The sequence below is a fragment of the Lycorma delicatula genome, chromosome 9 (genome assembly GCF_047948215.1).
Source record: "Lycorma delicatula isolate Av1 chromosome 9, ASM4794821v1, whole genome shotgun sequence".
NCBI lineage: Eukaryota > Metazoa > Arthropoda > Insecta > Hemiptera > Fulgoridae > Lycorma > Lycorma delicatula.
Window position 1 is genome coordinate 85,115,453 of NC_134463.1, and position 288,358 is coordinate 85,403,810.

Genomic DNA, 288,358 nt, shown 5'->3' on the forward strand with positions numbered 1-288,358 from the left:
TCAAACTCATTTCGTACATGTCAATACAGACCTGCAAGCGCATAAATAATTTTTGTTTAGTATCACTATTATTTTTTAAATATCTAATCAGGAATTTAAAAAATAGGGCATCTTTTATGACATAGATTACAAAAATCATGAATGGTACGTAAGGAGGTAATGATTAATATTATTTCTAAAGTTCAAAGTTATCATATCTAACCGACTTCCATATTTTACAGTTCAGCAACATTCAATATTCAAATCAAATGTATGTGTGTGTACGTGCGTGCATACACGTATCTACTTATAAATTAACTTCAGTATACACGTAAAGCCTAATTTAATTTTATTTAGATCTTTTAAAATATAATTCTTTGTTTTTAAATAATACTTGGTTATCGATGAATAAAACACTTTAATCCAGAGATTCTATTAAGCGACATGTAATAAGATTTTGTTGGGTGTCATTTTCATTTTTATAATCTATTTTGTCGCCTTCGTAATATAAAAAACAAATGATGTACTGAAGGTTTTGGGTTCTATTCTCTGCTTGGACACTAGCTTATATGTTTAATGCTTATTTGAATATTGGCTATTAAAAAAAGGTTACTCAAACGATTTTGTCCGGATTTTTTCTCAGCTTGGAGACAGTTCACAGTATAATATGCTTATCCGAGTATCGTCTTTAAAAAAACACTATTCATGATCTTAAAGCCCCGGGATTGACTCTACAAATAATTACTTGCGTAATGCTTCTGTCTCAAATTGCTTATATTCATGTGAATATTAGATACGGAATCGATTTGTTCTTCACAGTTCAATTTTATTTACTTAAGTATCATCTGTAAACAAGTTTGACTAATATGTTGGAAAGAACCGATTGAAACGTTGAAGGTTTCGGGTTCGATTCTCAACTTAAGACATCAGCTCACAAATATACAGTTTAACCAGATTAAAAAAAACTAAATGTATTGGGTTCCACTCTTAGCGAATTTTTTTTTAATATCCTCTTTTTTAATTTGCATATAAAGATAACAAATTCAAAAATAAATAAATAAAAATAATCAGACGGTGAAAAAGCGAACGTAAAGCGAAAAGTTGAACGTTTTATCTGATATTGTTGACTTTATTTAATTATTTTATAAAATAGCAAACTCAATTCTGGGATGTATTAACGTGGTAGCCTGTCTAACCTTGAACGTTGAACGTTATACTATGATGGAATGAGGAAGGGTTACACAACATTACATAACAAAGAGACGCAGGCCAGACAGCGCGGCAATTAACGGTTATTGTCTTCACGCCCCATTACTAAAACAAATATTCATAATCTGTTCGTCTTTAATAATTAATTAATTCGATTGATATGATATTAATATCTAATTTTTATTTTCTGTTTAATTATGAAATGAAGAGGATGTAAAAATATTGAGTCATGTTTTTATTTTCAAACGGTTTATTTTTTTAATCACAGAATCAACACTGTGATTTATTAATCTATCGTAACGTACATATTTTAAAATTTGACATTGCAATAGTTAAAATGAAATATTTGAACAGACACAGATTTAATAACTACTATGTCAGATAGTTTATTTATTGTGTGTAAATAACAAACGGAATAAAGTCGGTTTTCGGCTGTAATAACGCACTCAACAGTTTCAAAGAGGGGGTTAATAAAATCTCTCTCTCTCTCCGTGTGTGTGTGTGTGTGTGTGTGTGTGTATGTGTGTGTGTGTGTGTATGTGTGTGTGTGTGTGTGTGTGTGTGTGTGTGTGTGTGTGTGTGTGTGTGTGTGTGTGTGTGTGTGTGTGTGTGTGTGTGTGTGTGTGTGTGTGTGTGTGTGTGTGTGTGTGTGTGTGTGTGTGTGTGTGTGTGTGTGTGTGTGTGTGTGTGTGTAGCTTGTAGTACATTATATCGAACTATGTCCCCTTCAGTGATCCTAAGCTTTCTATGGAAGAATTACTGTTAACAATTTTTTTTTTTAATTTCGTCCTATTTTAACGAAAATAATAAATATTTCCATCAAAACAAGTACTGTACACTTTGAAAGTAATATCTGCGCAAGCATATGTAGTTCTTCATATTTAATTTATTTTTTATTGCATTTATGTGCATATGTTAATATTTTTAACTCACGTATTTTCCAAAAATATTTTTTCCTTAAATCTTTTTACCCGATAGAATCGTGGCACGTTGTAATTTAACCATCTTGTTGTACATTCCTCAGCTTTCTATATATATATATACACACACACAAGTATATAGAAAATATATTGATGTAAAATAAAAGTATATATATTGGTTTGCTTGGCATTTCTCCCGCTACCACTCCATTCGGTCGCCCTAAAGCATAAAACCGAATGTCTGTGCCACACACGGCAACTGAACCTCGAACAGCTTAGCGACTAGTCCACCATTTTATAGCGCTTGGAGCCATAATAATTGGCTGGTGGTCAGTTATACTCAGGGTTAGCTTCCCACAGCAATGCGGTAAAGTAAACTACGGATGCCGGTTGACAAAGCAACTGCATCCAGGAACTCCCACACTTTCAGACAATGCAGCCACATATATTGACTCGCCTTCTCCTTCGCCCTCCTCGAACACTGGTTCAGATAATGTTGGTTCGAAAATGGATGTAGGGGTGACCACCCGGGAGCGTATAAACCCAATCGTTGAAGAGTTTTCACAAGCCGGGGGCAGCCCTGGCAGCTCTGCCCCGTTGGCCCATCATGATGTTTTGACAGAATAGAAGGGTTGTTTTCCTATTTAGCAAACCCTAAGAGTACCAGTGTAGCTACCAAGGGGAGCTTATTGCCTCGTCTAGAATTCCTCCGAGCAGCGCTTTCACAACTCTCGTGAAGGGTTTCGAAAATATTGCCTCAAAGCTTAAGGAAGTAAACGTAGTTCAGAAACCGGCCCCGGCGCAGCCGCGTAGGTATACTGAGGTGCTTAGAGGCATATTTAATTACGATTTGAAACTTAATATATTTTCAAATACGGTTATAAAGAATACCTGGAATATAAAATCATTAAACGTTAGTTAAAACCATTCATGTGGCAATTAACAACTTAGAAAGTAACATAGTTAAGTATACCTGATTACATTTTTGGAATGGAATGCAAAGTTGGCAGGAGTCTATTACTCCCTACTTTATCGCAGAACCTGGACAGAGTCCCTTGCTGCTGGATCATTCTAATCGGGCTTGTTTTTAAAAGGGTTATTTTTTTTTTTTTTATCTCGGATCTAATTTTTCAAGTTTTGTCTATTATTATTTTAGTGAATTTAAGACGGATTTAATTGCATTCCAATCCGTTGTTAAACCAGCGTTATCGAACCCATTTCATGGGCCGACCGCGGAAGGCTAGGCTTATAAAGCCTGTCCTCCCGACGTAATTCCCCTTCAGACCGTCCACTGAAGTCCTTTCGGTGCTAACTCTTTAATAGGCTAGCAGGAATACGCCACAACGGGGCACTAGCTATAAGGAGAGAGTAATGCGTCCCCTTTTCCGGAGGAGTCGCAATTGCTGGGATATTTTGTCTTACTGTAAGTTTTTTTTAAAATTTAGATCGCGTTTTTGTTTTATGCGCGACTTACCGTGTTTGACGTCTTCAAACTATATAACTCGCGAAAACTTTTCACTCGCGACCCCGGAAACGCGTCTGACGCACTATTCCGTTTATGGCTCATGCGATATGGAGGCCCCTAAGCCTGGTTTGTCGATTTTCGGCTACCGCACCGCACCATCACGGTGGTTCGTCCAGTACGGCGTGAGGCCGCTTCCTTACAACTGTCGGAGTTGGGTCCTCTCGGCAGATGTCCCGAAGATGACTGTGTTCGGACACAGCCGCTCTCCCGAACAGTCTGCGCGCCTGCGCCACCCCCACCTCGGACACGGATTGAAATCTCGCATCAGATCGGAGAGTGGCGTTCCTGACGAACCACGGAGCTCCAAAGATCGTCCGCAACGCGATGTTTTGGACGGCCTCGATCTTCTTTTGAAGCGAGGAGCTCAACACTGCCCCCCATGCCGGGTAAGCATATGTTAGAATCGGCAGTACGTACAGCCGAAAAATGAGGAGCTTAGTTGCCAGTGGGTACGGGCTGGCACTGTTCAGCACTGGATATAGCGAGGCTCTGGCGGCCTTAGCCCTCCGGGTCGCATAATTTACATGTTCGCCGAAGGTAAGCCGCCTGTCCAACACCACCCCCAGGTACTTAACTGTTTTCTCAAAAGGGATTTTCTCCCCTGAGATTTCCAGCTCTCTGGTCGGTTTTCGTGTCTTGCATGTGAACATCACGGCCACCGATTTTTCACCGTTGACCCTGATTCTTCACATGTCGAGCCACGGTTCCACTAAGTCCAGCTGCCTTTGGAGCCTCCGGACCGCGTAATCCACATTTGCGGATTCGTAGAAATATGCCGTGTCGTCTGCGTAAAGGGCCGTTTTGACCCCTTCCGACAGCGGCATATCGTTCACGTACAAAGTGTACAAGAACGGGGAAAGTACTGCTCCTTGGGGAACCCCAGCGGCTATTTCTCTGGTAGAGGAAATCGTTTCCCCTACGCGCACGACAAAATGTCGGTCTAGCAGATATGACCGCATCAGTCTGACATAGCGGTACGGGATCGCCGATCGCGCTAGCTTATAAAGCAGCCCGCTATGCCAAACTTTGTCAAAGGCCTTGGCCACATCCAGAAAAACGGCTGCAGTCACCCGTTTCCTGTTCAGGCCTCCGACAAGGTCGTCTATTATTTTTACCAGTTGGAGGGTGGTTGAGTGACCCTCCCTGAACCCAAATTGCTCGGGCCGCACTTCTCCCTCCATGTATCGCCTCAGTTTTTCGAGAAAAATCCTCTCGAACAACTTAGACAATACCGGTAACAGGGAGATTGGCCTATAATTCCGTGGGAAAAGTAAACTTTTCCCCGGTTTGGGTAAACATACGACTTTGGCCGTTTTCCAACAATTCGGGAAATATCCAACGTACAAAATGGACGTGAATATCACCGAAATTGCTGTAATCACGGAGGCCGGTATGTTCCGGAATGCACGGGCGCTGATCCCGTCGACACCCGGGGCCTTGTCGGGGCTTGTGGCCTTAATGGCTGCGGAAACTTCCGCTTCAGTGACTTGGTCAATCTCTAGAGGGGCGTCCTCCACCTGTGAGAAATAATCTACAAGAAAGGATTCCACCTCGGTTGTGTGCTCGTCGTTCGGGGAGGGAGGGGGGTTTGGAGTGAACTGCTCCTCCAAGGTATCGGCGAATACCTCGGCCCTCTCCGCCTCCGAGTATGCAAGAAAACCTCGCTGCCCCACAACCGGATGGCGAGGCTTCTTCCCTTCTCGCAGTCTCCTGTTCAACCTGAACACCGAGGAGATGTCGTCAGAGACCGAGGCGAGGTATTCGTTCCACGAATCCTCTCGATGGCTTGTCAGCAGTTGTTTTACCCTGTCCGTTTGATTATAAAAGGCCCGCTTATCAGCGGGGGACAGGGTGATTCGATATCTCCTCCTCAGTCGTCGTTTCTCCGTTATGGCTTCGGAGATATGAGGAGGGAGGTCGTTTCGAACAACTGCTCGAGTTTTGGCCGATGAGCTGCCTGCCAGGGCCTCGGTCATTGACGACGTGACGCGCCCGACAGTGTCGTCGATTTCCTCCGGGGTGTTCAGGAGCTCAGGATTTACCGGCCTGTACTCCCGCTGGAGGGTCTCGTAGAACCTTTTCCAGTTGACTGACCTTCGGGGTATAGGCGGGGGATCTCGGCCACCCCCTGCCTGACCTAGTTCCAACAGGACAGGGGAATGGTCCGAGCTGAGGTCTTCTATCGTTTCAATCATGAATGGGAGGGTACCCCCCTTCATGACTGCGATATCCAGCACGTCAGGCCTAGATCTGCCTGAGCGATGCACGAACGTGGGCACCTCAGGGCCTACGACGACCAAGCGGCGGGCTCTCGCCCTTTCGTACAGCAATCTGCCATTCGGATTTGTCAGAATGCTGTTCCATGACACGTGTTTGGCATTGAGGTCGCCCATGAGTATCACGGGCCCATCCCAATTTTCCAGCACGGCATCCAGATCTGCGCCGGTTACCGCGTCGTTCGGCTTGCTATAAGCCGAAACCAGCCGATACACCGTGCCCAGATGCTCCACATGCACACACGTTTGCTCCATCACGTTTGTATGAAGAACAACGCGCGTATGCATGTGGCGTCTGTGGACTAAAACCGCAGTTCCACCAGAGGTGCGAGATCCGGGTCGAACTGGCCTATCCGTCCTATATGTAAAATAGTTCCGAAGGGTCAGTTGCTTGTTTGGGTTCAAGCACGTCTCAGACAACAGTATCACGTCTATCAGTAGATCCTCGGCCAGACGGCATAGTTCCTCCGTCCGGCCTACTACTGAGTTGGCGTTCCACTGCAAGAGTCTGAGGGTGGGCCTAACCATACCTTGACAGTACAGCCATGAGGCACTCTATTAAGGACTGAATACAGTCCTTGAGAGATTTTGCCTGGAGCAGGCGTGGCAAAACCATCATGATATCTGGCAGGATATCCTTCACTGTCATCTGCGACAGGAAGTCCATGCCAGTGGTCTCCAACGGGGTAGCCGGTTTCGGATTGCCGCTGGGGGTGCCTTTTGGCGCGGCCGCCCTTTTGGTGGGGCGCGGGGCCACAGGGGCCGCGGTGTTTTTAACAGCCTGCTTGGCCTTCCCAGCCGGAGCAGGCTTTGCCTTTCCCGCCGAGGAAGGCTTGGCCTTCTTCGCCGGGGCCGGCTTTGCCTTTCCCGTCGAGGAAGGCTTGGCCTTCTTCGCCGGGGCCGGCTTTGTCGCCGCCTTTTGTTTTACCACCTTCTTGGTGGTTGCCGCCGGTTTTGGCTTGGCGGGTGTTGGGGAGGTTACCTCCCCTTTTTTCACGACCGCTTTGGCCACGGGTGCCGGCACCTCCGGTTTGGGGACTGTTTTTCCCCCACCGGCAACACGGGCCCAGCTGCGGCCGTCCAAAGTCGCGGGCTTTTTAAGTCCCTTGACTTTGTTTGTCTGCTCCTTATAATAGGGGCAGCCCCTGTAATTGGCCGGATGTGGCCCCTTACAGTTGACGCATGAGGCTGGTTCCTCACGCGGCTTGACGCAGGCAGAAGTGTCGTGGTTTCCACCACACTTTACGCATTGCTGGGCCCTCTGGCAGTAATTGGACGAGTGTCCAAATTTCTGGCATCTGTGGCACTGGGGTGGCCCCCCTCGTGACACAAATGCAGTCACTGCGACCTTGCAGTAAAAAATACTGCCAAGGTCATAAATGGCCCGGGCCAAAGGGGTCCTCTTAAGGGCCACTAGGCAGGTCGGGGTTTCCCGACCGTCCCTTGTGAGGAGCTTCTTAACCGAAACCACCTCATAGCCAAGGGAGGTCAGTTCCTCCCTTTACATTTTTGAAGTCATAATTTCTTTTTTCAGAAAATCTTTGAAATTTATTTAAGATAGAGCAATTTTGATTGAAAATAATAAGGATTAAAGCAAAGCAAATCTAATTATCAATTAGAAATTCTTATTTTTTTTGTAAAAGATTATTAATTATATTTAAATAATTTCTATTTAAATAAATATATAGAAAGTAGTTTAAAAGTATAGAATGTAAAAAACTATTAACTCAAAAATTGAAACTAAATGATTCAACATTAATAATATAAAAAGATATCTTTAAACAATGATAGATTTGAAGAAACATGCAAGTAGTACGGTAACTTTGTTGGTAGTAGTGACGTAATGTTAGTGACGTAGTAGTAAAGTAATCTTTACATTAAAAGCGTATATTGGAAGCTGATGTGTGATCAAATTCTGATTTCGTCCCATACAAGTTGGTTCTTGCTGCAATCTGTCAAAGCAACTGCATGTGTCAAAATATGTACTGTTACATTGAAGAAAATTTATATATGTTTATTAATTGCTTCCATTATCGGTGTAATAACCAAAAATAAAACTTATATTTTAACTTATCTAATACGTGATAAGTTATTAATCTAGTATCAGTGTTATTAATGATTAACGTTGTCATATTCAATAAATTACATTATACATACAGAGCCGTAGTTAAAATTAATAAAATTCTCTAGCGTATTCGCTGTTTTAAGTAATGTTCTATATGAATCAACAGTTTAGGAAGACTTCTACATATAAACTATGTAAGTACTTCTGATAATAATATTTTACATTAAGAAAAATAATACACTATTAAATAATGTTATTTGGACGTAGGTTAATGTTAATTACGTGAACGTTAATTTATTAGCAGAATTGTGAAAATTTAAAAACTAAACGTTTTGACATTTACACACTTATAAAGCTTTAAAAATTACCATTTTTAGCCTATCCAAATATGTTTTTATTCTTGTAATTTAAGTTTAAACTGTATAAAATTTATATATATAGATTACTTTATAAAAATACAAAATAATAATGCGTGCTTTTAAGTACCAATAAAGTTGAAGAGGGGGTTGCTGATTCTTTTGAAGACTAATTTTTGTTTTTTTTTAAAATGATTTTTAAATTAGAAGACTATTTTTTTCTATTTAAATGATATAATTGCAAATTATTATTTCTTTTAAATATGAGTATTTTATTGAACTTCTGTTTTTTGTTTTGTAAAAGTTATGTTTTTGTTAATAAGAAAATCTTTTACCTGTGTTTCCATTTGGTGATTAAGTAGCTATTTATTTTAGAAAGGTAAATTACCTTTGTTGTTCAGTATCAAATATTTTACTAACATTTTTTTCACTTTTATAAAACATACATTAAAAAATTAAAAGGAATATAATGTTAAAGTTGCAGAAAATATTATTTAGTTTTATATATCTTGTTAATGTATCAAAGTTAACAGTGATAACCTTTTTTCTTTAAAAACATAAACTTTTGAACAGAATTTGATGAGATTTATAATTTTGACTTATTTTTAATTGTTCCTGTGGTCATGTTCAATGACTGGTACTGCCATTGTTTCATCCTGGATTCAATTGATGTTATTATTGGCAATTTTTTTATATTAAGCAAACATCTCTTTAGAATGTGGTCAAACAGCATGTCAGATTTGAATGTGTATTCATTGTGGACATTGTTCTGTTTTTGTGTATATATATTTATTAAGAGTGTTGTCTTTAGTGTCTGTACCTTTTCTCCACTTATCCCATGTTATTGTTTTTACCTTTTTGTACATTAGTTCATACCATCCTGTTTTTTCTTAATGTTCTTCATGTGAGTGGTCTCATAAAGCCATTTCTTCTTTGTTTTTTGTGTTGCTCTTCTTAATTCATTATTCAGTTTTCTCCACGGTCTCTTACCTTCATTATATTTCTTGTAAGACGAAGAAAAAGATAATAAGTTGGTAACCTCGGTAACCTCAACCAAACCGATGATTAGTGCTTTATTGTTTTTTATGGAATTTTTCATATTCACACTGAATTCATTTGCTCTTTGGCCTTTATTTATTTCCTTCAATAAAATAATAAAAGAAAAGTAAATAAATACTTGTATTAAGAGCCTTTTCACAAACATTTAGTTATAAAGTATTTTTACTTAGCTTTTTCTGATTTCATGAAGAAATATGGTTAACTTCTTCAGTTACATTGATAAAGCTATGTTTTAAAATCATATTTATTGTATTTGATTCATTTTAGATTATTTTTTTTTTTTTATCTTTTGAATCAAATCTTATCTTTCAGTACTTAATATCCCAAACAAGCTGTTTATTAGTTAACCAGTTTATTATAGTCTATAAAATTATTATTAGTCTGTAAAATTTCACATATTTATTAGCCTAATTGTGTTTATCATTTTACAGCATTAAATGTATAACTGTAAGCCTATTTAAAAAATAAAGTAAACTAATTTATTTTAAGCCAATTAAATGTCAGTCACATTTAATCTAACTTTTTCATTATCTAACTAACTTAATTAATTATCTAAATTTTTTAACCATTTTAAATAATGTTATTGAACTTTTCATTTTATTTTAGTTAAGGATGTCTTACATTTTCTTTAATTTTCATTATTTACATCAGCTAATAAAATTAACTATTTCAGAAGCATATTATCGCAAATCACCATTATACAACCAATGTTATGCATATTACTTAGTCTACGAAAAAAAACAAAAAACAAAAATATGGCAGCAAACAGTCTTACGATAATATAACATTTGTTAATAAACATTATGTAGCCCTTATGTTGTCAAGAGCAAGAAAAATACAATATTTGCACTAAACCATAGTTAATTAATTATATTCTATTAAACTATATTTAAAATAATTCATCAACATCTTCCTATTAGTATTTTAGGATACAATAAAATAACAATTTTAGAAGTCTTAATTACAAAACATTTGTGAATATATATTACAAACAATATAATCATCATTATCATTAAAAGTGAATAATGATAATGTCTTATTACGCTTCAGTTTCATTTTTAACAAATTACTGGCCTTTTTAAATATCTTTCCATCAATTTATTTTCAACAAAATTGTAAGATTTTCTTTCACAAAAGTACTAAAACCAAAATGGTTGTAATTAATGCTACGCTATAATTAATAAACTCTGAATTATGTTTATCATTGTTTGAGGTGAACAAAAAGTTGTGCTTAAATTATTTGCATTTCTATCTTCTAAATTGGTATTCTGTATTTATTTAATATATTTAGCATCTTCATAAATTTATCTTACTTTTATTTTATGTATAAACAGTTATTCTTCTATGAAGAGTGTTGTGGGAGGTGTCTGAAAAATTTAAGGGACTGATTCAGGACATCAAAATTTAAAAAAAAGTTCATGTGGAAAAACAATCCAAATCATTTAATTTTCCCTCTTTCTAATATTTTTTTTTCAATAAAAATTTATATCTTAAGAATGATTGGAATAATTTAATAAAATTTTGTATGTGTGTACTCAATAATACCTTCAACTAAATAATTAACTTTGAAAATCCAAAACGGTAGCCTTTTAACTTCTTATCATTAATAGCTCCATATATATTTGTTTTTTTAAATTATGTTTTATTAAATTAAAAGTAAGCCTCTTATTATGAACAGAATTGAAATTTATTTATTCAGATGAATCGACAAATATTTTCACTTACATTTGTTTAGATTCACTTAAACAATTTCTTCTATAACAAATAAAATTGATTAAGTGGATCGTTAAATTATTTAGCCTTAAGATTTTGCGCTAGTTTTACTAAAAAAATAAATAATAATTAATTATTTTAAATTCACAATCAGTGAAGGAAGAGAAAACTAGCACAGTCCATTTTCCTAGGATGTTACCTAGGAAATTCCAAGTCATTTTCCTAGGTTGTTTTGTTTATTCTAGAGACATTTTTCAGTGAATGAACATTTTAGTGAACATTTTTTAGTAAAATGTACAAATGACAAGTTCCAGCTGAAATAACTGTGGTCTGTTGTTGACATTCATTCATTTTAACTAAATCAGGCATGAAGAATACTGATAAGTGATATTACTTTTACTTCTTCCCTTATTTCTGTTAATAAACATAATCTTTAATAGATAATATCTAACAGTAAAAAGCTTTTTGAAGTTATAATTTGGGGAAAAATAAGTCGATCCAACTAAAAAAGAAAACCAAAGAATTTAAAATGAGTCCATATTAAAAAAAAAAAAACAGTTTATATTTAATTATATAAATATGTAAAGTGTAAAGTAACTATCCGTTTAGCCAGAACCTGGACTCTTGAGGCTCAGGTCAGCCCAGGCAAATCCCGGAGCCAACGCAGGGGCTCCTCGGCCTTCCTGAGGCTATGAGGCCTACCCTATGGTCGCAAAGCTTGCTTCAGTCGCCATTCCCATCTACCCAAAGAGCACCACCCCTAAACCCTGCAGTGTACGTTATCTTCATGGTTGTGAGAATAATACTGATAAATAATAATTATAGTGTTCAGGCTGTATAGAAGAAACCTGAAAAAGAAACTAAATTACAAAAGTTAGAATATAGTAACTATGGTAACTAATGTGGGTACATACACGATTGGTGACGAAAAATTCATGATCTGTTGGATCGAAATTGTACCTGTTGTACGCAAAAGTTAGCCTTCAACCTTCTTACAAATACCCAGTTTGAATTTTGAAAATCATAAAATTGTGTGGAGAGATATTATAATAGAACCCCATTGCACCTCCCAAAACAGTGCCCCAGGGGCACTCCGTTTGTTACCAGTTGATGGTAAAGATTAGTCTAGCCTCTCACGAGGTGCTTGCATACCTCATTACTAGTCTCACATGCAGTTCCCACAGGAAGCCCATTGTTAAACAGAAATTGTTTAAATTTATTTAATATTATTTTATTTTATTTAATGTAAATTTAATTCTATTATTTTTATAAAAATATAAATTCGATTAATTTGAATCATTCAGTTCAAACCCAGCTCAGACAGTGATAGAAACGCCCAGTTCACAGTTCATTAAAGTTGTGCTTCAACCAGCAAATCTCCATTACTATGTACATGTATATATATAAAAAAAATATATATTTTATTTTTGAGATGAAATATATCTAAAAACCTTCTCATTTATTCCAAGAAACATGGCTAAAGATTTGGTTGCGATTGATCAAGTAGTTTTTTTTTGTTTATCCCAAAAAAACAAAAATCCTCTTTCTCTTTATTTAATAGTATAGATTTATAGCTACCCATTAATTTGGATTTTACATAGTCTGTTACGGTTACAAACTTCTTTTTTTTAAAGTCATTTAGAACACTTCTCACAAGCAATAGTAGAGTTGAAGAACAGGCTGTTTGCAGTCGTTTGCATATTATTTCATATTAACTATCCAAATGTAATATAATACTCATAAAATAAATATTCATGATGAAAGGAATTAGAAAGTAAATTAACAAAATCGAATTATTTACCAAGAAAAATCCTATTTTGCCATATTTCAACTCCTCACTGTTAGAAAACGTGAAATATATAACTGTAATTTAGTCTAGGACATTTGTGATCACTATCCTTGGATCATTTCAGAAAATGTCTTTCAGTATTTTTCTGATGTATTTTAGGTGTCAGATGAGTAGATATATGAAGTCTGTAAATAAAGTAATGAGACTGGTTCAGAAAAACTTTTTATTTACAATCCAATTATACATGGATTCTATCACCTTTGAAATAGTTCTCTTGGGAAGCCATGCGACACTACAAACAGTTTTCCCACTCTTCATAGCGGTATTGGAACTCAGTAACCAAAATATCCTTCAGATGGTCGATTATATTTTTCTTTTATGTTTTCTACTGTTCCAAAATGCTGTCCTTTGAGATGTTTTTTAAAGTCTGGGACAGGAAAAAGTTGCAGGGAACAAGTCAAGTGAATAAGTTGGTTGAGGAACTATAGGAATGATTTTCTTTGCCAAAAACTCATTAATTGAGTGTGACAAGGTGCATTGTTATGATGCAGCATACAGTTGTTTTTGATGGCTGCTCTCATGCAAGCAACTCTTTTTTGCAGTCTTTCAAGAATTTCTTGGTAAACATATTGATTTAGAGTCTGTCCTGTAGGCAAAAACTCCTTATGGACAATGCCATTACTTTCGAAGAAACAAATTAGCATGGATTTGATTTTTGATCTGCTCATTTTTGCTTTTTTCAAACGTGGTGAGTTTGAAGTGTGCCACTCCTTGCTGTGACATTTTGTTTCTGGGTCATACTCAAATATCCAAGATTCATCACCAGTAATAGCATTTTTTTTAGAAAATCAGGATCAGTTTCAGTTCGCTGTAGAAAATCACGGCACACTTCCATCCTATTGTTTTCCTGTTCAAGAGTGAGGTTTTTGGGACCAATTTTGCACAAATTTTTTTCATATCCAATTCGTTTGTCAAAATTTGATGTGATTCAAATTCAATTGTTCTGCAGTCATGCTGACATTAATCGCCGGTCGTACCATATCAAGTCTCTGATTCGCCCTACATTGTCACTTTTTGACGTTAACGATCTTTCAGAGCGTGGATCGTCTGCAACTGATTCCCGGCCATCTGAAAATACGTTAAACCATCTAAAAATTTAGGCTCGTGACAGAGCGTCATCTCCATATGCCCTTTTCAGTTTTGGTAATTCTTAGTATCATTCTAACGGAATCTAACATAAAACTTTGCAGAACGTTGCTTATAATTAGTATCACTCATATTTGTAACGCACAACAAAAACTCGTTTCACAAAAGTTTGTTTACGTCTCACGGGGCAACAATAGACTAAAGATATTAATACCTAATATAAATCAGCTGTTCATATAATTATATGTTTACTAGTAACTTGAATTTACTAGAAACTTGTTTACTAATAACTTTATTTCAGGTCGACCGTTTCTGAGGTGTGTGGTTAATTGAAACCCAAACACCAAAGAACACCGGTGTCCACCATCTAGTATTCAAATCCGTATAAAAGTGCCTTTTTTAGGATTTGAACTTTAGAACTCGACTTCGAAATCAATTGATTTGCGATGGCGAGTTCACCACTAGACCATCCCGATGAGTAGGTACGGTAGGCCTGAGTCTATTGAAGACTACACGTTTACCTGTTCACTTACAGTTACATCCCCAGTCTCGCCAATGACTTCTTTTTTTTGAGATGAAGGGCATCGACTGCTTTAGTCATTTCGCCCCATGATGGAAATTTGTAGCGTATGAAAAAATACCATGCCTGACTGGGATTCGAACCCAGGACCTCCGGATGAAAGGCTGAGTCGCTACCACTCTACCACGGATATCAGCATTTTAATTGTTGATACGGCTGTAAATAAATATTAAAAAAAAACGATAGGTAATTACAATTATGAGAAACTTTTTTTCTTTTCATACTTTTTGTTATTTGAAAATCTTAATTAAAATGTTTTCTTCTGAAAAAATACGCCTTTATTTCTTTATTTTATCAAATTTATTTTTGAATAAAATCATATTAAAGAAAAAATCTTTAAAAAAAATGTAATTTAAACAAATTAAATTACAACTATTTTAGATAACTTTTAATCGATTATTAAATTATCATCAATAGATATTGGGAAACTGATAAGGATGAAAAATGTTACATATAAAAGAAAAAAAATGTATAATAAAATTTAAAAAAAAATATTTGTGAAATACTAGAAAAAAGAAAATATTTGTTTGTTGCCTAAAACCTTTAGACAAAAATATCAATGGACTACTTAACATTTGTTTTTAAAAATAAAAATTCTGAAAAGAAAAAACTACTTGGTGTGTAGTTTTGAGTAAATCTTGATATCTAAAAATAAATAAATTAATTCCGTTATGTTACTCATGTTATTGTGGTGTGGGCATGTTAACCGTACAGTATATTACAAATTATGATGTGTCAGCAGTTTGTACGTGATAAACTAATTCGGGTAGTGTGTATGCCTTATGTCACATCAAGCGTAATTCGAGTGTGTATGTTGGTTGTCAACGAGCAATATGTGACCTTCGGCAAGCGTTTGAAAACATGTTAGTTGAATTTTATACTACTGTTTTTTTCTTGTAATCCTCTTCCAAGGTCAACAAAATCAACGTTGTCGACAGATTCATGGAACTGACCGTCGGACAATACATTTATTTATTTTTTTATTATGGCTATGAAGTATAGTTACTGATGTAAGCAATATTATTTACTTTGTGATACTGGTTTACGACTCATTAAAACACTAACTATTCGAAATGCAATAATGTTACGTCAGTGGGGAAAATTTATATATATATATATATATATTTTTTTTTTTGTCTTCAGTCATTTGACTGGTTTGATGCAGCTCTCCAAGATTCCCTATCTAGTGCTAGTATATATATATATATATATATATACAGGTGATTCAAAATTATACGGCAGTCTCTTGGGAGCTGATTCTATAGCTAAAAATAGGAAAAAATTCATATAAACTTAGGCCCGAAAACGGTTCCGTTAGCGAGTTCGGTTAGCGAAAGATTTCGCCCGGATTTCGGTTCCTCCGTAGAAATGAAGACTTCCTGAAATTCTGGGAAGGTAAATTAAGAGGCGAATTCAATTGTTTGTTATGATTTTTGACCTGAAAATATTTTTAAAAAATGGGTCCCAGAACAGTACCTCCATTAACTTTAAAGATATACGACGTAAAACACAAAAAACGGGGTAAAAAATAACACGTTTTTGGATTTAATGTAAGAAAATTCTGTTAAATGTATTTCTTTTCTTTTTTTTCAATTAGAAATGTAGAAAATTTAATTCTGAAAAGATCATGTAAATTACTTAAGTAAGCATTGAGTACATGATATTGATATTTAACTTTATTAAAAATTAAACAGACTGAATTGTGAAAAAAAAATTAAGCACGGAATAACTAATTTTGTCAATAGGGTGGAAACATCTTTTAACATAAAATGTAATTTAAACTTTGAAAACAACAGAAAAATGACGTTAAAAATTAATGAAGATGTTTTTAATTAAATTACCTTCAAAGTTGTTCGAAGTGACCACCGTTTTATGCATGATGAACATGTTAAATGTATATTACTGCTAAAATATTAAGCCTTTTACAAAATGAAATTTTATTTTTTAAGATCGGTTTATAAATAGCCGAGTTATGGCAGAAAAATGATGTAAATTTGTGTCTGTTTTCATGTCCTCCACTTTACGTTCAATTCTATTAAATATTAATTTTTATTTATTTATTGCTACCTCTAGTATTGTAAATTAGTTTCAAATTAAGTAATAATTTTCTCACACTAAAGTTTAATGTTAAATAATAATAAAACAATTGATATTAATTTTTCACATTTGAATAATTTCACACAGCGATTACTACTGCTGATCATGTTAACAATGTAAAAATGCAATGCAAATTTAAAAAGTAAACCATATGAAGTAATATAAAATCATTGTTTACTAGAGAGTGTTTGCTTAACATTCAGTGTCATTGGTTTATTTTTTAAGTTTTGTTGTTTTTTCATCATGGAGTTTAAATATTCTTTTGCGGAAATGTGTGACATGGATTTAATGTACGGTTTAGCAAACTGCAACAAGGCAGAAGCAAAATGACTGTATGAAATAGGTTTCCTAATAAACGTGTGCCAATTGAAAAAAATTTCAAAGATTTCACTTAAGGCTCAGGGATACAGGTTCATTTACACCAGGGAATCATGATCGTGGTAGACCAAGGAGTAGGTTTATTGGATTAGAAGAAAGTGTTCTAAATCGTGTGGAAGAATCCTCTGATAAAAGTACACGTTCTTTGGCAATACAATAAGCCACGTGAAAGTGACGGATTTTAGATGGTGTAACTGTCTTTACCCTTATCACTTGCAGCATGTACACGGGCTGACTGCCGATGATTTTCCACGCAGATTGGCTTTCTGTAGCTGGTTTCGAAGAACAATAATTGAAGATCCTTTTATTTTCGGCAAGGATTCAGTTCACAGATTCACAGATGAAGCTTCTTTCGACAGAAATGGTGTATAAAACAAAATATACATATATATAAAATACAAGTTTTAAAAATTTCACCTTTGGAAATGAAAAAATTATAAACATTTTTTTTTAATCATCAAAAGTACTGAAAATATTTTTTTCTTTTTAATTACTTTTTATTAGATGAAATGTTACGCCTTCAATTGTGAACAAAATGACATTTTATCTGTTCAAATCGTTTGAAAAAATTTAAATATGGCTGATATGTTTCGGTGATTTGCAAAAATTATTCCTGAAAACACACAAAATTGTCAAGTTTGCATAATTTCCAGTCTGCACCCCTTTGCCGACAAGCGGGTAAAGCAGTGGTACTTTTTTAGCAATTATACCCTAAATACAGTATAATTTTGATAATAAAAGTCAATTGACCTAGGGGTAAATGAGACAATTCTTTTTATTGAACATTTAAATCTTTTTTCAGGACTGTACTCTAAATACTGCATTATTAAATCAATATTTAAAAATCGTATAGCGTATTAGAATAAAAATCTTTTTAGAGCAAACTTATGCAACCGTTAGCTAACTTTTTTTTGTATGTTTTAACTGACCGTTAACAGGGTAGGACAAGAAAAAATATCTTTCTCTATCTAATAGCACATCCCCATGTCTTGTACCTAACAGCTCTTTAGCTGTTAGATACAAGGTATGGGGACGCTTAGCATATACAAATCCAGATGAATTGCGTCATATTTAAAACTAAAGCAAATGTATAATAAATAAACATTTATTAAGAATTAAATATTACAACATAAATTGAACGATAAAAACATCTAATTGTTATTTTTAGTTAAAATGGGCCCTGAAAAAACGGGTTTGGTCTCTTTTCAGAATCTTACTGGTATCAGCATTATCACAAATTTTTTTTTCACTAGGATTCAATAATAAAACTGGCCCTAACCTAAGCATGAACTTTTATTTCTAGAAGTAAGAAATCTGTAATCATTACCGTAAAATGTCTTTCTCGATTAGTTTAAAGCTTAATAAAAATTATCGCTTTATAAATAAATTAAAATATCACGGAAAGTAAAACTAACTCAAAATAGAATAGAAGAGAACACTGCGACGTTTCATAGTATTCATAATTATGCAGTAAATAATCGGAAACTACTGAAGTAATCGTACTACATTTTAAAGATGTTAGGAGAAGTCTAGGAAACCACTAAATTACGGTAATAAATCCAGTTTTTTATGTTTGATGTTTAATAACATTGTTAAACGGGTAATAAGTAAAAATTTTAAATAAAACTTTTAGGGAATTTAATTTTGAACAAAATTCTGTAAGATAAATGAACACAACAAAGTAAAGTTAGAAAAATTGTAATTTTATTTAGAAACAGTACGTTACTATATTTGTCATTAAATTACTTATTTAATGTAAACAAAAAAAAAAATTTTTTTATGATGTGAAAAATTTGTAAAAACAAATTTACTGTTAAAAATTGCTGTTATGAAACCTGATTGTTTACAAAACAATCAATATACTCTTTTTTCCCTGAATTGTTTTCTTTTAAATCTATACATTTTCTGTACAAAATGGCATTGTATTTTAAATTCTGTGTAGTTATAATAAAAAAAAAAAACTTGCTCAGTTTTGCACAAGAAGACAGACTTTTTGTCTGTCCAAAAACGCACTGATTTTCAAATTACAATGCATTTTATACGTTACACTAATGAGTGGCCACATACGCAAGTATGAAGTTTCAAATAGCTCACCACTCTGGCCCATTGCATGAGCCCATTTGAAAAATACAATACTACACAATGTCTGCTTTCAACCTTAAATTCAGTGTAACTCTTGAGTGATTCAACCAGTCCATCAAACTTTCATATATACAACTTCATGAGATACACTATTACATAATATCTAAATTTCAGTGAAATTGATCATGTAGTTATGGAGATTTTTGAGTCTCGAAATTTTCAGTTTTTGGAACAGTTGAATGTGTAGCTCAAGAACGACCCAACCAGTCTTCACCAAATTCTCACATGCTGAACTTCAGCAGATATAGTACCACAGTTTATGTATATATATATATACATACTTCAAAACGTAAAGAAAATTAAGTTTCACCCCGCAAGGCCCTTGTTCAACCAAAAGTAGTACCAAAAAGTAATTTTTCTTTGAAAAGTCCATAAAAGGGTGAGACATAAATTTGGTCCTTTACAGTAAGTATATCAGTGAGTGAATGACAAATTATTGCCATAAAAAAAGATCAATGTAACAAATATATCTATCAAGGGCATCTAATTAAGCATCACTGAAACGTTTCTTTCAATTCTTATTAAGATTGTTTAATATTATACCAGAGGATGTTCTGTGTAGCTAATTTGAGGCTCTCAGCTTTTTATCAACCAGTTTGAACAAATGAATTTTGTTCATAATTAAAGAGTCAATATTTTATCTAAAAAAACACTATTTCATAAAAGTAATAATCATTAAAAAAATGTTAATGTCTTCCATTTTGAAATTTTTAGAGCTAAAATTTTCAAATATTTATCCTATTAATATTTTCAAATATTTACAAGATATTGTGGTACACATTGTATTTCATTTAAATATCACCATCTACTTTAAATAAATTAATTTATTAAAAAAACACAATGTCGGATAGAGGAAAAATGGGGTGAGATAAGGAATTTGCCCACATCTTTCCTTGACTTATCTTTCCTTGACTTTACTTTCAAGGTTTAAGGAAGTTTTTATATGAGGGAGAAGTAAGTCAGGTTACAATTACAAAAAAAATATTGATTTGTACTGGAAATAAAACTACAAACCTGTAATAGATTGTAATAATATTAATGCATTCAAAATTTGCAGTCAAGATGATCCTAATCTTAAATACTCTGATTCCTCTTATTAAAAAAAAAAATCATTATTTTTACCAACATTAATTTTCTTATATTATGTTCAGTAAAACCAAAGAAATTGAAATACTTCTTTACAATAAATTTTGCGTGTTTTCAGAACTTTGTCAACCAAGACAGCAGCCATTTCTAAGCTAAGTAATTTCAAAAATGTAGAAAATTTTTATAGAACTGCACATAAAACTGAGGGAGTCTCAATTTTTGTTTAAGATTAACTATTTTAATAAAATTAAAATTTATTTTGTCGTAGAAGAAATTCTGAATGTTTTCCAATTTAATGGTCAAGTCTAAAGCTGTTGGTAATTAACGAATTACTGGTAATTTATAGATTTCTTTTGCATCTTTCTATGAAACTATTGGAAACTATTTTTAAAATTCGTAATAAATTTGACATTGTGTATGGAGACTTAAATTTTAACCTTCTAAACAATTGTAATATTATAACAAAAAAATTAATTCTGTTGCGTTAGCAGGACTAAATATTTCTACATCACAGTCAACTAGAATTATAAGTACCTTTGCTGCCTGTATTTGTAATATTTTTTACAAATTCACCTACAGGTAAATACTAAATAAAATAAAACAACACAAAATTACTTTAAAAAAATTGTAAATGACCTTATATATAAAGTTATTCATAAAGGTAAGATATATTCATAAAGATTATACTGTGATAATATTTAGTTCAAAAGACACGAAATATTTTAACAAAGTTAAAAATTATGTGGGGACTTGTTAAAAGTAAAAGTGCATTCAGAAATAAAACAAATTAACTTCACCAAAAATACAAAGGGATTCAATTAATGTCCATTATATTTGCTGTTTAAAAATTTTGGTGTCTGTGCTCTTAGAGAAGCAGTTTGAACCTTCTGACCTTACACAGGCTGTTGAAATTTATAAGCCTACACATCTTTTTTTAAACTGATATACACTTTCTTACACTGTTTTAGATAGATAATAATGCTTTAAAGACACTGAAATCTTCTTTTATTCATGTGTTTCATGCCTATGACCAGAAGAAACATTGGAATATCACCATGGTAATGAATTTCATATCTATCAACAGGTGGAAGGTATGATTCCATTTAACTGCAATCATCTTTTTAGAATAAACAGAATTTAAGAGAGTGGACATTTATAAACACAGCAACCAAAATGTTTATAAATAAAAAAAAAAAACAGTAAAAACTACATCACAGTTTTGTTCTAAAACACAGATTAATATATTAAACTTTTTTAAATCAATTCATAAAATTAGAACATATATAAATACTTTATAACTGACAAGTAAAACTTTACACAAATCACTATGAATCAAGTTCAGAATACGTTTGAACAATTGTGAAATTTATAACCTCACTATACATGACAAAAACAAGATATTTAATAAACTAAGATTATTGTTTAACTACATATTTATGATAGCTGATGTCAATAATACCACCACTAACTGGGCTGAAGGAAGAACTTGATAATTATTACAGGAAGTGTTTGGAAGAATAATTTCCTTAAAGTTTGAAAGTGAATTGTCAACTATTTTTCTTATATTTAAGCTACAAATCGTTAGAAAGTATTTGATGGTATAAAGTTATATTTTTATTAATAATTTTTAGGAAAAATGTGTTAAAACAGTACAGGACAGGAATAGTTTACAATCAGAAAATGTTGTTCTTGATTCAGTTCTCTTTAGAATAAAATAGTCATCTGGTAACATGGATTGAAATAAAATGTTGGCAGAATAATTTGTTGTTTATTAATTAATTAATAAACAGATGGATTAATTTAATGGCTGATTTCAAAAAACCACAAAAAATAAAAATTCCATTTTTAAATTTTCCTTAAATTCTAACTTTTTAAAATAACATCAAATTAAAAACACCTAATCATTAATTTGGGACAACCAATAAAAATTAAAAATTTAAGAATATTTTAAATAAGTATATTTTAATTTAAAAAAAAAGGAGATGAAGTCTAATTAGAACCGATGTGCCTTCTTCTCCTTGTACGATCCAAATATTTCATTAATTAAAAAGTTATTTGGCTATAACTCTGTAACCAGTGAAAATAACTACCACTTATGATATATCGCCGAAAAGATTTCAACGATGGCTTATTACTGCAGTTAAGAAAAAGTCCAAAATCGAAATCCTCTGTACACAATTTTTGCCCTGTCGATTGCAATCAAAAGGGGAAATGTATAACTAGATGTTATAAGAGTCGTAAATTCAAAATTTCAACATCATACAGCTAATCATATCTGAATTATGCAAAATACAAACGTACATACTGAATTCACGCCGAAAATAGTCAAAATGAATTCAAAGATGGTCAAAATGGATATTTCCGCATAAATCTGAAAACCGAAATTTTTCACGAACACTTTACTTCCTTTACTTAGTACAAGGAAGTAAAAAAATTAAGAAGTGTATTAAAAAAAAGATTATGAATTCGTGTGAATTAATAATATATTATAAATATAGTAATTTATTAATTTTAATTTATTTTTTCCTTTTTTATTAGGTTTTTATAAGTTCCAAAATAATACAGGTTTTAATACATTTAGTAAGATTTACAATTGACTTGTTTCCCGCGTAGACTTTAAAAATCAAAATGTCGGCAGTAAAGGATTTTCCGGTTTAATATGGACGCGACTGTTGCAAAGTAGCGTCATTTCAAACGCTACGTTAGTAGCTGTTATTCAATTAATTTATTGGCGTCGGTTTGTGTGTTGTAGGTCGGCAATGCTTACTACGAAAAATTATTTTATAGATCTACTGATTGGTTTCTGTGAATAGTGAAATAACATTTTTCACCCTTGCTCCTCGTACTAAAAGTGTGTAATGATATATACATATTTAATCTGTTCTAAATAAGTGGATGAAAAAAGTAAGTAATGGCATTTAGTTAATTTTGTTGAATTACTGTACATAATATTAAAGTGAGTTTTTGAAGGCGGCTTTACACATTAAATATTTGTAGAGGTATGCTTGATAAATTGTGATAGATAAAGAAGTATACTAGGTAAATTGAAAATATAAGTGATTATGACGTTAGCATTTATAGTTAATTTGAACCAAATTTAGACCTAAATTTTTGGAAACTTTTTTTACTGTTTTAAACTTATTTTTTTGTGTTCATCGACTAAGTTACTTTTCATTATTTTCTTGTTATCAGTTGCATATTGGTTATTCCTGCTGAATATTAAGTACCGCTAATGATTTCCCTATTTTAGCTGTCTATTTTAATGGTTTGCTTACAATGTTTAACATTTGTACATAAAGAAATGCGTAAACGTTTATGAACTGAGACAAATTATTTAAATTAAAGCTTAACAAATTTTATTCATAAACTTAAATTTGCTATACAAATGTGAAAATCATAGTACAGTATATTTATTCATTTAACAGCATAACAAAAAAAAAAAAGGAATACTAAAAATTTTTCTTGCAAAAGCCTTTTGAAGCACCTTTTTATAATATCAGCTTCTTGCAGGATTGAGGTAAAATATATATATGTATATATTGTATTTTTGTGAATTGTTTATATGCTGTTAATAAATTAATTAATTAGCTGCATAAGACATTTGGAAGAAAGAGTATTAATCTGAAACAGACTAATATAAAAATTTTAACATAATTATTTAGGTTTTCTTTTTATAAAAAAAAATTGTTAATTTAGTATCATCTATTCAATTCAAGTGACTATAAAATTTGAGTTCTTTTTCTAAATTATAACATTTCAAAATTTCTTCTAATTTACTTAATTTATAAGAATTATCCTTAAGTTTTCTTAAAATTATTTTTTTAATAGTTACTAGATTTTTCCTTAGAAATTCTGTAGATCTTACATACTACACAACACTTCTCAAAAACTATGCTTTCCTAGTGACGACTTAATTATGGGTTTTTGAATAAGAATTTTTTATTTTGTTGAAAGTCACTTTCATTTTTTGTGGTTTGGTTTTTACGTCTTTTTAAAAATATTCAAAGTAATTATTTCCACTAAATGTTAAAATTTTTGGATCTGTTTGATTCTTATTCTGAAATTTTCATGGTTTGAATTCTACTTTTATTATTGGAATCAATTATATGAAATTTGCAGCTTGATTTTGTTTGCACATTTTTCTAATTCTTGAATTCTCTAATGTCTATTGCCAATGTTACCAAATCAATCAGCAGATGCTAAAATGTTTACATTTAAACATATAGATGTTTTGCCCCATTTTTATTAAGTATTTGTATTATCCTATTCTATTTCTCAGTAAATTTTTCCAGAGTGCAGTTGAACAATATTAGTGAATATCATATATCATGACCTTGTCTCACTATAGTTTTTGTTTCAAAGGGTTTGGAAATTCCTCCCAAAAATTAAAATTTTGAGTATGTTTATTTTATTATGTTTAGTGTCTTATTATTGACATTTAGGAAGTTTTATCGCCTTTAGGAAAGTTTACAAAAATAAACTATTAATTCCAGATTTGTAATTTTTTTGTACTTTTATAATTATATAATTATTATTGTTTTTTTTTATCAATACCAATTGTTTGTGATTTTTATATTATCATTTCAAACCATCTATGGTGGAAATATGTGAATCTTTTCTAAGCTCAGCTCTCTCAAACCAGCTGATATTTTAAAATTAATTCAACTTGAATAACAAGTGGTTTTACTTTTTTTTTAAAAAAAGGTAAGGAAAAGATTAAGTTTTTCTAATTTTTACAACGTAAACAATCATTTTTGTAAATGGTTATGTAATTTTCAAGAATTTTTTTAGACTTATTTTTTAAAGCAAATACATTCTGATTAAGTATATTGCATGCAATTAGTATTTCAATTATAATAAATAAACAAAAATTAATTTTGAATTATTCAGACTAATTTACACCTTGTTCATGAGCTCTAATACTACTCAGGGGTGGTGGCTCACCAGGTTGTTAACGATAATGTCAGGAACTTCGTCCGGCCCCGGGCTCTTCTGTCCTGTAATTCTCAGGGCCGCAGTTCGCAGCTCCTCTTCCGAAGGCCTGGGAATCGCGCTCTCGATCTCCACCCAGTCCAGATCCATGACTGGGAAGAGGGTTGATACCATTCTCGTCGTTTGATCCTTGGAAAGCAGGGGGAGTCGCTTACCAAACCTTTTCATGACGATTTGATGTATTGGAATTGGTAAAATTTGATGCATGAACTAGCGCCACTAAATGAGTGGTAGAACTAACTAAAATGAATCGTCGCTTGCGCAGATGTAATATAGGGATAAAAACACGTTTTAAACCGATGCAGTAGAATAGTTCTGATTTTGTATTTTGAACGAATAAATTTTCTATAACTGTCCGTAAATTTCTGCTTGTGTTGCGTAAATGACCATTCTTTTGGTTATCTGACTTAAGTAAAGTACGCATCCCTACCATCACTATTATAGTCACGCATGCGTACAGTGGTTTTATTTATTACCCAGCCGCTCATTCCGCGGCGCTGGAGTATGCTTCAATATTGAACATTTTTTCCTGTTATCATCGGAGAATTACCGTCAGGTATTACTTCAGAGGATGATATGTACGAGTTTTAAGTGAAATACAGTCTCAGGTTGACCATTTCTGAGATGTGTGGTTGAACAGTGAGACAAGAAGAATTTGTCACGGACCACCACGCATCATCTTTACCGTTGGGCACGTCCGGCCTGGACTAGTTAGAGTTTCACGTTAGAAACCTACAGACAATGACAAGAGATGTCGTAGACGAGGTATCGAGTATGTTCTGATCACGCCAGAAAGATTGTCTGAATACGTAGAAAATGTATGCAGACATGTTGGGTTAAGGGAAGGTCCGAGTAAGCGTAGAGTCTATTGGTGGTCCTCTGTCATAGCCGAAAGGAGAGATGCAATTTTTGCCTCTAGGAGGAGGCTGCAGCAAGATACTAAAAGGAACGGTAGGGTTGACGAGGGGCTAAGAGAAGATTACTGCCATGTCAGGAAGGCATTAAAGGACGCCAAGGTCGAGCATGGCACGAACTGCTGGAAGACCTTGAAGTAAACGCCTGGGAGGGGGGGTGCTTACAAACTGGTCATGAACCGATTTGGAAGATCAGCCTCCCTCTTTCTAGTGAGGTGGCGTTGCGAGTAGTAGAGGAACTCTTCCCAGTAGTTGAGTCAGAATGGAGAGAGATGACAATTGAACACAACGCGAGGTTCACGATCTGGGAGCTCAAGAATGCTGCGGTGACATTACACCCCAACAAGAGTCCAGGACCAAATTTGGTTCCAGTAAAATAGTTAAGGAAATGGTGGCCAGATACCCCTGGATTGTATTAGACGCCTTTAATCAGGCCCTAGAGGGCTCTCCTTTCCGGTGTGCTGAGAATTGGCACGACTGTTTCTGGTAATGAAGAAGAGGGATACAGAGATGGAAGGAGTCACGTATCGACCAATCTGTCTGTTAAACACGATCAGTAAACTATTTGAAAGACTGATTGTTGATCAAACAAGAAAGCTTTCGGCTGTCTCTGTAATCAACGAAGAATTACGAGAAAGGAATATTAGTAATAATCTGAGGGGCATAATAAACTCTTATCTACTCTAGAGGAAAATACATGTATGTACCGAAGAGGGCGAAATTCCGGTAGAGATATTCGGGGGGTTCCACAAGGGTCTGTCTTTGGGCCTTTGACGGAGTATTGAGACTGGAGTTTCAATGGAACGCCGAACTGATAGCTTATGCCAACGACCTGGCTGCTCTCTTGGTCGCCGGCAAGACGGACAAGAAGTTGAGGATTGTGCAGCAGTCGTGGTCGATAGTATACAAAGGTGGCTTGAACAAAAAGGACTGACATTAGCGCCTAATAAGTCACCGGCGGTCGCCTTAACAGGCAGGAGAAGAATCAGAGCAATAGGAGTCAGAGTAGGTGGCATGATAATCCTCATATCTACATGTATTATTTTTTTTTTTTTTTGTCTTCAGTCATTTGACTGGTTTGATGCAGCTCTCCAAGATTCCCTATCTAGTGCTAGTCGTTTCATTTCAGTATACCCTCTACATCCTACATCCCTAACAATTTGTTTTACATATTCCAAACGTGGCCTGCCTACACAATTTTTCCCTTCTACCTGTCCTTCCAAAATTAAAGCGACTATTCCAGGATGCCTTAGTATGTGGCCTATAAGTCTGTCTCTTCTTTTAACTATATTTTTCCAAATGCTTCTTTCTTCATCTATTTGCCGCAATACCTCCTCATTTGTCACTTTATCCACCCATCTGATTTTTAACATTCTCCTATAGCACCAAATTTCAAAAGCTTCTAACCTTTTCTTCTCAGATACTCCGATTGTCCAAGTTTCACTTCCATATAAAGCGACGCTCCAAACATACACTTTCAAAAATCTTTTCCTGACATTTAAATTAATTTTTGATGTAAACAACTTATATTTCTTACTGAAGGCTCGTTTAGCTTGTGCTATTCGGCATTTTATATCGCTCCTGCTTCGTCCATCTTTAGTAATTCTACTTCCCAAATAACAAAATTCTTCTACCTCCATAATCTTTTCTCCTCCTATTTTCACATTCAGTGGTCCATCTTTGTTATTTCTACTACATTTCATTACTTTTGTTTTGTTCTTGTTTATTTTCATGCGATAGTTCTTGCGTAGGACTTCATCTATGCCGTTCATTGTTTCTTCTAAATCCTTTTTATTCTCGGCTAGAATTACTATATCATCAGCAAATCGTAGCATCTTTATCTTTTCACCTTGTACTGTTACTCCGAATCTAAATTGTTCTTTAACATCATTAACTGCTAGTTCCATGTAAAGATTAAAAAGTAACGGAGATAGAGAACATCCTTGTCGGACTCCCTTTCTTATTATGGCTTCTTTCTTATGTTCTTCAATTGCTACTGTTGCTGTTTGGTTCCTGTACATGTTAGCAATTGTTCTTCTATCTCTGTATTTGAACCCTAATTTTTTTAAAATGCTGAACATTTTATTCCAGTCTACGTTATCGAATGCCTTTTCTAGGTCTATAAACGCCAAGTATGTTGGTTTGTTTTTCTTTAATCTTCCTTCTACTATTAATCTGAGGCCTAAAATTGCTTCCCTTGTCCCTATACTTTTCCTGAAACCAAATTGGTCTTCTCCTAACACTTCCTCCACTCTCCTCTCAATTCTTCTGTATAGAATTCTAGTTAAGATTTTTGATGCATGACTAGTTAAACTAATTGTTCTGTATTCTTCACATTTATCTGCCCCTGATTTCTTTGGTATCATTACTATAACACTTTTTTTGAAGTCTGACGGAAATTCCCCTTTTTCATAAATATTACACACCAGTTTGTATAATCTATCAATCGCCTCCTCCCCTGCACTGCGCAGTAATTCTACAGGTATTCCGTCTATTCCAGGAGCCTTTCTGCCATTTAAATCTTTTAATGCTCTCTTAAATTCAGATCTCAGTATTGTTTCTCCCATTTCATCCTCCTCAACTTCCTCTTCTTCCTCTATAAAACCATTTTCTAATTCATTTCCTCCGTATAACTCTTCAATATATTCCACCCATCTATCGACTTTACCTTTCGTATTATATATAGGTGTACCATCTTTGTTTAACACATTATTAGATTTTAATTTATGTACCCCAAAATTTTCCTTAACTTTCCTGTATGCTCCGTCTATTTTACCAATATTCATTTCTCTTTCCACTTCTGAACACTTTTCTTTAATCCACTCTTCTTTCGCCAGTTTGCACTTCCTGTTTATAGCATTTCTTAATTGCCGATAGTTCCTTTTACTTTCTTCATCACTAGCATTCTTATATTTTCTACGTTCATCCATCAGCTGCAATATATCGTCTGAAACCCAAGGTTTTCTACCAGTTCTCTTTATTCCGCCTAAGTTTGCTTCTGCTGATTTAAGAATTTCCTTTTTAACATTCTCCCATTCTTCTTCTACATTTTCTATCTTATCTTTTTTACTCAGACCTCTTGCGATGTCCTCCTCAAAAATCTTCTTTACCTCCTCTTCCTCAAGCTTCTCTAAATTCCACCGATTCATCTGACACCTTTTCTTCAGGTTTTTAAACCCCAATCTACATTTCATTATCACCAAATTATGGTCGCTATCAATGTCTGCTCCAGGGTAAGTTTTGCAGTCCACGAGTTGATTTCTAAATCTTTGCTTAACCATGATATAATCTATCTGATACCTTGCAGTATCGCCTGGCTTTTTCCAAGTGTATATTCTTCTATTATGATTTTTAAATTGGGTGTTGGCAATTACTAAATTATACTTCGTGCAAAACTCTATAAGTCGGTCCCCTCTTTCATTCCTTTTGCCCAGCCCGTATTCACCCACTATATTTCCTTCCTTGCCTTTTCCAATGCTTGCATTCCAATCTCCAACTATTATTAAATTTTCATCTCCTTTTACGTGTTTAATTGCTTCATCAATCTCTTCGTATACACATTCTACCTCATCATCATCATGGGCGCTTGTAGGCATATAGACGTTAACAATCGTTGTCGGTTTAGGTTTTGAATTTATCCTTATTACTATGACTCTATCGCTATGCGTCTTGAAATACTCCACTCTCCTCCCTATTTTCTTGTTCATCACAAAACCTACTCCTGCCTGCCCATTATTTGACGCTGAGTTAATTACTCTAAAGTCACCCGACCAAAAGTCGCCTTCCTCTTCCCACCGAACCTCACTAATTCCTACTATATCCACGTTTACCCTATCCATTTCCCTTTTTAAATTCTCTAGCCTACCAACCTTTTTTAAGCTTCTAACATTCCACGCTCCGACTCGTAGAATGTTATTTTTTACTTTTCTGGTGACCCCTTCCTTAGTAGTCCCCACCCGGAGATCCGAACGGGGGACTATTTTACCTCCGGAATATTTTACCAAGGAAGGCGCCTCCATTATTGCTTTTGAAAATGCAGAGCCACATTTTCTTGGAAAAAAAAAACAGCTGTAGTTTTCCATTGCTTTCAGCTGCGCAGTACTCAGAGGACTGAGTGATGTTGATATGGCCGTTTAAGTCATTGTGACTTACGCCCCTAACAACTACTGAAAGAGCTGCTGCCCTCTTTCAGGAATCATTCCTTAGTCTGGCTCTCAACAGATACCTCTCCGATATGGTTGCACCTTCGGTCCAGCTACTCTGTATCCCTGAGCACTCAAGCCCCCTCACCAACGGCAAGGTCTCATGATTCATAGAGGAGGACATGTATTATAATATAAACATGTAATATAATTTAAATAACATGTATTATAATATAAACATGATATAATATAAACATGTATTATATCTATGCGTATGGTTCCAAATCGTAGGCTATATACGGAGCACTTGAACAAGGTAATGCAGCGTGCCGAGGTTGTGATTGGTAAGCTAAGCAGGCTCATGACCACATACTGGGGTCCATTTTCATCGAAAAGGATACTGATTTTGTCAATTGCAATGACAGTTATTTTATACGTGAGCCGAGGCCTTTGATAAGAAGAACTTATAAGATATCTGCTCTGCAGAGGAGAGCTGCAATACGAATTGTGTCTGCATATATGACTGTATCGATATACTGATGTAATAGATGGGACGAGATTAGACACTCATTTGGAATAAGTCAATAGCCTGTATGGTAACCAGAATAATACAAATCAAGGGAAGAGACGCTAGGGAGTGGTATGGGGACAGATACTGGAGGTAGGGAAATACAAGGCAGCCCTGCTTATGAGAGGGCGGTTCGCTGAGGTGGGCCGCTCTCGATGATTGACCGTTGAGTTAGGGTAAAATTGAAAAGACCGGAGACCCGGCCAGATCCCCTCCTTGCTTCTTGGAGGGGATGTGGTTTGAGATATGGCGCAAAGGAAAGATCGAGTCCCGGCCTACTGGGTGAGCGACCCCCACAGGGCACGGCATCACCGGATCCTGTGGGGTCCCGGGAGGTTAGAGACCATGCAACCATTGAGAATCGCAATGCGTAACTGGTGGACCATCATCAGTGGTCTTGGGGAATAATAATCACCAAAGAACACTGGTAACCACGATCTAGTATTCAACTCCGTATAAAAGTAACTACTTTTACTAGGATTTGAACGTTGGAACTCTCGACTTCGAAATCAGCTGATTTTCGAAGAAGCGTCACCGTAGACCAACTAAACTTGTGGGGTCAATATTGAACATTTTATTGTATTTTATGCCATAAGGATCCCCTATCCAGTTGTATAGAGATCAGTGACCACACGAAAATCTTGGTCCAATTTTGTTTAAGAAATGACATATACATTTTATATCTATTTAATAAACAAATTTGACTTAAAACAGCTTTTTCAGGTCGAGGGTAAAACATATTAAGTTTTCTTAAAGCAGCTAGTGCACGTGTATTCTTCAGGTTTATGGTGTTAAGCGGTAAGTATCAAATTAGAAATGATCGCTGGATGTAAAATATTAATTAGAAGAGATTTTCAGGTTTGTTTCTTTTGCTACAGATCTCAGAAATCCTGTCGGATGTCCTTACAGCACCTTGACTTCTTTAAATGAATTCGATGATTCTCTTTAGAGGATAATATCCACTAAGATTAACATATGAACTTCCCTCTACATAATTTTTAGTTATTTGAGATAATATTTTGGAAAAAATTAAGGAAGCAGGAGGGAGAGACTTGTTGGGGCAAGACGGCTTTGAATCTCTCTCGTCGATTTGGTATTTTTCTGAGAGTAAAACGCATCTCAAAAAAACGAGAGTAAGTTTATCCTGTGAATAGGTTTACATTAAAAACAAAAAAAAAAGTAATACTGCTCAGTAAGAAGTCTACAGCTTTAGCAGCTTAAAAAAGACTTAAGATTATGGATAGCAGTGTCATCCATAATTTAATTTTGAAGAAAGTAGTAAAAGTAGTTTTATTGAAGGACACTATTGGAAAAATAGTTTTTATATGATAAAATATTTAAGTCTTTTGCAGCTTCGATTACCAATATCTATGGTTCAAATTTATCTTTTACTTCAAAGAGGAAGTCGTACTCAAAGTTTGGTAGTTTATTTTGATTTTCATTTTTTCCTAATTCAATTATAAATATTCAGGTACCACATAAAAAAGATGTAATAACTTAGACACTACATTAGCTTAATCTTTGTTCCCGAAATATTAAGTTGCGCGACATTTACTTGCCTATTATTTTAGTAAAAATCTTTTTGAATAACGAACTATACTAAAATAATATTTCATACTCTTTGCTAGAATTATTACGGCAATATCCAGTAAACAGTGTCTGTGGTTGTCCATTAATCTTGAGTTGATTGTTTATTTTGTTTTTATGGCTAACAAAAAAAATAGGCCCGAAAATCCAATTATATATTTAAAAAACCAAAAAACCAAGAGCACAATCACTATTGTGGTATATTAATGGAGCTAATAAGCTGGAAGCAAACGTAAAAATGAGATATTGGGATTTTAAAGCATTAAGAGCTAATATATTGATATAAAACCATATGCCTGAATTTTCCAGATAAGTCTGAAATCTAAAAAGATTTTTAGATGAATATACTAGAGCAAAACATGTTTTGCATCTGCAAAACATGTAGCTTTACCATAACATTTATGTAAAAATAGGTCATTAATAAATATTATAAATAGAATAGGTCCAAGAACCGTATCCATTAAAAATATTCACAATTTCATTCTCATCAGAATCAACATTACCATTTACAAATTTTATTTTTAATAGTAGGCATACCAGTATAGGGGTTTATAATTTTTCACTGATTCTTAGTAGGTAATAAATATTTTTAAAATATTAAATTTTAGCTGCCATAATCCACACATATCTTTTTTTTTTAATTTAATTTATTCAGTATAATTTTGTGGCTCTGAGGATTTTTACACCCTTTCTTATACAATCCATCTGAGAAATTGTAATGCACAGCCCAACTGTTGCCTATGGCATAAATTAAAATAACAGATTTTGATTAATTAATATACTGTAATAAAATATCTAAAAAGTTATTAAACTGAAAATCAATATCATTATCAAGAATTTTACTGCAGTCATGTTCATATAAATTGACCAATATTTTATATAAATGACATTAATTTATCATAATCCAGAACCTCTTTAAAATCCTTAACAAAATTATTTTGAGTTCTGCCCTTAGAAATAGTAATGACAACAGCCCTATGACCATTAAAATGTCAGAATAACAACACTAGAAATATTTTGTTTATATAAACTTGATTTAAAAAATGAGATAAATGCAGGTTAGCTTATCATTATCAGTAACTCTAGTATCCGAGCGATGACAATGTGAAAACATTTTTCGCCCAAAAAAAAAACCAGTATAAAAACTAATTAAGGAGCTGTGTACCCATTCATAGTGAGTACTTTTAGATATTGTTAATCATTATTATCCATTCTTTCATTAATATTTATGTTAATATTAACCATTAATAAGGTATGGCATGTTGGAATTGTAGGAAGAAGAAGTTGAAGGTCAAATTTCAAGCCTAATTTTGCTTATTCCAGCCATAAACACTGCAAGTATAAAACTAAACTAAATATATTCCAAAAGAATAACATCTGTATCCAGTATACAATCTATTGTCATACTAATAAAACCCTCCATAACAGATATACTTGTATCCAGTATACAATCTATTGTCATACTAATAAAACCCTCCATAACAGATGCAAACACAATAAGCCCAGTAGCTTTAGAAAAATTACTACCCACAAAAAATTATTTAATCCATTATTATATATAAAGAAGCCTTATCAACTGATTTCATGCATGTTTCAGATAGAAAGACAATATCTTGTTTAATCTTCCAGCTGCTTACCAAACACAAAAAAGTATCAAAATTCTTAATATTTTGGTGAATTATCAAGCTATTGTTTACATCATTAACACTCTTCCATAACATTGTGATAACTTCCTCCCATTATCATAACAGAATTTAAAAATTCACATCTAACCAGTAACCAGTAAAAATGAATTTGCATAATATATACAACAAACATAACTTTTCACACACACCCATAGATATCACTAATATCCCCTTGTCAATTAAGTACAGACAAAACAACTCTCTCACACACGCATTCATACACTCTTATCACACACACGTTCCCATAACCAAAAAGAAAAAAATCATTAATCTAAATATCCAGAGAAAGACACTACTCATATGAAGCTCCTAAACAAATCGTAGGTTAACTTCATTAATTACTGGTGGTATACAATAGAATACAAAGTGAAAATGCTTAACTTAAAATATTGTAGAAAAAAATTGAGTAAGTACTGTAATTAAGTAATTGACTGTATCTGTATAATACACAAGCAGAAATGGAATTGAAAAACAAGTAATGTAGTAACTCAGCAGCAGTCCCCTTTAAGTCTTAATTCACTACATTTATGATTTAAAACTCATATTCCAATTATCATTAACAATATGTATTTAATAATTACATATGTATATGTACATGACTTTTTTAAGTCTGAAGATGATTATAAGGATGACTATTACTTTAACTGCAGACATATTATTTATTTAACAGTACCATAAATTTTCCTGTTGTGGAACACCACTTTTCTCTATAGATTTAGCTGGCCACCTTGAAGCCTCCAATTTTCAATAGACATAGATTCATTCATGTAAACAAAGTTATATCAATTCTCCCAACTAATATCTGAAAGTTTAACAATTTTACTTTAGGAACTCAACTTTAGTTCAAAAGCAATTAAATTTGACTATTCAATAAACTTAGTCTGCAAGTTTCAGAATTTCTTTAAAAAATTGTGTGATAATTGTCAATCATTACTTCATTTAACTGAAACCCAATTACAGGTGATATTCTATTCAAAATATCAAAAATATGTTCAAGTTTCTTCAAAGGGATACCAATCATATTTTCTCAAGTACTGGTTTATATTATTATTTTTAGTATTTAAAATTTTTGTCAAATTTTATGTAACTTTAAATTTTTATCATTTATTTTCAACAGTTTATTAGAGAAATATATTATAATCATGTTATTCCATTTTTGAATTTATGGAAGTATCATTTCAATATTATTCAATTGATAATCCTTTTTTTTGTGTTTCAGTTAAAATTACCTTTTCAATGTTATAATATTTGCTTAAAATCAAATCCAATTTATCTTCAACTGATAAACTCTCTTTAATTTGCCTTTCCCCTTTCTTTTTTTCTTTTGTACCAGAACTTGTTCTTGATGTCATTTGAAATTTCTGACTTATTAATTCTGTTAAAAAGTTTACTTAATAAAAATTTAATTTTCAATGAATACTACCAGTGTTGACACAGATAAGGTTATTGATGTTGAAATACTTAGGAAATACTGCCAGATGAGTGAAAATTTAAAAAATGCTCAAGAAAAAGTGGAAATACAAAAAGAAAATACTGCTTTAGGATGAACTATACTGGAGGAAGTTGCAGATGTAGCAACTTCATATTTGATGATGTGTGAGTAATAGTAATAATAATAGGTATTCAAAGTATCTGGGTGATAGTGATTGCAAAGCCTTCGTTCAGGTACTTGAAGATTACAAAGGAAAAAACTTGATGTAAATTCTTATTTGGTGCTGGAAGATTGACTGATAGGGAAATAAACAGCTTGCAGAATTATTTTGGTCTTGGTCTTGCTATTTGATGAAACCCAAACAGTTTAGAAAAAATGAGAAGAAATGTTTTACATAAAATATACATTTATCAAAGACCGCACAAAAATTCCTGTTGGGGAAAACTTTCTGGTGGAAATTGAATAGATCCAAAATCACAGGTGAGTAGTGTACTCATAATCATTCTTTACGACCAGCTGTAGCTCAAGTTATAAAATCAATCTTTGAAAGCCTATCAGATAGAAACCTGTTATGGAAATATTTACATGTCATTACCCAAAATCCCAAGGAATCTTTTTATAGTCATCTGGAACAGACTTCCCAAAATGCTTTCATTGGACATTTGCATTCAAAGTTGATGTATATGATGCTGTTTTGTCTTTCAATGAAGTTGCTTAGGAAATTATGTTTAAATAAACACTTAGTATTTCAACCCGGGTCATAGCGCACTAAATATCTTCAAAAAAATTGACAGAGCAAGAATTAGTAAGGGACTATCTCATGCAGTTCTATTTCTGAGAATTCTTATTCTTTAATTCTTAAGTATAATTTTCTCAAAAACTTGTTGAGCTAGGATGATGAAATTTATGCTAGAACCTTGTTACAGTGTTTTAAATGTGCTCTTTGTGGCTATTAACCACACGACAGAAAAATTTATTCATTATTTTTTATAGCAAAAACAGAAAAATTGGGTAATTAAAAAAATTTTGTTTAAAGTTATTTAACTACACAAAAGTCAGTAAAAAGTTAAAGTTATGAGGTAAATAACTTTGTTTTTGAATCAAAAAGGTATCATAAATACTTCTAAAAATGTACAATTTACATTAATGATATAGCCTATATTACCTCCCCTTAAAAAAATTTAAAAAGTTTTCAATTCTAGTGATGGGTTGATCTCATAGAATCAAATATCCAATTTAATGGTATATTTTCTTACAGTCAGGTTTTATTTTTTGTATGTACGAGTTAGTAATGAATGATATTAGAATGAAGGGATACCAAGAGTGAAATTGGAAAGAGAAAAGGGTTATGAATCGTATTATACAATACTATAGGTTTTAATTTTATAAGTATATTATGTTTTGTTATTTTCAAATTATATTTGACATTGATCTAATTAATTGGTCTTGGGTAAGACTTTTAACTACTCCAATCTGCTCCTTCTCTTGCACTGCCTACTTCCTTGAAGAGATAGGAACCATGAAAATTGTTATCACTCACAAACATATATGAGGGCAATATAATTTCTAACAAGATCCCCATCTATTGTGCCATGGTGGTATCCTTAAATAGTCGAATGCTTCTTTATTGGTACTAAGTGGGATGTAACCTCTACCTGCGGTAGTATATGAAAACATTGTTTCCTTACTAGTAGTTGCATAATAAGCCAGAAATTGGCTTAGGTGCATACTGTAATATAATAATTAAAAAATATAATTTAAAATTATTTAGATTTAATTGTATCATTACATTTGTATGCTAACCCACTTGACTGGGCTTGTGGGCAGTCAACTTGTTGCAAATCAGTTGTTTAACAGCTGATTTTCGAAGTTGAAGGCTCTGAGATTAGATTCTTAGTAAAACCTAGTTAATCTTAGTAAATCCGGTGTACTTTGGTGGTTTGGGTTCCCAACCACCACACATCTTAGGATTGGTAGGTCTGGGTCTGGTACAAGATGACATTTCATTTGCATGTCACTTATATCACCCTCATCTAATTGGCCATGGGGGTTGCTTATTGTTCACAAGTTGAACATATTGCAATGTACACTTTAGGAATATAAAAAAGTTTTGTATAGTACTATATTTTTCAATATTATTATTTTTCTTTTTCGTTGATTTTATTAAAATCTTATTTAAAAAGTAAAAGCTACGCGTGAAATTTAATACTGTTATATTGGTATAACAATATTTGTTATATTATTGTTATATTTAAACAGTATATGCAGAAATTATCTTGTTAAAACGAATTTTAGAAGTACAAGCTAACCTCCACTTCAGCTACCATGTAATCAGATACTACATCTATTTGAATTCTGATTAAAGTTAGTGACTCATTATTGATAGAAACGGAAATATTACATAATATATTACATCTAGGTCTTCACAGATAAAATAGTTTTGGTATGCATATGTGTTTGCTGGTACAGAAAAGATAACTTCTCCCTCTCTTTTACTTAAGTAACTTTCAAAGCAGAAGGAAAGTGATAAAAATATAGTTACTTGACCTCTTGGCCTCTAACTTCATAAAGTAATTTAGTTAAATATGGTGAAAAACAAAAATTGTTTTGCTGTTCCCATCCTGGGCAAAATTACTATAAACCAATGAGTTGTGGGTGGAATGAGCATGTGCTGCCTGGAAGTAACTTTTACTGCCCCTCTTACTGCTTTCTTTATTGGTAGATTGCCCATACTTAATATTTTCTCTTTTCCCATTTACTTGATGATGAGTTATGTGAATGCCAGTCAGATGCTCTACCTCTACCTGTGGTCACTGAGACCTTGACAGCCAGTGCAAAGACCTTCAATTAGCAAATGTGTTACCTTTCAACTTGACTATAGTGTAAATTTTAATCATTGTATGAATGCCCTGCCAGAGAAATCAGTGAACTTAAAATTTTTCATGCTCATGATCACAAACTCAGTTCATTTTGTTCTGTGTTTGGGTTGCATATGAGTGTGATGGACTACTACTATACTTCTATAGTATTAGTAATTATTTTTAGTGGTAAGTGTTGTATTGTGTAAGTCTAAAAAATTCATATACAGTATAATTATCAGGATGAAAAAACACAGAAAAACTATACAGTTTATATTTGAAATTTCAAAAGAAAAAAAGAGTTTGTGATCATCTAGCTGAAAGTGTTGCTTTGACATCATAGGGCAATAAGTGACTAAATGTGTAAGTAGTGACTCTTGGAACCAATTCACCTAGCTCCGCTAAAGAACAAAAGTTTAGTAATGCCTAGTTTGATGATCCTTATTAAAATCTTGGATTCCTCCTAGTGATAAAAAAACAAATGCCGTACTATAAATACTGTAATATTGAAATTAACAGTAACAAGAGCCTTATGCATAGACATGCAAATACCCCTTAGTACAAAGCAAATGTAGAATATACAATCACCATCTTTAGTGTAGCCACCAGTCTATTAACAGCATCTGTTCCACATTACATAATAAAGTTACTGAAGCAGAATTGCAGAGCATAATTTTCCTTTAGAATTAATGGGTACACTACCATCATTAATATAATAAAAGCAATCGTTCCTGATAGTGCAATAATTAAAATATTAAATGTGGTTGCACTGATACTTTATATTTAATAAGTAATGCTTTAGCGGTTGATGCTAGAAATATCTTATCAGAAAAACTCTTTCTCTTTGATTGCTGATAAATCAATAAACATTTCTTTTACAAAATCATTAGCTGTTGCTATGAGTCAAAAATGGTAGAAGACTCATTCTTAAGCATCACTGCTGACAAGTCAGTAGTTCATCTTTGTTCAAAACAATTATTTTGCTGCTTGAAGAATTAGAAGTACCACTTACAAACTTGTTAGGATTTACCACTCCACAAAGAATAATGCCTCTGTAATGATGGGACAGCAAACAGGAATACAAGCTAGGCTTAAAGAGTTGAATGAACATTTATATATATATATATATATATATATATATCTAGAAGCATTTGGCACAGCGTTAGTTTGTAGACTTCACAAGCTTGTTCTGTAAATACCTTCCAAATGCTGTTGAAGAGCTCTGTAGTGACGTATCCAATTTCATTCAAAAGAAATCAGAAAGATTAGAAGAATTTAAGGCGATTCAACATTTATTAAATCTTAAAGCTCATAACTTAAATTAGGTGAAATGTGATGGTTGTTTATAAATGATGTAGTTCAAAGGATTGTAGAACAGTGGAATGCATTACTGTCTAATTTTAATTTATGTGTTGAAGATGAAATAGAACAAGCCCGGTCAATTTTAAATTCTCTCCAAGACCCTATCATAAAGGTGTATTTTTTTATTTGTGGACATTTTCCTACCACTTGTGACACACCTAAACTTAAAGTGTATCAGGAGACTTCACATAGGTTTCATTAGTTGCTCTTAAATCTTGCAGACAATAGAGGTTCTTATACTGCATATAGAGGCTCTTATACTGCAGCTGAAGAACATGGAATAAATTGAAAAAAAACAGAAGGAATTTTAAGTCAAGTGTTTATCCTTCTATGTTGGATTCTGCAAACAGGTTTTGAAGAGGGTGAATTTTTTTCAATCCCCTTTTAAGAAATATCTGTCTGTGCTGAGCCCAGAAAATTGCAAAAGGAGTGCTAGTATCATGCTATTAAACTGTACATTTCCCTAATGTAATTGCAGAAAGTGTTTTGATTTAGGCGGGGAATGACGGTTGGCGGGAATGACAGAGTTATTGAAAGAGAATCAAGCATTTATGAAATTTTGGAACACTGCTTTTGAAATGAAAAATCCTGTTGGTTAATCATCCCAAATTTTTTAAGGTAGTGCTCTGCTTACCACATTCTTATTCTGCTGCAGCAGTAGGTATCTTTTCTGCTGTTGCTATTAACAAGACCAAATTGTGAGACAAAACTCCAATCCTCTACGATATGGGCTCCTAATAAAGGAGAAACTGAAACATTCTTCAGCCCAAAATTCACACATTTCAAAACTAATTATTGTCCTTGTAAAGTCTTATAAATATTAAGAAAAGGCTAAAATGTGTGTGTTTTACACGAACGCATATTACAATAAAATAATCATTATTTTTATCTTTACAATAATAATTTTTGATGTTTATTTTTCTACTGAACTAAATTAATTATGAACTTTTTGTTTAGTTTTGATTGTACCATATTATTCCATGTAAGTTATTGATAAATACTACTGTAGGGATAATTATAATGTAGGATTGCAAAAGATACAAAAGTAATCTTTTTCATAGCGTGAACGATAAAACCAACCTCCTGGTAAGCAGTTACGATAAGAAAACATTAATCAACTTTATTTCTTATAGGCCTATTCTAAAAATAAATTCAAACAAAATAAGAATTCTAAATAACTGTTATAAATTTAGTAAATTACTGACCTAGCTAGTTTTTAAATATTGAAAGTAACAAACATTATACACGATGTACTTACTCTGACTAAGTAAATCAGGTGAAACTACAGGTATTTTTACAACAGACTACATACTCAAGAAAATATTACTACATTCACAGTTAAAAAGACTAGTGGTGAACGCTGATTCCGAAGTCAAGAGTTCTAACGTTCAAATTCTAGTAAAGGCAGTTACTTTTATACGGATTTGAACACTAGATCGTGAATACCGGTGGTTGGTGGTTGGGTTTCAATTAACCACAGATCTCAGAAATGTCGACCTGAGACTGTACAAGACTACACCTCAGTTACATTCAAGTTGAGTCATAGTGGGTGTGACAGGGCAAATAGATGCTACCGACAGACAGTGGGGGACAAGCGCCAATATAAATGGAATGAATATATATAGTATACAGCCAGTATAAAAGACAGATTGGAATATAGTTACTAACGACAGATACGATAAACGTTAGCTATTTAACGATATTAATATTAAAAAAAATGAAAATTAAGGAATGTCTCCACTTTTGGAATAAGACCAATTACGATACGAAATTGCATTAAGATAACCTGGAGGTGTGTACTGATTAGAATATAAATTACATTATCTTCGTAAATGCTATCAGCAATATTAATAGGCCTATTGCATAAATAAATAATGTTAACAAAAAATAAAGTCATAATTATTATGTGTTCATGATTTAAAAGCCAGTTGTAATATACAAGTAGACAATTCAAATAATTAATATTTAAAAGTAGTAAATAGTTGTTGTTAGTGTAACAATGATAGATTTGTATAATCACTACACAGTGTATTTTATCGTAATCTTTCTCTCTCTTCTATAACTCATACAAATTTTATTAATATTTTAAAACTTATTCACCCTATAGATAACAAATAAAAATAAATTAACCGCTCAAAGTTGTCTAAATTTTACAATTTGACCAAATACACTCTAAACTTATTCTCTCCTAATTTTCAACCAAAATAGAATTACTAGTAGTAAGTAATTTTGAACGTAACTGGTTTATTTATAAATTTCCCGTGCGATTTCGAATATGCTTAGTGTCCGAATTTCGTGCATATAAAACTGTGCGTAGGAGCTTGTGCAAAATTGTATTTCTCATACAAACTAATTTACAGGTGCCTTAAATATTCATACGTGAACTCAGCAGAAGAATTTTTTTTATCTCTAAATGAAAGAAATAACTTTAACAGATTTAAATGAATTTACTAAGAAAAGATTTCTGAAAGAAGAATCTCAAAAATAACTCTAAAAACAATCTTTAATCGCTGTAAACATAAAAAATACGAAATAGATAAATCCTTTATTCTGATTGGTATATATTAATGCATTACATAGCTCCACGCCAGGAATGTGCACAATTAATTAATTATAAAATAAAAAGATCAGTGTGGTTTTGAAGTCCGTATTAATTATTTAATACAGTGCAATAATGTTAAGATTTATTCAAAATTATTCATGATTTCAAAGGCGTTATTGAAAATTATTTGAGCACATTTATGTATATTTTTAACAGGATGTTTATAATAATAATAACTTATATTCAAAATCATCGTGATAACATAACCAACGGTATATTTGGAAAATCATAATCTGTTAAATTTGTGAAATATTGCTATAATTTTTATAAATTAATGAAATTCAATAGTAAATTTTGAATCCATTTAAAACATCCTACCACGTAACGTTTTACTTATGTTTATTACTTATAATTTACTTATGAAGCGCAAGAAAAATTTAACGGGTAATCGTAAAAATAAATGCGTAAAAATTTATTAATTCTTGTACAAAACCTTATTATGGAAGAGACTAAAGTAAGAGAATTTAAAATACTAACAAATAGGTGTTCACGAGTATTCAATAATAGTGCAATTTTGTCAAATTTATTTAACTTTTGCTATAACATTCGTTAGAAAAAGAATGAGATACGACCCAAAACTCGATTCAATTCCTCCCACAACTAAGTCACTAAAAATAAACTAATGACAATTCACATTCACCCTCGCATAGATAACACTTACCCAACTTCGCCACTACAGATTATATTATTTCAGTAAGAAACCAATCAGATTACAGCATTAGCCTAAGCAATCACTAATAAGAATATGATTTAAAATCAAAAATATATTTTTTTCAACGCACAAATCACAGCAGTAAAAGAAACTGACCAAATTAATAGGAGTGAAGTAATGCAATAATGAATTAATCAATAAAAAGGCAATCATAATCCTTTTTTTAAACCACTTATAAGGTGTGAGTAAAACTTATCTGTCGAAATACAACAAATTTCTCCTGATAAAATACGGACCGCCTTGAACGCTGTGTCTTATTTCATAAGCCACAAAGAATGACAACCATCCGGAAAAAAATTAATTGTGACCAAACCAAGGAGAGATATGAAATTTTAGTATAAGAGCTTGACTAGAAATATGTAAACGTCAGTCGGTGTTAGAGTATTAGTTAAACGTTTTTAGGAGAGGCTAGTTAGAAAATATAATGGATGTTTCGTAGATAAATTGTCACATTGTCATAAATAAATGTTTAATATTAAAATTATTTTGGAAAAAATTATAGTTAAATATCAGTTTCATAGATTTTCAAATCTCTCTATTACCTTACATTCGTTTGCAACTTTAATGCAACATTTAATTTTATGTTGGCAACATTTAATAACTGCATAATTACTATTTTATCATCTTAGTTCGACCAGAAATCTCATTGATTTGATAGGGCAACGCATCTTAAATTGTTAACGGTGATTGTAATGAATGATGTTGTCACATCGCGAGAATATTTAGCCAACATCACTCACTGTATCCGCTTACAGACCAGCCTACAAATGTCTGATTTATTTATATATTGATAAGGAATAATAAAATTGTTTTAGAATTAAAGCACATCGTCATCTATATAAACACCGAAATTCACCCTCGAAAATTTCTATTTATGACAAATAAGTTTGGAATTTTATAACTGAACATGCTACAAAACTGATTGTTACCCTAACTTCAAGAAGATCTGAATGACTTTTTTCATGGAAGATGATGCCCCACCTCACCTTCATTGGAGGTCCAACATTATTTAACTGACAACTTTTACAAGATTCTGGATTGAAAGAGGTGGATAAAAGATCTTGTTCATCATCTATAGCCTCCCAGGTCAGTAGATGTTACTCCCTACAATTTATATCTGCAAGCATACATCAACAAAAAGGTGTTTCTACACCTATAACTGGTATTTTTCAAGATCTGATGCATAAAGTTATGAATTCAATAACTAGGAATATGTGTGTGTGTGTGCACACATGCTTGCATTCTCACACACGTACGTATATTTTCCATAATGTGAAAATGAGATCTATGTATGTTTTGAAATGAGTAGAAAAATATCAGGTCTTACCATATATTACACTAAAAGACAGATCTGAAATGTGTCTTAAACATATTGAATTTATTTACTTTTTAAACCACTTTTTTGAATTTTGTGTTTAAATGCATGCAGTGAATCCACTCCACCTTGAGTTCAATTTCCAGTCCACAAAAGAATTTCTTATCTAAGTTTTTTTTTTTAATAATTAGAACCTGCTGTGATATTTTTAAAATAATAATAATTTTTTTTTTTCAGAGGGAGGTGGAAATGCATTTACACACGTAATGTCGGACTCCTGCTGATGGTATTATCCAATTACTATCAGCAGACTACCAACTAAAACCACCCCTCTTTCTACCAGAACTCGACCTGGAACCGTTTAACACATTACTTCTAGTCAAGTCCTCCGATATTAGCCTGATTAGGTGCTACCTAATTTTCAGGACTATCCAGGTCAACCTTTTTGATCCTGAGAATATTGTTGACGAATCGGGCTACGCTTTCCCAGCTGCTCAGATTACGGAGCATCATTGCAACCACATTGTGGGGGCTCAGTGCTTCGAGATCTGCCTCTAGTGTCCCTCGATCTGCCCACCCACCGAGCACATTTGAAAAAGGTGTGTTCAGTGTCATCCCATACACCGTGGCAATAAGGCAGTCTGGGGATGGCGCTTTCCCTATGACATGGAGATAAGTACAGAAGTACCCGTGACCCATTAAAAATTGGGTCAGTAGTACTCCACCTCTCCGTGCCGCTGCTCTGTGCAGCGGCACAGAGGGATAAGCCTTGCGGTCCATCGTCCTCTGGTCTTGTGGTCCCAGGTCTCTTGCCATGCGAGGAATGTGTGAGTGCGTTCCTTGCATGGCAATTGTTTTTTAATTTCTCTTAGACTCTGTGGACTTGAAGAAAATCTTACCAAAATTCTGAAAAGTTGTGGCATTGTTACATAAACTGATATTAAGGGACTACATTAAAAGTAGTTTGATAGTAAAATAGTATGATAAATGTTAAATTTATTTAGATGATATGTTACAGATATAAATATATTACTTTTTTAAAAATTAGTAATAATAACAATCATTCATTATATACTTATCAATAATTTAAATTCTTTAAAAAACATATTACTACTTAAAATTTTAAACAAATGTTCAAACAATTACTTTCAAAAAAATGAAAATTTATAACTAAATATGTATTTAGATTGTTCAACAATCATCAACAATAGTTAAAAAGAAAGTAATTAAAAATCAAAATATAAAAAAGTTGTAATTATTAAATAAGTTCTGTATTAGATGAATGTATATACTTATTTTTCATAATTAATTCCTTTTAACTGATTATAATCATTTCACAATAGAAAAGTCTATTTATTGTGTAGATTTTTATTTTCTGCAAACAGTTCTTAAGCGTTTCTTTTTGCTATTTTATTTCAAAATTCATTTATCACAACCCTTTTTCTTTATTTATTTCTATTTACATAATTAAAATATACATACACAAATTTATATCAGAATAAAAATTAAAATATAATTCTAACTTAGAAATAATAATATCTTGATATTAAATTACATGGTACATAATGGTAACATTTCCTTAGGAAAAAATATTGATTATAATAAAGATACTAATATAACAATAATTTCCTTCACTACAATCCCTCATTATTTGCAAATTTAATACTTATTGCTTTAGTTATTTTATAGTAGTAAAATTATTAATTAATACAACAATAGAATTCAAGGTAGTGTTTGAAATGTTTTAATTTAGAAAAAAATTTGTAAGAATTAATAATACAGAATCAAAGATGTAGGAAAATAATGGCAAAAATGAATTAACAGATGACAGACATATTTAATTTTATAATGAATCCCATAAAATGAAATTCTGCGTCTAACAAGGGAGTTGTTTGCCAATTTTCATTTTTGAGGGACAGTTGGCACAAGCTTTTCTGCCCTTTACTTGAAAGGATTAGGGTTAAGTTCCTAGTTAGAAAAGGCATTTTTCACGTGATACAAAATTCATTGTTAACACAATAATTGTTATTAGACGTCAGCCTGTTGTTACAGTTTGAATGAATATTTTGAGTCAGATATATTTCTTTAATATATTTATCAATAGAATAAAAATAAAAATTTAAAAGGTTGAAACAGCAGTGATACTGTAAAAATATATCTTCAAAGAAATAGAGAGTACTAAAACCATTGAAACTTGTATTTTTTTCAAGCAGTGAACAATAAACAAACAAATAATTAAATACTCAAATAATTAATGCTCAATGGAGATGGAGTTTTGCCTGAATAGTACCCTTCAACTGGGCCAATAGTAAAGCATAATACTCCCCAATGATGATCTCTTTTTATAAACATGCTTCATAAAAGGAGGGTGTCCTCAATTTGACCTGTAAGTTTTTTAAGCATATGATCACTCCTTATTCTTCATCATAAAAACAGACTATGATGATTTTATGTTTATTTTACTTTTTTATGATTAATAAATCACATAAGCAAAAAGCTTATGTGTGGAAATATGAAATGGAAAATTTGTAGCATAAGAAAAATGCAATGTCTGACAAGGATTTGAACTGGTACTTTTTCAAGTACACCACCAGATTAGATTATTCAACTCACCAGATGAAAAGGTGAGATGCTACCATTCCATAATGGAGTCAACAGAATTTTGTAAAGGAGATTTTTGTTAGAAGATTTTCCTGTTAGAAGATAATTTAAGGTAAAAAGATTTTTTAAATAAAGATTTATATGGTCAATGTAAATATCTTATTTTTTTCATAATCATCTCATAGCTTAGAATTGGATTGTTGTAACATAATTAATTTGGTGACTATATACAGAATAAAACTAATTTTGTTTTACTGAATTATCAAAGAATACAATGCTCCTTTTTCCATGTCACTGATACATAAGAGTTTTTTATATTAGCTTGTGATAAATTATTAAAATGTATCATCCTTGAATAACAAGAACATTAGTATATTTACGTTTGTACTGAATCAATATTTACTATTTGAAACTATATATTATAAAGTAATATTTTTTCATATCTATTATAATAAATTAAAAAAAAATCTAATAATATGTAAGTAAATAAATATTTTTGCTTATCTTGTAATTAAATGCTGTTGTAATTAAATCACTAAAAACTAAATAAAAAAAATTGAATGATCAAACACTGCCATTGGAAAGCAACAGAACAAAATTATAATACTACTAGTATTAAGAAAAATAAGCAAACTTGAATCACAAAAAACAAACTTAATTGTAGTCATGATTAATATGAAATGATAATAGACAACAGCAACAAATAAGATAAATAAAAAATAAGTAACAAAAATTAATATCAATTATTTGTTAAAAAAAAAAATATTAACAAGACAATATAATCTACTTATAAATAGGTTTTCTTAGATACCGTAGCACAAACTTTCTAATTTAATTATATTAACTTAAATCCTAATGGTAATAAAATACAATAACAAATACTTGAATGCTTTTCTATGAATATATACACATAACAATTAGGATAGCTTAGCTAGAAGACTAAATCCATTTAAGACATGATTAAAACTATGTAGATAATATTCCATTCAGTTTCAGTGAACAGTATGTACACTTTCATCAATTAGGATAATTAATGAAAGCTAATGAGTTACCACACCATTACAGACAGAATTTTATAAAAACATAAATATTTTAACACACTACAAATCAGCCAATACAATAAGTCAAAACCGATTTCATCCAAAGTTGAGCTGTGAGGTACTGATGTTGCTGTCTATTGAACTTCAACAACAAAAATTGAATAGGTACCAACAAAAAATCAGATTCAGTAAAAAAATAATTATATTTTTAAGTAGATCAGAACCTGAATTCTGCAATAAAATCCAGGAAATACTTTTAAGACTGGAAACCTATTAGAATAGATAGGAGTTAAGAAAGTAAGAAAGGAATTATTATAAAAGTATATTTTTATTAATGACTTCTTGGGTTTTATTATGAGGTCCATTTGGTAAGTTGTTGGCCTGACAAAGAAGACACATCATTTTCAGACAATGTTTTTTGAAAAAATCAATACATTTAGACCAACAATTTTCCATATTTTTAATACCATCAGTGTTAGGAAATATGTTGTTTCAATATGTTATTCAATATATTACTTTTCATAATTTATTATGTGGTTAAAGTCATATGTTCATTGTATATTGTTTGAGTCTAATAAAAAAAATCATCATTTTTTAAGTCCATTAATACTGAGTGTTGTATACATTTCTGGGTATATACTTCCCGCACTAACACTCAGTCTAATCCGATTTATTCAACTCTACAAAATCAGCAGTTGATTCAGCTTTGAACTCATTATTTGAAGTGAATTTTTATCTGGTGAGTAATTTCTTCAGGTTTGGGAAGAGAAAGTAAAATTCTGGTAGTCAAATCCAGTGAATACACACATACACTTTGAACTGTAGGTGATGGAGTTTTGCAGCAAAAACAACATAGATATGCATATAAGGACATTATCATTGTAAAGAGCAGTTATTTTTGGGCAGATGCAGGTGTTTTACCTGAATAATACCCTTCAACTGAGCCAATAGTAAAGCATAATACTCCTCGATGATGATCCTACCATTTGCCAAGTACTCTATGACCACATCACAAGAATCTCAATAAACCATAGCCATGATTTTCCTAGAAATGGAACCATTTTTGCTTTCTTTGGTGCATATTCATTTGCTCCAACCCATATTTGGACTACTTTCTTTTGGTTTGATTTCTGGTAGGTAATGGTGAATCCATGTTCCATTTACTGTTATTGTTGAACTGCATTTTCTTTTTAGTAAACTGTAAATTTTTTAAACAACTTATTTTCACTAACCCAAATAATCTCTCACCAACTTACTTTCACTAATACCAATTTATAATATTGGTCCTACATAAAATAAGAAACAAATTCAAACGGTAACAGAATTTAGAAACAAAAATTCTTCATTAACACAAACAGTAACAGTTACAGAATTCAAAATCAAACAGACATTGAATGGAAAACTTTTTCACACTCAAAATATTGTATAAAATATAGTAGACACAGTCTATCAAAAGGTTTACAATGATAGCAATCTCGCATACTTCAGTTGGCAATCATATTATTAAATATGGTATTGTGGATTTTTGTGACAATTTAAGAGCCCAAGTGTTCATCATGAATGTTTTTTCAACCATATACAATTCAGCAGCCAAATTTTTACTGTCAAAAATGATACCAGACAGCAAAGACTCCTCAAAGTAGAATCTAACAGCTTGTACTTCAGTTTTAGCCATTTAAAAAAAAAAAGAAGCAAAACTTGTTTGCTTTACTCACGTGTCATAAGAAAGTGACTAAATGCACAGTCTGAAACTTTACCACAATATCTATAGTATCATACTTTACAAATATTATATTCATTTGGCTTTATTTGCACCATCGTTGTGTCAGGCCAAGAACATATTGAATGGCCCTATTATATTATCATTTAAACACTAAAGATAAAAAAATGATAAATTTTTAAATTAATGAATAATATACTGTTAAAAATTCAGTTAAAAAAAAATAAATAAAAAAGGTTAAATTTTATTTGTGTATTATATACACAACAGCTTCTACAAATTGCAAAAATACATTTATTTTTCAAAAACTATACGTTAAAACGTTTTACATGATATTTTCTTAGAGTATTTACTTTTTACAGCTACATTTTTGCCACCATTCATAAATTTATTGGAACTCCTGGAACCATTCTAAAAACCTACTTTAGATCTTTTTTTGTATAGAAGTCATTAGCATCTTGTATTGGTTTTCCTTCAGAATTAATTTAAACAAAAAAAAAGTAAAAATCAGTTGGTGCCAAACAGAGAAAGTGTGGTCAATGAAGTAGAGATAATGTGCCATATTAACAAACTGCTTGTCCAGATTAAACTGATGTGCTGGCAACCTCTTTGGACAATGTATTGACCACACATATGCTTTCAGACAACTAAACAGACAATTGTGGCAATTTCTCAGTCATATTCAAACATCTAATTCTATTTTCAATAGGTTATTTTTAATCATTTAGAGCACATTCAATGTTTCAATATTTCTGTGGTAAGTGGTTACCTACTATAAACTTCATCAACTTTAAGACAGCTCTCACAAAAATGCTTGCGTCATTCTTAAACTTGTTTTCTCTATACTATTTTACTTTATAGTTTTTCAAATAATTCTGGATGTAATTTGTTAAATGAAAAATGAAATTTAACATTTATGAAGTGTTCAACTACTACAGACTTTTAAACGTTGACAATGTAACTCAAACATACAACTATTATTGATATTGTTCAAGAGAAAATAAAAATCATGTAGAAAATAAAGACAATCAGAGAAAACAAAAATAAATCGTGGTTTTGTCCATATAATGATGTCACGGACATTGCTAACATAAGAACTAATAATTTTCCTATCATATTACTGTTTAAAAAAAAAAGACGGTGATTCTGAAAACTTTTTGAAGCAAATTTTGTATAAAATATATACATAAATAAAAGACAATCTTTATTTTGTGTATGCCCTAATAACTCAAAAACTACTTAACCAATTTAACTGAACATTTCAAAATTTATTATTATTATTATTTGTCCCATAAGTGTTTACATATTAATTTCATGTTATTAGTTTACATGTTTAAATAACAATGTTTCCAGAAAGACAAAATATTGGTCTCGCAAAATAACTGTCCGAGGAAGTCAATATTGACATAAACAACGATCAGTTAATAATGACAATCGATATAGATGATACCTCTCTATTTATACAATGACATTAAATTTAATAAAAGAAGTTTTAGGCTATTTATTTACACTTTTTTTATGATCTATATAGTAATGAGATGGGTGAGGTTTGAACTGTGGTAAACATTATGGGAGTCATAAGAAAAAAGGAAAATTAAGAGTGAATTAATATTGTACATAATTAATACTGTTCGTAATATTGACTGTTTCACTGTTTTTGTATGTTACAAAAATGTAAAAAATAATATTAATATTTATATAGAAGATAAAACTTTTACTTTTTAAAAAATAACAATCCATCCAAAATGATAAAATATTGGTCAACACACAACTTGAGCCAAGAGAATAAAAGAATACAGAAGAAATGAAAAGGAGGAAGAAACAGTACAATGAAATAGATTACAATATCAAATTTAACACTAAATTTATTTAATTCATACACTTAAATGTAGCAATAGCAAGAACAGACAGTTTATCTGAGTCTCATTTACTGACTCAACAAAATCTTAATGATCTCATACAAGATTTAAATTTATCCAAAAAACAGTATGAAATGCTTGCTTCCCGGCTAAAAGAATGGAATCTTCTTCAAAAGAGTACAAAGATATATATTTATTGTAATCATCATTTTGAATTTAAAGACTATTTTTTTGAAGAAAATGGCTTCGTGTTTTATAACGACATTTCTTCTCTTATGGAGACACTTTGTAATGAAGATAAACCAACAGAATGGCACTTGTTCATTGGCTCCTCTAAAGTTAGTTTAAAAGCTATGCTTCTGCTTAATGGCAATAAATTCCCATCAGTACCTGTGGCTCACTCTGCTAGTATAAAATAAACATATAAAAGCTTCAATGTGCAATGTATAAATGGAATATTTGTGGTGATTTGAAGGTAATTGCACTTATTCTTGGTATGCAGCTTTGTTAAACAAAGTACTGTTGTTTTTTGTGTGATTGGGATAGTAGGGATAGAAAAAACCATTTCATTAGAAAAGAATGGTCTAAATGTGTATCACTCAATGCTGAACAGAAAAATGTGAAACATGACCCATTGTGTAATCCTATAAATGTGTATCTACTTCTGTTATACATCAAATTGGGATTATTGAAGAATTTTGTCAAGGCCATGGACAATACTACTGGTTTTATGTGCTTAAAACAGAGGTTTCCTAAAATTAGTGATGTAAAAATTAAAGAAGGAATATTTGTGAGTCCACATATACGATCACTAATACATGATGAAAAGGTTGAGGAACTATTTATTGAATCCACTGGAGAAACCAGCTTGGCAAGCATTCAAAAATTTTACTCAGAGTTTTTGGGGAAATTGAAAGGCGGAAAATTATTGTGATATTGTCAACAATCTTATAACATCTATAAAAATTTGGGTTGTAATATGTCCTTAAAAGTACACTTCCTGCACTTCACCTAGATTTCTTCCCTGAAAATCTTGGTACAGTTAATAATTAGTATGGGGAGCACTTTTATTAGGAAATTTCAGTTATGGAAAAGAAGTACCAGGGCAAATGGAATCCTAATATGCTAGCCGATAATTGTTGGACTATCAAGAGGGTTGCTCCACAGGCAAAATATAGCAGAAAATCATAATTTCTTACTTTCTGGGTGAGTCAGATTGAATATTATGTAGTTAAGAATGCAGAAAGTATTAAAATGTTTGAAATTATAAATGCCTGCTCTTGGAAACCTTGCATGATGAGGGAAAACCAATATCATATTTGATTTCAGAAGAAAGAATAATATCAAAATGACACTTTTCTTCCAGAGATAAAAAAAAAATTATTTTTTGTTCCCAGCGAAACTGAAACATTTTTTAAATGTTCAATTCAATCATATTCATTATGATAAAACAGTAACACTATATTACATGCAGAACCTTTGAAAAATTTCAGCATTTAAATCCCTCCTATCCACATAAAACATTTTCTTACTGTTCAGCAAAGAAAAATGAACTGACAAACAAAAGTAACAGAGATCTATTATTACTTGTACTAAACAGATCATATAAGCTGTCAATAACTCGTTTTGTTTAATCAAGCAGTAAAAGCACCATAAGAAAGAATAATTCTTATATAGCAAATAATTTCTGACATGCTATCATTTTATAAAAATTTGGTATTATTATCAAGTATCCTTGAAATATTACACTTACAATTACATATAAAACTGAGGTAGATAAATTTGTTGTTTTTTCATTCACTAACAGATACTGCAATACAGACAACTGTTTCATTTTTTCCAATTCTGACCAATGAACATTAGTATGCATTGTAGCTGAATAATGGATTAGAATGCTATCATAAATAAGGTTTAATATTATGTAACACTAACAAGACTTAATTCTAATTTAGCCTATCCAGTGCTAAAATCAGCTGCTATAAGAAGCCTAGATAGAAATTATTAGAAAGGAACCATGGCTACAGTACTCCCCCTCATAAGCAGGCATAACCTGTTAATGACTGATGTAGTAGCTGACAAGATTTAAATTATAATATTAAACATATGCAGCATAGTCAACCTTCTTAACAAAGGACACCCATTAAAATTTGTAATAGATTTGAAAAATATTCAATTCTTCAATCAATGAATAAGGAATCCAGTGCAAGTTATTCTATCCTTTACATTTAATAATATTACTATTGATATCAACTTATATTAATTACTATAACTATCAGTCTTCACAACCTCTCTCTAAAACTAATATATAAAGTAAAATAAAATAAACTAACATATAAAATGGTAAATTTCCACATATGAATCAAATTGAAAAATTAATTTTCAGTGCATTACTCATTAAAAACATTAAATAAGTTTAATCAAATAAACAACATTTAGTCCAAAATATGTTATACTGCTTCTTGAAATAGAGCTGATAAACTGTAAAAAAAAGAATAATATTTTTAAGATATATACATATTAAATTGTACAGGGTGAGCAACATAAAACCGAATGCATAGTGAAACTACCCAACATTATTTAAGAAAGACTCTCGCACAACTAGTGTGACTAGTGGATGTACGTATATGTTACTACTAATTGTTGTTTCTGTTTGTCAGGTGGTTACATGTCAGTGTAGTATACATTTTGTTGCGGTGCAGTATTGTGAGTGCAGTTGTGTTTGTGTAAAACACCTTATTCAATCCAGGAGAGGATAGCTACAGTTGAGGTCTACATTTGTTCTGGGTTGTATGAAGAATCACATCAAGTATATGTAGAAAAATTTCCAAATGCCTGAATTCCAGTGAAGAGTAGCATACATGATTTAGTTAAATAATGGTGTACAACAGGTTCAGTTTCAAATGCAAAACGAAATAGGCAACTTTCATTAGGACTCCACAGGCCATTGCCAATATTGAGAAGAGAATTACTGCCAGGCCAAAAAAAAACTCTACACAATTTATCCCAACAATCTGATGTTAAATACACATCTTGTCATAAAATTCTTCATGAATTAAAATTGAAACCATATCGTGTTACAACTGTGCTTCAACTGAAGGAGACAGACAACGAGCTGTCAGCAGAGGACGGTAGCTTCCATGTTCCCCAGAGTGGTCTACTTGGGATTTTTTTCCTTTGGAGCTAACTTAAACGAAGTTTATACATCTAATCCCTCACAATATTAATGAACTGAAGGTGAATATTAATGAGAAATCAATACAATTAACATTTTTTGTGACTACTTTCAATATGATCAGTTGAGCACAAAAGTGCATCGATGTCCAGGGTGGTAATTTTGAACATCTTTTGTAACAATAAGGTAAATAAATGCAACATTTAAATTATATTTTATGTTTTTCTTATTTAATTTATGCGTATCAATCATAAAATTTAATTCCAACATAACCTACTGATTCTGCAGCGATTATGTTATGGGTTCAGTTTTATATTGCTCACTCTGTATTATTCAAAGTAAAAGTTACAAATATAAATTTATTTAAAGACTAGTGGTTAAATAATATAGCTTTGTTTAGTTGCCATAAATATTGTTTTTTTTTTTTTTTTTAAGAGCCACTTTATCAAAATGTTCTCTTTTCCCCTAGGATGTTTCAGTCTAGTATTACAGTGAAGTTACAGTAAGATTCATTCTATCACATCTTTCAAAACATGCCAATAATTCATTTTTATCTAAATAACTAACAGAATTTACAAACTAAAATTTTTTTATTTGCTTATTTAAGAAGCCCAGAAAAAAAAAATCCAATATTTTTTCACCTCAGCATGTTAATTCAAATATATGAAAAAATGTTTATTTTTATAAAATGAAAATAAAAATATTATCTTTTGCACAGAATAAACATTTCAGTTACGAGAGCTTCAATAAATCGCAAACTTGTCAGAGAACATGACGTTCTTTTTAATATTTGCTCTCAGAAAGCATTCAGTCAATAACTGACATGTATAAACACATTGATCAAGGCCATTGCCCCTCAATTCATTAACTGCAACTGGATGAAAACATTTAACTTTCAAGTCCTTCTGCATACAGTCTTGCATTGTCCATCTTGTAATGCTTAATTCTGCAGAACGTCTGGGCATTGATTTCATTGGAGATTGTTGAATCGATGTCTCCACAGCAACATGTCTCAGCTCAAGTACTCGACATCCCAGTACATGGTGCATCAAGAACACTTCCCAATGCAAAAGCCTTCTTCTCCCATGTCAGTAACATTTGCTGTGATGGTGATGATTTCCCAAAATGCACAAAGAAGTTATTCATAATATTCTCCAATGTTTTACCAGTGTGTGGACGTTCATGGACCCACACACAACCTAACAAATGCTCTTCAACAGTGAACATACTCATATCTGCCATCATTCCACAGTCAACTACTACTAAGGTCATCCCACCATGAATGAACACATTGGATGACCCCCACCATGGCTTATCCTCCCCACCTTTTCCAGCAGCACTGAGCAATATCAACAGTGAGAATTGGCAGCAGTAGAGCCCAATTAAGCTGTATTTATTAGTGTAAAGGACTTTCCACCCATATAGAACAAATATAAACACTTGTAGCCTATCTTATTAAGAAGAAAATTATATAAAAAGTTTGGTAGAAAAGTTGTATTTTCCATTAGTAGTTGAGAACAAATTTAATTAGTAAGATTTAGCACTTCATTTTGTTCCTCTGAGATTTAGTTCAAAATTATGGCTAGATAATAGGAGACAACACAATAGTCTAAATAACATTTTGCAGAAACCATTTACAAATATTTTGTAGACTAACAATGATCAACTTGGAATATTTCTTCATTTCTTATTTTTTTTTTTAAATTCTATGTAAACTTACTACAATCAAAACTAACACTAAAATCTGATACAATTTCACAGATTGCATTAACTACTTTCAAAAATAAACAACTTATAAAAAATCAGATCTGTGAATTACCACTACATTGGCTTACATCAAGTAACTCATGAAATATTTTGCAGTTGATTAGCACAGATCGGGATCATAAAAATTGGGAAATATATATTAACTAATTTAACATTGTGAATAGTTTCACACAAACCCTATGGATAACAGAAATGTTTACAATTTCTAACTACGATGACAAACCATATCTAACACAGAAAAGAATTAAGTAAATATTTAACAAGCAGATTAAAAAAAAAAATTTATCTGTATTAGCCTTAAAGCTTATGCACAGATAAAAAGTATAATTAATTCCTAACAAAAATCTTTTTTATCAAGTGGTCCTCCCAAAATATTGATCTTTCTATATTTGTTCATATTATGTTACTTAAATGGTAACATAATGATATAATGGAACATAAATTTTTAGGTTGTAATATTTAATGTTTTATCTAACAATATAATCAAAGAATCATTATGTATATATAAATTAAATAAACAACTACTTTTATTAAATGTATCTTAATATCTTTGATCATTGCTATAAGTTATATATTTTATTGGAATATATCTGGTGATATCAATTGATGAAGTACAATAAATTTTTCTTAAACTAATCTCTACCCAAAAGACAGGAGCAAAACTGGTATTTTTAAATAAAAATTGATAAAGCAATACGAATTATTTCTACAAAATAAAATATAATTTAAGCACTGATGTGATCTTTTGAATTGTTTGATTGTTTATATATAAACAACATATAATTATATATGGAGTGTACTGGGAAGTATTTTCCAAACTTCAGGAAGTGATTCTGAACACCAAAATGAGCAAAAACCTACTTCAATTAAATTTGGCAAATCTAAGAATAGTGTCTTGTTCTACAAAATAAAAAATTTTGAAAATGTCACCTTCAAAGATTTCAAAATGGCCACCATCTTAATTCTTTAATTTTCAATAGGTTTGTAATTATTTGTTTGATCAAATTTTTACTTTTACAAAATTTTATTTTGAACAAAAGTACATCTTATTCATAAAAATCTATTGATATACAATCGAGTTACTGCAGACAATTAACCTGGCAGTACGCTTGGGCACCGTAATGCAAGCTGATAATTTTTTGCCTGTTTTAATTTCCTCCACTAAATGTAATAAAAATTATTAATATTTTGTTGATTCTGATTTCTTTTTTTATCCTACATAAGAATTTAAGTAACTGCTGCCCCTGAACCTTGTCAGCAAAAGTAAGCAAAGGATGAACCTCGCTCCACCTAAGATACGTAATACTAGAATGGCTCTAAGCAGATTAAAAACTTGATTAATGATTGCCAAAATGATGAAATAAATCAGGAGATATCAGTTAGTGGTCTTAGGATGCTAACTGAGAATACCAAGCTCCAGAAATAACTACTGAGGAAAATTATGAAGGGTGATAAAACTAGATAAAATTTCAGTATACCAATTTTATCATTTTACCCTGTTTATGTAACATAGTTTAATCTAAGCACTTTCTTAGAAAACATAATTAAAATCAGTAATGTGTTGCAAAGTTCTAAGTTGATATGCCAATTAACATATACATTTAATGAAAATAACCACTTCAATGTATTCATTTTTATGAGTATTCAACACGAAACAATGATGGCAACTGAATAAAAATCAAACTAAATAAACTTAACCAAGAACTCTGCCTAAATAATACACTGCAGTTTAAAATTAACCTCATATCAAAATCAAAATTTTGCACTTCATAAAAATACAGGAATGCATAGATTAACCCTCCTAAAATAATATAATAATTTCAATAACAAAATCCATGCAATACTCCCTTATTTTCTTAGAAGTTAAAATAAAAACTGAAATCAGGTCGAAAATAAAAGCCATTTTAAGTTTTCAGTAAATAAACATAAAACGCTGAAACAATTTTCAATTTAAAGATTAATAATTCATTCTTATTGCATTAATAAAAATAATTAAAAAATTCACTAACTAAATACTAAATTAATTAATTAATTTAATCTAATTAAATACTAACCTTTTGGACAAGCATTCATCACATTATTAACAAAGTTCGTAAAACATTCAAATAACTATACACTGTTTATCAGCTTGTTCATTTTAGCTTATAATCATCCATCCATTGGCTGAAATTTTTTTCTTTATTTTCTAAAACTTATATGATTAAAAATTAAAATGACTTGATAGGTGGTATCATTGATCATATGTTTACTACAAAACTATTTTTTTAGAATCAGTAACACACAGTGTATTATACTACAGTGTATTATTATATAATATCACAGTCAATATTTTTTATTTATTAATAATTTTAAAGTGTTATCTGAAACAAACAAAAATCCAAATAAAAGTGACTAATTATCATTAAAAATAAAAATAAAAATAAAACAAAGTATTAATTTTAAGTAATATTAATCATTATCTTATAGGTATCTGATATAAAATCAACTCAAGTTGTATCAGAAGAGCATATAATATATAAGCAATGATATTGATTTCCCACCACTAGTTTAGACAGCAAGTACTTAAAGCAAAAGAAAAACATAGAGAGAGTTATGAAGGATGTAATACCTTAAAAAAAAAATACTTTGAATAAATTTTCTCACTATTCTCAAATTTAATATTACAATAATTGAAATAGGCACAGTGTATCTAAAATGTTTCTTGTTTTAGACAAGTGACACTATCTATCAACAAATGCCAGAACTACATAATAGTTAGATCACTCACTAAGTGTGGTACTTGAGAAGTAAGAATTTGTCTTGAATTTTTTAATTTTGTTTCAATTTTGTGATGAAAAAGAGAGCATTTATAAAATTTTCTATAAATCTTCAAAAAAAATTCTCCAGAAACTTAAGTTGATAAAAGCATCATGAAATAGTAAGCATCCTTATGTGAGGTAATGATTGGCTATTGGGGTGTTTCAAGGAATTAAAATGGAAATCATTAGTTGATAAAATTTGCTTTCTGGCAAATTTTGGTTCAAAGACATAAAGATTGAAAACTATTTATCATTTAGGAAATATATTAAAGTTTCGTAAGATTGAATCAATTAAAGAAACATTTTCTTGATTTATGAATTTGTGGGCGAAGATATATACTACTCCTTACTCAGTGAAATAGAAAAATTAAAATCAATATGATATATAGCCAAGGGTTACACAAATAAATAAAAATAAAATTAAAAAAAAAATGCATAAGCATTTTTATAAAATTGTTTATGGAATTTTACGGTACTGTAACTACCATACTTTAACTTTGGTGATCTACAGAAACCAGTTTGAACCTGTTAGCGAGCCTGACACTGCTTAGGCGTCCGTAAATGTTAAATGCGAGATTTTACCTTTCACACCTCTCATTTTCAACATCCTACTACCTAAGATGTTACATAATGCCAGATGCACACAACTATTTTTTTATGATGAACAACTTTCTTTCTTTTTCCTGGTTAGCCTCCGGGAATACCGTTCAGGTATTACTTCAAAAGATGAATGAGGATGATAATTATGAGTGTAAATGAAGTGTAGTCTTATACAGCAGTCTCAGTTTGACCATTCCTGAGATGTGTGGTTAATTGAAACCCAACCACCGATATCCGCGATCTAGTATTCAAATCCGTGTAAAAATAACTGTCTTTACTAGGACTTGAACGCTGGAACTCTCGATTTCCAAATCAGCTGATTTGGGAAGATGCATCCACACCAGACCAACATGGTGGGTTATAATGAACAACCTGAAAAGTTATTGCCTAACTTCCCAAAAACAACACTGCCATTGCACAAATTACATTAAAGGAGAGAATAAACATTTGTGGAAAACAGGCCATTTTACATACAGTACACAACACCATTTGGTTGAGATCCATAACCTATGCCTTATAGAACGAAAAAATCTGATATGGACAAGAAACTTGACTTCTTTGACTTCCTAGTACACTTTTTAAATTACATTACACTTTTTTTTTCTGCACCTTGTTTAAACTTATTTCATTTGAAAGTGAGATATGATCTTCCAATTCTTTAATAAATTGGATAGTTACACAATTTCATTGTGGTGGATATCACATTACATCACATATTTATTGTTAAATTTTTTTTTATAATTAGAAGTTAATAATTATTAACGAATCAATAAAATTAAAAGAAAAAAAGTTAAAAAAATATTTGTATATTAAGTTGGATTCGAACCATTGTGCTTTCCCCTTGTAAGATCCAAATATTTCATTAATTAAAATTTTATTTGGCTAAACTCTGGAACCAATGAAAATATGTACTACTTATGATGTATCGTTGAAAACCTCTCAATGAGGGCTTATTACTGCAGTTAAGAAAAAGTCCAAAAACCAAATATTTTTGATTTTAGGATTTTTTGAACATTTTTGGTCGTCGCTTTTGATTCAGTTGATTGCAATCAAAAGGGGAGGTGCACAAATAGATGTTACAAGTCCTAAATACAAAATTTCAACATTCTACAGCTAATCTTTTGGAGTTATGGGAGATACAAACATATATACAGACGTCATGCTAAACTAGCCAAAATGGATTTAGGGATGGTCAAAATGGATATTTCCATTGAAATCTGAAAACCAAAATTTTTCACGATTACAGTACTTCCTTTACTTTGTACAAGGAAATAAAAATTGGATAAAATTCACAATATACATATATGTACACGTAAATATGCATGGTTACATGCATGTAACTCCAAATGCATGAATATACACATGGATGTGCGAAAATGTTCAAGTAAATTTGAAAGTGAATCATGAATAAAAATATAAGTCTTGCATGTAAATCTAAAAACTATATCTACCAAAATAAATTTTTAGAAAATAAATTTTCAGAAAAACTATTCTTAAATGCACAGTACTAATTAGTTTATCAATAAATACTGATAATAGTAAATTGCAGAACTCACCGAATTATACCAGTGCTATAACATTAATATATTCTGTAACAATCTCCATGGTGAAGAAGTACAAACAGCTTTACTACGTGGACATGGAAGCCTTCTAAGACATTCAGCTAATTTACGATCGCATTCACATAACCTTTGACCACATGATGGTCCTAATGCTGTAAAATAATAACATTAAAATTAATAGATACACCGTATTATATTCAACTCCATTAAAATACAGGCTGTTCCTCACAATATAAGGGTAATAGAAAAATTTAAAAAACTGGAACATGTAAAGAATCTTAATGGATTCAAAGTTATGGGAAAACTAAATTTTCCTGGTTCAATTTCAGATTAATTTTTATGGAGTTTGTGTGACTGATCAAATGTATAAAATTATTGAAAAAAATATAAAATTTTAGCAAATGCTAAGACTGAGTTTTAAGTATAAAAAATTCACCTCCATATTTCGTAGCTGTATCACAAATACATAGTGATAACATTATGGCTGAACCAGAAGTGAATTAATAAGTTTACGGTGAAGATCAAATGACAGCAAAAGACTGCTCCAGTCTGAATAATGAATTATAAAAAAATTTGATTATCTCATTTTTCAGTAAAATGTTTTCATTCTTGATAAATTGCACTTGAGACTCATAAGGTCAATTTTCAAAAATTTCAAGATGTTTCATTGTAAAATTGTCACAAATATGCTTGGGATAAAATATCTTTGTTGGTAGACTGTTAATAACCGATAAAAAAAAAAAAAAATTTAAATGACCTTGACTTAATCAGTATGAACGTATGGTCAGAAAAGAAAATAGAAAGAGTTTTATAATAACAAAAGGTGAGATATACATAGATATCACCTTCCCACAAAACCCATGAATTAAGTGACAAAAATGAAAAATGCTATTAATGGTAGATTGAAATAATTGATGGTGGGCATTACTGATGAAAAAATGCAAAATATATAGTTGAATACTGAAAACCTAATACTGTAAAGAATGATAAATTGTACTGCAGATTATTCTTTAATGCAGAATTATAAAACAGAAAACTGAAATATAAAAAAAAAAAACACTTAAAGTATTGATGAAATGTATTTTTTAAATCAGATATATAAGTGGGATGAGGAAAATTACTAATTTTTGCTAATAGACTCTGTTTATGCAACAATTGGAAAAGAAATTTTTTAAAAGACAGCATGTACAATGGGTATTACTCAATAAACTATGTGATGTCTACAATAGGTTAGAATCCAAATTGAATGTAATCCTAAACTTTGCTCTTTTTAAGCAGATAACTATGCCAGATATTATTTCATTTCACCATATAGCATTAACATTCAACATCTCAATTTCTCCTCCCCCACACGAGGGAGAAGAACACCCGCCTTGTGACATCTCTGGTTGCCAAACCACCCCCTCTGTTCCTAGCTAAGAGTAACTTAACTGGAGGAATTTGCGTTCAACAGGAAATATTTCCATTGCAAGAATAGAACAGCAGCAAATCACATTTAACAGTCTAAAGGAAGCCATCGATTTAAAAGAGAGCCTTCTGAAAAACCAGAATAGTTGCAGGAGAGGACAAGAATTTAATACATGACTTGTCACTGGCATCACTAGGGAAATAAAAGCCAAAAGGTGGTGGAAAAGAGACTAAAAAGTACTGTGCTCTTGTTATATACACACTCAACTCAGCCAGGTGGAATAACATATTAAGTGCCCTGGATAGTCCATCATACTGCAATCTGAGAAGACCTTTAACCGATTCCTTCAGTAAGAGTATTCTAATAGTGGTGTTTATAACTAACACAAAAATGAGGGAGTACATCATATTAACAGACAGTGGCCTGAAGTGCAACTATGTAGCTGAAAACACAGAAAATTTCATTTTAGTGCAGTTGTTTTGAGGAGTCATGTGGTTGAATGTAGCTATTAAGAATATATTGAAAGAGATCTGCAGGCCATTAACACATGAGGTTTTAAAATAATGAGGAAACTCTTACCTTTTTAAGGAAAAGAAAGAAGCATGCTCTGATGTAATACAGAAGAGCTTCAGCTGAGCTTTCCTTAGTAAAATAATGTTTAGCAATAGTTTGTTGAGGTCAAGTGACTGTACTGAGATTGGGTAGGCTGAATCTGAAGTGTATGGTAATTGCTGAACTAGTTATATCCTGGACAAAGATATTAGTGACATGTGGCTAACATAAAGATGAGGCTAGGCTGTGACCTACCTAGGTTTCAGCTGATGCTTCATATATAATATTAGGTTCGGCCATAGCTGTGGGTAATTAAACAATTAAACATAACAGTAGGCAGGTAACTCTGGTGACCTAAGTGGGGATGGCGTGAAATTGATAGAGTAAAGCAGACTCACTTGTTGACTGTCTGCCATTCTGTCAGCAGAGGAACCTTGCAACAATGTTAACTCCAAGTATGATTTACATAAAAAAAACTGTGAATGTGAGTAAAATTGAAAAATATGTTGTAGGATATAAAAAAAAAGTAATCAACAAGTTTGTGTGAACAGTAGTTAGGCATTTCTAGATTAAAACACAGCACAAGTACTATTTACAGCTATTTAAAATAAATACAAACAAACTTTGCCAACTGAGTTTAACAATAATGAAAGGGATCTTTTTATTAGTATTATACATCTATACAGAAAAAATATTTATATATTATAGTTTGTTTTTGATAATTTAATTGGATTTTAAGAATATGGCCTTACATGTGTAAAGTAGTACGCAAATTTGTTAAAAAACACAATGAAGACTTATTTTACTGACCGCATAGAGGTCTTCTTCTGTAACAAGTCCAAACATACGGTACAAAGTATTCAAGAAACATTGGACAATCAGCTGTGGAGTAACACCAATCATGCATCTTACAACAACTGCAACAAAAAATTGAGAATTCCTTAAAATATTATCATTTTAAAAAGTTAACATGCTAAATTAAGCTATCAAAAAAAAAATAATAAAAAAATATTAAACAAGCAGTATCATAAAAAGTAACATGAAAAATAGACCCTCTTCCACACCCAGTAAATATCATTTACTAAACTACATCAATATATTTATTATCAACGAATAAATAAATCACATTTATGAAAAAAAGAGCATACAGTCTCTAATGAACTAAGGCATCAGAAATCCACGAAAAGGATGGAAGTGGCTACAAGACCTTCCAAAATACAAAATTATAGTTCTAAAGTTATAAGACACACATAGTTTTTTAATTATCATATTCCCAGATTTATAGATGCACATCAATGAAATATTTGAATGACATTAAATCACAAACAGACTAATTTAATTCATAACATGTGATCTTTTCTCTTACTTTTTTCCAGTAATGATTAAAAACTATTTCTTTAAACAGTTTCCAGTGATTTAATACAACTTGATTTTAAATTACCAATTTGTATTTACTTTCATATAACTGATTAAAAAGTTCAACATTGAAATTAAATTTTACTACATTTGTTAACAATTTCATGATTATTTTAAATAAAAGCTATATAATTTTAACTTTTACAACAGTATTTTTTATAAATAACATTGTTAAAGAAACCTAAAATGTAAAATGACACAAGGGACCATTCAGTATGTAAAATTTTATATTTCATCCACAGCTTAAAATGAGCACCTTTATAGATAATGTCTTATAAATTTTCATGGATGACCAAATTGATTTTGTCTGCAACAAGATAAAACTTTCACTTTGAGATATCTCAATCAATCGGTAAGTTTGGTATTGTTGTTAAATATTTATTATGTCTGTGTATTTCAGTCTAAAATATACATCTTGGAGTTGTTTGAAAAAGTCAAAATGAACTGATCATTAGACGTCTGTCTGGTTATTTTTACTGGTAAATTTTTACTAAATACAAAAATAAAATAAATGAATGAATAAACAAAAAGCACAATATAAACATAACAAGGTTGTGTTCCTTGTATCAAACCAGGCAACACAATTATTTTTATGTTGCATTACAAAATAATTTGGCTTTCAAGAATGGTCTAATGCTTCCGTTTATTTATTTTTTTTTCGTTTTTAATAAACTACCTCATGATCTAAAAGATTTCAGGTTCAATTTATTTAAATGAAATTAAAATAATTTACTTTACATAAACATTATTACTCTCTCGATGAATTTTAAAATAACATCAACTGATTATTAGATAAACCTAAATTTTCATTAATATCACTGATAGACAAAAAACATTTTTTGAATGTTTCTCTAAGTGTGATACCATTAATTGAATTGCTTTTTTGCATACATTACAGATCTGTAAATACAATGTTTCTATCACCCTTAGTTTTATGAAAAAAAAATTAAGGAAAAATATAGTTAAAATCTGTAAAATTTATAATTTTGTATGGCCATACCTGTGTTAGAATGATTTTGTTGATGGTTTTCTTTTACAAATAACCTCAGGCACATCCTGAATTAATGTCCGTAATCCTGAAATAATGTCAGTAATCAGCTAACAAGTTAATATTCAATTTTTCTTTATAGCAGCTTTCCATCACCGAAATGTGTTGGTGTGAACATTCACTGTGTTCGTCACTTACATCTCCAGGGTTGTCCAGAAAATAATCCAGATGTGAGTAGAGGAAATGCATTTTCAAGGACATATTACATCCCATTGCTCTGTATGAAGTAAGAAGTTGGTTAACAATAACATGGTAATTGTCATATATTTGTTTGCCGAGAAAATGTTTGCAAACGTCTTTAAATGAAGCCCAAGCTGCATTTTCTACATTATTTAACATTGAGTTAAATACATCATCTTTGACCAACTCTCTTATTTGCGGACCAACAAATATTCCTTCTTTAATTTTTCCGTCACTTTCATTCGGAAATTTCTGCCTGATGTATAAAAATCTGGGACTATCCTTCTTCATTGCTTTAAAAAATTTTTCATTAGTCCAAGCTTGATATGGAGAAGGGGTAAACATATTTTTTTGGATTCAACTAAGGGCTCATGAATAATATTTTTCCCATTTGGAGTTAAGTTGTCTCGTTTCTTCCACTCTCTGGTAATTTAATGTTTATCCTTAGCTCGGCTGTCCCATTCACAAAGAAAACACATGTACTTAGTATAACCTAATTGCATGCCTAAAAAAATAGCTATAACTTTCAAATCACCACATATGTTCCAGCTATGTTTTTCACAATTTATATTTTCAAGAACGTCTTTCATCACATTATATTCTCTTTCAAATTAATGCTATAAGCGATTGGTATCGAAGGATATTTATTACCGTTGTGTAGTAGAACCACTTTTAAACTATACTTGAACAAATCTATGAAAAGATGCCAGTCCTCAGGTTTATGAACTTGTTCTAAGTGCAATATAAGTTCATCAATATTTGAGCAATAAACCAAATTATTTTCATCAATCAAGTACTGAGAAAGTTCTTTTTGTTGGCTTTGAAAGCCCAAAATTTTTGTATTTTTTTAAAGTAAATTCCAACCTTGAAATCTTGATCCTAATAGTTCAGCTTGATTTTTTGATAAATTTAAATTCCTAACTGAATGATATAATTCACCTTGTGATATAAGATGTAGCGTATTGGAAGATAATTCAAAATGAAAATCTTGTCTTGTTTTTGTTGTCTTCTTCAGTAATGCCTGATTCTTCATTGCTGCTTTCAAAACATACATTTATAGTGGCTCAGGAACTGGAATAGTTTCACTGTGAGGCCTGACTGCAGATTGTAATGAAGGATATTTTAAAGTATGTTTAGATTTTTTAGAAATTCCAGACACACTTGTTAAACAAAAGTAACAATCTGTTACATGATCCTTTGGTTCACGCCAAACCATAGGTACACCAAATGGTGAAGCCTTCCGTGTACCTTTCAGCCATCCTCTTAAATGTACATAACAATTAGTGCATACTATATGAAGAGCCTACATCTTATCCTAATCACCAACTTTACACTGAAAGTACAAATGATATGCTTTTTTAATTAAAGGTGTAATGTTTTATCTATTTGATTTTACAATAACCACATACATAACAAAAGGCATCCACATCATTTACACAATTTCGAGGCATTATGACACTGCACTATTAACAAACTTAAGAAGGCAATAAGACTTCGGAATTAATTCATTTCTAAATCAGTACTTAATACAAACGGCACAGCTGTGTTTTCAGCTACATGTTTTACCTGCACAGACATGATTAATCTTGTCCATGCAGGCTCACTCTTCAGTATTAGATATGATGTCATAATATGTGACTATGATATGATTTAATTCTTTGTATAGTAATGTTTATTTATAGCTTATAAATTATGTTAACAAAGTTAATAAAATGAGCTAACAAAGTACAATGTAGGAGGTTAAAATGCTAACTATATATTGAAAAATGAAAAATATCCTTTAATTAAAATTTAAAAATTTTTCAAAAGTGATGGGTGATGGAAAGAATCTGAGTTCATATTCATTTTCATTATAAAAACATATTAAAATCATGTATTGCATGATAGGAAACAAAAATTATGTACATCAATGTATTCAGATGTATATTCAAATATTTACTAAGTAGTCTCTTTAAAATTCTTATCTTATTACTTAATGATTCTGTTTACTATCATTGCATAGTGTCATCACTTATTCTTTGTAATGCTGCTCTCGCAATCATTTTTTATATAATTGCCCTTTGATTCTTCCAAGTTGATAATGGTATATTTTCTTTTTGTTTTCTATGGATTAGCAACCATACCATTCCCAACATGATCCATATACTGTACAACTAAGATATGATCTGGAACAAGGATATTATGATCCAGAGATCAAGAACTTTCATTTCATAATGAACTTGATGAGTTAAAATTTTTGTGTTTTGGTTAAGAGAAAATGGTTATCATGAAAACCTTCCACGTGCTATAAATTGGTTAAAAATAAACATTGAACTGTACCATATTCATAACATCAGATAGTAATAATAATTTCTTGCGTATTATACTGTCAAGCTGTTGTTTAAAATTATTAAAATACTTTTATAAATTTGAAGAAACATTAGTTTCATACATAACCTTTTAAGTAGAGGGTCTTCCTTCCATGGGGAACTCCATCAGTAACAGCATATTCTGGATCAAAAATATCATGATGTTGAGTGACCTAATTCCAAGGAAAAAGATGTAAAGGGAAGAAAGAAATGATCAAACGGGCGCGGAGGGAACACACCCTAGGAGTCGAGATAATTAAAATCACATCTAAAATGGTAATTCATTAACCACAACTTATAAGATGAATAAAGTTACCTTAATGATTAAAAAAATAGTTTTACCTGTCAATAGGATCCATGGAATATCCAGAACCGAGAAACCCACAATAACAGCCATAACCTTTATAAGATAATGGATTACAATTTGTGGCACATAAAACCATATTATATAAATGGACTACACTCCTCTTACTCCTGAAACATTTAATTATAAAAAATACAGTAAAGAAATACAGAGTGAACAAAAACCATTCAATGTATTTTAGGGGGTTAATAAAAAATGAACAAAGCAATGTAGTGGGTGTTGACTTTCTCCAAACATTAGTGCTCTTCTACTATTAAATTGCAGTTTGGTTCCTGTAAATGTTAGCGAATTGTTCTTCTATTTCTAAACTTGAACCCTAAATTGTTTTTAAAATGCTAAACATATGCCATTTCTAATGCCTTTTCAATGCCATGTATGTTGATGCATGAGCAGTTAAGCTAATTGTTCTATATTCTTCACATTTATCTGCTCCTGCTTTCTTTGGTATCATATCAACACTCTTTTTGAAGTATGAAAGAACTTTCCCTTTTTGTAAATATTACACACCAGTTTGTATAATCTATCTATCGCTTCCTCATCTGTACTGTACAGTAATTCTGCAGGTATCCCGTCTACCCCAGGAACTTTAAATAGTTCTCAGATGGCCTTTAATTTCTTGAAGAAAAGCAATTTTAGTTACGGTATGGTCGATTTACTACTCCCACCCTGAGATAAAATGCCCTAATTTCTCATGGATTGTAAAAAAATGGGTGTATACTGCCGAATTAGGGCTTTAATCTAACGGATGGGTGGAGCTGTTTGTCCTCAGGGAGAGTTGTATAGTAGTTCAACGGGTAGATTTCTCATTAACCTGTTTTTCCTAAACTTGATCCCGTCTTTCTATTTTATATTTTATGCATGTCTATCTGATATTTACTGAAAAATAACAGTGACAGAACTTCAGTGTGATCAATAGAAGATAGCTTCTATAACTGATGATAAGGATTCTCTTTTCTTTCTGATAACTGCAAAAATCGTAATGGTGGAATTGTATATCAGATAAAGCATTTTAATTCCAACTAAAGTTTACGTATAGCCTACAAATTAATCTCAAAATTAAAAATCAAAATAAATTTCAAATTAAAAAATAAAGCACATTAAGCTAATCTTTTTTTATTGTAAAAATAAATAAAAAATAATTTACACAAATAGTTTAAACAACATGTACAATAAAACAAAACAATTCCCATTTCAATTTGTTGCACATTAGCAACCCTTAGCCTAGCTTCTTCATTCAGTATGCAGAGACAAACTGATGAACACTCAATTAAGAATATTAAAGTTGTTGAAGACAATTGTCAATATGTACCTTATTTATCTATATATTGATTCACTTTGGTAATTACAGGCTGACATCAAATTAAGTTAACCTTCTTCTTTTTACATACTGTGAAGTGTCTTGTAGCATTGAAAATGTCAATACTACCTGGAATACAAACCCAGAACCTTCAAAATATATACTAGTACTTTTAAATACCAATATTACCAATATTACCTGTACTTATCGTACAGGTAATATTCTGTACGATCTGTACTACTATATTTGCCGACCAATACTTCTCATCTGAATAGGTGACAAATGAACTAAATTTAACTTAAAAACATACTTAAATATTTACCTTGATTGGGAAGTATGTTGTTCATCAGCAGAAGCAATAGTTGATTCACCCCATGGATCATTTGTATAGCCGATATACGATTGTATATCAGTCCAATTAAATGCACTTTCATCTTTATACTCGGCACTTTTATTATCGGTATCATTATCATGTAAATCATTAAAATGGAAGTCATTTAAGTGATGGTATTCATGATGATTGTCAACAATAACTGTAAAAATAAATAAAATTGCAAAAACATAACATTAAAATGATCAACAGCTATATTAATTTTATACATATTTCATATAATTTCCTACTCCATAGTTGTATTATTTTACAACAGAAAGATATATGTTTATATTCAAGAGAAATTACAAATTTCCTTTCTTTATACTCGTATATTTACTGAAAAAAATTAGTGTTTCATGAAAACAACCTGCATGATTCAGTTTTAAAATAATGACAAAATAATTTAACTTAGTAAAGGAAACAGAGTTTAATTAATTCTTTTATTTTAGTCATATTTTTTTTCAAAATAGGCCTAATCCACAAAAAATTAAATAGCAAAAATGGTCAATGCAGAACCTAGAATGGTGCCACACTTATTGGAATCTGTTCTTCGCATTTTTCTCAGCATAGAATATTCTTATTTCATAGGAAAACATTTTTATCGATCATTTTGCAGTCATTTTATGAACAGTTTACATTGTGACAACGATCGTTCAGTATGGTAAAAGTTTTGTGAACAGTAGAACTACAGAAAGGGTGAAAATGAGATTGCATTCACTCACTATCGGAGAAAAATTACAGGATTTTTTTCGGAATTCCCCTCCAAAAAAACACTTAATTTTTCAACTAATCGTCTAAAAATCGATGTATTTTAATATCCAATAAGAATTAGCTGGGAACATGCATTTTCAAAATAGCAGCAAATAACTCAAAATAGCAGGAAATATTGATATTAACAATAACCCGGTTGGAGAAGTAACCCAATAACACACTAACATGCTCTTTTATACTAGTCATTTTAAACATTCTCCATATTAACAAATTCTACATATTAAAAATATAAGATTTTTGCTTATAATTATAGATATAAATTATAAATATAATCATCCAAACTTAACCTACGCTCGCTTCGATCGCAACACTCGACTAATTAACAGTAATTTTTTGATTATTAAAATAAAAAATAATTGCAATAATTATTGAATTTCTTAAAAATCTATTAATCTAACCAAACTTAAATACGCTCGCTAACCTCGACTAATTAACAGTCATGTTTTGATTATTTAAATAAAAATAATCGCCGGCCTCTGTGGCAAGAGTGGTAGCGTCGCGGCCTTTAATCCTGAGGTCCCGGGTTCGAATCCCGGTCAAGCATGGCATTTTCAAAAAACAAAAAATAAATAAAAAAAATCAATTGCCGAATAATTACTAAATTTATTATTTAAATATTCAAAACATTGCTGTTAATTAGTAAGGTTAATGAGCGAAGCGAACATAGGTTAAGTTTGGTTATATTTACAAAATATATGGTTATATCTTTGGGTTATTTCTTTCTCCAACCTGGTTATTGTTAAAAATCAATATTTCTTGCTATTTTTGGTTATCTCCAAGTGAAAAACTTGCAAACTTTTTTTGGGGGAACGAAAAACTACCAATTTTTATTTTTTATTTTGAAACATGTATATTCCCCCCTAATTCTTATTGGATATTAAAAATACATCGATTTTTGCCCGACTGGTTAAAAAGGGTATTTTTTGTGGGGGAATTCCAAAAAAGATCCAAATTACATGTTACTGCTTACGCAAAGGAGCATGGAAATTGTCCTAAGGACAGGAAATTTGATTTAGTATTCGTGAAAGGCAAAACAGAAAACGAATTTCTTGTAGCCTATAAAAACAAAAGGACATTCGGCGAAACAAAGCGAAATATCCGTAAATAGAAGAAAAATTGCAGCGCATAAACGGAAGTATCCAATTTGGATACACAATTTCTACGGAAACGTGTCGAAAGCCCTGGAAATCGCCGATGAATTAAATATCGGTAGGGATGAATTTAAAGCTTAACTGGGTACGCCGATCTCTTTGTCGATAAAGGTTTTTACTCGAAGGACGACAATATCATAGCGGCTACCAGAAGCATACGAAGATGAACTGGCAGTTTCAAAGATATGTCATAAATTTGCGAAAAAGCAACAATTACTCCCTAGATCAAATAAAATGCGGACCAATTTTCATGCAGACCGGAGATTTTCGAATGGCCATCGACAACAGTCGAAAGCGTAGGTGCAAAGAGTGTCCAGATAACTGGACTTTAAGATAACAGTTACTTTCGTAACTGCTGGTTACGAAAAACAACACTGCTTGGTGATGCAGACAGTATTTTCAGACGGTAAAAAACTGCCCCGTTTGAAATTTAAAAAAACAAAAAAAAACACATACCGAAAGGTGAAGATTTCTCACCCGATATTGTCGTACAACACTAGAAAAGGGATGGATGAATAGTGAATTAGTCCTTGACAAGAATTAAATGTGTCGACCAGGCGCTTTATTACGAAAACCTTCCGTACTTGTAACGGACAGTTTTAGGGGTCATACGACAGACCATGTACGAGTAAATCGAAGACTGCTGGAAAATGTGATCAGGTTATTATTTCTGGTGAAATGACATCTGTTTTTCAACGTTTAGATATCTGCATAAACCGGCCAATTAAAGCCGCCGTAAACAGCCGCCAACAGGACACTACATCATCTGGTAAAATTGAGAAACCGTCTTTGATACAGAATTGTGAGTGGATTATTGAAGCTTTGTCAGAAATATCGTATGATATGATTAAAAAATCGTTCAAGTAATGTACTTCTAACGCTCTCGATGGAAACGAAAACGATTATTTCTGATTACAAAATTACGAAGATAATTGCAATTTGGTATTAATGTATTAGGCGGATCTACCTAAGTATTAGTTAGTTCTTAGATGGCGCCACTAAAACGCTATATTGAAATAAGAAAATAAATACATAATATAATCTCAGATTATATTTATTTTCATCTAAGAACTAACTACAGCGGTATTTATAATTTTAATTATTTATTTTCATCTAAGAACTAATTACAGCGGTAGATCGCCTACTACATTAATACCTACAATTCTAAGGATGACAGAAACTCGAGTATTGATGACAATAAATTTGGTAAATATCTACTGTAATTTCTATACTTTTAATTAAATATTTACAGTATAGACTGGCTTATTGACGCTATGCAAATAGCAAATACTGTTGTTGTACGTTCAATTTTGTATGATAATTTTGTTAATAAATGCAAGAAGTACCAACATTTTTTACCTTTTTCAAACCTATGTATGTGTGGTACGTGTGTGTGTGTATATATATATATATATATAATGACAAATTTAATCCGTACTAATATTATAAATGTGAATGTGAGTCTGTTACGTTTTCACGCAGAAACTACTCAACCGATCATGAAACTTCGTACACATATTCTCAAAGGTATTGCGAAGGACATAGGACACATATTAGTAAAAAAAAAAACAATATTTTTTCGGGAGGGTAAAAAAATTTATATTGGTAGGTATGATCGTCCGACAAAAAATTTGGCCAAATTCAACATCATCTGGCGTTCCAGTAAGTAAATGAAATAAAGTGCCAATCCAACACTGTAATACCGACGGTCAAGTCACTATTCAATTGAGTATAGTGCTTCTGCTGTTTCGAATCCTTCTATATTTATTGTTATTCTTCTGTCACTTCTAAGCAATACTAAAAGAAACTTTTCCAATTTTTGAGGTTAGTTGCCTGTTTATTGTTTTACTTCTAACGCTATTTTCAGTTTTTACTCTGTTTTTTTTTTTTCTAAAATGCCTCGGAAGCGCAAATCTAACCTGTCCAGGGATTCATCACGGGCCCGGGCGGCAAAAGTTGCTCGAACTCAAGAATCTTCCGCTCACGCAGAACTAAGACGACAACAACAAGCGAGGCGACAATGTGCTTTGAGGGCTGGTGAAACAACTTCTCAGAGACAAGAAAGGTTAGATGAGCAAGCTGAACGCCAAGTTACCTTAAGAGCAGCTGAAACGCCAATTCAAACACAAATTCGTTTAGGAAGACAAGCTGAACAGCAAGTAGCTACAAGAGCGAGAGAAACTCCAGAACAATTGCAGGCGAGAAGAATCGTTCATGCAGAAATGCAAATCGCGCGTCGTCGAAAATTTAATGCGTAACAATTGGTCTGTATTTAATAAAGTATTTAGTAAAGTGTTACAGATGAGTCGAAGCAATTTTTATTTAAGTAAAATCAGAAAGTATAACTTTTTCTCCCAAATAACATCCTTTGGAGTAGATAAAGTGATAAGAATGCCCGGATTTTCACCAACTTTTATTGTACAAGTACAAATATATCATCAAATTGGATCACTTTTTCCAGCAGATAATGAACAGCATAAATTTTTGCAGGTGTATTTTATTGGTGTTGAAGAAAATGAAGTAAACCGTCGTTGTCAGTAAATTGAAGGTTTCGCGATACAGTACTGAAAATTCAACAAATGTTACACAGCCACAATTTGTTGGTAAATACCTTTAAATTGCAATAGAAAACTGGCCTCCAGATAATTACATAGTGGTCAGTCATTCATGCTGATCGGACTCCACGTGGCGAACATAAGAGGCGTTACAATTTGCCGATGATCAATGAAGTTGCTGTTTTGGTTACTGGTGACCCATGCTCTCCACGAGACATAGTGTTACGGGCACATGATAATACACTGAAACGCGTAACCGATACTCATAAATTTTATGATGCTTTGCAGTACCCGTTAATTTTCAGTAAAGGTGAGCCAAGATATCATTTCAATATTCCAGTCATTAATCCAACAACAAAACAGCCAGTTCCCAATAAAACAGTTTCTTGCATGGATTTTTATGCTTATCACATGATGCTTCGAGAGCACGACTTCAATCTCCTTTCGCGGTCAAGGCAACTCTTTCATCAATTCTTGGCAGATAAGTATATTAAAGTAGAGAGCGAACGCCTTCGTTACATTTCTATAAACCAGACGAAATTACGAGCTGAAAATTACATTCATCTACAAGATGCGATTAGCGCAGATGGTAATATTAGACCTAACGATATAGGCAGGATGGTTATTCTTCCTTCTACTTTTGTGAACAGTCCCCGTTGTCTGCATGAATACACTCAAGACGCTTTCGCTTATGTACGAACTTACGGTAGGCCTGACTTCTTTGTAACTTTTACCTGTAATCCTTCGTGGCAGGATGTAACTAAAGAGCTAATGCCCGGGCAAAAAGCCACTGATCGACATGATATAGTTGCTCGCGTATTTCGTTTAAAGGTTCACCGCGAGCGAAGCCGCGGGTAAAAGCTAGTAAAAAATATTTCCGATTCATAAATAAAATGTGATTAATATATTAAAAAAAGCTATAACCTTTAAACAAAATTAGGTTATATGATCCATGAAATAAAGTAAATAATTACATAAAACAACGATGCACAACCAGTGTTGTAAAAATAAAAATAAAGTGAGTTTATTTTGTTTGTTATATTCATGTTAGAGTAATTACCTGGAATTTATAGCAATTTGTTTAAATAGGAACTACGGTCTACTGTCACGAATTCATCTAGTTTTTCTCCCGCATGCACTTTTAAAAACAGCTGACTAAAAAAAAAGGAGAGAGATGGTGCTACTATCTTTTGTAAGAAAATTAAACTAATTGCAACATTACATAGTAGTCTAGTCTAGTTAGAGTATATTTATGAAATATTCAAGCTAGTATTATTGTAAAAAAATATCAAACATCTTTATGTATATAATATACTGTTAAGAAAAAATTATAGATTAGCTGCTTAAAATGTCAAGCGTATTTTACCGTATCACATTAAATACGTCATTACCAATGAAGACGTGAGAAAAGCATGTAAAACTTTCCCCGTTAACAAGCAGTTACTTTACCTTCCGTTCCAAGCACTAGAGTAATTTTAAAAAATATATAAATTTTTTTCTTAAGTAAAAGTTATTACTAGAAAGAAAATTGCTTGGTTAAATAAAATTCTTTTTTCAAGAATATTCTGATGTTTTAAAGATATTATAATGCATTATAATGAATGCATTTAATAAAAAATTATTAAAAAAAAAACTGATTCCACATAGTTTTTGGTATTAATGTAGTAGGCAATCTATCGCTGTAGTTAGTTCTTAGATGGCACCACAGAAACGCTGTATTGAAGTAGGAAAATAAATAAATAAATACTATTACAAATATAATCTAACCAAACAACCTACGCTAATCAAGGTTAGCGAGCGAAATATGTTAATTTCAGTCTGAGACTAGATCGATGTAGGACCCATTCCACGAAATTTCTTAGTATCTAGGCGTTTTTCATTAGAGGTTATTCTAAAAGTAATTATTAATAGACGAACGGCAAAATAAAAAGTAAATTGAAAATTGCAGGGTTTTATTTAAGGTTTGTCGCAGAGTAGCTATGATAAAATCTGAATCAAATTTTAACGAGAAGGCAAAGACATCATGACGTTTAACAAACCACTTTTCTCATTGCATGACGTTAAAAGAGATAAAATTTTAATTCTCAAGAATTCTAGCACGAATTTTTATTATCAATCTTCATGAATTCGCGATAGATATCTCATCAAATGAGAGTATTTGATGATCAGTCACTCAGTCATAATGTACAAATTACAGTGCATCATATCCCTTTTCACTATTAATACAATATTGATTAATATTTATCTCTTCAAATTAAAATAACGTGATCCCAACGTAGGGAGAACAGATGGTGGTGGGGCGGGTTTTATGTAGGCGAAACGCGATGTATTATCACGCGCAACGATTCTCCAAACTTTTTCGGTATTATGATTGTTTTCTGATAAATTTTTCGGAGTTAAAATCGCTTACCAGCTTGATCTTCTATAGAAGTAGCGTACGAAGTTTTTGGGAACAATTTCTAGAAAGAAGTCAGCAAGAATATGAATAGATACGTGATAGGAAAGAGAGGCCGGAAAAGTCTAAAAATTATAGACGATTTGAAAGGAAATAACTATCAAGATGCCACAGAGAAGAATAAAGACAGACATGGTACAAGGGACCTGATTCTCGGTACACAAACATTATGCATCACAATTACATAAATATCGCAATGTCATAAATTTTATTTATTTTATTTAATTGTGATTTTTATTTGCTTTTAGCATACGACATGGGCATTTTCCATTTATTTTATGTTTATGTACTACTTTTGTGTAATTTTTAGGCAAATTTTTTTTTTTTTTAATTATTATTTATTATATAAATATCGTGTTTTTGACGAAACTTCGTTTTGTGCCCAGAAAAAGTCACAAATTTTACATTAATGTAATTGTGCCTTCGCTACCTACTGATCCATCCGATTTGAGGCACATAATTGAAACAGCTGTCGCTTCCATTACAGCAGACATTTCGATTGAAGTATGAAACGAGTTCTCCTATCCGTAGGATGTGCACCGCGTAACCAAAGATGCTTACATTAAATACTTTTTAGAAAAAATGTAAGTCATTTTTTCATTTTATTTGTAATTCAGTACTGTAAATCAAAGTTAAAGATATCAAATAGCTTTATAATCCCGACATTTTTTTGTTCACTTTTATATATATATTTAATAATAAAATTCATTATACAGCAATATAATTCGCAGTCTATATTAATGTATAAGATTGAAATAAGAATACTTTCAAAAGCTTTAGAGGAAAAATTTAGTAATTAAAAAATAAAGCTTTGAAAGAAATTTTCGGATCTAATTTTTTGAAAATATTATAGAAAAGAATAAAGAAACTATCCCCATAAAAAAATACGAAACAAAACTGATATAATAAAAACAGGAATCGATATTTGAGATGAAGAAGACCCTAAGAAAAGAGAAAGGTGCAATAACAAATGAAAATACAAGGGAAAAGAGAATGAGCTGCAAAGACCACATGGGTATACCAGATTTGATCGGATTTACCAGATAAAACTGAATTAATCACAGATTCAAGTGATGAAGGATGACGTAATTATCAGGGATAAGCGGGACCGTAAACCTGTTCCCACTTTTTTGAAGCAAAAAACCTCCTGGGCATCAAAATAACCATAGAAGTAATTAAGTAATAAGAAATAACAAACATAGAGACTACTGACGTATGTTAAGTTTATTTCTACTTTATATTTTATTTGTACCTTGTTGGGGATGTCCCTTTCCATTCCTGGTTGACAAGGCGACTAAAAAAATTATATATACACACACACACACACACACACACACACTCTCATACACACACATACACCACACACACCACACACACACACACACACACACACAATATTACTAAAGTTAAAACTGATATTTTTCTACTTATAAAAAGGCTGATGTAAAAAAAGTTTTGTTTTTTTTTAATTGCGAATATGCCGAGAAAAGGAATAATTTAATTACATACAGATTTAAAATGAATTAAAGGAGATAAAAATTATTAAATGTCTTGCTTACTGTACTAAATAAAGTGGGAAGTTTGTTCAAAGGAGGAAATATGAAGTAGGGAGTCAAGTTAACCAGAAAAAGAGAGAACAAATTGAGTATTCAGTTGACAGAGAGAAAAGGTATTACTTAACTGGGGATGAACGAAAGAAGTGGTGAAAAGTGCTATGAAAAATGAAAAAAAAAAGAATTAACAGTAGAGTAGAGGTATTTATTAATGTAAAGGTGCTTTTATTTTAGTAACTGAAGCATCAGTACTAAACAATTTTTAACATTGACACACAAGAATGTTAAAAAACAGTTGTTTATTTTTTAAATCTGTTTGCAGTTGTAGCGTAAAAACGTTTCAGTATTTTATTTATTTACAAATGTAAATATATTTTATATATACATATATATTATATATGTATAAATCATAAGAAGAAGTTTACAATATTATTTCAATTTTTTTTACTTAATCATCGATATCCAAAAATAATATCTCTATAAAACTTAATTTAAAAGTTGTGAGCATTTTTATGATCGATTAATAACTGATATAAATGTTAATGTTACTAATTTGGACACCTTAATGAGAAAGGAAATTTATACCATAAATTTAAAAGAAAAAAACGTACAACTTATAGAGGGAATGAAGTTTTTAAATATTTCCGGAATTTTTGTGAATATTAAAAGTTAACTCTTCCCAAGGGAAAATGTTCAACAATAATTATTATTTCCTTTTATATTTACTTTCCAATTTATTAATATACTCAATTTATACTACAAAAATTTTCTGGCTTAACCGGAAAATTTTCGCAGTTCAATCATTAAAAGTCATATTTTTTCGCCTACTACGGGAAACGCCGTTTCCCGTAGTGGCCAATCATTTTTTGTTATGTTTTTTAGTCAGTAACCGGAGGCAGGTGCAACCAGTTACATATACAGTAACGGTGGCAATGGCTGTGCTGGTTGAGCCACACCGCCGTATACCTTCGCACTCGTAAAAAAATCGGAATTAAAAAAAAAAACCGAAAATGTTTTTTAAATATTTATCTTAAGAGTATTTGCAACCCCAGATCTACTGAATACCTCGTTTATTATAGAAGGGATTGGGAAAATTTACAATCATTGTTCAAAATATTTTTTACCTTTCTTCATCACCTTTGAAGGTCGAATTTCAAACATCTAGAAATTGGTTTATTGACATATAGACTACACTCCTCAAAAATCAGGTTGATTTTGTTCATTTGTTACCAAGAGATTAAAAAAACAGGGCTTCAAAAAAATCAAAAATCCATTTTAACCGTTGAAACTCGAAATCTCAAAATATCTAGAAATTGGTTTTTAGATATCCATAATCAATCAGTTCAAACCCAGCTCACACAGTGACAGACACTCACAGTTCACAATTCATTAATGTTTGTGCTTAAACCAGTAAATCTCTACTACTATATATATATTTAAGAGATTTTTCGAGATGAAATATATCCAAAAACCTTGTTTTTTTTGTTTATCCTGAACAAACAAAAAACCTCTTCCTCGTTATTCCTCGTTCGCCGAAAAAGTAATAAAAGAAATAAAAATTTATTGAACTAAAGTGTCGACCTCCGTGGCAAGAGTGGTAGCGTCTAAGCCTTTCATCCTGTGATCTCACGTTCGAATCCCGGTTAGTCATGGCATTTTTCATACGCTACAAAAATTACATTTCATATTCCTACGCAAAAACTTCGAGTTTCCGTAGTGAATTTCATCAAGAAAGTAAAAAGTAAACATTTATTTTGAATAAACTACAAACACAGATTTATCCCGGTTTAAAAAGTATTCTGTTTTTTAAAAAAACATACATAAATCAATATTTTGGACTATTAGAAGACAAATATTAACGTTATAAACATTTATTTTCTTTGATAAAATCTAAAATCATATCCACGCTGTTAAAATAAGAAACAAGATTTCAAATTATCAGTTTGAAAAACTAAAATACAGGAAAACTTTTCTAAAACTTCTGAAGAGAATAGATTGACCGAATATATTACTTAGACTTCTTTTTCCTGTTTAGCGTTCGGTAATTACCTTTCAGATAATTCTTCAGAGGATGAATGAGGAAGATATGTGTGAGTGTAAATGAAGTGTAGTATTTTACATTCTCATGTCGACTATTCCTGAGATGTGTGGTTAATTGAAAATCAACCACCAAAGAACACCGGTATCCACGATTTAGTATTCTAATCCGTATAAAAGTAAATGCCTTTACTAGGATTTGAACTTTAGAACTCTCGACTTCGAAATCAGCTGATTTGCGAAGACGATTTAGCCACTAGACCAGCCTGATGGGTTTGTCTACTAGATCATATTTCGTCAGCTAAAATTTTAGAATTAAAAAAAAGTTTTTGAATATCGGAGAACCATCTAATTTTACTACTTTTTTTTAAAGAAATAAACAAAATTTATTATTATTATTTTATTATATCAGCTCATAGACTAAAACAGTTACGTTTTTAGTCACGTTCGATTTCCTTAGGGGGTTGGGTACGATAGACAACCAATGATAAATGAGATGGGAGCAATCAAAATTAAAAATCTTGAAAATGCAATTAAAAATGTTGTTTGGATAAAAATTCTATGAATAAGTAATTTTCTTTAAATTACTATAATCATTAGAATTACTCTCTTTGCGAACGGAAGGGTTTGTGACGTCATAAAGCCTAGGGCGGCGGGTCTCTCTATAATATTTCCTTTTTCTCGACAAATAAACTTATTTTAAAAATATTATGTGCATAAAAACGAAGCTACTTTGCGTTGTTATTACTTAATATTAAATAGATTCTATCTCTCTTCCTTCCTTCGATACAAGTGTGCGCGTGTGTGAGAGCAAATAAAATATTTATACATAAATAAAAAGGTAAATGTAACATGAAGTCGTTTTATAAACCCCTAAAGGGGTTATTTCTATATTCCATACATAGGCTCTGTATTAATATTTGTTCAGTCTGATATTGCACAACAAATACATGTTACTAAAGATGCAATATATTTAGTTTATTTTAACAAACATGTCCACACACGCGCGCGCGCGCGTACGTGTGCGTACATTCATAAATAATTACTATTAGTAGTAATTATAAGTAGCTACTACTTATAAGTAGTAGCTTTTACTACTACTGTAAGTAGTAAAAGCAAAAATCTGTAGTCCTACATCAACATAAATTGTTTTCTTAGATAAACTCTATTATAAGTTCGTAAATTATTAAATTTATTTGTATTGCTACATTAATTCTTTAATTATATATTGACGTTATAGGGTTATACATTTTATTAAATAGTATAAACATTTATCAATGAAATTTTGAAAAACAAAAGTGGGTGGGGACCTACGTAATCTAAAAAAAAAATGTATTTCTGATTAAAAATATAAATATAAAACAAATACTAATTAAATTTAATCAGTTTTTATTAAAAAATCGTAATTAAAATTTAATTTTTTCTAAATTTCAAAGATAAATGTAATAATGACGTACTAAATAAAGTGGTCGATTAAGTATCTTAATTTACTGGAATCGAGAACTCTCTATGATATAAATATTTGATACTATTATATAACGATTTCATTTTGAAGGGATTTTTTTGGGAGGTTAGTTCAAGAGAAATTCTCAGTAAATTCGAATTTACATTACAACAAGAATTTTATTGATAAATACATTTATTGCTTATTTTAAGGTTGGGATAACAGTTCAACCCATTACTACGAACGCTTTACTCTGTGTACGTTACTGTTGTGTATATAATAATAATTACTGTCAAACCACACTAGAGACAAACGAAGGCTTGTTTGTTTTGGTGGATGTTTCAAATATTTATCGTGGGCAACGTTGTTCATACAGACTGGCCGGTGCTGCTATTTATTTTTTTATTTTTCTATGTAACTAATATTTTTAACGGTAACTCTTGTAAAACATGTGAAATAATTTTTTATTTAACGTAATAGTTGTGTTCGAAAAAATATAAATATTTTTATAAAAATACTTCCTTCAAAATGTATTAAGCGATCTGTTAAGCTGAAACTATTGAAATTAAATAAATATTAACGAATATTAAATAAATATTAACGAACAAATTCTGTTGTTTCATATATTTTAAGAAATATTTTTTGTATATTGATCTAGAAAAAATTATAAAATTTTGAATTTTAGCTTCGGCATATATCCTGACATTTCAATTTATATTTCTAGTTAAAATATCTTGACTTAACGCGAGGATTAAAGTATATAAAAAAACCTACTTGCAAATGTATATACAAAATAGCAGTCAGTTTGAATAATGTAATGTATTGCCTAACCTGCGCCTGTTTCAAAATTTAATATTCTCGAGATAATCATGCGCATAGACAAACTTTTCTCTAAATGGTTTAGTCTATTTCTCTGTAAATTTATTTTATTATTACTTCAATGGCTAAAGCGTACTTCGTTTGCAAGTCTAAAGAAAAAAAATGCAGATACAAAAAAATTTATTTGTTATTAATATTATACAATTTAGTCAATATAAGTCGTTATTTATATCAGATTACAAATCTAATATAAATTGTCGATATATGTAATAGAAAAAATATCTAACTTAAAAAATAGTTCTCAGAAAGATACGGTCATACGAATAATATATATGACGGCAAAAAAATTTAAGATATTATTAAAAATTTAACCGGAAACTTTCTGATATATCTAAAAAATATTCATTTATTTATTTTAATATTGTTTATTAAAAATTAATTCGAATTCCCATTAATCCTAAATTCAATTCTTAATGACTTTTAAAACAATAAAAGAAGCATTTTAAAATCTATAAGATTTATTACTTATAAAAAAAAAAAAAATTGATTTCCATAAGGTCACCCTACCGCATATATGCCCAAGTTGTACCGATTACAATATTTTACCTTCTAGAGCTATAGCGCTATCTAGACAGGAAAGTAAACATGTATATAAAATCAATAGAATTTTGAAAAAAAATTGAAAGGGTGAAATATAAATGAGAATGATATGGTCTCATGTAATAGATACAAAGATTAAGAAGTGAACTGTGTTAAACATCGTAAGCGTATTTCACTGTATTATTAACCGTATTTGGTACACTTTGGGATTAGATGATCATAATTCTTTCCCAAAAAAGAAAAATTAATAATCTAAATTTCAAAACTGAAGAGGACAGTAATGGATAATATTTCCTACATAATTAGGAAAAAAGTCTTAAGTATAGAATTTTTGGGAAAATGTCCAATTTTTAATGATTTTATGAATAACAAGTTGTAAGAATTACGAGTAAACGTTTTAGTATAACGATGAAATAATAACTCGGATAAACAAACCAGATAATATTGTTTTTCATACGTCGGATGATAATACGTGAAGATTTGTAGCGAGAAAAATTGGCTTCCGGTGCAGCTTCCATCAACTAAGAAATAAGAACTTAGCTCCACACTACTAGTAAGGACGGCATATCCTCACTTTGTCTTAGTTTTTTTTTTTTTTTTTTTTTTTTGCCGTATACTCAGTTTCGCTGCTCTCGCAGAGACGTTGACCTCATTCTTTCCTAATGTTTTTTAGCGGTATATTTTACGTAGCTGTTATTTGTACAGGATGGGAGTTGTTTAGTACCACTGCCTTAAATTCTAACAATTAAATAATTTTTTTTTTGTAAAAAATATATTTTTATTTCTGATAGAAAAAAAAAACATATACAGAGCGATTCCAAATTGCACGGCAATATCTCAGGAGATGATTTTCTTTAACCAAAAATAACATAACATATGTTATGATAACATAGATAACAACTTCGGCAATCTTTCAGATATACCACTACATATTACCTTGAAAGTTGAAGTATCCCTCGATACGACAATTAACTGAGACTACAGAAAGCTTAAGACGAACTGAAGAGAAATAATATAGGTTTTCAAATGCTTGATAAGTGCTAGAATCAAGCAGAGTGTAATAACAAAACAGTGTGGCCCACGATTTGCTTTTATAAGAAACTGCGTCACTGAAACGTTTAAACGAAATGTTGTCGGTAAAATATCTTCAATTGCGTACAAAGGCGTACCGTAAGAAATTATTGGACCGATAAAAAATGTGAAATATGAGAATCCTGTTTCTTATTTCAAACTAAAAATATCAAAAAGAATTTTTGGAGAAGTGCAAAGATATGAGTACGGTCTCTTTTTTTTCATTATCTTTATTATCCAAACATTTTTTTTATTACATTACCCGAATTAAATAATACTGTTAATTAATTAAATAATAACCTGTTAGGTTAAACTATATCAATATTTGACGATCTGCCGGCCTCCGTGGCGCGAGTGGTAGCGTCGCGGGCTTTCATCCGGAGGTCCCATTTTACCTAATTTTTGTATGATTTTAATCCTGATTTTGGCTATTATTAAACAGTCTTATCTCAGAAACAGTCAGCCTAAGTTTGAAAAAACCCTTAATAATAATTTTGAATAGGTTATTTATTAAAGTAATCAAGCTATTCAAAATTATCCTTAAAGAAAAAGAGAGGTTAATGTAATGCCCTCAATATAATTGTGATTGCAATAAAAGCAAGAGTCGGTAACGGTGGCACATATACTACTTGATCTTTTATAAACCCCCAAAGAAATAAATCGCACGGGATCAGATCGGGCGAAAGTGGGGGCCATGGAAAACAAACCCTGTCATCTGGTCTACGGCGACCGATTCAGCGGTCGGGGAGAATTTCATTCAACCAGTAACGTACAGCGTTACGCCAGTAAGGAACAACAATCTTGTTGCCAAATAAAGATCTATAGTAAAGATCTGATTGTTCGTACTGCAATTAAAGAAATAACCATATTTGTAGTATATCAAGATAGTTCATTCGAGACACATTTGCTACAGCGAAAAAGAACGGTCCGTAAATTTGTCGTCGGGATACGGCACAAAAAATATTCAGTTTTGGGGAGTCGTTCGCACTGCAATATTTCGTGAAGATTTACTGATCCCCAGATTCGCATATGTTGACTGTTTACTTTTCCAAAACCTTTTTGATGCTGTTTCATTCATGTATAATTAATCAATGTCGTGATACATTACATAGCTTTAAAACCCCTATATTCATTTTGAAACACGTATTTTTTAAATAATTTATTTGAGTAGCAATATTTTAGATAAATTAAAAATTATATAATAAAATTATATTAAGTTCAACCGTATTAAAACGTAACTCTCTTGTCAGGTGTGCAGGGTGCGTGTCAGTACTAAACTACAAGGGGTAACGTTTGAAAAATTTTAATTTTAATAATTAATTTTATATAATTAATTAATTTTTTTAAATTAATTTTATATATTTTGTTATCGTGTTCTCATTTTTAATTATGTTTTTATTATTATTATTTTTTTTATCCAATCATTTGACTGGTTTGATGCAGCTCTCCAAGATTCCCTATCTAGTGCTGTCGTTTCGTTCATTTCAGTATACCCTCTACATCCTATCCCTAACAATTTGTTTTACATATTCCAAACGTTGCTACCTACACAATGTTTTCCTTCTACCTGACCCTATAATATTAAAGCGACTATTTCAGGATGCCTTAATATGTGGCCTACAAGTCTGTCTCTTTTTTAACTATATTTTTCCAAATGCTTCTTTCTTCATCTATTTACCACATCACCTCTTCATTTGTCACTTTATCCACCCACCTCATTTTTAACATTCTCCTATAGCACCGCATTCAAAAGCTTCTAATCTTTTCTTCTCAGGTACTCTCCGATCGTCCAAGTTTCACTTCCATATAAAGCGACGCTCCAAACATATACTTTCAAAAATCTTTTCCTGACGTTTAAATTAATTGTTGATGTAAACAAATTATATTTCCACTGAAAGCTCGTTTCGCCTGTGCTATTCGGCATTTTATATCGCTCCTGCTTCGTCCATCTTTAGTAATTCTACTTCCCAAATAACAAAATTCTTCTACCTCCATAATCTTCTCTCTTCCTATTTTCACATTCAGAGGTCCATCTTCATTATTACATTTCATTACTTTCGTTTAATTCTTGTGTATTTTCCTGCGGTATTTCTTGCATAGGACTTCATCCATGCCGTTCATTGTTTCTTCTAAATCCTTTTTACTTTCAGCTAGAATAACTATATCATCAGCAAATCGCATCATCATCATCTTTTCACCTTGCATTGTTACTCAGGATCTAAATTGTTTTTTAACATCATTAACTGCTAGTTCTATGTAAAGATTAAAAGGTAACGGGGATAGGGAACATCTTTGTCAGACTCTTTTTCTTATTACAGCTTCTTTCTTATGTTCTTCAATTATTACTGTTATTGTTTGGTTCCTGTAAATGTTAGCAATTGTTCTTCTATCTTTGTAAGTGAATCTATTTCTACCTTACAAAATAAAAGGGCAGTAACTTAAGGGTATTCTATAAAATCGGTTTAATGGTGATTTTAAAGAATTCTTAAAAAAATATATTTAATTACTGTAATTCAATACCGATTGTAGATAAAGAAGTATTGATTGGATTGCATTGTAATAATTACGAATTGAAGATCATATGAAAAATCAATTAACTTCAACAAAGGCCTAACCAAAATTACAATCTAAGAAATAAAAATCGAAATACAAAATAGAAATTTTAAGTTAATTGTTACATAAAATTCTATAATGCATTATATAAATAGTAATATGAGTTTTTTATTTCATCGTAAATTGTGCGCACCAGCATCGTAGTATTTTAAAGTTGGGTGCCTTTGGTCACGTGTGACGCTTTATCCACGTTATCATCTAGGTGGCACTTGTATTAAAGTAATACAAATAATATCCATAAATAGGACGGTGCGTGGGTTTGTTTGTTGTGTGTGCTCACACTTTTATTTTAGTTGCTATTGGCGTAGAGTGGACCAATAGTAGTGCGCCGAACGGCTGCGCGCAGCGCACGAACGATTTATACTTCTCAAACGATTCATACGTCTTGATATGAACGATTTATCTAATATTATATTTGTGTTTTGGGAATAAAAAAGGAAAACAACTCACAAATCAAAAATCACACCTCAAGAAACAGGTAAATAATTTCAGAATTTTGAAGCTTTTCGTTGTTAGTACGCTAAATACATGAACGTTATTTAGTTAAAATTGGCAAAAACATTTCAAAAAAATCATGTGTAATGAAACATAAGCCATGTAACGTTTTAGTAGTCTTTTTTCTAGTATATATATATATATATATATATATATATATATAATATAATATATAAATAATCATAAATGTACATTCAGCCTCAGTGTTTAAGATATAAAGGAAAATCGTTATCAATTTAACAACATTTTATAACCAAGAGTTTTGTGTTTCTTGATCCAAAGATAAAAAGAAAAATTATTTACGAAAGAAAATTTTTTATGAAAGTGTTACAAATTATTAATTTCAATATATCGTATCGCTATTTAGAACTTATAACAGTTACAATGACATTACCCTATAATTAAACTGTTCTCATTAATAATGAAATTTTACAAAACACAATGAAACATTTTAAACTATTACGTAAGTATCAAAATGTCAATTAAATAGTTTAACATTAATTAAATAATAATTTTATGTAGACTGACACTTTGATTTTAACATTTATTTATTATTTTTTTAATTGGTAAAATTCGTTAATATATATATAAAAACAAACATGTAGGCCTACTGATTAATAAAGAGATACAACGAAAAATAATAAATACAAATGCTGTCTATCAAAATTAAGATAAATAAATAAAACATTATCATGTATTCAAATATTGTAATATTATATCAACATATGGTTTTATTATAGTGTAATATACGAGCGCATTGTGTGTGGAGTATGAGTATGAATGTCAGTGTTTGTATATGTGTATATATAACATGAAGTGGGGGAGGTGATGTGTGAAAAAAAGAGAAAGGTCATTGTACAATAGTGAACAGAGTGCACAACGGACAAAAAAAGAAAGTGCATAATAATAATAACAACAGACAAATGTTACTATAGTACAAATATATTGTCACCTTGACCAAGCTTTTAATAACAGAGTTATATAAAATGGACGTAACACACGCACACATATGCAACTATATATATACACGCTATCGAAATAAATATACGAATTTATTCAATATCAGATTTTATTAATCAAGGCAAGGAAAATTAAATAATAATTAAAAATAAATATAATAGAAGACTGTAAAATAAATGTATTATTAAAAATATTAATTGAACATTGCGTTAATGACCATGTAACAAATATTAAAACAGACCTTTATACAAATCTTGAGCTAATTCTCCAAGTCATGTAGTTTATAGCAACTTTATGCGTGAATGGGGGAAGAAATAATCAATGACAGTAGAGGAAAAACATAATAAAATAAAAGTAATAAAAATTGATATAAATAATATATTTAAAATATACACTAAAAACTTACATTTTATTTTTTATTCTAATTTTAACTTTGACTCTTTGAAGTCGGAGCGAAATAAGAAAAAAACTACCCCTAAATTTAGAGCTAACTTCTATAAATCAAAATTTAATCAAGAATTGAAATGGTTTCTTCAGTTTTTTTTATGAAGTTGGTTTCATTATTACTCTAATACTATTTAAAATTTTACTTAGTACAAAAATACCTCTGCCTTACAATTAAAAGCCTTTCACAGGAAACGCAAAGGCGAAAAACGTAGATGTGTATAAAATTAAGATAAGGAATGCATAGACATTATGTGCAGACGCTACCTAACGTGAACTATGAATCTGTAGAATACGTAAAATGTTTTATTCTAAATTATCAACTAATTTTTTTGAATTTTAGCGCGAAAATATTTTAAATATAAGAACGAAATAAGCTACATACCATTATTCCATAAAAACTCAATGATGACACAAAAAATATCTTAAAATTGTCACTTTAGACATTTCTTTAAGAATTATTCAAGCGTAAGAAGGCTTGAGTGTACATAAAAATTTAGAAAAATCGTTGGTTCAAAGATATAAGATGAAATCTTTTTTTTGTACACGACTGAAAATCATAAAAAAACCAAAATAAGTCATTTGATAGAAAAAAAAGCTCATTATGGTCCTCGATCATATTTGCTACCGTGAAAGACCGAAATTAGAGAATTCTCCAGTGAATGTTGACATACCAAATACGTAGGTAAAAGACCGAAGTATTTGCTTACTCGGACCTTCGCCGGTATATGCTGACAATCACAGATAAGCTCTGGTGGGGGGGGGGGGGGTCAAAACGATAACTAGAAATTAAACTAGAAAAAAATCACCGAATACCAATCTCAAAGATAAACAGATTACGAGAGAAACCCTTGTAAAAAAAGGAAGTTCACTAACCATAACCTACACTCGCTCGCTCGCTAACTTCATCTTTTTCCTGTTTAGCCTCCGGTAATTACCGTTCAGATATTACTTCAGAGGATGAATGAGGTTGATATGTATGAGTTTAAATGAAGTGTAGTCTTGTACACAGTCTCAAGTTCGACCATTCCTGAGATGTGTGGTTAATTGAAACCAAACCACCACAGAACTCCGTTATCCACAATCTAGTATTCAAATTCATACAAAACTAACTGACTTTACTAGGACTTAAACGCTGGAACTCTCGACTTCCAAATCGATTTGGGAAGACACGTTCACCACTAGACCAACCCGATGGGTTTCGCTAACTTAATCTAAGTAACGATAATACACAAATTATTTATATTATTTTCAAACACTGGATGCGATTAATCAAATTCACCGCATTTATAAAAAAAAACTTTAATCAAAGTTTTCAGCATTTTTTTTTTTGTTGATGATATCTCCACATAAACTTGAAGCTTGTGCGTGGGATATGGAAATGGAATTTTTTTAGTGTATGAAAAATGCCATGCCTGACAGGGATTCGAACCCGGACGCTACCACTCCGCTCCACGGAGATCGGCATTTTATAAATTGAAGGGATGAATTAGGATATATAGAATATGTAAACTACATGGATGAACGATAATGATAAAAATAAATGATGTGGTGGTTTGCACTTTGTTCAATTTTTTTTATAAAAAACTATTATTTAGCTTTCAATGAGGTGAATTTGATTCATTGCCTCCAATGTTGGAAAATGACATATATAATTTTCGTTTTTAGTAACCGAAGCAAGCGTAGGTTGTGCTTTAATGGTGGACAGGCACTTGCTGGCATTCAGCGGCCTAGGCGTGGCAGCGAATTGCTGTCTTTGACGAGATAATTTAATTATTGATAGTCATATATATTTTAGTAGTTGACGGGGTGCGCCTACGCATTTTAGTGATATATGGCAAGTGGGCGGTGGGACACGCAAGCGAGTGGTGTATGGCACCACGCTCACGCTTTTAGGTTAGCTCTAGGAGTTAGTTAGAACACTGGTCGCTAAACTGTTTCGAGGCTCAGTAGCCGTTTGTGGCACAGATATTCGGTCTTATGCTTTAGGGCGACAGAATGGGGTGGTGACGGGAGAAATGCATAGCAAACCAAAGCGTAGGTTATGTTTGGCTTAAATTTAAACTTCCTTTTTTTACGAGGGTTTCACATAATCTATTTACCTTAGAGATCGGTAACGGGTGACTTTTTTTTAATTTCATGTATTCGTTTCGATCACCCACCAGAGCTTTTGTGTTTGTTGACATATACCGGCGAAGGTCCGAATAAGCAAATATTTCGGTCTTTCACCGACGTATTTGGTACGTGTCGACATTCACCGGAGAATATTGGCATTCTAATTTCGGACTTTCAAGGTAACATGTATACAAGTAAAATTATCAAGGTCATGTTTCATCGAACAGTAAACGACCTCTAATACGTTTGGAGAGCTGTAAATAATAAATGTGTTTCTATATAAAGATTGTGTTGCCATTAAAAGAAAACAGTAATGATCAACGTTTATGAAGGTCTTTTTTATAATATATCAAAATGCCAGAATAATTTATTATTTTATTTTAAAAGTTTCTCATACAATAGTAAAGCAACTGTTATAATGTATTCTCACGATAAAATTTTAACATAACAAAAGTATAACACTGTTGGCGTTCACTTATTCACTAATTCAAGTACCATACTATATACTGCGTAAAAAATTTAACAACAGTCTTAATAATATACAATTATATTATTAACCCTATCACAAATAAAAGTAGAGACTTATTGTGAATATTTGGTATTCATCGTTATGATGGTAGACTACACATACTAAGGTAGTGTAAGATAAAATTAACATTTCATTTTAGTTGCACTTTCTCCGGTTTTTATCTTTTAATGTAATTGTGTACCTCCTTTCTTTCCGTTTAAATGCATTTATGTTGTACCATTACTACCAACATCGAGTGGAAGTTTTTACAAAAAAAAAAAAATTATGGCAATAAGGATTTAAATAAAATTTCATCACGGTTTCACATTTCTCGTAATACGCTTAAGCTGGAACTTTCTAATAGTACTTTTATTCTTGTGAAACACCTAATAGTCATATGATTTTGACTTATCCCTAAGGATTCATGATAGTGGAAACAAAGAGTTGTTGTAAATATCAAGGGCTCTTAATCGTTGAAAGTTTACTGATGAAAAAAGGCATATAAAATCTACAAAAAATCAATGCGACTTTCCTTAATTTTTTTTTTTTAATTTCAGAACTGTAAATATCTCCACTTTGTTTACAAAAGTTTGGTTCTAGTACACTAAAATATTCATTAAGGCATTTTACTAAATGAAATACTTATCAATCGAATTTTTCCCCTGTTATCACCCTCTTAAAAAAAAATTTAAGCTGTTAAGTGAAGCACGGAGAAATTTCAGCTCGTTCCCATTTTTTAGTGCGTAATCCACTAGACTTCTACCATTTAATTAATTTTAAGATCAATTAAATTAATTTAATTAGAGTTTTAAGAAATTTTTAAAGAAAAAGTGGTAATTAGGAATGTTTGGTCGTTTTGGAATCAATTCCCCGTATCACAAACAAGAGGCTAATTGTATGCTACATGTACCAAATCCGAATTGCATCCTGTTTCAAACACGTTTTTTATTTCTATCCAGTAAATTTTACTTTCCCGTCTAGATAGCGCTATAGCAGAGCTATAGCTTTTGAAGGAAAAGTATTGTGATCGGTCCAATTTTTTGCGGTTTTCATCGGATTTTGACGTTTTAACACCTAAGGAACCCCCAAAAAAAACAAACAACCGGATGGAAATTTTCAGGATTTAATGTTCGTATGTACGTGTGTTCGATGTTAGACTATAAATCACCTTATTTCTCCAGAACTACTGGACCGGTTTTGACCAAACTTGATCACATTACGTCTATATATGAGGCATTGATACCATTAAATTTTCAACTTAAAAGGTCAAGGGGGTGAGTCTGTAGATCAAGGTCACCCTCAGTATCTCGAAATTTCACCTAATTAAGGTCATATTTTTCTTAGGCACATTTGTTAGCAACTAAAAAATAACAATATACGCAAAAAAAACTTTTTTCAAAATTGCACCCCACCCCCAAAAAATGCTGCTGTAGTGGTATCTTTTTAACCTCCGGGTCCACGGAAGGTTAAAAAAACGTTATTTTGTAACGTCACGGAACGCGACTTTAGCCGCGTGACGGGAAAGTGCTACAAACTGTGAACGGGAAAGTGCTCCAAATCCTGAATTTGGATTATCCTGCAGGAGTCGAGGTCATTGCCTATGCAGATGACCTGGTGATCCTTGCGAGTGATAGACATGCACTGGAAGCACAAAATAAGGCCAATTTGGCATTACAGATGATAGAAAACTGGCTATGTAATAAAAATTTAGTGCTGAACATTGATAAATGCAAATTTATCACTTTCACTGGAAGAAGGATCATTGATCGGCTGGATATCAGGATCAATGGTAAACCAATAGTAGAAACTGATAAGCTGAAGTACCTAGGCGTTACCTTTCAGAGGAACGGTTCCTTCACTGAACATATAAACGAAGTTTGTAACAGGGCTGACAGAATGATAAAGTCTTTAAATATCATTATGACGAACCAAAGAGCGCCTAAGGCGTCAAAGAGAAGGGTCATAGCGTCTTCGGTAATATCGTCAATGCTTTATGCGGTGCCGGTTTTGTGGATTTCAGTGCAAGTAAAGAAAAACCTGGCACGTATGATCAGGACCCATAGGAGACTGTTTCTTGGAGTGATTTCTGCATATAGGACGGTCTCCTATGAGGCTTTGTGTGTGCTCGCTGGAGTCCCACCGATTGATTTATTGGCACTTTTAAGAGCTGAAAGAGACCAGGGAGTTGAAATTCACTTCTTAGTATAGATCTTAGTATAGGGAAGGGCGGATAGTCCCAGTGGTGAGGACTGGTATGCTGAGGTGTGCCAGTTTCGATAAGCCACTGGGGACTCCAAGGGTTTTCTTGATAGGAAAGATCAAAGAAAAGAAAATCGCCACGTCAAGACAATCATGGTATGGCGTGGCGATATATATAGATGGGCATATCAATAGACTCAAAAGAACTGACCGGTGGGCCGACCCGCCATGTCGGACATACAGCCGGTAGGTGGGAAGGCTGGTGGAAAAATTAGTCTTATACAAAATATAAAATTGTCTATTTTCATCAAATCATGGGATGTCAACGGCACTAGCAGTAAATCTTCAGGATTATCTTCCTATAATTCTTTTGAAAGGTTAATATGCGTATAACTTTCTAGTTGTGTATCTTTTTTTATTTACACGTTTTTGATATTCATCATCCGACTGTTAAAACGATATAGCAAACGTTTCCTTTTACTGCTTAATAAGCTCAAGATGTATCTTAACTCTAGAAATAATTTAACTTTATTACTTCATTGTACGAAGTAAAGGAAGTATTGTGATCACGAAAAAATCTCGGTTTTCAGATTTCAACTGAAATATCAATTTTGATCATCCTTGAATCCATTTTGACTAGTTTCGGCGTGATGTCTGTACGTACGTATGTACATACATATCTCGCATAACTCAAAAACAATTACCCATAGGATGTTGAAATTTTGGATTTAGGACTGTTGAAATATCTAGTTGTGCACCTCCCTTCTTGATTGCAATGAACTGAACCAAAAGTTTTCAAAAAATACCAAAATCCAAAACAAATTTGGATTTTGGACTTTTTCTTAATTGCAGTAATAAGCCCTCATTGAGAGCTTTTCAATGATATTGCTAAGTGGTACTTACTTTCACTGGTCCAAAGTTATATCTAAATGAAATTTTCATTAATGAAATATTTGGATCTTACTGGGAAGGCACATCGGTTCGAATCAAACTTCATCTCCTTTTTTTTATTTTATATATATTTTTTTTTTAATTTAAATATATTGATTTATTAATAATTATTAATTATTGATTGTAAAAATATTTTTAAAATAATTAATAATTCAATAATAACAATAAAAATAAAATATGAAAAAAATCAGAAGTTATTAGTTAAATAAAATGTTATGTACTTTTAAAAATGTGTATATGTAATAAACTTGGTGAAACATCTGATTATTTAATATTAATCGAAAATTATAATTTAGAACGGTATTATTTTGTGATTTTCTAGTTTAATTTGTGTTTATTATTATCTACATTAAAGTTAACTACAGAGTGACTGAAAAATAGACTCTCACAAGAACAATATATACACTGAGGCGTACATGCCCGATCTTTAATAAATTGCAAAAAATATTTACCTTTTAGTTCATTATTCCTCTAATATTGTTGGACAATATTCTCCCTAAGTCGGAGTTGATCACCATTTCGTTTACTTGTATTTTGTTGCCAATCATTTAATTGGTCTTTGGTCTGATATCAGTTTTCTGATTTAATTTGCGTACACGTTCTCTAGTTTTCAAATTTTCTCTCTCTTTATATTCATCATCCTCTCTTAATCTTTTTATTCTTTCCTTAGTATTAAAGTTTTCTTTCTCTTTATATTTATCATATTATTTTAATATTTTTATTTTTTCTTTGGTTTTAACATTGTCTTCCTCTTCATATTTATCATTTTCTCTTAATGTTTTTATTCTTCCTTTCGTTTTAACATTTTCTGATCTAGTAATACGAGTTATAAAGGGACTTACTCTATCTTAATATTTCATATAAGATTGTCTAATTAATAATTGTATAAATATTTGATGTTAATAAAAAAGCAGGAGCGATATAAAATGCCGAATAGCACAAGCGAAACGAGCCTTCAGTAAGAAATATAATTTGTTTACATCAAAAATGAATTTAAATGTCAGGAAAAGATTTTTGAAAGTATATGTTTGGAGTGTCGCTTTATATGGAAGTGAAACTTGGACAATCGGAGTATCTGAGAAGAAACGATTAGAAGCTTTTGAAATGTGGTGCTATAGGAGAATGTTAAAAATCAGATGGGTGGATAAAGTGACAAATGAAGAGGTATTGCGGCAAATAGATGAAGAAAGAAGCATTTGTAAAAATATAGTTAAAAGAAGAGACAGACTTATAGGCCACATACTAAGGCATCCTGGAATAGTCGCTTTAATTTTGAAGGGACAGGTAGTAAGAAAAAATTGTGTAGGCAGGCCACGTTTGGAATATGTAAAACAAATTGTTAGGGATAGGATGTAGAGGGTATACTGAAATGAACGAAACGACAGCACTAGATAGGGAATCTTGGAGAGCTGCATCAAACCAGTCAAATGACCAAAAAAAATAAATAAAAGCGCAATTGTATAACTATCCACTTTATTAAACAATTAGAAGAATGTATCTAACTTTCAAATGAAATAAGTTTAAATAAAGTGCCGAAAAAAATGTGTATATGTAATTTAATAGTTTTCATGCGGAAAACAAATAGCGCATTGAATAGAAATTCATGCGGTGTTCACATCAGATTTTATTTTTTATTACACAACCGAACAAACTTACAGCACAAAGCTACAATCAGAGCTAATAAAAATAACATTCGCCAAACATTTAGCATTTTAGAATGTACATAATCTTAAGCGTGCATACTTGGAAAGTATAAAAAATATGAAAATTTCGTCTGTAAACGAACGCGCAAATATTTCCCATTTCAAGGGTGCTGCTGGTTTGAAATGTCTATTTGAAAAAAATTGTGAGTGAAGCAGTACTTAAAATCGCATTTCAAATCCGCGAGTAAGTATATGGCATTCCAAGACGCGTTCCAAATGTCTGTGTCAGCTGGCATCTCGAGACTTCACCACAAGTATACAAAGAAATTAAATGTCATCTAATTAAAAGAACACCTCACTTTTGTACTAGCAATTATAATGTTAAACACAAGAAAACAAAGAATTTTAAGTGAACGTTTTTGGATTAATTTTTCTAATAAAGTGTTTTAAGTATACCAATTTTAATAATTATAAACTCATAGCCTCGAGAATTGAGATATATTAATTTTTGAGAGATTTTAATTGAGGTATTAATATACCTCAAGTTTAAGGATTCAAAATCAACTTTTCTTTAAGCATACAATATTTCTTTTTATGTTTTTAAATCAATTAAAATAAATTATCGACCAATTTATAGATAAATATTATTTTCTTATTATGAAATATTACAATGTGTAATGTTTTTTTCGGACTTCGATAAATTAAATAATGTATTTTACATGTAAATTAGAAGCGATATTTATATTTTACATTTTTATTGTTTAGAATAAACTAAAGAATAAATAAATTCAAGTATTTTCCAACGACGCCAATTAAATATTCGTGCCAGCTAATATACATGCACACATAATAGTAGAAATAATTTTTTTTTTAAACACAATACAATAGAATGAAGTTCTAATGCGAGATTCTGGGCAAACACAGACTTTGATGTTTTTTTATTATTTGTTTTAAAAAATTTCTACCACCCTAACTCTCGACATCATTAACAGTAGGTGAATACAGTGCTACCACGCCTAACGATCGTTTATCACCAAACAACCTTCGTAATATGACAGCAAAGCAAAGAATCGGAAAAATAACTAAAAAAACATTTATCATAGATTTTTTCTTTGGAAAATACTGTAATTATTATTTTTTTCATTAAATAAAACATATATATTATTTAAAAATTATATTATTTTTTACATCTGTCCAATATCAAATTAATTATGACGAATTTAATGAATTTTATTAGAAAGTTATTGTCAAAATGTTTTAGTTCAAGTCTATAGATCTATGTTTCGATTTTTTTTTTATGTAGAGAATCCAGTAAATCTTTTCCGATGTTACGGATGATGTATCGGAAAACCTTCCGCAAATACCGAAATCATGAGAAAATATATTGCCTTTTAAAGACGATACACTGAAAATAATTACATATAAATTATACCTCAACAAAATGGTTTACTAGATATTTAAAGGAATAATGCACGAGTGAGAATTGACTTTCATAGAATACATTATAAGGATAAGTGATAATAGAATCACAGAAAATGAAAGTCTTATCTTGAAAAAAATATTTAAAAGCATCTTGTGATAAAATTAAGAAAAACTTAAAACACGAATATAAATTCCGGAGTTACAAAATCGGGAATTAATCAAGAAAAATTTTAAAGAAATGTTGGAAAAGAGGGTTTTCTATGAAGAAGAGGAAAGAAGAACACCAAAATAAAAATTAAATGTGTCAGAATAATTCAGGAAAAAGACGAATGAGAGACTTAAAATGAACTGGCAGGAAAAGGAGAGGAATGCTACGAAAAGTGTTAAACGTGGTTCATATTCGGCGTAACGCCAACTACAAAACCTTGTACAATTTACGAGAATTTAGTGCCGGATTTTTTTTGCGCAGATTATAATTTTGCGTTTATCTTCCGTCTGTTATTTTGTTCCGGCAATTACTAATAAAAATTTCACGCTTCATCATACAGACGCATGTCTTTCTTTCCAACCAGTTTGAAAATACTTTCAAGCAAGATACCACATGAAAGATTCATTGGTTTTAGTTCTTTACGAGGAAAATCCTATACAAAATTTCTACGGAAAACATCGAAATCACATAAATAACAACATAAAAATTCAGAGTTCAACGTAAAATAGGCCACATAACCGAGTAGTTTTTATTAAATGCATATTTTTTATTTTAAATGAATGTATTGGTGTAAGCAATATGTACATTTAAATATGGAGCTGGAATGGGGATGACTGTTAAGTGCCCGCACATTTAAATATTACTTGACTGTGTCGAGCATTGGTTGTTTATTTAGAGATGTGATAAGATTTAGAGATTGATTATTTTAGAGATAATACACAACATGTTGTGTATTCACGAAAATTGAGGAAGAAATTAGAAAAGGAAGCACTAGTGAAAAGTGTTTTTCAGAAGTTAGTTAAAAAAATTCGTGAAACAGGTTTGGCGTCAGACCAGGACATTATAGCGAGAGTTACAAGAACTCCCCAAAAAATCTTTGTGGAAACTAAGCCGGGAAAAGAACGTTTCACTAGGTTCAGCGTACAATATAGTGAGAAGAATGCTAAAATGTTTTCCATGTCGAATATAAGTTTTCCATGAGCTAACTGATCAGCATTACTTTCTCAAATATGATACCGCTGATATAAACAAATAATTTAACAATTAATATAATCCACCTTACCAGCATGTTGATATGTTCTCTAGATCTTTTGGCATAATTGGAAGCCATTATCAGGAGTTAAAATACTATATATTAAAGTCAAAAGTTTAAAAAATCATAGTTAAAATTTAAAAACAGTCATGACTGTCCGGTCCTATGATTAATTCTCGTATACACGCTTCAGTATATAGGACTGGACAGTCATGACTGTTTTTAAATTTTAACTACGATTTTTTTAAACTTTGACTTTAATATGTTAATTTTAACTCCTGATGATGGCTTTTAAGTAAGCCGAAAGGTCTAGAGAACATATCAACGTGCTGGTAAGGTGGATTATATCAATTGTTAATTTATTGAATCAGCATTACTTAGCTATTGGTTCAACACCTACTGAAAATTATGTTGTAAATGTTTGCCAACAAACTATTATTTATAGACTAAATCAGCGATTCCAAAACTTTTCCGAGTCGCGGCGCCCTTTTTCAATTAAAATTTTTCCATGCCGCCCTATCCTAAGTAAAATTATGACTACTCCTAAGTAAGAGATAAAAATAAATAAAACTCGTGTATCTTCATTATTTTTTTTTACTTCATTAAAATTAAATTAATAATTATAAATGTCTTGTTTCAATTTATTATGAAGCTTTTACAATATTTCACAGCGCCACTGTGAAAAGGCCGCGGCTCCCCGGGGCGCCGCAGCGCACAGTTTAGGAATCACTGAACTAAACTAAATGATGGTCCCTGTTTTAAATTGAACACGCTGAATAAATAAATAGAATGAGATGTAAATATAATTAACAAATTAGTAATAAGGAAACTTATCAATTTAAATTATTTAATTAAAACAGATTTAAAAAACTAATTTTAATTATGGTAAAAAATTAAGAGAAATAAGCTACAGATTTTTTTCTAGTCAATTTCTTTAAAAATACAAAATATTGCTCTGTATGTTTTTATAAGGAGTACTAAACAGAATATAATAAGGAAAAACAAAATTTGAAGTTACTAACAGAGGTAACATTATTTGAATTCGTTAAAGAGAAATAAATTCTTTAAAAAAAAACAAAAAACAATTAATACTTTCGTACGAAGCTTTAAAATTCTGAACAAAATTGTTGTCTTAATACAAAATTACAAATAACTGACAATCTTCGAGTAAACGAAATAGCATCGTATTAAATAAAACGAATTAAAATATAATTTATTCATTTTTTTTATGGGGAGAAGAAAGAGAAAAAAATTAATCATGTTAAAGAATAGTTTAGTTAACTATTTTTAATGCATTAAAAACTACTGTTAACTTTCTATAAATATTTAATGAAATTATTTCACCCTGAATTTTTTTAATTCTATACGGAACAGGCAATAACAATTTTATATTAAACTGCGGTAGTAATGAGAGTTTTGTTAATAAATTGATATTAAAAACAAAAAAAATAGGGGTTAAATAATGGCAGGGATGAAACAAGTTGTCAGTGCGTGACATCTTCCTATTGTTTTATAGTGTGTTACATCAGCGGTAGGGATTCCATAGACGCGTCCGCCCTTGTACGTGATCTCTTTGTTAAAAAAGTCCCTGGCTTTGACAAACACTTTTTTTTGTTTTGTTATTTTAATACATATTATAATATTAAATTGATGAAGTCAAACACACTATTTTTATAAACGATTGTTCATCTTAAATATTCCAGTTAAAATAATCATAATTATTATGTATATATATTTTTTTTTTATGTAATATGATAAGAAAGAAGTTTAAAAAACTACCCGTGATAATTTGAATTAATTTAATTATAAAATTTACAAATCTTTTAAAATAAAATCTTGATCGTTATTACATTACTAAAGTAATTTTTTTTCTTCTCAATTGTATTCCACTTTGATACATATTTTACAGCGTATTTTAACAGTGCAGTAAGATATACAAAAAAAAATTCAGATATACAAAAAATATGTTGTCAAAATTATATTAAAAACGATTTCTTTTATATTCATTTCAGAGTATAAATGCAATCCGAGGTAGATATTTAGAGTAAATATTATTGGCGTTGAGATGATGGTATTATAAATCTATTAGCTTCATGATGAACAATTGTTCAAAAACAGTTCTGAAGCGTAGCACTACAATTTTTTATTGAAATCTAGAAAACGTTTTTTTTTTTTTTTGACTGATGAGTTCACCAAACGTTTACGAAAAAGCTTGTAAATGGGAATATGAAACTGGAAATTTATAGCTTATGAAAAGTGACCAGGATTCGAACTAGGGAACTTCTTTAATTAATTTTAATTACCTGAATACATTGATATATTTATAAATTAATGACTCCGACTCAAATAATGCTGACCTAATATTGGAGAAGACAAAGAGCTGAAATATAGTTCGAGTGATTCACAGTAAGCTCTACTGTGAATAAGTATGAAAAAAATAGAAAAGAGATCTCCACGGTGTTGGTTCTCTGGTTCTCTGTTTTTTTTTTTAACAATAAATTTAACATTTTTTTAATACTACAACTCTGAAAATTCTTTGTACGAGGTCTGTTCAGAAAATAACCGAACATTTTTAACTACGCGTCAACGGCGATATTTAGTGGCATACGATTGGCAGCATTGTGATCCACATAACCTCCTCTGTATCAATATGTTCTTGGATTGTTAATTGTTCTTGGATATTAACCAGATCACTCGTTTTGAATTAAAAAATCTAATCTCATCTCCTATACTTTTATTTTGAATGAGCGCGGTATCCTTTGTTTCAGATATCTCGTTTAGTTTTCGTGTTATTGTTATTTGAATGCAACGAGTTGGATGTGTTGGCGATTTTTTTTATGATTGTACTTTTGTTTCGATGTCTACCGTAATCCCAGCTTTCGTTTCCCGTTATGATCCTTTGCATGAACGTTTCGTCGTCATCGACCAGTTCAAGAAGTTACCGACAAACGTCCACTCGATATTCTTTTTGCTGTTCGGCCATCAAACGAGGAACAAACTTTGCTACACGTTCAATTTTTCAATCAAAATGTTACGGCATCATTTAATCGAGATGTTAACCTCTTCTGCAATTTCTCTGACAGTCGTCGGCGATTTGCACGCACCAGATCGTTGATTTTCTGAACGTGAGTTTCATCAGTTGAAATCGAAGGCCTTCCTCGTCGAGGGTCATCTTCGATCGATTGATGAACATTTTTAAATCGTGAAAACCATTCGTAACATTGCGTACGATCCAGAGCATTTCTCCGTAAGCTTATTTCAAAAGTTGAAACGTTTCTGTGAAAGTTTTCCCGGTTTTCGCGCAAAATTTTACATTGTATCGTTGTTTCCGAAAATCGCATATTACAAAAACCGCTACTAACACTTAAACTTGTTGCACTCAAATAACAATAACACAAAAACTAAACGAGATATCAGCAATCCAATAACATGTGGTTACAGAGGAGGTTATGCAAACACAATGCTGCCAACCGTACGTCACTAAATTTCAACGATGGCGCGTAATTGCTAATTTTCGGTTATTTTCTGAACAGACGTCGTATATGCACATTTTTAGATCTTTAGAATAATTAATAAGCAAAAATATATAATTTAAAATAATTTACGAAAGGACGAAACATTTTAAACGTACTTTCACAGTTGATGTGCAATAGAGGTATTATACCGTATTATTAAAGGTAAAAAAAAAGACCGAAACAAATCTTTGTGCTTTTAATGTTTTGGAAAAAACCTTGTAGGGCCTAAAAATAAAAAAATAATTTTAGTTAAGAGTTGGTGTATACATGTTTCAACGAATATTTTTTAAATGTTTTATTTCAACAACAGTTTAAATTATTACAGCTGTGAAATTTGGAAGGATAATTTAAGTTTAAGAGGAGAAAAGTTTTTCTTTAAATTAAAAAAAAAAAAAAAAGTTAAAGAGATGCTACAGGTTAAAAGGAATGTGGTACATACCCATTACTCAGTGGCTGCTATTACCCATTGAATAATTAGGTTCGTCATCTACTTTCAGATCACTGGTTTTGAATTAAAAAATCTAACCTCGTCTCCTATAATTTTTATTTTGAATGTGCATGGTATCCTTTGTTTAAGATATAAATATCTTACATCTGTTATCATATTTTAAACATAAAATGTTCGATAAAATATTCTAATTTTTTTATAATTTTAAATTTTTCGGTAGTTATAATAAACTAATTAGGGGAAAAGGAAGGTTTTATTAGCGATTTATTAATAAATTACCATAATATATTATTGTACGGAAAATGAAAAATTACTGTCTGTTTTTTATACTCGGAAAGTCATGAAAGGGTGCAGAGATGCGAAAAAATGAGGGAATAAATCTTCTTTACTCGCGCGCGTGCGTGCGCGTGTATGTGTCTGGGTTAATAACTTGGGACTGACTGGATGAAATCTGTTTTTAAATTTGCAAAGTGACTTCGATATACAGAGGAGAAGATCATTTCATTTAGCAACATAGATCATTCGTTAGCAACACCGTTGTCGATATTGTTTAATTGAATTAAACAATTTTATTTAGAACTAGTGGTGGATGGATGTATGGGTAAAATATATATTACGTTAAATAATTGCTACAGAGAAATGAATGAAAATAATCAATAAAAATATCAGCAGAAAAAATAACATCTTTTAATAATCCCAAATCGTTTTCGTTTTCTACATGACTGCGCAAAAAGAAGTATAATGTATTTAGGGTGTATATATGCATATTTATTCCACCCTAGCAGCTTAACGGCCGAACCGATTTAGATGTGTGACCCCGCTTTGAAATCCTTACGCTGCCGGTTGAAGCAAACTTTAATAAAACGAATTAATGAACTGTGAACCTCTATCAGCTGGGTTTGAACTGAAAGATTCAAATTAATCGAATCAATAATATTACAAAAATTATAGAATTAAGTTTACGTCAAATAAAATAGAGTTAAATAAATTTAAAAAAATTCTGTTTCGCAATAATGGGCTTCCCATGGGGACTGCGTGTGAGACTTGAATGATGATGTGATGCGAAAACGTTGTGCGAGTCTAGACCGATCACTACCATCAACTGGTAACAAACGGGGTGCTCCTGAGACGCTGTTTTGGGAGGTGCAATGGGGTGCTCTTATAATATCTCTGCAAAAATCATCCGATTTTTCAAAATTCTAACGGGGTATTTGATCGTATAACACAAAATCACGATGGAACCAAACCAGAACAAAAATTAACTGATATACTCAGAAATATCAAGTGGGCTGCGCTACACCGAGACCAGCTTGAGCCCGGCATAAACGGTCTTTATAGAGTTTGATGACAGTACCATTAGAAATAATGCTGTTCGGGATCGGACTGAATCCACTATTGTCGAAGTTGATGCTTTAGGAAGACAGGGTAAGGTGGAACGGCGTATGCTGCCACTAAGACTGTGATGGTGCATAAACTAAAAGGGACAATGCTAGATAGAGCCGTCGTAGATCTGAGCACTCACATCATTGCCAAGGGTCAGGCCTACGTAGAACTGAGTCGCGAGAGACAATCGGAGAGTTTAGATGTTAGCTGTTTGGATCCAAAAAAAACTGCTGTATGATTCGTACGATAAAAAGTGTCTCGAGGAATTCAATCGCTTAAGAAATCTGAAAGTTTAGATCGGTATACGCCAATTAAATAAATAAATTGAAATGTTTACAGTTTTGTCATTTGGCGCGGTACGTTAAATACGTTATATCCATATGTTTTCGAATCGTGAACTTTTCTCGATAATCACTACCAAGTATTAAGTAATAAAAACAATTATAAAAAGTAAAAAAAAACTGCAAACGAATTAAGAAATTGAAATAAAAAAATAACAATTAATCGAACTTAAAAAAAAGAAAGAAAACAAGGAATGGAAATAAACGACTAAACATCGTTGTGCAGTATTTAATTAAATAAAATAGTGGGTGAACAAGCAAATATCAGTTTTAATTTCTTTAAATATATTTTTGATATTGTAGAAATAGCAGGCATTTAAGGTTGTCAATGATTAAGCTCACTAGGTCTTACATCAATAAGAAAATTTTGTCCTTAAACGAAAATATTTAAATGCAGTCGGGGGGCTTTTTAATATAGAATAATTACTATTCAGAGCTCTTTAATATAGGATAATTACTATTCAGAGCCCCCCAACTGAATTTAAATATTTTCCTTGAAGAAAAAAAATTTTCTTATCGATATAATGCCTGGTGAGAACTTAATCATTAGACAACTTTAAACGTGTGCTATTTATAAAAATTAAAACTATATGAAAGTTGACTGTTCACCCATTATTTTATTTAATTAAACAATGCATAACGATGTTTAGACCTTTATTTCCATACCTTCTTTTCTTTTTTTTTTTTAGTTCAATTTATTTATTTTTTGGCAGTCGTGTTTTTTTATTTTTTATAATTGTTTATTATTTATATTTAATAATTTTTTTCTGGCTCCATTTAGAATTTTAATGAACTTAATTCAATTCTATTTTTTGCTAATGTTTTTTGTTACTTAAACAAAAATCCTACATCCTGATTTAAATGTTTGATAAATTCTAATCTTTGTCTAAACATTTCCTTCTACAATCTTGAACATTTTATCAAATTATTAATTATCTTTACAATACACTACTACATAAGTTCCTTCTAGGTATTACGTGATATTAAAGTTATTAAGAAATCTTGTTAATCCTTTGAAAAACAGATACTATTACATCGAGGTTGTGTAGACTTGTAGAGAAAAAAGAGTGAAGGCTTTATGAAAGAAAACAACAGCCCTTTTAATAAATATTGAGGGGACCGAGTAATCGACGGTTGATTCAACCTGAAAAGTAAAAGATAAATCTAACTACGATTTAAATAGTGATTAAGTAAAGCCAATAAAAAAATTTCAGCTACATTTTTTTAAGGAATCTATTTATAATTAATTTTTTTTTTAATACGATATGAAGGAATCCTTTAACGTATAATATTTCGGAGGTAAAATACCTCATCAAACGAATTTCCAGATAAAGACTTTTCAGAAAAAAATTTAAAAAATCATCATAAAAGTATAATAAATGCAAAATTTTTCGAAACTGGTCTAAAGTACCAGAAATAATAATGTTACAGTGATGTACACACAAAAAAACTTTCTTTTTTTAATTTTTAAATTGCTTTGATTTGCCGCTTTTTGTTTATTAAGATAAAGACAATAATGATGTAATTAAATTGGTCGGTTAAGGCAAAAAAAAAGTACGGTCTATTTTTATAAATATTGTATTGAATATTAAAACTTTTTAGCGATAAATTGATTTTTTTCTTTTCTAATATTTGGAAATTACGTTACAATAACCTAATTGTATTATAATATGAGGGTTGGGTGAGGGAGATATATTGCTTCATTTTATTTTGTAACTCCGTAAACAAATTATTATTATTCTTTTAGACATTTGGTAACAAGATAATGACATCTATTACTGATAATATTATCGTTTTATTATTATTTTTTTTTGTATAAATTCACGCCCACGCTTTATTTAAATAATCATTTCCGCTAGGTTGGTTTTCTTTTTTACTTCCATTTACTTACATTATTTATTTTTTTAGTTTAAATACTTTACACAATATATTTATACAATTAGGCTACGAAACATAATGTTCCACGTTGTTCCAGTCGGAAAAACAGAACCGTATTCTACATGTACACACAAAAGACCAAAATGAAAAAAAAAATCTTTCTATTCGTTTAAATTATATCATTATTTATTACTTAATAAATCACTAGTATTATAACAAATTCAAAATTTATTCAGTTATGGTAAAATTTTGATTACAACATAATAATAGATTACTTATATTTACGTATGAATCTATTGTTTTTGTATTTTCTATTTCATAATGTATTATGCACGTAATGTTACTTCAGTACTTTCAAATCGAATGTACTTTCGTTTACAAATAATTTTTAACAAAAGAAATTATTTCATGATCATATAGTAGGACAGACAGTATAAAATATAAAGTCCGTGACGCGGCGGAAAGTGGTACCAAAACATACAGAGGGCGTGTTGACGCGGAACGGCAATATTATAATTTATTAATAAATTGTTTAATATTCGTAATTTGTCACTTGTATTTTTTTTTGACTTCAGTCATTCGACTGGTTTGATGCAGCTCCAAGATTCCCTATCTAGTGCTAGTCGTTCATTTCAGTATACCAAACGTTGCCTGCCTGTACAATTTTTTCCTTCTACCTGTTCCACCAATATTAAAGCGACTATTCCAGGATGCCTTAATATGTGGCTTATAAATCTGTCTCTTCTTTTAACTATATTTTTCCAAATGCTTCTTTCTTCATCAATTTGCCGCAACATCTCTTCATTTGACACTTTATCCACCCATCTGATTTTTAACATTCTCCTGTAGCACCAAATTTTAAAAGCTTATAATCTTTTCTTCTCAGGTACTCCGATTGTCCAAGTTTCACTTCCATATAAAGCTACGCTCCAAACAAATACTTCAAGAAATGTTTTCCTGACGTGCAAATTAATTTTTGATAAAAAAAAAATTATATTTTTGACTGAAGGCTCGTTTCGTCTGTGCTATTCGGTATTTTATATCGCTCCTGCTTTGCCCATCTTTAGTAATTCTACTTCCCAAATAACAAAATTCTTCTACCTCCATAATCTTTTCTCTTCCTATTTTTACATTCAATGGTTCATCTTCGTTATTTCTACAACATTTCATTACTTTTGTTTCGTTCTTGTTTCTTTTCATGCTATAGTTCTTGCGTAGGACTTCATCCATGCTGTCCATTATTTCTTCTAAATCTTTTTTACTCTCAGATAAAATTACTAATCATCAGCAAATCGTAGCATCTTTATCTTTTCACCTTGTACTGTTACTCCGGATCTAAATTGTTCTTTAACATCATTAACTGCTAGTTCTATGTAAAGATTAAAAAGTAACGGGGATAAGGAACATTCTTGTCGGACTCCCTTTCTTATTACGGCTTCTTTCTTATGTTCTTCAAGTATTACTCTTGATGTTTGTTCCTGTAAATGTTAACAATTGTTCTTCTGTCTCTGTATTTCCACCCTAAATTTTTTTAAATGCTGAACATTTTATTCCAGTTTACGTTATCGAACGCCTTTTCTAAGTCTATAAATACCAATTATGTTGGTTTGCTTTTCTTTAATCTTCCAACTACTATTAATCTGAGCGCTAAAATTGCTTCCCTTGTTCTTTGTAACTGTATAAAAACATAAATCAAACTCGTTTGTTTCAATAGCTGCATTCCGCTTCGCGTCGCTTTTTGTGCAGGACGGAACGTAAGATTTTTGAAGAATGGAATACTTCCTATGGATTGCAGTATACAGATTTATGTTCGTTGCTACATGCTTATATTCGTTGTTCCTAATGATCTAATTGACAGATGAGCCAAATAAAATCCACGAAATAAGAATTTAACAATGAAAAATAAAAAGTAATATTAAATTAATTATATGTATTGATGATTCTCGATTACAGAACTTTCGAAAAAATACATTTTTACACTGTTGCAATGTAATTTTAAAGTCTTTGTACAAAGTGCTCACCACTAGCCACTATACAAAGTTCAGTGCGGCTAATCACGTTCAGAAAAACTTTCTGCAATTTTCAACCTGGAATTACGGTAATCTCTTTCTTTTTTCTTACTGGTATTACAGAAAACGTTCAAAATTTGGAGTGATTGTACGGGTTACGTGTTTAAATCATTATGTGCAACCAAATAGATGAACTATTTGTTACACATGGTCTGTATGGTAGAGGGCAAGCCACTTCTGATGATTTTCAGTACAATAGTTTGAACGGTGCTATTTCCAACGATGATAACGTAAGAGGTAATATGAGCAGGCGACATCGTATTTAATTTATTGTAGAACTTTATTGCACACTACCCGGCTCGTCCAGCCAGAACCTGGACCCTTGCGGCTCAGTTCAGCCCAGGCGATATCATCCTCTGAAGTATTATTTGAAAGGTAATTACCGGAGGCTAAACAGGAAAAAGAAAGAAAAAAAGAATTTTACTTAGTAGGAAAATTAAGTGTAAAATTGATGTAGGTATACAAGTAAAGAATTATACAAAAACAATTATTGCACTGTTCGAATAAAACTTTTGAGGTAAGGGCTCATGGTGACAATAATTCCCCACTCCTTTGGACCAATTATATCCAAAATTAAATGCCAAAAATGATCCTTATTCAGAATACATCGAACAAAATTTCATAAAAAGAGATTAATCTAATCGATAACTAAAAAAAATCAAAGAATTAGGCTAATTATTCACCCTGAATGATATTATTCAAATATATATCCAAAATATTAGTACAAGAATATGTCTTTGATTCTAGGTATGACAAAAAGAGTTTTTGTTATCCCCTATGAAGGGCTGAATAAAACCAAATACTATTACAAAGTACGTATGTTACAAAGCTACCTAACGGGACTTCAATTATGTGAAAAAGTTTGTCTATATCCTGAGTAAAATTTTGGTACTCATAAGTTCTGTATCTTTCTGATCCTTTGACCAATTGTAATCAAAATTTAATGGCATTAATGCTCCAGAAATCATTGTGCTTATGGATCCTCATCGGTCCATCACGTATGAAGATATCAAGCAGCCCAACATAAATCTTAAATCCTTTCGTAATTTTTCAATGCTAAAACTTTCTTTTTTTTTTGTTAGATAAAATCTCGACTTGGATAATTTGATAGATTTAGCATACTTCCTTTATATAGTACACTGTGCAGCGTAAAATATATAATTATATTGCCGGGAAAATAGAAATTCAATTTTTTCACGTTGGCAACACTGTGATATCGGTATTATGAAAAAATCTACTCCCAAGTTTCTGCAGGAATGAAGCGTTTCAAATTATATTCAAATCATTAGACTTTTCGATGATGTAGATTTGATGAAATATATAAACTTTACGAAAAATCGGTTTCCTAAAGAATTCAGAAACGATAAAAATTTATAAATTATTATTCTTTTTTAATTGAATTAATACTGAAAATAACTCCACAATAGTTTTTACCTTCCCTTGTACGGAGAAAGTCCAAAGTTTAGTTATTGAAGAAAATTATATATATTTTACAGAATAAAAGTCAATCAAATATGTTATACTACACAGAAGAGAATTTAAAATTATCAAAATTTCAGATTGCTTGAGTGAACTTGTAATCGATTAAAAATTGGCTTTACTCAATGAATTTTAAAAAAGAAAGAAAAGCTGCATTCAAATAATAATAGTGAGCTTGTTTAACAACAGAGATTTCCCTTTCATTTTATATCTCACAGTAATTTTATTAATTATCATTTTAAATTTTATAAAATATAATATTACCATGCAAATATTTCTGCTTATTAAACTATAATATTGTACAAGTCTTTCCGTAAAAAAAATAAAATTAAAATCCTGCCACATTCTTTTTTTTAATAAAAAATATCGATAAACTAATATATCAGTTTGTACCATTGTAATGTTTCGTATCTAATTTTTAAAATATCCTATTTATAAGTGTATAATTTTAAGGCCGTCAAATAATCAAATAAATAAATAATTTTATTTTTACAATCAGAATCAGAGCGGCGGAATCATTTAAATTTTCAATAACAAGCTCTTTGCAATATATTACTTTTTTGTTTTCTCCAACCATTTTTCCAGCTACTTCCAGGTGTGTGTGTGTGTGTGTGTGTGTGTGTGTACGTGAGTAGGGGCACATGGCAATTATTGCTATCGGTTTGCCAGGTCTGACGTAACTGCAGACGTAGTGCAATTTAAGAGTAAATGTACCGGCAAACACATGTAGTTTGTAACAGACTCAGATCGACCACGTCTGAGACGTGTGGTTAATTGAAACCCAACAACCAAAGAAAATCAGTATCCAGAGTCTATCATTCAAATCCATATAAAAGCGACTTATCTTACAGGACACAAACCTTAGAATTCCTTACTTCGAAAATAAGATGATTTTGCGATGACGAATTTAACCAATAGACTAACGCGGCAGGTTTCTTTGCAATCTATTATATTGTTTTATTATTGTAAGGTATTGAATGATTACTTCATTAATTAACTAATTCCAACGGTATGTAGTTAATCAAATATAAATTTTCCTTTCGTTATTTAAATATGTTTACGAAAAACTAGTAATTGTCTTCAACTATTGGAATCTATATTTATTTAACATCGTTTTATTCTCAAGTAACTTTAATAAACGTACTGGAATATTAATCGAGTATGATGAAGAGACTGATCTATTTAATGGCGCGTAAAAATTTGAATGAATTTTGTTTTTTATGCTTTTAGGAAAATTCAATCTCACTTCCAAAAAAAAAAAATCCGATGTGGACCATACATGACTTCCTTGTACGTCTACTAAATTACATATACACATTTTTAAAAGTACATAAAATTTTATTTCATTAATTACTTCTAATTTTTATCGTTATTATTGAATTATTATTTATCGTAATTTTTTTTTTTACAATCAGAGGTTAATATATATATTAACCTCTATAAATATATTTATATATATTAATAAATAAAAACATTTAAATTAAAAAAAAGGAGATGAACTCTGATTCGAACGGATGTACTTGATAAGATCCAAATATTTCATTAATTAAAATTTTATTTGGCTATAACTCTGCAACCAATGAAAATAAGTGCCACTTATGATATATCGTTGAAAAGTTTTCAATGAGGGCTTATTACTACAGTTAAGAGAAAGTCTCAAATCAAAATTTTTTTGGAGACTTTTGATTCAGTCGACTGCAATCAAAAGAGAAGGTGCACATCTAGATGTTATAACAGTCCGAAATCCAATATTTCAACATCATACGGCTAATAGTTTTTGAGTTATGCGAGATACGTACATACATACTTACGTACAGACGTCACGTCGAACTAGTAAAAATGGATTCAGGGATGGTCAAAATGGATATTTCCGTTGAAATCTGAAAATCGTAATTTTTCGCGATCACAATACTTCCTTTACTTCGTACAAGGAAGTAAAAAGGTATAACAGTGTGTAGATTTGTATACTTTTTTTGGTATAAGTTGTAACTTACATATTTTTAAGTTAAATTGTTTAAACAGGATTATTTTAATATAACACTATTTTAATGTACAATTCGTGTTTAAAAGGTTTTTTTTAACCTCCGGGTTCACAGTTAGGTATTGCTTCAGAGGATGAGATGAATGATTTTTAGCGTGTATGAAAATGCTATGCTTGACCGGTATTCGAACCCGGGACCTCCGGGTGAAAGGCCGAGACACTACCACTCGCGCCACGGAGGCCGGCGTGTTTAAAAAAAAATATCAATAATAGAAAAATATGTAATGTATTTATAAGTTTCAGTAAAAAATTGTTGTAAACTTTCGTTCATATATTAATCATTATAATTTGATATTATAATATTATTACTTTGCTTTATATTGTTATAATTTTCAATCGTTCATTTTTTGCTCATGTGTATAAAAAAATGCTTTATTTTAAATCTCTTTTCAAAATTAATGAATGAAAGCCTTTATTTAGGAGCTGATGTTCGTAACTTGATTACATAACCACAAAAAAAGAGGGTAAAGGAAATTATGAAAAGGGGAAAAGAGAGAACCTTCGTAATAAAAATAACTTAATAATACTTGTATAATAAAGAAATTATATTTTTTTATAAAAATGAAATACAATTCTTTTGAAAAAAAAATTAAAGACGTAACAAGAATAACAACACAAAATTAACAATTACATAAATAGTTTAAATAATGCACTTATTTAAATAAGCGTTAATTCATTGAATCAACTATTGGCCGTATTACAACAAAATTCAAATTCTCCTTGGTAAGCTATTATTAATTTACACGAATTAATTCACGCCAGAATACGATTAATGGACCTTCATCACAGGTCATATGCATTTAGTTTCACAATCGGTGTAGTAATAAAATAATTTAAAGAATAATAAAAAAAAATGGAAAATTTCAACAATTTTAAGGTAGATCTGATGGACTGCTATCATCCTGCTGCCTAATTATTAATATTTATATATCACGGAGTAGTATAACTGATTTTACAATCAAAGCATTTTACACAGTCAACTGACAGTTTTATGTATAGCTACAGACTTCAAATTAAGACTTTACGGTAGTGATTCTTCGTCTCACTTAATTAAAATACTTGAGTAGGTTTGAATAAATAGGTTCCACTATGAGAAAAAAGTCGGCAGGAATAAGAAAACTGCTCGAATGCCATTCACAAACAGTATTTAGAGATACTTTATAAGAAGCTTACATATTCAGTCGATCTATTAAGATTTCTTGAAAGTTATATCCTTCAAACTCTACATTCTGTAAGATGTAAGGGCATACGCACACTATGAGGCTGCGACCACGGCCAGCGGCCGAACAACATGGTTGCCGCGCCTCGGCCGTCCAGTCACAAGATGGATGTCACCGAGATAGTTGCATTAGTGTACTTATAATCGCTCGAAACGGCAAAGAAAAAAGTAATGGATACATCCCATTTTACGAAGTCGTTTTACAAAAGGTATGTTTTAAAATTTTTTGTGATTGCGTCAACATGAAAAATCTTTTTCGATTTCACAAGAATGTCATTCAAGAGTTTTGATGATTTATTAAATAAAATTACAGAATACATAAGAGATATAGAAATCATTGCGTGTGTGTATAGGAAATTTTTGTTGGAATATTCATCGGAAGATTCCATAAACTTAACCACCGAGTTTGTCTAGTGGTGAACTCATAATCGCAAATCAGCTGATTTCGAAGTCCAGAGTTCTAAGATTGAAATCCTAGTAAAGGCAGTGACTTTTATACGGATTTTAATACTAGATCGTGGATACCGTGTTCTTTGGTGGTTGGGTTTCAATTAACCACACATGGCAGGAATGGTCGACCTGAGACTGAACAAGACTACATTTCATTTACATTCATACATATCATCCTCATTAATCTCAGAAATGAATTTTTCTGCAACGAAATCGATTTCTGATATTATATCAATATTTTTTAAAAAAAGAGTCAAGATAAAAAAAGAATATGAAAAATAATTAATTAAACTTTCAATTTAATTCAATTTTGCATACATTTGCACAAAACTCAACAGGTCGCTGTTTGATAGCAAACTGGTCGTCTGGCGTGCGCATTATCCCATTACAATTAATACAAATATTGGCCGCAAGATTTCGGTCGGTCGTGGCGGGCAGTATGACAAACCTCTAGCTGCAGCGGTCAGTTTGTCGTATTATGAATGAACGTGCGCGTTCATTCATACGAGTTCTATACAAACTGGCCGGTTACGGCCAGCTGCTTTCCTGTCGTAGACGCAGCCGCATAAGTGCGCGTTTGCCCTAAGGGTTAGAACAAAATCATAAATTGAATGATTAAATAATTAGTAAAAAAAAATTCTGTGAACGAATTATAACAAAAATAAATCTAAATAAAAAAATTTAATGCGCAACTTATGGGCATATTTAATTATGCCCATATTGTTTATAATTTATTAAAATTGCTTAAAACATAACAAAATACATGAAATAAAAAATCTATTTGATTTTAAAAAATCTGATGTGAACACCACATGACCTCCTTGTACGCCTATTAAATTACATAAACACATTTTTTGCTGGACTTCATTTAAACTTATTCATTTGAAAGTAAGATAAGATCTTTCAATTGTTTAATAAAGCGGACAGTTAGTTACACAAATATATTGTGGTGGGACACCACATGCATCACATTTTTGTGGTGTCCGTATCAGCATTATATATTAGTTTATATATTAATTTTGTTTCACTTTACTCAAGTAGTTATGTGGTGTAAATGAGAACGTGTTGGGTCCATAACCATGCACATTTAGGTTCGATTCGACTTCCATTAAATTTTTTTTTTCATCTTTTTTTTAAAATTTAAATATATTGATTTATTAATAGTTATTAATCTCTGTAAAAAGTCTTGAATTAAAATGAAAATTACATAAAATTTTATTTTACGAATAACTTTGGATTGTTTTTTTTCATATTTTTGTTTATTTAATTATTATTTATTGTGAAATTTTTTTTACGATTATTAATAAATATATTTAAATTTACAAAAAATACGTTAAAAAAACCAATGAACCAACAAAAATAAGTACCACTTATAATATATCATCGAAAATCTGTCAATGAGAGCAGTTAAGAAAAAGTCCAAAATCCAATTTTTTTTGGATTTTGGGCTTTTTTGGACATGTCAATTGTAATTAAAAGGGGAGGTCCACAACTGTATGTTACAACAGTCCTAAATATAACATTTCAAAATTCTACGGCTAATCGTTTTTGTGTTATGCAAGATACATACCGTACGTACGTACGTACAGACGCCACGCCGAAACTAGTAAAAATGGATTTAGAGATGGTCAAAACGGATATTTCCGTTGAAATCTGAAAACCGAAATTTTTCGCGATTATAATACTTCCTTTACTTCGTGAAAGGATGTAAAAAGAGAAAAAAGTTAACCCGTTCAAAACGTAGTAGTTTAACTAGTTAATAATAAGATAAATTGGGAAAGGTTAAAAAATTAAAAAAACGAAATTGTTAAGAAATCTGATATAAATTCAGGTAATTAAAGTTCCAGTAAAACAATTCAGCGCCCTACTTTAGTTTGACTTTGGTCGAGTGAGGTAATTGTTATATTTTAATTAATATAATATGACAAGCAGAACGGGTCACATATTGAAAAATTAATTTATTATTTTTTTAATAACTTATGTATTCACCTATAACAATAACATATTATTAACATGTAATTCAATAACCCTTAAGGAATTATTATAAATTAAAGCGCATAATAATAATAATAAATTAGAATTAAAATTGAAGAGTCGACTGATTATTAAAAATCAAAATATTGCAACGTAGGAATAAATTGCATAAGTTATTACAAAATTAAATAATAATAGTATAAAAAATATTATTTTTAATCATTTTAATGGTTACTATTAATTCATCGCAAATTCTAATTTCTTCGACAAACTGTAACAAATAAGGAAATTACGATTACTCTAGTGTTTACTCCTCAACCAACCGGGTTGGTCTAGTGGTGAACGCGTCTTCCTAAATATGCTGATTTGGAAGTCGAGAGTTCGAGCGTTCAAGTCCTAGTAAAGTCAATTATTTTTATACGGATTTGAATACGATATCGTGGATACCTGTGTTCTTTGGTGATTGGGTTTCAATTAACCACACATTTCAGGAATGGTCGAACTGAGACTGTACAAGACTACAATTCATTTACACTAACACATATCATCCTCTGAAGTATTATCTGAACGGTAATTACCGGAGGCTAAACAGGGGAAAAAGAAAGTGTTTATTCCTCAACTGTCGTCCCCATGTTATATCATAATTTTCTAAACAACAACGGCGGATTAAAAAGGTGTAGTTTTTTAGCGATGCAACTAATTCCGTTTTAAGTAGAAAAAAATATAAAATTCATATTTAACAAAGATTACATATTTATCGATGTTTTTTCTGTACGTATAATACGCGAGCTGAAAGTTTGCCTCTCGCCAACTGCTGTGTCTAGTTTACTACAGTATATGTAAAATCTAAAGGTGGGTCCTCCGTACAAGCTGCCTCTACTTGCCTCCTCTAACCTACTCCTACAACCCGGCATGTGGAACACCTGGTACTGGTTGTTACAAAAGTAAGACCTCCAAATGATGTTGCTAGTATTTATTAATGTGTTTATCTTTTATTATCGTTTATTTTATGATATTCGTTTATTTTTGCTATTATTTATTTATTTAAATTTGTCGTTTAACTATTAATAATTTTTTTCATCTGTTATTTATTTTGCTGTATTTATTTAATTGAGCTACTGCATAAATTATTTTATATGAAATCATTTTATGTTTTATCTTTAAAACTATAGTACGAATTAACGTTTAAATTAATTAAATTAATTTTACGTTTATTATATTAAGTTCATTGGGACTTTATCTCTGTAGTAATCATAATTTTTTTTTTATAATAAATATAATCCTGATTATAATTATATCACTTTTTATTAACGTTTCTTTAATACTTTATTTATATATTTTTTTAAAAATGTGTAAATTAGAAGTGTTACTAATCATGCAATCACGTTGTAGCATTCAGGACCCGATTTTGTCCATCTGCTAGATGCATAGAGCTAATATATAACCTAGAAAAATATTTAAAATGAAAATGTTAAAAGTTAAAATCTTTTTATTTCTGTTATAAAACCTTTTACGACTATTACAAAATCATTTTACTACGATAACTGAAAAAGGGGCGAAAACATTTTTTATAGGGCCTATAAATAATAAAATCATCACTAAAATGACCTCAAATTTGAAGTTCTTAAAGTAAGCAATTTCTTTTTTTGATGATTTAAACAAGATTTTAATAAAATAACATACAGAGGATTTTACTTCATGAATTTTTATTTTTATTATTATGATCTTTTTTCTTTAATTGTTGTTACAGAAATATAACAATCAAAACACGATATTGTCTCTCTTCAGACGATAGACTATAGTGCCATTACACCCAGCGATAAAACATAAGCTAAAACCACGCGAAGGTGTAATTTTTTATAATTCCAAACCTGTTTAAGAATTTTCTTAATATTTTCCCACTACCTAACCCGATTTTTTTTTTTAAAGAAATAGAATTAACAACACTAATATGCTAATCGATAACGCTCCATATTCCATAACCGATTAAAGGTTTACATCAACATAAATAAGTATGTACCACGCATATGTAAAACACTTTTCCCCAACTATTTTCTTATGTTTAAACTACGGGTTCTCGGGACAGAACGGATTGGAAGGCAAGGATGACGAACAAGGGATACATATCCTCCCATTCATCGCAGAATCTGGACAACAGTCCCCTTTCTTATTATCGGGCGAGTATTTGTTTATTCAGTGTAGGATATATGTTGGTTTTGATTATGGACGGAATTATTAATTGCGTTCTGATCCTTACAGATCAATTAAAATTTTCTCATTATTAGGGCTATCCTTGGGAGAGTAGTACCGTATTTGCGTCTTTCTTATGGCGCGGTTCCCTTTCAATCCATCCACTGAAGGTCCGTCGTTCCTAGTGCCCTTCGGTTTAGCAGGAATGCGCATGATGGGACCCTACTTGTTGGTGGATGCAATGCACTCCCTTCGCCAGAGGGAATCGCTCGTACTAACGATCGGTTTTAATAATAAGATAGAGAAAAGGAAGATGGTAGGTGAATTTAGGTTTTGTAAACTCTTATTCGCTCTCGAAATTTTCTTTATTTTGCCCGGGTACTCAAAACGTCGATAACTACAAAAATCCAGGGAGAAGTAATCGTTCGATGAACGATTTTCTGTAATATATTATAACAGTCGGGAAATTAAACGATCGGGACAAAGAATGAAAGTGTTCACATGGACACGGGCGTGTGTATATATATTAATGAGACGAAACTAAGTGAGAAAACAGATAAGAGTGAAAAGTGTCGTCAAGTGTGAAACAAAAAACAGTGGTTTATTATTAGCATGAGCAGGAGAGTAGAAGTGTACTGGTTAATGGTCCGTGAATACAGAATACAACCAGGGTGACAATACTCATAACAAACCGGATAATAATTGTTAAAACTCATACTACAGTAAGTTTACTGTTGTACTATAATGTTTTATTTTAAAGGATTCTTTATACATAATGCAGTGTTTTAAAATACATTTTTATAGGCGGGGGGAAATATATTCATATATCAAAATTTTTAAAAATTACCACAAATATTTTCCTCACCGATTATACTAGATATGAATATTATCAAAGATTACGTAATTAACTTCTTTTTTAAATCTCTTAACATGAATGTACTCGTAAATTTGAAAACGATCGACAAACGTTCTCCCAGTTTACGTTATTTTTCTTTTTTAATTCAATACTAGGTAAAAGTTATTATTAACCGTCATCATATTTTTCATTTTATACAATGCTTAATGAAAAAAATAAACTATTTCCGAACATGATTCTAGATAGTTAAAGATAATAAAAATAAATAAAAAAATCAGAATCAGAAATATTTATTTTTGAGTTATGGCTGTCGAAATATTCCATTCTAATACCTGTTTCGCGGGAAAAATGAAACATTGGACTGGGTGCTATTATACTTTCGTTTTGAGGGTAAACTAGAAGTATAAAACTCTGATGGGGACAACACATGACTTCCTTTACGCCATTATATTACATATACATATATTTTTAAAATGAAAAGTACATAAAAGTATATTTCATTAATAATTTCTGATGTTTTTTCTTTTTAGTATTGTTATTGAATCATTATTTATTGTGATTGTTTTTTTTTACAATCTGAGGTTAATAACTATTATTAATAAATAAATATATTTAAATTAAAAAAAGGAGATAGAGTCAGATTCAAACCGATGTGCCTTCCCTGGTAAGATCCAAATATTTCATAAATTAAAATGTTATTTGGTTACAACTCTGGAACTAATGAAAATAATTAATACTTTTGATATATAGTTAAAAACCTCTCAATGAGGCCTTTTTACTGCAATTAAGAAAAAGTCCAATATCCAAATCGTTTTGAATTTTGGACTTTTTTAGGCACTTTTGATCCAGTCGATTGCATTAAAAAGGGAAGATGTACAACTAGATGTTACAACAGTCTTTAATCCAAAATTTCAACATCCTACGATTAATAGTTTTTGAGTTATGCGAGATACATACGTACGTACGTGCAGACGTCACGCAGAAACTAGTAAAAATAAATTCAACGATTATCAAAAATGGATATTTCCGTTGAAATCTGAAAACCGAAATTTTTCGCGATCAGAATACTCCCTTTATTTCGTACAAGGAAGTAAAAAGGGGATTAGAGAATAAAAGGGTATTGGTAAATTTAATAAGTATATACATCAACAAACCACAATTCGCTGTTGATCTTGAACTTATTCTACAATAAAATAAGCTTTTCAGAGAATTCATTTTTTTTCCTTGTATTTTACTCGTACATAGAGTGATTCACAAAGGATGTTACAAAATTTCAGAACATTTTCACTGCTGAAAATGAAAAAGAAAGTTCATATATAAACATAGGTTCGAAAATGCTTCGTTAGTGAGTATCGGCTGGCGAAAGATTTCGCCCTGACTTCTGCACCTTCAGTAAAATTAATCCAGACTGTAATTTTTAGGACCCAAATTTAGGGATAAATTTAATGGTTCTACATGGAAGCTAGGCTGAAAAATTGAAAAAAAAAAATACGTAACAAAACTGTACTTTTTAGTAGTTTTCAGAAATCTGGGATGGTAAAAGACAAAAGACTAGGGTCGAAGAACACTGTGTTATGTTTTGCTAAAAATAACTTTGATAAATTTCTAATAAACAAATAAAAGTTTTAAAAAAGAACTTGTTTACTGAAAAAAATAAAAATAAAGTCCACAGAAACTAAATACAAACAAGAATTTTCAATCTATAAAAAACAAAACATATCAAAATTTTGCAGATTTTAACTAGGTATTAAACGAAACAAAATTCTATTTTATTTACAGATGAAGCCACATTTGTTTGAAATCAAATTTTTAATTAAAAAAAGCTGTCGTATGGAGCACGAAAAGTCACATGCCAAAATCGAAACTGGATACCAACACAAGTTTCACGTAAACGTTTGGTGCTGTTTATAGGGGAAAAAATACTGGGACCATTTATTTTCAATTACAATGTTTGTGATGCTGCATACTTAAAATCTTTGCAGAATAATTTGACAGATCTTTAAAACTGATCGTGACTAATTGACAGATATTATATTAGAAGCGTATTATTGACAATTTCAAAGGATTTACGGTGGGTTTTACACCGATGTTTTTCTTTTTGTAGTTTTTTTAGATCATATATCATATACATCTCTATATTTATCCTATAATTTGGATCGCAAGAATTACAGTTTGGTTTGATTTTACCTAAACGCAGAAAGCCGGGCGAAATCTTTCGTCTACTGACACTCAATAACGAAGCGTTTACGAACCTATGTTTATATGAATTTTTTTCCTCATTTTCATCAGTACAATATGTCCTGAAATTTATTTACATTTTTCGTGAATCAATTTGTATATAAAAAAATCAGTTTAAAAAGGTGTGGTGTATATATATTTTTTTTAAAATAAGATAAAGTACAATACTTCGTTATTTAATACTTATCTACTACGTCTGGGCAAAATTGTAATTTTGTTTGAAAATAAATACCTGGTAAAAATGGTCTGGGGGTTGATAAAAAAGAAGGATTTCTTCTTAAGAGTGGTAAATATTTAGGAAACATTTGGTTTTAACGATAAATAAAACGTTTACTACTGAAAATTAATAGAAAAATAATATTGCGATTTATTATTATTGTTATTAATAATAATAATTAATAGAGTACAGGCTGTTTATAAACCATGCGTATTACTTTACGTAATATCAAATTCTTTTTCAATCCTAGAAAAAACCTATAATTATTAAACAAATAAACATATGTCATAAACGTATATTTAGATACTTTCTTGTATCTACTTTCTTCCATCTCGTATGAAAAATTATGTAGCCTGCAAAGGAAATACTCTTTTAATACTATTGTGTTGTACAGAAAATTATAACGTGTTAAAATAAATATACTGAGTTATTTAAAATATAAATATACGCGTTATATATTTACACGAAAATGTTTTACAAGTAACCGAATCTTGATTCACAACTAATTACGTAAATAAAATAAATTAGTATGTTTTTGTTATTTTGTTGGGAGAAGAGATATTACAAAATTATAATAAAACTTATTTTACAATGATCAAGTTTTTCCATCAATAAAATTACGAATCATGTTTGCTTTATATGATGCTGCTACATATGACTGGCATAACCAATAACATAAAAAGGAAAGAAGTTAACTGATAAGTGAAACTTAATAACTCATTCAAATAAACGCGATAAAATAAGAAAAAAATCTTTCTCTTAATCTACGAAAATTCATATCATTACTTAATATGTTCCCCCCCCCCAAAAAAAAGAAGGGCAACTAAAAAAAATTCTATTTTTTTACAATTTTTCAATTTAGATCGATTTTATGTCAACTTGAAAACAATTCTAAAAAAAGTAATTTATCGAGTAAATCTACGTCATTAAGGAATGGTTAAAAAGAATAATAACAGAGTTATATTTGTATCATAAGTTAATTCAGAAAAATCATACATCAATAGAGAGGAAAACTTTATTTAGAATAAATTTTAGAGGGGAATGACACAGTAAAAACACGAAAAAAATTAAAATCCGATGAAAGAGTAGCTGTAAAGGTTTTTATACAGGCAAATTATAAAGTTTTTTCCATGTACCTTTTAAATTAAAGAAACCAGTGGGTATTTACGCAAGGAAAAACTAACTAATAATATTTTTAATATTTATGTTGAATAAAGTGTTCATAATAATTTATCCCAAAATTAACGAGTAAATTTAGTGTTTTTATAAGAAATGTGACCTCAAAAATTTTTTAAATGTTCCAGAACTGTATTTTCAGTACTTTTCGAGAGATCTGGGGTAAAATACAAAAGAATGGAGTCAAAAAACACACTATTTTACAGTTAGCGTAAAATAACTTTCTTAAATGTGTAATAAACACACAAAAGTTTTAAACAAAAACTTTTACACCTTTTAGGTTAAACTTAAATAAGTTAAACTTTTAAGTTTTATACAAAACTTTTTATAGAGAATTTGATTTTGAGTAAAGTGGTGTGAATATACTTTACAGAAACTAAATATAAACGTAAGAATTACAAAGTATATTAAAAACAAAGTATTAAAATGTGCTAGATTTTAACTAGATATAAACGAAACAAAATTTTCATCATTACAAAACGAAAGACCTTCACCAGAATCAAACTCAGCTGGATACCATCCAACTCAGGCATTAAACCGAATAAAGGAGCAGACAAGTTGGCTAAACAAGCTGCTCAATTTCCCCTGAACTCTCTATGGAATTTAACATTTTGCTGACGGTTAAAATAGCTCAAAAACTATCCAAAAAAAAAAAAGAAGTAATCAATAGCTTGAATGAAAAATAACAAAAGATCAAACCTGAAAAACTCCATCAAATACGAAAAAGTATTTTTGAAGAAAATTCTGCTTGAACAAGAAACAAGTCATCTTAATTCGATTGAGAATATGACGCGCTAACTTCAGCCAGGTACATCTCATATTGAAAAAGAAGCGAATTTTTGCTGAATATTACCAAGGTTATCTAACAGTAAAACACATTATTACCGATTGTCCACACTACTAAACGGAAAGAATGAAACACAATATAGATCTAGAAAAGTACTTATATAAAATGAAAAATTGTGAGAAAACTGTAAATTACCTGAGAAAATTTTCAGTATTATATGCAAGTGTGAATTTAAAATTTAATTTTATATTATGACCCAATAAATGTCGCTAATGACCAACATGGTTGATGCCACATAAAAAAAAACAAAAAACAAATTAATAACCATTTTAGAAAAAATGTTGACAACACAGTTGTAGGACTTTCTCGGAACGCGACTTTAGCCGCGAGACGACGGCTAAAAACCGCTGTCACGCGAAAAAGACTTAACGCACTAGATATCGAGTCAACCAGGCGATCGAGTTCGAGACTTGGCAAGACCGAATTACTTTTTTACACTATAAATATTATTTTTACTCAATATTTATTCAATTTTTCGATAAGAGTTCGAACGAACTACATTGCGGTGAGGGACGGAGTATTTGGAAACCTTTCAGCAACATTGCGCTTCATTAAATCAGTATACATGCCACCTTCACGAAAAACATATTCTAAGAAAAAAATGCGTTCCTCTGTCTAAAGAACTGCTTCGCAAATATCGATTTCGATAAATGAAATAACACGAAACAAAACTAAGGATGAATCACAACTCAACAACTGACATTTTGGTTTATTACTGAGCAAAACCCAATGAACCCAAAGGGCAACCGACCTAAGGCTCAAAGAACAGATTGCACCACATAATTCTAAAGCATACTGTACTTTCTAAACTAACTGTATATAAATTTTCCCTCCTGTGTTAAAACAGGAAATAACATATATATATATATATATATATATATATATATATATAGCACCTTAAGTATGAGTTACACCAATCATAATTGCTTTGTTTTAGTAATAATGATCATTCTACAGTCAGTCACTTATTACCATAAAAGGTATTGTTTGTAGGTCAAAATATACGCATCTCGGTGGGCTAGACATTACGGGTAAACTAGAGTAGTGTTTCTCAACCACCGCTTCGTAGGACCGGTGCTGATCTGCGAAATAATGCTACCGGTCCCTGAAAAAATTGGCCCACAAAAAAATTAAACTTTAAGAATATGAGAAAATCATTACAAAAAAAATCATACAATGGCAATATAAAATTTATATATTATAATTATTAAATAAGGTTCTGTACGTATACATTGGCGAATACTGGTGCAAGTTTAATTTATTGAGTTATTGTATACTTTGTACAATCAGCAACAATAAACTAATCCACGATGCATGAAAGTGTAGCAACGGAAGACATCAAAACAATGCCACACAAAAGAATGCGATTTGGCGGTACCTTTGTTTTATGACAGCTATGTGCATATCCAATTTATTGAAAACGACACATTTACAATTACATTCTTTACTTTACGCATTCGATTAAGAGTTATAGTGAAGCGGTTTACTTTTAACTATTGCAAAACACAAATTTTTATTCCTCTTAAAATGATTAAATAAGACAGGGAACTTTGCACAATTTTTTCCCGCACTGAAAGTTCTACTCCGGGAAATGGAAATATAAAAAAAATCGAGTGAAACAGAAAATGAATGTCCAACAAACAAGAAAAATAAATCTGCTTTTACAAGACGTTACTACAGTACTGAGTACCTGAAATATGGTTTTCACTTTGGCCGGATTCTACGGAAGACGATGTACGTCCAGTGTGCATAATATGTAAGGAAGTTAAGAATAATGATATCATGAAACAGTCCAAAATGTGGCGATATTTAAAATCCAGACATTCCAAACTAGAACAAAAACAGTTGAAATATTTTGATCGACAAAAACAAGAATTTAATCTCAAAAAAAAAAAAAATTAAACTTTTATTTCAAATAAATCTCATCTGAAATGATCATCTCTAGTTGCACTACGTATAGGCAAAACAAAAAAAAATCGTTCACAACCGGAGAAAATTTGATTAAACCGGTGTTAATTAATGTTTGCAATAAAATATTTGGACTCTCTGCTGCAGATCAGATTAGATCCAATTCCTCTTTCAAATGATACGATTAGTCGTCAAATTGAAAATATTGAATACCAATTAATAAAAAGTATTAAAGAATCACAAATGTTTGCCATCCAGATCGACGAATCATATGATATTTCTAAAAAAGTTATTTTGGTCTGCTAGTACTGTTCATTTTCACTTAAGTTCATTCTTCTGAAGAAATTAAAGAATCATTATTTTGCAAAGATTTAGATTTCCACACGAAGTTCCGAAATTTTTTATACATTGAATTCATATATTAATAACTATTTCTTAAACTGGAAAAATTGTATCGGTCTGTGTACCGACGGAGCAGCAAATGTGACTGGAAAACATTGCGGAATAACAAAAAGGATTCAAAAAATCGCTTCTCCTGACATATTACTAATACATTGCATAAAAGATCGTCAGCCACTTAGCTGACAGAAATATGTCACCTGAATTAAAAGATGTACTCCTGGAATCGACAAAAATTGTTAATTTCGTAAAGAAAAGCGATTTTAATTCTCGATTATTTACTGTTCTTTGTCAAGAGGTAGGAGCAGAACACCAACATCTCTTACTTCATGTCGAAATAAGAGAATTAAGGACGGAAGTGGAGATATTTTTGGTAGAAAAACAGACTTCGTTATCAAAATATTTTTCCAATTTGTATTGAATTGCAAAACTGGCGTATTTAAGTGAGATATTTTCTTATATAAACGACTTAAATTTAAGTTTGCAAGGAAGTTTGACAATTTCATTTAATTTATTTAACAAAATTTATGCATTAAAAAAAAAAATTAAATTTTGATTAAAAAAAATTAAAGAAAATAATCTGATGTATTAACTCTTATTACGATTTTATTACTACACGAAAGGAATGAATAGTTGATAATCTGAATGCAGTAACTAGTCAAGATATATTATATGATGGATTTGAAAAATATTCCCCTACAAACAAACTTGCATGATATGAATTTATAGATAACTAATACTTTTATTGAGAATAACTGCAGTAATATAAATTTAAGTAACGAAGACCAAGAACGTCTCTTAAAACCGAGTTCAGACATAACATTAAAAAAATTTTCAACTGTGAATTTAATTAAATTTTGGAATGCAGTAAAAAATGATTATCCAAATTTACTAACAAAGACATGAAAATGCTACTTCCCTTTGCAATAACATATTTATGTGAATTTTGATTAACAGGTATGACAGTTTTTAAAACCAAAACAAGAAATCGTTTATCGATAAACTCATCTTTTCGATTAGGTTTAAGTAATTTACAACCCAACAGTGAAACAATTGTGCAAAATGAGCAACAAAATTTTTTTACTAACTTTCGTTATTTACAATTAGTTTGTAATATGATTTGTTTGTAGTTCCTATTTTTAAACAAAACAACCTATATTTATTTTCTGATTTTCATTTATATATTGTTTTATTGTTTATGGATAGAAATGATATTAACTAATATTATGTACATGTAAATTTAATTCCTAATAAAATAAAAATATAATTATAATTTTTTTTCTGCTCGTCAAAAAATTTAAGCTGATGGTCTACTGGTCCCTGTATATTTTTCTATAATTTTACGGTCCGCCATAAAAAAAAAGGTTAAGAAACACTGAACTAGAGTAGAATTAGGCTTAATGAAGAAGACGGCGACTGGGAACCGCCTCACTCTTCACTTATCCCAGTAAACCTGGTATCATCTGCTTATTATTCTTGAAAATGGCTATTTCGTTAAGTCGCTTACAACCATTACTGTTAAATGTACAATAAAATTTTAAGGGTACAGCGTAAATATTACTGTAAATTTAAAATTTACATTCTCAGGTCGGTCCGGGTTTTCTCGAATTATTCGCAGTCTTTAAAAAATAAAACAATTTTATAGTTTTTGTAAAAAATTTTCCCTAGAATACGTTCTGAAATTTGACGGGAGTACGGTCCCCTTTGTAAGAAAAATTGTATTTTTTAAATCTTGCCTAACTTTCCGAAGTTTGGCACGTAAAATAAATATTGAAAGTTACATTTAAAAACTGGTACGGTGATAAACCGTACGAATTTTATAATGTAACATTAATACAAAGAGCGAAAACGGTGCGATGCGGGCTGTATGGATTGCATCATCTTGACGAAGCTAGGTATAACACAGAAATAACGTAAACGACGAGTTAATACACGTCGACCTTAATGACACAATAATGTCGGCAATAGTTCGCAGAACATGATTAATTATTGAACCGTAAAATAATTTATTTATTTTTTAAGAACACATTTACTTATTAATTTTAATTAAAAGAACCAACAATAATAATAATATAAATAATTATCTACCTGTCAGCTAATTTAAACGACATTTAATCAGCGAAATATTTAATGTAGATTAAGCAACAAAAACAGAAGTAAGAAAACTATATTATTTGTGGTATACAATTATCGATGACTTTAAAGCCTTAGAATAGTAATACAAAAACGAGCGTGTTTTTTTAAATTTTTTTGCTATAAAAGAGCGGGCGTCAACAGCTACGGTAATTAGCCCGATGGAAATTGGTCGCGTATGAAAAGATGCTATGCCTGACCGAGATTCAGACTCGGAACCTCCACAAGAAATGCTGAGACCTACTCAACCACGGAGGTCAGCTCTTTAATATTCAATTCATTAATTTGTTAGCTTATGCAGTTTAATTTAATTACTGAAAATTATATCAAGATACTAGACAAAAAATTCAAGTAAACTTTTTGATTTGTATTAAACGTAATTCAACTTTATATCTGTGTAAAAAGCCAATAAATTATAAAGATATATCTATTAGTGATTTCACATTACCCTTATCTAATTTAGGCGTTTTGGGACCAACAGAATTACAATTATGTTTATTTTTTATTATATTCGATCTTTTGTTTAGGTTATTAAGAAGAACATCTTTCGTATTAATAAAAGAAAGGCCAGAATTACAGTCTGGCTTAATTTGATAGAAATCGCAGAAATCTAGACGAAATCTTTCGTCAACTGAAACTCGCTAACGAAGCGTTTCTGAAACAATGTTTATATGAAGTTTCTTCTTTATTTTCATTAGTAACATAACCTGAAGGTTGGTACATTCTTTGTAAATCAGCTTATAAAACTAAAAGAAATTAGGATTTTATCTCAATTTTTGTTTGCTGATCACACATAGAAAGATGCTAGAAAAAATATTTTTTTTTTTAATTTTATAAAAGTAGTGTTTTATTAACGTGTATGTAATTTAATAAAATAAAATATTATGGCATTACAGTTCCAGTATTAAGAGTTACATTTATTGTTTTCTCTCCATTTTAAATACATTTTATTATAATTAGTTCGTTATTACAAATATTAAACAAATGATCTTGAAATAATGCAAAAATAAAAATTCAGTTTTGATACTGGAATCGGGTGAAAATAAATTGTTTGATTTAATCCGGAAGAACAGAAAATGTGAATTAAATAAAAAAGATTTTTTTAAACTGAACAGAAATTTACGCCCTTTCCATGTAAAAACAACCTTTTTCTTTATATGATGTTCCTTGTGGCTGTAAGTAAGATATAATAGGCCATCCAATAATTTATCTAATTCATAACAATTATTTAATTGAAGAGAAAGAAAAAAATTACGTCTACTTTTTTAAAATGACTATAAAATTACGTAATTTCTTTAACACCTCAATAATGAAATAATCATTTATTTTATAATGTTATGTTACGCTAACATTATTAATCTTTCATAAATAAATTAAATATCGTCCCTGAATAGTAAAAAACTAAATGACAGTTTATTCGATGTTGTGTAATTTATTATTCCTTCTTCTTTTCTTCTTTCTTCATTGGTTCTTTTTTATTGTAATTCCTAAGTATTTACGATAAAAACAAAAAAGAAAGATGAAAAATAAAAGGTAGGCTTTAATCGTGACAACGTGACATGACGGTGCACATTGTTATTATATTGTATAACCTAGGTCAATTCTGAAAGCTTAATACCTTCTAACATGCTCACGTCATCAATACATGAATCGTATTTTACATCGACAAAAAATACATCGTCATTATTCTGTTAAATGCAGAAAATTTATAATGTTTACCATTAAATAATACTACGTTTTTTATATACTTACATTACTTTATTGTGGTAATTATAAATTATCTCCCTTTTGTGTAATGTTATACGGTATACGATTTAATTTTAATATAGGTTAAATAAAAAAATACGTATATATCATTTTATTTCGCTTAGTTTTCCTGTCTCGTATAAATTTAAATAAATAAATTTATTATTAATGGGTAATAACTAAATTGTGTATTGTCATCTAGAATGATATAACTTGCAGCCAGAATGCAAACTTACTTCAGAAAAAGGCTTATTTTCTTTTTTTTTTACTTCTCCAGTTGTTAAATAACAGGTAGATTTAAAATGCAGACAGCCTTTTGTGCGCAAGATAGCGTTAGTATACCAAATCTCAAGGCACACGAGTCGCAGTGGGTCAGGCCGAACATCTACGCCCAACCGCTACGCGAGGTATTGTTGTGCTTCTCGCTTCAGAAAAAAAAAGCTGGAGACCGTCCAAAACATCGCGTTGCGGACGATTTTTGGGGCAACGTGGTTCGTTAGAAACGCCAAACTTCGCTACGATGCAGGCATAAAAACCGTACTGGAAGTTGGTGTAGCATAGACGTGCAGACTATTTGAGAGGGCCGCCGTGTCCGAGCACCGACATCTCAGAGATATCTGTCGAGAGAATCCTACACCGCAGGGCATAAGGAAGAAGCCTCACACAGTGTTAGACGGACCACCGTAAACGGCAGGCTGCAAAAGTCGAGTAATGTTAAACCAGGCCGGGAGTCTCTATACCGGGTGATCCGACAATGAATTCAGAGTTTTCCGTGGCCTTCAAAAACAAATAAGACGAAAAATAACGTTTTTGTACTTTTTATAATTTTTTGAAAATTTCAGCCCTTTATACAAATATGGGCATACTCATAACGCCGCAAGACAATAACGGTCTGGCTATGTTCAAATCGAAAGTGCGAATTATAATGATTGCATTTTACAATTATGTCACCGCCAGCACATGCGACTCCCTCCAGTGAAGGGAGTGCATTGCATCCTCCAAACTCTGGACTCCTAAAAGGCGCATTCCTGCTACGCCGGAATCTTTAGCACCGAAAGGACTTCAGGGGACGGACCGAAGGGGAATTACGTCGTGAGAACGATCATCTACGCAGCTAGTCTCCTAAGGGCAGCCCCCGTAAATTTTATCAATCTGGTCTAAACGATCGTAATGCAATAAATAATTCCGTTCATAAATAAATCAAAATAAATATGACCGCCATCAAACAAATGCCCGATGAAAGAAAGAGACAAAGCAGCAAGGGACTTTTCGTTCAGGTTCTGCGATTTTGGAGTAAGACACATAAATCTCCCGCTATTCTTGCGTTCTGTTCCGCCGAACGTCATTTGACAGCTGGATTTTGAAGCTAGTAGATGTGCAAAAATATTTTCGAATTCTTAAATTCACATGTAAGGCATTTAGCCGTGAAGATGAGTGAACTTTCCGCAAAACAGCACTATATTTAACAATTTTATTTCGATAAAGGCGTAAATGCTGCGCCGGCCTGTGAAGAAATTTGTGCTTTTTATGGGCAAGATACGTTATCAAAAGTAACATCCAAAAGATGGTTCAGTCGCATTAATTCTGAAAATTTCGATGTCCAAGATGCTCCTCGCAATGGGCTACCAATCACAGAAAACGTAAATGGTGTTCTGGCTAGAGTCGAGAAAGACCGGCATGTAAACAGTCCTGACATCCCCAATGACCTAAACATCCACCACCAGTGTTGAACCATTTAGAGAAATCTGGCTACAGAAAGAAGATTGCCGTTTGGGTGCCACATGATCCGACTCGGAAAAATTTATTAGATCGAATTTCTACCTGCGAATATCTACTGAAACGTAACGAAATCGAGCAATTTCTGAAGCGGTTGATCACGAGTTATAAAAAGTTGATAACCTTAAAAAAAAATGTGCGAAAAAAAATCGTGGTTGAAGAGAGGAGAAATTCCAGAGCCTATGGCAAAGCCTACACTGACGTCCGGGAAGGTTATGATGTGCGTTTGGTGAGATTGGAAGAATATCAGGCATCACGAGTGCTGCCACCGGGCAGAACGATAGACTCAGACTGTACTGTCGACAATTAGCGCGATTGCACCTAGTGATTCAAAAGAAACGGATCTGAACTGGTCAACAAAAAGGGTATCGTACACCAGGCTGATAACACCAGACCGCATACGTCTTTAAAGAATCGTCAAAAATTGAGAGAACTTGACCGGGAGGTTTAAATGCATCTTCCATGTAGGCCGGACCTGGCACCGTCAGACGATCATTTGTTTTGGTCTCTGCAGAACCCTGAGTGGTGTCAAGTTAGTTTCAAAAGAGACCTCTGAAAACCACGTGTCACAATTTTTGACCGGAAACCACAGAAGATCTACAGCGACGAGATTATGGTATTGCCGTAAAAATGTCAGAAGATCAAAAAAAACAATTGGTGTATATGTGGTCTCATAATATTTTATAACAATAAATGTATTCTCAATTTTGTCTTCGAAAGGCTCAATACTTTTTAGTCAGCCTGATATATCAAAGAAAAACTGTTGCTATCAGTAACAAAAAAATTATTTCACGCTGTGAATTTTTTATTTCTGTATGTTTTGAGGTTCTTCAAGTTCTTTAAAAAGATTAAAATTAGATTAACAAATTTTGGGCATAAAAAATTCAAAAGGTTTTTTAATCTTTTTCTAATGTGTACTTTGTGCTATTTAATTTATAAAAAAAAGTAATATTATTAAGAACAATATGCTTATAAAACCATTCCATCCAAAAAAACTTTGAGTTTAAAACATTTTCCAACTTTTTCTTATTAAAATAAGAAAACTCTATTGTCTGCAACTGGTTTTATTTTATTTTATTTTTTAATGAGACGTTTTTAGGTTACTGTGTGGGAATAGTTTGCAACCATAATTACAAAAATAGAGAGCAGATAGAAAACTAAATTTTTCATTCAACTAAGAAATATTTTCATTAAATTCATCTTTACATCTTTTGCGTTTTAATTTATATTTATTATCGTGTATATATATATATATATATATATATATATATATATATTATGTATATATAATATATATTATGTATTACTATACTATAGTATTATATACTATAATATATATTATAGTATATATTATGTATATATATTATATATATTATGTATATATATATATATATATATATATATATATATACAGAGTGTTTCTAAAATTATGGCCTGGCTATACTTTTCGGATTCTACTTGTAAAACTAAACAAAAAATATCATTAGAAAAAATGGCAATTTCTCCTTGTTCTCCCGCTGTCCGCCATTTTGTTATTTTTATATACAAATTTATATCTCAAGTTCGGATACAGGAATCACATTAATATTTGGTAAGTGTCTTTGTAATAAAGTTTTAGAATTAGAAAAATATCAGGATCTAAATACTTTCGCAAATTACAAAATGATGGCCATGTTTATTTTTCAATCCGTTATATCTCCATAAATATAAGTTTTATCAAAATGTATGTTAAGTGCTAAAATATTAAGTCTATTTTGAAAAAAAAGACATTTAATTTTTAAAATCGGTTAAAAAATAGCCGAATTATGGCAGAAAAACGATGTTGTAATTTTGTGTCTGTTTTCACGTGCTCCACTTTATGTTCAATTCGATTAAATATTAATTGTTTTTATCTATTGTTAATTCTAGTACTGTAAATTAGTTTAAATAAATAAATGTATATAAATATATTTATATATCCTGCATTATATATATGTAATTTTACTCAAAATCCTTTTATTTTACTTTTGGATGTAAATACACACATAGAAAAGAGAAATTTAATAAATGCTCCTCCCTTAACAAGATCTGCTTTTTCGGTATGAGACCACCAAACGCCTCACCTACATCAAGGCCAAACCAAACCAAACGAAAAGGGTAAGATTGTGCACATTTTAAAATTCATTGAAAAAAAAACACTTTGACTAAAATCATGAATGATACAATTCAACTAATATCAGGATACAACTAAATTTTTTTTTTAGTCTCCTCCAGGACGACCACCAGTGGTCCCGGAGGAGACTAAAAAAGTACTGCTTCAGAGGATGAGATGAAACAGCAATTTTATAACGTGTGAAAATGCCATGTCTGAACGGGAATCGAAACCGGGACTTCCGGATAAAAGGTCGAGACATTACCATTCGCGCCACGACAGCCGGCTCTAACTAAAATGTTGCGGTGTTTTAATGTTTTTAACAGCTATTTTCAAAAACGGTCTACTATACCCTTCAAATAAATGCTCAAGAGTGAAAAATTAGACAAGAAATGAAGTTAGAAAACCCCCTTACTTCAAAACGATCTACTTTTAGATATGAAACTAACATACCCCCAACAACCAGAGCCCTCATCGGGAGTTTAAAAGTTATTTAAGGGTTGTGATACTGAATGAACCCCTTGTGTATATACTCGTATAGAAATGCGTTACATTTTTCCAGTTCTTCTTTGGATTTCACTTTTTGACGTTGGTACCAAATTAAAGGTTAGTTAATTATTGGTAGTTTTAAATTTGAAGTCTACTTTTCAAACTATGAATAAAATTAAAAGAATTGAAAAACATTTTGTACAGTGTTTTTTTGGCAGTTTAATTTTTTTTTCGAATTGACCACCTCTGGACCGTGTGACAAAGAGTAATTTTTCCTCTTAGGCTTTAATATTCTATCATCAGTTTTCTTAATATTTCTCTGAGTTCTTCTACGATTCTCCTGTCGTGTTTACTCTTCTGTCTTCAGCCATTTTACATTTTTTTGAACTCATGCATTTTCTTCTTGAAAGAAAGTTCCCTAGACTAGAATCTTTTCTTCTCTTACTTCGATCTATTGAATATCCTTTCTTATCTCTAAAATCTGTTTTTACTTTTGAGATTATCGAAGAAATTGATTTTTTTATTCTTTCCTTTTAAATGACCGTAAAACATTTTTCCTCGTTTTTTAATTGTAGATTACGTTTTAAACTTTTTTACAAATTTTCTCGTTTGATCTTAAATCTTTCTTCACTTTTTCAAAATATTCTCTAATCTTCTTTGATTAATTATTGTAAAAATTTATGCAGCATAAAGACTTCCAGATTTTATAACCGTGTTGTAATGTCTGAAATCTTGCATTGTAAGAATCAGTTTTTTATTTATTTTTTTGTTAAATGTAATATTGTGAAAAAGTTATGAATCGTATCTATTGTTGATGAATTGAATTGTAATCGGTTGTACGTGTATAATTATCAGCCTTTATTTCACTTTATCTTTTACCTTTGTTGTTTTATAAAATAATGTAATTGTTTTAAGTAATCTAGAAAACTCTAATAATGATGAATGTCGTAATGAATCTTGATTTCAAAATTCTGATGTGTTACATGGTCTATGTAACACATCTCGTCATAGGAAACAGATAATTTAAAACAATACAAGCAATATCAAGCGGTCGAATACAACTGATTCTGTGATTGTTTACAGCGATGAAATAAATCATTTAACTAGATAATTGCCTCTGTACAAGTAAAAAACAAGTTTCAGTTTTAGCAGATATATTTATAAAATTTACAACTTCACAATACGCGAAAATTTAGTGATAATAAAATGTAGATTGGGGTTTAAAAACCTGAAGAAAAGGTGTCAGATGAATCGGTGGAATTTAGAGAAGCTTGAGGAAGAGGAGGTAAAGAAGATTTTTGAGGAAGACTTTGCAAGAGGTCTGTGTAAAAAAGATAAGGTAGAAAATGTAAAAGAAGAATGGGAGAATGTTAAAAAGGAAATTCTTAAATCAGTAGAAGCAAACTTAGGCAGAACAACCAGAACTGGTAGAAAATCTTGAATTTCAGTTGATATATTGCAGCTGAACGTAAAAAATATAAGAATGCTAGTGATGAAGAAAGTAAAAGGAACTATCGATAATTAAGAAATACTATAAAGAGGAAGTGCAAACTAGCGAAAGAAGAGTGGATTAAAGAAAAGTGTTCAGAAGTGAAAGAGAAATGAACATTGGTAAAATGGACGGAGCATACAAGAAAGTTAAGGAAAATTTTGGGGTACATAAATTAAAATGTAATAATGTGTTAAACAAAGATGATACACCGATTTATAATACGAAATGCAAAGTCGATAGGTAGGTGGAATACATTGAAGAGTTATACGGAGGAAATGAATTAGAAAATGGTGTTATAGAGGAAGAAGAGGAAGTCGAAGAGGATGAAAGGGTAGAAACAATACTGAGATCTGAATTTAAGAGAGTATTAAAAGATTTGAATCGCAGGAAGGCTCCTGGAATAGACGGAATACCTGTAGAATTATTGCGCAGTGCAGGTGAGGAAGCGATTGATAGATTATACAAACTAGTGTGTAATATTTATGAAAAAGGGGAAGTTCCGTCAGACTTCAAAAAGAGTGTTATAGTCATGATACCAAAGAAAGCAGGAGCAGATAAACGTGAAGAATACAGAACAATTAGCTTAACTAGCCTTGCATCAAAAATCTTAGAATTCTGTACAGAAGAATTAAGAGGAAGAGAGGAAGAAGTGTTAGGAGAAGACTAAAACTATAGGGACAAAGGGAGCAGTTTTAAGGCTCAGATTAATAGTAGAAGGAAGATTAAAGAAAAACAAACCAACATACATGGTATTTATAGACCTAGAAAAGGCGTTTGATAACGTAGATTGGAATAAAATGTTCAGCCTTTTAAAAAATTAGGGTTCAAATACAGAGATAAAAGTATGATTGATAACATTTACAGGAACCAAACAACAACAGTAATAATTGAAGAACATAAGAAAGAAGCCGTAATAAGTCCGACAAGGATGTTCCCTATCTCCGTTACTTTTATCTTTACATAGAACTAGCAGTTAATGATGTTAAAGAACAATTTGGATCTGGAATAACAGTGCAAGGTGAAAAGATGAAGATGCTACGATTTGCTGATGATATAGTAATTTTAGCTTTATGTTATCATAATTTACGTTAGCCGAAAAAAAAATAATTTTTTTAAACATGCCGTATTTTTTAATCGGACGTAAATTAATAATCGAGTAGTGTTATCCATTTATTTATGAAAGTGTTAATTGTAAAATCTAATACTCAAATTACTAACGTCAACCTATTTTGACAGAGACGTTGTGAGTTTCCTAAAAAATACTCGTTAATACCGATAGATTTTTCCTGATATGTTTCTAGAATTTACAAAAAAAATGAAACATCAATTTATAATAAAAGTGTTTATATGAAATATTCTTACATACAGTTGTTCCCATTTTGGATTGTCAGAAAAATAATCAAACCGCAAACCTCTTTCACTCTCCCTAAGTATTACATAATATTTAAATGGTTCCTTAAGTGTACACATATCTGTTTATACAAAAATGTTAAATTCATCGAAAATGTTTCAAATGTTTATTAAAGTTATCCATTTTTTTTTTTTATTAAAATAACAAAATGACGAGCATTCAAGGTGGTCTATAAAATTATTTGCTAAGAAATTTTAATCGATAACCGAAATTAAAATAAAAATAAAAATAATTACTTACAATTTTACTATTTAATTAATATTTTTACTAAATCATTAAAGATTTTTTTAAACAGGTTGACTGCTATGAAACTCGACTCTGTGTCTTTTATGTGCTGTTGAATTATAAGGCTCATTTTTGATGTCTTAGTGCAATATTTAATGTCCAACTGTTAAGGTTCTTTTTTTCGTCTTAATTTCAGAAAGATATCATCATACCTTATTAGAGTAAATTACGATTCTAACGGTATTCTCAACTTCTTTATGCAAATAAAAAAAAATTCGCAAAATTACTAAATTATTTCCTTGAAATTATAAATTTTACATTACTGTTATAAAATTACAGTTGATTTTTACAAATAAATTTAATTTTTAAAACAATTTTTTTTATTTAAGTCGGCGAATAAGTTAATACCCAGTGTCGGGATTGTACACTATGCATATGGGCCAAAGACTGTTTTTCCTTTCCTGGTATCACAAATTCACAGCTAAGCTGCAAGAAGGAAAGTATGTAAACATTCAAAAAAATGAGACAAAAATAAGGTCATTTATAGGCTGGCACCGGATTTTAATGGTCGTATACGCGCGCGCGTATACGTATACGGATTAAAATCCGGAAAATTTTCGTCCAGTTTTTTGTGTTCCTTAGATGTAAAAACGTCAAGATCCGGTGAAACCGCATACGCCCTAATTGGACCGATTATAATACTTTCCATTCTAGAGCTATAGCGCTATCTAGATGGGATAGAAAAATTAGATGTACAGTTTTTTCATGGTTGAGTTTCCTGGAGTTTTTTCAGACGACTGAAATAATTTTTTTATTTATTCCATTCTTGTAAACAAAACAAAAATAGAAAATTCTTGTATTATAATTACAAGACCACTTACGTTTAATTCATCGAATTGATATTTTTTTGTGTCACTCACTGAAATTATGTGAGGCCCAAAGATGTTAAATTTTTATTATAATTAAGCAGAATTTAAGATAAAATGAAATTTTATATAGAAAATGTGTGGAGAAAAATGGAAATTTTTTTTTCTGCCGGTGAAGTCAAATATTGCTGTTTTGGGCATAGAATTACACCTCTTATATACTCCGGATTACAGAGGTTCGGAAAATCATTTTAATATTCTATGTAAATATATATATATATATATATGTATGTGTGTCTGTAATATAACTATATAATATGTATCTACGTGTGATATCTTGTTAAAAGAAAATGAAATGAAAAGTCAATAAAATAATTTTTCAAACACGGAATTGAAACAAAACCCGGAATTAGATTACACTGTAACAAAAGAAAGAAAAGAGAGAATGAATGTGTTGATAATTTGACTGAGCGAAAAGAAATACTTTAATGCGATATTTTAAGCACAATATATATATATATATATATATATATATATATATATAGTGTTCAATATACTATAAATATAGTTTGTTGCAGATATTTGACTACAATACATAACAGTGTAGTACACGCTACACGTTAAACCACCACGACAGTAGATAGTGGCGGTGTCTACCTATCAAGCATTATTATTATTATTAGTGAACTACATCAGCGGAAGTATTATACAGTGTAACAAACATTTTTTTACGCTCAACTGAATGGAAAATAGTATAAAAGCATTTCAGTGAATGATTTCAAGTAAAAATTAAAAAACCGCTCTATACAGTTCAATCATCCTCAATTTTAATTACTCTCACTTCCCAGAAAATTATCTGTACAGTAATCAATAGTAAATGATTTTAATCAAAAAGAATTAATAATCACAGGTGAATTTTTAAAAATAATTTATTATTTAAGAGAGTAACAGTTTTTTTAAATAAAATTTTCAGAATTGTAACTATCTTTATACAGAGTGTCATCTTTAGGAAAGAATTCCTAAAATTCTCGAAATAAAGACAAAGAAAAAATTAATATAAGCGCGGGTCCGGAAGCGCTTTGTCTTTGAGTTATATCTTGGGAAAAATTTCGCCCCTTATTTTTACTTCTTTTTACGAAGAAAAGGAAGTATTGTGATCACGTAAAATTTCGGTTTTCAGATTTCAACGGAAATATCAATTTTCACCATCCCTGAACTATGACAACACCAAACCTCATATATCTTTGGTGACCCGACGAAAATTGAGCCGGGAAATATTTATGTATCCACCGTGTAGTCTTGACCTTGCACCGTTAGACTACTACCATTTTTTTTTGTTTTTGCACGGAACTCTCTCAACGATATAAAGTTGGCTTCAAAAGAGGGTTATGAAAATCACTTATCACTGTTTATCGTCCAGAAACCACAAAGTTTAACGTGACGGGAATATGATTTTACATTTTAAAAAAATGATATAAGGTGGTCAGTCAAGGCGGTACATATTTGATTCTATAAAATTCATTTGAAATATAAAAGATCTTTTGTTACTTTTGCATTAAAATACGAAGAAACCTTTTCGCCAACTCTTTATTATAAAAACTATAATTTACTGACATAATATAAACGATAAGGATAACAATACTGTAGGTATGTTAAATGATGATGATAAATTACAGTTTGTATTCGTAATTGTGATTTTAAGTATTACTGATATATATGTATGTGGCTGTATATGTGCGTAAGTGCCGCGGACGTGTAGAATACCGTCATCAAAAATCACATAGATTTCCTTTTATTTATTACATAATAAAAACAGTTCCATTGCGCACTTTCTAAATATTTATTTTATTTTAATTATTAACAGAAAGAAATTTACATATCCCGATACATTCACGCAGAGTAAAAATACACAAGACAAAATAAATTCTACCGAGGCAAATATTATTGCTTGTGCGCAGACCTGTTCGAAAATTTAATGTGAAATTACAATCAAAAAATACAAAAAAGATATATATATAATTACTCATAAACAAATAAAAGGTATATATATGTTAACCAAATTGTTAATGACTAAATTATGTGTTACACCTATGATCTTATAATCATTACATATTTAGAATCCTTTGAAAATTTAACTCTCCTTAACCCTAGAAAAGATAAACGTCGATATTTCAACGGCATAGTCCGATCCACAAAGTGATAGTGTCGAACTGGTCGACGAATATAAAATTAGATTTTATATACAGAGTGATTCAAAGAAACGGGAAATTAAAAAAATTAAATAACGTTAATGAAAAGTTTTTTTAGAAAATTAATTTTATTTCATGTAATTGTACAAATGGTGCCATTTAGGATACATACATTTTTGTTTATTTTTTAAAGATGACATCTTGCAGGTGACTCCCTCTTCTACGTAAACACTCACGAAGTCTCTTCGTTAAATTGTTCATGGTTTGACGTAATATCTCAACTGGAATTTCCGCAATTGCTTCTCGGATTTTTACCTTCAGTTCTTCCGTTGTAGCAGGTCTACTGTGGAACACTGATTTTAAGGTGACCCCCACAAAAAGTAATCGCAAGCTGAGAGATCAGGCGATCTGGGAGGCCATCTAATGTCACCATTTCGTGAAATGACACGTTGTCCAAACAATCGGCGTACAGCTGCCACCGATATTCGTGCAGTATGTGACGTTGCTCCGTCTTGTTGAAACCAGGCTGTGTTTAGAATCGGTGGAAATCTCTTTTGTTGTTCCACAACAAAGGTTTCAAGCACGTCTACGTAACGAGCCGACGTCACTGTAATCGCAAGACCGTTGTCACCCTCAAAAAAATAAGGGCCTATAACACCGTAAGATGACATAGCACACCACACGGTCACTTTCTGGCTGTGCAACGGACGCTGATGTAGCTGCGTAGGATTTTCTTGTGCCCAGTATCTGAAATTTTGCTTATTAACAAATTCACTGAGGTGGAAATGCGCTTCTCTGACATCCACAGTTCGTGAACAAACTCTTCGTTATCATTATTTATCTTCTGAAGCATTACATTACAGAATTGTGCTCGCACAACTGCATCGTTCGGTTTCAGTTCCGGGACGATCTGCAACTTCTATGTTCATCACGTGCGAGGGGTTTTGAGTGGTTTAAGAGTTTCCAAGGTGGCCGAGAAGACATTGAATATGATGTACGCCCGGATCACCCTTTTACATAAAAAACGGATAAAAATATTGAAAAAATTGGTAATCTGATCCGATCTGACCGTCGGTTAACCATTGTTGTCTTTATTCAATGTCCTTCCTCAACTCTGTGAAAAAATAAGAAAAAAACGACCCGAATTGTGGAAGAACAAGTCGTGGGTTCTTCATCAGGACAATGCAACAGATCACATTGTATTGTCGGTCAAGACGTTTCTAGGCAAGTATAATGTCCCGGTGTTGGTCCTATCGCCTTATTCGCCTGATCTGGCATAATGTGACTTTATCAGTTTCCCAAGGTCAAATCTGCATTAAAAGGAACAAGATTTCAGACCGTTGAAGCTGTGAAAGAAAAACGGCACGCGTCATGAAAGAGCTCACAGAAGAAGACTTCCAGAACTGTTTCGAACAATGGAAAATTCGCATGGAGAGTTGTAGGGATAGAAAAAGGGTTATGTTGAATGGGATAATAATTGAATATTTTACAGCATTAGTCTCGTTGTTTAATAGCCACACCTCATATTTGGATCTTACAAGGGTAAGGCACATCGGTTCGAAGCAGAGTTCATCTCCTGTTTTTTTCTTTTTTTAATTGATTTATTAATAATTATTAACATCTGATTGTTAATAAATGTTTACGATAAATAATAATTCAATAATAACAATAACAACAAAAAAATATCAGAAGTTATTGATGAAATAAAATATTACATACTTTTAATTTTAACAAAATGTGTATATATAATTTAATAGGCGTAAAAGGTCATTTAAAGGCATTTGATGTCCAAATCAGATTTCTTGATATGGATTTAATATTTGAATGTTTCTTGTAAGATGATACGCCACTTCATTTTTGTGTTCTGGGTTTTATTTTTTCAAAATATTCCGGGTAATTATTTTACCTAAATATGTAAATACATAAAAAAATATTTATTTTTAAATTCCATTTTATTTATTATTGTTTTTTGTTTAATGTGTTCTATATAAGTTGTACATTTTAATGGTAAAAATAAATTGTTATTACAAGAGTATGATCAGGGATTTAATTAATGGCACTACTCAAAAATTATCAGCTTATATGTTGTTAATAACATTTGAACGATTAATATTATTTTTTAGGATTTCACCTATGAGACATGAAACAAACATGCGCGCGCGCATACACAATTTTATTACATATATTGACGTTTTGATTTCGTAATAACGATAAAGAAATGTTCATTTTCAAATAAAATGTTGAATAATAGAATTGTACACGAGTTAACTACTATAATCAACGTTTTATTTTGCAAGTAGTTTCTTTTTAAATTTTACACAAATCTACCTGAATGACAAGAAATTATGTATAAAAAATATTTTAAACTTTTTTCATAAAAAAATATAGAAATAAAAATAATGATTGATCTGCAACTGGGAACAAAAAACTTATGACAAGTTTTTGATTTATTAAAGCAAAACATATCACACATTTGGCAGCTACTCGTTTCACTAATACATGTTGTACATAAAATTCAAAAGTTTAAGAATACTTTTACGTACATCCAAAGCGTGCAGAAACAACTTTTAAATAAATTTAATACATATTAAACCATTAATTTCAACAATATAAATATTTATAGATTAAAAGATTTATCAAATTTATTTATTAAACATCTCTATAAACAACAGAAGTAAATTATACAAATCGTGTTATATCTTTTCCAATGAATTTGAAGTTTAATAACGTACTTTAATACCACTAAAAAACATTTAGGGTACTTTTGGTAAAAAAACAACCACACACAAATTTGAAATTTCATTTTTTTTTTTTTTACTAATTTTTAACCAAATTTGAGTTCACAATCGGGCTAAAATTTCTAAAACAAGTTTTTAAATAGGTCAGTTTACTTATAATACGGAATCTTTTCATTGTTAATTAATCATAGTTCGTTTATTTTTTTGGATGACGGTTTTCTAATTAAATCGGAAATATTTTCAAGTAACAGCGATGAAATTTATTAAATTTAAAAATAATTGGTAAGATTTGTTTTGATAAGCTGAATAATAAAACGTACATAACAATAAAATTTAAATTTGTTAAAAGTTAAAAAACATATAAAAAATACAAAAAAAAAAATAGAGTTCGCCAACTAGCGGTCGAAATCGGAAACTTCTGGCCACGGGTTTTGAAATTTGAATTTTTATAAAAAAATATTGCATAAATGAGCCTTCAGTAAGAAATATAATTTGTTTACATCAAAAATTAATTTAAATGTCAGGAAAAGATTTTTGAAAGTGTATGTTTGGAGTGTCGCTTTATATGGAAGTGAAACTTGGACAATCGGAGTATCTGAGAAGAAAAGGTTAGAAGCTTTTGAAATCTGGTGCTATAGGAGAATGTTAAAAATCAGATGGGTGGATAGTGACAAATGAAGAGGTTTTGCGGCAAATAGATGAAGAAAGAAGCAGTTGGAAAAATGTAGTTAAAAGAAGAGACAGACTTATAGGCCACATACTAAGGCATCCTGGAATAGTCGCTTTAATATTGGAAGGACAGGTAGAAGGGAAAAATTGTGTAGGCAGGCCACGTTTGTTAGGGATGTAGGATGTAGAAGGTATACTGAAATAAAACGACTAGCACTAGATAGGGAATCTTGGAGAGCTGCATCAAACCAGTCAAATGACTGAAGACAAAAAAAAAAAAAATTGCATTAATGTAAAAAAAGAGATTAAGATTATTTAATTAACAGGAAGATATAAAAGTTTTAAATCTGTTAAAAAAAATAGGATATCCGGCCAGTGAAAAATATCATTACTCGATAGTGTAATGTAGAAGTGTGGAGCCCGTAAGTTTCGAATCACTGCCATTGCATCCGTGAAGGTTTCATGCTATTAAGACTTGGTTAAAATGCCCACGTTCTTACAAACTTCCCGTTGCGTATTTCTTCGAAATGACACTGTTCATTTCGTTTGACGGATTGATTTTGTTGCGTTATTTGTGTATAGTGTAACGTTTTTTCAATTTTTTTCAATTTATTTAAACACACACGCAAGCCCGCACATTAACAAAACACACACACACACACACACATATGTATTTATTTATATAGCTATGACACTCACTGTAACGTAAGGATTCCACCCGGGTTCACATATCTAAATCGATTCAGCCGTTGAGCTGCTACGGTGAAATAAACATATATACACTCCTTTAATACATTACGCTCCTTTTTCAACAGTCGTGTACAATTATAGGTTAATGAATAAAAAATACAGCAAACCGAAAGGATGTAATAAAATAAAAAATAAGAACATACAGTGAACTCGTTAAAAATTGGTTCGACAAGGAAGCAAATAAAAACAGTCACAAATTTACTTTTCTTTAATTTATATAGATTACACAGTATAAAAAAATGTCTCTTTCGTATCTTAAAGAAGATTAGTCGCCTGTATAAATCGTTAAATTTTAATTGAATAAAATTTAGTGAACGGTGTTCTTAATAAATCAAGAACTGGTATCTAACTGGAAATTTGATACTTCCAAAACTGCATAATTACAATATTAGTTTTAATAACTCTAATACTGTTCTTTTTTCTCTTTTACAAAAGCTGAATACAGCAGTTAAAAGTTTGATTAAGAAGAGCAAAATAAAAATTAGAAAAAAAATTGAAAGCGATTATGTAATTATGACCATTAAATAATACAGTTTATAGCTTCCGGCAGGTGATTAAAATGTAAAACATTCTAATAACTATTATAATATCGATAACAATATAAATATAGTTTTAACTTGTTACAGTTAATTAAACCAATATTAACTCGCAAGCTCTTTCATACGAATATTATGCTCTTTATAAAAGGTTAACTTTTAGATTGTCAACATTTATTTTATGTATTAGAAAAAATACAAAACAAAAAAAACGCGAAATATGTTTCAATTTTTATGATCTTTAATTTCTCTCCTCCCTGTCATCTTTTATGAAAAAGTTATCGGGCTAGTAAATAAACATTTCTCCCTGTGAAAAAGAGTTCTGTTCCAAATTTTCACCACAATAAATAATTAATTTAAAGAAGTTATTATTAAATTTTTTTTGGTTTCAGTCATTTGACTGGTTTGATGCAGCTCTCCAAGATTCCCTATCTAGTGTCAGTCGTTTCATTTCGGTATTTCATCCCTAACAATTTGTTTTGCATATGTCAAACGTTGCCTGCCTACATAATTTTGCCCATCTACCAGTCCACTTCAAAGTTACTGTTCCAGGATGCCTTAACACATGGCCTATAAGTCTGCCTCTTTTTTTAACTATCTTTTTCCAAATGCTTCTTTCTTCACCAGTTTACCGCAACAACTCTTCATTTGTCACTTTATCCGCCCATCTGATTTTTAACGCTCTTCTACATATATTTATATATATATATTCAACGAGTTAACATAAAAAAAAGCGGCCAAACAGGTAAAATTAAACTTTTTCCTCGTCGTCCTTGACAGATTTTTATACGCCATAAATATTTTTAAATATTGATTTTATTATTATTATTTAAAATTAATCAAATCAGTTCTAAAATATAAAATGGAAACCAATTTAAGATGACGAATTTAGAAAACGACTTAAAAATCGATTTGTACAGTGTTTCTAAAAATTTCCATATTTTACCACTAAAGATATTATAGGAATAGTAATAACAAGAAAATTATTTACAGTAATAATTAATATACATCCATTCTTAACTATAGATTAACTATTGATTTCTCAACTATAGATCATCTGACCATAATCTACTAGGTGGTAAGGGTGATGAATAAAGCAATTTCTATCTCATATAAAAATGAATAACCCGCGTTGTATAATTCTCTAATAAAGGAATATTTTAATCAAATTTCGTGCCTCAATGTTTCTATAGTTCAGAAGGAAACTATATAAAAAAAAAACTTAACTAAATAAGATAAAGATATCATGCACAAAAATACTTTCGCCTAAATTTGTGATTAATGGCCGATTTAGAAATAAAATCTAAAAATTTAAAAAAAGTTATGTACATGAATATATTTTCCAAGTTTCATGAGTCTATAGTAAACCAATTAAAAATAGGAAAAAAACCTATAGGACTTTCTTTCTTTCTTTTTCCTGTTTAGCATCCGGTAACTACCGTTTAGATAATACTTCAGAGGATGAATGAGGATGATATGTATGAGTGTAAATGAAGTGTAGTCTTGTACATTCTCAGTTCGACCATTCCTGAGATGTGTGGTTAATTGAAACCCAACCACCAAAGAACACCGGTATCCACGATCTAGTATTCAAATCCGTGTAAAAATAACTGGCTTTACTAGGACTTGAACGCTGGAACTCTCGCCTTCCAAATCAGCTGATTTGGGAAGACGCGTTCACCACTAGACCAACCCGGTGGGATTATAGGAATTAAACTAATTATAACTTACCAGACAGATTGATTTCAAAACCGACTGAACTGTAAACAACTCATATACGTATATAAAAATCTGATAATGGAGACAACACGACTTCCTTGTACGCCTATTAAATTACATACACACATTTTTTTTTTTAAAATGAAAAGTATATAAAATTTTATTTCGTTAATAACTTCTGATATTGTATACACACACAAATATATATATTTTTATTATTGATGTATTATTTATTATAAAACATTTTTTTACAATCACAGGTAAATAATTATTAATAAATCGATACATTTAAATTAAACAAAAAGTTAAAAAAAAGATATAGTCGGATTTGAACCGACGTGTATTCTTCTTTAAGATCCAAATATTTCATTAAATAAAATTTTATTTGGCTATAACACTAAAACTAATGAAAATAAGTGTCACTTCTATTGTTGAAAAGCTCTCAATGAGAGCTAATTGCTGCAGTTAAAAAAATTCCAAAATCCCTTTTGGATTGATTGATTTTGGATTGCAATCCTTTTGATTGCAATCAAAGGGGGAGATGTACAACTAGATGTTGCAACAGTCCTAAATCTTAAATTTCAACATCCTACGGCTAATCGTTTTTGAGTTATGCGAGATACATACGTATGTACGTACAAACGTCACGCCGAAACTAGTCAAAATAGATTCAGGGATGGTCAAAGTAGATATTTCCGTTGAATTCAGAAAACCGAAATTTTTCGCGATCACAATACTTCGTACAAGGAAATAACGATACCGCTGTACTGAACTTCAAATTTAAATAATGTCCCTGCAAAAAGTTGAAATTTTCAAACAGCGGAAAAACATAAATTAAATAACTACTTTCTCGCATACGATTATCTTCTTTTTTCTGAAACTGGTTAAAAAACGTTTTGAGAAATCCATATAACCTATGAAAATTGTTCCTCTCTCTCAGTTTTCTGTTCAACCTACGGAACCACCGTAAGGTATTATTTCAGAGGATGATATGTATGAATGTATATGAAGTGTAGTTTTTAAAGTCTCAAATCGACCATTCCTGAGGTAAATTGTGGTGTGGTAAATTGAATTCCAACCACCAAAGAACACCGGCATCCACAATCTAGTATTCAAATCCGTATAAAAGTAACTGCCTTGGATGTGAACCTTAGAACTCTCGACTTCGAAATCAGCTGATTTGCGATGACGAGTTCACCACTACACCAGCCCGGTGGGCATGAAAATCGTTCCTGACCTTCCCTAACATTATGAAATGTTGTATTTGTTTTAAATCGATGTTTAAATACGTTTTAAATGCAAAACTTTATTTAGGTCTTACATATAAACATAATGTTTATATTATACTCGCCCGCCGAGCTAGTATAATGGTTAACTCTTCGCAAATCACTTGATTAACAGGTACCTTTCACATTTAGCACCACATGTAGAAGGCCTCAAGTTTCTTCCTTTCTGTTATCCTTTAAGTCTCTGGCGTATCTGGTAATGTGGTAGAATCTTGAAACGTTGACAATTAAAAAACACCGATATCCAAAATTTTAGCTGATCGCTATGTTGCAGCAGTACCAATAGACTATAGCCCAGAAAGTAATATTAACTTCTACTGAATAAGATAACAAAAATATCTGGATATTAAAGATATAATGATTAAAACGTACAGATTTAGTTATCTTTATTTTACTCATAACAGATTGAAAAAAAAAATTAATTCACATTTCAGTAGAAAAATATTAACATGTAAAGAAACAGATTTCCTGTTCATCAGTTGAATAAAATAATAATATATTTTTTTGCAAAAAACAAAAAAAAAACCATCACCATAAAGTAAGACATAATTTTTTCTTTAGTTTCTCTTTGTATAAGAGAAATGAAATTTCTCTTAATATTTTAAAAAGGAGTTGTTGTTATTAACCTTTAATCCATAAAGAACAGTCTATTAAAATAGAAACAGGTTTTTTATTTAACTGTTATGTTACAGGTACAGTGATGATATTATTATTATTATTATTACTATAGTGTTTTAAGTTGTACCAAACTTGACCTTCCAATAGATACACGATTTGAAATCAATTAATATACTCGTACACAAACAACATTCTATTATGAAAAAGGATAAAGACTGAAGTCAAGTGATAACATTAACTGTTAACCAAGCGTTAATTAATGTAATTTAAACTTATTATTAATTTCACTATCTAATGATTTAGCATTTTGAACAAAATTATGAATTTTTACAAAAAAATTTAAAATACTTACTAACACAAGTGTAAATTTAATTATAGAGTCGTTTTATGTATTGAAACCCATTAGATTGACTGTTGGTTTTTGTAATACAAAAAAAATAACTCAAAAACAATTTTTAAACTTTTAAACTTATAACTTCAGCGAACCTTTATCTAAAAGCTTTGATTCTTTAATTATTAAAAAATAAAACAAATAATAAAAAGGTATAAACGACATGAAAAACGCACTTAAAAGTAAAACAAAAGATAAAAATTGAAACACACGACTGCCAATAAAACCATTGCTCTTTAATAATGAATAATTACTAATATAGGATAATTAAATTGCGTGCGGGGTGGCAATTTTGTATATAGTATTTGTGTATAGTATAATTTTGTTTTCAAATTTCTTAAAAAACTATTTAAACATATATATATATATGGTGTGCATTTCTTTCTGTCTAGATCCAGTCTCTTTAGTTTTCTGTACGACTTTCCTGCCTTTACTTCATCCATAAACAGTGGAGGCTGGCGTATAGGCACTTTGGAACTGCAGCACCCCTGTTTCCAATTGATATCGATAATATTTAATGAGTCCTTTTTTCCTTCTTTATACTTGTATAAATAATCCTTAAGCTTAATGTCAGTAGCCATCCCCCAGTTTATGAAAAAGATGCAAAAATCTTTGTGTGAAACTGTGCGCTTCACAGTTCCAGCGGCGTGGCTGTTTTGCGCACGCGCACATAGGAAGCTGCACGCGAGGCCGCGAGGTAGAGAGAGAGAGAGAGTACTACCGTTCCCGCAGTGCCGACCCTAGCATGCTGCTGGAAGGTAGTTTTTTTTTACTCCGCGTGTGTGTGGAACGTTCCTTGTTCGTAGATTTTTCTAGTTTAGTCGGTGGGAGGAATATGAAAGTGGTTTAGTCATTTTTTCAGTAGCAATCAGAAGATGGCGGAAAACAAGGGCTCTTTGATTGCCAAATCTGTCCAAAAACACGTTGGTAGGGCGAAAGAGAAGGTAATTAGTGAAAACTAATTATGCATTCGTTTCTGTGTGCTTATAAATTTAAATTAAGCACCGTTGGCCTATATTGTTTTTAAGCGGACATTTTATAAAATTATTATCTAATAAAAAATATTATCTGTACTGACATTTTATTATTTATTCGGTTAAACTGAATACGGTTTTTAAGCTATGTGCTTAAAAACCATGTACCATATTCTTGAATGTGATAAAGTGTAGAATTAGATTATTATACTGCTTCCAGCTATTCTATTTGATTCATTTTTTCGGTTATTTTATTTTACAGTAAACTTTAATCATGGTCTTGAAAAGGCTCAGAAAAAAGATTTTCTGGAGCAGCTCTCCCACTAATAATGGACAGTGGCGGCTACCAATGGACAGTGGCGGCTCGTAGCCGCCACTGTCCATAAACTCTTACTTTTCCCTCCAGCAGAGTGGTGAACCAGCTTGAGTGGCGTAGTAGATGATCAACCATAACCATTCCGTCTCTTTATTATTGATATTAGCAATGTCCTCTTTTCCCCTACTCGAAGTATAAACTCATCCGTTGCATTCTCTGTCCAAGGTAACTTCAACATCACATTTAGCACCACATGTAGAAGGCCTCAAGTTTCTTCCTTTCTGTTATCCTTTAAGTCTCTGAGGCGTATCTGGTAATGTGGTAGATGAGACTTATAATAAACTGTTTCCTCGTTTTGGAACAGACATTTTTAAATGTTAGCAGACTTTTCTTCTTGAAAAATGCTTCTTCTGCTTGCGCTATTCTAATTTTGATGTCAATTGTACTTCTGCCATCCGATGAAACAGAGCTACCTTAATACTTGAAGTTAATTACCTGCGTTAGTGTTTCCCCTTCAAAGAGCACCTGACCCTTTAGTTTCCCGTCTCTTGAGCACTCCATAAGTTTGATTTTTTGTTTATTATCTTCATTCCATATTTATCCGTCAGAACAGTGCTCATATGAAGGATTGCATCATATATTTTTTCTTCACTACTTCCCAGCAAAATAAAATCATTTGAAAAACGGTCTGTTTTGAAGAATTCTCCATTCATTCAAATACCATTCTTGTTGGCTTCTGAAAATTCTTTCATTGCAAAAGAATTATTAAAATCAAATACGAATAATATATATTTTTTGTTTTATGAATTTTTAAGTGGAAATTTTTTTATATTCTTTAATTTATTAGATTTTAAATTTGTTTAATTAATAATTTTAATTAAACACATAAAGAGGAAAACAAACAACGTATATGAAATCAAAGTCAGTCGGTAAAAAGTGTGGAAACTGTGTTATGATATAAATATGAGATAATGAAAAGAATATTAAAAAGAAAAAATCTAAAATAGGATAGAATGAGAGAATATGAATTATTATTTCTTCTTACTCCTAGTAATTTCTATTATGCACTATAAAAAAATTGAATTACAAATTCCGTGTGATTACAAATCATATAATAATAATCATATATATGATATAATCATATAATTACAAATCATACCGTGTGATTTTCCGTTTAAAACATTTCCCATTGATATTACCTTTAAAGAACATACTGCAGAAATTTCGCACAAAAAAAACGATATTGATCTATTTGGTAAAGAATAAGACTTAATGACTTAATCATGCATTACAAAAAAAAAAAAATGTAGTTTCGAATAGAGAACTTCCCCTTTTGTTGTACTTGGTTAAAAATTACTTAAGAAATTCTCGAATATAATTTGATAAGGCAGAACCTTCTAATTGCTTCATATGCAAAACTTCTCTATTTAATAATTATAAATTTGTTTATTTCCATTTTTCATATACAGAGTGATTCAAAGAAACGGGAAATTTTGAAAGTTGTGTTGGTAGCCATGGGCGATTGGTACCACTTGATAAGTGGCGCCAGCCTCTCTAACCAAACCTGCCGTTTAGTTGTCATGGATTCTTGGAGTGGTGCGCAACGTGCATTTGCTATCAAAGCGTTTTACAAATACAATGACATTGTGGAGGGAGCGCGTAGACAATTTCGCCGTCATTTTAATCTGGGACGGCTCGACCGTGTTCCATCAGCACATGCAATTAAAACATGGATATCTAATTTTGAGGAAACCGGTTCGGCAATGAAAAAGAAACCTCCAGGCCGTGTGCCAACCGTCCGTACACTACAGAATGTTCAAGCTTTACAAGATGCTGTCACAAGAAGTCCACATCGGTCAATCCGTCGTCTCTCGCATCTTTACAATTGCATAGTTCAAGTGTTCGAAGAATGTTAGTGAAGGACTTGCAATTCCATCCATACAAGTTGAAGATCGTCCAGGAACTGAAACCGAACGATGCAGTTGCGCGAGCACAATTCTGTAATGTAATGCTTCAGAAGGTAACTGATAACGAAGAGTTTGTTCACAAACTGTGGATGTCAGACGAAGCGCATTTCCACCTCAGTGGATTTGTTAACAAGCAAAATTTCAGATACAGGGCACAAGAAAATCCTACGCAGCTACACCAGCGTTCGTTGCACAGCCAGAAAGTGACCGTGTGGTGTGTCATCTTACGGTGTTATAGGCCCTTATTTTTTTGAGGATGACAACGGTCTTGCGATTACAGTGACGCCGGCTCGTTACGTAGACGTGCTTGAAACCTTTGATGTGGAACAACAAAAGAGATTTCCACCGATTCTTAACACAGCCTGGTTTCAATAAGACGGAGCAACGTCACATACTGCACGAATATCGATGGCAGCTGTACGCCGATTGTTTGAACAACGTGTCATTTCACGAAATGGTGACATTAGATGGCCTCCCAGATCGCCTGATCTCTCAGCTTGCGATTACTTTTTGTGGGGTCACCTTAAAATCAAAGTGTTCCACAGTAGACCTGCTACAACGGAAGAACTGAAGGTAAAGATCCGAGAAGCAATTGCGGAAATTCCAGTTGAGATGTTACGTCAAACCATGAACAATTTAACGAAGAGACTTCGTGAGTGTTTACGTAGAAGAGGGAGTCACCTGCAAGATGTCATCTTTAAAAAAAAAACAAAAATGTATGTATCCTAAAATGGCAAAATTTGGACAATTACATGAAATAAAATTAATTTTCTAAAAAAAAATTTTCATTAACGTTATTTAATTTTTTTAATTTCCCGTTTCTTTGAATCACTCTTTATTACCGTTTCATATTATACATTTTGATAGAATTTCCAGTACTTAGATAGTTAAGCGATATTTACACAAATTGTATATATAATATTAGGAACTATAACCGTAATAATTATAGGCGACTTGACACGAGACAATATTACACTAAACAAATGATATAGCCATTACCAAGAATAACAAATATCATATGCCAAGTGGCATCCTCACCCCGCTGAAAGGACCTGGATAATTCAACTCGGGAGTAGTTGCATAAAGAGCTCTCATAGTAACCCAATACCTGATAGTACTATTTTTTCTGGGAAACAATACATTATACAAATTTAAAAACAGATTATTGTTGTTAATTGATTTTATTTATTTATTTTTAAATTCCATCTACTGTTAATTAGATCGATGTAAGAATCCGTTCATTAACTACGGCCAAATAATAAGATGGACTTAATGATTCTGCAATAAATTGGATTTACATTCAAGAACTCCAGTCTACACTTAAAAAAAAAAAAAAAAAAAATCATTAAAACTGATGACAGAAATTGACAGTGAAAATAATGTACCTCGAAACAAACTGAAATGAACTGATGAAATTCAAAACTTCATTCTACAAATGACAGTTGCTATTTTTTTTTTTTTTTTATGCAACTGCCCAAAAACTAGTGTTATATATTTAGGGTGTATGCATGTACGTATGTTTGCTCCACTGTAGCAGCTCAACGGCTGAACCGATTTAGATGTATGACCCCGCATCGGAATCCTTACGTCACTGGGAGTTTCATAGGCTATATTTATATATATATATATATATATATATATATATATATATATATATATATATATATGTGTGTGTATGTGTGTTAAAATCATTTTAAAAATTTGAAAAAAAAATTATACTGTATAAAAATTATCACCGTACGCTCTTTAATTATCCTAAATTAAAGAGCAATGTTTGTCAGCAATAATTTTATGGCAGTGGTGTTGTTAATTTTTAGTATTTATCCCTTGTTTTTTTTTCTTTTTTTTTTAATAAATATTCTTCATACTATTTATTATACATTCTTGTTCTATATAAATAAATATATATATAAAATTAAATCAATGAATGTAAATGTTTTGTTTGAGATGACCTATACATAAATTTTGTGATTTTTCCTTTCCACAGACGGCTAAAATCAATATATATATTATACATTCACAAGGTTTTTTTTTTTTAGTTTTTAAACTGTACGAATTCAGATACTACATAAATTTAATGGTGAAAATAAATGCATAAAATTTATAAACAGAAAAAATGCTTCAAATTACCTTTCCAAAGTTACCAGTTTCTCCTTCCGTAACTGGTATGTAAAGATCTGATAAACAAGGATATTTTAACAACAGGTGTCAAAGATATCCAACAATACTGAAGGAGGCGAGACAGATTGTGTCCAGATCACTTTTAACAATTCCATCGTTTAAAATTGGTATCGAACACAACTGAATGAAATGAAAATATTTCAAAAATTTAATTGATAAAAATACAAAAAAATTGGTAAACATAAATGCATTCAAACACAGTGTCAAAAATGTTTACTAAAATATTTTCATTTTATTAAAATATATCAGGAAATAAATATAGAAAATTAAATAAATACATTATAAATAATGACCATATTAAAGAAAATATTTGTCATATGTAAGGCAGATGTATCGTTATTTGTTCCCGCATCACGCCATAAACAAACGATTGATCCCTTTTAAATTTTTAGGATACATAAGTGTTATCCCACGGAAAGTTTTAAGACAAAGATCTCCCTCTTTAAGACTTCATCTCCCTAGCCCTGTTGGAGATGAAGTCAATTAACAATATTCATTAAAGAAGAAAACAGTAATAATTAAAAATTAATTAATCTCTGTCACCGCGGCAATAGAATTAAGTTGTAAGGTTTTCCTCGTTAAAAAAAATACTCACTGTAAACTCGCTGTTATTGTTCGGGGTTCTTGTGTGGGACAGAGCCTTAGAAGTGGAGCGCAACAGAGAAATACTCGAGGGTGTGCAAAGGCGTACTGCTCTCAAGACCATCTGGCGACGCCTCTGTGTCAACGGAGACGGTAATGGTTGTAGCAGGAATTCCGCCTCTGCAGCAACTAGCCAAACAACGTGCTCTAAGATGATGCAACGGCGAATCAAGAGAGGAAGCGTAGGCTGTTTTAATGCGCGATTGGCAACGTAGATGGGATGTGACCAACAAGGGAAGGTGGACACATCGGCCGATACCCTGGAATGAGATGTCGGTAGGAGGTTTGGTGAAACCAATTTTGTCTTACACAGTTATTAACAGGGCAAGAGGTCTTTAGGAAGTACCTGTTCGACCGGAGGAGGGCGGAGGATCCCAACTGCCCTTATTTTGGGGGTCCTGGCATACCCGAGCATGTGGTATTCCAGTGCCCAAAGTGGGAGAAGCAGCAGCGAGGGGATGTCGCGAACACGGGGACAATCGACATAGAGTCCATTGTAGAGACCATGTTGGCAAGTGCGGAGAATTTTCACAAAATAGAAAGTTTCGTGTCGGGGATACTAAAAGAGAAGAAAGAGAAGCAAAAGGGTGAGAGACATATATATATATATATATATATATATATATATATATATATATATATATATAAACACTCACTTTTTAATATTAACAAAATTGTTTATTTGTAAATTAATATTTATAATAATTATTTTTTTCATAAGAACACATTTCTCTCAGTATCTAATGATGATATTTAATATTTCTAATATTAATTAATTCGTTTTCTGAATAATGGATTATTTTGCAGTATCTTCATATATTTACCTTAACATTATTTCATCTCACTACCAAACAGATAACGTCTTTTCCATTTGTTCCCGATAACCGCGTAAACTACAGAATCAATCATTATGAAATTTTAACTGTAGATCTCTTAGGACCCACTTGAACGTTTATCTTAGTTCAAACCTCACCAATTTCACAACTATATACGAAAAAATACATATAAATCAACAACCTAGAACTTCTTTTATTAAATTTAATATACATATTGTATTATATCAATATCGACTATCATCCGCACGCGAGTAAACTAGCATTCTGTAGACGCTTATACCCTAAACTAAGACTTTCCATCAGAATAAGCCATATATGCTCAAAATTGGCGTAGATTTGACTTTTAATTTGGTAATAAAATTTTCATAATAGCTAGATCGGCGAGGTCACAGGTAGGAAGAACTTATTACAACAATGTAATCATTGAAAATCGGTGATGGAACAGTAGAAAATGATAATGGTTATGTAATTATAAATCAAAATATAGGTAAGTTTATGAGTAGAGTCAACGTTTTGATTTCTGAGGTTTATCCTGATATTTTTGATTTATTGAATAAATCAGAAATTTCTGTACGAAAGAGCTAACATTTGGCCAAGTAAGGGAAGATGTAAAAAGGGAAGTAATGTATAAGGGAAGAAGAAATAAATAATATTTTTCTTGAAAAAACTGAGGTAATTTCCGTGTATCTATCTATTGAGACAGGTTTAAACACCTATGACGCAGTCCGTTATCCTCAAGAGATTCTTAATGCTTCAATCCATCAGGATTTCCACCTCATTCACTGAAATTAAAAATCGGTTCTCCAATTATATTAGTTATGTAAACTTCAACCTCCTAAACTGTAATGTTACCAGATTACAGATCAGAGCTAACAATATCATCGAAGCTAATTCATACTGGGCCAGCAAGAGGAAAAATTGCATTTATTTCTTGAATAAATTATCCCTACTATCCCTGCAGATCTAAAATTTCAATTTAGATGTCTTCCCGTTTATGTATGATTATAATTCCCCGTTTATGAAGAGTTTTCTAGATCTGTAAATCCGAACAATGAAATAATCTTGATACCAACGGGTAACAAAACAAGAAATATAATCTACACAAAAGATTTATATTTTATTACGTAAGGGTATTTTTATTTACATTTATGGATTTATATTTATTATGCATGATTTATATTTGATTAATGTACTTAATTTATATTTTATTATGTTTTGTAAAATTTTATTTTACTGAAAAGTTGTTATTTATCAAAATTAATTATTTTATTCGGTAAGTTGCGAATAGAGATAACGCTGATAGCAAAAATCCACACGTAAACACTAAAAAAAACTATTTCCAATTTTTTGAAGTTTTATTCGCATACGAATGTAGCGCCGCGACCAGGGATTCTAGTATGCTTTTATGTACTTTAAACGTATTTATTTTTTTAACTTATAATTTAATTATGTATTTTGAAATACTCCTCTGATCAAAGTATTTACCAAAGTTTCCTTTGATCCAGCCAAACAAATCTTGAAAAAGGTTTCTTTTATTTACCTTCGGAGTAACATATCTATCCGTTCCTGACGCGTATCTTTTATGTATGATTATCCAACATGATAGATCTTTTTTTTTTTTTAGTTGATTTGCATCGACTGCTTTGGTCATTCTACTCTATGAAAATTGAAATTTGTAGCGTACTAAAAATGTCATGCCTAACCGGGATTCGGACCCAGGACCTCCGGATGAAAGGCTGAGACGATACCACTCCGCCAAGGAGATTGTATTTATTTATTTATTAATGATAGTTTAATAATTAAAACAGACATCTAGCTTTTGACTTTTTAGTATTTTTGTTTCTTTTATAAATAGTTTTTAGCGTGTTTGTTTATCAATTTATTTCAACAGCTGTTAAGGAATTTTTTTTTTACATATTATGAAAATAGAAATAACATTCGAAATTAATATTTTCAAAATTAAAAATATATTTCTACACCTTTACCCACGAAATGTATCAGTTATAGTCTAATGAAATAAAAAAGGAATTTGCCGTTCTAATCCATACAACTGTATAAGCATTTACTCAGATTCAACTGAAAATAAATCAAAAGAAGGCCAATCAAATAAAATAAAAATAAAAATTCAATTATGGAACACTTAAACCTCATGATACTTCTTTCTTATTCAGCAATGTATTTAAATTTGATCTATATAGCTAAACTATGTATATTAAATTTTACGTACTCGTAGATATTTAACACATCTGTTTATTGTTCCGAGGAAAGAGATTGCACACATTTTTATAAAAAAATCTGATGTGGATAACACATGACTACCTTGTACGCCTATTAAATTAGATATACAAATTTTTTTTTTAAAAATGAAAAGTAAATAAAATTTTATTTCATTAATAACTTCTCATATTTTTTCATAATTTTTTTTATTGCTATTATTGAATTATTTATCGTAAAAAATTATTTTTCAATCAGAGATTAATAATTATTAATAAATCAATATATTTATATTAAAATAAAAAATAAAAAAGAAAGGGATGAAGGCTGATTCAAACCGATGTAACTTCCCCTTATAAGATCCAAATATTTCTTTAATTAAAATTTCATTTGGTTTTAACTCTGGAACCAATGAAAATAAGTACCACTTAAGATATATCGTTGAAAAGCTCTCAATGAAGGCTTAATACTGCAGTTAACAAAAATTAAAAATCCAAATTTTTTGGTTTTTAGGCTTTTTGGACACTTGGTTCAGTCGATTGCAATCAAAAGGAGAGGTGCACATCTAGATGTTATAACAATCTTACATCCAAACTTTCGACATCCTACGGCTAATCGTATTTGAGTTATGAGAGATACATATGAACGTAGACATCACGCCAAAACCAGTCAAAATGGATATTTTGAAATATCCGTTGAAATCAGAAAACCGAAATTTTTCACGATCAATACTTCTTTTACTTCGTACAAGGGAGTAAAAATATGTTAATTGTTAAATATTTGAGAACGGTATTTAAATACACGTAAAACTAGTAGCATAAATTTTAATATTATTTATATATAATCAACAGAACAAAGTTGTTTTTATAAATTAAAATTTAAATAAATTATTTGGAAAAACTTTTAGATCTTTAGGTAATTTTTAAAAACGAAATCTGACCGTAATAAGATACTTTCTTGTAAGCCGAAGGTCGCGCGTAAAAGGTAATTATTTTTCGGCAAAGGTTACACAACAGTAAATATTATTTTTAAGAAACGACTATATAAGCTCAAAAGAAAAAAAATGGTCGCATGATTTCATTCAAATACTCAGTTTACTGGAAGGCATAGAGAAAAATCCTTGCTCTTTTAAAGTAATTGGTCCAGTTGAATAGTTCAACCCACTCACTGTAACAGAAACATTACGGTCCATAAGTTATGTAAATGTATGTGTAAATATGTTATGAATGTTTCATTTTCTTAACTTTTTTCCACTTTATAAAATTGCTTTCTTTCTTTCTTTTCTTTATATATATATATATATATATATATATATATATATAAAAATAATAATATTAATTTTATTTATTCTATTATATATTTATTTATTTATAATTTAACCTTAAAATCAAATTTATATATACATGTACATAGAAACATTTTGATAAAAAATTTAATTATACAAATGCGTATAATATTTTTTTTTTTTTTTTTTTTTTTAATTTCCAAAGGATAATTAATTTATAAAATAAATAGAATAAAAAAATTATTTTTCAGATTTTATACAAAAATCTAATAAAAATCATTGAGCTCAGTTTCATTCGATAATTTAAATGGCTTTAAAAAGCTGTTTGTACTGGTTGATATTGTAATAACAATCAAATTAAATGGATGTATTGTTTATTGATAGTTAAAACAATATTTTATTTAGTTAATCGACTGATATGACCATTTCGTGATATGTTTTTATTTTCCCCTTTTTTTATTCCTTTTTGGCATAATTTTAAAATATTTTTATCCTAAATTATGTAAATTTAAAAAAAATACTTGATTAATTATAAAATAAGTTATTACGAGTTAGTGTGTTTTAATATTTTGTAATATAATTTGATAAAAAAGCGTGCGTATTAATGATTTATTAAAAAAGCTTTATGCTATAATTTAAAATTTAAAAAGACAGTTGTCATCTTAAAGACACATAAAGGGGATTTAAATATTCTGTAACATAATAAAAGTAAAATACCATTTGTAATTTCCTAAATTCATTCACAATATATCGTGAACCTGTAATGTTATAAATTAAATATTTAGCCGGCCTCCCTGGCGCGAGTGGTAGCGTCTCGTCCTTTCATTCGGAGGTCCCGGGTTCAAATACCGGTCACGCATGCCATTTTCATACGCTGTATGTCATTCACCTCATCATCTGAAGCAATACCTAATGGTGGTCCCGGAGATTAAAAAGAAACTACAGCATGACAAAACAAAAGAATTAAATATATTATAAAAATAAACATAAAGATAAATAAGATTTAAAAACGAAATTAAAAATCAAATAAAACGACATATAAATGTAAAATGTATTAGATATCTTTAAAGATATTTAAAAATTAATTTTATCTAAATTTGTTTGAAATAATTTATTTTATACGTTGGCATCAGCTGTTTCGCTAATACTTATACAACGAAACCTCCGTAAAGCGGAAACATACGTAAACCTCAAAACGTAAGGTTTCCAAGTCCCAATTTTTTAATAAAAATTAATCTTTTCAAGACGGAAAACTCCTTAACACGGAAAATGAAAAGAAATATGGATTTTACTTTTAATTTCACGTGTTAAATTTATCCAATAAGACGGAAAGGAAATAAAAAAACCGGAATAGCATGAAATAAAATAAAGAGATTAAAAAGCAGATTGTACACAAACCACGATTTGTAAAATAAAAAATGCACTAGATGCTGTATTTTGTCAAAAAGTTAATAGTTTCTTAGAATTTCTACACATATCAATTGACAATAAATTCATTCCGTGCCGTGAATACCGTAATTAGAAGCTCTAATAGTTTTCGTTTTGCGGTGAGCGTTTATTATTGTTCTAATTTCGCCTTTTGATTGTTCGACATCCGGGTTTTTTTTAACCTCTGGGACCATGGGACCACGTTAGGTATAACTTCAAAGGATGAAGATGAATGACAATTTTAGTAGCGTGTGAAATGCCATGCACCCGCGATCTCCGGATGAAAGGCCGAGACGCTACCACTCGCGCCATGGAGGCCGGCATTAGAGTTTCGATATCTGGTTAGAATTTAAATACAGTACTTGATTATTTTAAACATTGAAAAAAAAATTATTTTATTTTAGAATCGGTGTTAGTTCATGTTGTTTTAGGATAAAAATAAGTAATATTTATTGTTTTTTTATTCTTATTTTAAGTGTAGTTTCTTATTTTATTTTTTTTTTAAGTGTAACTTTCGGTACTTTTTCGTTTCTCCCCTCCAGACCTTTACAAGTTTTTCACCTGGAGATAACTCAAAATAGCAGTAAATATTAATATTAACAATAACCAAGTTGGAGTAATAACCCAGTAAACCGATATAACCATTTACATTACCATTTGTATTTATTTATTTTATAAATATAATCTATCCAAACTTAACCTACGCTCGCTTCGCTCGCTAACCTTGACTAATTAATAGTAATGTTTTGTGAGGATTTAAATAACAAATTTAATTATTGCAATTATTTAAAAAAAAAAAAAAAAAAACATTACTGTTAATTAATCAAGGTTAGCGAGCGAAGGGAGCGTAGGTTAAGTTTGGATAGATTATATTTATAATTTATATCAAAAATATAAGCAATAATGCTTATATTCTTTTTCGAAGGGGGGGACCAAGAGAGCTGATGATGCATGATGATGAAATAATAATAATAATGAAAATCATTTTATATTGAAATGGTTTTTATACTTTACTGAATCTGAAAAATAGAAAACATTTGCTTAAATTTAATAAATCAGTTACTACTCAAGTAAGAATCATAATTTGTGAAATGTGTTTTATGTAGTCTACACATATTACAAAAGCTTCCTTCATATTCCTTAACGTGTATAAACATTAGCTTTATTTTATATTCGTATAATTCATTCTACAGAATCTCGTTATAAATTTTTAATGAAACTCTGCAAGTCGGAAAACTTCTTCAAAACGAATTTCTTACTTGGTCTTCCGTTCTGAGGAGTTTTTACTGAATACTATTTTTATTAGACTCCGAAATTTTTACGTTTATATTTAATTTCTGTGGAATTTATTCATACCATTTTACTCAAAATTAAATTTTCTACAAGTTTTGTTCAAAACTTTTATGCTTTTGTTACAAAGTTATTTTATGTTAAACATAAAATAGTTTGTTTTTTTACCTCAGTCTTTTGTATTTTACCCCAGATTTCTCAAAAACCACTAAAAATACAGTTCTGAAACCTATTTTATTCAATTTTTGAGGTCAGATTTCATATAATACCGCTAAATATACCCCTGCATTTGGGTCCAAGGAATTAAAATCTGGCTTAATTTTACCGAATGCGCATATATCAGGCCGAAATCTTTCGCTAGCCGATACACGCTAACGTAGCGTTTTGAAACTATATTATACAAACTTTCTTCTTTATTTTCACCAGTAAAATATTTCCTAAAAGTTTTTTACATACTTCGTAAAACATTCTGTATATATTTAAAACTGGAAACCCGATAAAGATTTTCTCTATACATAGTGTTCTAATATTAAAAAAGAAACTTTTCCTGACCGAAACCAGAACCAGAAAATCAAATATAGTATTTGATATACTGTGTGGCTCTGGTTTAAATTTATTTGAGTTATTTTCTACCTTTGAGAAATCTTTCTATTTATCTTAAGAATTTACCTTAAAATCACTAGTAAGATAAATTAAATTTAACGTAATCAAATTAACAAGATTAAATTTGTATTTACCTAAACTTTGTCTCCTAAATGTATACTGTAATAAAAAGTTGAAAGTCCAAAAGATTTGGTTCAACTAATAACATTATATAAAAGACATAATTTAATATTAAACGACACTTGAATATGTTTAAGTAAAATTTAACCGATAACTAACGTAGACTAATCGTATTTTGATTAAATATGAACGTAATAATACTGTGGGAGTATTCTTAGTTAATCTATGAGAATAATTGACGTATAGCTCTATAGAGAAAGCTCCAAACAAAACTTGACATTTGAATCAAATTCTTCTAAAAATATATAAAATGATGATAAAAAAATATCCTTTCGGCTCGCCGGAAGACGGAGGTAGATTTCACCAGTGCTAAGTAAGGGATAAAACAGATTTCCAACTTGAAGTTAAGAAAAACGTCAAATTTACTCAATACTACAATGGTTGCTTGTAAAATACAGTTTCACATGTTTAGCATACGACAAGCCCCATCTTTTTACAATTCCAGCAACATTTTGGTCATCTCTTGCGGTAAGGGTTGGTCACATCAAAAATTATTAAGTAATGTTTACAGGATTAACTACCACTTTAAAGCGATTCGATACTGTGCCTATTAAGGAAGGAATGATGTTTTTTATCTTCAAAACCCATTTTGTCCACCCACTGGGCCAATGGTTGGCGATATCAAAAAAATCTACTTTTATAAGTTTTAGGCCCTTATTCAAAGAATAGTAGGAACTTTAAACGAATTCGATATTTTACTTAACAAAAAGTTTTAACAATATTTTGTTTTTTTCGAAAAAGCCCCCCCCCCCCCAAAAACAAAAATGGTCCGATTTTGTCCATTAACGAACTCGACCGATATTTTGGGTTGTTATATCTTATGTATCAATTTGAAAGCGACAGGCGCAAAGTTAAAGCAGTTATTGTGTCCACAAGAAAGTTAAATATATATATATATATATAAACTTTTGGACTGACGGTGGTTTTGGGGTCTGGGGAATGTAAAACGCGAAGATATATCGAAATTTTCCGGAAGTCGAATTATGGTACCCGTTATAATAGGTAGCTTTCTTATGAAATCTACCTAATACAGCCTGTGAATAGAAAAATAATAACCTGCTAAATATTTTATTTACATCGATTTTTTTAAAAATGTTAATTAATACATTAAATTAATTAATATATAAATTTAACATCAATAGAAAAAATACAATAAATTATAGTTTTCGTTTAAACTTAACTCTTATAAATTTTCTATCTGATTATGTTAATTTTTTAATTAAGTTTTAGGTAAGTTTCTTTATATGAAACTTGTGTATTTCCTTGTCTTCTTTTTTCCGTTCCTTTATGTAAATCAAGGTTATGTTTACACTAGAATATAAATTATGCTGTACTAACACAACATATCTTTTTTTTCTTCTATTTAGCCTCCGAAACCATCGTAACATATTACTGCAGAGAATGAATGAGGACGATATATATGAATGTAAATGAAGCATAGTCTCAGGTCGACCCTTCCTGAGATGTTTGGTTAATTCAAACCCAACCACCAAAGAATATCGGTATCCACGATCTAGTATTCAAATCCGTATAAAAGTAATTGCCTTTATTACAATTTGATCCTTAGAACTTTCAACTTCGAAAGTGTAGTATGTATATCTAACAGTACATATTAGTACAGATTATACGTTACCGGGAAAGAATTTTATACCGAAATAAAAATAAATTAATATTCCAAAATTCACTTACTATAACCGTAGTTGTCGAATAATTTCCAATTATTAACTTTTAGCGATTATTTTTTTTGTTACTACCTGATAACTATTACATTAAGAATGATTAGGAGGTCTGGTTTTACAGGATAATTAATATTTGAAATTTTTTAAATTGTCATGTATAAAACAGAGTCATCAGACTCGTCTATAGGCGAATTTTCCCCCTATCAAATATCAAGAACATAATATTTTGACGAGATTCTCGTCGACGATCCTCTGCGCGGTACAAATGGGTGAGTAGCAAAAAAGGAGAAACTACCGTAGAGGAACGATAATGGGTAAGAAAAAGTTGTGGGTGACGATAAAAGGCATTTATCCATAAATATTATTTTTGATACGATACATATAAATTCACATATAAAAAACAATCCAGGGTTTGAGCACCCATTTCTCCTTCATACCCTCGGGAATCAGGATGTCTTTACTTTCGATAGGCGCAGTATGTTATGATGTGAGACTTTACAAGACTACACTTCATTTACGTTCATACATACCATCCACATTTATCCTCTGAAGTAATACGTTACGGTGGTTTCGGAAGCTAAACAGAAAAAAAGAGAAAAACAACAGAAGTATGTTACTGATCAATGATTTTGCGTATACCTTCGGTATTTACTGTAATAAATTGTTATTTCCTCTGAACATTAAAGAATTTTTTGCGTTTAATCGATATATGCTGAGTTCAATCAAAGAACGATTAATTTCGGAAGTACAGTATAAGCAATTTTAAAAAAAAGGGTGATAGAAATAAATGTAAAAATTTAAGGAGCATTTTTTTTACTATAAGGCCTTTCTATATTTTTCCTATTTATCCTTCGGTAATAACCGTTCAGATAATACTTCAGAGGATGAATGAGGATGATATTGTATGAGTGTAAATGAAGTGTAGTCTTGTACATTCTCAGTTCGACCATACCCGAGATGTGTGGTTAATTGAAACCCAACCACCAAAAATACACCGATATTCACGATCTAGAATTCAAATCCGTGTAAAAATATCTGACTACTAAGACTTGAACGCTGGAACTCTCGACTTCCAAATCAGCTGAAGTGGGAAGACGCGTTCACCACTAAACCAACCCGATGGGTTTTACTAAGAGGCCTATAAATTCTAAACTGTTTTTTTCCAAGAATTTAGGTAATTCAGAAAAGTCTGATTGTATATCGGTAATATCCTACTTTTATCAATTTATCTTCCATTTCACTGTCGGTCAGGTAGAAGGTAAATTTTCTAATGGAAAGTGAATGAGAACAAAATTCCGATAGTATTCTCGTTATAGATATGAAATAATTGTTGAATTTCTTATTATGTTATCTAATTTTAATCGGCTTAGAAAAAAAGCCGGTCTAAAATAATTAGTCTAAATCAAATAATTAATATAAAGGTACAAAAGTACAATCTTCTACACCTTTGTATAACTAATATTTTATTAAATTTTAATGCTAAATTTTTCAAATCAAGTTCGTCTAACTTTAATAAAATTCTCTTATTTCGTTTAGACGAGTATAATTGATTTGAAGGAGAAAAAATTCAACGGAAATTAATACCTGTATAAACCTTTTTATTACGACGACAACCTATAATCACTGCCGATGGATGATAATGAAATTAATTTTTTTTACATCCGACAAAAAATTCTTTTCCTGACCGTGATTCAAACCCTGAACCTCAGGGTAAAAGACAGAGATTTTTTAAGGAGATCGGCTAACGCCGGTAAAATTTTAAATTTTTTTTGTACGATTTATTTATTAATTATACGGACATATTATCACAATTTTTTCATATAGATGACGCTTAAAGGTATTTATCCATAAACGTTATTTTTGCTACCAGACATATAACTTTACCTATAAAAAAACCAATCCAGGGTTTGAGTTTTTTATTTAGTAATTTATAATACTGTTCTGAACAATTTTTTTCAATTTTCCCAAACAAATTTTCCAGGAAAATCCAGTATTTCCTCTTTGTTATGGAATGATAAACCTATCCCATTCCTAATATGATCTATATAATATACGTATAATTTTATTTTGAAATGAATAAAATATTAATTACTATTTATTAATAATTATTATTCGGCGTATTATATATACGGATTATTAAAGTAATTTAAAATGGATTCAACAAACTCCTGAACTAAATTTTGTATGTTTTACTCTATATAATTTACAAATTTTGTTAGTAACAGTCATAATAGCTCCAGTTTATCGAATGTTCTATACAAAGATGTTCGACTTAAAGATTACCGAATTAAAAAAAAAACTAAAATTTATGAGATGTAAATTTTTTTTTAAATAGAAGGAATACTTTTTTTAGATTTCAAACTTAAATTATTCGTTGTTTTCAGTAATCAAATCATATAAGTTGTCAGAAGAAAATTTTTTCAGACGTCTGTCTATACTTTAAATCAAAATTAATATATATTTTTTTCTTTAGAAAAGGAAGGGGGAAGATACCAGCCTTGTGACGATCTCAGCCGCCACACCACCCCCTCCGTTCCTAGCTTTGATGGGCTTTACCGGAGGTCGTGAAGCTTCGACTCAACGTTCAGCTTCGTGAAAACGTGCAAAAAATCTCGTTTTATTTTTATCAAACGTTAAAAAGGTTTTTGTTTCTATCATCGATTTAATGATCGATAGTATCAGCTCAACGGTAACAGTGAATAAATATTAAGAAAATTTTAGATTTTTATTGTAAATTTGATAAAATTTTCCAAATACTGAATCAATTTCCGAACACTGCAGTTGCTGTACTCTTCAAATTCCATTAAAATAGTTTTTTTATGATCCATGAAAAAAACAAGTAGATATGATTCAAGATGAGTTAATTTTATTATATTAAAAGATATGAAAAAAGTTATTATTTTGACTAATATAAAGATAAAACATATATACACACACATATTTACAACAACGCCTCAAAATTACTTACAGTTTGGGTGTTTTAAACCGATCAATCCCAAGGGAATACCGTTAATCAGAACCCAAAGATTAAAGTAAACCAAAAATATCGTAATTTGAATATAATTAAAAGTAAATGAAGCTGTATGCATATTAAGTTTTAGCACCGTAAATCTCAAAACAAAAATAAAAGTAAATTTAAAAGTTACAACAAAAAAGGGTTTATTTTTTCTTACCTGATGTAATCGGTAATATCAATATTAATTGTGTTAATATTAATAATAAAATCACATTAAATTTGGATAATATTTTTGTAATATTATCCATTACACTAAAATAAAAAAAAAACCACTTTTTATATTAAGATAAAAAAATAAACATTTAAATATAATATCACCAGCCTGTACTTTATTATTATTATATTATATATTTTGTTAATATAATAAACACCGGACGGTACATCATTCGGTTTATGACTGACAGATAATACGAGTTAAAGTTCTCTCACTGCTTTTTCCACCACCACAAATAACAGTACCACGATCAACGAAAACTGCAGGAGTTGCAGTCTTCCACCACTACCAAATCCTAGTATAAAATATCCGTCACCACTCCTTCCATTTACCTTCCTTATCTTAAACTGCATACACTTTCTCCAGTACTTATACTACAGAACAATATAATTCTATTATATACACTGGAACTTCCATAAATCGAATTATAAACGGAATAAAAATATTTATCGTTGTTGTCAATTACGGTATTATTCGAATTGTAAAATACTTTGGAAGAAATAATTTCTCTCCATCATCGGTCAATAATAAAATGTCCGCTAATCTTATCGTGGAAAATGATAAGGGACAAAAAGGACTGTTATCAAGATAAAAAAGCTGGGAATACATACATTATTTTTTAGTTTTACGGAAGGAATTGTAAAGGTCATTACAGATAAACACAAACAAAAAAAGAATGCTACATAATAAACCTATTTAAACTATTTATTTTAACTGCAGACTGTTTCCTCCTTCCTCTCAATATATTCGTAGTTTTTTGTTTATTTTTATTGTTTTAAAGCGAAACAGTTTTTAATTTTTTATCTAGTACGAACGGGTCACGATCTAAAGATATAAATAGATCGTAAAGATATAAATATTTTAATGATTTTTCAAAATTGCTGAATGAAAAAATGTTGATTCGCTTTGAAAATTTTCTTCAAACAATAATTATCCCCCGGAAAATAATAGTTTTTCATGTTCTAAATTCTTAAAAATATTTTATCGATTTAATACTTATTGTATTTTTTTTTACTCAGATTTACCCGATAAAAATTTTAGGCATACGATTTTATATTTAGCATCAACACAGGAATCGATCCGAAGGCAGCTACCGATCAAATTATACCGAAGACTCAGTAAATTCAAACATTCTTAACACACACCTCAAACAGAAACCGATCTACTATAAACGACGAGAAATAAAAACTGGAAGAATGAATCAAATTAAAAGGTTGGACGATGAGAAAGTAAAAGGTGAAAAAGAGAAAAGGACGGTAAAAAAAGTTAAGTACAAAGCGTATACATCCCAACCATAATCAGGATATTTTTAGCCAAGACTATAGTAGCACATCACTGATCAACAGTTTTGGATTAAAAAAGTAAAAAAATACCGTTTTTCCCTAAAAATTAAATAATCTTTTCACAACAGGTAGCTAAGAACCTTGAGAATTTTTTTTGGCGAAAAGCGTTTTTGCGTTATCAATGCCCGGGACAAAAACTATAACAAAAAAGCCCTTTTCGAATATCAAAAATATTAATAAAACGAGATTAAAACTAGGATGAAAACTAATAAAATAACAGAATTAAAATAAAATAATAAAAGCTACGTAACCAATTAGCCGGTTCTTTTAGAACCGGCTAAAGGAAAAATTCTAATGTTCTACACAAATATCTACATCTTCAGTTTCTTCACCTCTTCCTTGAAAACTGTACCGTTACTTGAAAAAAATCCCAAATATTACCCCTGTTAATCTAAAATCTTTTTTACGAACTAAATAATAATTTATATAATTACCTAGACCATGGAAATTTGCAGGAACCAGTTAAAATTATCGCGCATTGACCTACAAAAAATACATGATTAACTTACAAAGTAGGTATCAAACAGACAAAGATAAAATTTTATCTAGATGCTCATCTCAGTGAAGAAAGAGAGTTATTCACAATTCGGCTTGGAATTAATGGAGAGCAGCCGAACTATAACTAGGCTTTCATACTAAGAATGTAAAAGATAAATTGTTTTATGACATACATTTCACTCAAGTATTTTAATAAAAAAATTATGATAAAATGAGATGAGAGTAATGCAAAACGTTTCGATGGTTAAAAAAATTATAATTAGGGTATATTAATTACGTTTACGTGTAATCTTGTATTCTAACTTTGTTCAGCTATTCTTACTTCGGAAAAATTCGAAAGATAATAGATAGAAATACGGAATAAAAAAGAAGATAATTTAGTTTCATAATATTTTCACGATTGTTATCAGTACTTAAAATCGAAATTAATATTTAATTAGACCCTGATTAACTGGGAAGACACAAAAATGGTACATACGCGGTGTGTGAGAAAAGTAACGAGATCACTGCGAGCGATCTGGCAACACTGTTTCTGCCGGTCTGTGCTAGACCGGTTTGTTCATCCCTTCCACATGCTCAGTACGAGTTTCAACTCCGTTTAGCTAACACATTATTTTTGACAGCGCCATTAGTGAAGTTGTGTGTTACGAAAATGGAGCATCGGAATTTAGAGTAAAGTTGTGCAATCAAGTTTTGTGTTAAACTCGGGGAAACCGGAGTGTGACCTTTGAAATGTTGAAACAGGCCTGTGGTAAGCATTGCTTATCAAGAGCACAAGTTTGTCGCTGGCACAAATCATTTTTGGAAGGTCGAGAACACGTTGAAGATCAACCTCGCTCAGGGAGACCTTCAACTTCAAAATCTGACGAAAACGTTGAGCATGTGAGGGTTCTTGTGAGATCAAACCATCGTTTAACAATAAGGATGATGAGTGAACAGTTAAATTTAAACACTTTCACCGTATATCAAATTTTGACAAACGATTTGGACATGAGAAAGGTTTGTGCGAAATCGGTGCCGAAAAATCTTACAACGGAACAGAAGGGCAATCGAAGAAACGTGTGCGTTGATCTTCTTGAGAGGATTGACGATGACCGAGAATTCTTCAATCGTGTGATCACAGGAGATGAATCCTGGATATTTGAGTACGATCCTGAAACAAAGCGGCAAAGCCAAGAGTGGCACATTCCGTCATCTCCTCGACCGAAAAAATGTCGAATGAGCAAATCAAAGTTCAAAACCATGCCGATTTGCTTTTTTGACAGTTGGGGTATCGTGCATAAAGAATTTGTTCTTCCAGGACAAACTATCAACCAAGTGTTTTACAAAGACGTTCTTGAAAGGCTCAGGAAAAGAGTGATTCGCGTGAGACCAGACATTGCAGACAAGTGGATGCTTCATCATAAAAATGCCCCGTGTCACACGGCCATTTCCATCAGGGAATTTTTGACCTCAAAACGCATCCCTACGGTTCCTCAAACCCCCTATTAACGTGATTTGAGTCCTTGTGACTTTTTCCTTTTCCCGAGATTGAAACCTGTCTTAAAAGGACGTCATTTTGGAACTTTGGAGAACATTCAAAAGACTGTGACCGACCAGTTAAAAGCCCTACCAGTTGAAGCCTTCCATCGCTGCTACCAGGAGGGGGAACAACGACTCCGCCGGTGTATAGCTGACCAAGGGAACTACTTTGAAGGGGACAGTATTTTTGTTTGAAAAAAAATAAAACTTTGGTAAGTAGAAAGTCAGTCTCATTACTTTTCTCACACACCTCGTAAATTAGAGCCCAGTTAAATTTAGAGTAAGCGTTAACAATGGCTGATACATTTAAACGATTTTCTGATAGCGTAGAGCAATCCATCAAAACAAATTTGATGTTTCTATAATTTCAAATTAACAAAATGTTTTTGTTAATAACGTAACATAGTATTTATAACCTACTATTACCTATTCATCAATTACATAAATAACAATTAATAATAATAATAATTATAACTTAAATTAGGAATGGAGACATTTACTCGTATTAGCAAACCAAAAATTTAAGCAGTACTGTAAAACATTGAGCGTTTTATAATTCACTTTTAATTTTTATTTACTTTTTGTGTTGCAAGATATTAAATTTCCTAAGTTATAATATAATTTCCCTTTTTTGGTATAAAAAACATAATCCAGTTATTATTATTACAGGGTTATTACAAATGATCTTGCAGATACAAACTTGAATAATTTACATTTAATAACACTCACATACATGAAAATAGCCTCAATGGAAATGAAAGCTCAAAACCTTTCAGTGATTGGTACAACTGTCGGGTAGTTATTGATTTCGTCGCTAAGGTGATAGGAGAGAAAATGGCTGCCAACGAAGACAGGAGGGCTTCTTGTGTACTGGATTTTCATGTCTATTATAACTGTGCTAAGTAATTTTAGAAGGAAGTTTAGTGAAGATGCACCAGTATTCGTAAGGGATATTTTGATTTTAAAGCAAGAGGATACATCTGTAAGCGGCCGTCCACCAGTAAGCGAGGAAACTGCAGTGCGTGGGTGTGAGAGTTTCGTACCCAAGTCCATAGAAATTCATAACTGGTAAAGGATAAATATAACAAAAAACTTTTTGAGTTTTCCTTTCTACTGATACTATTTTGATGTGTCTGATTGTTATTACACGTGAGTTATTAAGTTTGTAATAGGAAAGATCATTTATAATAAATACCCCTATGTATTATAATTTTATTTCAGGTCACACTGCTTCACAATAAGCTGTGAAGCCAGTTAAAATTTGGCAGACTGATTTTCTTTTTCTCAGGTTGTTCATCCGGAAATAATTTTTTCATTTTTTTTTAAATACCAGGACCATCGTAAGGTTGATCATCATCCTTCAGAGGATGAGATGAATTACAATTTTTGTAGCGTGTGAAAATGCCATTCCTGACACCGGGACTCGAACCCAGGACCTTCGGATAAGAGGACGAGACGCCGCCACCACTCGCGCCAATTCGGAAATAATTTAGTTAATTGAAATTTAATGATTAAAATAAACAAGGAAAATGGATATTTATATAAAATTAAATCTGTTAAAAAAAATATTTAAACTGAATTTGAAGCTATGTCCTGCAGGATCATACGACAGAGAGATATCGCAATGCTTATTTTTATCGATAAGTATCATAATTGCCGAAATTCGAGTTATAGAAGTTCAGGTAATAAAGAATGATTCGTACGAGTATCATAGGCTTTAATTAGGTCAAATTTAGATAAATATGATCTGAGTTACGTAAGTTCGAATTATGCTGAATTTATTTTATTTTGTAAAAAAAAAAACAAGAACTGAAATCCATCAGCTGTTTACTAAAAGAGACAGTGACCTTGTACGAAGGTTCTTTACAAGTATTTACCCCTCCATTCCTTTACCACGACTCTTTGTACAGTAATGATTCATTATCAACACACTTCTCCTTAACAACCCCCACCATATGCGAACTCCCACCCTAATTTTTTCAAGTCCATTAAATTACGGTAATACGTTATAACACAGGTGTAACATGTTACGATATTTAGTAACCCATACCGATGTTACCACATAATCGTCCTCATTAATACAACTTATATGTTCGTTGATAGAATGCGTAACAACACCAACAACCTTTAACTTCCTTCCTAAATCAAACATCCTTCTTTATTTCCTTTCCGGTTTTTTTCCATTATTATTATTATTATTATTTCTTATCTTCTTTTTATTTATTATTTTATGCGTGACTTCCTTCTTCCTCACATTGTTGTTATAAATGCGTGTGCATATTTTTTTATACATTTATTAACATAGGTAAACAAACATATTAATACAATCAGACGCGAGCATAGAGACAGATACTATTCATAATTCTATTAACTGAGAACATAGGCGACGCTTAATTAACAACCACTTTATTTTTTCAATATGAGGTGAGCTTTGAAATTTTTTAGTGTATGAAAAACTGCAAAACCTACTCGTGATTCGAACTCAGAATCTTCTGGTTAAAAGGTAAAGACGTTATCACTACACCTAGAAGCCGGCGTATAATATACACAGCATATATTTTTTTTTCCGAGTCGTTAGTCTGTTGACTGTTTTAATGTTATTTTGCATTCCTTCTCTCTCTTCCACGTAAATATATTAATTTCAACATATTTAGTACATATATCATCAATTACTTATTTCATTTACAACAATCTTTATATATATATATATATATATATATATATATATATATATATAAAATTATTGTTGAAATATATATATATATATTTCAAATAAATGCATACCAACCAAAATATGGTTGCATTTAATTATTAGCAGCGGGAAATAAAGATTATGAAAACAACATTAAAACCCACACGATTTGAATAATTATTTTTTTATAACAACTGAAATTTTTAGTATTATTTCGTGCCTTTTTTTTAGTAGGAAATCATTTTTTAAATAATACTTCCAAGCAAAATTATAAATTTTATAGATTTTAACTATATTTTCCCTTAATTTTTTTTTTAAGCGTAATTTATTTAAAACTAAGCGTGTACATTACAGATGTGTAATGTACACCCATGTACGGAAAAAAGCAATTTAAGAAATGATATTACAGAGCAACATTAAAAATCTTTTTTTGTTTATCAGTGCAATCAATAAAGTCAGAAGAATTACATAATTATAAAAGTGGTATGTTTTTTAGATCTTAAATATTTATATTTTATATGTCAACATAAATTTATAAATCAAGTAAAACTAATTAATTAATATATATATACACTACAAAATTAATATTATATAGATATTTAATACAAGTAATCCAGAGATATTATTATTTATTAGATTACGTAATAACCAATTAATTTAAATAAATACATTAAAGAATTTTAAATAAAATCAATATTATAGAATTAGTTTATTTCAAAGTAATATTTGTTTCCTGTTTAATTAAATTACATCAATTAAAAAATGTGCTATTTCCGAAAATATTTTTTCCTACTTCCGTAGCAACATCAAAAAAGTAGTATAAAATATTTACTATTGTGATTAGATAAGAAAAAAGTAAAAGTAGTAAAAAAAAAAACATACTTCCATTTCACGAATATGCGTTTAAAATAACGTAATAGCAGATCATCTAGTTCAGTAGCTGAATAATTAGAAATAGTAGATGGTAAATAAAAGAAATTTATTTCAAATTTTGATAAATACCAATAAATGTTTTACATTTTATTATTCATGCGTTAATGTAAGCAAGAGTGCTTAAAAAAATTATTTAATTTATACTTTCAAAATGTAAATTAGAATCATTTTTACAAAATAAAACTAGGAAGTAGATGGCCAAAATACGGCCCGCTTAATGAATTTATGCGGCCCCCGAAAAGTTTTTCAATATTAGCTTTTTTTATAAGCAACTGAATAATGGAAAATAGGGAATTTTATAATAATTCAATAAATATTTAGTAATCTTCAGCTCAACTTATATTTGTGGACAAACCTTTTCTTTAAAATATCTAAATAAAAGTACAGCAAATTCCATAATAAAGCTTTGTTTACTTAAATGAATCGTTTTTGTGTTTAACATTTTTTAATTTTAATATTTCGTTCGGTCGTGGAAAAAATTTTCTTTCCAATTCGGCCCGGAGGCAAAAACTGTTGACCACGCCTGAGGTAGACGGTGTACCTACTAAATGAAGGAAAAAGCGATTTAAAACAAAATAATGGGACGAATAGGATACATTTCAACCCTAGATTAATTTTAGAAGAAAATAAAGAATAAAATCAAACTAAGAATAAAACATTTATAGTTTAAAAGGGCCATTTTGTAATGAAAAATTACAAAAATTATGAAATACAATATTTCATATTTTAATTAAAAAATCAATTCCTTTCTATTCTATCCTTAGTATGTAGTTTCAACGTATCTATTACATTTGACATTATTTCTAATCGTTGTCTGATTTTACTGTTCTTAACGTCTAAACGCTTTTCTACCAACAAATTTACCAACTCTGAATTCTTTAATAATAGGTATTCTAAAAAGTACTGAGTCTTTTGCTCACAGATAGCGTTTGCATATTCTGGCAGAAGTCGAGGAAGATTACCATGTATGCAATCATGACTTCGCCAATGGCTTAAACATCTATCACCAGTGTTAAACCATTTAGAGAAAACTGGCTTTAAAAAGAAGCTAGACGTTTGGATGCCACATGGTTTGACTCAGAAAGATTTACTAGATTGAATTTCTATCTGCGAATCTTTACTGAAACCTAACGAGCGGAGTCAGTCAGGAAACTCATTTCGAGTAATAAGCGGAGTTCTTAAGGGAACAAGGTCTAAATTTTGCTGTGTTAAAACGTTTAGTGGGAAAGTTTTGTTATAGTGGTTGTTTTGCTCGGATCTGAGACATTCGATAAATTGACTCAATAATAGTTAGTGCTAGGCGCGGGCATTCCGCAGTTAGGCTTCTAGCTTAGTTCCTGAGGGCGACGTGGTAGCTGCAGGTGTCCGATGTCTTCTTTCTGAAGGCATAAACTTAAAAACTACTTTCGGGGTGAATTTTACCGATGTAGATGTCCCTCGGGGCATCTGCATCGGTGGCATCTCTGCGGGGCCTGAACTGAAAGCTGTGGTGTGCAATCAGTTTAAGGGCGAGAAGATGTCCTCCGTTAAAGCCACTACTGGCTATGAACGGAGGGGGTGGTGTAGCGACCGGACACGCTACGAGGTGGGATCTTCTCCCCTCGGGAGGGGGGGGGGGGAATCGAGATGAAACCTAACGAAATCGAGCCATTTTTGAAGCGGTTGATTACGAGTGATGAAAAGTAGTTAACTTATGACAACAATGTGGGAAAAGATCGTGATCGAAGCGAGGAGAAGTTTCACAGTCTGTGGTAAAGCCCACATTGACGCCCAGAAAGGTTATGTTGTGCGTTTAGTGGGAATGAAGAGGCATCGTGCATCATGAGCTGCTGCCGCCAGGAAAAACGGTAAACTCAGTCCTGTACTGTCAACAATTAGCGCGATTGAACCTAGCAAATAAAAAAAACGGCCTGAACTGGTCAAAAAAAGGGTGTTATACCACGCCGAAAAGGCCAGACCACATATATCTTTAACGACCCATCAGAAATTGAGAGAACTTGGGCGGGAGGTTTTCACCGTATAGTTCGGACCTGGCATCGTCAGATTATCTTTTTTCGGTCTCTACAGAACTACCTGAATGATGTTAAGTTAGTTTTAAAAGAGGCATGTAAAAACTAAGTTTCAAAACATTTTTACCAAAAACCACAGAAGTTCTACAGCGACGGGATTATGGTAATACTGGAAAAATGAAAGAAAGTCATTAAAAAAAAATGGGTATATATGGTCTCATAATGTTATTTTCCAATAACAATAAATATATTCACAAGTTTGGTCTACAAAGAGCTCAATACAGACAACCTAATATAACTCAGCCTTTCTCTTCTTCATTCAAAAATCTGTTACTGACTTTTAAATTTTCCAACCTATCTTTAAACCTCTTTATTTCATACTCTTATGGGTAAACCACATATATCTTAGTTTCTAGTATCCACATCTGATATCACACAGCGGTACATATACTCCACATAAACTTTTTAAAGAATTTCTTTCTTATTTAATACCGGAAGATTTCTTTCCCACATAAACGCTCTCCTGGCTTTTGATACCTTTGTGATTCTACTGCTTAAATAAAAAACTCTGAAACTTCTGGTGTATTAAGACCTCATACAAAAATATAATTTCTCGTTCTGTTGCATTTGATCAGTTTGTTTTATTCTTACTTATTTTAAAACATTTCTCATTTCTCGTTACATCTTTAACATAATCCTTGTTTTGACCGAAACAACAATATAATCAGCGAATCTAAATAATTACAACTTTTATCCCCAGACTATTACTCTGTTCAAAAACTTTTCTTTTAATTCTTTAATTGCCTTTTTTTTTGTTCACAAATTACAAAGCAAAAAGAACAGAATACATTGTTGTCTCACTCCTTTACTTATTGCACCCTGCCTTTCCTCATTATCTACAAAGAAAAATAGGATTGAACAATAGAGAAAATAAATTTATAGTTTATATTAATACCAGATAGATTCAATAACAATAGAATATAAAAAAAGTCAAACCGCAAAACAGAAAATATGAAAAAAGATTTAAAGAACCGTATTAATTTCTAATTGGACTAGAATGAACACGTACAAAAAAAAAATTAAAAACTGGAATATCTCAATCCAGGGAAAAAATAAAATAACATTAGTTGATGTTATTTTTTGTTTAAACTAGGAACCAGTTCGAAGTAATGAATGATATAAAGTCAGTGGAGAGTGAGAAATTCAGTTTGAAAGACAACAACAATAAAACCAAAAATAATAATAAAATAAAACAGAAAGGAGAGTAAAATTCATTTCTAAAGTAGAAGAATATAAATACACCAGAAGTTGTAATTATTTAGGAAGGAAAATTACAAAGGATAAGATAAATAAAGATGTAAAAAGGAAACCTAGAAACGGAAAAATCTACTATTGCTAAAAATAAATTTAAGAAATAATTTTTTTTAAATATTTTTAAGGAGGCTAGCGATTATGGCAACGAATTTTAGAATAGGAAAATTAGATAAAAAATGAAATTTTAAAATATGATTTAAAGAAGGATAATAAAAAAAAATAGTTTAATAGAAAGGAAAATTAAGCCGTAATAGATTTATACTAGACGATTACATAGTACACGGTTTAATTTGGCTGATTAGGAATTATTATTTATACATTTACTAGCAGATAAAGATTACGGCGTTGAGAGATAAAAGCTAATCATTATTGGATAAAGAAACATTTTACTGGATAAATTAATAATATAACAAATGTCTCACCTGTTTTTGCCGGTATATCACTTTCCGATATTGATATGATATAAAAATAATTCATTTCAAGCTGTGGATGACATTATCATCAGAACGCCGAATAAAAAACAAACTATTAAATTTTAATAGCATTTTCTCAGTCCTTCTTTAAGGAAATAAGTCATCGATTATTACAGATAGCCAAGTAACAATTTAGAAAGTATAGGTGTAGGCGTTTGAATCAAATACAAAACGAAGATGAACCGAATTGAATATCTGTAGTTTGAAAAAAGGAAAGATTGATAACTGTAATCAATGTAAGCAGAATTACGAAAAGATAACTCTGAAAGTTCAAAATTATATGATCTGATAGGAGCCTAACGTAATCAGACCCGTACAAGATGTCAATAAAATAAATATTTTTAAAAAAAGCATTATTTACCTGGATTAACGACATTTATTTTAAGATTCAAATTTATAAAATTCTCAAATCTGTTTTTTAAATGAATTCAGTACACTGATAAATTTATTTGTAAAAAAAAAAACGACTGACAACACAGCTGTAGGACTTTCTCGTCACGAGGCTTACACGCGCATACACACACAACTTAATTTAGAATGTAAGTGCTACACTAACGCTCCTTGTGGTAACAGAGGGTACAATCGATACAGTATACCCACTTAGCCACTAGTTTAGAGAATTTTTTGGAGTGGGGATGCGATTTTGTAAAAACGTTTTTTTGCAAATATTATTTTTTAATTGTTAACAAATGTACTTAAGAAAAATAAGACCTTAATTACCGAAATGTCGAGATACTGAGGATGACCTTGAACTAGTGCCTCACTCCCTCGACTTTTAAATTGAAAATTTAATAGCATCAGTGCCTCTTATGTAGAAGTAATCTGACCAAGTTTGGTCAAAATCGGTCGAGTAATTCTGGAGATATAAGGTGATAAAGGGTGCGATACCGAACACACACACGTATACATGAACATTACCATCCGGAAAATTTTCATCCGGTTTTTTGGTTCCTTAGATGTCAAAACGCCAACATCCTGTGAAAACCGTATATGTCCAAATTGGACCGATTACAATACTTTCTCTTCTACAGGTACAACTTGGCTATAGCGCTAGACGGGAAAGTAAAATAAATGGAATAAAAGGCAAAATCATTTATTCATGTTGTTAAAAATATTACAATATTATTTAATTATACATGATTCTTTGTGAAAAAAAGCTAATGTTTTTAGTTACGATATTACAATAGGGTTGAAATTTACACAAAATAAATGAACCAGATTTCTTCTAACTAAACAAAGCTTGTTCTCAATCGATAAAGCCAAATATTATCTTCCAAATGAATAAAATAAATATAAATAATTTAATTCAGAGCTATCTCTTCAACTTCATAATTTTCTTTTAATGCAAATACATTAAATTTTTAATAAATTGTATTTATATCCGGCTATACACTTAATAGTAAGTAACACAATAATAAAATAATAAAAGCTAAAAATTATTATAGTGACGAAAATATTTTTTGATAATACTTCGTTGAAAATATAATATTTTAGTCCGGAAGTATGATTTTGGACATATTTTCCACAGTAATTATATTTGTATCTATTACTATTATATTTTAGATATTCTTTACTAGAATATAAGAGAAAAGAAAGCATGGTACAGCGTAACTCATTTTTCATCAAAAAATAAACTGATGTTATTTTAGTAATGCGTATGATTAACCGTTAAAAATTATTTATTATAAAAATACAGTATATAATCTCTTATTTTTGATGCTGGCTTAACCATATGATATAAATAAATAAATACACATATAATAAATGTAGTTAATTTACAATGTTTCCAATTTATTTCATCTTAAGAACTAAAATAAATTGGTAACAAGCTAGATTGAATCATTATGGTACAAATGAAAAAGATACCAATCTGGGATTTGATGTTTGATTATTCATTATTTTTACAGCAAGACACTTTTTCTGAAATGAAGGATCGTATGAAGCCCTTTATAAACTGATCTTCCTTACCGAGGAATCTATTTACCCTAATATAGTATATGACAGCAATTTTATTTAGACTGGTAAAAAACGTTTATTTGAATATTAAAACTCAAATAAATCAGCAACACGTGTACTCGATTCCAAGTAAAAACAGCGAGATCTTTGTTTCGATTTGAAACTGTTCTATCTAATCTGTTTTGAGTAACCTAGTTTTTATTTTTATTAGCGTCAAGAATTTTAACTATGTAAAACTGCATATATATAAAATCGCAATAATTTAAAAAATAATATTTCGATTTTGGTTAATTAAAGAAAGTGACATAAAGAAATAAGGCAACTCATTTCATACTTAATAAATCGGTTCCTACAGATTATTTACGATAATCTGTACGTGGATACAAATTCACGGTCGTAGGGTTGCACACCAGAACATTTCATCAAAGGGTATGTACGAGTATATGTTCCTTTCCTGTGTATGAATACATGTTGGTAATTTTATCTCTATTGTAGTTCAAACTTAACTTTGATTTGATAAGAAAGAATATTTTAATTTTGTAAAGACGAATATTTTTATAAAATTAAGACTAAGACAGGGAGAGAAAGAGAGAGAGAGAGAGAAAACAAATTTACTAAAATTTATTGCTAATATTGAAAAAGTAAATTTACAATCACGGATAATTTAAATTTACAGATAATTTAAATTTACAGATAATTTAAATTATCCTAAATTTACATTTAGTATAATTTGGCCTATCGAAACCATTAAAAATTGCCGACCACTCTCAACATGATAAACATCAATCTAAGCAAAATGATAGATATATCATAATATACCGGGTAATACATTCCACGTTATATACAGAGTAACTCACGAAGAATGGAGAAACATTCAGAAGACGAACTACTGGTGAAAATAACGAGAAAAACTCATATAAACATAGGTATGAAAACGCACGCTTTGTTTTCGAGTTACTGATAGCGAAATATTTTGCCCGGTTTTCAGCTCTTCTAGTAATAGAGGCCCTTTTGTAATTTTTGGGATCGAAATTAAGGAGTGAATTTGGTGGATTTTTATGCAATTTCAGCTAGGAAGTAGAATAAAACAGATCAAAGAAGTATAACTTCAGTACTTTTTAAGATATCCGACGTAAAACAAAAATATTCGGTGTCGAAAAAAAGGTTAAGTTTGTAGTACTATAGCTTTTTTAAATGACTAATAAATGTGGAAAATTTACCAAAGAAATTTGTAGGAAATTTAATTATAAAAATATTAATGTAAATACAATCAATAAAAATAAAATTAAAACTTTTAAAAATCAGTTTTTTTATTGAAGCAAAAGAGACGAAAAATACACAGAAAATCGCATATTATTCTTTCAGTACCTAATAAACATTATTCTTAATATAGAAAAATAAAACTACATGAAATGATAAATGGTAACAGAATAACAAACCTCAGTTACAGTAATTATTCAAAATTCGCTCCTTCACAATGTACATGGCACTCTGCCCGACGTAAAATATTTCCGGTGGCTTTCCTTATCATCTCAGGATCGTTTTGTATAAATTCAATAGCATTTCGTATTTTAATACGTAACTCTTCTTTAGTATTAACTTTTTGTCGGTATACTATCGTTTTCATATATCCCAAAATAAAATAATCTAGTGGCGTCAAGTAAGGTGATCGTGGTGGCCAATCGATTGGTCCACCGCGTCCAATCCAGTTTAAGAAATTAGCATTCAAGTGATTTCTAGCAACTAAAGAAAAAAGTGGAGTTGTACCATCGTTCTGGAAAATTATTTGCAATCTAGTTTGTAAACGTACATCCTCCAAAAGAGTTATTATTTTTCAAGAAATAAATTATTCTCCTGATATTCACGTCAAGCAGCTTAAGAATTTCCGTTATAAAATCCATAAACAAAAATTATATCGGTATATTGCTCGTAAGAAAATTGAAACGGCTTTTTTTATGTACAATATGATAACACTACACTTCTTTTATCCGTTTGATAATTTATGACAACAAATTCAAATAATTAAAAAACATTTTAAATATTTTTAAAGTAACACACATTTCGATTTACATTTTTACGTAATTAATTCGTTTTACCTGTGTATATTATTGAATATACACAACTAAAATAATTCTTTATAAATTTTGTATTTAAAAAAAAAAAATTTCAGTAATTAGCGTTTTTGTTTTAAAAATAATGTTTATGATACATAAATAATAATAAGATTTTCTGCCATTTTTTCGTCTGTTCTGTTTCAATAAAAAATCGATTTTTAAAGTTTGTAATTACTTTTTATGGCTGTATTTAACTAAATGTTCTCAGAATTAATTTTCTTTAAGTTTTATTACTAAATCTTCCGTATTTATCAGTCATTTAACAAAACTAAAACTACAAACCTAAAAAAAACGAATTTTGTGTTTTACGTTGGATGTCTTAAAAACTACTGAAGTTACAGTTCTGGGACCTATTTATCCTATTTTTAAGCTAAAATTTCATAAGAAACCACCAATTTTACTTCTTAATTTGGGTTCTAAAAATTACAATAGAGCTTCTTTTTATTAGAAGAGCTGAAATCCAGGCGAAATCTTTCGCTAGCCGTAACTCGAAAACAAAGCTTTCCAGACCTATGTTCATATGAACTTATTTCATTATTTTCACCAGTAAAACATGTCCTGAAAATTTCTCGGTTTCTTCGTAAGACACTGTATAACTAAATATTTTCAATATGAAGTGCACGCAGCCTTATAAAAATAAGTCTTTCAAAACTACTGAAATTAATTTTAATTAACCTACATTAACTATTAGCCTATTAACCTAGAATAATTCATTAATTAGCCTACTATTTCTCTTGTCTACATGTATGATATCTAGATAGATACTCGAATATCAAAACAAATAAATACTGAAACAAAAAACCTAAATCGTGGAAATTCTTAAGATCCTCATATCTTAAACACCGATTCAGTGAGCGTCAACCAAAATCCACAGAACATTCCTGAGAAGATGGAAGATAATAGGATAAGGAAGAGAGTTGGTTAGTGCAAAAGCGAAAAAGACCCTTTACCCGCAGAACAAATTTACTATCTTGATCAGAAGTAGTCTTTCTATTACTCGATCGCCTCCTTTTCCTCCATACCTTATCTAATCCTTTATTCCGTGAACGTGGATCTTTTATCCTGATTCCATCTACGGTTAGTAACCTTCTGATAAGACGGCAGAGCAGATTGAAATTTAGTGAAGTTATCGATCCTGTATGCCGGTGAAATTTAAAGAATTTTATTCCTAATTGGACAAAAAGCCAAACTAATGACCAAAGTGCCTACTCAATAAATAATTCTTGTTTTCTCCCTTCAATAATTCTCCCTTCAGTTTCTGTTTCTAATCGAGCTCCTCTCGCAATGCGACCGATAAATGAACAAGTTATTGATTTCTACCGCTTGAGTCTTGCATTTATTCTTTTTTTTTTTTTTTGATTTGAACCTTCGGCATATTCTATTTATCAAACTCAGAAAAAATTGTTACTGAAGGTAACATTTTCCGATTATATATACATATATATATATATATATATATATATAAAAACGCACACAAATATTTAAAAAAAAAAACATTAAAAAAGACGGGATTTGGATAATTATTCCAAAGGAAGAGATTTACAAAACGATCATCCCGATAACTAATAAATATAGAAAGAAGAGAATTTCCTTTCTAGGACATATTTTCAGAATGGAAGAGACCAGACTTATCAGACGGATAATCGAACTTTTCTTGAACAAGAAAAGCAGACCGAACTGGTTATACGAAGTACAGAAAGACATGGAGGAAATAGACATAACCCGTGAAAACCTAAAAACGAAAACCAGAAACTATGAGAAATAAAAAAATAACATTCCTATCAAAACCCAAGAAAACAATAAGTCGGGTGTACTCTGAACAAGAAAGGGCAAGAAGATCTAAAACCCTTAGAAATTACTGGCAAAAAAGAAAAGCTGAAAAACAACAAATCAGTTAGAAAAAAAATGAACTAAAGTGATCCATTATGGTCTTAAAAGTAAAAAAAAAACGCACAAAAAGATCTAGAATTCTATTTTTTTAATTTTCAACTAAAATAAAAAATCTGACGTATTTATTCTAATGTTTTCAATCGGTGATCAGGTACAGAAAAACAAATTGTTGTAATGTAAGCCCGTAAGATGAGCGTGGCTAGGATGCTGGGTTGTAGTGCCATTAAATAAATATAACTTGACAAATAATTGAAAAAAAATCTTCATTTTACAAAACAAATTAACTTAAAAGTATAACAGATTACACAGTACAATGTAGCAGATTTCATAAATGTTTAATACTTCACGCATGTCTCACGTTTTACTAACTTTACCATTTTATTAAATTCTCTAATATGTTAGACGGGCGTAAATCGATATAATAAAGAATAATTGATATAAACAAATTTTAATTTTAATTTAAAAATATGCCAGATTTTGTTTTTTTTTGCGCGGGAGGGTTATAATGTCATACATAATAAAAGGCAATTATTGTTCTCCTTAAGCTTCCATAATCATTTTATAAATAAATATCTATTTGCAAAATTGTATCAATTTAATGAACTCACAACAACAAAAAATTACATAAAAAAAATAATGTTTTCATAGAAAATAAAAAATATTGCAATTAAATTTTCAATATATTAATATCATAGAAAAAATAATTTATTTTTAAATATTCGTCTACAGAAGGAAAACTAATGGCGTACACTACTCAAACAATTCTGAAATGAATTTCATAGTGAAAGAAATAGGAAAAAGGAATTCTTAATAAAAATAATAACAATAATATCAACAACAAAATAATTTTAATAATCAAAGAAAGATAATTTGTTTACATCATATTTTTCTTACGAAATGTTATTTTCATTTCATAATAAACTATTATTATACATTTTATCTAATAAAAATAACATAGACGTTTAATAGTATTATTCAGTAATTGTCACTATGATCTTTTTTATTGTCAATTAAACGCAAATTGATATGAAATCAAATATTTAAATATACATATATACTAGCATCCCCGTCGGGACTTTGCCAACGCTATACCGGTTACTTGATTTTACCGTTTAGTCTGTCTTCATAAGATTCATGCTGTTGATAATAATAATGATAAATAAAAATTAAAGCCTAATCAATATACAAAAACTATCAGTGAACAGTAATTTCTTCAGAACAACAATAATTACTACAGGATCCGAAACGTTGAACAATCTGAAGAATGCGGTTTTCAAAATAGTCGGCTTCCATATTAAAAATAGTAGTTGTAGCTGGTTACCTGTCTTTCGTACGGGTAAAACTGCATTTAGTCCGGTTCTTAGTGTTACCCGACAAACACCACCAGGAGGTGACCGTACTTTGTTTCTCATTCTTTTTACAGACTTTTTGAAGAAAAATACGGTATAACAGTTGACCGATGGGATTGGGAGGGAATGAAATTGAATTCTCTTTACGTTCTGACGAAAGTACATATACATAGGCCTACGTATAAAATTTGAGGCTCAAAAATTTCCATAATTATTCGTCAATTCAATTTAATCAAATCAAGTCTTTCGATTTAATTTGATGAAATTAAAAATTTTAAATTTGATGATTGGTTGAGTCGTTCCTGAGTTAACTCAATTTAAGGTCGATAATAGACAACATAACCTCAATTTAAGGTATTTTTTTCGTCGCATGGTGGATTAGTGGATGAAAATAATTTTTCTTTACGTTTTTAGGTATGAGGATATACAGAAATACCATTGAAGTATAAATTTTTGTGGCTTGAAAATTTCAAAAATACTGGATCAATTTAATTGAAATTTAGTTACGCTGTAGTAGTGTATCTGAAGTTTGCATTGAAAATTAGATGGATTGTTCGTCAGTTACGCTCAATTTAAAATCAACAAGATTATGTTGACTTTTTAGTAGTATATTTTTTATACGCACTTATACAGAACGTCACTATAGTGAGTTTAAACTTGATGCTTGTATGTAGGGTCCGCTCGTTAATAATTATTTTATCAAATTACGGTTATAATAATTCAATTTTCTTATAAACAGGAAATATATTTTAATATTAACACTTTGACTCCTAGGGGTATATTTGGTAAATCTTTCCCAGAACCTAGAAATTTTTTAACTCAGTTTTGGACTCTCTAGTGTTTCAAAATTGATATAAAAACAAAGATTAAATTTTTTTTCTTCAGTTATTTGTTTTTATAGGTGAGTGTTTTATAGATACTCACGGTCCATATAAGAGTTTTGCAATGAGAATGTCACCAGAGCCCGCGAGGATTCCTGAAATACTCAACTGATGTAACTAACAATGAAGAAAATTTGTTTTATGTTTTAGATTTTGGTAGAAAATTGTAGTATGAAAACATAAAGTGAAACAGTTACAAGTTTATGAAATAAAAGATCGTAATATGAAAGGAAAAACAATAAGATACATGGAAAGAAAATCTATTAGTTTTATTACAAAATTAGAATCAATTAGAAAATAATGAATAAAGAAAAGCGTTCTTTTGTATTATGTCACAAAAACTATTTCTTGAAGCACTTATGATAATCAAAAAAACATTTTATACACATGAATTTTTTTTGTGAACATGAAGGGCAGGCAGGTCGCCCTTCATTGGTTATTGTTATTATTCTATTGTTAGAATATTCTATTGTTATTATTCTATGTTATATTCATTGGTTATTGAAAATTTTTCATAACATGAAACGCATCTACCTTTTCTTAGTTGTAGTAGACCTAGCATAATTATCCATACACTCACTGTCACTTCCAGAAGTCATATCAGAGGTATGAATTGATAGACCATCTGTGTCACTTAGATTGTGAAAAATACTGAGTGAGCTATCATCACTGTCATAAGAGCAGTCTAATTCCATTCTTATCTCTTCTTCATCCATTTTATAAACATAAAATAAACCACAATTCACGAAACAATCACAACTGTTTAACTAAGAAATAACGAATTATAAAGGTAAGAATAGACGTTCTGACTGTAAACAAAGAAAACACACAAATTCAGCAGCTGTTTTTCAATAGCCGGCAGTGTAGCCAACTGGTGAATTTTTTAGAACCCAAACTCGTTTTTTTATTACCAGGGACCAGACGAACAGATAGAACCATTTAAAACAATGCTAACTGTGTGGCTGTTAGATACACGATCCGTTGAAGTGTGCCTCTACCTGAGTATCCAGTATATACTCATGGGCTGGCAGTCAATGTTTACTGTGTATCTGTGTATTTTATCAGTACAACTTTATTTTTTTTTTAATTTTTCCATTTTTAGACCGGATGAATAATCTTAGTAAATATTTTAAATATAACTGAAATATTATTTAAATTAAATGTGGAACACTAATCATAATAATACTATTATTATTAATAATAATAAAAACAATCATTTTTAAAGATGTAAAACGTATAAGTTTAAATGCAGATTTAAAATTTAAAGTCCATAGGTGAATCACCTCACAGAACGAATGTAAAGATTTATTGCCAGCAAATGCAGATATTTTTACCTATATGGAATCAAGGGGATATGCATTTTTCTTAGCGTTACCTATATTTTTTTATGTTATATGCGTATATAAAGAGCAGCCGTGCCAATAATAACAAACCATTAGTTAAAAAAAAAGAAAAACCTACATTTCCGACATACAACATATAGTTAGATATACTCTAACTTTCTCTAAACATAGGATATATTTTACAAAAACCCGTATAACCCATATCAACTCCTCCTCCCTTCATAACATTTTAGAAACACGTCTCTCGTTTGAATATATATATATATATAAATACATACACCCTCATCTGCTTTCATGACCCTTAAAACTGACCGCAAACCTCAAACCTTACCTAATACCACAAATCGATTACACCCACTAACCACAGACCACCTCATCAATCCTTTAGTTCCTTTACTACCGAAAACTCATATCGCCTCTTAACAATTTTAATCTTACTTATATAATCTAGATCAATTATTTAAATCACATAATTTTAACATTAGCTTATTCATTAAAATTTTAATTTTTTTCATTATATTTTGGGTTGCAAACATTATACTTTTATAGCAGCCTAGTTATGGATAAAATCCACCATCATACTGATATATATATATATATATATATATATACAACGCTGAAATATACGTGACTTGAATACCTTGCCTAAGTACAATGAATAATTTTATGATTTTATACATAGGTAGTGAATATTTATACACAGTATATTAAAAAAATGTTACAATCTGAAAAAGAAGTATTATAAGTAAAAAAAAGAGATGTAAGCATCCTGTTTAACTCGTTATTTAAAATAAGGATATCTTACATTTTTTGAAAAAAAAAAAATATTTTGAGATAACGTGCATCTTGAGGAAGAAATTATTTTTTAAATATGTGAACAATCAGTCAGGAATGTTACCATCGTCCGGACATTAAATACAGACAACACATAAAAAATCTTGCTAACTGGTTCAAAAGGGATCTTCCAAAAACAAAAACAGAGAAGATAGATATATAAAAAAAAAATCCGGGATCAACTTATCGAAATGGGAAACCTAGATATATACTAGTCACTTTGCGCATTTTATTTCTTATTAACAGAATTCTTAAAGCCGAATCGGCGTTAAAAACACAAAGAATATATACAATACTATTAATCTCCTTAATAAATATTAATTATTTATGGTTTATAGTATCCAAGGAAGGGATATAGAAACGAAAATTAAGAGTTACAGAATGCAGTCAACTAATCAAATATTATTGGTTACGCTATGGTGATTAAGAGAATCCAACCAGTACAACTAAACCAGATTCTAACTAATCAGCAATTGAGATAAGACATACAATTTTGATTTGATTTTTTTCCTTTTATCTACTTTACAGCAGGTTTCCTACGAATTAAACCGCTTTCGGGCCCCGAAGAGTCTCGATTCCTATTCAAACATCGACATTCATTAGTTGTCTCGCCAGAATATAATTTCCTACCTCTTGAATCCGTATTCTTCTTGGCCCTTCTTTTCGTTATTTGAGCTTTTTCGGTTATCTACTATAAATCCATCTTTTCCTTGTACATAGCTGTAAAATACCTGCTGTTTCCTTTCAATTCTCTCCGCAACTGTATAATCAACACCCATTTCCTCATTCCTAACCCTATCGGCCGGCCTCCGTGGCGCGAGTGGTAGCGTCTCGGTCTTTCATCCGAGGATCCTGGGTTCGAATCCCGGTCAGCTATGGCATTTTCACACACGCTACAAATCATTCATCTCATCCTCTGAAGCAATACCTAACGGTGGTCCCGGAGGTAAAAAAAAACCGTATCGGCTCAAGATATTGTAGACACACCACACCACCTTTCTTTGTTTCTCTCATTCAGCTGCCAATACTCGGGATCATAAATTGTTAAACGTTTTACTAAAGGTCTATAAACCATTAACTTGGTGTTTTTTCCGATGTCGGTTAACCAAATCACTGAATTAAACTTCCTACTGTCTTCTGACAGTTCAGCAGATCAACATGTATCTGATATTACAATAGTAGTTTTCATAGAATCAAGATACTTACATTGTTCCACAAGCTTCTCCTTTTTAATCGATATTTAGATCTTATCAATCTAATCAACCATTAACTTTCTAATCAACTAGGCTACGTCTTCGGCATCTCCAGCAACAAAAATCTGATATCTGCAAATATCAAGGTGTAAAATTAGCTTTTCTCCATCCTAAATTCCATTTTGAAACATTCACTTTTCCCTTTTAATCAGGTAAATTGTAATAACTTAAAATAAATTTTAACAAAAAATAATTTGAAAAAATATTATTGTAAATTATATCTTAATTTGACACTATGATACGTCTACGAGTATATAGAGTTTTACCCTTCTATAGGCTAATTTTTAAACACACTAATATTTAATATATGTGCATTAATATTGGGATACATACAAAATTAATCGAGTCAAAATTTCTAAAGAATGGAAAAATACAATCAAATTTTAATAAAATATTATCATTATTAAAGGATAAAATAAAATATTCCAGCCAAGTAAACAATCAACTAATCAACAATATATATATATATATATATATATATATATATATATAGATTTTTTTCATTTGATTAGTTTAAATAGAGTAAATTGAAATGAACTAATTATTTTCACAAAGGGACTTATTTAATGAATTAACAAAAAAATAATATATAATTTTAATATTTCTCAGAAAAATGTAAACTGAAACGAATGAGTCATCGGTTCATAGAATATTCCTATTGACCGGCCGTACTGAAACAGGTAATTATTTTATTAATTACAGTAGTATAACGTAGGATAAAACGATCCATCAAATCCAAAAAATGATTGAATCAGTCAACCGATTAACTTATTTTTTTTTGTCTTCAGTCATTTGACTGGTTTGATGCAGCTCTCCAAGATTCCCTATCTACTGCTAGTCGTTTCATTTCAGTATACCCCCTAAATCCTACATCCCTAACAATTTGTTTTACATATTCCAAACGTGGCCTGCCTACACAATTTTTTCCTTCTACCTGTCCTTCCAATATTAAAGCGACTATTCCAGGATGCCTTAGTATGTGGCCCATAAATCTGTCTCTTCTTTTAGCTATATTTTTTCTTTCTTCATCTATTTGCCGCAACACCTCTTCATTTGTCACTTTATCCACCCATCTGATTTTTAACATTCTCCTATAGCACCAGATTTCAAAAGCTTCTAACCTTTTCTTCTCAGATACTCCGATTGTCCAAGCTTCACTTCCATATAAAGCGACACTCCAAACATATACTTTCAAAAATTTTTTCCTGACTAAATTAAAATTTTTTCCTGATTAAATTATAATTCATGAAAATGAGTTAGTTGAATATTTAAATGTGTTGGAATGTAAAAAAAAAAAGAGTGATAAAATGTAATCAACCAATAAAAAATTTAATCCTTTGTATTATTTTCAAGCAGGAATCCAAAAAATCCATAATTGCAAATTGAGTTTATTTGGCTTTTCTTCCTTTAAATTCCCTAAAATGTATATATCATAAATATTAGTTTATTAAAGTAATGCAATAAAAGCTATCATTTATATATTGGCTGAATAACAAGTCACACATTTATAGACCTAGAAAAGGCATTCGATAACATAGACTGGAATAAAATGTTCAGCATTTTAAAAAACTACGGTTCAAATACAGAGATAGAAGAACAATCGCTAACATTTACAGAAACCAAACAACAACTGTAATAATTGAAGAACATAAGAAAGAAGCCGTAATAAAAAAGGGAGTCTAACAAGGATATTCCCTATCCTCGTTACTTTTTAATCTTTACATAGAACTAGCAGTTAATGATGTTAAAGAACAATTTAGATCCGGAGTAACAGTACAAGGTGAAAAGATAAAGATGCTACGATTTTCTGATGATATAGTAATTCTAACCGAGTGTAAAAAAGATTTAGAAGAAACAATGAACGGCATGGATGAAGTCCTACGCAAGAAAATAAACAAACTACCGCATGAAAATAAACAAGAACAAAACGAAAGTAATAAAATGTAAAAGAAATAATGTAGATGAACTACTGAATATAAAAACAGGATAAGAAAAGATTATGGAGGTAAAAGAATTTCGTTATTTGGGAAGTAGAATTACTAAAGATGGACGAAACAGGAGCGATATAAAATACTGAATAGCACAGGCGAAACGAGCCTTCATTCAGAAATATAATTTGTTTACATCAAAAATTAATTTAAACGTCAGGAAAACATTTTTGAAAGTATACTGTAGTAACACTCTTTATACTACATATATAAAAATTGAGAGACACTGCATTAAAAAACTACCTATCATGTAAAAAAATGGTTTTTACAAATAGAACACATTAAAAAATCTTTACATTAAAAAAAGAATCACGTAAATCAAATCGTTAAAGTAGAAGTCGCATGCAAATAAAAGAAAATTAGATGTTCTATTTTCTATTTTAAAATAATTTTTCTATTTAGGGATGTGCATAGAGTACAATAATGAATAGATATATAAAACGTTTAGAAAAATTATTCACTTTTTTATTATAATAAGACTATTAATAATATCATTTGCTGAAATTGTTAATTAATGATATTCATAAAAGAAAATAAATCAATCCATTTACTACTTCATTATTATATTTCTGTCACCATGGTATCTGAAATAGTTTGTGATCTTTTCCTCGTCAATAGTGTGTGTACTTCAGTAAACCATAGTTACTACTATTCTGTCTTTTGTAATTTAGTTTTTTTTCCAGGTTTCTATAAAGCATGAGGGTAACGAACAGTGCTGGAGTCAAGAAGGCAAAGCTCCTTAACCAGATAAGAATGGCGAGCGAAGCGAGCTCTGCGCCCCTGAGTTCGGTCCCGGGGCGAAGACCCATCGTAAGCTCGCTGGCTGAGGGAAGCCTCGACCGATTAGTAACTTTACATTTAAAATTTTAAGAACCAATGGATCTGAGAATTAACGTCCAATAAATGAAAAAAATATTTATAAATTTTCTCAAAAAAAAAAAATATATATATTAAAAAAAATTGGTTTCATATTTCCCAATATTTATAATGTAAACACACTGTAACAACTTAATATACATAACATACAAAAAAAAACTCTTTGAATTTTTTATGATTTCTTGGGGAGGACTGGATCAAAGAACCCAGAATTTGTATTGATTATTTTCGAATATAGGGAAGCAACTATATTGTGCCACGAAAAAAAAAATTGACATTGTTATATTTTTTGAACATGAAAGTCTACGATACAATGTGGATAGAGGAATTCCTACAAGCAAGCCGGATTAGTCAAAGACAAGATTAGGCGTGAGCAAATTCTAAATATTAGGCAGTTCATAAAGAAAGCCAGAGAGTTCAACATTCCTCTACTAGTATGCTTCCTAAATAACGCTAAGGCCTTCGTCTCGATCAGATGGAAAGATCTGTGGCGAGCATTGAAGGAGATGAGCGTTCTTGTTCATTTCGTTTCCCTCATTCGGAACCTGTAAAGAACAGTTCCGTGGTTAGATTGGAAAATGAAACAATGGAGCCCTTTCACCCGATGAGAGAAGTATGACAGGTGTGTATTCTCTCTCCGATCCTATTCAACGTTTACGGCGTATATATCAGGCGGAAGACCCTGAAAAATAGCACAGCGGTCTATGAATAGGAGGCCGGCGTAAAACCAACTTAAGGTTTGCTAACGATGCGATCTTGTTCGCAAATTTTGAAATTGAAATGAACAAGATCCTCGACCGAATTGAGCAAGAAAGTGAGGCGACAGGGTTGAAATTAAACACAGGAAAAACAAAAGTTATGAACATAGACAGAGCAAACGATCTTCCAATCAGTGATGCGCTGTTTGATTTTGAAAAGGTGGACCGTTTCGTATATTTAAGATCTACAATAGATAATGACGAGGCTTGTCGGCCGAAATAATAAGAAGAAGAATTATCTTGGCGAAGGAGGAGATAACAAAGTTGACAGGTATTTGGAAGGATACGGCAAACATGAACAATAAAAAGCTGAGATTATTTCAGGCACTAGTCTTTCCTGTAGTCATATACGACGTTAAGACCTGGACCGGAGGAGAATCAAAATGTGGGGCTACAGAAGAATGCTCCGCATTGCATAGACGGAATAGAGAACGAAAAAGTCGATTATAAACGAGATCGATGTACAGAGAAGGTTGTCAGCATTATGCTTCCGGTCATCCTCCATTTTTTCGGCCATATAATTCGTAGACCCAGCGAAAATCTTGAGAAAGTAGTCATACTGGGAAAAACGAAAGCAGATCACGCGGAAGACCGCCCAAAAAATGGCTGGATCAAATTTAAGAGGCGAATGAAGAAACGTTAGGGATATTGATTTGAACATCAAAGGACCGCTACGGGGGGAAATTGTCAGCGTAATATAAATCGGGTCACCAGCTCTCAGGCATGAGAATAAGGATCATTGGTGATGGTTATGTTTTTTATAATCAAGGCTTTTGAAAGAATTCGATAAATTGAATTGGAATCGTGACTGATTTTTGCCAATTAATCTCATATATTGTAGTATGATGTTTTAAAAAAGTATTTGATTTATAATCATCAAAACGTTTTGCAAGATAAGTTTAATTTTACGTTCAATATGTTTCAGTTATATCATCTAAGTAAAACCAGGAGATATAAAAAAATAACCCGTCAAATGATATAAAGGACTTTGCATCAGGAAGAGTAGTTATTTTTCAGTAAAGTTATTTAAATAAATTAAAAAGTATTTCTTTCAAAAAATTCTGATATTGAATTTTATTCATAATGCGTAAAAAATGTATTATCTGCAAACTTTTAAATAATTCAACAATTATCTGCTAGATTATTCGAATCTCTATGAATTTTCTGTTTAATTTCTTTCTTTTTAAAACCTTATTATCATTATTTTCTAAATAAAAGTAAACAGAAAACAATAAAGAGTTATTATTACATATATAACTAATTTCATAACCCAAAAGGTTATAAAAGACTTATTATGAAGACGAATTACTTCCGAGGATGGCAGCTATTCTCAAAACATGAAAACCTTAATACGGAAATTTAGAAATATTTTCACCGTTGCTCTATTCTTTTAAATGAATATACAGCAGTCCAGTAGAAAAAGGTCACCAAAATATAATATATGATCTTCCTTATACATTTTAAAAGACTGATTTCTTCTATCTGTTCCATCATAGAGAGCTAGAATATTAGCATTATTATTCCATGAGCGTAAAAAAACATATTGGTTCTTAAAAATTTATAGCGAAAAAATCAAACCATTTATGAAGAAAAATCAAATTCATTTTGTCCTTATTTATGTTTTTATACAAAACATATTTTTTAATTTATTATATATATGAACTGCAACACTTTCTACTAATTTTATAACTTTCGAGACTATATTTTATATGTAATATCACAATAAATAAAATAAAACTAATTATCAACAGATTAAAAAATTCATCCGAGTTCATCATCCGTTGTACAATAAAGGGAGTGCAATTACAATACAAAAAAGTCTATAGGTAGTTCATGGTTCAATACGGTTTACCAATGTACGATTCTAAATGACTTGCAGTAGTAGAGATAAGATTTATTTTTTTATGTTTGTTTGTGTGTGTGTGTGTGTGTGTGTGTGTGTGTGTGTGTGTGTGTGTGTGTGTGTGTGTGTGTGTGTGTGTGTGTGTATGAGCTCATAAAAATTTGTTTCGTGTTGCTACATTGTTAGATTACAAGTGTATCAAACAGATTCCTTAACAAGTTCCGCTTTCCCTCATTACTATTTTTATTTCGATTAATCGATTTTTACACTATATGCTGTATTATTTAAACTGATAATAACGATTATCAAATAATGATGTCTGAAGAATGACATTAACAAATTTATTACGATAATAACAAGAAAAAAGAAGGTAAATATTAACAGTTAAGGAAAAGCTATATATAACTTTCCTGTTGGAGATAGACCTTCATAGTAAATCAACCCAAATTAATAAAATTAAACTAACATATTTTACCCACACCTACAACGAATAGATTGTCGAAATAAGAAGTTCATTCCATTTAACACATTCCATTCCACAGATACAACTGGATAAGGGATCCTTATGAAGTAAAATACAATTAAGTGTTCAATATTGAAGCATACTACAGCGCCCAGAATAAGATGCTGTTAACTTAATAAAATAAACCATTGAACGCTTGCGCGACTATAATCGTGAAGGTAGGGATGTTTATTTTACTCAAGTCAGATAACCGAAAGAAACCTACCGGGTTGGTTTAGTGGTGAGCGCGTCTTTGCAAATCAGTTGATTTCGAAGTCGAGAGTTCCAACGTTCAAATCCTAGTAAAGGCAGTTACTTTTATACGGATTTGAATACTAGATCGTGGATACCGGTGTTCTTTGGTGGTTGGGTTTCAATTAACCACACATCTCAGAAATGGTCGACCTGAGACTGTACAAGACTATACTTCACTTATACTCATACATATCATCCTCATTCATCCTCTGAAGTAATACCTGACGGTAGTTCCCGGAGGCTAAACAGAAAAAAAGATAACCAAAAGAACGGTCATTTCCGCAACACAAGCAGAAATTTACGGACAGTTGTAGAAAATTTATATGGAGATCAATGTTAAAAATACAAGATCAGAACACTTCTACTGCATCGGTTAAAAAGTGGTTTAATCTCTACTCTTACACTTATCTCTGCGCATGCGCCGTTTCATTTTATTTAGATCTACCACTCACTTAATGGCGCTAGTTTAGGCTTCAAATTTTACCAATTCCAATATATGGGATCCCCTATCCATTTATGTAGAGATAAATGAACGTATCATTGTTATATAGGTTTGGACAAGATGACAAGAATTACACATATCAGAGAAAACCCTTTCTTCCACATTCTTCCTGAGTCTGTTTCATCAATTGGATATGCACATCCCAACCCCGTAAGGGAAGGCACCCGTGACGACTTCCGTTCGCCACCACCCCGTTATTGGCTCTTATGGGCTTTAACAGGAGTCGTCTTTCGCTCTCTAACTTTTACATCTCACAGTAATAAGCCAAGCCTCGTTGGGATGCCACCGATGTAAATGCCTCGGTAGACATTTACATCGGTGATTTATAAATTCAGCTTTTGCTTTCGCTGCAGGCCTCATCCGGATAACTTGAATGTCCTACATCGTTGCCCTCTGAACTAACTAACCGAGTTCGCGGAAGCACGAATACCAAGCCTAGTTCTACATTTAATAGAACCAATTTGTATGTAAATGTCTCATAAATTCGAGGCAATTGTATTTAATTAACATTTTTGGTGATATGTTATAATAATAACATATTCACAACATCGAAATTATTCCTAGTTCCCTTAGTGAAAATTGGATATGTACAATGAAAATTGTCAGCCATTATCTTATTTTCATCTATTGTTAGGCCAAGTACGATGGTTGGGTTTTTCTAGGAGCTGGCGAAAATGCGCTCTTCTATAAAGAAACCCGGAAAATATTCCTAAACTCTAATAATAATACCATTCGCAAATTTTCCTTAAACCGCTAGAACCTAAAGGAAGACAAAATTTGATAATTTTGTTTTCTAAATAAATTTTCTGAATAATTTTACTATTTCCCCTTCCGAATATATATTGTTTCACAAAAAATAAAAAAAAAGGGTGAATTATAACTTATTATTTTATCTGTTCAATCTTTCTTCTGATTAAGAAAATAAGAGTTTAGATCAATAACTCGCTTCGCAGTAGCAAATTGTTGAGAATTTATTAGAATATTTCTTGGAATTTATGTTAGGTCAAGATGCAGTTATTTAAAGGTTATAATGGGTTACGCTAATTTTTGTTTTTTCTATTATTATTTAAACATTACTATAGCAACCTGATAGGGTTGCCTATGACAATACGAGTATTCATCTACCGTGATAAGAAATCATTGTTGATTGTTCAGATCGTTAGAGGCGTCATTTATATCGTCGAGTCATCAATAATGTCGTCGTCATTTCATATCGTTTACTAATTATTATAAATCATATGAATAAAGTTTTGAATTGTTTATTATAATAAATAACATGTTACGACGATTACCAGCGATAAATTTATATATAACTCTCAATAAAAGAACATATTAATAAATAGTTTTCTAGGACCTTTTATGCCATTAATCACTTAAAAATGTTTAAAACTATTGTTGAAATTTATTAAGAATGCAATATATAAGATATAACATTCTCTTTTCTGCTATTTGAAATAGTAAAATTTTATTACGGTAAACAAAGATAACGACATTATTTGCTATCTTTTGAAGCAAGCGTCTTCGCCTGCCATTTGTCTTAAGTAAAAAGACTGGAAATCAGGTTTTTAAATATTGATTGTTAAAAATTCTCAAGTATAAATAATCAAAGTGTAACAGATATACAAGAAAGAATACCAGGTTTTTAATAACTCTTGGCTGAAGTGTACAATGTTGATTTAAGATTAGAATCAAAGAACAAAAAGACAAATTTTAATTACGCGCATGACCGTAGATTTATTCCGTAACTTCCGCTTAATAGCACCGCTAACAAAGATTGTTAGCGGTGTTGTAACATTTAGTTGGCACCTCCCTTTTGATTGCAATCGACTGAACTTAAAGTGTCCAAAAAAGCTCAAAATCCAAAAAGAGTTTGGATTTTGGACTTTTTGTTAACTGCAGTGATAAGTCCTCACTGAAAGCTTTTCAACTATATATCATAAGTGGTACTTATTTTCATCGGTTCTAGAGTTACAGCCAAATGAAATTTTAATTAATGAAATATTTGGATTTTATAAGGTAAAGGCACATCGGTTCGAATCAGACTTTTTTTTAACTTTTTATTTTTTTTTAATTTAAATATATTGATTAATTAATAATTGTTAACCTCTAATCGTAAAAAAAATATGATGAATAATAATTCAATAATAAAAAAAAATAAAAAATATTAGAAGTTTTTAATAAAAATAAAGTTTTACGTACTTTTCATTAAAAAAAAAATGTGTAAATAATTTAATAGGCGTACAAGGAAGTCTTGAGTTGTCCACATCAGATTTTTTTCTAAAATATATCATCTGATTAATGTAATCATCTGATTACGAAGGAAGATGATTCATCATTAAAACCTTAAACCTTAAAACGTATTAGTACTACTACCTAAGCTAAAGATAAAAATACTAGATAATAAAATCATTGTGACGTGTACAATTAATATTTTATTTTAATGGTAAATAAAAATTAAATAAATAGATTGGTATTTTGACCGTCTAAAAGTAATAATTAAAATATTTAGAAATATAAATAATTAAAGATATATATTTAGTTTTTACTGAACCTTATTTGAGTTACGCTATTCAATTTATATTTATATATACTGTTTTATATTGTAGATCTATTTTACTAAAAATCAGAGTTTTTTGATTTTTTGTTTGGCCTTGATTTTTTTTAGCGGTGTAACAAACGAATAAGAATTCCCAGCTGTGTAATTTTAGTAATGGAGGGTAATGATTTGAAGACGTTCTACTTACTATAGGGGATTCTATTTGAACATTTGTCTTATTGAAATAAGAAAATGAAACAAAAACGAATTCTGTTCACATCTTTTTTTGGATCTGTCATTGAACTTGTCTCTAAGTGTGCTGTAGAGCTAAATTCTACTCAACTGCTTCAAATTATTATTAGAAAATAATTCGCAATTAAAATTATGAATACAATTCGTTTAATATTCAGAATTAACTTTATGACTTATCTTTTATATTTAAAATGAGGAGAAAAGCTTTGAAGCTTTGAAATAGAAACTTACATTATCAAAGAAGTAAGGTCACGAGAATTTAATGATTTTATTCCAAACATTCCTAGAAAAGATGTAAACTGATTCATCATATGCGACTTATTTTAAACTACAAGAGGTAGTAACATAATAAGGTGTTCATCTATTCATGTTTATTCTACACAAGAATGGTTGCACCAATTTTAATGAAATCGATATCAGATGAATCGTTTCATCACAAAAGTTAAAATAATTGTATGACGATTTGAAAAAATTAAAAAAAAAAAAAAAAACAAAAAAAACTGCGCGGTAGACCATGTTTTCTCTTAACCAAAAACAAATGTTATCAAATAAGAGAGTGCCTGAAAAACAGGATAAAAAATTTCTATATCGAAGTCTGTAAACAAAGTAATGAGACTGGTTCAGAAAACCTTTTATTTACAATTTAGGCTTCAGAAAGGTTTGTGCACGTTGGATGTCGCACGTCTTAACGTAACGTCACAAAAAAATCCGAATGGAATCTGCTTTAAAATTTTTGATGTGCTACACAGAAAAAAGTGATGAGTTCTTTAATTCAATTGTTACCGGCGATGAAACATGGATTTCGTATTACACGACACGCCAGAGAGAAAACGGCAGTCAAGTGAGTAGCGTCATCCTCAATCACCATTCATACCAACAAACGTCAAACCGCAGCCATTTGGACACTTATGGCCACAAACTTTTGGGATCGGTTTGGCATACTAATGATCGATTTCATGCCACGTGGAAAGACTATAAATGCAGAAGCCTAATGCGAAACTCTACGTAAGTTACGGCCCGCCATTCAAAATCGGAGACGTGGGTAGCTGACCGACGGAGTCGACCTGCTGAGCGATAATACACGTCCACAAGTTGCGGGTCCGACACGTGATTTACTGAGAAAATTTAGATGGGAAATTTACGATCACCCTCCATATAGTCTGGACTAAGCTTCTTCTGATTTTCATTTGTTTGGGAAATTGAAAGAATTTTTGAGCGGTAATCAATTCGTAGGTGACGATGAACTTAAAAATGCTGTCAATCAGTGGCTAAATGGACTGGCGGCAGAAGAATTCGGCGAGGGTATATTGAAGCTGGTGTATCGCTACGATAAGTGTCTTAATTAATGTGGCGATTACATACAGAAGCAGTATAAGGTATGTAATAAGAGAAATAAAAAATATTTATAAATTTTTCAGAATAAATTATTTTACAATGAAATGGTTTTTACTTTGGAGATAACCTCTCGTTCATCTTTCCGGAATTTTTTAATGCTAAAATTGTGTTTCTTGTGTTTTCTTTCAATATTAAAGCGACTATTCCAGGATGCCTTAGTATGTGGCCTATAAGTCTGTCTCTTCTTTTAACTATATTTTTCCAAATGCTTCTTCCTTCATCTATTTGCCGCAATACCTCTTCATTTGTCACTTTGTCCACCCATTTGATTTTTAACATTCTCCTATAGCACCACATTTCAAAAGCTTCTAATCTTTTCTTCTCAGATACTCCGATTGTCCAAGTTTCACTTCCATATAAAGCGACACTCCAAACATATACTTTCAAAAATCCTTTCCTGACGTTTCTTGTGTAATGTTTTAATTCATGAAAATCTCCGACACGAATGATTTCATCCGATAAGCATACTTATCTTAAATACAGTATGCTGTATAATTATATAGCGGGAAACTGTTAAGTAAAAAAAAAAATTGGAACATTTTTTTTGTTGTAACACCTTTATTAAATATTTTCTGAAGAAAATAATTAGCAATGAGCAAGCTATGATACGTACGTACAAACACCATAACTTGTAATGAATTTTTTAATTCAAATATAATAATAATTTATTTTTCAAAGTATAAATATACTTTTTAAAACAAACAATACAATATCATTTACAATATACAACAGAGTTTTAAGTTAGACATAGCTTATAAATTATATAAACACTTTCTGCTGACCTACAACAGTTTGTACCCGTATATTGTAACTGAACTACAACAGGGTCACAAGAGTAACTGTAGTTTTCTAATTTAAAACTGTGATGCAGTAATTTATGATGAAACAATAATTTTTATGATTTAATAATAGTTGGGAAAATTACGCACTCTTTGAGAACAAGAGTCTAGTTTTAGGAGTTACCATTAATTTATGATTAAACCATTGAAGAATATTGAAGATATATAAAAAAACAGAAGTGACTGAGTAAAAATTTAACAGTTACTATAAATTATAGAAATATTAAAGAGAGGGAAATCATTCAGTTTGTCACATAAGCTTTATGCTTCCCTAGGATGTGGTTTCAATGATCGAATAATAATACATTCTGAACGAAAATTAATCTTTTGATGTCTATTTTTCCGTCAGTTACAAACAATTCTTTCATAAACAACCTACTCGTATCTATCATAAGTAAGTTGAAGTTTAAATTTTAAATTTTTATACGTTTTATTAATATCCAAGTACAAAAATTAACGAGGTTAAAACAAAGGAAAGAAAATGTAAATTTAATTAAAATATTATCATTTTTTTACAAAACTGAACACTAATAAATGATAACATACACTCTATCGAGTACAACACCCATTTGTTTTCTTTCTTACTTTCCAGTTTATGTAGGACAACGTAAAGAGTATTGCAACGATAAAAAAAATACATCCGACATAAGGACTTTTGTATTTTTTACAATATGAAATTTTCTGAAGTTAAAAAAAATGTAAATCTTAATAAAAAAAAACCTTTGTAATACGTATAAGAAAACGTATATTTCCCCTTTAACTCTCTAATTTATTTTTATTTTTATAAATAAACCTTAAAAAGCAGGCTACTCTTCGCTTTTAAGCATTTATTATGATTAAAAACAATCTTTCTTTTTTTTAAAGTAAATATAAGGCGTTCCTTAACGTCTACGGTATGCGTTTTGAAAATTAATTGGCGGTGACTGCGGGATGTCATAGAACTCCTGTGGAGAATTTTTATTTTTAATATAGTAGGCTACTTTTATTAAAACGAAAATACTTATTTTATAAATATATCAGAAAATATTATGGAGATGAAATAAATTAATTGCGTATTTTTTGAAAAAAAAAAAATCTAAATCGGTAATTGAAAGAAAAATAAAAAGAATCTTATTAATAATAAATAAATAAAAAAATAAATAAATACATAGAATTTTATCATATTTGATACATATGATTTTTCTAAATATATATGCAATGCAATAATTATTATTACATATATTACAATATATATATATATATATATATATATATATATATATATATATATATATATATATTATTTATTTATTTTAGGAACCAGATTGTATATATTACCAAAATTAAAAATAATTAATAATAATTTCTATTATTAGAAAGTAAAAAAAAAACAAAATTGTCAGACTGCTAATTTTTTCGGTCAACGATTTCAATCATATCTAATTTGTTTGTCAACCGATTTGAACAGATGAGGTGTAACTTTGTACACAATTAAAGGATTCTTTAAAATAAGATTCGATATAACTAATATTTTGGGAGCTATTATTGAACAAAACCTAAATGTCTAATGTTTTGGAATTTTCAAACTTATTTATTTTTTAAAAACTCTTATTGGGTTTATGTATACAAAAGTTTAAAAAATATATAAATCCGTAACTATAAAGATATAAATTAAAAATTTTTATGAAAAAACATAAATAGCGAACGGAGGGAAAATTAAGTAGGGCGTTTATCCCGTGAAGTTTTTTGTTAATTTTGATGTCGTAAATCAGCCCCTACACACACACACACACACACACACACACACACACACACACACTCACACATAAATATATATACATATATACAGTTATATAAAGGCAAAGAAGATTTTCGTTTGTTCGGGATAAACAAAATAACTATTCATCAATCGCAACCAAATTTTTACCCATGCTTCTGAATACTTGAATTATTATATATCAGTATTATTCTGAGAATCATGAGGATAATGAACAGTGCGGCAGTTATGGGAAGACGAGAATGGCGAGTGAAGCGAGCTCTGAGGTCCTGAAGGTCCCCAGGTTAGACAGACCGGCTAGTATATATATATATATATGTATACATATATATATACCGGCTAGTATATATATATATAAGAAAAAGTAGTTAAATGAAATCAAGAAAAACTACCCAAAAATGAAAAATTTACAAAATTTTCTTATGAGTAATAATACGGCTGTAGATAAAAGAAAGATATTTTATCTACAATTAAAAAAAATTTTTGACGATGAATAATTCACCACATGAGTTTGAAGCGTGTGCAAAGTATTACGGGTGGAAATTGTTGCGTGTGGAAAAAAATTTCTAACTGGGATTCGAACCGGGAGGCTAAGACGTTATCATTCAGCTAAGAAGTCGGCAGAGAACTGATCATAGTAATATGTAGTATGCTACACATTATTTTCTGAAGGGTTACTTTTAACAGTGACATAGAAATAACTCAATATAATTTGATTAAATTAAATAATAAAAATTAACCTGGAATAATACATATTACATAAATTAATTACACACAATTAATACATAAATTATGTAATAATAGATAAAAAATACATAACCTGTATGAAAAATTCCCTCACGTGAGAATAAAATTAATTCAGGGTAAGTGTCTGGACAAGAAAAGTATCACTGCATTGATAAAGAAAATATCTGAAAATCAAAATTACTAAATGTATTTTATAATAATATTAAAAAAACGTTTCAAAATTTTTTAAAACTTGCTTTACACTTTTTAGTCGTACTTTAATCAAATCACTATCATACATTGTATGAGTTTAATTAGTAGTTAATTTGGATTTCAAAAGATAACATCATATATTGAAATTTATAATATATTTATAAAATATCAAATATGTTTTCAATCAAATATTTACTATTTAAAGTAATGAAATAGTGGTTTTTATTTCATTTACTTAACTACCATAATTTTGTAAAAGTAATGGTTGAATATTGTATTGTCACCCGACCTTAGTAACTGTACAAAATTTCATCAATCGGCAATGATTAATGCATTATGTTAAATTAAGGATGCAAGATTAGAGGACAAACATGAAAAAGAAAACATTGCGAGTTAAACAAAAGCAAGTAAAAAGGGATCTCATACAAACCCTGGCATGTCCTGTATAGATCGTCAAATTGAAAAAAAAAATATTTACAAATGTATGTTTTATTACTTGATACAGTAGTATAAAGTCTAGTTTTTTAACCCTTTAATTTAACTCTATATGAATAATGTTAATAACCTTATAGACGTCAAACGGATAACTCCCCACATTCGAGACTCTGGCGAGTATATCTGGAGAAATCGCTTCCATGGTTGCTGTTATTCTTTGGCACAGGTGATCAAGTAACTGAATTTTTACTCAGTATACAATGTTTTTTACGTAGCCTTAAATAAAGAAATCTATCGGCATCAAATCGGTTCAAGCGATTGGAGCTTTTCTGCCGATCCGGCTTTCTTTTAATTTTTTTAATTAAGTAATGTAGAACTTGTAAGAAAAAACTGTACAGTTTTTAAAAGTTAACCAAACTAAAGAAATATCAGGAAATACAATTTCATTAAAAATAAAAATAGAGTAAAATTTCAACACGATGGACTCAAAGTTCAATTTATATTGTAGATAGGTACAACTGGAAACGAGACTTAGCTTCTGAATGATGATTAAGCCGAAGATGTCATCAAATAAAAATGTTTTAAAATTAAAAATTGTTATAAAAAATTAAATGGAATATAGCCGCCATATTTTTATTTTGAGAGACCTACTTAAGCATCCTTTTTACTAATAAACTTAGTACGGATAACAATATTATCCAGTTATAATTTCAACACTTGATTAAAAATAATGATTTTGCTTTATACTTCTAATATAACCAAGATATATAATTTCACCACATCTCGGTGCGCGGAATGAAAGTGAAAGAATCTAAACAAGTAACCTTTATATTTCAGACTTATCGCTATTATTTAAAAAGACATGCTAACATTAAAATAATCATTACAGTAAAATATTTAATAAAAACCTATATTTTATTAAAAGTATTTTTCTTTTTTAAATAACCGGTTTCATAGATTAACATAATTTACACAAAAAAAATCATGTTAATCTGGAACCGTTAGAATGCATTAATTGTATTCCTTCATTACAAAAGGTGTTTAATGGTTAAATAAAAACTTTTTTTAGACATTATCGACATATTAGGCTAACAAAATAAAATCGGTCTAAATCTAACAGAAACAAATACAACAAAAAAATCTAAATTTATAAACGCAAAATTAATGTAATTGAATGCAATGATTTACCTAGACGTGTTGTACGCTGCAGAATGTTTAACGATCACAAACACTTAATACATAAAAATTCCGCCCATACAAAATACTATACGACAAATTAAAAAAAAAAACCAACAGAAATAATGCACGAGAGGAGATTATCTATCATGGGTCACGTTTTAGGACAAGTAAAAATAAAATTCTCAAGAAAAACTTCCTATTTATGCAAAAAAGAATAACTAAAAGTTTATACTGTGATAAAGTTAAGAAACACTTAAACACAACAGAAAGTTCGGATTTACAAAATCGGGAATTAATCAAGAAAAAATTAAAAGAAATATCTTAAAGTTTTTTCGAAGGAACTGCAAAACAAAAAAAGTGGTGAAATAATGAACTGAAGAAAAAGGCCAGTGAAGGATTTAAAAAGTATTGGCAGAAAAGGAAAGAGATGAATGGTAAATAATCGTTAATTTTTTTTCTGAGCGCACAACGGTGTTGTTATCAGCGCCCGGATACGATATTTATGTTGTAAACATACAAATATTAAAAAGAAACAACTGAAAATTAATTTAAGAACTAAACAGTAATATAAAAACACAGAATAGACTGCTATGAATGTTAAAAGTGAAATAAAACCAGTGGATGCGTTAAAAAAGTAACATAAAAGAACAAAATTAACATCCGGCATACGCCAAATGGTATAAATAGACGATAAAGATTATATGAATAATCAAATTTTTGAATCAAGATGTACGAACTTTACAATCGTAAAACTTTCGATAACGTTATTAATTGCATTGTTCCCTAACAGACCTTGAATGTTAGCCCAACTTTAAATTTGCGACACTATGCCGCATAACAGACAGTCCAGAAGGATGAGGTACATCGTCAGTTGGCAGTCGTAGCGAACAGATGATGCATGATGTTTATGATGTTCGCTGTTCGCTGTTCAGCGAACAGCGATCAGTCTGATTCATGAGGTGACCATGAATAAGTTTCGCGCCCTATTCGCAAAAGGCAAATAATAGCCTCCTCTTGACGGTTATTCCTGCACGAGGAGCTCCGTGATAATACAGTATTTTTAGCAGGGCGAAGTCTATTTCATTTTAGCATGGCAATATTCCATTCACTCTGCCATTCATCACGAACCAGCCTTTTGAGAAAACAGACAAGATCGTTCGAAACAACGCGACTAGTGAAAGGAGGCTGCAAAAAAGCCTCTTTTTTTTACACGATCAGCGCGCTCATTGTCTGAAATTTCAATACGGCTTTGATTCCAGCAGAAGCTCACGGCTGTGTTACGCTGAGTAATTTCAGAGATAACAGACTGTGTATCACAGACAATAGGGTGTCTGGAGTACATGTCACTAATCGCCTGTAAGGTGCTCATGGAATCTTAACAGACCGGTACGGGTCGGAATGTTGGGCTAAGTATGTTTAACGCCTTGTTCATAGCATGTAGCTCCGCGACAAAAATACTGGCGATGTTGGGAAGGCAAAACATATATGTTCTATTCGTAATTACAAAAGCACAAACAATAAATTATCGTTCACGCAATTTTCAATATTAAATCATTTTTCTCTAAGATAACCAGATTCGTGTCCTTTTTTTGATATCGACCCAGACTAAAGCAATAATTCAAGAGAGAAGGCCGCCAAGGGGGGTAATAACGTTGAACAAAAGGAGGTAACTGTATATTTAAGGTTAAGAAAGTCCAATGAGCTGTGATGGCTAGAAGAGCAATAGATCTCGGCAGTTCCTTATATCGATTAACATGCTGGTTGGAGAATACCAGACGATCTGGTTGCGCTACATAGGAGCATTATTGGTTTGCATGTAATCTTTCCCGCCACCACCCCATTCGGTCGCCCTAAAGGATAAGACTGAATGTCTATGCCACAAACGGCTACTGAGCCTCGAATCAGTTAAGCGACCAGTTCTAACTAGCTCCTAGAGCTAACCTAATTACGTGAGCGAACTTAGCGTGGTGCCATACACCACTCGCTTTGTGTCCCATCGCTCACTTGTCATATATTACTAAAAACGGGTAGGCGCACCCCGTCAACTAATAAAAATATATGACACTCAATAAATTAAATTTACTTAAGACAGCAATTTGCTACCACGCCTAGGTCGCTGAATGCCAGCAAGTACCTGTCCACCAATATTAAAGCGCTTGGGGCTTTAATTGGCTGGTGGGTAGCCATCACTCTCGGATAGCTTCTCACAGCAGCATGGTAGGACACGTATCTTTTAGGAAGCATATAGGAACATATTATTTGGTTTAGTTTATTCCAAAGAGATAGCTCACCACTGTCCACTGTCTATTATCTCTAGTAGAATTACCACGGGGCTGGAGCGAAACGCACCTTACCAAGTCGGATAAATGAATGATGGACTGCATCGAACATTTTTAGAGCGGTAGCCCATGCGATAAGCCGCTCATCCGTTGTCTAAGCGGGAACGAACCAGAGCTGGGTAAAAGCGCAACATGCATACTCGATCGGCTTCCCAACAAGTATTAGGTAGAATTCTCAGGATGTCTAGAATTTTTAAACATTTAAAAAATGTTCAACTTCTTTAAATATGTTACCCACGTTAGTCGTTGGTCAAACTACAATTCCTAAAATCTAACCGGCGTGCATGCTTCAGTTGGTTCACCATGTAAAAACAGCTCAGGGTCAACATGTTCCCTGAAGCGTGAAAAGCAAATGCATACAAATACGGAGAAATAGTGCAGACACTAACGAACGCAATGAAATCACTTGGAAAATTTATAAGAAATTGTTAGATAAAATACACGTACTATTCCATTGCCTAATTTAAATGTTCACTGTTATTCAAATGCGAGACAACAAAAAACTTAATTGTTGGAATCGGCTGCCAGTATTGTCAACTTGTAAAATAAATTATTTCAAACGAATTAAGACAAAAATTAATTTTTAATAAGCTTTAAAGATGCCTGATAAATCGTTTTATCTGATTTTTTTTAATGTTGATAGTTTTTTTTCTAAAGTATTTAATTCTTTTGTTTTGTAGAATTGAAAATTTTGTTACATTAATTCAAATCTGCCGCATTTTGATTTGTTTTTAATATACTTCCAAATTCTTAAGTTTGTATTTAGTTTCAGTGGACTTTTACTCAGAATTAGATTCTCTACGAGTTTTGTTTGTTTTACGTGTTTATTATCCATTTAACAAAGTTATTTTATACCAAACATAAAATATTGTGTTTTTCGATCTCAGCCTTTTATATTTATCCCAGATTTCTTGAAAATTACTAAAAATATAGAGCCTATTTTTTTATTTATTCTTTGTTTATTTTTCAGGTCAGATCACTTCATATAAAACCATTAAATTTATCCCTTAATTTGGATTCCAAGAATTACAATCTGGATTAATTTTACAGAAGGCGCAGAAATCGGGTGAAATCTTTCGCCAGTCGGCACTCGTTTCAGAACCTATGAAAGTTTCTTATATTCTTCGTGAGTCACTCTGTATATAATTTAGCGTTTTATGACAACAAAACATGGATAATCAAAAAGTCAGAAAGACTTAGAATATTAAAAATGATGTTATAAATGGTTCGTGAAACTTCTACGAGATGAAGAAGTATTTAGGATGAATAGGAAATAAAAAAAAAAAAGAAGCAAATATTTCCATACAAAAATAACTACACTGATAGGTCTTTCATTTTAAGGTGCCCATATTTAATTAATTCGGAAAGTAAAAACTACAGGAGGCAGACAAAAATAAGAAGTAAACTGAAAAATGCATCAAAACATGTAGTCAAGTGAATGATGAAAAAAAACCAGTAATAATATGCTTGTCGCACGACAAAGATATAACTTTTAAAACAAAAAAGTAAAAGGTTTTTAGCACAGACAGATCCCTACTTATATTGTACATGAAATTGAAATAACTTTATGAAAACGAGGGGGAATTCTAAACAGAGAGAGCATAAGAAAGAAAGGAAGAGGGAAAAGTAAAATTGATTGAATAGCCACAAAATCGTCTTTATTAGAAGTCTTTTTTGAGAAGATAATCCCAAGATCTTTTCCATAAATCCTTCCGTATTATTTAAAAAAAGAAAGAGAGTTGAGAGAGTAAATAAAAAGAATAAGGAAAGAAATGACAGAATACACTTATAATTTTAAATTTAAATGTCTATACCAGTATATCAACATTTTAAAAATTTGTAAGCGTGATATTTTATGCTGCCATTCAATTTTTTAATACATAAAAAAGTGTAAAAAAGGAAGTGAAAAATAGATGAAGAAGAATATACAGTTAGGAATCGATGGAAAGAACAAAACTACATTCATTGTATTTATTTTTTTCGTACATCGTGATTCCCACACTAATACATGTAAAGCTACAATAATTTAACAGATGGCAGAAAGTCGCATACTCTTGCTATGAGAATACAACATAAAATGTTGTACACTAATATTGTTTGTGCGTGTGATAAACTCTATAATATAGTAATGTGTAGCTAAGATATTTGTGTGAGAATTTTTTTTATAAAAGAAAAAAATAGGATGGTATGATGAAGAAAAAAAATAGACACCAGAAGTTAAAGTGATTATAAAGGAAGTTAAAGAATGGATAAACATATATATATATATATATATATATGAACAGTCGGTAATCTCACTTCCGGTTGTTCAAGTAGAATTTCTAACCGTAACAAATTAGACAACTGTTTTGCCACTTAATACAGTACACTAATATCTTATTTAGCCAAAGCAACTCTTTTTCGGTCATTTAATTTTTAAATCTTTTTTTCTTCTTTTAATTACATACAAACAGTAATATCGTCGCATATCAATTGTGTATTTCAATTCACTGTTATCTTTGTTATGATCGACTGAGCGTGTAGAATTGATTAATATATTTATTTATTCCCAATGAAATTTAAAAGTACTATTGATAATCACGTGAAAAGATACAATTATCAATGGGAGATTGATAATTGTATCTTTTAGCCGCAGTATACAGTTATCGGTTTTTCTTTTTTTTTAATTCTACTTTTTCTAACAGTGGGGTAGCAGAAGCTGCCGACACCGCTATCATAGCCTCCTGAGCAGATCAAAATGCCTGAGTAATTTTCACCATTCTCACATCTTCATTGTGATACTTCGCACTACCTGGAGTACCTCTTCCGAAGTCGACAACTCGTCCAGTTCTTTAACAAGGAGGTGGACGGTCTTCCCTTTCTGACTGGCTAAACTTTTTCGGATTCTACTTGTAAAACTAAACAAAAAATATCCTTAGGGAAAATGACAATTTATCTTTCGTTCTCCCCCTGTCCGCCATTTTGTTATTTTTATATAAAAATTTGTATCTTATGTTCGGATAGAGGAATCACAATAATATTTGGTAAGCGTCTTGGTAATAAAATTTTAAAATTAGCAAAAAATTAGGACTTAAAATACCTTCACGGCGGCCATGTTTATTTTTCAATCCGTTACGTCTCCATAATTAGTTTTATCAAAATTTATGTTATTTAATAAAATATTAAGCCTCTTATTTTGAACAAAATGTCGTTTTATTTTTTAAAATCGGTTCACAAATAGCCGAGTTATGGCAGAAAAGTTTTGTATTTTTGTGTACGTTTTCATATCCTCCACTTTACGTTCAATTCGACTAAATATTAGTTGTTTTTATTTATTGTTAATTCTAGTATTATAAATTAGTATCAAATTAATAATTTTCTCACAATAATAGACCTAATAATTATCACACAAAATTTCATCAGTTTTCTCCAATAATTCGACTACTTGTTAATCGATTTAAAAAAATAAAATGTCATTTTTTTCAAAATAATATGTAGTATAATATAAATATAATAAAATATAAAATTGTTTGGGACTACTTTTATCAAATTTATTGGATCAAAAACCATAAGAAGCATCAAATTTATCCCTCGATTATTACCCCAAGAATTTTAGTACGTTTTAATTTCACAGAGGGAGTAGAAAGCAGGGCTAAATTTGACCTACGTTTATACGAACGTTTTTCTTATTTTTAGGTAAAGAATAATCTCCCGAGAAATTGTCTTGCAATTCAGAATCACTCTGTATAATATTTTATGTCGGGGTAAGTTTAAAGAATGAGAAAAACAAGCTTGAAATTATTTACTTTCCTGCTGTTCATTTTGCAATAATAATAGTAAAAATTTAATCCTAATATCTTTTGGAATTAATTTTCAAGTACAAAACTAAACCGGTGAAATTTTTAATGGATGACATTCAAATTTTACTTTTAGCAAATACTTCTCTTTTTAAGATAACATTCACTTTTGCAAAACTTTCAAATCGGTTCTCAATATGAATACTTCTAAAAGAAAGAATGTATCAAATCACTGCATTTAATTATTGTTGTCTTCTTTTGACTATATGATAATCATAAACAACGTGAATTTAATGATCGTGTGAATGTTAGAGCAGGCATCAGTGAAATCTTTTCGCCTTAAGCTACAGTCTAAACATACACACACACTTTCATTACGGTTAATTTAAAACAGAAAATATACCCAAATGTTATACTATAACAGTAACCTTATTATTTACTAGCAGACCTGGCAATACTTCTCTATTGTTAGATATGAGTATGTATAAATTTTAAATGAACCCAATTGTATCCATTTATATTTCTCCCTAGTTCCCTTTCCCCCTTTTTCACATTTCCAATTTCCATTTCTTTTTCCCGTTTTTCTTTTTTCCATTTTCCTCTTCTTCCCTTTTACATTTTTAGATTTTTCCCTTTTTTGATTTTTCCCTATTTCCCTTTTTTAATTTTTCCCTTTCTCCCTTTTTCCCGCGCGTAAATCGGTCCAGTAGTTTGTTTTAGTCTATAGCGGATACACATACCGGAAAAATTGAAATGGAATCGTAAAGTATTTAGTATAGCGTGTGTTGCTTTTACGTCTAACATAATAGCACTGTTTTTAAAAAAGCATGGTTTTACCTGTCGCAGGTGTGACATCTTAGATATATAAAAACACGCGCGTATTCGTATGCAATGTTGTGTCAAAATTTCAAAGCAATCGGTGAAGAACTTTCGGCGATTTAAGATTTTGAACAAACAAACATTTACATTTTCATTTATATAGACAATAACAAAAGCGCTACATTCAAAAGGTCATAGTACTGGAATTTTTATTGATAAGAAACTGTTAATTAACATTTTTGTGTTAAATAATTACTTTTAACTAATTTCGAATCGATTAAAAAATAACAGACAGTGGTATATCTATTAAAAAGTAAATATATATATATATTTTTTATATCAATACTTGCATCCTATTTCTATTGTTGAAACTGTTCGATACCAAATTCTGACATTGGAATTAACAATGTCGTAATGTTAGAATTTAATTTCATACTTTCATTATGGTCAACATGGCAGTCCAAAAAATTGTTTTTAATTTAAGATAAGGTCTACTTGCCTGGACATATAAAGGAATTACGTTATTAATACCCGTAGAATGAAAGGCTTACAAAGCTACTTATTTACTACTTTTAGACGGATCGATTCGATTGAACTGATAATTCTTTAGGAATTTAAATTTTTCAATAGCCTACCTGCGTGTTCAGTTTGTAATATATTCTTACTTCTTTATTGTTTTATAATTTATTTTACTTCCAGATATTCTTCATATTGAAATGAATCTCGTTTCAGTTTTGTAATTATCATACAATACTTTGCTGCAATGTTTCGATCTTTGTTGTTTTAATTAGTCAAATTTCTTAACTCTTTCACGTTCGGTTGACAATAATACTTACATAGATTTTCTCAAAATTAAATTCTGTACAAATTTATTTCAACATTTATTTGTTTACTGGTAATTTAACGAAATTATTTTACATCGAACTTAAAAAATTTGGTTTTACATCATCTTTTTTTGTGTTTTATGAGACATTTAAAAATTATTATAGATACAAATATGAACTTATTTTATTCAATTCTTTCGGGCAAAACCCACACGATACCACCAAATTTAATATTTAATATAATGCGGCTTCGTTTTATTCTTGAATCCTATAAAGGAAAACTTTTTCGCAAGCTGTATCTCGAAAATGAAGTGTTTCCGGACCCACTTTTGCATGAAGTTTTTTCTTTACTTTCGAAAAACTATATAGTAATTATTTTATCATTAAATGAAAACTAATGATAGAAATAGTTCTCAGGTTCTTGTTTTTTTTTTTATTAAGGAATTATTTTTTATCATTTTTATTGGCAAATTAAAAATAATTTGCAAATTAATGAACTTATCCTACTTCAGAGTATGAGGTAACATGCAATTTTGTTGCGTGCGAAAATGACATCCTGACCGGAATTCGAACCGGAGACTTTCGAATAAAAGGTAGAGAAGCTGTCATTCGCGCCACGGAGGCCGGAAAAATTAACCACACGTCTAAGGAATGGTCGGCGTGAGACTACAAGACCTTATTTACATGTCATACATATCAGCCTCATCTCACTGGCCCGTGGAGGTTGCTTATTGTTCACTAGTTTAACACTAGTTGAACAGATCGCAACGTACACATTCGGAATAATAAAACAAAAATTAGCCGGCCTCTGTGGCGCGAGTGGTAGCGTCTCGGTCTTTCATCCGGAGGTCCCGGGTTCGAATCCCACTCCAACAGCTTCGATAAAACTAGCGAAAAATCTTTTTCCAAAAATCCTTTGGGAAGGCGAAACCACGCCTTCCCAAAGTAACACAATTACAGCTAATTTTTACTAATTAAATCGTAATCTAATCGTTAATGATTATAATAAAATATGGTCTACTAAAGGCTTAACTTGCTGATCATTCAGAAAAGTAGAGAAGGTAACAGGTAACAAATTTTAGTAATTGTTTATAATTCTGAACTTTGTAACTCTAAACATGAACATTTTAAATCTATAACGTGACTTCTATACGAAATATTGCTGTCAAAAAATAATTAATCTTTTTCCCTAATAAATAAGGCTTAGTCTTATGCACAACAACACTCAGGCCGACCATTCCTGAGACGTACGGTTGACTGAACCCCAACTACCAAATTACACCAGTATCCATGGTTTAGCATTCAAATCTGTATAAAAACAACCAAAATTTACTAGGATTTGAACCCCAGAACATTCAACTTCGAAAATTAGCCGTTAAACAAGTGATTTGCGACGACGTGTTAACCACTAAACCAGAGTTGGTCTTGCGGTCTAATTTATTAATAAATAATTAATTTAAAAAAACCATTCTTTCTAATGGGATAGGAAACTCTCCCCATAAAGTCAGGAAATTTATTCAACTCGCCGTTTTTTTTGTTTATACATGGAATTCAATATAATATTAAACATTGTTTGTAATTTCTTTTTGTATAATTTATGAGAAATTTTAAATTAATGAATTCATAACATAAAAAATGCTGTCGACCTCAACAAACAAATATCTAATATTACTTTTTAAACGCACAAAGGATTAAAAAAAAATCTGTAGGAAATATTTTGAGGCTGATCAATTTTAACAAAAAAAAAAAAAAAAAATAATAATATACAGCTTTAAAGAAAGAATAATTATCAAGAATTCGATTTCTCAGTGCTAATTTATACAACTGAACGTAAGCAGTTTTGCATTAAATCTGCTAGAATGCAATAAACCATCAAAAACTTTTTCCCGTAATTTAAATTTAAATTGAAAATATACGACGATGCGATTAGACGCCCAAATAGACTATCAGATAAAAGATAAATGTTTTAAAAAAATAATGCAAACATTAAAAAATTTAACTAGAAAAATTTAAAAGCCTAATTTTTTACTCTTAATTACGTAATTTTTTGATACAATCAACTAAAATTAAAGGCAAAAGACTTAACTCTCTGATTGTACAACTGCATCACCGATATTTTAACGCTGATAAAAGTTACCTTTTAATTTTGAACAGAAAATACTGGAATGCAATGCAATAGTGATGCTGTTTTATAAATATGTTCTGTCATGCCTGTGCAATCTAAGATTATAAATTAAAATTATTAAATCCACGACACAGAAAAGTAGTCGATCGATTAACTAACAGACCTTTCACTTTACTATTAAAAATACATAGGGTATTCAATAAAATTAATGTAAAATGATAAAGGCGGTTAAATCGATGGAAAACAATAATATTTTACGGAAATATATTCGATCGCAATGACCTAGTATGAGGTAACAGATTACAGATAATCGGCTGTCAATATCAAGACACTAAACTCTTTGGTTCCTCATTTCTCACGTAAACCATTTATGCTGTTGTAAAAAATACGTGAAAAAGTTTTTTTATCTAAAAAAAATTCAGGAAATAAAGTAGAACCTACGTATTTTTATAAATCATTAATTAACTACATTTACACAGTATATAAATTAAAAATGAAATTAATAGTAAAAATTGAATTTTTTTTTTTAATTTTGAATTTGTATTAGAATACAAAGGAAAGAACTAATTTTTTAATTTAGCGATTTCTTCTTATTTACTTCCTTGTACGAAGTAAAGTAAGTATTGTGATCGCGAAAAATTTCGGTTTTCAAATTTTAACGGAAATATTATTTATTTTGACCATTCCTGAATCCATTTTGACTAGTTTCGGCGTGACGTCTCTACGTACGTATGTGCGTATATATCTCGCATAACTCAAAAACGATTAGCCGTAGGATGTTGAAATTTTGGATTTTGAATTTGACTATATTAACATTAATTTTACTATAGGATTAATTTTATAGTTTGAATGAAACCAAAAACACTGTAGTTTTTTTAAAGATAATTGTTAGATTGCACTTTATTATTTTTATTTAAAAAATTCATTTTCAGCATGACAAAACGGAATAATCTTTTTAAAATATTAAAAATTAGTAACAAAACACTTTCAAACCCGGTGAAAGTGAATTGTACATAGTTTATAACAATTACAAAGAAAAATTCATTTTTTATTACGATATATTAATTGATATTTGAATAAGAACACATTTAATAAAACAATTATTACTGGTAAAGATTAGGTTACACATTAACTCCCTCACCGTTTTAAAAGTATTTAAAACACTTTCCATAAAATACTGAATGTTTAACAATATTTAATTAACTTTTCAATCTTAAACAGAGAAATTTCAATCGTCCATCTCGGAACGATTTATTTTTCGGTGGGATCACTACATTCGAAGCCCCCATAAGAGTGGAACTCAAGAATTCTAAACGGGAAAGTAGGATTCCCAACTCCGTAGGGGAAGACACACACCTTGTGACGTTACCGGTCGCCACACCACACCCTCCGTTCTGAGGAGCATTACCGGAGGTCGTCTTTAGACCATCTATGATTACACCTCACAGTCATCAGCCAGGCCTCGGTCGGGATACCACCGATGTAAATGCCTCGGTAAACATTTGCATCAGTAAAATACAAATCAAATTTTGCTTTCACATAGGCCTCAAACGGACACCTTCATATCCAAACTAACATGATTCCCTCAAATTTACTAGCCGAGATCCCGGATCCTGCGCCTTGTCTAAATTTGACAACACCGTTCGTGAATGTTCAGAAAAAGAACGAGTTGTAAGTCAAATCAGTGCTACACTCATACCAATCAAAATTATTTTTTATGCAACAAAAAAATTCAGACCTACACCCAATAAGTCGACCAAATTAGGTCACCTAACAACGGGAACGTAACCTCATTCCGGTCCGCGCGGGAGCCGGGCACAAATGGGAAAGTAGGATTGTGACATACCCTGTTAAAGGACATTGAAAAAAAAAACTTTTGACATAATAAACTCCAGCCTACGACAACCATTAAAAAATGGCGGTCACTTAATATTTTTCTCAACTAGTCTCAAAAGTGGTTTACCGAAAAATATATCGTTTAAAAGCTAATATATTAGCAAAATTTCATTTTTTTAGCGATTCGCTGTTGGACAATTATTCAAGAGGAAATGTCTTTACACTTTTCAAACTATCTGTGAAAACAGTTATAAGGCAAACAGATCACCATTTTGGTTAGAGTTCTTGTAGATCGTAGTTATTCACACTAAAATTTTTGTTTTTCAATACCCTTGAAAATGATCTGTTCTGTTCTACGCTAACATTTAAAATAATTAAGCTGCCAACTCCTGGGTGTTAGGGTGTAGTAGTATTATACTGAAAAATGTATCGTTTTTAGGAAGAAACATTAAATTTCTTCTTTTTTTATCTTTGAAAAGTAATTTAAGTATTACCATAATTTATTAGTACTCTTAAATATATTTTTTCCCTTCCATGTTTAGTGCTTTTATCAAGATTTCCGCTTCATTAGAATGTTTTGTTTTTTTTATTTAATAAAATATATTTAAATTAAAATTCTTAAATGATTTAAAAAAGATGAAATTAGTAAACGTACCTCTCTACTTTAATTTTAATATTTTAAATTACATATTATTCAAAAAAGAAAAAAAATGTTTTCATAAAGCACAAATATTTGCGAAAGTATTAAACGTGAAGATGAAAACAAAAGGAATATATGGGAAAATTTTAATTCTACAATATATATATAAAACAAAACAGAAATGAAGTGTTAGAAAATTCGATGCACATCGATAAGAACCGATACAAATGTGTAAAACGAAAAAACTTTTTGCAGTGTTTGAAATATTAATAATAAATTAATATAAATATTTAATATCTGCCGTTTTGAAACCAACGTTAATTCTTTTTAAACAGGAAGATAATTATGCAATTTTCATTCATTTAACATTTCACGAGAAAATCGATGTGTATTATTTTTCTATAATTATATATATAAGGAAAATATAACACAAATGCAAAAAATTGAGTAAGAAATGAAACAAAAGAAAATGTACTGTAGGATTTTTTTAATAGCGTTTCACATTCAAATTGAATCAATAACGAATTTGAGTCATCTACTGACGGAAAATATCGTATATTAATAAAAAAAATTAAAAATTGTATTCAATAACAGTTTACGTAATCATACAAACTTTGGAACATATTTAAATTAATGATATATTTATATCAAGTAACATTATTTATTTGAAGCCGAACTAGTAAATATTTATCTATAATGTTTTAAAAATTTTACGTCAATCTTTTCATGTCTAAATTACGCAAAAAAGCTCACATTTCTACAATAATTTTACAATAAATAATTTAATAATAATAATAAAAAAGAATATATGAAAAAATATCAGAGGTTATTGATGAATAAAATTTTATGTACTTTTCATTTTAAAAAATTGTGTATATGTAATTTAATAGGGGTACAAGGAAGTCATGTGGTGTCCATATTAATTCTTTTTTTTAATACTTTTATTTATAGTCGCATCAACAATTAAAATCATTAGCGACTTATCAGTGTAACGTAACTGTACGGTAAATTTGTAGTCTTGAACAAACTCAAGCTGAGACATGTTGTTAATTGAACCCCAACCACTAAAGAATATTGGTATCCACGAACCTGTATTTAAATCCTAATAAATCTTTATTAGTATTTGAACCTGAGAACTTCGACTTCGAAGTCAGCTGATTTTTTCTGAATTATTGTTAAAAAAGTTTTACAATAATTCAATAACAATTAAAAAAAAAAAAAAAATTTTAAACCCGAAGTTATTAGTGAAATAAAATTTTATGTACTTTTCATTTTTTTTTAAATGTGTATATGTAATTTAATAGGCGTACAACAAGGAAGTCATATGGTGTCCACATCAGATTTTTTTCATACTTACAAGTTTATAAATATTTCAATGCGACATGATACAAGAAAGATTAAATACGAATTTATTTTTATATCAAAATTATTTTAGTTTGGTAGAAGTATACATCTTAGTTTTTTATTTTTTATAAAAATAAATTAAAATTTATAAATATTGTCCGTCTACTTTTATTATTTTTGAATTAAAAAATAATTATTCGATATTTAAGAGCAGTAAGTCATGCTGAGGACACACATAGTGAATAATCAACAGATAATAAACACGTACCAAGAAACAATCATTTTTTTTCAAGTTCACTACATAATTAAAATTAAAAAAAAAACAGAAACCTAGCGTAATAAAATAAGACTGTATTGGCTTAGTATGCCAAAAACGATTTTTTTTTAGCATTAACATTTAAAAGTACAGCGAATGGTGCTAAATTATTTATTAACTTACATAATAGGATTAAAATAAAATGGACATAACATGAAGAGGAAGGTAATCAATTGAATATATGAGTAGAAATAACCTACTCATTACGGTGCCAAAGGGCAGTGTATATGACACCAAGGACAAGGTCAAGATTTTATACATAGCCTATAAGTAAAAAATTAAATAACCTTTCGTAAAATAAAGAATTTAATTTAACGCATCTTTTAAAAGATAATTCAAAGTTAAACTTTAGTATAAAATAATTATTATAATTCATTTGTGTGGAATAATAATGCATATTATAATAAACCTTGGTTGATTACAAGATAAAAAAAAGAAATAAATTTTAGCTCTAAAAAAAAATATAACCTCTAATTAAGGTCTTCGAAAAATTTTACATGGACAAAATGATCGTTTTGCGTTTGCTATGTTTTCTACATTAAATTTTACGTAGTAAGCTCAATTAACCAATATTAAGATCGTAAGTAAAATAAACTCAATAAAGCTGATTACAAAAAAAAGCATAAAAAATAAGGCATAATACTTTTTTCAAATACTACTAAATTTAATTATTAAAATTCAACGACAAATACGAAACGGTTCCCAATAATTTTACTAACCCTTAATTCGGCCCCAGTATACAATAAGTAGTGATTTAAATAATAATTTTAAAAAAACACGTAATTTTCCAATTTTAATGCGGTATTTTACAATTAACTAGCCGCCCATCTAACCAGAACCTAGACCCTCGGGGTTCAGACGAGTTAACTCAGAGGCTCCTCGGGACCTCCCGGAACCAAGGGCCTACCCTAGGACCATAGAGCTCGTTTTAGTTGCCATTCCGATCTACCCAGAAGGTTCCGTCACCCCCCCCCCACATTTTTTCGTTATTTTTATGGTTGTAAGAATAATACTGATAAATAATAATTAAAGTATTCAGGCTTTATAGAAACCTGAAAAAGAAATTAAATTACAAAAGACAGCATAGTAGTAACTATGGTAACTAAAATACACACCTCTTTAACGGGGAAAAATGCATAACTTATTTCTTTGGCGTGGCGGCCGGAATATAATAATGAAGTAAAAGGATTAATCTTGTTTTTCTGAATGAATATCTTTAATTCAGAATTTCACCCTCTTTGGGGGGAAGAAATATGTTTAATACCATCAACCTTCAAGGGATCTAGGGCCTCGTCTATGGTTTCGGTCTTGGCTCTTTCCTGGAATAATTTGAATGCATCCTACAAATTTGAAAGCAATCAGTCGTTTGGTTCTTGCGTGATACGAGAAGAAACAAACAAACAGAAAAATTTATATAAAATTCGAATTTTGAAAATTGGAAGATTGGTGGCGAAGATATAACAACATTTTCGAATAACCGTGATCTGGTAGATCGAGAGTGTATCTTATACATGCAAAAGTTAGCCTTCAACCTACAAACGAATACCCCGTTTGATTTTTGAAAATCGGAAGATTTATTGTAGAGATTATAAGAGCGGCTATTGCACCTCCAAAAACAGCGTCCAGGGGCAACCCGTTTGTTACCGGTTGACTGTGCTGATTGGTCTAGCCTCCCACAAAGTGCTTGCATATAACACTCTAGCCTCACACGCAGTCCCCCCGGAAAGGCAAGTATTGTTAAAAATAATTTTTTTAAATTTATTTAGTATTATTTTATTTAACGTAAATTTAATTCTATTATTTGTGTAATATTATTCATTCGAATCATTCAGTTTACACTCAGCTCAAACAGTGATAGAATCACAGTTCACAGTTTATTAATTCAATTCTTTAAAATTGTGCTTCAACCGGCAAATCTCTACTACTACATATATTTTTTTTCGATATGAAATATATCTAAAAACCTTCTCAGTGATGCCAAGAAACATGGGTAAATATTAGGTTGCGATTGACTGAATAGATTTTTTGTTTAACCCGAACAAACAAAAACCCTCTTCTTCTTTATATAATAGTATAAATTTTATATAAAATATGAATATGGGGCTTAACATTTTTCAAAGTTTGAACCACAAGAAACATATCTTACCTAATTTCCTTATCATTTAAAATCAGTCTCCTCTAAAAATATTCAAATCGTATTACAATTTGATAGCAAACATAGATTTACAATCTATCGCAGCGTTGGATAAGTAGATGTAAAATAATTCACGTAACATGTGTCCCACGAAGAAGAATACGCTTTTGCTTTAGTATCACTACCCATTCCCCGACCAATTATACTGAAACTTTTACAGACCTTTTAACGAAGGTTCTGAAAATGTTCTGTGAAAATGTCAACCTTCTAAGATTTAAAAAAAACAAAATGGCGGCTTTCAAATTAAAACTTCAGTTTCATATTCATTGTAAAATAACTGATAAAAATCATTAAAAACAGATGATAATAATTTATTAACACAAGAATAAAACTATTTGTTTTTGTACTGTATACAGTAAGAAATATTTTTAAGTATGCTAAAATAATAATTCTAAATGTATGAATTAATTCTAAAATTTATAATTCTAAAAAATTCTAGAATTTATAATTATAAATATGGAAAGAATTTTTGCTACTATGAAAATAGTTAAACACACTGTATTGCAGAACTGAATGAGCGTAAAGCTACGAGAAAAGAGTAATACATATAATCCCCTGCACAGCGACTGTCTTGCCTCCCGCAAGCAAGCATCTATTTTCTTCGTACCCACTGTACATGATTGAAATATATAACGCTACTTTTGTAACTGCTCTAATGGACAGGGCTGAGAAATTTGAAATTATTTTTGACAATCATAACTTAGCATTGAATTTTGTTTAATCACTGCGGCCAACTGACCAAACTTTCCAAATGCATAAATGACTTGATATAGCTTTTTTTTTATATTTCTTCTAGTACATATAAATATAATCTTTCTGCAATATATTAAAACAAAACCAATATATCGCAACATATTTCTTACCAACTCAGTTCTACTAGATATGGATACTGTGAATAAATCAAATCTATTTCTTATGCCATAAGTTGTTTTATTCATTAAGATAATTTTTATATGAAAAAAAAGAATTTTAATTATTACTTTAATTTACATTAAGATATATTTCATGAATAGATAACAGTTATATTTTTAAATAAAATATGGTAATTAAGAAATTTAGAAATAAATTCACTTTAATTTTAATATATTCTAATTTGTACAATACAACCTATGTCAGTTAATGAATATATATATAATATATATATATATATATATATATATATATATATATATTATACACATATACAAACTTATTACTACTACTGTTTTAGTTTATTATTTTAATAAATCAATTTTTGTGATTTAAATAATATGAATTAAGTAATTAATTCATTGGTCATATGTGTACGATTTGAATTTAGTCATAATTTTTATGGTATTAGATTAAGTGTTATCTGTTCATACAATTAATGTAATTTTATATATAATTTTATGTTAATAAATGTAATTTATATTTTAAAAATTGTTTACCTTATATTATTTCCTACAATAACATAACCTTTAATTCTTATTTCAATAAAATGGTTAGGTTCATTCTGTTTAATGAACCTAAGTAATCATTATTTGGAGATACCTGTAGTTAAGAAAAAAACATTTTTCTAGTTATAGTTGATGAACCCACCGGGTTGGTCTAGTGGTGAACGCGTCTTCCAAAATCATCTGATTTGGAAGTCGAGAGTTCCAGCGTTCAAGACCTAGTAAAGGCGATTATTTTTATACGGATTTGACTAGATCGTGGATACCGGTGTTCTTTGGTGGTTGGGTTTTAATTAACCACACCATCTCAGGAATGGTCGAACTGAGACTACACTACATTTACACTCATACATTCCATCCTCTGAAGTATTATTTGAAAGGTAATTACCGGAGGCTAAACAGAAAAAAGAAAAAAAAAGTTATAGTTGATGACAAATTGATTTATATCAATTATATAACATTACAGTACAGCCTACTGGTAGATAAATTTGACATATTAACTAATAGGCAAGATAGTAAGTCAATAACTTAATATGTAAACTCGAAATGTAGTCTTGTACAGTCTCAGTTCGACCATTCCTGAGATCTTAATTGCAACCTAACCAACAAAGAACACCGTTATCCGTGATCTAGTATTCAAATCCGTGTAAAAATAACTGCCTTACTAGGACTTTAACGCTGGAACTCTCGATTTCCAAATCAGCTAGTTTGGGAAAACGCTTCACCATAAGACCAACCCGGTGGGTTACATTACGACACTATGAAAAAATGGAATCAAATATCCGAAATTGTTTTTTTTATCCACATAAATCTGAGATGGAATGATTCATTTATTTGTCAAATATTAAATAATAATAATTGCACTAATAGTTCACAGCGCAACATTACTGTGTACCTCCTACTGTGACATGTTGACAGCTGCGTGTAATGAATGACAATCCCGACCCCATCCGGTTAGACCACACACAGATTTGAGAGAGGTTTTACTTATTCTATCATACACATATGTAAGATAGAATCTTATCAAATATTATTATCTAAATTTAAAAATAAATAAATAAAAACTGTAAATAAAGACTGGAGAGATGAAATATTAATTAAGGAATTGAACTCGAATCAGAAATCAATTATGAAAATAGGGGAAACATAAAATACATAATTTTATATAGCAAGAATTGTAAGGGAAGGCGTTACAACACGTATCAATGCTTCCGTTATTTTATGAATCATAAATGTAATATAAAAATTATTGCTATTTGAAATTTTTTTTAGACATTTTTATGTATGAAAAGTTAAATTATTTTAAATGAATTCTTAATAGAGGAAAAAATATTCTGAGATGGTCAGTTATTTCTCTCGGCGGCCTACCTACATATACGTACGTATTCTAATATAAGTTCAGGTTATAGGTATCATCAGATTGGAGTAATTAATAATCATCATGCAGGAAATGTAGAAAATAAAAATAAATTAGTTGCTAAATAAATTACTTGATAGCCTTACCGATACATTCGGGATGAATACAATTCAGACCTAAAATATTTTTAGCAAGATCTTTTTTTATTTTTTAACAATTTTTTTTAACAATTTATTCTAATTGTTAAAAAGAATTCTGTAACAGAAGCATAATTCTTAAATCAATATCCAGAACGCACCTGTTTAACTTAAAGAATAACACAGCTATCATCATTCAGAAATAGTTTTAATTACACTTAGAATGGAAGTACTGAAATTTTTTCTTACTTATTACTCTGTTTTAATATATATATATTTACGATTAACAACCATAAAGAGAATTTAAAATAAAAAAACACGATTGCCAAAAAAAAATTGCTGAGAAACATTGATTTTTAATATAGGATAATTACTAATATGGGATACTTAAAGAGCGTGCGGGTAAGAATTTTGTATATAGTTTTTGAATAATTTTTTTTCAAATTTTTAAATATATATATATATACAAATACATATACATATTTATACAGGCTGACACTTCCGGTAATTTAAGGATTCCAACATCTTATTATTATAAGGAGTCGTACATCTTAATCGGTTCAGCCACTACGATGGAACAAATACACATACAAAAACCTTAAATACATTACATCCTTTTTGGGTAGTCGTGTAATAAATTATTAGACTAAAAACTACAATGAGTATTTTTTAAAAGTACATCAAAAAATATTTTTATTTTTCAAACGTCAAGTTTGCCGTACTAAAAACAGCTATTTTTAATTTTTACCAATTTACAAGATTTTTTTTGTTAACTTTATTATCAAAAGTTGATTTTTTGTTTGTTTTTCGTAGACTTTATTAAATCAATTTTTTCAGAATAAAATTTCTACATGTTGTAATAATAAAATTTACGCATTTATTAGTTATTTAACAAAGTTATTGTGCTTCAAATAAAAAAAAAATGTTTTTAGTCACCAAATTTTCCTGTTTTACGTTGAATATCATGAAAACTACGAGAAATACAAATTTGCAATCTGTTTTCTTCGATTTTTCAGATCAAAAAACATAAGAAACTATCAAGTTTACACCTATTATACTGAAAATTCACCGGGGTAATTGAAATCCACGGAAATTTTTCGCTAGCCGTAACTCGATAACAAAGCGTTTACGGATATATGTTTTCATATAAGATAAAATGTTCTTTTATATAAGAACATTTTTCCTTATTTCAAGCTCTAGAATTAATTTTCAATTAATTCCCTTTCGTTTTGACGTTTTGAATCACCTGCATATATATCCTACCCTACAAAAGAGCATCTGTATGTGTCTGTCTGTCTGTGTATCCGTCCCCCTTAGCTTAGCACCAGAATGTACCGATCACTAGAGGAAAATCCGATTCGTTAGTGCATGTCGCGTGGTGGTCAGGTATGTACTTGTTATATGATTATATACCGATATATCGCATATATATGAAATATATATTAATAATATATTTTTTTATTTATGTGATAGTTTTTCTTTATAAACTAATGAACTATAACCAAAAAGTATGCACCGGAGCGAACCGATCACTAGCGGAAAATCCCGATTCGTTAATATCAATTTCTAATTTACCTTTCCTTATATACATTTTCATCATTTAAAAAAAAGAATTTTTACACAAGAGGTAATCAATTTTGTCCACCTAATAATCCATTCCGAGACGCCGCCCGCCTGGGCAACCACCCACCGCCCAGAGGGTCTAGCTACTGAGGGCGTGCCTAAGGCACATCTCCGCAGCTATATATATATATATATATATATATATATATATATATATAAACACACATACATATATTCCTACCGTATAGCCTATATATATATATATGTATGTTTATACATGTATATATATGTTTTAATAGTTGACGGGGTGCGTCTACCCATTTTAGTGATATATGACAAGTGGTCGGTGGGACACGCAAGCGAGTGGTTTATGGTACCACGCTTATTCTGCTCACGCTTTTATATTAGCTCTAGGAGCTAGTTAGGACACTGGTCGCTAAACTGTTTCGTGGCTCAGTAGCCGTTTGTGACAGACGGTCTTATGCTTTAGGGGGACCGAATGGGTTGGTGGCGGGAGAAATGCCAAGCAAACCAATAAAAACTTATAACCTATACACTTCCGGTAACGTAAGGATTCCAACGCGGGGCCATACATTTAAATCGGTTCAGTCGTTCAGATGCTACAGTGGTACATATATACACCACAGTGGTACATGTATACATTACACTCCTTTATGGCAAGTCGTGTAATAAGCTGTAATAAGGGTAGAAATAATTTTGCTAGATTTTTAAATTATTTTTGTTTTAAGATTATTCTGCCTCATAACAGGTTTGTAACCCCAATTCAGGGTAACACTTAGGATGTAATTATCTATTCTCGAGTGGATCTTTAGAAAACAAAATTATCAATTGAAACCCAATGACAAATAAACACAAATTTTATCATAATATCTCTAATTAGTATGAAAAAATTGTTTTTTTTTTACACAAATCTGAATTCATATAATCATGAAACTTTAAAATTATTCCTAATAAATAAATAATTTGTTTTTTTTTTGTAAAAAAAATTTAGCGTTCTTGTAAATTTCCGAATAATTTAAAAAGTTATTTGTCTCGTACATTATTAATACAATATTATTTTACCATAAATATAAACAGATTATTCTCGTCAAAATAAAGAGGTTACAGTTTGATTTTGAATTGTTTGTTGTTAATTATACTGATAATCTGGTGATTGATTTCTTTATAATCCTTTAATCCTGACTATGTTTTTAATGCTACATTATTTATCAATTCTGATTTAATTTTACAGGTATAATATAGTACGCAAATAAAGTAGTAGACACACAAACACGCGCACTCCACAAAAGCGTCATTTTTTATTTACGGTGTTGATAATAAACTTAATAAATGACAGTAAAAGTGATTAGATCGAGCACTTTGTTATTAAATAAGCAATATTAAAATAGCTACCACGAGAACGTAATTTTTCTTTTGTTTACATAGTAAAAGTGTAAACTCAACAACGTATACATTTTGTTTGGTAAATACGTAAATAATGTATTTTTACTACAAATAACAACGTAAACACTTGAGTAAAAATTTTAATATATTATTTTCGTAAATAAAAACGTTTATAAATGTCAATCAGTATTACTTAACATCAGTATGTTACGATGTAACGGAATGATTTTGCGAAAAAATGTTCAAGCTTATTCTTATAAGCTATTTCTATTAAAGAAATCGGCCAAGGATTAAATATTTTTTCCGGCTTTGTCCTTGTCAGATTTTTATTTCAAATACGACAAAAGTTTCTACATATTTATTAACCTAATTATTAAAGTAAAATTGTGAAAAAGATACAATTACGGAGTATTAAAAATGTAATTGAGAAAAAATCAAGTTCTTGTAAAATATTCTGAGTCCCAGTTGACTCTGTCGACCGAATGACGTTTGATTATCAAAATTATATTATATTTTGAGTATAATGAGTAAAGAAAAGGTTCAGAAATTATAAAAATTCAAACAAACTTTTAAATTCTCATTTTGGGTCCCGTGGGACGCCCTTTTTTTATGTACTTTACATTAATACTAGATACAGTTGGATTTTAAATCTTGAAAATTAAGTTAAAAACAAAAATATTTTTAGTATGGGTCCCAGTCAGCCCTCTAGTTTTAAAAGTTTATTTATTGGAATAATAATCTGATTCCGGTTCGGTATTCAACAAAGGAAAAAATTATAATTTACAAAAAGAAATATGGTTAGCCTGATTCTTCTGTTAGACTGGATCAAAAGTCAGGCTAAATCTGGGAATATATTTATCCAAATATATTTTCTGGACGTGACCCACAAACAGTTTAGAAAGAGTTTTGAATATCCCACTACCCCTACATCAGACTTTTTTAGAACTTTGGAATTTTAAATAACTTAATAAGCATTCGTTGTATTATGCATTCATTCACTTATAATGTTCTGCCATTAGGGCAGGTATCATTTTTTATCATCCCACCTGGAGCCGGACCCACAGCTAAGCATAAGCACAGCTCCAGAGGGTGCCATCGCCTCAATCTACCTCGGTGCTCTCCACCTTGTTCTATCCTTTGTTAACCTCTTTTTTTCAACAAATTTTGCCTTTTCCATAATCCCATCCATCATTTGAAATCTGTTCCTTCTTGTTCCTATCCTTCCATTCAAAAAGCCTTCTATCGCATCCACTAATAAACACCGTTTCATACAACATCCAAGCCGGTTCCTTTTCCTATATTCAAACACATTTAGCATTTTCCTGTTCTCTCCGATTTTCCCTAACCTCTCCGACTGTCCGTTATATTAGAGATCAATTTTTTACTACAAATATAACAAATTAAAACGATGAAAATACTCATCTCTAATTTTTAATTTTGTGGAAAATTTAACGTTCTCAATGTCCCGTATATACAACTTTTTTAAGCAATTTTCAAAGAATATGCCAAGCCAGTACCATAGATAATAATCAAAATACAGGTCAAAGTATACATAAATACTACATATGTATTATATACCATATTTATTATGTACTACATAAGTAATCAACGAATACAACGTACATGCATCTTCCGAATATTTCAGTAATTTTTTTTGAATTTTTTGAAACGTCAATATTTGTAAAACCCCCATTCATAGTATTTAAGACAATACAGCTAAATAGTCGGGAGTGTAAAAATTAATCGATTACGTTGATTTTTTGTTTTAATTTTATTTTGTAAAAAACGTTTCCCTAGTAATTCCGTTATAAATGTTTTTCTAGATAACTGGAATGGAAGATTTTTTAAACGAAAAATTATGTTGTTTACATTATGTTGATCTGAAGATTCACTACTTATCATCGTTCACTTACAAATAAAAAACTGCTCAACCGTTATCGTCCATCGGTTTAACGATGAACGAAGCAGGAGCGAAATGCCGAATAGCACAGGCGAAACGAGCCTTCAGTCACAAATATAATTTGTTTACATCAAAAATTAATTTAAACATAAGGAAACATTTTTGGAAGTATATGTTTGGAGCATAGTTTATATCGAAGTGAAACTTGGACGATTGGAGTACCTGAGAAGAAACGATTAGAAGTTTTTGAAATGCGGTGCTATAGGAGAATGTTAAAAATCAGATGAGTGAATAAAGTGACAAATGAAGAGAGATGTTGCGGCAAATTGATGACGAAAAAAGCATTTGAAAAAATAAAGTTAAAAGAAGAGACAGATTTATTGGTCACATATTAAGGCATCCTGGAATAGTCGCTTCAATACTGTAGCGACAGGTAGAAGGGAAAATTTGTGCAGGCAGGCAACGTTTAGAATATGTAAAACAAACTGTTAGGGATGTAGGATGTAGGGGGTATACCGAAATGAAACGACTGGCACTAGATAGGGAATCTTAGAGAGCTGAATCAAACCAGTGAAATGACTGAAGACAAAAAAACCGTTATTGAACTGATTGAAAGATTTCATCAAAAATCCGTTTAAAATATTTTATTTATAATTTATATCTAAATGGTCATTTCGAATGTTAAATGATCATTATCATTAGATGATGAAAATGCGCCGGCCTCCGTGGCGTGAGTGGTAGCGTCTCGGCCTTTCATCCGGAGGTCCTGGGTTCGAATCCCGGTCAGGCATGGCATTTTTCACACACGCTAATCTACGCACAGCAACTACTGAAGATAAATTGATAAAATTTGTATACACGTACTTCTTACGGCGTAAATGCACACTTAAAAAAGGATTTTTTGAAATTCTGATTTTAAAGGGTTAAAATGGAATAACAATAAAATTAACTATTTTTTTAATTTCTCGATAAAAAATGAAGATATCATCAACTTGATCTTTGGTCTGCGTAATCTTCTTGTGAATATTGAAAAACTAAGCTTTAAAGTTTTTGAAATTCGTACTTGAAACGGGTGAAGAAAGGTAAAAATATTTCATACAATGATGCAAATTTCTCCTGTTTCCAAATACACTAAAATAGATATTCTCTCGATTTGGGCTTGCAAATATTCTTCAGATAAATATGTAAAAACCATTATCGGGTTTTTAAAATTTTTATATTTTAAGGGGTTAAAAACATAATTTTTTTTACATTTTTACCGTTTTATGCTACGGCTATTGAATCAGTCTTTATAAGATTTGGCAACATTGTGATGGTAATTTATGTTTGTAATTCTGATTATGTATTTCGCGAGCGAAACACATAATTTATTTCGTGAACGATGAAAAATCTAAAAACCAATTAATTAGGTTCTGTGCTGACCAAACTGTTGCTCTGAAAAAAATTACAAAACACTGATCATTTTTATGAATTGAACGGGCTCTAATTTTTATTTATCATTAATATTCTTACAAGCATGAGTTTAATGAACGCAAGGAGGTTCCAGATGGGAAGGGTGTTTAACCCTAACCGGCTAAACATCCCTGACAGCGATGGGAAACATAAGTGATCACATAGCGCGGGCGAAGCCGACGGAGATGCTAATATATATAAAAAGTAGAGATAATTTTATTTGCAATTATTATTTACTAGCAGACCCGGCAATGCTTCACTAAATGAACACAGTTGAAAGTTTGATAAAAAATTAACAAAATGAACATTACGGAACATCACAAAATTTAACCTTTCTCTTTTCCCCTTTCCCCATTTTCATTTTTACCATATTCCTTCCCTAAATAGCCCTTTCCTTCCCATTTCACTTTTTCTCTTTTCCCTTTTGCATTTCCTTTTCCCCGTTTTTCCCTTTTTACATTTTCCCCTTCTTCCCTTTTATTATTTTTATTTTCCCCTTTCCGTTTTTTCCCTTACTTCCTTTTTCCCCGCGCGTAAATCGGTCCAGTAGTTTTTTAGTACACACACATCGGAAACGTTTAAATGGAATCGTAAAATATTTAGTATAGCATGTGTTGCTTTTACGTCCAACAGATAACGCTGTTTTTTTAAAAAAAAAAAAACATGTTTTTACTTGTCACAGATGTGACATCGTCGGTATGTAAATAGTAGGTATATAAAAACACGCGCGTATTCGAATGCAACGTTGTGTCAAAATTTCAAAGCAATCTTTGAAGAAATTTCGGAGATTCAACATTTTGAACAAACGAATATTTGCATTTTTATTTATATAGACTTTTATTAAATAATAATGAAAATTAAGTTTATGTTACGATTTCTTCTTGACGGAAATATAAGCAATTTTTTTTTCTCTACAGATTATTTGCTTTCTCCAACCAGTTTTTCAGCTACTGGGTCTGGATGTATGTACAGATTAGGAACAGGGATAATGATCGTTACCTGCTTGCCAAGCCTGACGTAGCTGCAGCATGTAGTGCAATGAAGTGTAAATGTACTGGTAAACATATACACTTGAAAGATTCAGAACGACCACTCCTGAGACGTGTGATTAATTCAAACTTAACTACTAAAGAACACAGGTATCTACAGTCTAGCGCTCAGATCCGTATAAAAACCTTTCCAAGAAGTAGAACCTTAGAAACTGTCGACTTCGAAAATCAATGATTTTATGATGAGGAGTATAACGACTAAACCAATCCGGTGGGTTTCTATAAGGTTAATATAATTAAATGAAATTATAAGATAACTTTAAAGTAAAACATGTTAGTAAAAGGTATAATATATAAGTTATATTTATATATAACATCCTTGATTATTTTTATCCTACTTCTTGAAATAAATTTCTGACGAATTTTTTTGTTGATACGATAAAAAGCAAACAGGAGTAAAAAGTTTTAATAAAAATCAACTTCCGTATAGATACAATAATCAATTACACGTCCGTTTTGTTTTTAATTATCAATCCGCCACTCCCAGTACACAAACTATCAAAACAAATTTCATAAATTGTAACAGTATACTAAATAGAGGTCAACGCAGAAAGTATATCTAAATATAATTTTAGTATTATATGACTCAAAAGATTAAAAGAACCACAAAAATCAGAAGCATCAGATTTTTTTCGATCGAAAATACTTCTTATCTCCTGTTTTATATACATCTCGAAAAATTTAGATAACAAATAACAGTTTAACAATAGTTTAAAGACAAAAATCTCCAATTTTGTCAACTTAAGTACTCTTCGATTAAACGGGAAACTTAACCATCTATTACCAAAATATAAGAACAGAAGAAGAAGAATAAGAAGAAAGTGAGACAATTTAAGTGAGATGTAAAACCTTAATTAGAAAAGCGAAAGAGCCGCAAGAGGAAGACAGTATGAGTGAGAGACGGGACAGTATGTTTACGAGTAGGATGGGTGAAGGAGGAAGATTTTCTAATATTATATCCTTCTTATACATAAAACCTACGTATATTCTCTTGTTAAAACGATGTTATAATTACTACAAATACCGTCAGGAGCGGTAGTATCTTAAGTTGTTAGTAGCTTTGTGATACTAATATTTTATATTACATGTTAGGTTATAATATGATATAACGGACTATGATGCGGAATACCGAGGTACAACCATGACATCCCTGAATTTTATAATTTATATACATACATATGAAAACAGCACAATAATGAAAAATACGTACATAAACGAAGCCCTAAGTCTGCCGTTGTGCTTTGTAATAATCAACCGACCCTTATTTCTTTTTAAACCCTTTACCATAAATAAATATGTGTACACGACATAATTTAATTATTCAAAATTACATTCGTTTATTATGTGTAGCATACTGCCAGAAAAAAAACCGTACCAGATTAATTAGATTACATTTTTTTTTAATTAAAAAAACTTTACTGTTATTATGTGTAGGCATTAAATTATTTATGCAAACCTTATCCAATTATTTGTAAATGGTTTAGCAATAATTAAAAACAGAAATGAGTTAACAAATCCTCTGTTATATTCATAAGCGAATCCACAGTGGGTGCCGTGGCACCCACACGCGTTCTCAGAGGGGCGCCGAAATTAGGTACTGGGTACTGCTCTACTACTTTTTAGATAAAACGTAAAGAACAAGTGATGGAAATGGGACACGATTGTATTTTCAACAATAATAAAGAAAGAATTTCTAAGTTCTTAGCTGCGAAACTTTCTGCAGGGGTGACTGTTCCAAGAACCTTTTGTCAAAGTTTAGGTGGTTGAAATATACTTTAATTGATTTAAAGAAGAAGAAGAATTTTTTTACTGAAACTATAAAATGCAATAATCACAGGTCATGAGAGCTATTTACAACAGGTTTTTCTTCACATTTTAACACAATTACAAATACTTAACATAAAATTTTCCGACCGGCCTCCACCGACAATCGAGCTTTTATATTATATTTTTAAAAAGTTATATTAATAAAATTTTAAATACATTTAGAAATAAATAATTTATTTTAATTTTATTTTATATCTATTTGGTAGCTTGACGCGATGAATTCGCGGTGTCAGACGCGTCATCGAAGATTAAATTTATGGGGGAGGAACATTCGCATGCGGCCTCGCCACCCACTCGAAAAATCCTGGACACGCCTACGGTTATATTCATTTATAAATATAAATAAAATAGTTTGTCATCCGTAAAAGTGTTTTTGCATATTTTAAACAGGTCCAGAACTGCAAAAAGAAAATCTAACTGAACTTGCCTGAAGCCTGGATAATTGCTGAATTTTCACGATACTCGCAAAAAGGTACACATTTTATTCTTGCCCGATTAACAAAATTAAATATTTACTTAACAAAATTAAATATTTATTTTTTTATAAAAAATGACCCTATATCATTTTTTATAAAAAAAAATCACACACACAGATACAATGTGGAATATTTTTAAAATAAGAAATTTATATTTTAAGAGCGATTAAATTATGTGTTTCAAATAAAATTCAGAAGTTTTTAAATCGAGATTCTTCATAAAAACAAAAATATTTTATACGTAAATAACAATTTTTCATTCTGTAAAAACGAAATAAGGGTTACGTTAATTTTTATATCATTAGTAATTTATAATTGTTCATTATTTTCATCTTTTTAGCGAATTTTCAAAGAATTTGGAAGTCGCTACAACGACCGGTTATGTTTGTATATATATATGTATACGTAAAATTTTCTCGTCCGCTGTACTGGACGCAAATCTGGGTGATGTAAACCTATTGGAAATAGAACTCTATTGATTTTCAAGCGAATTGGTTTACAGAAATCGGGGTTAAGAGCCAAAAAATGACCGATTTTGCGTTATTTTATTTTCGTACTCCTCATACCTCAAAAGGTAAAGAAAATTAATTTTCTCCCCACTCCCACCATGCGACCGAAAGTAATAGCGTATTTTTCTTCGAAAATTCGGTAAAAACAAAAACATAATTATATTAAAAAAAATAATAATTTCGCTATAGTATTTTAATTTCGCAATAATCCAAAATGTAATATGGTATGATGGGACGGGCCTGGTGTCTAAAAAATCAGTTTTGAAGTTTTAATCGTTTTGAACATATGATAATAAATTTACAAAAAAAAAAAAACGAAAGCTAGCTAATACACTTAAAGCAATATTATTTTCAAAAATCATTATTACAGCAGTGCAACATCCTTTCTTTCTTAACTAAATCTTCACTTTTCCTTTTTTAGATTATGAGCTCCTGCTATGGCGATTAGCCCAAATGAAAATTTGCATCACATATAAAGAATTCCATGCCTAACGACGATTCGAACCCGGGACCTCTGAATGAAATGGCTGAGACGCTACCACTCGGCTCTTCTGACGCACTTACTACTTCAGAAATTTTATTTAAGGTAAAATAAAACAGCTTTATTATTTTTCTTTTAGCTAACATTTTAAGTTATTTATTTTTAAAATTAATTTTTTACGTAAATATTTAAAAAATAATAATGTACATTGAAGAAAGATAATAACAGAGGCGAAGGGAAGCTATTAAATCATCTTCGTTGCCTATTTTATCTGTTTTCAAACTAAATAAAAATTTATACAAACAAACGAAATGCAAAGCAGACAAAAGTAACTTATAAAAATATAACAAATATATGTAGGTTTTGTTTTAATCATTATTGCAATTGAAAATTTATAAAAACAAACTTACTTTTAATTAAAAAGGTATCTCATATTTTTAATACTTTGAACTAATAAGAAATTGTTTAAAAGTTAATCAACACAGAATTTGAAAATCTACATCTCAGCAGTATGAATATGTAGGGAAATTATTGTTATGCTATTGGTCAGTGATTTTTTTCCTAATGTGACTTGATTTTTTGGTGAACAGTCAGCCATTTTACTTCAAAATATTTGTTACATATAAATGTAAAACAAATTTTTCAGCAGAGTAACGAGGGTTTATTTTTATAAATTATATATGTTTCATTTTTTAATTTAATTTTAAAGCCGAAAAAAACACCGATATAATTATCAGTCGATAATCGTTATTACCGTTACTACTATTTCATTCACACAGCAATCAATTTAAAATATTTTAAAAATATATTTCATATTTGTCATAGTAATATAATAAATTATTCTATGTACTTTTTGTACTCGGCTTATCTAATCGAACATTCAGTTTTTTTTTGTTTTAATTTTTAAAAATTATGATTCTTGATTGAATTTTCTTTTTTTTTGAAAATGGAGTCAATAATTAAAAAAAAAGCTGGCAAATTATTGCTTGAGTTTCCCGGCTATTAGTAAAAAAAATTAAAAGAGATAGAGCTAAAAAAAGAAAACACAAAATATTTCTTTTTTTGGGGAGGGAAATAAATTTTAAGAAACACTTTTGGTAAAAATATTCATATATAGGTTAAGCTTATCAGATTTACTTAAGTAAAGTTCTCTCTAAATCTAACGCCGCCTTCAATAAAGGCTAAAATAAGAAAAATAGAATTTTCAAAAAACCTTTTTTCATTTTAGGTAGTCTATAATTTAAAAAAAATTGTTGTACACTTTGATAGTTCTTTATATGAAGTATAAACTTTAAAAAAATATTTAAACCGAACGGAGATAAAGCAAAAGAATTAAAAATACATATTTTAATTTTAAGAGACGGAGGTTGACTTTGTGAAAAAACATTTCTGGGTTATTCATACATGCATTGTAAGTAACAACTTAATTTAATAATATTTTCTCTAAAATGTCCATGAAGAAAATCGAAAGTTATTTTTTCGCGCTTCCTCTGCCTTCTTAAAGAATTTTCAAAAAAAAAAAAACAAAACATTAGTTCGACCAGTGCCCCATATATAGAAATATTTGAGCCAAATTTGAAGAAAATCAGTTCGGTCAATCTTTAGATACAAGGACAAAAGCAGTGCGATACATAAGCGTATAAACATATGTTTTTTTTGTGTTTAGATAAACTAGTTAGAACCTAAAATGTAAAGATTTGCAAAATCCTACTTTTGACATGATCACCATACTTTCGCCTTTAATAAAACTATTCTAGCTACGTTCGCCGGTAAAGTAAAAACTAATCCAAAAATAAACCAGTTGGGGAAAACTAATAATTAGTTATCTGGCTGCTGATATAGCATTTTGTTTTGGGGGGAGGGATTATTTTAACATGAACATGGAATAAGGTAAAGGTAAAATGTTCTCAAAAAATGATTGTTTTTCTTAATTCTTTGACTACACGGTTTTAGATAAAAAAATTAAATTCCATAGAGTAATATAACAAAGAGCGGGCGATAAAATATGATTACCAACTATTGATTATTGTAAGCGAGTTATAAAGTTTCAAACTCAGTACGTAGATGTAACGTAAATAAATGTTTAATCTTCTAGATATGAGTGTTATCAATGTGTATTGTTTCTATGGATGGAATAAAGGACTTACATGAGAGGACTGTAAGCATCAGGACGTTTATAAGTTAACAGTCTAATGAAATAGTTTTCACAATTATGAGAAAATGGCAGTTTCAAACAAAAAAAACAAAAAACAAAACAAAAAAACTGAAGGTTAGAGTCTACTAATGAAGTTAAACATGAGTACTATTCTTTTATCTATTGTAATATATGTGCGAAAATTTTTAAGTTTAAAACTTATTCAGTGTAAAATAATAACATAAAAGAATAGAATTAAAATACAGAAAACTTTCACTGTTCAAAATTATAATAATATATTTTTATTTACTCAAACAATTTATTATATGGAATAATAAATCTTCCGGAATAAAAAAGATACTTGTAAACAAAAAAGAGATACAGTAAAATATTATTTTTTTTATATAAAAATATAAAGAAATGCAAATTTACAAAATAAAAAAGAATACGTAAATCTGACAAAATTATTTAGTAAAGAAAAAGAATTACATTTATCTGTTTTAATTGGAAATTACATCAAAGCAATGAAAAAAAAAAAATCATGAAAAATAATTTCTTACACGATGTACAATTGCATAACGAATGAAATATTATATAACGTGATCCACGAAGAATGTAACGCACTTTTAGGACTTTTCGAAGTAAAGTACGATATTACGTTCAGTCACACACAGTGACTGGGAAGTGAGATTGAATTTTTTTTCCTTTTTATAGTATGAGGAGTACGAAAATACCATTCATTGAAAATGTAACTTCCTTACAAATACAGACTTTATCACGAAGTTCTACTGGAACTATCTTAACCTATTCTACTCGTGAAAATAATGGAAAAAAAATTATATAAACATCCTAAAATGCTTCGTTTGCGAATAACGGCAAGTGAAAGATTTAGCTCGGATTTCAGCTACCCAGGTAAAATGAGGCCGTACTGAAATTTTTAGGACGTTAATTAAGGGAAAAAATTAAGTAATTTATAATTTGTGACCTGAAAAATTGAAAAATACGGAACCGTATCTGCACTAGGTTTTGAGAAATCTGGGATGAAAATCGGAAAATGGGATAAAAACCCAGTTTTTTATGTTTTTTTGTTGTAAAGCAATTGATAGTTGAAAATATTTATATAATTACAATTTATTTGTTACTTTAAAACATAAATATAACAAGACAAATCAATAATAATAATAATTATAATGACAATAGTAATAATTATAATAATAAACGACAATAATAAATAAATAATAACAATAGTAATCACAACCACTGTATAATAATAAATGTCAATATTAATTAAATACAAAACAGAATTAAAAGAAAACAATCAGGAAAATCGGGTAGTTAAATACTGAAAAGCAGAATTCAGTCTCTTTGACAAAAGACATTATTAGCATGACCACTAGTCTTCTATTAACAGTAATAGTGCAATAGATAAAACAAGTATAAAATTCTTTCACTACAAATACCTTTGCTGTACACAAATAAAAATACCCTAGCAATTTATGAATGAAATTTAGTACATTATCTTTTTCACTTATAGTCTAACAGTAACTCACCGAACGATTTCTTGTTTTTATGTACTGTAATTACGTGTGACGTCTCGCAGACTGGCATCTCGCAGAATTCTTCTCGTACAACTCTCCTCGTAGACTGACCATCAAATGGACTTCCCCGGAATATTTATACTGCTATTCTCTTTATCTGCCGCACCGGAACCAACTAAAAGCGTGAGAATGATCGTCCACTCCCACATATTCCCATGAAGTTCCTACCCTGATCCGGTAACTCTTCTCACGGAAAAACGTCTGTTAAGGTGGGCAGTATTACAAAGGACGATAGTTAAACAGACCTGTTACCTTTACTTAAAGGGTTTCTTTTAGCCCTCTGGATTCCTCCCATTATTACATTTTCTACTACTTTCTTTTTAATTGGCAGGAATCCGTTACTCAGGTCCGTTATATCGGTCTTGTTACAGTATGCATATATTCGTTAAATATGTATAAATTGTGTGGCTCGAATATCTCCAAAACTACTATATTTATTTCATTTAAATTTGGATATGCTGTAGAAGTGTATTTAAAATTGTTCATGTTAAAATTTAATGAAAACTGGTTAAGTCATTCTTCAGTTATACTCAATTTAATGTCGACAACAGACAACATAACCTCAATTTGGGGTTATGTTGGATCTGTATTGGTGTATTTTTTATACGCATTCATGCAGTGAGTCACAGTGGTGAGCGAGTTGAAACTTGACCCTTGTGTAGGATCTACTCGTTATTCGAGCATATGTAGTGCGTTTCAGACTGCGAAATAGTAGGGGAGTCGGAAACGAAAAGTCGGTCTTCTTGCATAGAACTGCATAAGAAAATTTTATAGTCCGTGTGAAAATAAATGAAGTTTTACAACCAAAAAGTCTAGTGTATTTGAAAGTATTGTGTGTAGAAAGTATTGAGCATTTTAAATACATAATACATAATCATAACCAGAGTTTAAATTTATCAAACCAATAACAATTTAAATTTTCCATCAGATATTTTAATTGATTTCTATAAAGATTTCCTTTGATTAATAACTGTAGCTCTTTGTATGATGACAATGGAGTTTAATTGCGCCAATTGTTGACTAAAAGATAAAATAAAAAAGGAACAGACTATAATTAGCCTATTATACGATCAAACGGAAATATTTAATAACAATTAAGACATATTTATTTATATTTAAGATATTATTGTATTATTTTAAATAAAATTTACACATTTATTTGCTTTCTTCGCGGATATTTGAGTTGTTAACAGCGACAAGACTATTTTAGTGACAAAAAAGTTATACATAATAAAATTAAATTTTCTACTGTTTCAGATTTGATCTTATCTAGTCAAAAAAAAAAAACTGAAAGTTGTAAATTAGTGATTTAAGTAGAAGAACCTTACACAACAATAAAACTAGCCCAACAAATCATACAAAAATTGAAAAGGAAAGAAAAGAACCATATCCTTTGTGAATTCTTCTATCTTGAAAAATAAGAAACATACGAGTATTACAATTCTTAATCTAGATAATGAACTACTGTTGTTGTCATTGTTATTTTCATAATGTTATCTTATACGGCAACTATTATACACCACGTAAAATTACTATAACAAATTAGACAAACGAGATAATAAAACTAACAGCGTAGACAGTATGAAATCAAATAAATAACTTTACTGTATTATTATATTCATCTAAATGCCCATTAAATGTGTCCTTTAATATTAATACGACTGATTCATTTATTAAAGATTATTCTAAGACGTGATGACGTAATGTAGAATAAAAATTATTATCGATATAATACGATATAATACGTTTAATAACGCGACGCAAACATATCGAATATCAGGATTCCCACTGTCCCTACCTACCCACCATACGGGGAAAAAGATTTTTTGTCAATTTTCAGACCGATTTTTTGTTTCTAAAAAGTTTTTTCAACATCATGGTGTCACCGCAAAAAGCAGCTGCGTCGATTGCAACAAGATTTATTTGAATCGGATTAATAGGAAGAAGGTTATGCGCGAAAAAACATTTACAAAAAAAAATAGACAAGTTGAATACGTAACCTCCTTTTTTGAAGTCTGTTAATAACCAAAAATAATTTAATTTTAAATTATATCCAGACTGACAATCTGTATGAGCGTTAGCCAAAAAGAGGAACAAGGATGAATGTGGATCATACAGGACAACAGAAATTGCCTCGTTCCAGTGAGTTTGTGTTTAGAACGGAACACAAGTGCACTGAAGGATGCTTTATCCACTAAAAATCGCAGAACCTGGACATTTGTTCTTTATTACAGGGTCTTTCTAATTAGAAAGCGAATCATTTATTTTTAATGAGTTTTATTTTTTAGATTATAGATTATGTTTCTTTTGTTTTTAAACAGACGGTGTTTGGAATTGCGTTCCTATCATGTACTGGGATGTTTCCTCGGGAGAGTTACAAGATTATGTTTCCTTTTCCCGGCGCAATTCCTCTTCACTCGGTCCGCTAAAGGCCTTTCAAACAACCAGGAATCCGCTTGTTGAGGCTCTATTGTTGAGTTGGGTGTAATACACAGCCTTCGCAGAGAAAGTTGCATACGTTGAGTGGTGGCGGTTGATTGACTCTTAATATTTTAAGGTGAAGAAAGGGAAACCCGGGTTGTGGAGATTCTTCTTCTTCTTCCGCCGTTCTGGGCTGAACTATCTCTGCTTTTGTTAGACGGTCTTCTTGCTTTTTCTTTCTTCATGACTCTCGTGTTGGTGTGTAATTATGAATTACCGCTAACTTCAAAAAATCCTATAAGCCTAGAAAAGGGCATCACAGCGGAAAGAACAGGTCTCTTGTTTCTTCCTGTGTTTTTTTAGTCTTCTGTTTCTTACGAGGGTAAGTCAATTATTATCCGCAATTTAAGTATATTTTTGTTTATGTTGGTAGTACTGTCGTGATGCGTAGATGACGCATGCGTGGTTTAATTGTTGCTATGTCTGTGCAGGTTTGATGCTATTAGGGTTAGTTCTATTATCGTTGCCCTGCCGTTAACCATGGCTGCTCCGCTTTCTGTTTGCACCAAAGAAGAGCAACGTTCAGCGATCCGTATTTTGTGGTCGGAAGGTGTATCAGGAGCCGAAATTCATCGAAAACTTTCAGTACAGTACGCGAACAGTGTGTTGCCGCAAAGGAGTGTCTACGAATGGATTGAAAAATTCAAAAATGGTCGCACAAGTGTTACGCACGACGAAGGAGTCGGACGACATAGAGTCACAAAATGAGGAAAACATTGAGCGTGCACATGACGTGGTTTTCTTAGACAGACGAATAGCTATTGATGAAGTGGCACATCCTCTGCAAATTAGTCACGGTTCTGCCTACGAAATCATCCACAACAGACTTGGATTTCATAAAGTCTGTGCAAGACGGGTCCAAAAACAACTCACACAGTCGCATAAACAAACGTGCTTGGACATATGCCAAAAAAATTTTGATCGCTATGGTAACGTATCTTCATAGACAGAATCATCACTGGTGATGAAACATGGATCCATCATTACCAGCCGGAGAGTAAACGGCTGAGTATGGAATGGAAACATCCAAATTCGCCCTGCAAAAAATAAGTTCAAGACCCAACCGTCCGCAGGAAAACTGATGCTTACGGTTTTTTGGGACTCACAAGGCCCAGTGCTGGAACATTATGAGGAAAGGGGCACGACAATAAACAGTGCGCGTTACCGTGCGATGCTTACTGCCAAGCTGAAGCCTGCAATTCGAAGCAAACGCCGAGGATTGCTGTCGAAAGGTGTTATGGCACGACAGTGCCCGTCCACATACTGCTGCCCGCACTGCTGAAACGCTCCAGAAACTCAACTTTGAAGTACTGGCCCATCCTCCGTATAGTCCTCATCTTGCCCCTTCTGACTACCAGTTGTTTGGTCCACTCAAAAAGGCATTAAGGGGCCGTCGATCTACCTCGGACAAAACAGTGAAAGAAGCGGTGCATTCTTCCTGGCTCGTAGCTCAACCGAAAACCTTCTTTTATGAGGGCATCAGGAAGCTTTGCAACGATGGACCAAGTGCGTTGAAATGCAAAGGGACTATGTTGAAAAATGATGTACATGTAAATTCCTATTTCTATTGTAAAAAATGTATAACTACATTGCGGATAATAATTGACTTACCCTCGTATATCCAGCGTAAATTATTAAGAAACGAATGAATCCGGTAGGAAAGTTTGATAATAGTTTGGGCGTTTACGCGAAGGTCATGGCAAAAGTCTATATTACAAAAATAATTTGTATAATTTTCTTCTACATATAGGTGTATCTACGTCAAATCATACAAATCACTTACAATTTCGACTTAATTCATATATTATAACAAGACCGGTATAACGGACTTTAGTAACATATTCCTACCTATTACGAACAAAGTAGTAGAAAATATAATAATGGGAAGAATCCAGAAAAGGGCTAAAAGAAACCCTTTTAATAAAGGTAACAAGTCCGTTTAACAGTCGTCCTTTGTAATACTGCCCACTGACACGCCTAAACACATGTTGTTCCGTGAGAAGAGTTACCGGACCAGGGTAGGAATTTCGTGGGAATATAAGAGGGTGGAGGATCATTATTACGCTTCGAGTTGGGTCCGTTCTAGCAGGTAAAGAGGATAGGCGTATAAATACTCTAGGGAAGACCAGTTGAAATCAGTTCTGCGAGAGAGTGCTACGATAGAGTTCTAAGCGAGGAGTTATTAGGCTTATTTAAAGCGAGAGTAGTCTGCGAGTAGGTCAGTGAAGAAGCGAATTTCTAGTGCAGTTCGACGCAATTAAGGTGATGTCACGAGTAATTCCAGTACACGAAAACAAGAAATGGTTCGGTGAGTTACTGTTAAGATCATAAATGAAAGAGAAAATGTACTAAATTTCATTCATCAACTGTTAGTGTAGTTTTATTTGTGAACAGCAAAGGTATTTGCAGTAAAATAACTTTATACTTGTCTTATTTTTTTTATTATTGTTGTTAATACAAGACTAATGGTTAAAAGTGTTAAAACTAGCGGTCATGGTAGTGTCTTTTGTCAATGGGACTGAACTCTGCTTTTCAATATTTAACTACCTGTAAATAAATCCTGACGATTACTTTAAATTCTGTTTTATATGTAATAATTGTTTATTATTATTACTGTTATTGTGGTCGTGATTACTATAATTATTATTTATTTATTATTGACATTTATCATTATTACTGTTTGTTGTTGTTATTACTATTGTGATTATTATTGCGAGTCGCTTACTATTTTCGTTTATTATTATTATTATTATTATTGATTTGTCTTATTTTATTTATATTCTTAAACTAATAAATTGTAATTATATTAACATTTTAAACTGTCAATATCCTGATCGAGCCCCGAACACGCGACAATATTTTACACCACGATTTGGCAGCATTTTTGGCCAATTGAATAAAAAGCAGAAAATACTGCGATTGGTAAGTACATTAATTCGTCTAGTTATTAAATATTATTATTGTACGTTATCGATAAAACGTAACTAATAAATTAATGAATTTTTTAATTTAATAAAAAAAAACCTTATAAAAAACTAAAATACTTATGCGAAAAAGTTTCCCAAAGTATCATAATCAAATAACGGGGTTAATAAAAGAAAAATCTTAGAATTCTTCTCAGAATTTACATCAATTTTTTTTATTAACCAAACGATAATTCCTGAATTAAATAACTATTACTTGATAAAGTGCAGAAATAGTTGCTTCTAAAATGTTAAACTGGGCGAGGATAACAAAAAATAAATAATTTAATATGCAGTTAATATTACTTATTATTATTTTTTTTCATGCGTTTTACACTGACAATATATAAATGTATATATTTATTTTTGCTTTTCTTCATTTTTTTGAAGAAAAATGCATGTAATGAAATGAGATTTACAGAAAAAGTATTCCAGAATTAAATAAGATAATTCAACATAATCATTAAGCGAGGTTAATAAATATAAAGGTAGGAACATAATAAAGGAAACATAGTAACTTTTGTACGCTATATTGCTTGTTGTATATTTTACAACGATTGTTATTGTTTATAACAAAAGAAAAAAAAAGGTCATTTAAACTGCTTGTTTCTAAAAAAAAGTAGTAAAAATCTAAGAAAATAGAGCAAAAAAGGAAAATAGTTTTAACGTTGGAACGTTTGTCGAGTCGGTGAGACTGCTTGTCGATTGTGTTATTTAGTTTCCTCAGTTGCTCGTTTGTAAAGTAAAATAATCTCCCCTTGGAGAAATGGAAATGTAATACTTTTAATAAAAAATGAAGAAAAAATACAGAATTCCCTTGATCCTAATTTACGGTGAAAATAAATTATGCAATTGATTACGATTTAAACGAAGTGAATATTGCTTTTAAATTACGTAGCTTTGAAGAGAAAAAAACATTTACTGTTTGAGCGATACCGAGTTCCATCACTGGTCAGGGGAAGAGGAAAAAGATTTAATCTTTAACGTAGGAAATGGGCTATGTCGAGATGCACTGATGGTCGGGCCAGTCAAATAGCGAGGTAGAAAACAGAGCCACGCGTTTTTAAAGCATTAAATCTACACGTAAGAACGAGTCTAAACCGAGCCCGTTAAAAAAGGAAAATATATTAACTGGCAATTCTTTTTTTATTTTTATTTTAAATAAAGTTTTCATTGTGATTATTCAATGTGTTTCTCTAGTGTTTTTACACAAAACGATATTTTTTTGACAGGAACTAACAAGAAAATACGTTTGTACAGTTTTCAAGTTTTAAAACGTGAAGAATTTGTTTTACTTAATTAATATCAGTAAAAGCGATCAGTGTTGATGCATTCGCTAATTATTTGGTATAAAATTTCATCAATGAAAATGAAATATTTTCATCATTATGGAGATCACTATCATCGACATTAGAATTAAGGATCACAAATTCTTGGGAATCGTTTCGCTGCCCGTTTTATAATTTTTTTGAAGAAAAATAGATGTAATGAAACAAGGTTTACAGAAAAAGGATTCCAGAATAACATAATTCAGCAGAATTATTAAGCAAGGTTAATAAATATAAATATGAACCGATTTAGATGTATGATACCGCATTGTAATCCTTACCTTACCGGGAGAAACACAGGCTATATACTCGTGTGTGTGTATATATATACTAGCTTCCTCGTCGCGGCTTCGCCCGCGCTATATTGTTACATGTGATTAATTGTATGTCGACCAATATTTTGTCGTTTTGGACAAATATGAGCTAATTCGGACCGTAAATACAATTTTTCGAAATATTTCGACCCCAGCGCCACCTAGCGGGTGCAAATTAATTTAGAAACCTTCGTGAGCCTGTGCACAACTCCCAAACTTTTAATAAAATCTTGTTATCTTAATTATGCAACCGTATGTAAGTTTGTTAAACACTTTTTTTTTTACACTTAATTCACTAACGCACTTTTTCACAGTCCTGTTTCTGGTCACTTAAGAAAAGGTGACAGAGCTCAAATACTTTTGTCTGCGAGATCTTCAGGTTTTTTCTTTTTTTCTTACATACTATTTACTTGCAAGATCTTCTGGACGAATTTAAAAATTGTAAAATTTTGTAATATGTATCTTGTCAGCACGGGTAATCTTCTGTCTTCTACATATATATAAGGAAGAAAGTTTGTTTGTTTCGTAAATATCTCGACACCGGCGTCATCTAGCGAGTATAGTTTATGAAAAATTATCTCTTTTCACGTAACTAATATATATTCTGAATATGAGCCAAATCGGACCATAAATACAATTGTTCAAAGTATCTCGATCCCAGCGCCACCTAGCGGGTCCAAACTAATTCAGAAACCTTCCCTAGCATCCATCCAACCATTCCCCAAAGTTTCATCGCTATCGGATGAACGGTTTAGGAAGGCATAAGAGATATACAGACAGACAAACATTCATTTTTTATATATATAGAGATATATACATTTATATATTGCCAGTGTAAAACGCATGGAAACAAATAAAAATAAGTAATATTGCTCGTTTTTTATCTGCTTATATGGGCAGATAAAAATATAAAAACCTATGAGCCAAGAAAAACGAATGTGTTTTCAAAACACATTAGAAAAAGGAATGCTTAGAAGAAATGAAAACCGAAAACAGTTAGTATATAAAAACAGATTTCGGTTCGTGAAATCATATTACTTACTCGTATAGGTCAACATAGAGACATTAGTAGTCTGATAAATGGAATATAAAGGAGTTAATTGCTGTCGTGTTTTCACTCCTTCAAGTCAATTACAATCATTCTACACATCTATCTATTCGTGGAACAGAGTGTAGATAACAACGATAAACACAATTATTCTTTCTTCACATGTGATTCATGAAACCAATCTGATTTTACACGACTATATATATATATATAGTCACACACACACGAGTATATATTTGTTAAAATAAAATTAAAAAAAATTATACTATACACAAAATTACCACCCTCAAGCTCTTTAATTATCAATAAAAGTGGTTCCCAAACTTTTCCGAGTCGCGGTGCCCTTTTTCAGTTAAAAGTTTTCCATGGCGCCCTACTCTAAGTAAAAAAGTATGACTACTCGTAAGTAAGAGAAAAATAAATAAAACTCGTGTATCTTAATTATTTAAAATTTTTGTTTTTACTTTATTAATAATTATAAATGTCTTGGTTCAATAAATTACGAAGCTTTTACAATATTTCGCGGCGCCCCTGCAATGAGGCCGCGGCTCCCCGGGGCGTCGCGGCGCATAGTTTGGGAATCACTGATCTATATTGGTAATAATCCTATATTAAAGAGCAATGTATTTTTTTTGGCAGTCGTGTTTTTTAATATTTATCTATTGTTTAATGCTGAAAACGAATCTAAAGTCGTCCTAGGAATTTTTTCCATCATCCTACGTTTTTTGAAAAATTCCGTAATTTTAATTTTGAAAAATTTTTATTTATCCAGAAAAGGAAGTATTGTAATCGTGAAAAATTTCGGTTTTCAAATTTCAACAGAAATATCCATTTTTACGATGCCTGAATCCATTTTAACTAGTTTTGGCGTGACATCTGTACGAACGTATGAATCTGGCATAATATTAAAACGATTAGCCGTAGGATGTTGAAATTTTGGATTTAGGACTGTTGTAACATCTAGTTGTGGACCTCCTCTTTTGGTTGCAATCGACTGGACCAAAATGTACAAAAACGCCCAAAATCCAAAACATGTGGAATTTGGACTGTTTAACTGCAGTAATAAGCCCTCATTGAGAACTTTTCAACGATATAACATAAGTGGTACGTATTTTCTTTGGTTCAAGAGTTATAGCCACATAAAATTTTAATTAATGAAATATTTGGATCTTACAAGGGGAAGGAACATCGGTTCAAATCCGATTTCATCTCCTTTTTTCTAACTTTTTTTAAAAATTTAAATATGTTAATTTATTAATAATTTTTAACCTCTGATTGAAAACTGATTTTACAATAAATAATAACAATAAAAAAAAAAAAAATATGAAAAAATATCAGAATTTATTAATGAAATAAAATTTTATGTACTTTTTATTTTTAAAGAAATAATGTGTATATGTAATTTAATAGGCGTACAAGGAAGTCATGAAGTGTCCACATCAGAATTTTTATTTTATAATTATTACTAATCAGCTGGTAACCCTGAAACAGTAACTTAGTCATAACACAAACGTAACACATCATGACATCATAACTCTCTACAGAAGTGCTGACGTACAAGTTTCACCTTGTACAATTTATACAATTCAAAAGAGCATAAAGCTTGTCTGCTTTATTACCCTACTAATTTTAATAGTATAATCTCTTTAGTCAGTCTGATAATTGGTATTAAGTGAATGAATACTGTATAGTAAGTGCGTAAATGATCTGGACAAATATTGTAACGTGTATGATAAGTTCGCATCGCACTACATAGCACATTTAATTTAAAAAAACTTGTACATTTTATTTTGACTGTAAATTCGGTGAGAAATGGTTCCTCATATAATATGTACAGCTGACTTAAGAGGATGTCTAAAAATCACACGAAAGACCTTGCCATTTGGAATCGCTACGGTTTGGCGTGAATCAAAAGATCTCTAAAGCAATTAACGTGTCTGAATTTCTAATTAATTTAAACACATTGTACTCTATCCTCCATTGCCATCGGCGTACAGACCTGTACCTTGCAGTGGATCCGTTGCAGTTCCCGAGGTTCCTGAAAACTTGTTTCATGAAAACAATGATAAAGAAGCGGACATTATGAAAGAAGACAATCAGGATTCAAAATTTGAATACAATCAAGCTGAGCCATATCTCGTATGACAAGGTGAGTTAAATGACTGTGTAAGAGTTTTAAATCTATCAAAAAATCAGGCAGAAATATTAGGTTCAACATTGCAAGGTTGTTGGAATTTACTTTTTTTTTATAAAATACAAAAATGTCGGGCTAACGAAACCGACAGGAAGATTTCTTTCAATACCTTGCAGAAAAAAGTTACTTAATTAATGTATTGTAAAAATATTTATGAGCTTACTTTACGATTAGAGCGAGTTCATGAATCTGAGGAGTGGTGTCTTTTCCTTGAATCCTCCACGGCTAGCTTAAAGCAAGTTGTGCTCCATAATAGTAATAAATATCCTTCTGTACCTATCTGTTACGTAATTAATATGAAAGATATATAGTATATGTTATATGCTGTTATTGAAAAAGTAAATTATAATAAAATAATCGGAACGTATGTGGATATTTAAAAATAATAACTCTTATCTTAGGAATACAATTAGGGTATACAAAATAATGTTCTTAATTTGTGAATGGGATCCATTCGAGCTATGGATCAATATTATGTACCAAAGCAGTGGAAGAAACTTTAGAACTGAACTCTTGGTGAAAATAAAAAAAAAATCCTTTTCGGCACGCCGGAAGGAGGAGGTAGATTTCACTGGTGCTAAGTAGGGGATAAAAATGATTTCCATCTTAAAATTAACAAAAACTTCAAATTCACTCAATACGACAATGTTTGCATGTGAAAAAAAGTTTCACATGTTTTAGCATACAAGCCCATCTTGTTATCTTAGTATACAAGAGCCATCTTCTTATAATTCCAGGAATATTTTGGTCATCCCTTCTCGTAAGGGTTGGTCATATAAAAAATTGTTTCAGACAAACGTTTTAGGTAATGTTTAGAGGACTAACGACTACTTCAAACCGGTATCAAAAAACTTTACTGAGATAAGTTTTAGTCACTTATCCAAAAAATAGTAGAAACCTTAAACGGATTCGATATTTTACTTAATAAGAAAGCTATAGCAATATTTTGTTTTTTCAAAAAAGCCCCGCATTTCCACCTTCATGGTCCGATTTTGGTCGTTAACGAACTCGAACGAGATTTTAAGACGAGTTATTTTTAAGGAAAAATTTGAAAGTGGTTGGCGCAAAATTACGAAAGTTATCATGTCCTCAAAAAAGTGAAATATATATATATATATAAATGTATATATAAACTTTTGAGCTGACGGTGGTACTGAGATCTGGAAAGCAACAAAAAGCTCGTATGTGTTTGATTAGGTGTAAAAGAAGGTTTAAACTAATCGACTAAGATTAAAGTCGACTTCAAATGACATGCCTTCTATTGTTTAACTAAATATTAAAATTGGAAGAAAAAACCAGCCAAGAGTCAATTACATAATTTTTACTGTTAACTAACATATATATCATATAAATTTTATCAATGAGGAAATTTTAAGAGTAAAAAATTTATTAAATTATACATTTTTAAAAATATTTTAATAAAAAAAAAAATAATAATAGTAAATAATAACAAAATTGGAATCAATTACGATTTCTATACAGTAACATTACAAGTGAATGAAAGTGCAATGAAAAATTTTTCTTCATGGTCTATTGAAAATGTAGCGAAAAATTTGCAATTATTTATAATAACAGTTTGTCATTTTTACAAACACCATCTCCATCCATATCACACACTTTGTATATTTTGTCCATTATGGTGTATATATATATATACATATATATATATATATATATATATATATATATATATATATATATACGTAACTGGTGTAAGCTCTCTACATCTGTGCGCGCCCGCATGTGTATGTGTGTGTTTACGAAGAGAAGACGGGTTGATGTTACGCTTCGTTAGTCATTTTTTATTTTATTCCATGCCGTACGCTTTGTTCATCTAAGTATTTCAACAATAACTACGGCTATGACATCGTGTTATGATTATTATATTTTCCTATTACAATTTTATAAACGCACTTATTTACTAGAGGATGTATCTTTTTTTCTTCCTGGGTGTTCTACTGTTCAATAACTCTCAACTATTTACTATTACAATACAATTGCGACTAACGATAATGACCAGAATATTTCTTTTTTTAAATTTTATTTCCTATTACCAAGGAAGTAATTCAAAGAAAAAGGAAGTTACTCTTTTTTTATTTAACTGTATCAAATTTTTAACTATTAACGATTTCAAGTAAATAAAAATTTGTTTCATTTTTCGCAGTAAAACTATGTACAGTAGAGTCTCGCTTATGCGACAAAAACGGGCCGGAAGAACGTCGGATAAACTATAATACGGAATTTCGGATTATCGGAGATCGGATAAAAGAGACTCGACTGTATTTTATTAAACATAAGTTAAGTTTTTATTTTGTCACGTTGGCAATTGAAAATTTTAAAATTCATAATCTGATTATGAAAATAATTTTTCAGATTATCATAATCTGAAAATAATTATCAGATTATTTTTATCAGATTTGCTATTCTGTGAAAAAAACAATTTAGTATTTTTACTAAATGACATCCTCTGTAGCGAAGTGAACCCGTTCTCATCCAGAAGATCAGGAATAAAAATCTCGGTCGAACACGGAGTTTTTCGTACGTTACAGAATTTCCACTTTACATTCTCACTAACAAGTTTCGAGTTTACGTGATGAAATTAATAACAATTTAAATTACAATCGTTTGTATTCCGTTAAGTTCCCCACATAATGTTAATCTGTATTTGGAAAATTTTACAAACAAAACAAATATACAAACTTACATACAATGACTTTTTTTATATAAAGTTATTAATTAATTAACTATGAAATTATTTATTTAATAAAAAAATATCTGTAACTAAATAAAAGTAATTTTTTTTTTTTTTAATGGATATTCATTTCTTTTGATGTTACAAATATGAAAATCAAGAGTATATTAACTAGTATGATGAAAAAAAAAAACAACTACATAAAAATACTAATTAACTAATTAAAAAACAAAAACAAAAATATTTTAAAACAAACATTACATATAACCGAGTTCATGACTGAATAAACCACTCTACCTGGGATGACATATAACGAATTAAAACTACTCAGATAATGAAAGCAAACAACAAAATTTATAGAGAATTTGAAGAGTTTGTAGATCTAATAAACACTGTTTCTGTGTGCTTTCATTTGAATGTTTATTAATTTATTTACCTGTATGTACATACGCATTGCGTCTATATATATAACAAATATTATAGTTACAATAATCTTCACATGTATTATCACTTTAAAATCAATATTATTATAATTATTACAATAATTAGCGTTGAAATAAAATGTAAACATTAGTTACAATTATTACGATAATTGCTATTACACACATACGAACATGTTTACTTCTGATTTTTATTGAAAACATTAATTAATAGGAAAATGAAACAATTTATTTTCTTTGTTCCTAATTGTTATTATTATACAGAGTATTATTAAAGTATGGAAACCGCTTAAAAGTGAGGGATAATAGGAGGTACAAACAATTCCTGCTGTACATTGTTATCAAAATTACAACATTATGATGTGTTTAAAATTTCTACCCGCCATCTTAAATCAAACGTTTTTTTTAAATATCAAGATGGAAATATAATACACCATTTTAGTGTAAATTTTTCGACAAAAACGTTGCCGAAAACAGTTATTGATAAGTGCCTTCTTTTTTCGAGTTATAAACAAAGTTGCAAAAACGGAAAGCGGTACTAATAAAAAGAGGTAAAACACCCCGTAGTATTTTTTTTTATTTCCTAGTTCCTTCAGAAATATATCCACTAAAAAAAACATTATATAGTTAATGTTGAAATTGTACTGCAATAATCAGAGTTGCAGATGTAACTATGACACATTAACTATGTAACTATGTTAACTTCTTGTACATTAATAATAACAGTCTTCAGAGTAATAAATAACGCTAATAATAACAATAAATAGAGCAGGGGCGATTCGTAACTAAAATTATTGGGAGTGCTGCTCCAGAAAATCTTTTCCTGGGCCTTTTCAAGGTCACGGTTAAATTTTTATGTAAAATAAGAGAACTGAATAAAAAAACGAATCAAATAGAATAGCTGAAAGCAGGATAATAATCAAATTCTACACTTTACCGCATTCAAATATGGTACACGGTTTTCAAGCACATTGTGTTTAAAAACCGTATTCGGTTTAACCGAATAAATAATAAAATGTCAATACAGATAATATTTTTTAGTATTATCAGATACTTAATAAAATTTCCGCTTAAAAACACTATAGTACAACGGTGTTTAATTTAAATTTCTACGTACACAGAAACAAATACATAATTTCTTTTTACAAATTGCCTTCCCTTTCGCCCTTCCAGAGTGTTTTTGACAGATTTGGTGATCAATCAAAGAGCCCTTGCTTTCCGCCATCTTCTGATCGCTACTGAAAAAACAACTAAACAGCTTTCATATTCCTTCTACCAACTAAACTAGAAAAGATAACGAACAAAGAAAGTTCTATACACACGCGGAGTAAAAAAAGAATTACCTTCCACCAGCACGTCAGGGTCGCCACTGCGGGAGGGACTGTGCTCTCTCTCCCTCTCAGCTTCGCGCGCAGCTTCCTATGTGCGCATGCGCAACAAAAGCCAAACACCACGCCGCTGGAACTGTGAGGCGCACAGTTCCACGCATAGATTTTTTTTTCATAAACTGGGAGGTGGCTACTGACATTAAGCTTAAGAATCCTTAAGCTACATATATTGTACAAGAATAAAGAAAGAATTAAAGAAAAAAGGACTCATTATAAGAAATGTTATCGGTAATATAAGTGGAAATAGGGGGTGCTGCAGTTCCACAGTGCCGCCATTGAAATAGAAACATTTATAAAAGTAATATAGGAGAGTATAAATTTTCAGAACAGCCGAAAATTAAAAATTAAAAAATAAATGGAGTAAAGAGAGAAGAAAAAAACATAGGGAAAAAGTCGAAAAAGCAGTGCAGCGTGATCCTTAGATGGTCCAAACGAAAAAAAAATAACAATAATAATTTACAATAACTAATAATTTTCATACGGCTAGGTCAACTGATATATCACAATATTTTTTATTTATATTCAATTAAATGTTTTCCGAAATCACAGTAGTTGATTGAATACTTCTCAAGGATTTTTAAACTTATTCAAAATACGATTCCGCTAAGTTTCTTCGACTTTTTATTTCAGTAAATGAAACAAGGATTACAACCGGGGACCAAAAACAGTCAAAATACTGGGTAAAGAAGCTAAAAATATACCATACCATGAAAAGTCACGGCTACGGTTTGCAGGATACTCGTGATGCGGTGCTCATAGATTACCTGGAAAAAGGCAGGACAGTCAACGGGAAGTACACTAATACAGTCAACACTTCACTAATGGACCGACTAAAGGGTGCTATTCAGGCTAAATGACCACGAAAACCGAAGACTCTTTCACCTCAATAATACTCCTGCATACATGTCTCTGGTTGTTGCTGCAAAACTCTTTAAACTACGCTTCGAAGTGTTTTCATATGCTTCATGTTCGCTGGCTTTGGTTCCCAGAGGTTATTTTCTCTTCCCGTACCTGACGAAGATTCACTTCAAATGATAATTTAAGTTCAAATTAATTAAATTATGAAAAATTAAAGGCGAGATAACTTATTTTTCAGTGTTTTACTTATCACATTATACTGAGGCTAATGAAAAGTTAAAAAATCGCCGGTCTTAACGTGTTGAACTGCAAGGTGACTATGTTAAAAAGAAAAAAGAATTCTGGAAATCTTGAGTCTTTCTTTTTAGATCGAGAACTTTTTTAACAGCCCTCATTTTACATAACTAACGTTTAAGTCTTAACACATGATCAACTAACTAAATTTAAAAAGTGGAACAAATTCTCTCATCACCTATTCGTCTAAAGATTTCTTCAATTTCGAATTTTATTCTATCTACCTAACTTTTAACATCCTTCTGTAACAATAAATTTCAAACGCTACGCTTCTGTTTTTTACCTTTCTGTTTTACCTAGTAATCATAAATGGCAAAATAAAGCTCTTTATCTCACACAAACATCTTTAAGAGTTTATGTTTTTATTCAATATTTAATCAAGCAGTTCTTTAGAACTTCGCCGATAAGAATACGCAGAACTGGACGGCACGGCGAAGTCAACGAACTATGTTTACAGTTCTAAACATGAACTAAATTTAAAAAAAAAAAAATGAAAATGGGGAAAAAATAAAAAAATAGATATGAAAACATTATTTCAGTTCAATAAGATTTATTATAAAGAATACTTTCAAAAAATACCTTGAATCTTGTTACACAACGTTTTTTTCTTGCATCTGATTAACCGCGGGACTCGATATGTTACTTTTCCTCAAAAAGGTGGGTTTACGAATCGCACCGCTAGGTAGCAGTACTCTGACCCACCGCGTTGGTCTTGTGATGAACGCGTCTTCCTAAATCAGCTGATTTGGAAGTCGAGAGTTCCAGCATTCAAGTTCTAGTAAAGTCAGTTATTTTTATACGGATTTGAATAATAGATCGTGTATACCGGTCTTCTTTGGTGGTTCGGTTTCAATTAACCATACATCTCAGAAACGGTCGAACAGAGACTGCACAAAACTACACTTGATTTACACTCATACATATCATTCTCATTCATCCTCTGAAGTATTATGTGAACGGTAATTACCGGAGGCTAAACAGGAAAAAGAAAGAAAGGTAGCAGCACTTCATAGTACTAGGTAGCGTACAAAACTTGATAGTGTACTTGAAATAATAAAACTGAACACTATAAAAACTTATTATTTAAAAACCTTAACATACTTGAACTATAATAATAAAACTTAAAAGAAAATATACTACAGCTTGCTTTAATAGTAAATACTCTTATGTAAATGAAAGTATTGAAGATGAACTATTTTTTTAATTCCCATCACTTCATTATAATAAAATAAAAGTGTTAGTTTACAACAGATTATAGCTGCTAATAAAACACAAAAAACACGAACAGTAGGAAAGTGTTGTAAATGTGGCAACAAAGATTTGTTATATAAAACAGAAATAGATTCGATTGGTAAAATTTTTATTCTACAATTAGAACTATTTGAACTAATTGATGGAGAAATAAAAAAAAATTCATTTAATAATAGTATAAAAAGTTTGTCCACTGATACGATAAAAATCGAGGATTACACTTACAAAGTAATAAGTGTAATATTACGTCACGGATCTTCGATTCGTGAAGGTCATTATACTAGTTTTATTAAAAAAGGAAAAATATGGTATGAAGTGAATGATATGACTACCAACAAAAAAAAAATTGACCGAGAAATTCAAAAAAGTTATAGTAATTCATAAAAAAAAATTAAAAGAATAACAAAACACAGTGAAATAAAAAAAAATTACAATGAAATTGTAAACCGTACGGTAACAGTCTTGCAGATATCATTTCTTCCGCAAGAAACAATAATTTCTGTAACATAAATAAAACTGTTTTTAACAAAATGAAACTGATATATAAAAAAAGAGACTATATGTCTATTAACAAAATCTGTTATTAATTTAGAATTTTGTTTAAAAAAAAATATATGATAAATATATGTAATAGATAATAGATAATGAACAATGTTCAAGCGCTCCATATAATAAGCAAAAAATAGAAAAATTTGTTACGAAACTGTTACCCACCTGATTTCATTTATTAAACAACGAATAATCATAAGAATTGTATTATTTTTTTTATAAATGTAATATGCATTACATATAAATTAAATCGGACCGGCAAGAGTTTTGTAACAAATTTTTCCATTTTTTGCTTATTATACGGAACGCTTAAACATTGTTTATTATCTACTATTGTATATCTATTGTCTATTACATATATTTAACATGTACTTTTTTTTAAACAAAATTCTAACAAATCTTGATAATAGAAATGTAGTATCCTAACTTTTTTGATACGTTTTTTGAGCGGAAGAAATGACATCTGCGAGACTCTTACCGTACGGTTTACAATTTCATTGTAATTTTTTTGGATACTAATTTATAATTATAAATATATTATAATACGCATTAAATCTCTGTTTAATTATCCCATTCTGGTTTTGATGACCGCAAACTTCGTCCATCATTTGTAATTTTACAAATCCATAAATAACGAAATCTCCTACTTCTGGTATAAACAAGAAATATAAGTTCTGGTACGAATTAGAAATTCTTGTTTGTGTATTGGTAAATTAACAAAGTTACTTTATTCCAAATCTAAAAAAGAGTGTTTTTCCCGATAAAACCTTTTGTGTTTTACTACATTGTGTTTAAAACCTAATTGAGATTGAGGCCTGGGATCACTTTTATTCAATTTCAGATAAAAAACCATAAAGAATCACCAAATTTACCCCTTGATTTTACTCCAATGATTTTAGTACGGTTTAATTTCACACAGGGGGCAGAATGGGTAACTGTTTTGCGAGCCGAAACTCGCTAACAACTGTTTTCTGACCTATGTGTATATAAACCTTTTTTATTTTTGGCTATAGAATCAACTCCAGGTAGACTGCCGTGCAAATGGAATCATCCTGCGTATATATATATATATTCTTAATGTTTTTTCTGGTTATTGTAAGCAGTCCATATTGTAGGCCTACTCAAATTTCACTTTCGATGAATTTATAAAACTAAAAAGAATAAAATAAAATAACTTTAAAAACAAATTGCACTGAAAAGGAAAAAAATAATAGTTTTCCATAAATCTCAAAGATTTTATTTTCAAGAATCAAGTACACGAGATACGGATTAAAATCTATTTGAATTTGGCGCCGACATCAAACAATAAGTTATATTGAGAGAGTACTGGAAAAATCATTTTCTCCTTTTCATTGTAATTTATCTTTTTATTTTATATCTTTTAATCTTTTTATTTTATATCTTTTTATCTTTTAACTTTTTATTTTTTATTTTTTTTATACAGTCGGTTAAATTAAAAAAAAGTAAGTCTGATGTGGACACTACATGGCTTCCTTGTACGCTTATTAAATGACACAAACACATTTTCAAAAGAACATAAAATTTTATTTCACTAATAACTACTAACTTTTTCATTTTTTTTTCTGGTTATTTAATTATTATTTATCACAATTTTTTTTTACAATTACAGGTTAATAATAATTATTATTAATAAATCTAACTTTAAATTTAAAAAAAAAAGTTAAAAAAAGGAATGAAGTCGAATTCAAATCGATGTGCGACGTCAATCAATGTTGATGTGCGAATCAATGTAAGGGATAATATCCCTGGTAAGATCGAAATATTTCATTAATTAAAATTATATTTGGCTATAACTCTGGAACCAACGAAAATAAGTACCACTTATGATATACATTGAAAAGCTCTCAATGAAAGCTTATTACTGCAGATAAAAAAAAGTCCAAAATTCAATCATTTTTTTGATTTTGGCTATTTTGGACACTTTTGGTTCAGTCGATCGCAATCAAAAGGGAAGGTGCACAACTAGATGTCACAACAGTCCTAAATCCAAAATTTCAACATACTATGGCTAATCGTTTTTGAGTTATGCGAGATACATACATACAGACGTCACGCCGAAACTAGTCAGGGGTGGTCAAAATGGATATTTCCGTTGAAATCAGAAAACCGAAATTTTTCGCGATCACAATAATTCCTTTACTTCGTACAAGGAAGTAAAAAATTACTTACGATTAAATTCACCACATAAGCTCGAAGCGGGAACCCCGTGTCTGGCCGACAATCAAACCTGAAACCTTCGGGATGAAAGGCCTGTTAAAATTACTTATACCGTTATAAAAATAACATTTCAATGCATAATTTTATGTATATAAATTAATACTTTTATACAGAATCACGATAGAATGTGAATTTTGTTTTTCACTCTGGGAAATGAAACAATATTTCCTTAATAAACGTAATTAACAAAAAACACAAAAATGATTTTAGGCATATTTAATCTACTTTCCGAGTAGATTTTTAAAACACGAATTTAATACTGTAGACAGTTTAAATGTTTTATTCAAGATGGTGTGCGTGTTTTGGATGGTTTTTTTGTTCACAATAAACGTTGTTTTATCTTTCTGGATACAAAACAATAAAGAATGGAGTTCTGAGAACCCACACATTTATCATGAAATGCAGTCAAAACCTTTTGACTCCTGGGTAAAAAATGGTGACCGATCCCATTTTCTTAGTTCTTTTTTCTAATAGAAAAATTACATGTAGAACGTTATTAAGAATTAAAAATAACGTAGTAGTATTAAAACTTCTGTAGTCTTGCTTGAAATTTAAGAGCTAAATTACTGGTTGCCGTAAAATAGTGCTAGGTGCCACACTGCCGATTTGACAACGTAGTTAGTGAATTAGTTTCCTGTTTTATAATTACTCTATCGTTAAATAAATACAGTTTTTACTTTCTTGTAAGTACAATGAAGTATTGTGATCGCGAAAAATCAAATTTCAACGGAAATATCCATTTTGACCATCTCTGAATCCATTTTGACTTGTTTCAGCCTGACGTTTAACAAATAGCCGTAGGATATTGAAATTTTTGATTTAGAACTGTTGAAACATCTCTCTTTTTGATTGCAATCGACTGGACCAAAATGTACCAAAAACGCCCAAAATCCAAAACATGTGGAATTTGGACTGTTTCTTAACTGCAGTAATAAGCCCTCATTGAGAGCTTTTCAAAAATATATCACAAGTGGTACTTATTTTCATTGGTTCTAGCGTTGTAGCCAAATAAAATTTTAATTAAGAAAATATTTGGATCTTACAAGGGGAAGGCACATCGGTTCAAATCCGACTTATCTCCTTTTTTTAACTTTTTTTTTGTAATTTAAACATATTAGTTTATTAATAATTATTAACCTCTGATTGTAAAAAGGTTTTTACGATAAATAATACAATAACTTTAAAACATATCAAAAGTTATTAATGAAATAAAATTTTATGTATTTTTCATTTTAACAAAATGTTTATATGTAATTTAATAGGCGTACACAAGGAAGTCATGTGGTGTTCACATCAGATGTTTTTATATGTAGATTGAATGACTTTATGAACACCGAATAATGCCAAATATTAGACTGTGATTTTTTTTTTAACTATGCTTAAATAGTAACTGAATAACGATCACGATATTTCAAAATTACTTTTATCGGTATTATAGATAACAGTTATTATTTAAATTTTTGTTGTACTATAACGGTTATTTAATGAGGTTCAGTCTAGCCAGTTTTTTCATTTAAGGAAAAACTGATAATGTAACTCAGTTAAAGTGAAGTGAAAAAAAAGTGATAGGTTGAGCAAAAGTGTTACGACGCTTAGCCATACACATCAGGAGAGATCAGAAAGAAAAATAAAACTTTGTATAAAGGAAATTAAGAAAACAAATATGAAAAACAGAGAAGGAAACAAGTTTAAAGAATCGACCAAAAGCTCGTTAAGTGTAAAAATAAAGTTTAAAAGAGTAGAAACAAATAAAACAAAAAAAGAAATTTAATAAAAGTTCTAATAAAATCAAATAGAAATAGATTTAATTAAAAAAAGGGGTAAAAAATAGGAAAAAGACCAAACAGATAACACCAAACACTATAATAATATAAAAAATCTGATGTGGACACCACATGACTTCCTTGCACGCCTATTAAATTACATATACATATATTTTTTTTAATGAAAAGTACATAAATTTTTATTTCATTATTAACTTCTGTTATTTTTTCATATTTTTTTTTATTGTCTAAATTGAATTGTTATTTATTGTAAAAATGTTTTTACAATCAGAGCTTAGTAATTATTAATACATCAATATATACAAATTTAAAAAAAGTTAATAAAAAAAATGGAGACGAAGTCTGATTCAAACCGCTGTACCTTACTCTTGTAAGATCCAAATATTTCATTAACTAAAATTTAATTTGGCTAATTCTGGAATCAATGAACTGATGAACTAGTGAACAATAAGCAACTCCCCCTCCCCATGGACCAATGAGATGAGGATGATATGTATGACATGTAAGTGAGGTGTAGTCACAAGACTACACCTCACTTATCGGTCGGCTTGAGTCTGTTTGTACAGACTCAAGCCGACAATTCCTGAGGTGTGGTTAATTGAACCCCAACCATCAAATTGTTTAGTTGAGAATAGAAATAGCTTAATATGACTGATGCCTTTTCACAAACAAACAAAACTGGATTGTTGTTGTATCTTAAAAACCATCACATTGACTCCATGTCATTTCTCGACACAACATTTACTTATATAATGTCGTTGATTAGCAGTAGAACCTTATTTTTCAAATGTTACTAACCGGTTTCTCAAATCACGGATTCAATTTTACTTTAAAAAAATAAGATAAATAAAAATTGAAAAATTAATGAAATAAAATTGTTCATTTTTAAAAAATTAAAATGTTTTTACACGTATAATAAACACTGTTATTTAAAATTCAAGCCTAGTACAATAAAAAAATATTCTTATACTTCATAATGCTTCACCAGTTTGCCTCAAATGGTATTCATCTAAATTCCACAACTTCTTTTGTACACAAGCAATTTTACCATATACTAAAAATATTTAAGCACATTATCACTTGAAAGAATTATTTCGGAACAGTATTTCAGTTTTACGTGTTTTTATAAGTGGGTAATTGGTATACCACAGAAAAACAAAATGAACAGGTCTGGCATTGCTGGACCAACATCATGATTAGAACATCATCATTTAAAAATAAAAAATATGAGTGGTTGTTGCTTGATATACTAATACATAAAAATATTATGAAAGAATTATAAAGGTATTACTTTAATAAATAGAATAGGTTTAAAAATAAAAACTTTTGAAAGTTTTATATTAAACTTTTTTTTGAAAGAATTACTAGGGTAAGTACTGTTACCAAATAAAAATCGCATACACAAAGAAAAATAATTGATCACATTAGGTTCAATTATACATTAGGTAGTGTTATAAGAACTCGCTTTATCTAATAAGATATTCAATCGTTAGGATTATCGAGCAATCACAAGACAGAAAACAGAAACTCCAGACTGATCCACAGGGATCCTTTCATAAAATCATGGTAAAGATGCACTAACTCTATAAATTTCAGCACAATTAGCACGGTGAGAGTAGGGCCAGATCAACACCGATAGAAGTACAATGAAAATGGATGAATTAATGGAAGCGATAATCTGCCTATGAAGTACAAGGCAACTGAGAGAAAACTCACCCTTTCCAGGGAGGACATGGCCATTTTGCCCCTCAATTTCTAAAGAATTCAATGCATTTAATCCAAATTGAATCAACACATTTTATTGATCTGCTTATATTTTTAAATATACAATAAAAATTACTAATTTTATTTTTCCAGAAATAAAGATATCATCAAAGTAAAAGTAAAAATTAATTGTATAACAGGAAAAGTACCCAAATGAAATTATAAACCATTCAGCCAAACATTTAGGTGAAATTAAAAGAGGATATTTAAAAATTTTTTAGGTTTTTCCTGTATTTCATCCATGTTGAACCGTTGTATAAAAAAAAGCTGTCAACATAGTTTCAGAACTCTTCTGGATGTATTTACATTCACTATGAGTTAAAGGGAACTATCTCACCCTTTTTCCGATTTTCATAAAAATGTAATAGGCATCTGCTGTGATGAGATAGGTACAAACGACACTAGTCAAAATTTCTTTCTCTGAAAGTAATTGATGTTCATCAAAAAACCAATTTCAGAGTAAAAATGTCATTTGCAGGGCTATCTTCTTTCTTTTGGGTTGGCTTATCATGCTTATAATATCCTCAATGATGAAGGCAACAGAGACCCGCTTTATTCTTCTTTCTCATTAGTTACCCCCTGGTATTTGATATTATTATATTGACATATCTGTTTATTGTTGGAAATGAGTGCATCATTACAGATTTCTTTCAATCATAAACACATGTATATTCCCCAATTTTTGAGATACTGTTCCATTAAAATTGGTTTAATCATTGAATAATAATTAAAGAAACTCAAGTATCAGTCAAGTATTGACTAATTTAAGGTATTATTATTTTTTTATTATAATAGCCAAGAAAGTTAAACAATGATGATGGTAATCTGGACAATCAACCGGAGATAATCTCTATGGTAATCCATAGGAGATTATTATCAACTGGATCACGGATCATCCTTATTTATCAATTAATTAAAAATAATAACAATCTTTGAAAAAGATTTTCATCGGGCATTGAAACCAAAGTTTAATTTTGGTGGATATGTGCATACATCATTAGTTACACTTGCTAGATAGTGACCCCAAGACTAAATTATTTAATCCAGCAGGCAAAATATATGACAACTGGCTAACCAGTTTTTACGAATAATTTTCATAAAATAAATTATCCCGATTTAGGTCGATAACTAATTTCATTGTAGCTACACATATTAAAGGTCATTTTATATTGTATATTAGCTCATATGTAATTTTGTCATTGTATATAAAAGATAAGGGTTTTGCAATACATTTATTTACTTTTTATACTAATAATAGCGATAACAGAGGTTAGTCTTGTTCTATTACCAAAACTAATTTTATTGAAAAATTATTTATTTATTATTTTTTTTTTTTTAAGAAGTATGATTGATGATTGACCTCTATTATTTTTCATACTGTAAATTAATAATTTTTTTGTGGATTGACTTATAAAGACCGTAGGAGAAACAACATACTATATTAACTCAAAAAAAAAAAAAAATAAACAGATAAATATATTATATATTGCAACACATGGGTTCTGAATTGTGATAAATCTCATTATTACATACAATAACTGAAGGCCTTGTACTTAAAAAATTTACTGTCACTTTATTGGTAATATGCATTTATATATTTATGGAACAAAGGAATTATTGTAGCATACAACCTTTATTATTCAACAAGGTTATCCATCGACTAATAGTCTACCTTGTGGGAAACTCTAGCTAATTAAGGTACGTACAATGATTTTCCTTAACATCTAGAGTGAAACCAATTATTTAACCACACCTCTTCATCTATTAACTTTTCCTTTATCAATAAAATATTCTGCATTTATCTAAGCCAACTGATTTAAATAGTTATAATTTCTCCTAATAATCGGAAATAAAAATGCCAAAGAGAAAATTAAAAAAACTTGATTATCAGAGTGTTTTAAACTATTGCCTGTTCCAGTAGATCAATCAATTATGTATTGAATTATTCCAGTTTTTGTGGTTTCAGCAATTTTCTTACTGTTTTATAATATAGAGTAAATAAGTATTTTATGGTACTATTCTTATCAAGGTTTTATCATGGTTTCTTCTGTTGCATCCAGGCAAATGCTGGAGCAGTTTTTTTAATTCTATATCATTAAAAATAATGTTTCTATTAAATAATATAAAAACATCAAAACCAAAAAAATTAAAATGAAGAAAAATAACAAAAAACTTAAGTAACAACTGTACAATAAATTGTATTGTGTACTATAAGCAGTATGTTGTTTACATTAACATTTATTCTTTACTTTTTTATTTTTATAAAATTTCAAAAAACTGAATATTTATATTTAAGTAATCATAAAATGTAAACAAAAAAAAATTTGATTTTCAACTAACTAGGTAAAAACAATTTTTTCCAGAATTCTATTATGTCAAACATTTTCTAGAATTCTATTATGAAAGAAATATTTTTATCAAATTAAAAAATTATATTTTTATCAGATTTGTTTTATTTTTATAAAATTAGAAAATTACCTCCATTATGGATGCAATTGCCAACATATATTGTGTTACGTTTAGTTGAATTTTTCTTTACGAAATTTTTTATTTTTTTTTTATTCATGGCATAAATTGGTAGTTGAATATAAACAATTATCTATAGGAAATCATCATCTACAGGGAACTGTGTCTTTGGAAGATGAAGAGATAAATTATCCAGGGAATTAAAGCTAGGACCAGCTAAATAAGTTTTAAAACTGAAAAATACACAAGGCCATTATTTATGTTTTTAAAGAAATACTGGGTTCATAAGCTTTTAAATGATTACCAATATAGTTTTAATAATATATTGTATGGTTTTAAACTGAAAAGTTTCAAATAAAAAGTTTCAAGACGTATAGAAAATAAAGTGAGAATCATAAGCGACTTGAATATTTACAGGAAAATTAATTTCCTGTAAACCAATATATGTATATGGTATATTATCTACTTTCTTGCTATTTTTATTCTAATGCTACAACTTTATGAAGAATTGAAGTAGAATTGACAGGAGAGTGGAAGAAGTGTTAGGAGAAGACCAATTTGACTTCAGGAAAAGTATAGGGACAAGGGAAGCAATTTTAGTGCTCAGATTAATACTAGAAGGAAGATTAAAGAAAAACAAACCAACATACTTGGCATTTATAAACCTAGAAAAGGCATTCGATAACGTAGACTGGAATAAAATGTTCAGCATTTTAAAAAAATTAGGTTCAAATACAGATATAGAAGAACAATTGCTAACATTTACAGAAACCAAACAGGAACAGTAATAACTGAAGAACATAAGAAAGAAGCTGTAATAAAAAAGAGAATCTGAAAAGGATGTTCCCTATCCCCATTACTTTTTAATTTTTACATAAGCAGTTAATGATGTTAATAACAATTTAGATCCGGAGTAACAGTACAAGGTGAAAAAATAAAGATGCTACGATTTGCTGATGATATAGTATTTCTAGCTGAGAGTCAAAAAAGATTTAAAAGAAACAATAAACAGCATGGATGAAGTCCTACACAAGAACTACCTCATGAAAATAAACAAGAACAAAACGACAGTAATGAAATGTAGTAGAAATAATGATGATCGACCACTGAATGTAAAAATAGGAAGAGAAGAGATTATGGAAGTAGAAAAATTTTGTTATTTGGTAAGTAAAATTACTAAAGATGGACGAAGGAGGAGCAATATAAAATGCCAAATAGCACAGAAAAACGAGCCTTCAGTCAGAAATATAATTTGTTTACATCAAAAATAAATTTAAATGTCAGGAAAACATTTTTGAAAGTATATGTTGGAGCATAGCTTAACGTGGAAGTGAAACTTGGATGATCGGAGCACCTGAGAAGAAAAAATTAGAAGCTTTTGAAATGTGGTGCTATAGGAGAATGTTAAAAATCAAATGTATGGATCAAGTAGCAAATAGGTGTTGCTGCAAATTGATGAAGAAAGAGTCATTTGGAAAAATATAATTAAAAGAAGAGATAGACTTATAGGCCACATATTAAGGCATCCTGGAATAGCTGCATTAATATTGGAGGGACAGGTAGAAGGAAAAAATTGTGCAAGCAGGCAATGTTTGGAATATGTAAAATAAATTGTTAGGGTTGTATGTTGTAGGGGGTATACCGAAATGAAAAAACTAGCACTATATAGGAAATCTTGGAGAGCTGCATCAAACCAGTCAAATGACTGAAGATAAAAAAAAACTTTATTCTAGTGTATATAGCTAATATTTTTATTTTACAGTTATCTATTTTAAGATAAATATAAACTTTATATTATGTTCTTAAATAAATTTTACCTTAATTTGTGTTTTCCTTGTAATATGCCTAGCAAACGTTCATTTTATACATCAAAATACATATTAATTTTCAAATAACATGAAAACTAGATTGTTCATCATGCTTAGATTTTAAACTTTATATTTTTATCAAGTATATATATATGTATTAAGGATGAACTGATGCTTGTTACGAATGGAATAAATGAAGTACTGTAAAAGCATTGGGTAGAATAAAAAAATCACCACTTTAGTGAAAATACCAAACACAAGGTTGATATTTATAAAGGTTATAGATCAATATTTCAGTTTATTTCTTACTAGATGAATTATCATTCCTTCATTTAAAAATTGTCATTCACATTAATTGCCTTAGAGAATAACAGTGTTCAAAAGTTGAAAAAATATAAATAATTTACTGAACAGTTTAAAAATAAAATTAGCCCAGTAAAAGTTATTTCAATCTATACTTATTCAATTTGTCTCAATAAAAATTTGCAACACGCATAGTGAATAAACGAATGATGAAAGCTTTTACCTAAAAATGCTTGTTAAATATTATTCAAAATGTTTTCATAATTATTTTTTTTGTAGAATACAAAAGGACAATTACCCTACAGTGAATAAAGATTTGTAAACTCTATTCAATGTGACAATGGTAAGTCCAAGTATATGTCAATGTACTACTGTCCTCAGGGATATCTAAATATTCCAGATATTTCAGATGAGTTTTACATATATTTTATATTTATTACTTTTCACTATGCTGTTTTTTTTTTTTTTTTTAGTACACTTTTAATTTTTCAGTATAATAAAGGTATTCATAGCATCACAACATACACAGGCTACTCATCTACTTAGTTGATATGTTCTTCCTTACTCCATGGTAGATTATTTCTGGTTACTAAGAAATTAACTGCAATTAAAGGCTGCAGATACTTGTAATGGTAAATATGGAAGTCAAAAAAGTAATATTTGCCTGACCAAGAATAGTATTAAAAATGTTGGGCAAGTATTTTCCTGGAATTAATGAATTTTTCGTGTTACCTACATATGATTGTAACTAATATTTTTAATGAACTGAGACTTCGATTTTGAGTAAATATTTGGCTTGAATTTGTAAGGGACATCTACTGAGAATAAATATACTACTTGTGGAAAAGTGATTGGGGTTTGGGATATTTTCACTCTTGCTACATCTAAAAATAAATTCAGTTCTTTGCTAAAATTATTAAAATATTGGTGCATCTGAACTGCTCCTTTGAAATTTCATCATGATCATTCAAGGGATTTTTTTTTTTAATTTTAACTGTCTTAATTTTTATCATTTTTATTGTTTTTTTTTAAATGTTAATATTTTAAGAATACTAAATTTCTATAGAAAAACAGCGCTTTGTGACCATGAAAATATACTATTATAATAAAATTACTTTATAAATTAGGAAGAAATATTAAAAATAAAATTAAATTAAATATCAGTAAATGAAATCTGGTCAACTTGAAATTAAAAAAAATTAACTTTTGAAAATTTTAAATTTGCATTCACAACTCAGGAACCAAACATAGTACACACAGTTAGCAACATAAAAGTGAACACTACTGGGTTGACTATTATAATTATTTCAATATACTTATATGACTAATATTTAGTAAATTTTTTTTTGGGGGGGATTTTAACCTGATTAAGGCCAAACAATATGTGCTTAGTTATAACTGAAAGACTTTTTTAAATATACAATAGTAAAAACTGTACTGACTACTATTTCCATAACTCAATTATATAATATCCAGTTGCTATCTATACTTATCATTAATAAAAAAAGAATTTTAAATGTATAAAAATAGTTTCTTTAATTTTTATTCTATTACATTCGCTTACTTATGTTTTATATAATTAAAATAGTTTAATAAAATAACGTTAATTTATTTGCCTCCATTCTTTACATTTTTTCCCATTTTTTTAGTTAATTTAATAATTGGAGACCAACTTATCTATATATAGATACTAACTATACTTCTTTACTGTAACCACACTGATTCTATGGCAATGTTCACTGTAATTTGGTTATACTCTGAAAAAACAATACTCAAATTTAATTATATTTCTCTTTTTTCTTTTTAATACTAAACTTATTTTATAAAGATAATTTTCTCATCATGCTGACTACAAATTAAATTAAATACCAGAGATTCCCTATGTGATACTAGTCGTAAGTAAATTGGAACTTAATTATATTTTAAATCTAAAAACAGATAATTATGTCATAAATACAAAAGGATTCAGTAAATAGGTCTTTATATTATATTTTCAGGTTTATAACTGGATTTTAAGATGGATTTGGGAACCAGCTTTACCTGAAAATTATATTAACCAGTTTTCTTAGTGTACAGCCGCTTGACATAAAATGATGGTCCAGAGACAGTTAACTCCACCAAATTAAATTAATCTAAGGTTGAATTTTCCCTGCAGGTCTTAACATCTTCAGCATGTATTCAACAGAGTCTAAGCTACATTCATAGAAATCAAACTACAGAGCAATTACTTAAAAAATATGGAAAATAGGTCTTAATTAAAAAAAGGAAGATCTAACTATAAAGGAACTGCAGCCCAAGGAAAATTTCCTTACAGTACAACTTATAGAGGGGAATTATATAAGGCCCAGTCTAGACGCTTAAGTCCATCCTATTCACTGCTCCTTGAGGGATTTAACATTTTTATTTTATATAAGAACAATCTAAGTCAAGTTGCAAGTACGTTTTCTTTAAGTTTTCAGTGATATTCTTCCATTTATTTCTAGGTTTCTTACAAATTTTCCTTTTTTCTTTTCCCTCTATTTTAACCCCCTGAGAGTAAATTTGTAAGAAAATACTTCTCTCAATTTCTTCTAATAAATCAGATTTTTCAAACTTTTTATTAGTTTCTCCCTTGGCATAGTTTTACACACTTTTTACAAATTTATTTTTTCTTGAATTTCACTGATGATTTTTTGATGCCTCAGAATAAACATGTTTTCATTTTTCATATAAATTGTCTCAGTTGATTAGTTAGTAGCATCAAAGACCGTTCAAATCCAGGATATGAAAAGCATCTTTATGGTCTCACTATTTGTGACCTTCATTAAAAAAGAAAATATGTAATTATATAAAATAATATATCCATTTCAGATTTTTTTCATATGTACAGAATATCTTAATTCATTCCCAATAATATGTCATTGGAATGTATTGCCGCTATTAACAAAATATTTGCATACATAGTATAACATGTTCATATTCCTTGCAAATACTACACTTCCATTTTTACAGAAACCTATCTTTCTAAATAACTTAAATCAACATTGTAAAATTAAGAAATAATGTAAATTTAAAAAAAATTATTAGCACTTGAAATATGGTTCTAAGAATTTTGGGCACATCAATATTTTTCATAAACTAATTGTTATTAGATAAACAAACTTTTTTATTATTTAAATATTTTAATATTGACATTCATTTAGTATTGTTCTTTCATTCTGCTGAAACATGCTCAAGTTTGCAGAAACCAAAAATCTAATGAATATGACCTCTAATGAGCGAGTGATGGATGTGAAACACAAGGAAAACTTTTATGGATTTATTTATGTTGGAAGATAAAGGGATATAGTTATTAATTGATCAAGGAGTAATAATTTAACAAAAAATAAATCTTTGGAATATAATGGTGTCAATATCAGTGACATCACACAACTCTAAACTTCATTACAACAGTTTTCCGCAAAATACAATGCTTCAGTTTCTTTACATAATTTTTATTTTAATTTTGTCATAAAATAATATTTTATATTAAGACATGTTAGTTTTGTTTCTGAAATAATCAGAGATAAATAAAATACTATACAATATGATTTGTTTCACTACTTACATCTTATCAGTTAACATATTTGATACATCAGGTTAGTTCAGTAATTAAAACTGTTTATTAATAATGTATTCAAAAAATATCAAATGCTTCATGTATCAGAATACAACATGTAAGAGTGTAAAAAAGGTGAAAATTATTATAATTTAACCACGATTACAAGGACTGTGCAAAAAATAATAACATTCATACAATGAATATTATTGAGGTATTCAAATACCTCTTTAAACACCTACAAAAAATACCAATATCAATAGATAACTGGATAAAAAATTAATGTATTATACTCATAATTACGAAAAAAGTGTGAGGTGAATCCATATTCTAAAGATTTTCAAATGTTAGTGCTTTAATTTCTTTCTTTAGCATCTCTTTACATATTTTACATATTTGAAGAAATGTATACCATCTTAGGAAAGCTAGGAATTAAAGTCATAATTTTTCCCAAGTTGCCTACATCTCATGTTGTAAAAATTTACCAACCGAGTCGATTTTTACATAGTTTTCATCATAATTAAAACAGAAACATAAGGAAACCAGAAATTTTTACAAGTAATAATGGCTCAAATACAACTAATGTATGAAAGGATGTATCTTGTCTTCAGTAGCCGGTCCTTTTCATTTTAGTTTTTACTGAAATGTTGAGGAGTGAAGAACTATTAGTTGAATATTAAAAATTAAAAAAAACAAAAAAAAACATGTAGCTTCCTGATTTAACTTCAATACAGCGCATTTTGGCAAAATTCTCAGCCATGTTTTTTACAGGATAAAGAACCTCAAGAGATTTAGTTTAGTAAAAAAAAAATAAAGATCCCTCAGAGGCCAGAAAACAAATCAAATATCAAATTTTTTAGTAATGTCCAAATTCAAATATTTTCTTTTGATAATATTATTCAAAACTATAAGTTATCCTTACATATACACAAAACAAATATTCAAGTGGGAATTTTGGTGATTCTGTTTTAAACATCTTAGGTGTACTATCATTCAATCATCTTTTATTTTACTGTTCTTTTAAACAATCTGAAAGGACCAAGCATTTGCAATGGAGAAAGGAATAATTTGGATAAATTTTTTTTAAGACAAAATATTGTATATCAGCAAAAGTGCCATAAAAATTTCTTTAAAATTATATAAATAGATTCGGTAATTAAATGTTGAATAAAACAACATTAAATCTATGAAACATGAGGTGTAGCTTCTAATTACTGGTTTTATTAATTTTTTAATACTTAGAAAACCTAGAAAAATAACAAAGGAAGCGTGACAAGATTCAGCAATGTATGTATTTGTATATCAAATTTTCTTATCAAATACAAAGAGACTATATATTTATATTATTTATAGTTAGAGGTGCTTAACAATTTTTTATTTTTTTTATTACTATTACTTCTTTTTTTTAATTTATTTGCTATTTTTAAACATTATTTCTCAGTAATATACTACTGATTATATAATTTTTTAATAATATATCTCATTTTTAATAGGAATTGTTACAAAGTAATTTTTTTTTATAAATGATTTTTGAGCATTTTCTCATTTTCCAAGAAAAAATCAACTGTTATTAAAGCTGAGAATAATGGAATTTTGAAAAAAAATTTCAAACCTCAAAATTCATTATAGTATGAATGTATAAAATGAAAAAAGTTACTTAAGAAAAGAAAGGTTTATCAAAACCTAGATTGTTTTGAAAGGGAAAAGCTGATAATTATATATAACATACAATACACCTCTTCAATGTTTTTTTTTTTTTTTACCTTATAAATTAGCAGAATGAATTTCTCCAAGTTTTAAAACATCATGCACAAATCTATCAGCAAATCTTTGTAAGTCAATTAGCTTTACTGCATCTGATACAAATACTGTGTTATGAACATTTTTTTTGACTCGTGTTCTGGTTCCTTTAATTGATTTTCCAACAATAATTAAATCAATAATATAATCATCTACATATTTACGTAGTTCTTTCATTGTCCATTCATCTGGTACTTTAATCTTTGTAGCCATTGTGCAGTAAACTTAAATTTTTTAAAACGCTTATTATTTATTACATTAACTACTACTGAAGATTTTTTATTTATATTTTGTATCATGTACTCACTATAAGTCTAATAAATCTGTAAAAAAGACTGTTGCTAAGCAGCTTATACATTCAGTGTTGTTATATTAAAAATAAATGCAAAAAAAGATAATTTTCTTAACTTTCATTACTTTAAAGAATGAACTACAAGCATCGATAATCATTATACTCGTATATAACAACTTTTAACATTCAATGAAAATTATGCAAAGAAAAATACATTTTATTAAATGTTAACATTTCATACAACCGAACAAATTACATGAATACTTGTTTAAAAAATCACACTACTAAATCAATTTTAATAACACTTACAAGATGAATTTATTTTGCACTCTTACTTCAATAACATAGGCTTATTAATTGTTCAGGGAGATCTCCTTCTAACTAAAAAATATTTTTTAGAAAGTTGGACTTAACCAAAAATATTAACAGGACAAAAATTAAAATACATAATAGTTGTAAAACCTTTTTCTGAAATTTTAAACATACATTCCACTTACTTCTGGTGGAACACGTTTCAAAAATTTATTTTCTGAATATCCATTATAGCATAGCATTTCTGTAAATCAAAATACATAGAATACAATTTATAACATGTCCACGTTGGTCAAATATAGGATTAATTAATTAATAAATACATTAAATTCTTTAATTAGAAAAAAACCAACCAGGCTGTAATTTATTGATGTCAAAATTCTTTCAATTGTTCTCATGGCCTTAGTTTTTGATGATGTTATTCTGTTATTCTGCTTTTAGTTTCAGTTCATTTTTGTTGAAAATTATAATTATTTCTTTAAGTTCAGAATATAAGTATCTAGTATTTGGTTGAAATGAACATTAGATTTAAACAGTGGGTTCATTTATAATAAAAAGCATTATTAATTAAATTAAAATTATTTGATTAATTATTAATTTTATTTATTTATGTAATCTAATATTACATAATGTTAAAATGTGTTAAAGAAGTGTTTTATTTATACAATTAATGCATAATTTTTACAAGTTTTATGGCTAAAATCAAACAGTAAATTACATAAAATTTTTTTTCTAAAACTAACATTGATAAGATTATGGTCATTCGAACATATGCATTCCTGAAAGTGAATGTTGAGATTTTGGATGGCGCTTTGAAACACTTCCATGAGACTTCATATGTAGCCTGATATTCAATTCCTGTACAACTTGAATTTTGTAAGGGTGAAACTTTGAATCACTGTGGAATCAGTTGACAGTTGTTTGATTTAGGTTCAATGCTGCTGCATATTTCCCTGTCAATTGTCGTGGACTCCTTCTGATTGAGGCCCAAACTGGTTCAATGTTTGCTGGGGTTCATTGACCTTCTGGTGGTTTCTGTTTTGGAGTTGAACCCACCCCCTCAAAATTCTCAACCCACGTCTTGATAGTGTGGCAAGATGGAATGCGACCATGACTTCCTAAATTGTAATGAAGTCGGAATTCCCATTGAGCAGCAGTCACCATTCTTGTAAGATGCCTTCATGGCAAATGAATGTTGTGTATCAACCCACTGGTCCATGTTTACTAAGTTGGCAGATAGTTATCCACAGAAGGATGCCACTCCCACCTTTCTAACAGCTCCTCAGGGCTGCCACTATTACTTTCAAAATTTCCCGTTTCCCTGTGTTACTCTGTATGTTCATAGCATTTCTGAAATTGCATCTTGTTTGTCCAACGTGGGATTCAGCATAGTTAGAATTGTATATGGTTGATGTAATCGTGTGTGTTTTTATATACAATAGTGGTTTGCTTTGTTTTCTGTTCTGATAGCTACACTAAATCCAGTTTTTAAAAATTATAATTATTTTTTCCAGAGAAACGGAAATACAGATGCATTCTTTTTGAAGTAATATTAGCTCTTGCTTTGATTTTTTTATTTAGTAAATTAGTGAGAGAGATTATATAATTTTTTGTATCTTCAGGCAGTTTAGAAGAATTATGACATTATATATATGAAATCATATGCAAAATGTAGCATATAATAATGTGTGTATATATATATATATATATATATATATATATATCATGATAAAAAAAAGAAAAAGTAATCCTTTGTCTAACATTAACAGAAAATATTATGAGGATATTGTAGCAACAAAGAAAAGGAGATAAAGAGAAATTAGGAAAATAAATAAATTGGAGTAAATAGAAAGGCAACAAGAGAACATAAATTTAAAACAGGTGGGTAATGAACAAGTTAATTTAACAACTGTCACACATAAAGAGATTATTAATACATTAATATTTACGTTAATAAACCATTTTATAAAAAAATACCACCAGTGTAAAGTTAAATTTTTAAAAACATTTCAGTTATTAATTTTATGTTTATGTATATTATTAATAATCTCATTTATATATTTTTTTTTTTTTACATGATATCATTTTCTTTTGTAAAAAGTAATTTGTTTATAAAATCACTGTTTTATACTAAATCATTAATTTAGTTTAAATTTAACTTGAGTTAATTTATAGGAATTAAACTTCTATAATTAATCAGTAATAAAAATGACGTATCAGTAATAATACAGTAATAATTTTATACATTAATAATAAGTAATAAAAAGAAGTCTATATTGTTAAATCTTAAAAAAAAAAAAATATTAGTAACCTTTATTGTGTTAATAATAGTTTTTATTTCTCAGTAGAATGCTTTGATGTACTTATATACATAACTTCATTTCTGCATTTAATTCCTAATTTCAATTGCAACCCTCACTGAGAAAAAAGCTGTCAACATCATTTATACAGCTGAATGCTGTCTGAACTTCAGTAGGCTTTACATGAAATAATATTTTGCTTGCTGGTGAAACACAGTTATGAACAATGACAGTTCCTGAGCACAATGACTGTTTGACAAAAAAAAAATACTGGTAAATACCTCAGCCCAAGTCCTATAGTTAAAACTAGTTAAGTCAAGTGCTACCTGCTAAGCATTAATCCCCAATTCTAATATCTCTATTACCTTTTACTCTTAAGTGTGATCACCCCCAACCTATGGAAGTATCAAACACAGTATAAGCAGCAGTGCCAGCTACCAACTAAAGTAGAATAGAGAATATCCTCCTGATATTACTGAAATGTAGTATCTGAGTGAAAAACAAGATTTAGAACTGTTAATTCACGGCATTCCTGATAAGAAATCAAACTCCTAACTCGCTCATCATAAACATCTAATAGAATTGTGACTCAATCCTTCTTGTGATTAGTGTAGATCTACCAACAACAATGAACCTTTGTTGAGAATCCGATTTTCCACTAAAGTGGGAGAAACTGGTTGTAAGTCTACCGCATGTTTTTGATTTGGCCAACCCTACTTTGGTGCCATCACCTGGTTTTGGCCAACTAATTATACAAAGCAAACTCTACCGTTCAGCAATCAACCACGGATGGGGATTCTCCCTGACTGGGATAAGAAAATATGTGACGTGGGAGACCAGGTTAAGCTTTTTTTTCTGCAAGCTAAATGAAGGCTGATAATCATAATGAAGGCTCCATTGTATTGATGTATGAGACGACCCAAATAAAATGAGAACACTTCGATTTTAAAGTGCAACTTGTTGCCTGTCCTGAGCGATTGAATTGCACAACTAACCCGCACAAGTCCCAAACTCGATTGGCCGGCAAATAAAGACTTTAAAATTATGTATATTACTGAATATTAATAATAGACCAAAAAAATCTCTAGTTTTTTTTTTAGAGCAAAATGCTCTATCAAAAAAATTTGCAAATAACAGTCTATTAGGTCTGTAGATAAAGTAATGAGACTGGTTCAGAAAAACTTTTTATTTACAATCCAATTGTATGTACATAGACTCTACACCTTCGAAATAGTTCTCTTGGGAAGTCACGTATGCTTCAAATGGTTTTCCCACTCTTCATAGCAGCGTTAAAACTCAGAAACTGGAATTCCCTTCAGATGATCATGTACATTTTTAAAAATGTTTTCTACTATTCCAAAATGGTGTCCATTGACGTGTTTTTTTAAAGTCGGGAAAAGGAAAAGTCACAGGGACTCAAGTCATGTGAATATGTTGGTTGAGAAACTATAGGAATGTTTTTTTTTTTTTTTTTGGCAAAAACTCATTAATTGAGAGTGTAGTATGGCAAGGTGCATTTGTCATGATGCAGCATCCCGTTTTCTTCGATGGCTGATCTCACGCGGGCAACTCTTTTCCACAGTCTTTCAAGAATTTCTCTGTAAACATATTGATTTACAATTTTTCCTATAGGCAAAAACTGTTTATGGCCAATGCCATTACTATCGAAGAAATAAATTAGGATGGTTTTTTGATTTTTGATTTTTTGGGACGTGGTGAGTTTGAAGTGTGCCACTTCTTGTTCTGGCGTTTTTGTTTCTAGGTCGTACCCAATTATCAAAGATTCATCGCCAGCAGTATCATTTTTTTAGAAAATCAGGATTAGTTTCAATTCGTCCTAGCATATCGCGGCACACGTCCATTCTGTTGTTTTTCTGTTCAACAGTGAGGTTTTTTGGGACCAATTTTGCACAATATTGTTCATTTCCAATTCGTTTGTAAAAATTTGATGGGTGTGGTATGGTTCAAATTCTATTATTCTACAATCATTCTGACAGTTAATCGCCCGTCATACTGTATCAAGTCTCTGATTCACTCAACAATGTCATCCCTTTTTGACGTTAACGGTCTTCTAGAGCGTGGATCGTCCGCAACCGATTCCGGCCATCTGAAAATGCTTTAAACCACCTACAAACTTGGGCTCGTAACAGAGCGTCATCTCCATATCCCCTTATCAATTTTGAAAAGGTTTCAGTAGCATTCTCACACAATTTAAACACAAAACTTGATTGCACAACATTGCTCATAATTTGTATCGCTTATTATTGTAACGCAAAACAAAAACTCGTTTGACGAAAATTTTGTTTACGTCTCGCGTGCCAAAAATATTAACCCAATATAAATCAGCTGTTCATATGTTTAATATATAACTTTACAGTGTTGCCACTTTGGCTGCCAAAAAAAACCTAGTCTCATTACTTTACAGACATCCCATGAAAAAACTCTTTTCGGACACGGATCAACGGCAATTTATAGACTTCAACTTCGTGTTTCCTGAATTTCGTCTCATATAAAGGCCGGACTTCGGATAGGTTCTCAACGAAAAATACGTATACAACCATTTCGCCTTACAATTTTCACATTCCACAGTGTGTTAGACATGGGTTCATGCTGTTCATAAGTTTAGATACATGTGACGTTTTCGAATGTGATTTATGATAGGTTACGACCATTGTGTTATATTACTAATATTTCTTTACTATTTAATTTTAATAAAAATCAAAAAATTTACAAAACAAAAGTACTAATCGTAAGGTAATTTAGAAATCTGATGCGACAGATTTACTCGTATTTTTAATATTTATTATTAATAATAAATTACTAATTTCTCGTTTTGTTATTTAAAGCTTTTGTTACATTTTTCTTTTCCTTTTGATTTAAATGCGTGAAAAATAAAACAGATACAAAGAGATTAACTAAAAGTTGAGGATTAAAAGAAAAAACATAAAAAAAGCCTAGAGGAATTTTTATAATGTGCTTATTCATACGTACATCTACAACACAGAACAAGCGAGTTACACAGAGAGAGGAAGGGAGTGGGAGGGAGAGGGAGAGAGAGGGAGTGAGAGAGAGAGAGAGAGAGTGAGAGAGAGAGAGAGAGAGAGAGAGAGAGAGAGAGAGAGAGAGAGAGAGAGAGAGAGGGACTGAGTATGACAAAGAATGAGAGTGTGTGTGATTTTGGGTCGGTTGCATTTCTTGAATCATTCTCGCCTTTCTGGTTCTGTTCTGTCCTTTCTAACTGCTATTATGTGGAAATTCATTATGTTTGGGCGGATGGCGGCAGTAAGAAAAGAAAAAGATGTAGAAGGGCTAAGGGAAGTCGGTTATCAAGGGGTTGTTTAGGGAGAAAAGTGGGAGAGGGTTAGCGAGAAAGTAAAAAAGAGAGAGAGAATAATGGGGACAACAATCATCAAAGATTCAGCTTTGTAGAAAGGATAGAACATGAGTGGGCGCATACTCCCCGTAGCATCTGAACTACAGCTCGCTCAACAAGTTTCCGGATTTTCAAAACGCTCTACTGCTTTCACCACCCGTTTTCATATTGTACAGATATCCAACATATCATACCAGCTGTATCCGGTACGGTTAACAAGTTTCTTTGGATATTGTTCGATTGGCGATAAATGATGTTTAGTTCTTGTCTTATGAATCCCGGATGGATATCCTAAACTTTACAGACTTGCTCTAGGGTTCATTTATAATATTTATTTAAATTTTCATAAATTAATAAATCATAATAATACAGTCTTCATCGATTTACTATTATTAATATTTTATTTTATTGTTATATTATATTTTCTTACATCCGAATAAGTAAGTTTTATGTACAATGAAATCAGTAATTATTGACTGCAAATTGTTTCTTACAACATACAAGGTTTTATTAGAATCTACAGTAGTCAGACTTAAGCCAAGAACAAGTTGAATCTATCTTAACCAAATTAATCCGGCTTTATAAGAATATTCTGAAACTAATAACCGGTAATAAACCTACAAACAGTCAGAAACTATAATAGGAATGTGAAACACTTTTTCCAAAGATTTCTATAGATTTAATAGAACTCGTCGTCGAGACATTAATTTTTTCAAAAAACCTAAATAAGAGGCTCGGCTGATAAATTTTGCATACTAGCGTGCTACACAGAGAAAAAAAGTACTTTCGAGTTGTGCGTGACAACACATGATAGCTAAAATCCCCCTCTACAAATCTACGATAATGCGTTGAAATCCGATTACCGGTTTGTTTTCACAATCAGTTAAAATGGAGTCGAGTACGGCCAATATGTCAATACGGTTAAAACAGCGCGCAGTGATCGAATTTTTAATTACAGAAAATGTGAATCCTACAAATATTTTTCATCGTTTAAAAGCAGTTTACGGTAGTTAAATTGTTGATAGGAGTACTGCGAATAGGTGGACGTTGTTGAAATTTCGCGAATGTGAAGCTGGTAAAGCGACGATTGAGGACGCACCCCGCAGCGGACATCCCAACCCCGTAGGGGAAGACACCCGCCTAGTGACGTTCCGGTCGCCCCCCACCCCGACCGTTGCATGCCTTGTTGGGCTTTAACGGGAGTACTCTATCGCCCTCTGACATTTTACATGTCATAGTAATACGCCTGGCCTCGTTGGGATGCCACCGATGCAAATGCCTCGGTAGACATTTGCATCGGTGATATAATAACTCAGCTTACTGTCTTCGCTGTAGGTCTCGTCCGGACAACTTCAGTGTCCTACACTCGCAGCGGATAACCAGTTTCTGTGACTGACGAGAAACATCGAAAGGAGGTGGACGATTTGCTTCAAAGTGACCGGCAAATCATCCATGCATCGCTATTTGGTTAGGCATATCTAAAGAAGGAGTAGGCCATATTATCGAACGATTGGGTTACCGTAAAATCTGTGCACGATGGGTATCGCGCAAATTCTCTGATGGCTCTCGGTAAACTGAAGTTTGAGCCTATTACGCATCCACCATACTCACCGGATTTGGCTCCGTGCGACTTCCACTTCTTTCCTCATCTCAAGAGGGATATCAAAGGTAATAATTACACCACCAACGATGAGGTGAAGGAAGCTGTGGCCATTTGGATCCGAGAAAGACCGCAATTTTTTCAGTGACGAATGCAAAACCTTGTCACACGTTGGGAGAAGTCTATCAGAGTAAACGGGGATTATACTGAAAAATAAATACTGCATTTTGTAGCTAAGGTATGCTATTATTCATTTTTATTTCATTCTAATATCTCTCTATTTTCATTCTCATGCTACGCATATATGTGCAATTTATCAGCCAAGCCTCGTACAATACCAGAAGAAAAAAATATGTACTGCCTACACCGAATGATAAATACGGAGAAAGATCGCTGCAATGCCAGATTTCTCAACTATACAAAAATATTACATTTTATATTACGATCTGACCAACAAAATAACAATAATAAAATAAATTAAATTATTGTTATAACGTATTTGGATTAGTAAATTTTTTCTGTTATAAGATTGATTATAAATATTTGAGTGTTACTTAGCTGATATATTACATTTTACGTAAAGCTGCTATTCGACTACTTTTATTTTACAATTTATAATTCTAAATTTGTTTGTTCTATTTGTTTTGTAATTTGTAACTTTTCTTTGGATTGTTAACAGAATTATTTTAATTAATCAAATATTTTTCATATTACAGTAAGGGTACAGGGTTTATAAATACCAACATTGAATATTAATTAATTAAAAACAAATTAATTTTACAACCTACAGTCATAGAGCGGTTTAATGTGTTAACATAAATAAATATAAATACATTCTTCTTTTCTAATTAAATAATATATGTTAAATCACTATTTAGTATATGCAAATGAAAACAAAAATAAAGACTCGGGTTTGAAAAGGTAAAACATAATTTGTTCTCGACCCTCTCTATTTGTATAGATTCGTCGGGCGGTAAATATTTACAATCGTTTCATTTGACACAAGCGTAGATGTCAGTTCACTAGTACTGGTTTACTACTCAAGTAATATAACGAACCACTTTCATCATTATTCATGCACATATTTATAAAGTTTTATAATAGAAAAAAAAAATATAAATATATACATACAGGTCACAGAAATAAACACACACACACACATTTTCTCATAAAATTTTAATAACGATTAGTAGATTTATTAAGTTAAAAAAAATTTTTCTTAATTAAACGTGCTGTTGCAAAAAAACATTAAAATCATTAAAAGGAATAGCGGATTTAAATATATATATATATATATATATAAATAACATTAAATAGGAAAATTTTGAAGGCTGATTTGAGACATTAACATAAGCAAATAAGTTTTTCGAAAAAGATAAGTACGGAAACACGAGTTACGACTAGATTTATAACCCCTTTATTTATTTTTGCTGAATTTTCAAGAAAAGTACGGTACTACTTTCGGTCGCACGTTGGGATTGGAGAAGGAAAATTAATTGTCATTACAGTTTGAGATAAGGAGTACGAAAATACCATTCACTTAATGTTATTTCCTTATATATACGAGTGTAAGTCAAAAAGTAAAGGGAAATTTTGATTTCCCTCTCAATCACATGTATGGCAGCAATGATTGTTCTGCTATAACTAAAAACCTCTATCAGTTGTCATTGAAAGTATTGTTTCATCGTTAATTGTTTAAAAGTGTGTTTAAAATGAGTGCTCCTTCGTCTGATTGCACCAAGGAAGAAATGCGTGTAGTGACGTTTACACAGTTTAGAAGGGATGAAACCAGCAGAGATTAATCGTCGAATGCAGCAGCAATATGGAAGGAGTTGTTTGAGTGGAAGAGTGCAAGATCTACGAATGGATTGATCGGTTTAAAAATAGTAGGATTTCTCTCTGTGATGAACAGCGGTAAGGTAGGCCTTCCACTTCAAAGAGTAATGACAATATTGAAGCGGTTAAACAAATGATTCTCGGTAGTCAACGAATGTAGTTGATGACATTGCAAGTGAGTTGAATATAAGTCACGACTCGGCATTTTCAATCATCCATGATTGTTTAAACTTTCCAAAAGTCTGAGCTCGCAGGGTTCCACATCGATTGACCACCATCCACAAAGAGAATCGTTTGAAAATTTCCCAGAAGCTTTTGAAACGTTACGAAGATGAAAGAGACTAATTTCTTAAGGGAATAATAACCGTAAGTGAGACAAGGGTCTATCACTTTGAACTCGAGAGTAAGCGACAAAGTTTAGCGTGGAAACATCCTTCACCTACCACAGCAAAAAGGTTCAAAACTCAGATATCTGCAGGAAAGGTGATGATGATATTCTGGGATATGGAAGGTTCACTTTTTGTTTCTTCAGACCTAAAGGTCAATCAGTAAACAACTACTGCGAGCTACAGCGTTTACTGAAGCAAAAACTCAAATCCAAAAGACGTGGTAAACTTTCTAAAGGCGTGATTTTGCTTCAGGATAACGCTCGACCTTGTAGGTCAAAAGAACAATCCTTTGCCTTCAAGATCTCGATTTTGAGCTGCTGGATCACCCTCCATACAGTCCCTACCTGGCTGCAAGCGATTTTCATTTTTTGGTTAATTAAAAAAAGAGTTGAGAGGGAATCATTATCGATCTGATGAAGAGGCCATAGAAACGGTGAAAAATTTTCTGCACACCAGACCGAAAACTTCCTTCCAAAAAGGAATTCAAAATCTTCTTAAAAGTTGAACTTAAAAGTGCATAGAAATAGGAGGGGATTATGTTGAAAAATAGTGCATGTATCATTTACGTAAGTAAAAATAAATATATTGATTTTTGAATTTCACTGACTTGCCATCGGATATACAAAAATAAATACACACACAAACACACACACACACACACACATATATATATATATATATATATATATATATATATTAGATCAGTTTCATTAAAACTTAAATATGCAATAGACGTGTATCAGAAGTTGTGCGTGCACGTGAGATATCGATGAAGATTGGTTGAATAGTTCTTGAGTTACGTTCAAAATTAAAGGGCGACAACAAACATAATCTCAACTTGAGGTAGTTTTTTCGATCGTATGGTGAGATTGAGAATTTTCTTTACGTTTTGACGTATGAGGATTACGAAGATAGCATTCAAGTATATAACATTTTTTCCCGAAAATTTCAAAAATAACAATCATGTATAAAATATTGTGACTTTAAAATCTCCAAAATTACTTGATAAATTTCAAAGAAATTTAGATATGCTGTATTTGTGTTTCTGAAGTTGTGTAATTAAGAATTTGATGAAGATTGGTTGAGTCGTTGTTCAGTTACAATTTAATGTCGACAACAGACAACATAACCTGAATTTGAGATTATGCTGAGCGTGTAGTAGTGTATTTTTCATACGCGCTTATGCAGTGAATCACAATAGTGATTGAATTCAAACTTGAAGTTCTTGTGTACGGTTTACTTGTTAATTGAATGTTTAATGCCTTTCTGACTGCGAAATAATTACGGCGACGGAAACAAAAAGGCGATCTTATTGCGCAAGACTGCATACGAATCTTTTTGTACCTAAATAATTTTTTTTTTTTAAACTTCGGGTATACCGTTAGGTATTGCTTCAGAGGATGAGATGAATTATTATTAGCGCATGTGAAAATGCCATGCCTGACCGGGATTCAAATCCGGGACCTCCGGATTTGAATCCGGAGGTCCCGGACGCTACCACTCGCGCCACGGAGGCCGGCAAAGTAATTTTATTTCATTACAGATAAAGTATCTTAAAAAATTCTGAGGAAAAAACTAATACTGCCAAGTTAAAAACTAAAAAAATTTCTCAATTTTTTCTTCAAAAGTATTTCTAAATAATGAATTTTCGTTTGTTAATGCCTTTAATATAACACAATAAAACTTAAATAATACTGTTAAATCAGCGTTTTATTTATTTATTTTTTTTACTGCTGAATTAATTCACCACAGAAGCTTAAAAAAAAACTTTTACGTGGGAATGTGAAAATGAAAATTTGTAGCGCCTGACTGGAATTCGAACCCGGGACCTCACCTCCGGATGAAAGGTCGAGACGCTACCATTCCGCCACGAAGATGGGCATTTAATTTTAATAATTTATTTCGTTTCTAAATTTTTAATATAAAAACAATTCTTGTTTCGGTTTTATGATAATATAGTATTTTTCTGCCACGTTTCTGTTTGTTTTATTTTTTATAAAAAACAAATTATGATTTACGATACCAATTTTTGTGTTTTACAATACATTTTCTCAAAAATTATTGGATACAGTTCTAGGAACTATTTTGTTAAACTTTCAAGTCAGACCCCATATGGAACTAAACTATCGAACTTAATTTCCAAGATTTTCACTACGGCTTTATATTTCGCAAACTAAAACCCGAAATCGAAGCGTTTCTGGACCCATATTTACATGAACTTATTTCTTTGTTTTCACTTGTACAACACGTTCTGAATGTTTTTCCGCTTCTTCGTGAAATACTCCGTACACACAAAATTCTAACTAATAAATAACTATCGAGCAAAAATGTAGGTTACAAGAGGCGAAATCCATCCTATTAATATCGATGTTTGCAACAGAAGGTCAATTACGAATTATTCATTCCATTACAAGCATTTCATTTCAATTAAGTTGGAAATACAAAAAAAGAAAGAAATCACGACTCCATTAACTGAAAAATAACTCTCATTTCCAATCAACAACATCGAGTACCTCCACAAAATATCTTTTCCTCGTTCCATTTTGTAAACGATGCTGCTACTACATATCTCTGTCAACTCCCTAGCATTTTCCTTCAAGCTAAAACAAACAAATTCAACACCCATATTTTTCATTTTATTATCAATTAAGTTTTTTTACAATATTTAACAAAATAAAACCTGCATTCTCATGAACACAGTGAGACCCCGCTCTTCGCATTCGCATCCAGTACATATTAGATTAATGTAAAATATATATATTTTTACCTTCCGCGTTTTTTAAAAATAAAAACGAAAAAGTAAATGAATAAAAGTATGTAAATAAAAACGATAAACGTTATCCATCTGCATTTTTTGTATTTCTCGACTTCTGAAGTGCCCTGAATTAATAAATAAAAAAAAATCAGGTCATAAAATTCTGTATTTATATGTGTTCGAGCATATAAAAAAAAAGTAAAACTGACTGAAAAAAAAATAAAAATATAGTAAGTATTTTATTCAAATCAAAATATAATCATGCTTAAAATAGATCATGTCAGAAACAGTATGAGATTTGAAAGATAAGAAAAAGGAACTGTTGTAGAGTTTGTTTGGAAGTATTAAGAAAACCGCGGTAAAACCTTGAACGAAAAACATTGCAAAATATAAGATTATAAATTAAAAAAGTGGTTACAGTTCATATTAAAAAAAAAACTACTAATACAGTTTTACGTAATAATACTGATGATACTAGGCCAAGAAAATAAACTGATATAATTAGTACACAATAAAATAGAAACACGCAAGAAATACAAAAGCGAGAAATCTGCATCTTAAAAACAAGATAAGGAATAAGAAACGACTTAAAAACACTGCTGCAGAGCATGAGTTGAGGAACTACAAGGTGAGAATATATATTACATTATACTTTCCCGTTTAGATAGCTCTAGAAGGGAAAGTACTGTAATCGGACCAATTTGGGCATACGCAGTTATCACCGGATCTTGACGTTTTGACATCTAAGGAACCCAAAAAAGCCGGATGGAAATTTCCCGATATTTTTGACTTCAGTCATTTGACTGGTTTGATGCAGTTCACCTATCTAGTGCCAGTCATTTCATTTCGGTATACCCTCCATATACTACATCCGTAATAATTTGTTTTATAATCGAAATGTTAAATTCTTCCCACAATTCTTCCCATCTACATGTCCCTCCAATATTAAAGCGACTATTCCAGAATGCCTTAATATGTGGTCTATAAGTCTGTCTCTTCTTTTAGCTATATTTTTCCAAATGCTTCTTCCTTCATCTATTTGCTGCAACACCTCTTCATTTGTCACTTTATCCACCCATCTGATTTTTAACATTCTTCTGCAGCACCGCATTTCAAAAGCTTCTTATGTTTTCTTCTCAGGTACTCCGATCGTCCAAGTTTCACTTCCAGATAAAGCTACGCTGCAAACATATACTTTCAAAAATGTTTTCCTGACGTTTAAATTAACTTTTAATGTAAGCAAATTATATTTTTGATTGAAAGCTCGTTTCGCCAGTGCTGTTCGGCATTTATATAGCTCCGGCTTCGTCCATCTTTAGTAATTCTACTTCCCAAGTAACAGAATTCTTCTACTTCCATAATCTTTTCTCTTCCTATTTTTATATTCAGCGGACCGTCTACATTATTCTACTACATTTCATTACTTTTGTTTTGTTCTTGTTTATTTTCATGCGGTAGTTTTTGCGTAGAACTTCATCCATGTCTTTTATTGTTTCTTCTAAATCTTTTTAACTCTCGACTAGAATTACTAAATCATCAGCTAATCGTAGCATCTTTATATTTTCACCTTGCACTGTTCGCCGGATCTAAATTGTTCTTTAACAACATTAACTCCCGATGTTAATGTCCGTATGTACATGCGTATATTCGGTGTTGGCTTCTAAATGATTTATATCTCCAGAACTTCTTTCTTTTTCCAGTTTAGCCTCCGGTAACTACCGTTTAGATA

The 288,358-nt window shown here is 30.6% G+C and overlaps 1 protein-coding gene and 1 long non-coding RNA gene across 2 annotated transcripts; one reads left to right on the plus strand and one right to left on the minus strand.

Moving 5' to 3' along the window:
- Positions 1–48,179: 48,179 nt before the first annotated feature.
- LOC142329933 (uncharacterized) lies at positions 48,180–55,092 on the plus strand. Its single transcript, XR_012757625.1, has 2 exons — positions 48,180–48,295; positions 54,367–55,092. It is a non-coding gene; the product is annotated as an uncharacterized LOC142329933 (long non-coding RNA).
- A 6,525-nt stretch (positions 55,093–61,617) lies between these two features.
- LOC142330698 (uncharacterized) lies at positions 61,618–187,948 on the minus strand. Its single transcript, XM_075376144.1, has 5 exons — positions 187,813–187,948; positions 70,544–70,754; positions 68,903–69,034; positions 64,379–64,485; positions 61,618–61,760 (listed from the first exon to the last, which is right to left on the minus strand). Exons 1-5 carry the CDS (start codon positions 187,946–187,948, stop codon positions 61,618–61,620), a joined length of 729 nt encoding a protein of 242 aa, XP_075232259.1.
- Positions 187,949–288,358: the final 100,410 nt, after the last annotated feature.

Coding starts and splice junctions, on each gene's coding strand:
- LOC142330698 (XM_075376144.1), bottom strand. CDS start 187,948: ATGGATGAAGAAGAGATAAGAATGGAATTAGACTGCTCTTATGACAGT. Junction 64,486..68,902: donor TCCATGGATCCTATTGACAG/GTAAAACTATTT, acceptor TTTTTGTTGCAG/TTGTTGTAAGATGCATGATT. Junction 61,761..64,378: donor CAGAAGAAGACCTCTATGCG/GTCAGTAAAATA, acceptor ATTATTTTACAG/CATTAGGACCATCATGTGGT.